This window comes from Sus scrofa, chromosome 1 (genome assembly GCF_000003025.6).
Source record: "Sus scrofa isolate TJ Tabasco breed Duroc chromosome 1, Sscrofa11.1, whole genome shotgun sequence".
Lineage (NCBI taxonomy): Eukaryota > Metazoa > Chordata > Mammalia > Artiodactyla > Suidae > Sus > Sus scrofa.
The window spans coordinates 162,069,935-162,358,292 of NC_010443.5; the positions used below are offsets into that span (position 1 = coordinate 162,069,935).

A 288,358-nucleotide genomic window follows, 5' to 3' on the forward strand; every position below is an offset into this window, starting at 1 on the left:
GCTTTTTAGGGCTGTACCCAAGGCATATGGAAGTTTCCAGACTAAGGGTCAAATTGGAGCTGCAGCTGCTGCTCACAGCCAAAGCAACACCAGATTGGAGCCCTGTCTTCGACCTACACCACAGCTCATGGCAACGCCAGATCCTTAACCCCCTGAGCAAGGCCAGGGATTGAATTGAGTCCTCATGGATACTAGTCGGATTTTTGTTACCATTGAGCTACAATGGGAACTCTGTCTTTGCATAAACATTTACACCTTAAGCTACTATTTTGCATAAACATTTACACCTTAAGCTACTATGTCTTCATTTGCTAATATTGATGACCTATTTATTCTACTAAAAGAGTAGATGCAAACTCCCTTTTAAAAAGTCAGTTTTGGGGTGGAATAGCAAATGGGAAGAGAAATAGTTTGCCCCGAAAGGAGTGAATTTTGAAACCGAGGGCATTCAGTTCGATCCATGACTCCTGTAACCTTCACTAATCAAGCTTGCTTTAGTTCTTGCTTCAATAACCTGTACGTCCTCCAAGCAGCAAGTAGGCTCAAAGTAGGATGTTTGCCTGAGCTGTTTTCTAGGAACCCGGAGTCAGCTGTGTCCACTTTGAGCTGAGCTGGTTGAGACTGGTTAGGACCCCTGACCCTCCAACCGGGCCTGTGCCAGTGCCCGCCCGGTGCCCTCTTGACGTCAGAGGCCTGAACTCTCCACCCGTAGGTCGAGCTGGGAGCCTCCATCTTTGAACGTGGAGAGGCCTGTAGCCTAGTCACACCTGGGCAGAACGATGACCTCATCTTTTCCTTATTTCCAATCACCTGCCCCTGCCCTCCCCACACCTCAGACCGCCCTCCTGCAATCCCATAAATGCCGCGAGCCCTGGCGTCTGTGGGGAGCTTTGAGCTTTGTCCTGCTGGGTCTTTGTTTGTCTGCCTCACGAAGAAACTGCTGCAAACCTTGGGGTCTGGGTGTTTGGGCTGCTGGGCTTCGGGCTAAGGGCTCTGATTCAGAAGCAAAATCAGAGCAATGACAAGAGATAGTCTCTCTGTGGATACTGAACTTTATCCTCCTGGTCGACTCTACTTTTACCACAAAAATAGGCGTAGCCTGTAGAAGATGCCAGCCTCTGTCCTCTAAACTCCAAATCTCTGTTATTAAGTCCACACCACCTAGTAGTCAAGTGAAAAAGCTTCACTACTGAGTATTGATGGCAGACTGGGGGCTGTGGGGAGAGAGGTGAGGAGGCTGGGGGAAAAGTGGGGTTTCTATAGTGGGTTTAAAAGTGTCTGCCCCCCAATACACACCTACCTGGAAACTCAAATGCGAGGAACTAGGGTCTTTGCAGACATCAGTAGTTGAGGTCAAAAGTCGAGGAAAGATTCTTCCCTAGATTCCAGAGGGAGCTTTGTCCTGGGGTCACCCTGATTCCAGAATTTGGCTTCTGGAACTAAGGGAATAAATGTTTTCTTGTCATCCAGTTTGTTAGTAATTTGTTCCCAAAGTCCTAGGAAAAAGCCCTAGTTGCATGTACAGGGAATTACCAAAAAACTTCTGGTAATTCTGCTTCAGTCTTCTTCCAAAGCAATTCGGGCCTCTAGGGTGGTCTTGGGGTGAGATGGGGGTGGTGTTTAGGGTTGTACTAGGGAAAGTGGACACCTGGAAAGAAACAGGTGTTTGGTCTTAATCTTTTGCTTCAGCTGAGTGTTAATCTTTAAGGTCAGGCTTTATTGAGAACAGTTTTCTAAGTTTCTTTTTATTTTTGCTTTTTAGGGCTACACCCAAGACACATGGGGTCCAATTGGAGCTACAATTGCTGGCCTACACCACAGGCACAGCCACGCAGGATCCGAGCTGTGTCTGCAACCTACACCACAGCTCACGGCAATGCCAGATCTTAACCTACTGAGCAACGCTAGGGATAGAACCCGTATCCTCATGAATCCTAGTTGGATTAGTTAACTGCTGAGCCATTTTTTTTTCCCCTTTCTTATTAGATCAGTCTTCAGAGTGTGTGAGGGTTGTGGATGGGGGTACTGGCTCTCGGATGCTGGGACAAAAGCAGCGATAGAGGCAGGGCTCCTAGGGGCACATAATTCTCACTTGAGATCTCCTACGACTGTGTTAGAAGAAACTAAGAGAGCCTGTGAGGACAGAGCTGTTTCTCTGCTTCCCTTTTGGGACATGGGGCCTGGCCAGCACCCCTCCTCCTCCCAGTGTGCAATTCACACACGGGCCTCCAGAGGAGAAGGTCAGGGTGAGCAGAGCTAAGGGCCCGGGCATTCCCTAGGCCTGTGGAAGGTATTGATCAGATGCTGCTTGGTGAGAAGGGAACTATTCTCCACTCGTCCCCCAAACCACAACATGAACTTGGGAAGACAGGCTCTGTGCCAGAGGGAAAATCGAGGGATGGCGTTTACTCATGCAAACAAGTTCTAAGTGTGAATCTTGAAACCGTACACCTCAGCTTGAGACTCAAAGCTATGTGCTGGGCCTCTGACCCAGTCAAAACCTAGATTGGGACTTGAACCCACTTTTTTTTTTTTTTTGAATTAAAATTACACACTTGGTCTCGGCACTTACTGAAGTTCAGTTTCTTCATGTCTCAACATGGAAGAAATTCAGTGAGAGGCAAAGTGATAGGTAAGAAGTAGGTTTATTAAGAGACAAAACATGAGCTATCTCAAAAAGCGAGAGGTGAGAGGCCCTGAAATGCAGGATGGTGAGTTTTATGGGCTTGGCAGTTTCATAGGCTAATGAGTGGGAGGATTATTGTTCCCAGGAATTGGGCCACTGTCCAGTTTTTGGCCTTTTATGGTAGGCCTTGGAACTGTCATGTTGCCTGTGGTATGTCATTCGGCATGCTGATGTTACAGTGTCACATCATGCTAACATGTTACAATGAGGGTTGAGTGAAACTCAAGGTCCACTGGAAGTTGAATCATCCAGCATCTCGGATCTCGTTGGTTCTAACCAGTGTTTGTCATATCCTCAAGGTCTGAGTCATTCTTGTAAGTGTTATGCCCTACCCTTTCCCTCCTGTTTCAAATCTTCAAACCATCACAAGTACAAATACCAGCTGGTCTCTTGCCTTCCTAGCTCAAGTCACTGCATTGAATTCCAGGCACTTTCCTTTCTAAGCCTTTTCCCCCAACAACATCAGCACTCCAGAACCGTTCTTTTTCTTTCCATCTGCAAGGGGGAAAATTGCCTTTGGCTCCATTAAAAGAGGTCCCTGGGAGTTCCCGTCGTGGCGCAGTGGTTAACGAATCCGACTAGGAACCATGAGGTCGCGGGTTCGGTCCCTGCCCTTGCTCAGTGGGTTAATGATCCGGCGTTGCCGTGAGCTGTGGTGTAGGTTGCAGACTCGGCTCGGATCCCGCGTTGCTGTGGCTCTGGATCCCGCGTTGCTGTGGCTCTGGCGTAGGCCGGTGGCTACAGCTCCGATTCAATCCCTAGCCTGGGAACCTCCATATGCCGAGGGAGCGGCCCAAGAAATAGCAACAACAACAACAACAACAACAACAAAAAAGACAAAAAAAAAAAAAAAAAAAAAAGAGGTCACTGAATTTCTAATCTGCACCACTCCTCTCCCCCCTCCCACCCTGCCTTTCATTTCCCCCTTCTTTATATATATATATGTATATATATGTATTTTTCCCACTGTACAGCAAGGGGATCAAGTTATCCTTACATGTATACATTATCCCCCTTCTTTAAAGTTGAGGTGTTTGGAGTTCCCATCGTGGCGCAGTGGTTAGCGAATCCGACTAGAAACCATGAGGTTTCGGGGTCGATTCCTGGCCCTGCTTAGGGGGTTACGTATCTGGCTTTGCCATGAGCCGTGGTGTAGGTTACAGATGTGGCTTGGATCCCACGTTGCTGTGGCTGTGGTGTAGGCTGGTGGCTACAGCTCCCATTAGACCCCTAGCCTGGGCACCTCCATATGCCGCAGGAAGCTGCCCTAGAAAAGGCAAAAAAAGACAATAAAGTTCAGGTGTTTAAACTTAACCCTTCAGTGTGCAACTTGACAACTTTGTGCCTGATCAGTTGGTGATGCCCCCTGTACAACTATGCTGACGTCTTGGGGGGGGGGTGTGTGTTTGGAAACCCATTTGCTCATGGTTATCAGATGCTTATTTCTTTACTCAAAGGGGCACAGATGGTTTCCATTTAGATCTAAAAAAGATTGATGCTAACACAGCACCAAGTTGTTAGTGGTGAAGAGTGAGTTGAGTGGAAAGTACATATTAACCAAAGTAGAGGAACCTTGGTCAGATTTAGGTTGAAGGAACAAAACCCTTCCCGCTTCTGTTGGCAAAGGGACATGGGACCACGAACAGACTGGTTAGATGTTCCCTCCTTTGCCCTATTTTTTTGAGCACCTACTGTGTGCCTTGCACCTCATTGAATAAGACTTTTTCCTCCCTCAGGATCTCACCATCCTGAGCTTTGCTTCTCTCCTGCTGAAGGGAGTTGTCTCTGAATCTGATTAGGGAATTTATGGCTGTACCCTCCCAGAATTGTACTCTAGAGCTGGCTAAGACTGGTTAGGGCTGATGACCCTCCAGCTGGGCATGTGCAAACGTCTGCTTGGTGACTTTTTTAAAAAAAATTCTTTTATTATTTTTTCCCATTATAGCTGATTTACATTATTCTGTCAATTTTCTGCTGCACAGCAAGGTGACCCAGTCACACATACGTGTATTTTTTCACATTGTCATGCTCCATCACAAGTGACCAGACATAATTCCCAGTGCTACACAGCAGGATCCCATTGCTTATCCATTTCAAAGACTATAGTTTGCATCTGCTTGGTGACCTTTTGACATCAGAAGGCCAGAAACTCAGCCCTCTGATCATGCTGGTGCCACCATTTGCTCAACGTGCCTCCAGTGAAGAAGCCTGGAGCTTAGTTGCACCTGTGCAGGATGATGTCCCCTTCCTATCTCCAGTTACCTTTTCCCATTCTCCCTACGCCTCAGCTTTATCCCATCAATACCCTGGGCCCCTTGCCTTCAAGGAGGCGCATTTGAGATTTGTTCTCCCCTCGCCTTGCTTGGCTGCCTCACGAATAATAACCACTTTTTCTGCTGCAAACCGTGGTGTCTCAGCTTGGCTTGCTGTGCTTTGGGCAAAGAACCTTGGTTTGGTAATAGTTCCTTGCAAAATGTGCAAGTTCATCCAACAGTATTTTTGAATGTGATTAGTTTACAAAATTACCTGCAAATGTTTGCTTGAAGCCATGATGGAATGATAAGGCCTGGATGTACTGTCCCATCTTAACAAGAATACCAGACAAAATACATGAAACAGCTTTTAGATATTGGACAAGGAGCACAGGACAGCGATCCCTGAGGGGAGGGAGACAAACAAGATAAGCACTCAGTTCCTGGAGTTCAGGACACAGAGAAGGAGGTTCTAGATCCAGATATCATCTTGGTAGTTGTACTGTGGTTACATGGAATGTTCTTGTTTTCAGGCAGTATACACCTAAGTAGTATGGGCTAAAGGCTTACTTTCAAACAGCTCAGGAAAATGTCGTACGTATGTGTATGTAGATATGTATACAAAAATGTGTATACATTTGAAACAAAATGCTAAAACATGGGAAAATGTTAACATTTAGGGAAATGGGGTGAGGGGACTATGAAGATTCTTTGTATTTTGCAACTTTCCCCAAAGTTTGGAAGCATTTCAAATTTAAAATATAAAAGCACCTATGTATTACTGACGACATTAAAAATACACAAGGTTCTGTGCATTTTTAAACTTGAGTGCACTTATGAAAAATTAAATGTTCTAAATTTTATTGATGCTCAGAATATTTAAACAATATATATATCTATATTTTATAACTACAGAGTAGCTGTAACCTATATAAAAACTGGAAAATACAGATAAGCAAAGCCAAATAATCCTACCAATTAGAATCACTGCTAGTGAATTTTGTGCGTGTGTAGATATAATGTACTTTATGTAACATTAATGACTGAGGACTCCAATTTCCATGTTTTTTGTTTGTTTTTTGGCCACACCTGTGGCACACAGAAGTTCCTGGGCCACTGCGCTACACCAGTGACAGTGCTGGATTCTTTCTTTCTTTTTTTTGCTTTTTAGGGCTGCACCTGCAGCACATGGAGGTTCCCAGGCTAGGGGCTGAAAGGGATCTGCAGCTGCTGGCCTACACCACAGCCACAGCAACACAGGATCCGAGCCTCATCTGAAACCTACACCATAGCTCACTCAACGAGGGATCCTTAACCCACTGAGCGAGGCCAGGGATCAAACCTGCATCCTCATGGAGACTAGTCAGTTTTGTTACTGCTGAGCCACATAGAAACTCCCAGTGCTGGATTCTTAACCTGCTGAGCCATCAGCGAACTCCATACATGCTTTTTGAAAAGTGATTTTGGAGAGAACAAATTTCAATTACAGCTTACTTTAGAGGCCAATATGCCAATACTATGAACGTGCATTGTGGGACGTGCCTTAATAGCAAGTACTACGCCCTATGCAGGGACTTGGAGAATGTCAGATTTGGAGGGCAATCCTTTTATTTTTTTTAATTTATTATTATTTCTTTATCTTGCTAGGGCCACACTCACGGCATATGGAGGTTCCCAGGCTAGGGGTCTAATCAGAGCTATAGCTGCCGGCCTCCACCCCAGCCATAGCAACGTGGGATCCAAGCCGTATCTGCGACCTACACTTCAGCTCATGGCAATGCTGGATCCTTGACCCACTGAGCAAGGCCATGGATCGAGCCCTCAACCTCATGGTTCCTAGTCGGATTCGTTTCCACTGCGCCAGGCTGAGAACTCCCTGAGGGCAATCCTTTTAAAAAAGCTGGCACTTAAATATTCTTCTTGAGTACTGCCAGGCCTGTAAAGTATTATAATCCCTCTGAAATTTTATCACCCCCATTTTACAGATAAGGAAATAGAAATAGCATAGACAAATAACACACTAAGTCACACCACTTGGAACTGACTCGAGACTCCTCTTCAGTAAAGCCAAACTTTGATGCTAAAATGTTTTTAATGCTGTTAAACTGAGAAAAAAAATTACATACATTTATACAAATATTCTCATGTTCTAGGTATATTTTCTTAAGTTTATCAATGAGAAATACGTCATAATACAAAGGCAAGTATTGAAAATATATTTTAGTTGGGCCTGAATAAAACTCACAATATTGAACTAGAAAAACTGGTTGAAGTAAAGTGAGTTTTTGCAACAGTGACAGTTAAAAGCAATAGCATACAAATACCGAGGGGAATGTTCAAATAACAGGAAACAACTTAAAATTTATTAGGCCTTTAAAAACAGCTCTCATCCTGACATTGAGCATGTGCAGATCTTTGTGTCAATATCTCAGTTATCTGGCTCCATGATTGAGTTTGACAAGTTGAAAAAATTGTCTTTACTGAAGAGACCACTTCATTGTTTCTTCATGTGCAAGCTAGAGGTTTGGAAAAAAAAAGTAATGAACACTGGAGATTGAGGAAAAACCAAAGGTCTAGATATCCCTTTTCAATATTCTTTAAAGACGTTCTTTGCTAAGGCTACACCTCTCTTTTTATCTACCTGTTCATCTCTGGATGAATAACCCTTTAAAGTGTATATTCAAATGATCCCATGTATTGAGGTTTGATTTCTTTTGTTAGAAAACATGTAATTTATAATTGCTACTTTATAATTTTCAAAGTTACTTTCTAGAAAATATCCCTTCCCCAGAATCAAGTTAGCTTTGAATTTAGTAAGCCTTCACTATCCTAATCTCTTCCTCACTTTGTCATTGGTGCAGATAGGTTACCTTTTCTAAATTCCACTGATGTTACAGAAAATCCTATGCCTAACTGACAAAGCAATTGGTGTGAGAGATTCAAGTAAAATAAAAGTATGGCTGATGGAAAAAACAAACTGCACCATTGCTATTTTTTAAATGTCTTAAGATTATAAATACATGCTTTAAAAAATTCAAATATATAGAAAAATACAAAGTGAAAGGCAAAATTCCCTTTACCCTACCTAACTTCTAACCCTGTTTTATGCAGCTTCACAGTTGGCTATAGAAGCCACTATATATAGCTTTGTAAATTAAAACCAAAATTAAAAAAAAAACGCGGACTCTCACATTAGCTATATTGCAGTTGCCTAATTACCAAATGGGACTAGAAGGCATCGAATTGGAGAGTGAAGACAGAGAACATTTCCATCATCACAAAAGTCCCATTGGACAGTTCCATTGCTCCATAGTAACCATAGTTATGTACTAGTGTATAAAAGGCTTGTTACGAATTCTTCATGTAGTCTGGATACAGGTCCCTTATCAGATATGATTTTCAAATTTCCTCATTTTGTGGGTTGTCTTTTCACTCTTGGTGGTGTCCCGTAAAGCACAAAAAATTAAGTTTAGCTCATTTTTTTCCCTTGTTGCTTGTACTTTGCGGGTTGTTATCTAAGAAGCTGTTGTTTAGCTCCAGGTCATGAAGATTTACTTCTGTGTTTCCTTGTAAGAATCTTATAGTTTTAGCTATTATATTTGGGTGTATGATCCATTTTGAGTGAAAATTTCTGTATAAGGAAGGAGTCCTTTAGTATGTGACTACCTAGTTGTTCTAGAATCATTTGTTGAAAGACTACTCTTATTAGATGCCATTAGCAACTTTACCGAGTAGCAGTTGATCATAAAGTGTATGGGTTTGTTTTTGGACCATTATATTTTATATTCCTTTGATGTGTATGTCTATCCATATGCTAATAACACTGTTTTGACTACTGTAGCTTTGTAAAAAACTCTGAAGTTGGTTAAGTGTGAATCTTTCCACTCTGTTCTTTTTTCAAGATCATGTTGGATACTGTGGGATTCTTGTATTTCTGTGTGAATTTTATCATCAATGTTTACAAAAAAGCCAGCTGGGATTTTGATGGGAATTGCATTGAATCTGCAGAGTGATGTGGGCAGTATTGCCATTTAAACAATGTTAAATCTTCCAAACTGAAAAAAAATGTCTTTCCATTTTTTTTACATCTCCTTTTCTCTGTGTTTTGCAGCTTTATTTTATTCATCTAATGCTATTATAAGCAGAATTTTAAAATCCCAATTCTATAATGTTCATTGCTAGCGCAGATAACACTTATTTTTGTATGTTGATTTTGTATCTATCTTGCAACCTGGTGAACTCATTAGTTTTAAAATGAATTCCTTAGTTTTTTATATAACGAGATCATGTCATCTGTGAAATACATTTTGTTTTCCTTCTTCTCCAGTATGGTTACCCTTATTTCATTTTCTTGCCCAATTGTCCTGGCTACTGTCTGGAGTACAATGTTGTATAGAAGTGGTGAGAATGAATAACCTTGTCTTATTCGTGCTCTTAGGGGGAAAACATTCAGTATTTAGTCTATTGCTCTTGAGAACGGTGTTAAGATTTTTTTTTGTTTTTCTTGTATAGATGCCCTTTATCATCTTGAGGAAGTTCCCTTTTATTCCTAGTTTGAGTATTTTTATCATGAAAGGGTGCTGAATTTTATCAAATGCTTTTTCTGCATCTATTAATACAGTTAAGACAGTGTGGTCCTTTGGCTCTTTATGAACATGATCCTCATCATTCAAGATTCTGTTTTGTGAATTTGCTCATTATTTAAAATTTTTAACTCACAAATCAATACTTGCAGTGCTTTTATGATCATCCATGGGCATGTGCAGACTCAATGAAATTTAAGTTACCTGATGTCCATGTTCTTAGCTGAGGTCAAACAAGGCAGTGTTTTGTCTTCTTGCTTTAGCACTCCTGCAGAGCTGACTAGAGGATGGAGAAGGCAGGGGGAAAGGCTGTGTAAAGCAAGAAGCTCTGATTCTGGGGCCAGGTGGATGGGTCTGAATCCCAACTCTGGCCTGTTGCTTGAGTGGCCTCAGGCAAGTCACTTCTGAACTTCATTTGTCTTTTGTAAAATAAACAGAATCTACCAGGATAAAATGTTTTTAGGATTTAGGATTATAATCTATTTAATATATATAAAACACACATATTTCCCCTAGGAGCAATGGCTCTGTATTCGCTAATTCAGTATTCATAGTGATATTATAGATACAACTACTGTGAATAATGAAAATAATTTATTTTTTGTCTTAAAAAGTGCCGCACCCACAGAATATGGAAGTTCCCAAGCTAGGGGTTGAATCAGAGTTATAGCTGCTGGCGTATGCCACAGCCACAGCAATACCAGATCTGAGCTACATCTGTGACCTGTACTCTCGGGAATGCCAGATCCTTAACACACTGAGCAAGGCCGGGGATCGAACCCTCGTCCTCATGGATACTAGTCAGACTCATAACCACTGAGCCACAACAGGAACTCCAATAATGAGCATAATTTACATGTAACATTGAATTTTGGATGTTAAACCAACATTGCATTCCTGGGATGAATCTCAGTTATGGTGTGTGACCCTTTTTATATGCTGCTAGCTGCTTTAGTATGCGAGTATTGTATTGATTTGTGCCCATATTCACAATAAATATTGCCCTGCATTTCCTTGCAATGTCTTTGGTTTTGTATTCGGGTGATACTAGACTCATAAGATGAGTTGGTGTTTGCTTGCAAAGGATTGGTGCTATTTATTTTTTAAATTTTAATTTTTTTGTCTTTTTAAGGCCACACCTGTGGCACATGGAGGTTCCCAGATAGGGGCAGAATTGGAGCTGTAGCTGCTGGCCTATACCACAGCAACGTGGGATCTGAGCTGCACCTGGGACCTATACCAGAGCTTATGGCAACACTGGGTCCTTAACCAACTGAGGGAGGCTAGGGATCAAACCTGTGTCCTTGTGTATACTAGTCAGATTTGTTACCATTGAGCCAATACAGGAACTCCCTATTTCTTTAAATGTCTGGTAGAATAGAGCAGTGAAGATATCTGGGCCTGGGATGTTTCTTTTTCTTTTTTTTGTCTTTTTGCCATTTCTTGGGCTACTCCCATGGCATATGGAGGTTCCCAGGCTAGGGATCCAATCGGAGCTGTAGCCACTGGCCTACGCAAGAGCCACAGCAATGCGGGATCCGAGCCTCGTTTGCAACCTACACCACAGCTCACGGCAATGCCGGATCTTCAACCAACTGAGCAAGGCCAGGGATCGAACCAGCAACCTCATGGTTCCTAGTCGAATTCATTAACCACTGAGCCACAACAGGAACTCCTGGGATTTTTCTTTATGGATTATTTTAAAATTATTAATTCAATCTTTTTTATTGCCAGCTGCCTTTAAACCTACTTTTTTGGTAGAACCAAAGGCAATTATCTCCTAAGGCCAGTAAAATTCAGTGAGAAAATATGTTATCAAGGAAGACATGTCCAGTGTTTTTAAGATGCAGGTAAATGGCTACCAAGATTATCCTGTAGCAAAATTATACTGCTGTCTAGCTTTAACATAGACATTGTCAGTTCTCATGTACTTTCACGACCTTATGAATAAGAAACAGATTTCAGCCTGCTCTATGTAAGATTTATATACAAACCTCTTAACTGGCATTTGCAGCTAAGTCCTATAATCACAAACTAAAGTTCATACATTTTTAGATTATACATAGATATGCATATTTACATATCTATCTTTAAAACTATGTACAAAAATAATATCTATCTCAGAACCTGTCAGGAAGGCAGTATGTAGTGGAACAAACACAGGAAGAGAAACCTGGAGGTATCGTTTCTGATGCTAGCCCTAACTCAAACAAGGCTCCTCAATCTGCTTCTTCCACTGATGAAATCAGGTTAAGTTTGATGACCATCAACGTTCTTTTTCTGGTTCTACAGTAATGCCATTCCTACTGTTCTTCAAAGTGGTCAAAATGAAAACATTTTTGTTACATACACAAACGTATACACATCCATACTTCATACTTACAGAACAAATCAACCAATTCACAAAATTTTAGAGGAAGTCTGTAGTTAAATAATAGAATTTACATCTCAAAGTCCTGAGTTTGCCATGTAACAGCTGTTACTTTGCTCTTTTTACAATACCTCACTCATTTGAGTACTGTTAGATATCTAGTGATTATGATAACTTTCAAAACAAAGAGGTCACTTTTCAGAAATTCTGAGCCCATCAGAGAAACTGAATGGTATTTCATCAGTTGTCTCTACTGGCACATTACTTCTGCCAAACTGACATGAATAATGGTGGGTATGATGACTTGAAATAAAGGCATCTGCAGTTCGGCTGCACTGACAGCTATCTGACGGCATAGCATTGCTTGAGTTACTAAGATGTGAATGGTAAACACCACAGAATGAGTCTTGAGATGAATGATAATGGGCGGCTCCTGCTGATGTGGATGCAGAGCTCTGGTAAGGGCCGTTACACATGATACAAGTTTGGAAGCTGGTCTTCCTTCCTAAGCCTCGATGAATGTCCAGTTTAGCAATGAGAGGTTTCCCGACATTCACTTCCTGCTTTTCCTCTATGGTATCTTCCAATCCTGAGTATTGATATGATAAACATACTGTGAAGACAAGATGTTCCTGAAAAGAAAAAGTAAGGTTTGCCATTTTTATCAACCATGAAAGTACATCAGTCTTAGATTATCATTCACACACACAAATACAGGCAAAATCGAACAACATCAAACCCACTCTTACTCCCCCTTCCCAGGTTCCAAACCTTCAGGGTATCCTTTACTTTTTTTTTTTTTTTTTTTGCTTTTTAGGCTGCACCTGTGGCGTATAGAAGGTGTTGAACTGGAGCTGCTGCTGCCGGCCTACGCCACAGCCACCGCAACACAGGATCTGAGCCACGTCTGTGACCTGCACTGCAGCTCATGGCAACACCGGATACTTAACCCACCGAGTGAGGCCAGGGATTGGACCTGAATCCTCATGGTTCATAACCTGCTGAGCCACAACGGGAATTCCCTCCTTTAAAATTTCTCTACTAAGAAAGGTAGCTAAAATTATCTTCCTTCTCTCACAGTAATTTGAATTGGTAGAATTCTGGTTCTTACTATTGAAAGTAACCAAAATCACAGAGATGTGGTATTCCCTTTTTTTTTTTTGGCTTTTCAGGGCTGAACCCGTGGCATATGGAGGTTCCCAGGCTAGGGGTCCAATCGGAGCTACAGCTGCTGGCCTACACCACAGCCACAGCAACATGGGATCTGAGCCGTGTCTGCAACCTACACCACAGCTCACAGCAATGACAGATCCTTACACTGAGCGAGGCCAGGGATCGAACCCGAAACCTCTTGGTTCCTAGTTGGATTCATTTCCGCTGCGCCACAACGGGAACTCCTGGTATTACATTATTGACGAAGAGTGAAAAGGCATTTTCCAAGCAATGGGGCTTGGGAAACTCTTTCCCCATAACTGGAGATGGGCAATCAATGACCTTTTAATGAAATGATCGGCATTACATCTAAGTCAAAAGTTTAGCTATTTTAAAAATACTGTCAAATAATCCCAACCATAAGTGGGAAACTATAACTGAATCATAAAATGGACTAAATTGCAAAGATACAAGGAGAGTTTAAGTGGATGAGCCATAAACAGGGTGACAACAGGTTTCTCTGACAGTTGTCCTTGTGTCACTGTCAGTAGAGCCCACTTCATTCCCCAAGTTCAGGCTAATACATTCCATGGTCATGCAGCTATAAATAAAAACTCAGGTTCATCAAGAATATTAGAATATTAGAAAGCGCAACGCTATAGACCATGTACCATGTCATTTCTCATTTGTAAGATTAACAAGAAATGAAAAAAGATTCAAATAAATTCCAATTTGAATTTGTTTTGCAGAAAGTCACAGAACTAGGAAGTGCTTATTTGAAAATGCTAAGATATTTAAAAGTAGACTATGTTCTTTGTCTCTAATGTTTTAACAGTTTGGAAGATAACTACATGCATTCTCACACCCAAATCCTCGGGCCATCATCGGGGATGGGTTACAGTTGAGAAAGGTCAGTGATGAGACTCGCCCTATAGCCATCATCTCTATTTCAGTTTACAATGCAATGAAGCAGCACATCTATGGACCAAGGGTTCACAGGCAAAAATGGATTTTCACTTTCATAGTTTTCCCTTAGTAGTTATAAACAGGAAATAGCAATAACCTTTAATTTTTGCAGGGAGCTGAGTCTGGTATAGAGGCAATGCTTGGGAAGTTCCTTTGATACTAAATAGCTGCCAGTTTCTTCAGGTGTCTCTTTATTTGCATCTTTTGGATCAATATCTAGGTCCTGTGAAGTCAGTAAGTGTTATTAATGAAATCAGCAAAAGTCACAACACCGATGACAAAACATCTTAATAAGTACTGTTCTCTGATGAATCATGGTTTGAGTAGGTAATCCTTTACCCAGGACTAAAAAAACAAGATTGTAGAGTAATAATAGGAATTCTATATTCCTCACCAATACACTTAAAAATCAGTCTGAAAGGATAGTTACTTAACGAAGTATTCCTACAAACACTGCTAAGCGTCCTTCAAATTTCTTTTTTAACTTAAAAAAATTTTATTAAGGTTTTGTTGATTTATTGTGTTGTGTCAATTACTGCTATTTAGCAAAGGGACTCAAATATACATTTATTTTTATATTCTTTTCCACTATGGTCTATCCCAGGAGGTTGGATAGAATTCCCTGTGCCATACAGTAGGACCTTGTTGTTTATTCTTTCTAAATATAATAGTCTGCATCCACTAACCCCAAACCTGGACTCCATCTCTCTCTCCTTCCCCCTCCCCCTCGGCAACCACAAATCTGTTCTCTCTGTTTGTGAGTCTGTTTCTGTTTTGTGTATAGATTCATTTGTGCCATATTTTAGATTCCACATATAAGTGATGTCATGGTGTTTATCTTGATCTGACTTACTTCATTTAGTATGATAATCTCTAGTTGCATCAAGTTTCCTTTTTTTTTTTTAAAATCTTTTTCCAGGGCTGTACCCACGGCATATGGAGGTTCCCAGGCTAGGGGTAGCTGTAGCTGCCAGCCTATACCACAGCCACAGCAACTCGGGATCCGAGCCGTGTCTGCAACCTACACCACAGCTCAGGGCAATGCTGGATCTTTAACTCACTGAGCGAGGCCAGGGATCGAACCTGCAACCTCATGGTTTCTAGTTGGATTCGTTAACCACTGTGCCACGACGGGAACTCTGCATCAAGTTTCCTTTTAACTTAGAGCCCTTTTTAGTGTTTGGCTCCTGGATTTTCTCCCTCCTTATCACTTTTTTTTGGGAAGGTGCAGGGGATTTATGTGATTTGGATATTTAAGAATGAATGGACATGCCAAAGGCAGCCCTTCCCTTTTTCTTCTTTACAGCCAACTGTTGCTGAGAGCAGATCTGCTCTGCAACTCTAGACAGCAGCCCTTAGGCTCTACCTGCCCAGTGCCCAGAGTCCAGAGTGGCTGTGACTGGCAGACAGGCTTGTTTAATTCTGGGGGTCAGTGAGGACCATTCATTCTCACACTGAGCAATATCCTCCACAGAGCCTTTATCAGAAGCAAAGGAGAAGCTGTGGATTGTTTCTTAGTCTGTGCTTAAGTCTTAATTTATTACAACTGTGTAGTAAAGAGGGCTATTGTTTAGTCTCTTCTTTAGGCCAATACAAAATAAGTATCATATCTCAATGTTTGCAAAGAATTAGGTTTCTCTTCCTCCAATACACCTATTTAGCTTGACAAATGTGACTTACACTGTTACAGCTTTTTTGAAAACAATACTTTTTAAAAGGAAATCATTCTGGACATATGTATAATATACTTTATTCCTTCATATTTCATGTCCTATTTAGGGTAAGGGAAATTAAAGCCTTCTTTTCTGAGTGATCTTCAGACATTCCTAAATGACCATATTTAAGATATTCTGGCCATTAGTCTTTAAATATGACTATTGATACTGAAATACAAATACTTTTATATATAACATATATATACACATATTTCCTTTTTATTAATCATCAACTTTTAAGTTTTCAAAAATTTAGTCTTTAGTAAGTGAGGATATATCATATTTTAAATGAAAGAAAGGACTTACAAGTGGAAAATCGGTGACATAGGCATCACACATTAATATATCGGGTGGTTTGTGGACTATACTTGTATAGATTATCATGACATTGGAAAACTCGGCTGCAAATCCTAATTGAATCTGAACACCACAGTGAAATTTAAGACACATACTTTCCGGAAGTTCTGAAAAAGAATAAATAAGAAAGAACAACTTATAAATAAAAAATGCTTGGTAAATTTTCCGATAAGCAGCAAACAAATATTCTTTATGGGACAAAGTTAGAGCTATTTCTGTGGCTTAAAAATGTTCTATAACTAACACTGTTTAAAGACACACACGTTCTTAAAAGAGCAAAACCCCAATATTCTGCTTGTCAAGCAAGTAAAAATCTTTTTTCTATTACAGTTCTTGTCCTTCTGAAAACAATTTTTATAGTGGTAATCAAAGTATATACAACTATAGATATTTTCACTGTTGCCTTACTCTTCATGAAAATAGTTTTTAATAAAGCATAATGGCACTGAACAACTTAACAATTCTGTTACCCTTGAATATCTATAATATTTCTTTTTCTGTCATAGTCAACATTTCTGACATAAACTTAGTGCTTTAGGATTGTTGGACATAGCTTTTTGATGGGTCTTCACCTATGTGACAATTTTCCATTTATATGAAATATATACTAGTTTCACATTTCCAAAACAAGTTAATGTTAATTTTCAAAGTGTTGTCCTGTCTGATAGGATTTAAAAAGGGAAGAAATATACCATCATAATTTTAATTTTCCCTTTTCTAATTACTATTCGTCACTTACTAAATTTTTTCTTAATATATTCTCAACTGTGTATATTGAATTTGCATCCTTTTATTAGAGGGGTTCTTAGTGTGTTTTGTTTTCACCATTTTGGATGAGCTCTTAATTATAAATGATTGCTTACCAAACTTGTTATAAATACTTTTTACCTGACCTTTTAATTTCATTTTATAAAAGGTTTTACTTACTGTTGAACTTTACCCACTGTGATTTTGTTACTGTTACTGAGATTTCTTATAAAGAAAAAGAATCAACTTCAATTACTTATCTAATTATCTGGAGTGCCAAGATAATATATTCATGGCTTTTACTTTTTTTTTTTTTTTCTTTTTGCCTTTTCTGGGGCCGCTCCCGTGACATATGGAGGTTCCCAGGCTAGGGGTCTAATTGGAGCTACAGCTGCTGGCCTACACCACAGCCAGAGCAACTCGGGATCCGACCCGTGTCTGCGACCTAAAACCACAGCTACAGTAACGCTGGAACCTTAACCCACTGAGCAAGGCCAGGGATCGAACCCACAACCTCATGGTTCCTAGTAGGATTCGTTAACCACTGAGCCATGATGGCAACTCCTGGCATTTTACATTTTAATGTGCTTCAATATGTTAATTTACCAAAAATCTTAAAGAACAGACTATTATGAAAAGAAAGATATTATACAGGAGTTCAACAAATGCAATTTTCAGTTATCTGTTTAATTAACCACAGCATAGATATTTGGGATTCACAGAAAATTCAAAAACCATTATTTCAATCAATAATTTTAACTTATTTTTTTCACTAAATCACATAGAATTACCAAAGGTAATTAGGTGAGGCAGAAATCACCTGCAACTTTTCTCTTTGCTCACTGACACATGGATTCAAGTGTCTAGGAGACAGAATGGTCAGTTATGCTCAGTAATACTTACAAGCACACAGTATCTGCTGACCATCCTGCTTGTGTCTTACATGTGACTTCATTCAATATCAACAACTCTATCAGGTAAGTACTATTTTTTTGTCTGCATTTTACAGATAACATGTTTATCAAAGAGGGGCCTGTCTGATTTTTGAAATAGCACACATACTTCCACTTCAGCAGCTCATGATATAGAAGAATCTAAGGGACTATATATTAGACAAATAGAAAATTGTTTAAAAAATTTTTAAATGATCATATTTTAATTTTATCCAAAGTAAAAATGGGTTATATTTCCAACATCAAATAAACCAGTGTAGTATCTATAATTGAAATCTTTATTTTTACGGAGTTTTTTAGCCTTGGGTTTACTCAAAAGGCTAAAATTTTCATCACAAAATTAGAAGGAAAGCTGTATGTTCAGAAGCAAAAACACTTCATGATGTAATCTAAACATATTACATTAAAAGCTCAAAAAAAGAGACTTCACTGTACCGTGCGCCTTGGCCCACTGGAGGTTCCGCACCAGGGATTCTGCAGAATGCGCCGTCCCCTGTATCGGGTCAGTGAGTGCTCTCTTTTCAGATAGGCTGCTTCGAATCTCTAGAGCCTGCTTGCCCTTGGTCAGGTGACATTTACCCATATCTAAAAGGTAAGAAGTAAATACTATTTTTAAGACCACGTCCTTTTATTTAAGCTAAGAACTCCTCCAAATCAGGTTATATTTTCAGCATCACTTACTCAGTCCACAGATATTTACCAAGCACCTAATATGTGCCAGACATGGTTCAAAGGGCTAGGGATATGGTAAATACTGGACCAGTTCTCTTTTAAAGGTCCCCTTCTTGCTTTTATCTTTTCTAATTCTATTAATCCCTAATAGTCTAAGCTTTGAAATTCATAAAGCTGCACCTATGGCATGTAGAAATTCCCAGGCCAGGGACCAAACATGTGCCACAGTGTGACCCCAGCCGCTGCAGTGACAGTGCTGGATCCTTAACCTGCTGTGTCATAAGGGAACTCCTTTTTTTCTTTTTTTGGTGAAAGTATTTTTTTTTTTTTTAAATGTTATGGCCACACCCACAGAATATGGAAGTTCTTGGGCCAGGGATTGAATCTGAACCTATGCAGTGACCCAAGCCACTGTAGTTAGATTCTCTCTCTTCTTTTCTAATGGCTGCACCTGCAGCAGGCATATGGAATTTCCCGGGCTATGGGCTGAATCACAATTGTAGCTGCAGCTTACACCACAGATATGGCAACACCAGATCTAAGCCTCATCTGCAACCTATGCCGCAGCTTGTGGTAATGCCAGATCCTTAACACACTGAGCAAGGCCAGGGATTGAACCTGCATCCTCACAGAGACAAGGTTAGGTCCCTAACCTGCTTATCCACAACGGGAACTCCTGCAGTCAGATCCTGACGCCGCTGTGCCACAGCAGGAACTCAACATATCTTTTTAAGTTAAAAACAACTAAAATAAAAATGTACATACTTTTTGCAGACATATATAAACTCAATAAAACTATGTAGGAGGCAAATCGATGGAATGATAAACAAGATTCAGAAGAATGGCTGCCACGTAATGGGGGGCAAGGAAATAGAGGGGACATACAATTGGATGTAGATTACTGTCAAGGTCTGAAATTCACGTTGAACATCTAACTGACAATAAAAACCATCAGAAGTATGTTCCAAGGGACTCTGATCACTAAAAACAATTAAATCATTAAATATTTTCTTCCTAGTAGGTCTTGGGAGTTTTATATATAGCAAGATAGTTTTTGGGTACCATACTGCCAGAACTACATAGGAAAGAATTTCTTTTTGCAATTTCAAGCAACTTAACAATACTGCTATCTGGAGTAATACACAGTCAAAATCTGGGGCACAGATTGATAGCTGTGGCCTGAGAACAGCAACAAATTTATTTCATATTTTTGTTTCACTTGCACACATGGCCTATGACCTTTGGGTACTTTTTTCCTGAATACTTTTAAGTTACCCAGAAGATCCAAAGCTCAAATATATAATAAAATAAAAGAAAAATCCAGAAGTTCAAATATAAACTCAGAGCACATACTGGGATGCCATCCATTTCCATGACAACAAAGTATACACCATATATAGGTGAACTGGTGTTTTTAAGTTTTAAAATAGTATAAAAGACTAGAATTAGAATAAAACATTTTTTACGACTAGAATAAAACATTTTAAGTCTTTGAAGCACCTTCACATCTCACTCTGAAAATAACTGACATATTCTAAAGGCTGTAATATTTTTGTTAAGCACCAGTACTTTTTCTTCAAATGAGATTCTTAAATAGAAGCCCACACAATATGTAAAGCAGATAAAAGCAGAACTTCTTTGAAGACGGGAAGGACAAAGCCTTGGCTGTCTACCTCAAGGGGGAAAATGGTTAAGTCAAGTGATCCAGCTAAGGGATCTACACTGACAGAAGCATGAAAATAAACGAAAAGTGACTAACAGCGGGTCGTAAAACACTCAGAGACCATATACTCAAGCTCCATCTTTGGAACAGCCATAAAACTCCATTTTCTAGTGAGCCAGGCTGCAAAAGAATTGCCTTCTTTTTGATATGATTTATAAAATGACACGAAAAAAACACGTCAGGCTACAGCTGTAACATGTACTTATTCAGTGCCTGACATGAGCACAGAACTACACCAGGCAGAGAAGGATGGAACGGAAGGAACTGGAGGATGCGGTGTTAGGCTTCTAGGATTGTGTCCGTGAAGCAGAATTTTAAAACTGCCTAGTTCATCAAGGGAAAAAAGAAACCAGCTTTTTCCCACAGGGCCTCAGAATTTCTGTACAGTTTCCTCTGATTCTGAAAGATGCTTTTTTTTGAAAATAAGCTCTGAGGATTAAGCTTCATTTGTTTCATAACTGTGTCCCGGGTCAGCCTCATATTGTAGCTGAAGTAATTCTACACAGATGGTATGTAACTAAGCCAATAGGGAAGGAAGGAAACAGGAATGTCGTGAACATTATATAAAAGTTGTTTTATGAAATAAAAACTAATTCCAAACCCACATAGTAATAGCAGGAATAAAATAATTATCCAACAGAGAACCCTGAGTAGCTTTCCCTTTAGTTTTTATTTTACCTTCTGCAACTTCATCCAGTAACACAGTAATTTTCTTTTCTTCTAATAATCTGTCTTTTAAAAATTTCATGAAGATTCCATTTGCCAATCCAGAATGCTGTATTTCAAAAGCTTCTGCTCCTTGACACCTGAAAAGAAAGACATTTAAAAAGCAAATGCTTGTTATGTGTGGCTTCTGCAAATACTGATGAGCCTCATTTATTCCCCTGCCTCTTGCATGACATCCTAACTAAATAGTTAATCTTTAAGCAGGAACCAAATGCTCTGGTATTTGGTAAGAAGATGCCAAGATATGAAGTGCTTGGTCAATTGTTTAGAATTTTCTATCAAGAATGTGGAGTTCCCACTGTGGCTCAGTGGTTAACAAATCCAACTAGGAACCATGGGGTTTTGGGTTTGATCCCTGGCCACGCTCAGTGGGTTGAGGATCCAGCATTGAGGTGAGCTGTGTGTAGGTCACAGACATGGATCAGATCTGGTGTTGCTGTGGCTGTGGAGTAGGCCAGTAGCTGCAGCTCCAATTAGACCCCTAGCCTGGGAACCTCCATGTGCCATGTGTGCAGCCCTAGAAAAGACAAAAAAAAAAAAAGGAATATCAAGGAGACAAATTAATGCCTAGACGTCTATGGATATTTCCAGGCTTCTACTCTGCAGTCACCAAAGAAGTCATCAAAGAATGAAGGAATCTTCAACATAAACATGACGTTTTCTTACGTGGCATATCCAAACACAATATTGGCAGTGACTTTTAGTGCATCCAAGATTGGAATGGTATCATCATAGTCATTTCTATTTAAAAGGAAGGAGAGAAAGATGTAAACATGAAAAGTTAAAACAGCATTCTTAAAAGAGCATAAATAATGAAAAATATATGATACTGTTATATTCCACATAATTTTAAATTTATACGTTCAAAATTCCTTTATCTAGTTAGTATATTTACCAGAAAAAAATCCAGGGTCCCTACATTGTTGAGAGGGCAGAGAATCCTTTTTTCTTATTAGTTTTAGAAGTGGAGTTACATTTGAACTTGGGCATTGGATTTTTTTGTTTTTTTTTTTTTTTTTTTTTGGCATTGGGTTTTGATTGGTAAAAGCTGAACAAGCAAACTGTAAATATGAGTAGAATCATCATTGGTTCTATTCCTGCATAACACAGCGGCAGACCAATGGAATCCAAATCGTCAAACATATGGGTCAGCTAAACTTCCTATGTCTGCAAGACCAGGACTAACTAACTAGAGTGACTAGAGGCCCCCACTCTGTGGGTGCTGTTTCTGCTAATTCCTGGAGGAACAACTGCAGTGATTATTGGAGACATCCAAAGGCATTCTGAGGAGCTGCATCTTTTCTCGTATGAGTAAATACCCACGCCCTTTCGTCCATCACTTTTGCTCTAGAGCAGGTATACACAGAAAAAAAATACATTTTCCTCTAACTTTCTTCTTAATCAGTTTCAGTCTATAATCTAAAATTCACAAACTTCAGTGGTTCCTTGCCCAGGTTTGCCTTAGATCTACCTTGTCAGGGTTGATATTTAACTAACATGAGACAGCTTCGCTATATAAAGACTGGACAGCCTACCTTTTCCTGCACATATCCAACAGGAACACATTGAGTCCCGTTTCTTTTTCTTGCATCAATTTCAATATATTTTGGACGCATAGACAATTTTCAGACCTATATGGATTTGGAGCATCAATAGGGACCATAAAGCTATTCCCAAAGTTTTCATAACCATGTCCCGCATAATATAACAGTCCTGAAAAGCAAAGAAAGAGAAATTGCACTCTGAACATCTAGCACTATGAAAGGAACACCACGACTTTTCTTTCCTTTCTTTCTTTCTTTTTTCTTTTTTTTGTCTTTTCACCTTTTCCAGGGCCGCTCCCATAGCATATGGAGGTTTCCAGGCTAGGGGTCTAATCAGAGCTGTAGCCACCGGCTTACGCCACAGCCACAGCAACAAAGGATCCGAGTCGCGTCTGCAACCTACACCACATCTCACAGCAATGCCAGATCCTTAACCCAGTGAGCAAGGGCAGGGATCGAACCCACAACCTCATGGTTCCTAGTCGGATTCGTTAACCACTGCGCCACGATGGGAACTCCGACTTTTATTTTCTTAAAGTTAAATGCAAGCTTATTTACAAGAGATGCAACTATAAACATACTCAATGTTAACTGAATTTGCATTGAAAATTGCCAAAATAGGCAAGTCTTCATTTAAGTACTGAATTTTAAACCAACATCAAGATGCTATCCTGAAGTGTATTTCAATTCATAAAAGTTATACATTTGTTACCACTGGTACAATATGGAATGCAATTTTATCTCATATTTAAAAACAAAAAAGGCTAAGGACTTTTGACACATTTGTCTTCTCTGTAAAATCTTCAGGGCAGTCCTACATTTATCTGTGATTCCTGGTACCAGCAGGAGTTTAGTGAGTATTTAATGGATGAAGGAATAAACAATTAAGATGAATAGCCATAGCAATGTCAGGTGTGAGAAGTTCCATAATATTTTATTATGATATTAGTAAGGGGTATAAAAATATAAAGCAGAGAAGGAAATCTCATTTCATGGCTTGTTATTTCTTTTTGTTATGATATAAATAAATATCATTAACTTTCCACCTGTAATCTGAATTAATCTAAAATTTGGGTTAGTTTTAATGTTCAAAAGATGAGTCATTTCTTTGCTGAGAAATAGTACTAGACAAACTGCACCAAACCACTTGGAACACCTTCTTGAAAAGAAGTTCATTTTGGATGTTAAAAAAAAAAATCAATATGGACCCTCATAAAAAATACTTGATAGAAATACTTGTGAACACTTGATGAAGACACACTCCTCTAAGCATGCAGTGTCTTGAGCCCACTAATTTTGCTCTCAATATTCTGGATATGATGCCTTCTTTATGTGGTATTCTAAAGCAAACAGTAAAAAGGCATTTAGATAGGGGAAACCAACAAAAAAGCTAATTCTTTTTTTTTTTTTTTTTGTCTTTTGTCTCTCTTTGTTGTTGTTGTTGTTGCTATTTCTTGGGCCGCTCCCGCAGCATATGGAGGTTCCCAGGCTAGGGGCTGAATCGGAGCTGTAGCCACCGGCCTACACCAGAGGCACAGCAACGCGGGATCCGAGCCGCATCTGCAACCTACACCACAGCTCACGGCAACGCCGGATCGTTAACCCACTGAGCAAGGGCAGGGATCGAACCCGCAACCTCATGGTTCCTAGTCGGATTCGTTAACCACTGCGCCACGACGGGAACTCCCAAAAAAAAAGCTAATTCTTTATAGTTGCAGCCCCAAGCCCTAGCAAGGTGTCTTTTAAGAGCAAAGAAAACTTGTTTCCTTTGGTCCTAGAGGGCAAGATCCAGGTGGCCTACTTTTCTTGAACTATTATTCAAATGAGAAAAATGATTCTTTGATATGTTCCCATTTTAGGTCAAAAATAACAAAAGTGGACACACCTATTTATTCAGTGTGGGTTTATTCTCCCTCAGGTGAGCCCTGAATATTATCGTGTAGGTAGAGAGGAAAATGAAAAAGAAGTAAAGACAGAGTTCCTGGCCCTGAGGACCTTGCAGCTAATTCATCCCCACTCATGTTAGTGGTTAAACAAAGAGAAGTCGGCGTATTTGTGATGAGGACGACCACTGAATGAGATGAATAAAGTGCAGAGAGGAATGTCAGTGTGAGGTGCAGTGATAACAGGTGGTCTTAAGAGAAAGGGTACAACCTGAAAGGCAGAGCAATAGCAAGGGATGTTATAGTCAGGATGCACAGAAACAAGCAAGGCTTGGACCTGGAATGATCCTGAACAGAAAGGTCGCTGAAAAGAAGTATCCCGGCAAGAAACCGAATCATCACTGTAAATGAAAGTCAGAGTGCACAGATAGGAAGCGTTTTGAAAATCATGGCAAAGGACTGGGATCAATTTGCTAAGCAATGAAGATCAAGTGAAAAGACAACCCACAGAATGGGAGGAAATATTCATCTGTCTCTAAGGACATTAAAAAAGGACAAATCATATATCCATCAAAGGATATTTATATCCTTATTTATACAAATTTATATCCTTATTCACACATATTTATATCCAGAATATATAAAGAACTCTACAATAATAAAACGACAACCCAATTTAAAAATGAGTAAAGAATTTGAATAAATATTTCTTCAAAAAGAATATGTAAGTGGCAAATAAGCACATGACAAGATGCCCAACATCACTGACCATTTGGGAACATGGGATATCACTTCGCATTTACTAGAAGGGCTATAATCAGAAAAGCAATGACAGGAGTTTCCATCCTGGCTCAGGGGAAATGAATCTGACTAGGATCCATAAGGATGCAGGTCTGATCTCTGACCTTGCTGGTTAAGGATCCAGTGTTGCCATGAGCTGTGGTGTAGGTCACAGACTCGCCTCGGATCTGGCATTTATATGGCTGTGGCATAGGCCAGCAGCTTCAGCTCCAATTTGACCCTCAGTCTGAGAACCTCCATATGCCATGGATGGGGCCCTAAAAAGACCAAAAAAAAAAAAAAGTAATGACAGATGTTGACTAGGATGTAGAGAAACTGGAAACCTTATTTATTTCTGGCAGGAATGTGCCATAGTGCAGGTACTTTGGAGTTAGGCAGTTCCTCAAAAAGTGAAACTTAAGGAGTTCCCTCTGTGGCACAGTGGGTTAAGAATCTGACTGGAGCAGCCTGGGTGGCTGTGGAGATGCAGGTTCAATACCCAGCCTGGTGCAGTGGGTTAAAGGATCTGGTGTTGCTACAGCTGTGGCTCCAATTCAGTCCCGGGCCTAGGAACTTCCAGATGCCACAGGCGTGGCTATTAAAAAAAAAAAAGGTGTTCTCGTCATGGTTCAGTGGTTAATGAATCAGACTAGGAACCATGAGGTTGTGGGTTCGATCCCTGGCCTTGCGCAGTGGGTGAAGGATCTGGAGTTGACGTGAACTGTGGTATAGGCTGGTGGCTATAGCTCCGATTCGACCCCTAGCTTGGGAACCTCCCTACGCCGTGGGTGCGGCCCTAGAAAAGACAGAAAGACAAATAAATAAATAAATAAAAAATAATAAAAATAAAAATAAAAAAAAAGGAAAAGAAACAGAATTATATGACCCAGCAGTTCTACTCCAAGGTAAATATGCTAGAGAACTGAGAATGTGTGTCCACAGGAGAATGTGTACATGAACATTCACAGCAGCATTATTCAGAATATCCCCAAAGGGGAAAACACTAAGATGTCCATCTGCTGAGGAATGGATAATCAGAGTGTTCTGTATCCACACAAGATTATCCACTCATAAACATAACACTACAACAGAGATGAACCTTGAACACACTGTGCTGAGGGAAAGAAGCCAGACACAAAAGGACACATATGGAGTAATTCCAGTTATATGAAATGTCCTCAATAGGCATATCCAGAGACAGAAAGTATAGCTGTTGTTGCCAAGAGTTTGGGGAAGGAGAACTGAGGCATTAACTGCTAATGGATATGGGGTTGCATTTTGGGGTGATGAAAACATTCTGGCATTAGGTGGCGGACGCACAACTTTGAACACACTGAAAACCACTAAATTGTATCCTTTAAAAGAGTAAAATTTACACCCTGTCAAGTATTCTATTCCCCATCAGTCTCCTTCCTGCTTCCAGAGCAAGATATCCTTATTTTTAATGCCCAAGACCCTGCTCAAATTTTCATCGCCACTCCATCTACCCAAATCTTCACCGAGGTTCCAGGCTTATCTCAGAATCAGAACCCTGCAGGTTATCATCTGGTCTCCTACTTTCTAACACACATCAGCCTCTCCCTGCTGGGAAATCCTGCAGTAGCACCCTGAGGCTTAAAATCCTATACTGGGAGTTCCTGTCGTGGCGCAGTGCTTAACGAATTCGACTAGGAACCATGAGGTTGCGGGTTCGATCCCTGCCCTTGCTCAGTGGGTTAAGGATCTGGCGTTGCCGTGAGCTATGGTGTAGGTCACAGACACGGCTTGGATCCAGCGTTGCTCTGGCATAGGCTGGCAGCTACAGCTCCAATTAGACCCCTAGCCTGGGAACCTCCATATGCCGTGGGAGCAGTCTAAGAAATGGCAAAAAGAAAAAAAAAAAAAAATCCTGTAGTGGCTTTTATGAACATTTTATAGTTCTACATACAGTTTCTTTGATAAAAGTAATCATAATAAAAACATTAATTTTTATATTTGCATAGCATTTTTACAGTTTTCAAAGCACCTTCATATCTGTGATCTGATTTTAATCCATTTTTTTTTAAATTGGAAAAAGCAACTTCCAAAGGGAAGGTCTAGCTTCCATCATCCAGGAAAAGCTAAGTGTGGCCCAGTATTTCAACACTGTATGCTCAGCTCTGCAATCACTGAAATGAAAGCACTTAACAGCAAAATACCATTTCTCCATTGCAGAATAATTCATGAAAAGTGTAATAAGCACTTTGTATCAAAGTCTACATGTGAATTATATTGCAGGAGATTCAGTATTTTTATGTAAAATAACTAGACCAAATCACTATATTTTAAAAATTCCATCTCCACTTTCATTTAATTAACCTCCCCTATTATTCAAGGATAGAAGGACAAAAGGGATATCTTTTAGAACATCAAAGATTCAGTGTGGTTAGAAATATGATCCTGTGAGTTAAGAGCTTTTGGGAGTTTTACTTCTTGGGAATATGATTTCCAAGTACATAATCTGTCGCAGATATTTCTGTCTACAGAGAAAATAACTGTTTAAATGGAAGACTTGCCCACTAGAGTTATGCTGCAGTGCATCTAGCCCAGGCTCTGATCAGACGTGCATCACCACCAATCTACACAGCTCTTACTGAGTGCCAGGCAGGGCTGGAACAAAGCGCTTGGCTTCTATTATCTCATATAATCCTCACAACCCGGATCCCATACTAACAGCATCACCCCCTTTTACAGATGTAAAAACTGAGACGCTGAGAGGTTTAACACCTCACCCACATTCACACGACTGATAGGTAACAAAACTGGAAGTGAGATGCCAGCCAGATCGACTACTACACTGCATTACACTGTCTCTTTATAATCTGCTGGCTTTCTAGTTAACTTTACTATTAGGAAATAAAAAATGTCAGTGTACTATTTTTCATGGCTTCATTATACTATCATTTAAAAAACCACTTTTTTTTTTTCCAATGAAATCTTAGGCTAAACCTTAATATGTAATAACAGATGAGAGCTGGATTTATCTATTGAGGCCTGAAGTGGAAGGTTATCCAAATCCCCCACCTAACAATAAAGAAAAACTTGACTTCAGGAAATTCCAACATAGTAACAGCTATAGTATTTTGAGCACTTTTAGCATGACAAGCACAGGGATAACTATCTATTCCCTAACAACCTCATTAAGTTAGTCTGTCCATTTGCTAAATCCTTTGTGTATGAGAAAGGTGAAATAACTTGGTCTTGGGCACACAGCTACGAAGAGAAAGGCCAGAGCACTGAGCCCAGGTTGCTCTCAGGTTTGCTGCGTAACCACTAAGCTGCCCTGAAGTGACTGAGTCCTCCAGAGTGAGTGAGGCTTTGCATACTCTGACCAGACTCCTTTAATCTTTGTCTCTATCAAAGCACAGCTCAGCTGCAGCAAGTGATGAATGTAGAAAGGCTTTGGGGGGTGGGGTGGATATGGGGCCAAATAGTTACTCTCTATCCTAGTTTTAACTATGTTAAGACAACTGGAAATCTTTATCCTTACTTAGCTTCTAAGACATGTAGTATAGTCAGTTATTTCTGTTCTTAGATTGTGTTTTTAATGTTTATATGTTTAAAATGAATTATTTTTTTTTCTGTTCTGTTAATTTGCATTTCTTCTATGAACCCACAGGCAGTATAATACAGAAAGGCATAAATGACTGCCTGTGTTTTCCACCTATGACATTCCTAGCACTCTGTCCCCCCTACCCCCCAAAGTGCTCCTGGTCCCCTGGGGCTGTCAGCTGTCTGGGAGGGCACAGTCCTGGGGAAACGCCTACACCCTCAGGCCTCTACCGCACTTACATGGAAAGCAGATGTGTCTGATGTTTGGGATAGTCACAATACTTCAATATAATGCAGCCGTCCTGTTAAGACATGAATCAGTAGTGTTTAAGAATCTTTCTAGCTTTCTTAAGCTGCCATTTTGCTTTAATATGCCTCTTTTTTCCATATTCCAAGTTGATGTTTTTTTATTGCAGCAAAGCTTTGGCATGAGCTGAAATCTTCTTGCCAAAACTTATATACATAATTTTTTTTTTTGGCCACGCCTGCAGCATGTGGAACTTCCTGGGCCAGGGATCAAACCTGAGCCACAGCAGTGACAATGCTAAATCCTCAACTGCCAGGCTACCAGGAAACTCCTAATATTTCTGGTTCTCAGGTTTGTAGGCACAAGTAAGTTTAGATTTAAAAAGGCAAAGGACTTAAAGCCAAAGCGACAATGTCAATAAGAATTGAGAATAAATAATCAAAACTCTTCACGTAACCCCTCACGCTTAAAATACTTCAGCAATCGCAGATGATGGTTAGTATTTTTTCCTTTCACCTCATTACTTTTGGGGAAGTTTCAGAAGCCTTTTCCTGTTTAAGCTATCTGTACACTTATAAACCAAGTTAATTTTTTTTTTTTTTGGTCTTTTTGTCTTTTTATGGCTCCATCCTCAACATATGGAGGTTCCCAGGCTAGGGGTCTAATCGGAGCTATAGCCACTGGCCTACATCACAGCCACAGCAACGCGGGATCCGAGCAGCCGCATCTGCAACCTACACCACACCTCACGGCAACGCCGGATCCTTAACCCACTGAGTGAGCCAGGGATTGGACCCACGTCCTCATGGATGCTAGATGGATTCGCTAACTGCAGAGAGACGATGGGAACTCCCTAAACCAAGTTAAAATAACTAACCGCCTTATTACAGACTAAAAAATATAAACCAATTACCAACAGGGCACATTTGTATCATATACCCTACTATATTTTCATAAGAAAAATGCATGGATTCAGCCAGAGTCATCACTCATAAAGAAGATTACATTGTTAAAATGTCAGCATAATAACTGAAAGTCCAAATCCTAGGTATTTACCTTGATTCATTTGTGTAACAACTATAGTTCTTACTAGGAAGAAATTCATTTAAATCTTAGGAAGATTTTAAGACGCTCCCCCATCCCATCCATATACAGTAACATGCTAAATCTTGAAAACAACTTTTTTCTTCCATTAAAAATTCTACTTTGACCAGTTATAATGGAAAAAATAAAAATCATTTAAAAAAAATTCCACTTTGAGAACCTTCAGCAGTTCTATCAACCCTGCCTCCTCATATCAGTCTAATTATAAATAAAAGGGTTAAATTTATAAATTATTGAAGCAAAATAATTGGAACGATAGAGGAGCCAAATTGATGCTTTGTTTATCGGTGGCATCCTAACAACAGGCCTAAAATGTCACTTTCCTGGCAGAGTGTTATCGCACAACTTCACGAGAAGCACAGCTCTCAGCAAACAGCTCAGGAGCATGACAGCTGGCCATCCCATACTTGCAGTTACGCCCACTGACAGAAAGACATTACCAAAGAAATTAGTTACTACTGACAGCATATTCTCTTTTTGTTTAATTTTGTTGCTTTTTTCTGGCCATGCCCGTGGCATGTGGAAGTTCCCGGGCCAGGGACTGAACCTGTACCACAGCTGTAACTAGAGCCACAGCAGTGACAAGGCCAGACCCTTAACTGGCTGAGCCATGAGGGAGCTCCAGCATATTCTCTCTTTAAAGAATCTCTATCATGTATGTGGTGTTCTTAAACACATTTAAATGAAAGAACAACATTAAACATTTACTGATAGGATTTTTGTGGAGGTCCATCTTTACATCTGGATAAAACTTTAGTTTACTGATTGTTACAATATGCCTCCCTCACCATCCTTTCCTTGTTAAATTTTAGTTCCTACTAAAGGACCAGAAAATGCCACGCAGTAGTTATAAAAAGGAAACGTGTGGAATGTACATTTGGTTATAACCTTTTATACTCCAAACACACACACACACACACACACACACACACACACACACACACACACAGAATAGTGTATTACATATGTGAATATGGATTTTGCTACTTGGTCATTGGAATTTACTGTAGCTCTTGTCAAAAAACAAAACAAAACAATCACACAAGACAGGTAAGAATTCTAATAAGGACAATGTTGTTTTGACAAAAATGAGACATGAGAGTAAGGACATCAAGCTAATGAGTCATAAGGAGCTATGGAATGAAGATCAAGCCATATTTTATTACAAGAATAAAACTTTTCTTTCTTGGCTGCACCTGCTGCATGTTGAAGTTCCCAGGCCAGGGACTCAACCACATCAGAGCAATGACCCAAGTTGCTGCAATGACATTGCCAGATCCTTAATCTGCTGCACCACAAAAGAGAACTCCAAAAGAATAAACTTTTCAATTCAGCAAGTGTTCACCATACTTTTCTCTGTTTAACTCTTAACTTGTACAACAAAAAGAACAGTGGATAATTATAAAAACAAAAATGATAAATATCTTACCATAGACTCCTTTGTCTAAAAGCAGTAAAAATTCATCCACAGCGTTACGCATCTCATATTCAGTAAGATCCAACAGGGAAACGACTTTGAAATCCAGCTGTCTTAACAAGTTGGTCAATTCATATACATCCACCAAAGGAGCTTTAAGCTTGGGGTGCTCCCAGTAATTCATATTTCCTATCAAAAGAGCAACCTTGTCCTTTGCTGTTTAAAAAAGGGGGGGGGGAATTTAAAGGGGGATGTAAAAATTAAAACTTATGGAAATGGCATTATTATAAGAAAAAGTATGCTTTACAAGATTCCATTATTATTTAATTTCATTTTAGCACTAACACTTTTTTTTTTTTGTCTTTTTAGGGCCGCACCTGTGGCACATGGAGGTTCCCAGGCTAGGGGTTCAACTGGAGCTGTAGCTGCCAGCCTACACCACAGCCACAGCAAGGTGGGATCTGAGCTACATCTGCGACCTACACCACAGCTCATAGCAACACCAGATCCTTAACCCACTGATCGAGGCCAGGGATTCAAACCTGCAATCTCATGGTTCCTAGTTGGTATTCGTTTCCACTGTGCCACGATGGGAACTCCATGTGCTACCACTTTATGTAGCAGACAATATACTCTACTGAGGAATACAAAGGCTAAGAAATCAAATAACTGAAATTAAGCTTAATTGATGCTTTTGAGAACTAGGCAAAGGATATTAGCTGTATGTGAAGCATAATGGTATCTAATATCGAGGTAATACTTTTATTGAATTACAACTGATGGAAAGAATATAATATTCAACTAGATTTTTAGATCAAATTGCAAATAAGGAATGTTTGGAATTGGTAACCATCACATTAGGTTATATTTTTCTGACAATGGAAGAAGCCAACAAACAAAAGAAACACCAAAAAGAGGGACAGGAATTCACATCAGAGCAGGTAAGGGGAAACAACAAAGAGGAAAGGAAAGCAGGTGTTTAATACTGTACTTTTTTTTTTTTTTTTGCCTGCACCTGCGGTACTCAGAATTCCCAGGCCAGGGATCAAATCCACAACAGAGCAGTGACAGCACCCAATTCCTAACCTCTAGGCCACCAGAAAATTCCCTAAATATTATATTTTTATATTTTCAGTTGATGCACTGTCTTCTCTTAGCTTCTTAAAATTTTCCCGTTTGGGTGAGATGCGGCTCCCTTAGGGCTGTGTGAAGACTTTTTGTATGAATATTGCACAGTTCATTTTCTGACCTTAGTGCACTGAGGCTTCGCTCAAAGGTGAGGAATTTTTCTGTTTGTAAGAGGCAAAAAGATCCACACATGACTTTAAAAGTAAGCTCACTCAATCTGGCATACAGCTTGTCCAAAAGAGTTGTGGAAGGCTGAACACAGCTTAGGGTTTAAGAGGTCTTCAAAGTTGTACCTTTGCCAGTCGGGGGTGTGGTTAAAGGTTAAAGATTAGAGATGGTGCCATGACGGTAGGAGCCTGTCATAACGTCTTTCCCAAGGGTTGGCAATAGGGTGTGTGCAGCACACAAAACAGTCTGAATTTGTGACTGAGATACCAGGAGCAGCAGGGAAGGTGGAACGAGAACATGTGGCAGTCCTGGCCAGCTGGCTAAAGAGCCACCTCCTTCTGATGCTGGCCAGGACTTGGTGACCATGCTCTGTCACTAAGGGCTGTTAAGTAGTTTGTTTAGAAATTAATATGAATACCACTCTTTTGCAGTTGAAACAGACACAAATAATCACATTGCTGACTTGATATCTACAAAGTGTAATGTAATTTTAGATGTTTCAAATCATTAATATTAAATATCACCAAAAATCTCAGAAATTTCTTCTTTCCACAGGACACTCAAGTCTAGGGTTAAACAAAGTCTGGAGAAAGACTAGCACCAATTCAAACAATGCGACTCTCAAAGTGGCAGAAAACCCCTCTATGTGAAAAGCCTCAATACTTCTATGTCACAGCATCTTTGTTTTATATTTACATTTTCAGAGATTTCTTGCAAATTGCCTATTCTTATGAGTATGCACATTTTTGAAAAAATGAAATGATAGCCATATTTCTAATTCAATAAGTCACTTCAAGTGCTGTACAAATGATGATCTTCTATTCCAAAAAAGGCCAATTACTATTTAATAAATAAGTAAATTGAGACATGAAGCTCCTATTAAATGACCATTAGCTTTAATAAAACTCAAAAAACATTGAGAATACTCAAGATGCATTTCAATAGGAGGCAGTATGAGACTTATTACCATCTCTGTATTTCCTCTTTTTTTTTGCCTTTTTAGGGCCGCACCCATGGCATATGGAGGTTCCCAGGCTAGGGATCTAATTGGAGCTGTAGCTGCCAGGCTATGCCAGAGGCATAGCAACGCCAGATCCAAGCCGCATCTGCGACCTACACCAGAGCTCACAGCAACGCTGGATCCTTAACCCACTAAGCGAGGCCAGGGATTGAACCCACAACCTCATGGTTCCTAGTCAGATTCGTTTCTGCTGCACCACGACAGGAACTCCTCTTCTTTTTTAAAAAAATAATTTTCTCCTTAAATTAGAGATGTAAAATAAAAAATTAAACACAAAGAAACTAGAAACATACTCTCACACCAATTTACCCACTATAATAGCAGGACTCTGAGCTGGCTACTCCACAGAAAAATTTCAGTGCATTTTTTCCTGAGCCCATCAACCCTATCCAAGTTCAGAGATAATCTCAATACAGTGATGGATTCAGTTCAATTTGCCTGGAGTGATGGGAGGCAGAGGACCTGCCATTGCTGGCTTACATCATTATAGCTCAAATCATGAGATTCCCAGTGTGATTCAGGCAGTAAAGTGTCTGTAAAGCATAAAGGGTTTTTTGTGGGATATTATGATAGTTTAGAAGATATATCAGAATTAAGTTCTATTGACAGAAAACAATTATCAGGTATGTAATAGAAAAAAAATCACTGGAGTTTTTTTGGGGAAAAAAAAGCCGATTGTCAAATTAAACATTATAGGCTGTTTCTGCTAAGATCAATTCCTTTAAAAAATTATTTAAGTATAGTTGATTTACAATGTTAATTTCTACTATACAACAAAGTGATTCAGTTATACATATAAATACATTCTTTTATTTTTTATTAATTTCCTATTTTTGGCCATGCCTGCAGCATACAGAAGTTCCCAGATCCGGGATCAAACTCATGCCATAGCAGTAACAATGCCTGATCTTTTAACCCATTAGGCCAGGGAACTCCTGTATATTCTTTTTCACATTCTTTTCTATTGTGGTTTATGACAGGGTATTAAATATAATTCCCTATGCTATAGAGTAGGACCTTGTTGTTTATCCATTCTATATATAATAGTTTGCACCTGCTAATCCCAAACTTCCAATCCATCCCTCCCTGCAACCCCCCTTGGCAACCACAAGTCTGTTCTCTATGTCTGTGAGTCTGTTTCTTTTTCATAGATAAGTTCATTTGTGCCACATTTTAGAGTCCACATTAGTGAGACCAATTCCTTTGTTTTGTTTTTTAGGGCTGCATCCATGGTATATGGAAGTTCCCGGCCTAGGGGTTCAATCGGCACTGCAGCTGCCAGCCTACACCACAGCCATAGCAATGCCAGATCTGAGCCGCATCTGTAATCTACACTGCAGCTCACAGCAATGCCGGATCCTTAACCCACTGAGTGGAGCCAGGGATCAAACCCGTGTCCTCATGGATACTATACCAATCAGGTTGATTACTGCTGAGCCATAATGGGAACTCCAAGATCAATTTTTTATTCACGAGTTTTGTTATCTGCTTGAAAAGAATACTTGGTATAGTTTACAGAATGCAAGCGTTCAGTGATCTAAGAACTAATGGAGCTTAAAATGTATGTATCAATAGTTGACCATAACCCTTCAAAAACTTTCCCCCAATGATAATTTTTATGTTTATCTTTTTTTTTTTTTTTTTTGGTCTTTTTGCCTCTTCTAGGGCTGCTCCTGCGGCATATGGAGGTTCCCAGGCTAGGGGTCGAATTGGAGCTGTAGCCACTGGCCTACGACACAGCCACAGCAACACAGGATCCAAGCCGAGTCTGTGACCTACACCACAGCTCACAGCAATGCCGGATCCTTGACCCACTGAGCGAGGCCAGGTATCAAACCCACAACCTCACGGTTCCCAGTTAGATTTGTTAACCACTGAGCCATGACTGGAACTCCATGTTTATCTTTTATTATTATTATTTAAATTTTTTTTCGGTCTTTTGTCTTTTTAGGGCTGCACCCGAGGCATATAGAGGGTCCCAGACTAGGGGCTGAATCAGAGCCATAGTTGTTGGCCTACGCCACAGCCACAGAAACTCAGGATCCTAGCCATGTCTGTGACCTACACCACAGCCCATGGCAATGCCAGATCCTTAACCCACTGAGTGAGGCCAGGGATCAAACCCATATCCTCATAGATTCCAGTCTGGTTCATTAATCCCTCAGCCATGACGGGAAATCTGTATGTTTATCTTTAAAAAATTTTTTTAATTATAGTTGATTTATACCCCAATGATAATTTTTAATAGCTAGTACTCAAACTATCTTGGAGCATTTTTTGAGTTTAATAGTAATAAAAATGATGGGGAAATAACTTACCTTGCCCACTCTACTTGTAAAACAGTTCCTGAGTGATAGGTGAACTGGGTGGATTTAGAATAGAGAAGCAGACTGTAGTGGTCAAAATAAGAGATAACAAAGACTCATTCTAGGAATTAGTTGTAGAAAGGGAAAGGAAAAGTCAAACTTTAGAGAGATGACAGAGAAACCGGAAAATGTAAAGTTGAGAAGATAAGAAGGAACTGAAGAAACCTTCAAACTAGCAACTATATAAGCGACTTATGATGGTTTTCAAGTGATAAAATAAATGGAAGAAATTTTCTGTAGAAAAACATTTACTGTAAAAGCCACCCACAATTTCTTGAACACAAACAATTTATTGGAAAAAGGAAATGAAATAAATAAATCAAATGCTATTGATTAAGCAACAGAATAAAATCACTTCAGAAAAATATTTGAACTACATGATCCTAGATGTCTTCCAAAGGTTTAAAATACATATGAAGTGCTACCTGTTTGTTAAATTAAAAAACCTTTAGCCATCCATCAAAAATTGAGTATTAACATCAAATCTGACCGGTTGAATGTTAATCCTTGTTGGTCTCATGCATCGAATCTTTTAATTTCTATGTCCTACAAAATAAAGTCCAAATTCCTTAGTCTGGTGACAAAACCATCCATACCCTAGTCCATGCTACCTTCCAGCTGTGGTAAAAGGTGATCCCCTGAGGAACCAAGGTTTCCTGTTCTCCCGAAGGGTGGTGGCCCTCACCCCAGCCCCCAGTCTGGGCTGCCCTGTGATTCTCTTTGAACATAATGTAGTGTTATACTCTGTCCATTCTGGGTCTAAACCTTAAGAAGTCCTGAGAGCTTCTAGTTTGGGGAAGCAGCCACCATGTAAGAAATTTAGCTACCTGGCAAGACCACAAGGGGAAGGAGGGGAGGAGAGAGAGAAGTAGACTGACTGTTACACAACAGGAAAACAGGGGAGCACACGCTCCTTTAAAGGGGCAGCCACTATTTAGCCACAAATAACAGCGATCACTGAAGCTACCACTTTTCAAAAGAATCCTGAAATCTGGATTTTTATATGTTATCTGATCAGTGACAACAGATTCTAGTTGTTAAACACAGTCTGGGCCATGCCCTCCCTCAGCTAATGCCCTTTCCCTTGCAGCCTGCAGCAATCTCCTGGCTGCTATCCTTATGGTGTCAGCCTCCACCCCTATGCTGATGACGCCTGTGATGATCTCTGATCCTGGCCTCTCCTTAGAGTTCAAGGTCCATGCATGAGGCTGCCTGCTGTGCATCTCTGCTCAGATGGGACACACATATCCCAAACCGGTTAGGTCCAAAATGAGAGTCATCTATCCTCAGAATCTTGCTTTTGATTCTGTATTTTCTTAACTCAGTGGGCTGTACTACCACCCATCTAGTGATCCATGCAAGAATCCAAGCAGGCATGGTGATTCCTCTATTTTTTTGGGCCTTGCCCATAGCACGTGGAAGTTCCCGGGCCAGGGCTTGAACCCGAGCCACAGCAGTGACAACGCCAAATCCCTGACTGCTAGGCCACCATGGAACTCCGATTCCTCTGTATTTTTTATACCCTATACTAACGAAAACAGCTGACTCCATTAATTCAAGGTCTTTTGAATTTATCCTCTGCAGTCTTCTGCGTTATCTTGGTACTACCCTGTTTTGGATTTCTATAATTTCTTGACTATTGCAACAGTCTGTTAATTTTTTCCTAACGTAAACGTTGTCCAACCTCCAGTTTATTTTCTACACCAATACAAGCAAGACCGGCCTTTCAGACAAATCTCACCCTTCCATCAAAGTTTCCTTCCAGTGGCTTCTCCGAGGAATGGGGTCCTCAAAACCTGGTTTCATCTGGATTCTCTACGTGCCTTAGTGCACCCTCTGCCATTTGCAACTCACCAAAGACAACACCTCCTTTCTCTATGACATTTATTCAGGATTTCATGTTCTGTCTGGAAGGTCCTTCTCCTCTTCATCCTTCAACATACAGAGCTGCTCCTGCAACCTTTCCGGTGCTTTCCTAACCTCCAGCCCCACCTAGAGAGCAGTCCTCATTCCCATGTGACCTATACATGTTTCCTTTTGTTAACATGTTTGTATGTTGCCAAAACATAGAAATCACTCCATAGAAGCTGATCTGGTCCCAGAAACTGAATTTCTAATCTTTCAAAGTCTTCTATAATTTTTTACAAATATTCAAAACAAGACATTTGGTCTCAATGTTATTCAAAAATGTGTGAAAGTTGTCACTTTAAAAAAGTCTCATCCCTCCATGATCCCTGTAAGAGTTACCTTCTATAACTGTATTTTGATTAAGCATTATAAAAGCTCTTACTCACCCAAAGGTTGCTCAGCTGTTTGCTCTTTATTATCTAAAGAAAGATAAAAACACAAAGATAAAGAGTTGTTATCCACCACACACACATCTTTGGGGTTAGAGAGATATGGAAGCAATGAAAGACAGAATGTGGTTTCTAACAGCTAAATTACAATTTGAACGTTTTCAGGTTCTTGATAAAAACATATACCTGGCTGGAAAATCAGGGCAGAGACAAGTCTTTGGTAATTGATTCCAGCTGGGGGTGACAGCCTTTAAACAGGTTAGGTGGAAACTACAATCTGAAAAAGGTTGGTGGTAGAAATAGGCAGCACCAGGAATCGTTAATATTTCCTGAATGCTGGCCAGAGAGAAAGGGCATCCCATGGTCATGCTTTTTGTCATCTACTGTAATAAAATGAAATACCTCCCAGTCCCAAGGACCACGCAGGAGGAGATGCTGGGCAAGTTAGAGTTCAGTCAGTAATGTACTCTAGACAGGGTAACTCTTTGCATTGCTAATAATAGGTATGCTAATAGTCTACTAATAGTAAAGTCTATTAAATGTTTTTCTTAAACTAAATTTTTTGGTGTTTCTAATTCTTGAGGAGAAAGGTTATAATGAAAGAGGGGGCCAGGAAAATTTTAGAAGTTTAGTGGTGGTAGAAAACTGCAAAAGTTTTCCTGAAATAGCTTTTCATAATGTTCATTGAAGGGCATGAAATAACAGACAAATTCAGGAAAAGGGGGTTCAACCCAGATTAAGAAAAGCAACTAAAACTATGTGATGAGGGTGGTTCCTTAGCAAGTCTTAGTTTGGGGTGTGTGCAGCCAAGTCTCATGGAGGGAGGCTTCCACAAGCCTGGCTGGCACCACAGCAGTGACATGCTGGTGATGGTGGCCTCTGGTTTGTCGAATGTGTTTATATGTAATCAGCAAGGCCTGAGCATCGCTCACAATAATAGATGTTTATTAACAGAATACGGGCACGAAACAAACTAGTTATTGCTTAAAAAAAAAGAGCAACAATAACATGTTGAGAAATAAGAGGGATTTCTACAGATATTAACTGATACAATTACTGTCTTAATCTGCTCCTGCAAGGTTTTATTTTCAGATACAGTCCCAGTCTCCATCACTGCCCTTCAGGACATAATCTGTACTGACATCCTCTGTCTTCATAGAGTCCTCGCTAATCACTGTGCCTTTCATCTCAGTTAAGGCTTCCCTTAAGCTGAACTTGTTCAGATACCTGTTCTGATTAAAATTGCCCAGAGAATGATAAATACACCTGCCAAGTGTCAGTCTCTCTCTCTCCTTTTTTTCTTTTTAGGGCCGCACCCGAGGCATATGGGACCTCCATATGGACCTCCCAGGCTAGGGGGCAAGTCGGAGTTACAGCCAAAGCCTATACCACAGCCACAGCAACACCAACTCGGGATCCGAGCTGTGTCTGTGACCTACACGACAGCTCATGGCAATGCCGGATCTTTAACCCACTGAGTGAAGCCAGGAATCAAACCCGAGTCCTCATGGATACTAGTTGGGTTCGGAACTCCCCCAGCTGTCAGTCTCTTAATGGCCAGTGACCAACTACTTATCTGTACAGCACCAACTAACTTCACTAATGATACTTTCACTTCAGTTGCAAACACCCACCCAACTAGTTCAGGTACATTCAGGGAGGAGCTTCGAACAAGGACCCAGGGGATCTGGCAAATGTTTCTCCTGTCAATATTTCAGAGGCTGCTCCTTGTCTTTCAAATGAAAGATCACGTGCTTTCCCATTCAACCGCTTTATGATATAGATTCTTATCATTCACAATGATAAGAAGTACACTGATATTTTATGATGCCTCAGTATATTTATTTTTCTACCCTTGTAGTCTTACAATCTAGAATATTTTTAGTGTTTTCACTAAATTATGATATTTCAATAAAGGAAAAAAAATGACTAGTACTACTATAGCAAGAGTTATCTGTATAAGTTACTATATTCAGTGACTTAAAAAAACCTAAAGCTAATGTTTTATGTTTGTATTACTCACCAGGATGCCCAAGATTATTTAATTCATCTAAAATAAAGTAAGAGAAAATAGATTAATCTTTAAATAAATTAAGTAGATTTAAATTATCTGTCAATTTAGCACAAACAGTAAGACTGCTCAAAGAAGTTGATTTTGTGCTATTAAATCATGCTATGATGTTTTTTATCAGGTTAGAACTTTTTAAATGCCTTAAATAGAAGTCATGCAAATTATGAATAGGAGAGAATGCTGTTGTGGACATGAATTAGGACTCTTAAGCTATTACTAGCTTCATTAAATGACAAAAAGCTAAACAGACTCTTTTCAATGATTTTTATTTTTTCCATTATAGTTGGTTTACAGTATCCTGTCAATTTCTACTATACAGCAAAGCGACCTAGTCACGCACACACATATATATTCTTTTTCTCACATTATCTTCTATCATGTTCCATCATAAGTGACTAGATGTTATACAGCAGGATCTCATTGCTTATCCACTCCAAATGCAGTAGTTCGCATCTATTAACTCCGACTCCCAGTCCATCCCACTTTCTCCCTCTCCCCCTTGGCAACCACAAGTCTGTTCTCCAAGTCCCTGAGTTTCTTTTCTGTAGAAAGTTTCATTTGTGCCATATATTAGATTCCAGATGTAAGTGATATCATATATGGCATTTGTCTTTCTCTTTCTGATTTACTTCACTTAGTATGAGAGTCTCTAGTTCCATACATGTTGCTGTAAATGGCATTATTTTGTTCTTTTTAATAGCTGAATAGTATTCCATTGTATATGTGTATATACCACATCTTCTTAATCCATTCATCCATTGATGGACATTTAGGTCATTTTCATGTCTTGGCTATTGTACTGTGAATAGTGCTGCAATGAACATTTGGGTGCATGTATCTTTTCAATGAAAGTTTTGTCTGGATATATACCCAAGAGTGGGATTGCTGAGTTATATGGTAGTTCTATATTTAGTTTTCTGAGGTTCCTCCATACTGTTTTCCATAGTGGTTGTACCAATTTGCATTCCTGCCAACAATGTAGAGGGTACCCTTTTTTCCACACCCTCTCCAGCATTTGTTATGTGTTGACTTATTAATAATGGCCTTTCTGACCAGTGTGAGGTGGTACCTCAGAGTAGTTTTGATTTGCATTCCTCTAAAATCAACGATGTTGAACATTTTTTCATGTGCTTGTTGGCCATTTGCATATCTTCTTTGGAGAAATATCTATTTAGGTCTTATGCCCATTTTTGAATTGGGTTCTTGTTTTTTTTGCTGCTGAGTTGTGTAAGTCATTTGTGTATTTTAGAGATTAAGCCCTTGTCAGTGCATCATTTTAAACTATTTCCTCCCATTCTGTAGGTTATTATTATTATTTTTAATGGTTTCCTTTGCTGTGCAAAAGCTTGTCGGTTTGATCAGGTCCCATTGGATTGTTTTTGCTTTTATTTCTGTTGCCTCAGGAATCTGACCTGAGAAAACATTTGTACTGTTGATGTCAGAGAATGTTTTACCTGTGTTCTCTTCTAGGAGTTTGATGGTGTCTTGTCTTGTGTTTAAGTTTTTAAGCCATTTTGAGTTTATTTTTGTGCATGGTGTGAGGGTGTGTTCCAGTTTCATTGATTTACATGTGGCTGTCCAGTTAACAGACTCATTCTTAATTTGATCAAAATTTTAGATATTCTGGCCAATTATGAGACAAAGCAAATAAAGAGATAGGCTTATCTACCACCTATATACTTCTTGAAACTAGTTGAAAACCTCAAATAATATTTTTTAAAATAAACTTTTAATTTCAGAACAGTTTAAGATTTACAGAACTACCGTTAAGATGGTACATAGAGTTCCCATATATACCCATGTCTGGTTTCTCTACTTTTAACATCTGATATTAGTAAGCCAAATTTGTCATAATTAATGAACCATTAATGTTTTTTATTCCAGGACCCCATTTAGGACACTACATCATATTTAATTGTGTCTCCTTGGCTTCTTATTTGTTGTGATAGTTTCTCAGATCGTCCTCGTTTTTTGATAGCCTTGACTGTTTGGAGGATTACCGGTGAGGTATTTTGTAGACTGTCTCTAAATTGGGATATGCCTGATTTTTCTCCTGATTAGACTGGTTTGATGTGTTTTTGGAGGTCTAGTGGCTTCAATTGTTAACCTGTACCCCCTGGCTAAAGGAGAGGGAAAATCCCTAAGCAAATACCTATGACATTATAGCCATCTTTCCTTTATAAATTTTATGAAGATAAAAATCAACATTAACAATAAATTACAAATCTTATACTATTCACAAGATGTTATGCAGAGTAACTTATGTGATATAAAAGCAACCAAAGAGTGGGATCAGCTAGAGGACAGGGCTATGTACAATTTCTTGGGCCTTCTGTGTTCACTCATCCCCAGGAACTTAGGTCAAGACCTGTTCTTCCATCCCATAATCAGTGAGGTTGCTTCACAGACTTGTAATATGTTTACACTCTTTTGTCATATTCTGCCTTCCATCCTGGGATCTTCCCTCCTCTGACCGCCTACATGATTTAAAACCTGCAGACAGGTATCCACCATTACAGCTGTCACACAGAATAGTTTCACTGTCCTAAAGAATCCCCTGAGCTCCACCTATTCGAACCCTACCCCTTGTCCCGATCAAATATCTTTTACTGAACACAAAGAATGAAACTGATGACATCATGTTCTACAGGTAAAAAATGACATGACGTAGGACACTGTTGACAACATGTGCTAATCCACCAACTGTAAAATGCCTCAACTTCATGGACTTTCTTTAGAAAGAAGAGTTGGACTTCATTTTTCCATTTGAAATTTTTGGAGTAGCTTCATAGTTGAGTTTTCATCTCTAAATGTTCTGAACTGAATTGTTTGAAAATTATTAAACAGTGTGTTTGCCACTATAAAAATTATAGGGAGAATCCTGCCAGGTCTAAAGAAGCAGCAAGGTGATAATGTACATGCATCACCCTGAAACCAAACAGCAATGCTAGTTATGTTTATTCTTAGAGGTCTCCAATGTCAGGAAGTTTTAAAAATCATGCAATTAGTGAAGAAGGAGTGAGAAGGAAGAGGAATTTGGTTAGGATTTCTTTACATAGATTCCATCATGTGGGGCCTACAGACCAGGGGACTGGAATTCCCTTGAGCTAGAGAATTCCTGTCCATAACTCTGACTGGGATGAAAACAGAAATTAGAGTATTTCACAATGACACCATAGCAATATAAAGGACAGGAAAAATGATTTAACGTTATTTCTTACTTTGCCCAAGTAGAGCTAAAGATTTTATAATAAAGAGGCAGAAATTGAAAAAATACTTTGCTATCCACAAACCTAATTTTGCAAAACAATGTGACAACATCACACTAGGGGAAGATAACTTAAGTTCTAAAATTTACTCACTGCAACTTATGTACAAGGTTTTGGTTAATTAAAACAAATCAGGAGTTTAGGCTAATTTTCAGTTCTCTTTATAGATTATGGGAAAGGTGACAGGGGAGATTAATCTACAGCCTTGTCGCTTAGAAAAATGGATCTTATAAATTTTCTATTAAATCTGGATACTTAATTCTTGATAAAACATGTGTTAAACAATAAACCTCCTGTCCTGAAACTTTTATAGAAATTACATTTGCATTTGAGAGGCATCATACCATGACTCAAGGAAAGACAAAATAAACAACTATCCACGAGTGTAGCCATACATCTTTTGAAATAAATTTTATGAAAAGTTAACATTAAGAATTAATTGCAGCTGTTCACTTGTCATAAGATGTTGTATAGGATTTTATGTTTTTATATGTAATAGAAAGTCAATTCAAAATTAATTATTTCAATAATATATCAGTTTAATAGTGTCTAGGGCAATTTATGAATCCTCAAAGACTAAGATACAGTATCTTCCTTTCAAAATGTTTTCTTCTAGCCAGTATTTTTTCCATCACTGCACTCAGGAGACAAGAGCACTCCATCAATCCCAAGAGGAACCAGCATGCAGGATATATGGTTTCAAACCAAAGGGTTACCCTACCTTCAGTGCACTCCACTGCCTCATCTGTTCTTCCTTGTTCCAGAGAAAACAAATGTGAATATATTGAAATTCATGATCTTAAGAAGGGCAGCCATCAAACAGAGAGATACATATCATAGAAATATGTTGGCAAACCAATATATGCATCACTATCTCCTACTATTAACATAACTGTAAATGCACTAGGCTTAAACAGAACAAACTCTCAAATTACATACTTCCTAAGGGGGATTACTGTCTAATAATCATTCTTCATATGTTTGTGATGTTTGTTTTTAAAAAATGTTTTATTAAAAATCTTTTATTAAAAAATCTGGAGTTCCTGTCGTGGCTCAGTGGTTAACAAATCCAACTAGGAACCATGAGGTTGTGGGTTCCATCCCTGGCCTCGCTCAGTGGGTTAAGGATACGGGTGGGCTGTGGTGTAGGTCACAGACACTGCTTGGATCTGGCGTTGCTGTGGCTGTGGTGTAGGCAGGCGGCTGCAGCTCTGATTGGACCCCTAGCTTGGGAGCCTCCATATGCCGCGGGGAGGGGCCCTAGAAAAAGACCAAAAAAAAAAAAAAAAAAAAAAAAAAAAAACTTTTCCCACCAAATCAAGGGTTTTTTTTTTAAGCTAAAGCTTTAAGGAATAAATTTTTGCCATAAATGTTTAGTAAAACTATAAAAATAAAAAAATAACTAAAAAGATGTAAATTAAGTAGCCTTTTTTTCTGGTTCTTTGTCTGTGAATCTGGATTATGAATTTAGTATGCAGTCTCTCAAATTTCTATTTAAACAAAATAACTCCTGATGCTTAGCACACCATAAATAGAATGGGTAAATAAAATTTCTGTTGCTTCGACACTTGATTTTATACAGCTTATATTATATTCCGTTTGTCAGAACACTGAGTGACACTGCTCACCTATGATGACTTCTACTTTCTTGCTGTCTTGACTGTCTCGATCATTATATACACGACACCAATAGGTTCCTTGATGCTCCAAATCCACATAAGGCACCTGTACCAATATTAGAACATGCATATATCTCCTCTTCAATTTCAATTTAAGGTGACTTAGAAAAAGTTTTTTTGTGTTAAAAAAAACAAAAACTCTTATGAAATAAAACCTAACATTTCAGATATTCTTTTCTTCATTGATTATGTCAAATATTAGCAAGCAAATGATACAGTGATTCTGACAGTGGTGAGTTTGATGCAATACTATTTGACATTTTTCATATAAGCAGTTAGATGTGGGCTGGTCTTATGTTCTATCACTTTTGCAAATATAAGGATCAAGACCAAATAATAAAGAACTTGAAAAAATACTGAAAATATTAAAACACCCCAAAGAATATGAACTTTAATATTTACTCGTAATTTTCAATTGTACTATTTATTTGACATATTAACTCCCCAACCCCCCCACAAGGCCAACTTCCTACCATGTATAGCTTTTTTGTCTCATGTGTTAGTGGGGATTCATTTTTGAACCACTGGTAGTGTGGAATGGGGCTTCCAACAGCAACACACTCTAAGACCAACGTGCTGCCAGGCATCAGCTTTTGGGACCTTGGTTCAACACAGATTTGCAGCTTGGATTCAGAGATGCCATCGATACTTCCTTAAATTAAGAGAAAAATATTATTGAACATAAATAAATCTCTAGGTTGAAAATTTTTCAAAGTTTCTTTTAATTAAAATATTTCCTAGTTCATCCTAAAAAAAAAAAAAATCTTCAATAGTATCTCCCAAATGATGTTTCATTACAACTGTACCACTTCCATAAATTGCCGCAGCCAGCGCTGCAGGTCAACAGGAGATCCTGGAAAAGGGACGGTGCGGCATAACAGATCACAGAGGACTCCCACATTTAGAAAAGTAGGGGACCAGGAGACACTTCCGCAGAACAAAGGCGCCTAGGTGTCAGCCCACATGCCTTTTATTAGAGAAAGTGACTTAGGTTAATGACCAAAATCAGGTGCAGGTAATGATAAAGCTCTCTCTTAATGGTTGTGTTTTTGCACGTGCACCAAATTTGTTTACTGCATTGTTCAGCAGTTTCCATGGTCTCCAACAATAAATATTGAGATAGTCTATGGATAAAAGGATGCGGTGACAAATAAGTTAGAACATTCTGAGTTAAACAATGTTAAAAAGACTTCTTTATTGTAGGACTTCTCAGAGCTTTCAAAGCGTTAGTATGCACTGTGTACCTAAGAGGGGAAAATAGTTTAAGTGGTTTCTAAATGTGTCTGGCCACTGAGTCTCTTTGGTGGAAGGAAAGGACTTGTTAACATCTTGAATGATGTTCATACTCAAAACAGAAAGCTCTATGTTCGCTTTGATTTAACTGCCTTTTTAAAACAAGGAGTTTTGTTATTAGCACTGAATAAATATGGACGGATTAAAAATCACTAGCCTTTCTTCCTAACGCAAATATCAGAAAGCATGATTTTTTTAAAAAAATTTTCTTTTTCATGGCTGCACCTGAGGCATATAGAAGTTCCTGGGCTTGGAGTTGAATTGGAGCTGCAGCTGCAGGCCTATACCACAGCCACAGCAACACCAGATCTGAGCCACATCTGTGACCTAAGCTGTAGCTTGCAGCAATGCCGGATCCTTAACCCACTGTGTGAGGCCAGGGATCAAACCCACATCCTCACGGAGACAGTGTTGGGTCCTTGACCCACTGTGCCACAATGGGAACTCCAGAAAGCATGATTTATTGAACACTCATCTGTTACTCTTTTAAGTTCGAGGACAGAGGACTTGTCAGTGTGATGCAGTGACAATGAAACTCAGTGTCTAGCACATTGCAGGTTATCAACATTTATGAATGAATATGATTCCATTTATAAACATATTCAAGTTTATTACATGCACAGAAATACTCTAGAAGAACATAATTACTCTTTTTTTTGTTTTTGTTTTTTTGGTCTTTTTAGGGCCGTACCAACGGCATATGGAGGTTCCCAGGCTATGGGTCTAATTGGAGCTGTTACTACTGGTCTACGCCGGAGCTACAGCAATGCCAGATCCGAGCCGTGTCTGAGACCTACACCACAGCTCACAGCAATGCCGGATCCTTAACCTACTGAGCAAGGCCAGGGATCGAACCCACAATCTCATGGTTCCTCGTTAGATTCATTTCTGCTAAGCCATGACAGGAACTCCAGCATTAGATTTCTTTTCTCCTTCAGAACCAGAGACCACACAGTCAAACCCATGAAAGGCAGCAAGTTTGAAGAGGTCAACTGCAGGGCCAGCCTGAGAAAGGTCATGTCACCCCAAAACATCTGCATATCCATCCATCCAGAAAAACAATCAAAGCACATGGGATAAAATCTTAACAACTGGTGACATTATATTGGGTGAAGTACATATGTGAGTACTATTTTTGATGCTTTGAAATCATGTAAAAGTAAACATTTGAAATAGGCTATTTCCATTCCAACATTTAATTTATCACTTACTCCGGAAGCTTTCTGTTACTTCTGTGACATCACAAACATCCAGCTGTGACCACTGGCTAAATTCAAAGGTGAAATTATTATTAACTCGGCAGACATAAAAGCCTGCATCTTTCACATGCACTGTGTTAAAAATAAGTTCTGATGCATTTCCATTCGGAATCTGTGAAAGAATAAGAGAGTAAAAGTGAATGAGTCATCAGAACACACCTTATAAAATGTGTGGTGCAAACTGTATGATTTCCTTGGAGCTTTGAAAAGTGTATCTTTCCCCCCAAGTTCTAAAATATTAATTACTTAGAAAATAATCAACAGCATTTTGAGTAACTTATGACTGAAATCTCAGAAATCCAGTCTTTTACAAATTTGTTAACCAGAGTTAAGCTCTTGCTCACATATCTTTCCAAAACTCACTAATGGAACTATTTGATTATTAATATTTAAAGAATCCAGGGAGTTCCTGTTGTGGCACAGTGGAGGCAAATCTGACTGGGAACCACGAGGTTGTGGGTTCGATCCCTGGCCTTGCTCAATGGGCTAGGGATCTGGCATTGCTGTGGCTGTGGCATAGGCCAGTGGCTACAGCTCCAATTAGACCCCTAGCCTGGGAATCTCTGTATGCTGAGGGTGCGGCCCTAAAAGACAAAAAAAAAAAAAAAAAAAAAAAAAATAATAATAATAATTTAAAGACTCTAGAAGTGCAACACTTAGGAGCTAAGTAGACACAACATGACATGATGGAGTGGGGAGATCATGGAAAGTGATGCCTGGCTGTTCATTTTAGTTCTGACCAAATCAGCTGTGAGCACAGGGGCAAGTTATTTTATGCTGAGATCCTATTTTCTTTATCTGCAAAATTCTATAAGAGGATAGACACCTTAGCCAATATTCTTCTTTCAAGGTCTGGGCAGAGAAGGGCCAGGGGACGTGAATCAGTGATGGGAAGGAAGCGCCATGCAAGGGCCTCCAAAGCTTTTCCTCCTGGGCTTCGGTTACCACGTTAAGGTTTCTTTCACTTTTGCTGCTCCCACTGACTTCTTGGTGCCTCAAATTCTGGCATATTGTCATGGGGCTTAGTGAAGTGCCTCTATATGCTGTGAACTTCCTTGCAAAGTACCTTAATAAGCTCTCCCTCTCCACACCCCAACCACTTGAATTCAGCTCTCCCACTTCTCAGAACCTGCCCCAGAGCAAGAGCATTTTGCTGCAGATCTGACAACGGGGGTGAGCACTGCCTGACCATCCTACAAGCGAACCTACAAAGCCCGCTTTCCTACTCGACTCTTACTGTGTACTTTCTCTCCCCCCAGCCTCCCATAATCCCGTTTCTCTCAGCCACTGACTTCAGAGAGAAACTCTCTCCTCTTCCAGCTACCAAGTCACAAACCAATGCCTGTGCCTATTCCTGACTGCTCTCTTCTCCCTGTTACAATGGAAAACGTGTCTTCCTAACAAAGGCTAATAAGTGGGCTTGGGATGTTTGAGGATCCTAAGCACTCAGAGCCCTGGGGTTGGTGTGAAGGTCAGTCCCAGCTGAAGATGTTTGGGATTCAAGAGATGCAGAAAGAAGCCTTCTCAGAGCTTTCCTCATCTGACTAGAAGCTGAGACTTCACTCTTTAGGGTGGCTTTTACCCCCAGAAAAAAAAAAGACCAAGAATAAATCCACTCCCCTCTCCAGAAGAGGCTTTTTATAGCCAGGGAAAAGACGGGAAGCACCTGCATGAATAAACGTTATCACAAACTTTATCACCTGTTAATTCTCCTAGAAACCCTTTTGTATTTCCTAAAGAAACCCATTTATTCTTCCCACAGAGGCCTTTTCCACCTTCCTCCCTTTTCCTCTAACTTAAGCCACTTACTGAGTTAGTCTTTGTAACTTCCCATATGAATAAACCTTTTCCTCTGGTTGATCTGTATTTTGTCAGTTAATTCACAGGCCCCCAGAGACTGAACAGGAGAGGGTGGAGGCTGTTTTTTCCTCTCCAGCAATCCCATCCTCTCTGCCCTTGCTCCTGCAATTTTCTCTCCTATTTTAGCATCTATTTCTCTCTTGTACTATATCACTCTTAAAAATATACTCTAGGACCTTATATCTTAAATAAACAACAACAACAAAAAAATCCCAAACATACCTCCCGTGACCTCCTCACCTCAGCAGCACTGAAAATGCTGACCACCCCTTCTGGAAATAGTTTCCCGAGGGCTTTGTACCATCCTCTCCTGGTTTTCCCCTTATCTCTCTTGCAAATTCTTCTCAGTCTCTTTATTAGTTCCTCCTCCACTACATAAACTTTCCATGTTGTCTCCTGAGATACCCAAGCTGATTAGCTAGATGCAGTTAGACATCTGGTAGGCGTTTCAAACTTCAAATGTCTAAAAACCAAACTCCCGATTTTTCGCCCTAAATCTGTTCCCCTCCCAGTCTCCCTCAGTGCATAACATGTTCCCAGGTGCGTAAGTAAAGAAATCTAGGGGGTTGTCCTTGCGCTCTCTTCCTTTCCCCTCATGTTCCACATTTAATCTCCCAGGCTGCATGAACGAACTCTCTAAAATAAACTGAATTGCGCACTTTGATCCCTCTCCTAGTCCACTCGACCATTGTTTCTTTCTTTCTTTTTTACCTACAGCGCAGGATAAACTTCCTTTTTCATTTTTTTTCAAGTTTGACTGAAGTATAGTAGCTTTACCATGTTGAGATAATATCTGTTGTGTCACAAAGTGATGCAGTTGTACGTATTCACACATCCATTCTTTGTCAGGTTGTTTTCCCCCATACAGGTACACTGAGGAGAGTCTCCCTGTGCTAGACAGCAGGTCCCTGTTGACCGTCCCTTCCATGCACGATACTGCGCACGCGCCAGCCCCAAGCACAGCCATTAGGTAGCCCAGCGCAGACACTGCTAGCACAGGCTACAATGACATAGCAGCGTGTTGCCACTGCGTGGCAAGAGCAAAGCCAGAGGTAAATTGCTTCCCTTCAAGCAGCAAGTTGATAAATCCTATCACGTTACTTCTCTTGTTCAGACCTTTAGTGGCTTCTCGCCTTACATTACCCTGTTTACTTCCCTCACAGCTCTGCACTCACAGAGTTATTTGCTCACTGTCCCTCCCCAGGGGAGGTGGCCGGGCCCTTCTGTGCCTGCTTCATCATAATGGCCTTAGAACCCAGCCAGGCACCAAACAGGTGCTCACCAAGTCGTGGTTAAATGAATAGCTCCTGCAATAGACTATAAAAGCAGTTTTTACAAAACTCAACTTGTACGGCTTTACAATCCACCACAGCTCTTCAAATTCGCGATGTGCTCCCCATTCCCCATGTTTCTCTCCTTCTCACATCAGGGCACAGGCTACACGTGATATGCTAAACGTCAGAACTTTTGTCTGTTACTTCTTCCTCAAAATGCGTTTATTAAAATGAAAGCCACCTTGCAATTGAGAAAATATGGTAAAAATAACTTCAGTTACCATCTCTTGAGAGTCCAAGCAAATAAGACATCCTGTCTATTAAGTTCTCTTGGCCCCTGACAATAGGAATTCGAGTCGCATCGGGGATGACATGTGCAGTCCTGTTACTGTAGCTCATGGCTGCCTTGCCTCGGCTGCGAGTGAGGGATGGAGATTTAAAGCCATGCAAATCCCCACATCTCCTCCGAGGCACAGGGTGATCCCAGTGAAGGAAAGATCATCCTCTGGGAAGAGCTCCTGAGCTTAGTTTCTGATTTGCAAATGGAGTCTTTAGTATCAGATTTGGGAGAAGGTTTAGTTATGTGACTAACAGGCTGGGAAGAAGAACGGAGTCTCCAGGCGCCATCTAGGAGGGAAGGGAGTGAGGGGGGATGGAGGAAGGAGAAGGGAAGAGCCCGCCAGAGAGGACAAGACATGGCCCACGCCACTGAGAAGTCCCTGGCGGCAGAGAGGCTCAAAGAACATTCAAGGAAAGAGAATTCTGACATGTGCTCTTAAATGATGTGTTGAGTGGTGTTGGGACACAATGCTTGCACAAAAGGAATATGCGACCTGACCTGAACTTTACTTCAGAATCTGTCACAAAAGCCTACATCTTTTGACATAACACAGTTACGCAGAATGCTTAAAATAGCCCTCCATGTTGCTTTGAAAATCTTTTTTCTTTTTCTTTTGATAGCTGTGCCCAGGGTGTGTTGGAAGCTCCCAGGTGAGGGACTGAACCCATGCCACAGGAGTAACAATGCTACAGGAGTGGTCCTTAACCACTACACTACCAGGGAACTCCTGGAAATCTTTTAATCAAAGATTTTGGCTGTAGGGGTGGGGGGAGGGGCTAGGGGTTTGAGATGGAAATGCAATAAAATTCACTGAATTAAAAAAGTATGAAAATCAGAGCAGCATTATTTGAGAAACTAATTTTCAGAAGTATCACTAAAAAAAAAATTTTAGCTGTTGTCAAGAATTTTGTACAGATGTTAGAATGTACTGGTGATGCTTCCTGCTGGCTAACATTGTTGCCCCAAGTACTCCTGATTTTCCATAATTTTTGGAACAGAGAACTGATTTTAATACTGCTTACCAAAATGACTACTGAATACTTCAGTAATAACACAGATCCTTTAATGATGGTCTAGCAGATCATCGAACAAAACTCCTAAAAACACACTGAAGACACTAAGGCTCATTAATCTTCTTTTTCTCTTCTCATGACAGAGGAATTAAAAGACACTGAAAAGACATTATAAGAAATTACCTCTTTATTCATTTTGAACCACTGATACTGTACGAAAGGATGTCCAGTTGCCCGGCAACACAGTTTTACAAACTCTCCAGCCAAGACTGCCTTGGATTCTGGGTTTACAGTGATTTTGATTCCTTCAAAAAAAAAAAAAAAAGTTATAGAAATAATAAGTCACAGAAAAGGGGTTTTTCTTGTTTATGTTTCTGAAACCAAGAAAAAGAAATATTTTGGAAATAACCTGTATATTCATCCTTGTTATAAATCACCATTCACATCTCCTTCCCCATCAGATTATGAGTTTGTGAGTTCCAGGCTCTGTAAAAGCAGGAGGAAAGAAACTCACCTGCAGAAGACTTTGATCTAGTGTACTTCCCCACGACTGAGGGAGAAAACTGTTTGCCATATTTCTTCAATTCTGAGAAATAGTTTTTCCACATTCTAACACCTCTGAAATTAGGATGTGCCTTATGAAGATGTGTCACAGGCAGCAGTCATAATGTTTTCTCAGTGCCAGCTCTGGGAATACTTGGTCATAAATGTTTACATGGCTAGCACTTCAAAGGAGGTAAGTGCACTGTTAGTAAAACAAGTGGGAGCTTAAATGCCATTGAAAATGTCTTCAACAGACACAGGAATGTCAATGCCAGGACTGAGCATTAAAGTAAAACTGTTCCATAAGCAGAAAGGCACAGAGACAGAATAGCAGGATATAAATTTGACCTAGGTGATGCAAACATTTCTCATCCAGGAAATGACTACCAGCATCAAAACCTGCAAAACTTTTGACAGCAGCTTCCTGTCAAAATCCTGGAGTGGATAACGGGATACCCGTCCCCTCACTCCTGCCACTCTCTCCATCTCTCCCTCTGGGGGAACCTGCTGCCATGTCACCCGAACACTTGGGCAACCCTGCAGGGAGGCCCCAATGGTAAGGAAAGCAAGTTGGGCTCCTGCCTACAGCCATGCACGTGAGCCATCCAAGGAGGGATTTTCCAACCTCAGTCAGACCTTTGGGTGGCTGTAGCTAGACTGTCCCTTCTGAGAGACCCTGAGCCAAAACCACCCAGCTCAGCCAGCCGTGGATTCCTCTCCTCAGACACTGTGAGATAATAAATGAATGCTGGTTTTGTTTTTGTTTTTTTAATCCTTTTTTTTTTTTTTTTCAGTCTTTTTACGGCCACATCCTTGGCATATGGAAGTCCCCAGGTTAAGACTTGGAGCTGTACCTGCTGGCCTATGCCACAGCCACAGCAACACCAAATCTGAGATCTATACCACAGCTCACAGCAACATCGGATCCTTAACCCACTGAGCAAGGCCAGGGATCGAACCTTTGTCCTCATGGATACTAGTCAGGTTCGATACTGCTGAGCCACAGTGGGAGTGCCTGTTTATTATTTTAAAGTTTTTGGTTTTGGGGTAATTTTTATGCAACAGAAAAGTGACACAAAAGGAACCAAGGCTAGGAAATTTTACATTTGCCAAGGTTATCATACATAAACATGGGTTGGTTGACTTTCCAGAAGGAAGGAGAAAAGATCATTAAAACTTATAAAACGTCATTGCCCACACCTCTTTTCCCCCTCATCCATCTTGAATATGATGTCATAATACCTTTTCCCTCTATGACCCACCAATCCAAGGGAACAAAACGAGATGAGGAGAGAGTCTAAATAATAGCAACCTTAATACCTGAAAGGTACGAAACTTTCTAGGGAAAAAATAGTCTTTAAAGTAAAATAGGCATGCAAAATCCATGCCAGATAATAAAACCAAAATCCAAAATGAGTAAATATGATTGCTTACCTATTACATTCAAGGGTCTGAAGAAACCCTAAAAAATCTTTAGTAAATGAGCCTCTCAAAAAAGAATTTACAACTTTTGCCAAGGAAAAGCTTTCATATTCATTAGTTCTGTCTGTGGATGCCAAATTGGCAGAGGGTGGGTGGGTGAAGTAACAGTTTGTCTGAGTTCTGTAATCCATGGTGGTAGGAGTACATGTTCAAGTCAGAAAATGAGATGAGCACTCTTATTTAAGCCAGAAGATCCACCACAACACTGTATCTATTTTTTTTTTTTTTTTTTTTAAACAAGTGGCCGCACCTGCGGCACATGGAAGTTCCCCAGCTCGGGGTCGAGCCACAGCCACTGGAGAAGCAATGCCGAGGAATTATGTTGTGAGCCACAGGGGAAGCCCTACAACACTGTACCTTAATGCTCCCACATATCATTCATCTGCCAGGAGAGACGTATATCACAACTTTAAGAGACATTCTGACTTTCAAAGTTTAGGTATGACAAGAGAAAAAAGAAGGTACGACAACAGAAGGGAATGAGGATAAATCTGAAAAAAAAAAAAAAATAGGCATCGTGGCTAAACTCACTTTGAAATGTAGATGTCTTACCGCCATCTCAAACTTGATGTCCAAAATCCCATACATTTCTCTGCCAGGCTCCCCAGTCTCCCCACCTCACGGAGGATAAACCAGGTCCCGGCTGCCCCTGAGCATCCCGTCACTCAGGACAGAAACTTAGCAGTCACCCCCAAATCCCTCCTCTTCTACATGTAATCTGGCTGCAAGGCCTCTCAGTTAAGTCTTCCCACATCTCACCATCTTCAATGGCATGATCTTAATCCAAGCCACCATCCCCACTTGACCGAACTATTGTTAACAGCTGCTAACTTTGTTTCCTTACTTTCAACCAGCAGCCCACTGCCTTTTTTTTTTTTTTCTTTTTGGGGCCGCACTGGAGGCACAACGACGTTCCCAGGCTAGAGGTCCAATTGGAGCTGTTGCCACCAGCCTACATATACCACAGCCACAGCAATGCTGGCTCCTTAACCCACTGAGCGGGGCCAGGGATTGAACCCACAATCTCATGGATCCTAGTCAGGTTCATTACTACTGAGCCACAATGGGAACTCCAACATGATTTAATGTAGATATATGTTGTGAAATGGTTACACAATCAAGTTAATTAAGATACCTACCACCTCACATAGTTATCATTTTCCTATGATTCCATCTTCCATCTAATCCTAACTTCTGTCACAGTGAGCCTCTCTTACTGAAGGGAGTGTGTCAGGAAGAGCACAATGTTTTTGTTTTTTAAATTATAGTTGGAGAGTTCCCGTTGTGGCGCAGCAGAAACAAGTCCGACTAGTATCCGTGAGGACACAGGTTCGATCCCTAGACTCACTCCCAGTGGGTTAAGGAGCCGGCGTTGCTGTGAGCTGTGGTGTAGGTCGCAGAGACACAGCTCAGATCTGGTGTTGCTGTGGCTGTGGTGTAGGTTGGCAGTTGTAGCTCCACTTTGACCCCTAGCCAGGGAACTTCCACATGCTGCAAGAGTGGCCCTAAAAAAGCAAAAAAAAAGTATAGTTGATTTACAATGTTGTACCAATCTCTGCTATACAGCAAAGTGACCCAGTCATGTGTGTGTGTGTGTGTATACAGTCCCTTTCTTATATTATCTTCCACTATGTTCAATCCCAAGAGACTGGATATAGTTCCCTGTGCTGTACAGTAGGACCTTACTGCTTAGCCATTCTAAATGTAATAGTTTTGTACCACGCCAGTGCTTAAAAACATACCATGGCAAATACTCTCTGCTATTACACAGAGACAAAAGATGAGAATGAAGGAAATGGGAAGACTTTCTCTCCAGAGTGTCTTACAAAGGAATGAATGACTTTGCTGGAAGGGGCCCACGTGACCAGAATGTTTTAAAAGCTTCCTTTGTGGGAGCCACGACTAAATGACTTTGAACAGACATTCAAACTCAGCTCATATGTCTGTCCCGTACCAACAATTTGAGGAGCCTAAGTCTTCAAGAAGCAAGCAGAGGCATGTATTTATGATTTATTGCTTCAAAGCCTGAGAACTGAAAGGCAAAGCGTGATTTGGAAACCGCCCTCGGGAGGGCAAAGAAGTTGCAATACCTCCCATGTTTTAACCACACATATTTCCTTCCTCCCACATAGTGAGAGCTACAGGGAACCGTGGTCACCTCAAATCACCCTGATGCAGCGCCCACCAGTCCAAAGGGGCTGAACCAAGTCAGGAAAGAAGATGGCACCGCAATGGAGGGCGGACCAGGGCATACAAGTGAAAGTTCCACTTGAAAGCGTGAATGCAAAGCTTCCTGGCAAACAAGCCTATTTTCAGATACCATCTGCTAAGAAGTCAAAGAGGTTACTTGATTTCCTGTAAGCCGGAGAGAATCTGACAAAGTATGATGGAACATGAGGATTGTGCTTTCAACATACACCTCTGTAGATCCACAGACTACAGATATGAAACGATAAGTAAAAACCCTGCGGGAATTACTAAACAGATTAATCTGGGCGATTCTTGACAAAAGGATTCACTGTAGGTTCCCTCTGAGTTAGTCTCTCTTTTGATGCACTTAGTAGCAATGTAATGCACAGCTCTTCCAGGAATGGACCTGTTGTGCATGTTTTCAGAGGCCATGAACCAAACATTTTTTTTCCCCCTCATCAGCTTCCATCTGAAACGCTCCTTCAATCTCATTTTTGAACATTTCTGAGATGTTACTGAAAAGCATCCCAGAGTGTCCCAGAATAAATACTAGTCCTCTTCCCCCAACAATTTCCTCCCCATTACACAACCAGGGTGTGTCCACATAAGTCCTTCTTACAGGTCAATTGACATGTGCATGAACTTCAGTGAAACCTGGTATTGACATCACATCCCTCCTCCTTGTAGGTCACCAACTCCCTTTAACACCCTGGCATGGAAACCCATCCTTCCAGGCCTCACCGCCACTCTCTTTCTATCCCTCTACTTCTTCCTTAATCTTTTTTTTTTTTTTTTTTTTTTTTTTAGGGCTGCACCTGCAGCCCTAAAAAGCAAAAAAAAGGGCTAGGGGTTGAATCAGAGCTACAGCTCCTGGCCTATACCACAGCCATGCAGGATCCGAGCTGTGTCTGCAACCTACACCACAGCTCATGGCAACACTGGATCCTTAACCCACTGAGCAAGGCCAGGGATAAAACCTGCAACCTCATGGTTAGTAGTTGGATTCGTTTCTGCTGTACCACAATGGGAACTCCCCACTTCTTCCTTAATCTTAGTTCCATCTATACCATCTTTACCCCTTTTCACTTCTTAATATTTTGTTTTTAGGAATTTCTGTCATTTATGAAACAATGCAAGTCCCTTATCAGTAAGGTCTAGTATTTGAGTACTTTTTAATTTGGCAAGAAGAAAAAAAATTGAAGTCTATGAGTCAAAGACACAATTGAGGTAATACTCCACAACTAAGCTTCCCAAACAATCCAGAAATTTCCTAGCATTATGGAAATGACATTGAGTTCAGGTCAGGGTCAGTAGACCTGGGTTCTAATCCTACTTTTGTCAATAACCAACTGTGATTTTAGCCAAATGGTAACTTCTAGTAATCTCCTTTTCCACATAAATGTGTGCTTACATTTGAAATTTAAATATTCATGATAGTACTGCTGTGGTCCTTCACAGAACTGTAAAGATAAAATGTGGAATCAACGTACTTGGAAACTAAAGAACAATATTCAACCATCTTTGCTCTTGGAGACAATAAAAGTAATAAAAATAAAATTGATATCAGCAACATAACAATGGGTATGTTACAAGGAATTAAAGGAGAAAAATGAATTGATATGAAATAAGAGCAGGAGGAAAAGGGAAAAGATGCCAACGAAGAGAAATCTTTGACTTTGCCAGTACATGTGAAATGTACCTGTAGCAAAGCTCCTTTAATACAAGAATGAAAAAAAATGGCAGCATCACAAAACCAGAGCAGAGAACCCTGGGAGCCATCTAATGAAGCCCACGTGAATCATATTAATTCTCTCTAAACATCCCCACTTTCTAGCTTCTAGTTAGCTAATCCCAGGTCAGGGCATGGCTTCCCTGGCACCATTCCATGAGGTGCAGGACTCTAGTTGATACAGCCTAAGAATCTGCACTCAAATGATTTTCACCTAAAGCAAAAGCAAAAAAAAAAAAAAAAAAAAAAAAAAAAATTGAAATACACACCTAAGTTTATCCATATTTGCCAAGGTTACAGATGCCAATTTTGGTACTTTGGGATCAGTCTTTGACTCTTTGATAAAAAAAAAAAAAGTCTAAAAAATTACTATAGACTTTGTTTCAAAACAATTTCAGCAAATCCATTTAAAGCCCCTTTCCCAAATTCCTACTGAAATGACCAAAGGAATAAAAATAGGAGAACAAGGAATCAGTGCTAGAAAATAGGGATGAACACCATCTGCACATAAAAATGATAAGCCATTTCTCCAACATAAAGTGCAGGCAAGACCAGTCTGAGAGGCAGGCTGGCCAACCCATGTGCTTCGGAAAAGCCCAATTGGAGGGGGAGCAGAAAAGGGCAAACCTCAATCCTTTGGAAAATATGTTGGATGTCAGAGCCCATGGAGAGCTAGAATTTGGGGGTGAACTACCCTTGGCTTAGAGCTCCTGCGAAGTGAGGGACCACTGAAGTTGGCTTCTAATCAAGGCAATCGGTCCAGTTAGAGATTCAGGAACCTTGCCAAGCTACCTGCAGGCTACCAAGTCAAAGACATTCAAGAAACTCAGTACCACAGCCATTTCCTATGGCAAAATGAGACTAAAACAAATCTAGTTTCCCCTTCTCCTTGTATTTAGGCCTGAAAGGCCTGCTCAGAGGTTCACAGCGTCTTAGTCACCCAAATCAGAGCTTTCCATAGAGACAATGAGAGAAAAGTCATCAGACTTGGTGGAGTAAGAACTAATGTTCCATTACAAAACTGCATTACCAAAAAAGGGAAAAAATGTTAGAATACTCCTCCTTCGTATTCCTGAATCTTTGTGAAAATACAATGAAAAGGAAAAACTTGAGATGGGATAAACCTATAAACCTGTTTTTTTTGTTTTTTTGTTTTTGTTTTTTTGTGGTTTTTTTTTTTTTTTTTTTGTCTTTTTAGGGCCACACCTGTGGCATATGGAGGTTTCCAAGCTAGGAGTAGAATCAGAGCTGTAGCTGTCAGCCTACACCAGAGCCACAGCAACTAGGGATCTGAGCTGCACCTGCAACCTACACCACAGCTCATGGCAACGCCAGATCCTTAACCCACTGAGCGAGGCCAGGGAGGGAACCCTCGTCCTCATGGATACTAGTTGGGTTCGTTAACCACTGAGCCACGACAGGAACTCCTTGGCTTGCCTTCTTAATATAATTGTAACAGTTTTTATTCTCAAAGTCCCTATTCAAATATTAAAATTATTTCCTAACTCTCACATTTCTATATTTGAACATATGTAAATATAGTAAGCTTTTAGATTGTCTACCTAAGATGCAGGTAGAAAGCTAACTGTAAATTACTAAGCTTTATTAGATCTCCAAATAGTTCCTCTTAAATCAATAATTAACATTCAAGTACCAACCGATTTCTAATGAATTCTTTATGGCTAACAAGACATAAAACTTCCCCACAACAGTGCATAAGTGGCTATGTGGTGATGTAGAAACTGCTTTCCTTTCTCTAGTCTCCCCTCAAGTGCGGAAAAGGCCCCAGGGGATAAACGAAAAAGCCTGCAGGTCAAATATGAGAACAGTCTGCATAGGGGAACACTGACGGTAAAGGGCTGAGCCTACATTTGGAAAAAGACACAAAGAGCAGAAACAGCTTTTTCAAAAGATTACTGATGTTTGTTAGGATGGCACTGTATTCACTGGTGGCTTAGCACGTCAAAATATAAAATATGGTTAGAAATTTCCAGCATATCATCACACATGAATAAATATGTGCCTCAATTCCAGTCAAGCCCAGTTGCACGTATGGGAAACTTTGAAAACTTGGAAACTTTAGATCTCAGGCCAGTGATCACACCACAGATCATGAGCCGTGCAGCCTCCATGGCTGTCTAGATGCAACGCAACACAGCATCGTCCCATGCAGCGCCTCCAGGTCTTCGAGGCAGAGAACACTTACTCTCATTTTATAGGCTTGGCAACACCAGGCAGAATAATTAAGTGCAATTAGTGAAAACCATAATGAGATATTAAAGTTATATTTAATTCCCAAAGAGGTGTCTTAATTTTTCAGAGGCCCCCATACTCTACAGTATGAGAGCTTAGTAGCTGAGTGCCCTAGACTGGCAGATTTCCTTTTTTTTTTTTTTTTCCATTTTTGGGCCACAGCATATGGAGGTTCCCAGGCTAGGATTCCAATTGGAGCTGGAGCTGCTGGCCTACACCACAGCCACAGAAGTGTGGGATCCAAGCCACGTCTGTGACCCACAGCATAGCTCACAGCAACGGCGGATCCTTAACCCATTGAGCGAGGCCAGGAATTGAACCCGCATCGTCACAGAGATGATGTCAGGTTCTTAACCCACTGAACCAAAACAGGAACTCCAGGACTGACAGGTTTCAATCATCACAATACCTAGATACTTTTGAGTCACTGGGGATATAAAAATTAACAAATGTCGGAGTTCCCGTTGTGGCGCAGTGGCTAATGATTCCGACTAGGAACCATGAGGTTGCGGGTTTGGTCCCTGGCCTTGCTCAGTGGGTTGGGGATCCGGCATTGCTGTGAGCTGTGGTGTAGGTGGCAGATGCAGCTCGGATCCTGCGTTGCTGTGGCTCTGGCATAGGCTGGTGGCTGCGGCTCCAATTGGACCCCTAGCCTGGGAGCCTCTGTATGCCGCGGGTGCGGCCCAAGAAATGGCAAAAAGACAAAAAAATAAAAAAAAAACAAATGTCACCCGAAGAAATAGTGGACTGTTTGGTGACAGAAAGCAACTGTATCTAGATGGGATGGGCATTAGCATCTGGTTATTCCTACTCCAGCCCTCCTGTATGAAGAGGTGCTGAGAAACATCCGTCAAGCTTTCCATACAGTGGGGAACACAAAGGAGGCACTTGTAGGAGGCATATTTCATCACCTGTACTAGGGCTGGTAAAGCAGGGGATAACGGGAGAGCTTAAGTTTCCTAGCTAATAATGCAGGGTCTCTTCCATTTGCTGTAGACTTTTTAGTTACCCACCTCCATCTCCCTGACCCCCAGCACCCAATTTTGCTTGGCGATCCATGAGGTTTCTGGAAAGCTGACTCAACCCACTCCACTCCTGGCTGTAAGCCGGGTGAATTGGCACATTCCATCTCCTGGCTGGTGACAGGAACAGTGACAGGCATGTGAGCAAAATTATTAACTTATTAAGGATGCGCCTATGAGTTTTGCTGGGACCAAGATAAATGCAAGGAACAGCCAGCAGACAACCTGTGACTATGCAGAAAGCCAGTCTTGGGAGGAAGCCAATGACAAGGAAGGAAGAGCAAAGACAAAATCTAAGTCCTTGGAAAAGGGGCCGCGCACTGCCTTTCTTAGAGCCCAAAGGGCTTCCAGACTTTTCCGTTGGAATCAACATACTCCCTTTATCACGCCAACTTGAGCTGAGGTTTCTGGTATGTGTGACTGACGGTACACCACCACTATGCCGTGTGGCCCTAACTCCCCAAGCCCACGAGAAAGAAGGTCAGCAGGGCCGCAGCCGCCAGGAGACTCGGATGACACGGTCCCTCCTGCTGACACCACTGTAATCGAGCAACAACATCCATAGTTGTGGAAAGGAAAGGCTGTTTTCTGTTCCTCACATCTGACCTTGGAACTGAGCAATCTCACTCAATATTGGTATATTCAGGGGAAAAATCACATGGCTGAGTCACTCAACATTTCAAAAGCATCATGTTGGCAAAAACCTTAAACAATAAACATTTATCATATGTTATCTCATTCACATACATACATAAATATGTATGTATTTACTTTCTTGGCTGTACCATTTAAATGCAAGTTATAGAAAGCTTACCCCTCAACACTTTGGCCTGCATCCCCTTGGAATAATAACACTCTTCTACAGAACTACAACCCCATCATGACATAGTAATTCCCTAATGTCTAACATGCAGGTTATATTCGGGTTGCGCCAACTGTCCCCCAAATGTCTTCTATAGCTGTTTTTATGAAACACGATCCAATCAGTGTTTATGCATGATGTTATCTGTGTTCTTTAGTTTCAACCTGGGGAAAAAAATGAGGTTCCATACATTTACATGTTGCAAAGATACATAACACAATTTATCTGGTTAAATGAGATCCTCTCCTCTAAGTCCGTCTCTATGAATTCCTGGAGAGCATGCCTTTGGGCAACACCTACCTGGAGGGCTGAGAAGTTGGAGAACCTCGGTGTGCTCCAGGGCCTGCAGGAAGTCGCTCAGCTCCACCACAGTACAGCCCTTCTCACCCAGCAGCTTCAGTAAACACAGGCTTGGGCTTCCTTCAGGCTCCAAGACCTTCAGGGAACATTGCTCCAAGTCGAGACAACTGAAAACAACAGATTCAATCCAGGTCAACAGCCTTCCTTAAAATGATCTGCCTGCGAGATGTGTGGCACCGTCGGAGGTGTTGCAGGGCACAAACAGCAAGTTTTGAGTGGCGGGTGAAAGGCTAATGTCCCCTCCCCACTTCCGCCAACAGCAAGGATTCCTCTTTGCTCGCTTCTCCAACTCAGCTCCTGCGACTGCTAAGTCAGAAGGAGAGAAGGAGGATGTGAGAGAAATTTGGCCTTGATACTGATCGAAATGTTTACCTTTCATTTCGGAATAGGAATATCAGATACATTTCTCTACTTACATAAAGCAGATGATGACCACGAAGAGGACAGATCTTTGAGACACATTGAAAAATAAGAAAATTAACATACAGGAGTTGTGGCTCACTGGGTTAAGAACCCAACTAGTATCCATGAGGATGCGGGCTCCATCTCTGTTCTCGCTCAGTGGGTTAAGGATCCAGTATTGCTGTGGCAGTGGTGTAGGCTGGCAGCTGCAGTTCTGATTTGGCCCCAAGCTTGGGAACCTCCATATGCCACAGGTGTGGCCCTAAAAAGAAAAAAAAACTAACATACAAAACAGTGTGTATTTTGTATTAACGAAGTAGTGCGCCTGTGTTGTGTAGTCATGAAAAAGGGATATGATATTACCTTTATTAACAAATATATCTGTTTGTTCTTATACATGCAGAGTAACTCTGAAAAGAGAGCCAAGAAACTGGTAGCAGTAGTTGCCCTAGGGAGGGGAACAGGAGAGCAGAGTTCATGGCTAGACACTCACTTTTCAGGATACAGCTCTTCCTCAACTCAAATGGGGTACATCTTGATAAACCCACCGTAAGTGGAAAATATCCTAAGTTGAAAATGCATTTATTTATTTATTTCCATCTGTGGCCAAGGCATCAGGAAGTTCCTGGGGCAGGGATCAAATCTGGGCCTTGGCAGTGATAGCACTAAGTCCTTAACCACCGGGCCACCAGGGAACTCTGAAAATGCATTTAATACACGTAAACTATGAACACCACAGCTCAGCCAAGCCTACCTTACATGTGCTCTGAACACTTTCATTAGCCTACAGTTGGGCAGAACCATCTAATATAAGGCCTAATTTAAATGAAGTGTTGAATATCTTACGGAATTCACTGAATACTGTACTGAAAGTGAAAAACTGAATGGCTATGTGGGTGCAGAGTGGTTGTAAGTATGTGGGCTGCTGACTCTCGTGATGGCCTGGCTGACTGTGCTCCCTCTGTTGCCCAGTGTCACGAGCAAGGCTCACATCCCATATCCCCAGCCCTGAAAAGATGGAAGTTCCAAAGCCAAAGTACAGTTCCTACGGAATGCATACTGCTTTAGAAATTTCAGAAAGTCAAAATACAGTAAATTGAACCAGCATAAGTTGGGGACCATCCACACAGTGTTTTGTACTGCTGAATTTATTACTATGCGTGCTAATTTTTCCAACAATTTTTTAAAAGGACAATCAGTGTTACTGACATTTTAAGTACCTCTAAGCGCCTAGAAATACTTTTAACACAGAGGTAAACTCTGGCCCTACAACTGTTTTCCTGTTACAACAGCAGAGCTGAGTAGGTGGGCAAAGGTGAAAATATTTACTATTTGGCCTTTTACAGAAAAAGTTTGCTGACCCCTGCCATATTGTTTTATTGTCCTTTTGTTAAAACTATTCTTTTTTTTTAGGATCAGTATTTAACGTGTGAATACAATTTCCTTTCTGATATTATCCTGTTCAGAAGTGCTATACAAGGTTAGAAAGACAGGTCAAGATCAGACTATAGATGACCATAAATAATGAGACAGTCATTTCTTAGAAAAGGGAAGTACAGTGCGACACATTCAAGGAAAGAAAAAGTAAAATGAAACCATCAAAACAACAACAAAATCCAAAAACCTTCCCTATGAGACATAACTAGCAACAAAATCCAAATAGCACCTTTACACAATCTCAACAATTTACTGTAGAATTTGCACCTCTTCTCTCTCCCCCTTTCCTGTTGATCTGAATTATGGTCCAGTATCAACCCTAGCTTCTCTGTGAGGTCCTCCCAGACCACACACCCCCGACACACCCTTTAGACACAGCTCTTAATGATGCTCACTCACCTTGTTCAGCAGAAGTTGGTAAGCTCTTCCTGTAAAGCACCACAGAGCATACATATATTTTAGGCTTTATATGGGCCACAGAGTCTCTGCTACGTACTCTCTGGTTTTTTCTTTTGTTTTTCAATTTTTTAAATATAAAAAACATTCTTAGCTCATCAGCTGTACAAAAACAGGCAGGGGCCTGAACATGGCCCATAGGCTCTTGTTTGCAGACCCCTGTGCTAGGTTTTGTTTGACATGATTTTTCCTTAAAACCAGGAGCTTTTCTTTCATAAGCATGTCCTTACCTTACTAGATAACAGTACTCTTTGCAAAGAGAAACCCTGTCCCACACACACACACACACACATTTTTAAATCCCTCAATATCTAAAACTTGCCTTGCCCACATTAATTCTTCATAACTGAATGATTCAGTGTATTTCAGTCTTAAATGAAATGCCTGGAACGCTGGATGAAAGGGGTCAAACATAACAGTAGGAGTTCCCCCTGTGGCTCAGTGGGTTAAGAAACCGTCTGCAATGGCCTGAGTCGCTACAGAGGCATGGGTTTGATCCCCAGCCTGGCACAGTGGGTTAAAGGATCTGGAGGTGGCCGCAGCTGTGGCTCTGATTCAATCCCTGGCCCCGGAACTTCCATATGCTATGGGTGTGGCCATAAAAAAATTCTTAATCCACATTCATTTTGATCAGTTTTAGGAAAAGGCTGCCACAGCATTTATATAATGATGAGCCAAGATTTCTGTCTGTGATAAAGTTGGGTATCTCATAAAGAAAAAAAATGCATCCAACCAAAATAACTTCAATACTAACATCTATCTCTTAGGACTGTTAGAATTAGACGATACACGTAAAAAGTACTTGGCAAGGTGCATAGCAAAAAATAAGCACTTGATACAAGGTTAGCTCTTACTTATTAAAGTATAGTTGTTTTACAATGTTGTGCTAATTTCTGCTGTACAGCAAAGTGACTTAGTTATATACATATATACATTCCTTTAAAATATTCCTTTTTCTTTTTAGGGCCACACCTGAGGCATATGGAGGTTCCCAGGCTAGGGGGTGAATTGGAGCTACAGCTATGCCACAGCCACAGCAACACCAGATCTGAGCTGTGTCTGCGACCTACACCACAGCTCACAGCAATGAGCAAGGCCAGGGCTCGATTCCTCAGCCTCACGGTTCCTAGTTGGATTTGTTTCTGCTGTGCCACCACGAAAGGAACTCCCCTTTTTTTAATTAGGAAAAAATTTTATTATGGTAAAAAATACAAAACATAAAGCTTTTTAAATGTACCATCTTAGCATTAATCCACAATGTTGTGTAACCATCACCTCTACTTCCAAAACTTTATATTCCTTTCCACTATGTTTTATCCCAGATTAAGGGTGCTCTTAGTATTATTATTTTTGGATGTACCTATGGCATATGGAATTTCCTAGGCCAGGAATCAAATCCAAGCCACACTAGCGACCTTTGCATTGGTCATTGCAGTGTTAACACCAGACCCTTAACTTTCTGTACCACAAAAGAATCCAAGGTTGCTTTTATTATACAATAAAAATATGGGGCTATTAAAAGAATACCAAGGTTAATTTCTCAACTATGTCTTTTCCTTTTCTTTTTCTTTCTTTTTTTGGTCTTTTTAGGGCTGCACCCGAGGCATATGGAAGTTCCCAGGCTAGGGGTCGAATTGCAGCTACAGCTGCCCGCCTACACCACAGCCACAGCAACACCAGATCCGAGTTGCATCTGAGATCTACACCACGTATGCTTATTTTTAAAAGTGTTTTAGTGTTTCCTTAAAAGTTTTTTTGAGGAGCTACTATTTTGGTAACCTGATAATATCCTCCAAAGCCTCCTGTCACTATACTAATTAGATATTCCTTTCTAAGTATCTCAGTTAAATTTGTGTATGCAATACTCTCTGTCCTTGGTAAATCCCAATCATCAGATTACAGATCAACTATTCCCAAATTTTGGACTGTACACTCGGGGAGCACAATCTGAAGTCCATGGCAAAATGATAAAAATAAGGACAATAAGACTGCCTTTTACTCTAAGATTATTCTTCCTATTTTTTAAAAGTGTTAAAGCGTCCTTTCTTTCATTCATGGTGATTTACTATGGTAGCAAAAACAGAAGTTGAAGTTGTCTGCCGGTTCTCTATTTTGTAAAATTTTCTCTTACTAGTCCCTGTAATGCCCCAGTCAAGAAACCAGGATTAGGCACACAAGATAAGAATTACCCATTTCGCCAATTATTAGAATACGAAATTTATAAAAACAAGGCTGTTGTATGTTAAAATTTTTTTTATGATTCGAAAAGTTATCAGGATCTAATATGGGAAATTAAGAAACCATCTTGTCAAATGCAACCAAATGACGCTTTAATTAACCTTTGTATTGATATAGAGAAAATTAAAAACCATTTTACTTTTCCCTACCAAATGAAGAAAGATCAAATTGAAGTTGACAACGACTTCTTTTCCAATACAAGAGACACAGAAGAAAAACAAAGTACTCTGTCTCCTTTCCTTTTACTGATTTTCCACATGGCACAGGCTTTTAGCTAAGATGATGTTTATACGAACTCAACTTTTATTTCTTTCCTTTTTTAGTTACATTCTGGTAAGACTGCTTTGAAGTGGTTTCTGACAGCTTTAATTTGGATTTTCTGATTTGATTAAGAAAAAAAAACTGCTTTACTACTGAAACAGACTTTGCTTTAAAAAAATACACATTTAACTTTTTTAAATATATAATCAAATAGAGCATGTTATACACCTTTTAGGGGCCAAAACATGGAACTGCTTTCAGACTCCTGCTTCTCCTCTTGGTACACTTACGTCGGAATCCTTATTCATTAATTCAGCAACTATGTATTAATCACCTAAAACACCATTTTTTTCACCAACCATTTTTTTTCTAGGTATGGAGGATATAGCAGCAAACAAAATCCCCCATCCTCCCAGATTTTTCTAGAAGAGCGGGACAGATATGTACACACACACAGAGATCTCTCTGTGCCGCCACCTGTGTGATGGCTATAAGTGTTCTGGAGAAGAACAAAGCAAAGCAGGCAGACAGGTCATGCTGGAGTAGAGGCAGGGGGTAATTTTATTTTATTTTTTGGCCATGCCCGAAGCATACAGAAGTTCCAGGGCCAGGGATTGAACCTGTGGCACAGCAGGGACAATGCTGGATCCTAACTCACTGTGCCACCAGGGAACTCCTGTAAGAGGTAATTTTAAAAGGTGTGATCAGAGAAGAGCTCACTAAGGTGACTTTCAGGCAAACACTTGAAGATGTAAAGGAACCAATCTTGTTCATCTGTGGAGACCCTCTCAGGTGGAGTAAATAGCAAGTCCAAAGACAACCAAAGCTGTCCTCGAGGAAGGGCGGGAAAGTGCTTGTGAGCAGAATAGACAGGGAGGGAGATCAAAACAGGCTATCAGGTCTGAGAGCTAACAGGGAGCTAAAGGGTGTTTATACTCTGAGATGGGGAAGCAATGGGAGGATTTTGAGCAGAGGGAGAATGAGACCTGATTTTAGGTTTTTAAAAGAACTATTCTTACTGCTATAGTGAGACTAGACCGGGTTGGGGAGCAAAGCAGGAAGAGGAGAGGTTGGGTGGCCACTGGAACAATGTAAGTGAGAGCTAACCATGGCCTGGCCCACCCATGGTCACTGGATTCTAGACCTATACTGAAGGTCTGGCAGAAGGGGTTTGCTGACACAACGGATGAGATTTATAAAAGCGGCATCGAAAAGGACTCTGACATTTCTACCCTGAGCAACTGGAGGGATGCAGCTGCCCTCTGCTGAGATGTAGAAGATTGCAAGAGAAAGAGGCTTATGGGGGGAGGCGTGTTAAGTTTCGGACAGGTTGCATCTAAGAGGGATATCAGTCGACTATTCAAGAGGAGATGGCAAACGGGCATCTACACATCTGAATCCAGGAGTTCAAAGGTATGGGCTGAAGATGTGCATTGAGAGTAATCAACCTAAACATATGTAAAGCCATGAGATTAAGTATAACATCCATGAGGGGGTGAGGATCCTGAGGCAGTACAGACAGGGATCCAAAGCCTGAGCCCTAAGGCACTCCAAAATTCAAAGAGGAAGAGGCAGACTGAAGCGATAGGGATGGGAGGAAACCTTTCAATCATAAAGCGCCCCAAGGCAGGATTCTGTAGGTAAACGAACACCTTCTATAGGGCAAGTACGCAGTGACTTGACTGTTTTCCCTGGTCCATGATCCACAGCCCCATCTCTAAGCTGCCTCCTTCAAGGAATTTACCCAGCATTAGAGCTGAAAGTTCTTCCATCTTTGGTGCCCAGATGTTCCTCATCTCCAAAGAATTCATGGAGTGTGGGCAAGACACTCAGAACCTGTGTTGATCTACACCGACAGCAAAGGGTGTTCAATATTGAGTCAGCTAGAATGGAATTAGGGCTGAGTTTGTATTTAGGGTACTCCCACATGTACATGGTTTTGGGAAACTATCTATAAGCCAGCATTTACTCTGAATCATCAACAACCATCAGGAAACATGTATAATTATTCCTCATCTCTAATGGACATTCAGAAGGAACTCCTATGGCTTATTTATTAAACTATTATCTGGTTTGAGGGAAGTTGTACAGAGTCAGAAAAAAAAAGTGAAAGGAAACAGAATAGGAGCTTTTTGAGATTTTAGGGCTGTGAATCCAGTGACCCTGAGGAAAGCATAGCACACCCTCATGGGAATTGATATCCATGTGGCCCAGACTCAGTCTAATTCCTAAATTTGACACAACAGAAAAATGCCTTTAGGACCTTTTACTATCATAGATGCTCTCCTTCCAATAGTATGAAATCACTTGAAAATAACTTTCATCTTAAACAAAATAAACCAGTGGGACCTCATCAAAGTTATAAGCTTTTACACAGCAAAGGAAACCATAAAAAAAAAAACAAAAACAAAAACAAAAGACAACCTATGGAATGGGAGAAAATGGTTGCAAACAATGCAACTAACAAGGGCTTAATCTCCAAAATATACAAATAACTCATACAACTCAACAGCAAAAAAAACAAACAACCCAACTGAAAAATGGGCAGGAGACCTGAATAGACATTTCTCCAAAGACATACAAATGGCCAACAGACACATGAAAATATGCTCAACATCACTAATTATTAGAGTAATGCAAACCAAAACTACTAGGAAGTACTACCTCACACTGGTCAGAATGGCTATCATTAATAAGACTACAAATAACAAATGCTGGAGAGGGTGTGGAGAAAAGGGAACCCTCCTGCACTGTTGGTGGGAATGTAAGCTGGTACAACCACTATGGAAAACAGGGTGGAGGTTCCTCAGAAAACTAAATATAGAACTACCATATGATCCAGCAATGCCACTCTTGGGTATGTATCCAGACAAAACTTTCATTGAAAAAGATACATGCACTCCTTATGTTCACTGCAGCACTATTCACAATAGCCAAGACATGAAAATAACCTAAATGTCTATTGACAGATAAATGGATTAAGAAAACATGGTATATTTACACAATGGAAATACACTACTCAGCCACAAAAACAAACAAAATAATGCCATTTGCAGCAACATGGATGGAACTAGAGATTTTCATACTAAATAAAGTAAGTCAGAAAGAGAAAGACAGAGGAGTTCCCGTTGTGCTCAGTGGTTAACGAATCCGACTAGGAACCATGAGGTTGCGGGTTCGATCCTGCTCAATCAGTGGCTGGGATCCGGCATTGCGTGACCTGTGGTGTAGGTCGCAGAAGTGCTTGGATCCACGTTGCTGTGCTCTGTGTAGGCTGCAGCTACAGCTCCGATTAGACCCTAGCTGGAACTCCATATGCTGCAGAGCAGTCCTAGAAAAGCAAAAAAAAAAAAAAAAAAAAAAAAAAAAAAAGAGAAAGATACCATATGATATCACTTATATGTAGAATCTAAAATATGGTACAAATGAACCTATCTACAGAACAGAACAGACTCACAGACCTGGACAGCAGACTTGTGGTTGCCTAGGGGGAAGGAGTGGGATAGACTGGGAGTTCGGGGTTAAGAGATAATAAACTGTTTAATTTAGAATGGATAGACAATGAGGTCCTGCTGTACAACACAGGGAACTATGTTCAGTCACTTGTGATGGACAATGATGAAAGATAATATGGGAAAAAGAGTACATATAGATGTTATGACTGGGTCACTTTGCTGTACAGCAGATGTTGACAGAACAATGTAAATCAACTACAATAAAAAAATTAAAAACATTAAAAAAAACCCTTTCGGAGTTCCCGTCGTGGTGCAGTGGTTAACGAATCCGACTAGGAACCATGAGGTTGCGGGTTCGGTCCCTGCCCTTGCTCAGTGGGTTAAGGGTTCGGCATTGCCCTGAGCTGTGGTGTAGGTCGCAGACGCGGCTCGGATCCAGCATTGCTGTGGCTCTGGCGTAGGCCGGTGGCTACAGCTCCGATTGGGCCCCTAGCCTGGGAACCTCCATATGCCACGAGAGCGGCCTAAGAAATGGCAAAAAGACAAAAAAAAACAAAACAAAAAACAAAAAAAAAAAACCCTTTCGTCTTAAATAGAAAAAGCATCACTGGCTTACATTGCCCCCTCAGTTTTCACTTTCCAGTCCCCTGGTTCCTAGGGCTAACTTTCTGCTATGCCAGTTTTTTCTTCTGATTTGATCTTAATGTTTTCCAATTCTCCAACTTTCAGGGCTGCTCCCTTTCCCCAGCACAGCTAATCTGCTCTGAGCTAACCTTCACCATTCTGGAACACTGGCTGAACCCCATCTGTCTCCAGCAGATTTCCCAGCCTGAAATCCCAATTCCACAACTGCACACCCTCGGCTGTTATCTCCTCTTGCTAGGCCCCACCCTTCTCTCTGTACTACCTTCACCAGAGAAGTGGCTGCAAACTTTTCCATTAGTTCCTCCAACAAAGCCAATACCATTCTGTAGCCTTAAAACTTAACTAACTCCTCCTAGGGAGGAGAACTGCACACCTGATGTCAGGTGTCCACTACTTTTAGATTCCAATGGCCATGCCTCTTTAGGGGCAGGGCCTTGCTGACTTTCTTCTCCCTCCCTCATGGCCAAACAGGGTGCTCATTTCAGGAGAACCCTCTTCAGGAAAGGCAGAACCCTCCTAAACTAGAATACTGGTTAATTTCACAAATTGACTAATCACAGATCTGGTGATATGACCTACCCTTCCCCCCAAAGGAGACAACTTTTTTTGTTATTTTAAGTCTAGAAATTCAGAAAGCCATGGACCTGGAAGAGTAGTACACATTTTGGATTTTCTTCGCACAGCCAAAAGCGCAATGTGTTTTTCCAAGAACGGAGAAAAATCTATGCTATCTACCTACTCAACTTAGGAAGTTTACCGCTTCTTGATTCCATCCTCACTCATTACTCCTCTGAACAGCCAAATAATCTCAAATCATCATTCCTGTTTTTTAAGCCCCAAAATTCTGAAACTCAACATTGGTATGAGGGTTAAAGTAGATAATACATGTGAACCCTCAGTACACTGACATATATACTATATGCTTAATAAATGGTTAAATACACATTGCTACTATTATTCACATCCAACACAGCATTTTATTTTATTTTTTATTTTTTGCTTTTTAGGGCCACACCCACAGCACAAGAAGGTTCCCAGTCTAGGGGTTGAATCAGAGCTGCAGTCACTGGCCTATATCACAGCCACAGCAATGTCAGATCTGAGCCTTGTCTGTGACCTACACCACAGCCCACGACAACGCCAGATCCTTAACCCACTGAGAGAGGCCAGGGATCGAACTCATGACCTAATGGTCCGTAGTCGGATTCATTTCCACTGAGCCACAATGGGAACTCCTAACACAGCATTTACCATGTTATTTGCGAATGTCTCAGAATAAGCCCTAATGAATAGGAGCTAAATATTTGACATCTTTTCATCTTAAGAAACTTTTACACATAACAGACACTCAGAAAAATGTAATTTTGAATGAATAGTTCCCCTCTGAATTCACAAGTATGTACTGAGTGCCTAAGATAGGTTCTATGCATAAGCACACTGGATCTTAAGTGATGGTTCCTGTTCTCAAGGAGTTTACAAAGACATGTACAAACAATTATAGTACAAGACAAAGCTTAGTCATAGGAGAAGTTAAAAAAACTGCTAAGGAGTTCGAAGGTAGACCAAAATCATAATCACAATCTCCTAGGGCAGTGGTTCTAAATGTGGTTTGGGAAGCCCCAGTGCAGTTCCTGAGACCCTTTTCACAGGATCCCTCAAATGATTTCTCACAATAATGCTAAGACGTTACTGATCATCTTCATTCATTCTCAGGAATACAATGGAGTATCCAGTGTTACCTGACCTGTGATAGTACAACAGACTGAGTAGCGAAGCACATAAAAGATGCTGCCAAGGCATTAAAGAGGTTTTCAAAACGCAAAACAATGCCACTTTTCTAACTAAATTTTGTTTTGGAAAAGTTTGTTTTTCCACAAAAACATGTCACTTCTGTTAACATGTAATGACTTATTCTCTTGAATTACAAAATTCTTAACTTTAATTTCTAATATGGTGAATATCAGAATATACTCTATGTATGTAATATACAGAACCACCTTAAAAACTCTCTGGGTTGTCAACAGTTCTTAGGAGTTTAAGGTAGAGTCCTGAGACCACAAGTTCAAGAACTGCGACTGCAGCAGTTCCAAGCTAGGTAATGGGTATAGTTTAATGTTCATGGTGAAGTCAAGAAAATGTGGCAAGTTGGTTCGATGCAGGAAGACGGTGAATTTAGCTCCAGTCTTCCCCACGGTCCTTTTCTCTCTACACCTATGTTAAAACCTTCACAATTCTTGCACCTCAAACCCTTCACCCTCACTCTCTCTCTATCTGCATGTCCCCTTCCTAACCTTCCTTAGGTCTTCTACGTCTGTGAATTTTAAGTCCTTTGGAATTACCGCCCTATAGTAATGGTCTCCAGGTAACTTTCCTCAACTGTTCTCTGTCAACGTCGATTTCTCTTTTAGTTCAAGGGGAGTGCAGGAAAAGGGTGTGAACGCAGAATCCAGTTGCCAATATCTGTATTCCCAGGACGTTCCTGGGTTCAGCTCTACGTCTGGAACGTTACTGAAATTCTCCCACCTCGTCCCACTGCACCCCCTCCACATCAGCAGCCCCTTCACCCTCTCAAGGGGCCCTGAGGCTCTCCAGCCTCACTGATCGCCGCATCCAGGTTCCCGCTCCCGGGCCCATTTCACCCCCCCCCACGGCCCCCCGCCCTCACGTGATCCCCTCCCTTTTTCCCCCCCTCCCCATCCCCCGCCCCGTTGCCGCACCTGAGCCGGAGGCGCCCCCGACTCCCTGCCACTTCGGCCAGCTTCCTCCAGCCCCGGCCCTCGGGCGCTCGGTCCAAGCTCCCGCTGAGCCTCCGCAGCAGCGGCTCAGGAAGGCGGTTGAGGGTCGCGCCAGCCGCTGCAATGAGCTGCGGCCCCGAGGGCGCGGCCGCTGGCGGCTGCGAGACCAGGGACGGCGGGGCCTGCAGCAGTTCCCCGCAGAGCGACATGTCCCGCGCCGGCGACCCGGCTATGGCCGCTGCTCCCGCGGGCCGCATCGCGCACCTTCCGCTCGCCCCCTCGCTCGCCGCGACACCGCGGAGGCAGGGGCGGAAGGACGAATCTGGCGGCGCCTGCACCGCACTCGGAGGAGGAAGCTCAGCTCCCCGCCCCACTGAGACAGGTTTGCCTGGGAAGCGCAGCAGGCGGGCCAGCCAGCGGCGCGGTGGGGGCGGGGCCTCGGGCGGGGGCGGGGTCGCCCCCACGAAGCGCGTGCGCGCAGCCGCGCGTCTCCGCGGACCTCCCCGCCACCTCCGGGTCCGCGGAGGCGCGCGCTTCAAACCCAGGGAGGTGGAGTCGTGGCTGAGCAGGAAGGGTCGGGTGGTGGCAGCTCGGGGAGGAAGAGGTGGAGGAACTACGCCCGAGCGGCACTGCTACCGTGAGGAAGCCTGAGGCTTCGGGGCTTCCCAAAGCTGTGGGAGGAGGATTGCCTCACGCCAAAGAGGGGGGCACGCGGCTTTCCATCGCCGACCCGGCCGCTCCTCCACAGGCGCACTCAGCTGACTCCGTGACTTGCGTGTGCCCGGCCCCGCCACCAGCACCCACATTTGGGAACCTCAGCGGAGGCTTCCTCGTTTTAGGGTTAGATGTACATGGCATTGCCAAGGGAAGTGGTGGTTGAGATTCAGATACCTAATGGAAAATGCTGAAATCTGTGCCTAGACTTAAAAAAGAAAGAAAAACACAAAAACTGGGCTATGGTGTATTTAAACCGAATCAGACCTTGGAAGTAATTGTTTTTAGCAGAAGTCGTCCGGTTTCCGCCTAGTCATACTGCCACCTTCAATCTTCACAAATCAAAGCCGGCAACTTTATAGAGGGTGCTCTTGCTTAGAAGGATTCAGAATAGACGAAATAATAAATGCAGATGTCAAACCATTACCCCTTTTGAAAACTAGAGGGTGGTTTGAGACAAAAGTGAACAAGTAACTTTTGAGATGTGACCAGCCAGGTAGCCTCCAGACGGAAGGCTTTCTGGCTCAATTTCTGGTGACATTTAACTTTTCATTGCAGGAAACAGCAGGGTTTTCTGTAGCAGTAATTTGGACACCCAAATTCTCACCACCTGTTATCAAGGTGGTTGCTCGGTACGGTCTCCACCACATTCTGGCACCACTAATCACTGTCCAGTGATTTTTTTTTTCAAATCCCGTGCCAAGTTCAGAGTTCCAGAATGCAGTAGTGCACAACCTTTGGATCCAGGAAGATCTGCTGGATTCTAGTTTTATGACTTTGAATAAGTTACTTAGTTCTCTGCCTCATCTGTTAAGATGGGGCTGAAAATACAGTATACAGAGTTGTTATCAGAATTAAAGGAGTTGGTGTATGTAAATCGCTTAACTTGGCACGTTGTAGATAATAAATGCTAGCTATTGTCTTTATAAATGCAAATGCTTGTTTCATACTCAGTTTGACTTAAACCTTTCTCAATTACTTCTAGTGCTTTCCACTCTGTCCTCAGTCGGTGAACAAGTGTCAGTCTATTATCTCCAGGTACCAATTATGGAAATCATGTCTTCTAGACCTTATTTGTCTAGTCCTTATTAGCCTTGCCTCTAATTTTTAAAAATTGAGATTCAGCAGCCTTTTTTCTAAGTATATAACGAGCATGTTTTTGCTTGTGCACCTCTCATTCATTACCCTGTGACTGTCCTTCCCAATTTGATCAGGTGCGTCTTTATCCCATACAGCTCAGGTGGGTACTGATGGTGTTAGTAACCTTCCACCACTCCTCTGCTTCTCCAAGTGCCTCCTGTGTTTCACACTAGCAATTGTATAATCTATGCATTCACCCCACCCATCACCCTCAGCTTCTGTCTTGGACTAACATTATGTTTTATGACTGGTCTTTTTCTCCTCTCAGTCCCACACTAATTTTTTAAAATGTAATTTCACTCCTGTGGTTTTCTTCTGGGGTATGATTGCACAGTAGAAAGAATGTGAGGGAGTTCCCTGGTGGCGCAGTGGTTAAGGATTTGGCATTGTCACTGCTGTGGCTTGAGTTTGATCCATGGCTGGGGAACTTCCATATGCTGTGCTGTCCCCCTCCCCCCGCCCCCGGAAAAAAAAAGAAAGACTATCCCAGTTAGAGTTAGCCCTGAATTTGTGGAGTTTTTTTGTTTGTTTGTTTTGCTTTTTAGGGCTGCACCTGCAGCATATGGAGGTTCCTAGGGTAGGGGTTAAATCAGAGCTGCAGCTGCCGGCCTACATCACAGCCATAGCAATGCCAGATATGAGCCATGTCTGTGACCTGCACCACAGCTCATCACAGCCAGATCCTTAACCCACTGAGTGAGGCCAGGGATGGAACCTGTATCCTCATGGATACTAGTCAGGTTCATTACTGCTGAGCCACAGTGGAAACTCCCTTAGCCCTGGATTTGAGTCTTGATGCTGCCACTCATTAATGGTGTGACTTTAGGCAAGTTACTTAACCTCTCAGCTTCAATTTTCACACCTGTAAAGAGTAGAAGACAATAATACCTGCTTCAAATGATTGTTAGGAGAATTAAATAAGAATATTTACATGCACATAGAAAGTATCTGGGAGAAGTAGATGCAATGTTTATTCGTACTTTCAAAATTACCACATTGATGTTGAAAACAACATAATAAACAATAATTTAGCTGCCTTTTCTGTATCAACCATTACATTTATGTAAAGATAAGAGAAAAACATAATGGAGATCTGACTTTTAAATGCCCCCTTGAAAATTCATGCATGTCTAAAGATAATATTCTTGGAAGTTCTTCCTCATTAGTTGAAAGTGACATAGAGCTTTGTGAATCCAGACAATTTGTAGGAAGCTTGTGGTTTCATTCTATAGAGATCCGTTGATGTCATCTTCGAAACACTCACAAATCTGGAAACTGACTCAGAGATATTTTTTCCTTTACACAATTTAACTAGAGATGGTATGCTCACCAAAAATGCCTAGAACAACATATTATTTCATATCTGGACAGGTTTTCAAAGGCCCAGGGCAGGAGAAAAACCTGGAGGTCTTGCAATCTGTATACAACAGAGAGAAAGGAAATAGGAATCTTGTGACTTAAATAGCACTCTCTTGCACAGAGCTCTCCTCATCCCCTGCAGCCCCTTCTTGCCACCATCTCCTAAAGGATTAGGGGGATTTTTCCCATTTCACTTTCAGCTTTGGAATGGTGGCTAAGCATTGCACTAGTAGTCCACACCCTTCCTTCAGGATGAATCACCCATGGCAGGGACAACACTTACTTGCCTAAATTCATTCATTTATTAATTCCCCCCCCCTTTTTTTTCCATTTTTGGCCATCCCATGGCGTATGGAGTTCCCAGGCCAGGGATCATATCCAAGCCACTGTCTCAACCTAAGCTGTAACTGCAACAATGCCAGATCCTTACTTACCCCACTGTGCCTGGCTGGGGATTGAAGCCATGTTCCAGAGCTCCCAAGATACCACCAATCCCATGGCATCACAGCAGGAGCGCCACAAATTTATTTATTTATTTATTTTTTACTGAAGCATAGTTGACCTACAATGCCAGCATTCACAAATATTTACTGGATGCCTACCTTGTGCCAAATACTGTTAAAGGATGGTTTTCATTGAGCCTGTATTTTTTTTTTTTTGAGTGGTTTTAGGTTCACAGCAAAATTGATACAGAGAGATGTCCCATATGCCCTCTGCCCTCACATATGCATAGGCTGCCCCATTCTCAACATCCCCCACCAGAGTGGTACATTTATAACAACTTATGAACCTACCTTGATAAATTATGATCACCCTAAGTCCATAGTTTATATTAGGGTTCACTCCTGGTATTGCACATTCTATGTATAATGATATGTGTCTACCATCATGGTTTCACTGCCCTAAAAATCCTTTGTGCTCTGCCTATTCATCCCTCCTCTTTCCCAACCCCTTGCAATCACTGGCCTTTTTACTGTCTCTGTATATTTGCCTTTTCAGTTGGAATCATACAGCCTTTTCAGATTGGTCTCTTTCACTTAGTATGCATTTGATTTTCCTTCATATCTTTTCATAGCTTGTTGGTTTGTTTCTTTTTAGTGCTAAATAATAGTCTGTTGTTTGGATGAACGACAGTTTATCCATCCATTCATCTACTGAAATACATCTTGGGTGTGTCTAAGTTTTGGCAACTTTGAATAAAGTTGCTGTAAAGAGCTGTGTGTAGGGTTTGTGTGGACATACATTTTCAACTCCTTTGAGTAAATACCAAGGAGTGTGACTGCTGGATCCTACGGTGAGAGTATGTTTAGTGTTGTAAGAAACCCTCAAATTGTTAAAGTGACTGAATCCTTCTGCATTCCCACTAGCAATGAATGAGAATTCCTGTTGCCCCACAACCTGGCCAACACTTGGTGTTATTGGTGTTTCAGATGCTGGATAAAATGCGATTTTTTTAAAGAAAATTAAAATCATGATTTTTAGCAAATGTACCATGAACATCGTCAAAGATTTTATTTAACACATTAGTGAACAAGGGAACCCGAAGGGTGTTACGAACATTTCAAAGGAGAATCCAAAGAGAAATATGTAAGCCTAGCAGGGTGCTGAAATGAATCAATTGCTTAATCAGTGCAAACCAGCTTCTTCTATAGTGCAGGAGGAAAATCCATTGAACCTCTACCTGACAGAATGTATCTATTTATAATCGAGAATTATTTGCATCACTATCAGTTTTCCACAACTTCAGAGTAGCAAAATACCTTAGTCAAAGACAAAGAAAAACATAGACAACCCAGATAGATAAGCTAGTGAGGACACAATACATTATACATCTTTGTCAGTTCTTTCTTACAGTGCATTAGAGCACAAGGTTGACTAAATCTAATCTCTGATTATGGCAAAGAAAGGGAGTGGTAAGTACTCTGCTGAGAGCGAGAAGGAAAGCTGGAAATGTGAAGCAGAAAGTACCATGTAGAGCAGCAAGAAGGAAAAAAAAATCCCTCCCAGGCAAGGGAAGTCCCATGCGGCTTTCAGCAGCTAGTTTAGCACTGCCTTCTATGAGATGGCAGAATCCCCATGTACACCACATTCTCGTAGATATCACCACCTTCTCTTTCCTATTCAAGGAGGTCCCTGGTGGCTTAGTGGTTAAGGATTCGGCATTGTCATTGCTGTGGCTCAGGTTCGATCCCTGTCTCGGGAACTTCTGCAGGCCGTGGGTGAAGCCAAAAAAAGAAAGAAAGAAAGAAAGAAAAGATATCTGGGAAGTAATACCAGGTATCATGATAGATGTAGTATTATGATAGGAAAAGTCTTCAATCAGGTCTAATCTACTATCTACAAAGCAAATCAGAAACCCTGATGTATTTTTTTGCTTTTTTAGGGCCACACCTGTGGCATATGGAGGTTCTCAGGCTACAGCTGCCACCAGCCTACACCACAGCCACAGCAATGCTAGATCCAAGCCGAGTCTGCGACCCACACCACGGCTCACAGCAACACCTGATCCTTAACCCACTGATCGATGCCAGGGATCAAACCTGAAACCTCATGGTTCCTAGTCAGATTCGTTTCCGCTACGCCGTGATGGGATATTTTAATAATCAGTACTAACAAATCACTGGGACATATTTCAACTGAAGGTAGGAACTGCAATTGACATGGTATTTCTCATGGCCATGAGACACTAACCACATTAATCCACCTGACAGTCTTTTGACTTTGTGACATTAGCAGCCACATTGGGCTGCAATGCAATATATGAAGAAATTAATCCAATAATATTTACTAACTACCAGCCAGTACTCTCTTAGGAGGAAAGAGGGATGCTGGCCACACCAGTGTTTCTCATCTTTGGCTGCACATAGGAATCACATGAGGCTCTCACAGTTCCTCAAAAAGTTAAATATAGAATTATCAAATGATCTAGCAAACCCACTTCTGGTATATACCCCAAAGAACCGAAAAAGGTGACCCAGATCTTCTGTATACCAATATATGTAGTGGCGTTTTTCACAGCAGCCAAAAGGTAGAAACAGCCCAAATGTCCATTCACAGGTGAGTGGATAAGCCAAATGTGCTCTATCCATACAATGGACTATTATGCAGTCATAAAAGGGAAGGAAATTCTCGCACCTGCCACAACATGGAGGGACCCAGAAAGCATTATGCTAAGTGAAATAAGCCAGAAACAAAAGGACACGTATTATAGGTTTCCATTTGTATAAGGTACCTTGAATAGGTAAATTCATAGAGACAGAAAATAGAATAGAGGTTAGCAGGGCTGGGGGGAGGGGAAATAAGGAGTTATTGTTTAATGGATACAAAGTTTCTGTTTGGGATGATGAAAAAGCTCTGGGAACTGGGTAGTGGGATGGTAGCAAAACATTGTGAATCTACTTAAGGACAGTGAATGATATACTTAAAAATGGTTACAATGATAAAGTTTATGTTATGTATGGTTTACCACATACACACAAAGAAACCTTAAAAGCTTAGAAGCCTTAAAAATATACTTACCTTGATCACAGTCCCCAGAGATCTGATTTTAATTGGTCTGGGCTGTCTTTAGTTGTTTGTTTCCTTTTTTCTTTTCTTTTGGCAGAGGCTATGGCATATGGAAGTTCCCAGGCCCGGCATGGAACCTGCACCACAGCAGGGACCTGAGCAGCTGCAGTGACAATGCCAGATCCTTAATCCACCACACCACAAGGGAACTCCATTTTTTTTCTCTCTCTTTTTTTAATAGTTTTAGAAGTCCCTCATGTGATTCTGATGTACAACTGGGCTTCAGAAAGGATGCTTAATCTCCAGGTCAGTGGTACTCAGCTTTGACTGTACATTAGAATCTTTTGGGGAGTTCCCCTTGTGGTGCAGCGGAAACAAATCCAACTAGGAATCATGAGGTTGTGGGTTCAATCCCTGACCTTGCTCAGTGGGTTAAGGATCTGGTGTTGCCATGAGCTGTGGTGTAGGTTGCAGACACGGCTTGGATCTGGCGTGGCTGTGGCTGTGGCATAGGCCGGCGGCTACAGCTCCAATTCAACCCCTAGCCTGGGAACCTCCATATGCCATGGGTGCAGCCCTAAAAAGAAAAAAAAAAAAAAAAAAGAATCTTTTGGGCAGTTTTTTTTTGTTTTTTAATTTTTTTATTTTCCCACTATACAGCAAGGGGGTCAGGTTATCCTTACATGTATACATTACAATTACATTTTTTTTTTCCTTTGGGCAGTTTTAATATACACTGCTGCGTCTCACACCCAAGATTCTTATTTAATTGGCTTGGGTATGCTGCCTGGTCACTGAGAATTTTTTCTTTTTTTTCTTTTTCTTTTTTTTTTTGTCTTTTTTTTTTGTTGTTGTTGTTGCTATTTCTTGGGCCGCTCCTGCGGCATATGGAGGTTCCCAGGCTAGGGGTTGAATCGGAGCTGTAGCCACCGGCCTACGCCAGAGCCACAGCAACGCGGGATCCGAGCTGCGTCTGCAACCTATACCACAGCTCACGGCAACGCCGGATCGTTAACCCACTGAGCAAGGGCAGGGACCAAACCCGCAACCTCATGGTTCCCAGTCGGATTCGTTAACCACTGCACCACGACGGGAACTCCAATGAGAATTTTTTCTTAATTTCCCATCTGATTCTAATATGCAACCAAGGTGAGAACCTTTGCTCCAGGGAGACCCTAGGATCTCAGCCTTTCATTCCACCTTTGGAAAGCAAGCACTTATGTTTTTCAGTGCAGAAATCAAGGGGATAGTGGGAAATAAACTTCTTCTTCTTTTTTTTTCTTTCTTATGGCCACACCTGCGGATTATGGAAGTTCCCAGGGCCATGGGTTAAATCTGAGTGGCAGCTGTGGCCTACACCACAGCCATGGCAACACGGGATCTGAGCTGCTTCTGCAGCCTATGCCTCAGCTTGTGGCAATACTGGATCCTTAATCCACTGAGCAAGGCCCGGGATCCAACCTGCATCCTCACAGAGGCAATGTCGAGTCCTTAACCGCTGAGCCACAATGGGAACTCCAGGAAAGGAACTTCTGATGAGAGTCAGAGGGCCAACTTCTCTAAGGCCACTTGATTCGTTTTTTCACCTTTCATAGAGTCAGAATGTTAAAAGTAGGCGAAGCAAAAACCAGTAGAAGACCCAGGAGAGAAGGGTGAAGATCTGCCTATTAGGCTCACTCTTAAAGGAGAAAGGCTCTTTATTCTTTCTCTAGGCATCCAGCTCCTACTACCCTCTCAGACAGGCACTGTCCCCCATCCTAGCCCTAATCCCCCAGTTGGATTCCTCTCCCTCCCCAAGAGAGACTTAGAGCTAACCTGTTCAGGAAGGATTCCAAAGAGCCAGTATCCTGATCAAGGGACCATAGCACTAGTGCATGAAACATTAGCCAGTTTACCTTTAAAGGAGCATCGAGATGGTGGACATCCGCTATCCCCTGATTAATCCTAACTTACCTTCAGCCTATCTTTTGTCACTTTTGTCTTCCTTGGTATTTGTATGTCTGTTCTCCCATATAAACGCTGGCTCAGCCTGCTGATCAGGTCCTGTTACATCCTGCCATCTTGCTTGCAATTGCCTTATTCCAGCCCTAGGTCCTTGGAACCAAGGCCAACTATATTAGGGTGGGGTGGAAATTTGGACATGTGGCTGAAAGTCAGTGAGGGATGTGGGTGGCCCCAGGAAGACAGGAAGCATGGAGAAGGCACATGGGACCAGCTCTACTCTAGGTCTTGAGGTGAGTAGTGGGCTCCCCATTAGTCTTGCCATTCTCTTCCATCACGGTAGAGTCCCACCATAAGGATTTTGCCTGATGATTTATCCAGGGATAAAGATAATACATTGCCCGCATTATCCCTTTCATAACATGTGCTCTTCCATATATATATCCCTTGGGAACCAAGCAGACATTGGCAAGAGGACTTGGGATTCCAGATCTCAGCTGTCCCTTCAGACACAGCACACAAGGGATGCAAGATATAAAACAGAACCCATGTTTTCTAGGAGCCTGGGATCTAGTTGAGGAGATGAATTTTATAAACATGAAACAGAGACAAAGCAAGGTTTTTGACCTTAGGATTTCTGTATTGGTGTGTGCAGTTCAGAAGTTTTCTAGACTTTTATCAAAAGGTCTAGAGGTGGGCCAAGAACAAAGAGAAATAAACTTCTAGGATTAGGGATGGTGGAGAGTGAAAGGAATCTGACTTATGAAGACATGATGGTTTCCTGGATAATATTGGTATAATTTATGTTTTTATTTTTTAAAATGTGACAACTATGACCATTCCCAGTAAAACGGCAACATTAGCCTTTGCAGGTAAGCACACTGCAGGTGGAAAGGTGATTAAATACCTGAGTGCTGGCTCTGCTCCATGTCTCTCAGGGTGACCTGTTCTCAGTTTCCTGGAGTCACTGACAGAGGGAGCTAAGTAGACGCTGCCCATGGTGTCAAGAATTGATTCAAAACTCCTGACTGCTCGGCTGTCCATTCAGAGTCTGGGAATTCCTTGGTGTGGTACCCTGAAGCACATTTGGCTGTTCAGATTAGGGGTGTGGACTGGGTCCCCTTCAGTCTTTGGGTTCTGAGAAGATGGGTATTAGGTCTTGGAGGAGAGCATGGGATCAAAGACTGGCCCTGGATGATGGTCACAGCTGCTCCAGGATTGTAGACTGTCTCCAATTTAAGCAAATTAACATGTGAATGAGATTTATTTGTGGGGGGCAGAGGGGCAATATTTGAATGACTGAAGGTTCAAATTGTAACATATTAATTATCTGCTAAAATTAGATGTTGAGAAGAAACATAGCTATTACAGGAGAATGGACACCATATTAAATTAAAATGCAATTAATATTTATTTGTTGATGGAAAGGGAAGAAGAAGGTACGTGTTTGGTGGACCAACAGTTAATTCATATTTAAGGCCTTTAAATGTTAGTCATATGCTAACCCTTATATGTTAATCATTACTTTGTTCTGTATTGCAATGCCAATGTAAACTTTGCTTTGAGACATTTTTTGTAGGAGGCTGAAATTATGAGTAAAAGGGCATTTATTTAAAATATTCTTAGGAGGAATTCCCGTTGTGTCTCAGCAGTAAGTAACCTGACTAGTATCCATGAGGGCGAGGGTTTGATCCCTGGCCTTGCTCAGTGGGTTAAGGATCTGGTGTTGCCGCAAGCAGTGGTGTAGATTGCAGACAAGCCTTGGATCCCGCATTGCTGTGGCTGTGGTGTAGTCTGGCGGCTACAGCTCCAATTTGACCCATAGCCTGGGAACTTCCATATGCCACAGATGCCTCCCTAAAAAGACAAAATTAAAAAATAAGTAAAGTATTCTCAGGAGTTCCCTGGTGGTTCAATGGGTTAAGGATCTGGTGTTGTCGATGCTGTGGCTTGAGTCACTGCTATGGCATGGGTTCGATCCCTGGCTCTGGAACTTCCTCAGGCCATGAGTGTGGCAAAAAAAATTCTTTAAATTTTTCACTGGCTGACTCTAATGAATTTTATTTAATGAACTTTTGCTATGTGTAGATCAGCGTACTGAAGCTCCTGGAAATTTTTATGGTACCTTAATAATCAATCATTATTTCATGTTAATGAGAATAGCTTGAACAAGGACATACGTGGTCACCCATTTAACAGTATATTCATGGAAAGTCAGCCCTAAAGAGCACCTTAGCTGATCCAGGCCAAAACTTTCAATTTCAGATGACAGCCTGTGATCCAGAGAGATTTTCTCTCTTCTTAAGCCTCTTCCAGACCAGTTCTCAAAGTGCAGGCCCTGGACCAACAGCACCAGCTTTTTAGAAATGCAAATTCTCACGCCTTGCAACAAACCTACTGAAAGAAACTCTGGGCTTGGGCCCAAGAAGATGTGGCTGAACAAGCCCTCCAGATGATTCTGATCCATGATAATGTTTGAGAACCGCTTCCCCACATTTTAGCTTTAAATTATCTTGGGGCAATAGCTTCTCTTAGATCACTCTCAGCCACATAGAGAATTACTTCCTGTTTTATGTCTAAATTTGTCTCACTAGAGCGTTGAAGGGCGTGGCACACAGTCTGCGCAAGTGCAGAGGCCCCTTTGGGGTAACAACGCAGAGAAGGGCTCTGCAGAAGGGGGAGAGGAAGAGCAGGGAGCAGGAGAAAGGAGGGCTCAGTGCCCTCCCCCTCCCCCCCATTACCATTGTTTGATACTTTGATAATCCAGGATCCGCTCCAGCAAGGAGCACGGCGCAGTTTTATTTGGGGTCTAGATTTCTAAGACAAATAATACTGAGTCGAGGGCGCGTACAGAGTGGGGGGAAAACTTAGGAGCCGTGTGGTAGAGACACAGGCATCTCAGATGCTGGCCAGCATTGTTCCGGAAATTGTCGGAATAAAGTGAGAGAGAATGGAGAAGGATCTAGCCCTCTGGACGCTGAACATTGAGTTAAGAAAGGCTCCAGATGACTGGCTGTGATCCAGGGCAGGATTCAGCTGCCCCCCACCCACTCCTGCCAACCCAGTGTTAGCGGAGAAATCTGGGGACCCAGGATGCCCAAGAGATGGGGATTCAGGATGCCAAGGGAGCCATGTAGGTCTTTACAGTGCCAGGTGGGAGGACTGTACAGTGGATGGCTACAGTTCTGTCTGCCTAGAGTGATGCTCTCTTCTCAGAAATACTGCTTTTCTTTTTTTTAAATTTTATATGTAATTTATTTTATTTTATTATTTTTTAATTTTTTTTATTACTCAAATGAATTTATCACATCTGAGGTTGTATAATGATCATAACAATCTGAGAGAAATACTGCTTTTCAATGTGTGCTTCAATGGGAGCCCCAAGTTTCTTACCAATCTGCTTAACCCAGTGGTTGGCTGGAGGTAGGTGTGTTCCCCAAGCTTGGCCAGTCCTAGGGATTCCTTCCTTCCTTCCTTCCTTCCTTCCTTCCTTCCTTCCTTTCCTTCTTTCGTGTCTTTTTAGGGCTGCATCTTCGGCATATGGAGGTTTCCAGGCTAGGGATCAAATAGGGGCCTTAACTGCTGGCTTACTATGCCACAGCCATAGCAGTGCCAGATCTGAGCAGCATCTGTGACCTACACCACAGCTCATGGCAATGCCGGATCCTTAACCCACTGAGTGAGGCCAGGGATCAAACCTGTGTCCCCATGGATGCTAATCCCATTTGTTTCCGCAGAGCCACAACAGGAACTCCTGTCCTGGGGATTTCTGATCTTCAACTTGATGAAGAGGGTCTCAGGCTATCTCAGGTGGCAAACTTATGAGGTATGAGTCCGAGTTTTCTGATGGCCATGACTCCACTGGCTGTGTGGAAGCATCCAGTCTGTGGAGGGAAAAAGTGACTGGTCCCCTGAAAGAAGCAGAAACGGGAGATGGAGAAAGAGTTGGTGGTGTCCCACTTCTGGTTGTGGTCATCTCTGAGCCCAACTCACACCCACCTTTCCTGAAGTGCAGTTGGCTGAGCCAACAAATTTCCCTTTTTGCTGTAGGACAGGGAAAAAATTGCTTTTCCCTGGGGCCTACAAATTACACTGATAAACAACAGTTTAGTAAGAGAAGTTTATTTCCTATGCACATGGGAACCATCAGAGGAAGTAGCTGGCTCCTTAAATGGTTAAAGGATTATATGTTCAATTTAGTAGAAGAGGAGGGAGGAGAAAAGACTTCTTGTGGGAGGGACAGATAGATTTCTTTAGGAAAGGCGGGAATGCCCGTTGTAGCTCTGTGGTAATGAACCTGACTAGTATCCATGAGGATACCGGTTTGACCCCTGGCCTTGCTCAGTGGGTTAAGGATCTGGCATTGCTGTGAGCTGTGGTGTAGGTTGCAGAGGTGGCTCAGATCCTATGTTGCGTGGCTGTGGTGTAGGCGGGAAGCTATAGCTCTGATTCAACCCCTAGCCTGGGAACTTCCCTATGCTGCAGTGCAGACCTAAAAAAAAAAAAAAAAAAAAATTCTCTAGGAAGGGCAAATGGCTTTTAGGAAAACAGTTGGGAGATGAGAAGGTTTGTGATAATGTCTGTCTATACAGGTATGAGTGGTCTTGTCTTCTTCTTCAGAAAAGACTGTAACAATATCCTGGAGAAGAGATTTGGGGTAGGTTTTATTTGCATTCTCCTTTCTGGAAGTAGATCCACCCTGAAGAGGAATTTATGGCAGCCTTATTTCCTTGAAGTTACTGCTTTTAGTCAGAGAAGGGAAGTTCCCAGAAGGTTTTTTGTTTTTTTCCATCCAATGAATCTCAAATGTCTTCAACTTAAAACAATCATTACACCAAATATTTTGGGATATTTTGAACGGGCATATTCTGATCCCCTGCATTGCCTAAGCCAATTTATACCCTCTAGGAACTGCATCTAACTTCAACACATCTTTCTGTATGTGCTTTAACTAGCAAGAGACCCAGTAGGTTTAAGAAAAAAAATTTTTATTTCCCAAGTGGATAAACGATCAATTCATACTAATTATTTTAGGCTTTATTTTTTTTAAGAGTTGTATTAGATTTACAACAAAATTGAGAGGAAGATACAGATTTCCCCTATACCCCGTGTACCCACACATAAATAGCCTTCCTCGTTATCAACATCACTCACCAAAATGGTACGTTTGTTACAACTGATGAACCTACACTGTCACATCATAGTCACACAAAAGTCTACAGTTTACCTTGGTGTTGTAGTTTTAGACAAATGTACAATGACACGTCCACCATTATAATACACAGTATTTTCACTGCTCTAAAAACTCTTCTGTGCTCCATCTGTTTACCCTCTCAACTCTCATCCCTGGCAACCACTGATACTTTTTTACTGTGGTCATGGTTTTGCCTTTTCCAGGATGTCATATAGTTGGGATCATATAGTCTTTTCAAACTGGCTTTTTCCACTTAGTAAATACACACTTAAGGTTCCTGGGGTCTTCCTTGTCTTTTCAGGGCTTGATAGTTCATTTATTTTTAGTGCTAAGTAATACACCATTGTTTCCAAGTACCAGTTTATGTATCCATTCAGTTACCGAAGGACATCTAGGCTGCTTCCAAGTTGTGACAGTTGTGAGTAAAGAATAAACAAATATCTGTGCACAAGTTTGTGTGTGTGTACATAAGTTTTCAGACCCTTTGTATAAAACCAAGAAGTGTGATTGCTGGATCATATAGTATGTTTAGTTTTGTAAGAACTGCCCAAACTTTCCCAAAGTGTCTGTAGCTTTTTGCCTTTCTACCAGCAATGAATAAGTTCCTGTTGTCCCACACCTGGCCAGTACTTAGTGTTGTTGGGATTCCAGATTTTGGTCATTCTATTAGGTGTGGAGTGGTTATTATTAAAATTATGACAGCTGCTTTATTTATTTATTGTCTTTTTTTTTTCTTTTTTCTTTTTTTGCTTTTTAGGGCTGCACTCATGGCATATGGAGGTTCCCAGGTCAGGGATCCAGTCGGAGCTGTAGCTCCTGGCCTGCGCCACAGCCGCAGCAATGCAAATCTGAGCCATGTTTGCAACCTACACCACAGCTCACGGCAATGCCGGATCCTCAACCCACTGAGGGAGGCCAGGGATCCAACCTGCGTCCTCATGGATGCTAGTCAGATTTCCTTTCCGCTGAGCCACGATAGGAATTTCTGACATCTGCTTTATAAATCTTGTGTTAAGTATCCTCTTTAGAACATGATGTCTGTTTTAGGAACCTCACCTGAAAATTTCCATTTAATCATCCTGTTTCATTTATCTTCCTTAACTGGGCATTTTCCCAGATTCACTGATGTCCACAAACTTGTGGATTTCAAAGCTCACACATCTTTGTGATCTATAGCAATAACTTGGAAGAGCTATTACCTTCATCCCTTGAGAAGTCTTCCTTTTATTCCTACCCTTCATTTACTGTCTTTGAGCCAACACCTGAACCTTTGTACATTCTCTAATCTCATAATGACTACGTGGTGAGAAAAATTTGTTTGTATAGATTTTCGTTTGTATTGAATTTTGCCAAAGATTTTATCGCTGTAAATAATTTACATCCACTTATTTGTACAATAGTAATCAATTTTTTTTTTCTGGAAACCATGTTATTATTCACTTAGTGGATGGATTGTTCTTGCATTTATTTATTTATTTTTTAAGTTTACTCATTTATTGAACAAGGTTTAATCAAGTGAGTGTATTCAGCACTGCAGTAGGCATTAAAGTCTTTAAATTACATTAGGTAAATATTTGAGAGGAAAAAATTATAATCTCAATTTCTTTGTATTGTTCTTTAGTCCTTATCACACACTGATCTTTGTAATTGTAACGGCATCTTGTCTCTTGAGAAGTCTTAGTTATTTGTAACTTTGGAAAAATATAGAAAAATTTCATATGCAAAAACCAGCTTAAATTAATAGTATTAGAGATCACAAAGGATCCTACCAACCTAATAATTTTTATTAGGATAGAGAAAAATAAACAGGTTTCAAATACAGTACAGGTGAATCATTGCGAGTATGAATTATGTTATCTCCTAGAAGGATGATGTCTTTCATGTTGAGTTTTTGTAGATTTTAGAGAGAAGATGACAGTGAATCATGCTCAAAGGTGACAAACCTTTCGTCAAAGTTTTTTTATTTGCTGATGGAAATGCACTTCAGTCCCAGAATGAAAATAGTGATGAGATTCTGAAATTTGAACAAGTTATCAAGTTTTCAAGCAAGTATAATAACAATACAGTAAAACTAACTATAGGGAAAAAATGCTCAAAATCTTGTGAACAGTTCTTTTCTTTGGCAATAGTTATTTCAAATCGAAAGAAAATCAAGTTTCCCTATTACTGAGCCTTAAATATTTTTTGAAGAACTAAGTGTCTAAACTTTTCCAAAACCTGCTCTCCAGTTAGCAACTGAATTGGTTTTTAACTTTTCTAAAGTTGACATTGGGAAAGAAAGGCCAAATCTGTCAGAACTGGAAATATTTTAAAATAGTGAAATAAAAGTCAGTTGTGTTATTTCAGGTAAATAAATGCAACACATTTATGCATAAGTGCGTGAAATAAAATCATTTGATTATTACAGGAATGTAAAATGTTTGCCATTAGCTCCCTTAAAAGTCTAGGATGGAATTAATGCATAAATAATTACATCAAAGATTACAAATCAATTCCAGTGGTCGCTCACCATTCAGTTAAGAGGACTAAATGACCATTTCTGACCGTCTTTTACTCAGGTTGGCATTTCATGTTTTCTCATTTATTTTTTTTCCTGATATTTAAATTAATCCTGACAGGTAGCCAGTTTTAAAACCTACTTCTTTTTCTTTTCTTTTTTTTTTTTTTTTCATCTTTTGTATTTTGAGGGCAGCACCCTTGGCATATGGAGGTTCCCAGGTTAGGGGTCCAATCGGAGCTGTAGCTGCCAGCCTACACCACAGCCAGAGCAACTCGGGATCCAAGCCATGTCTGTGACCTACACCACAGCTCACAGCAACGCTGGATCCTTAACCCACTGATTGAGGCCAGGGATCAAACCCGCAACCTCATGGTTCCTAGTCGGATTCGTTCCTGCTGTGCCACGATGGGAACTCAGAAAAAACCTACTTCTTTTTCTAATAGGAAAAGTTGCAACTGAATTATTTAAAATAATAATAGTAATTATAAAAATTTGCGTGATATCACATAATTGAAAAACAGTTTTACATTGATCATTTAATTTTAGATGCTCCAACATTTTATCACAGATTCCCCGTAGGGTGTCTTCTGGAACAATTTTTTTTTTTTTTTTCATGGAAGTAGCATTGGCAGCTTGATGGTCTCCAGCTCCAATGGTCATTTGTAACTTCAATTCGACCAATATTAACATTTCATCTCTCACTGTCTTCAGCGTTCTTCAAAATATACTGCCTAATTCTGTTCGCTTAATATCCAGGTGATTTGCCAAGAGAGTTTTAAATAACGTCCGTTTAATCGAATGCCTTAGACCTATTTGCTTCAAAAGACATTTGGAAACAAGATTATCCCTATATCATGGCATAAACAAAGACCCAGGCAGAGAAAGCTAAAATGTTGCAAGTGCATCATTCCTGAGTGCACATTTGCACTGCATTGATCTAGTGCAGAACAAAATAACATGGACTCAAGTTTTGACTGTAAACTTTTGGTTTCACCTTGTTATGTTTCCTCCCTTTGTGGTTAGCCACTTGGGAGGGGATTTCCGGAGATGCAGGCTAGATAGTTTGTTTCCCAAAATATTTTGCATTGTTTTGGGTGAGAAAGTGTGTTGCCTACTCTGCAAACCCTAAGTCTCAGAGAGCTAATAGGACTTATGGCCATAACCATATGATCATAATCTGTGTCAATGATGAGGGAAAGTGCCTCTATTATGATACGTTCTCTCATTGGAAAATTTTAAAGACTATATCTCTTTTTAGCAAAACGAAAAAAGGATTTTTGGCTGCCTCACAGCATGTGGAGGTCCCCGGCCAGGGATCAGATCTAAGCCAAAGTTGCAACCTACGCTACAGCAACACTGGATCCTTAACCCACTGTGTCCGGCTGGGATCGAACCTGCCTCCAGGCACTGCAGAGACACTGCTGATCTTGTCATGCCACAGCAGAAACTCCTTTTTTAAATTTGGAGAAATACAGATAACATTTAATTTAGCATTTTTTTCTTCCTGATTTATTGAGATATAATTGACATATAGCAATGTATACTTTTAAGGGTTACAACATTATGATTTGACTTGTATACATCATGAAATGGTCATCACAATGTTTAGTGAGCATCCATCATCACACATAGATACAAAGTTAAAGAAATAGAAAATATTTGTGTGTATGTGATAAGAACTCTTCTGATTTACTCTCTTAACAACTGTCAGATATACAGCAGTGTTAATATTTTTCATGTTGTACATTGTATTTTTACTACTTATTTACCTTATAATTGGAAGTTTGTACCTTTTGACCACCATCATCCAATTCCCCTTCCTTTTCTTCCCCACCCCTGGTAACCACAAATATGATCATTTTTTCTATGAGTTTGTTTGTATGTTTTTGGATAATTAACCGATGATACTATGTTAGTTTCTATTAGACTGCATAGTGATTTTTTTCTATACATTCCAAATTTGGTAAAATACACATAACATAAAATTTACCATTTCACCACTTTTAGTTGTACAACTAAAGTGACATTAAGTTCTCAGTGTTGTACAACCATCACCCCTATCTAGTCCCAGAACCTTTTCATCATCCTGAACAGACTCTATATCTATCTATTAACAATAACTGCCCATCTCCCTCTTCCTCCAGCCCCTGGTATCCTCTGTTCTATTTTCTGTCTTTGTAAATTTTCCTATTCTAGGTATCTTACATAAATGGAATCATACAATATTTGTCCTTTTGTTTCTGGCTTATTTCACTTAGTATAATGCTTTCTGGGTCCCTCCATGTTGTAGCAGGTGTCAGAATGTCCTTCCTTTTAAAGGCTGCATAATATTCCATTGTATTGACATAGCATATTTTGCTTATCCATTCATCTGATGGTGGACATTTGGGTTGTTTCTACCTTTTGGCTGCTTCGAATAATGCTGCTGTGAACGTTGGTATATAAGGATCTCTTTGAGTTCCCACTCTTAATTTCTATTGGGTATAATCCACCTAGCAGCAGAATCTTATGGTAATTTAACTTTTTGAGGAACTGAAAAAAGGAAAAATTTTGAAGTATCATATTTTTTCTTCTCTAGCCACAAGTTGGCTCTGTAGGCCCCAAATGTGATGTGACAAAATGTCTCAGAATACACAATTGCCATTTAGAGCCATGAGGTTTGAAGTCCTGGGTACACTCCCACAGCCTGTGAAATGCTCTAGAACTTGGTTTGGTATTCCTGGTACAGGGCATAGTTGGGAGAGGCAATTCACTTTGGGGTATCTTGTCTGAACCCATGATCACTCTCTTTTTATGGCTGCGCCCTTGGCATATGGAAGTTCCCAGGGTAGAGATTGAGTCCAAGCCTCAGCTATGACCTATGCTGTAGCTGTGGCAACACCAGATCCTTTAACCCACTGCCCTGGACTGGGGATCAAACCTGTGCTTCTATAGCAACCTGAGCTTCTGTGCCACAGGAACTCCTAATAGACTTTCTATTATTGCTATGACATGCAGCTACACCTGCAAGTCTGGATGATATTTTTCACCCTAGGATAAAGTTCTCTTTTTGTCCTCAGAAGACAGGTTTGGACAACTTATGAGAAAGAAGGCTATGAAATGTAAAGGGAAAGAAGGGCAAAGTTCTCTGGGCTGTGGTCACCAGGCCTCTTGTTGGGGCAGCAAAGATGGAGTTTGCTGGGCTGTCAAAACTGAGCTCAGAACTCAGCCACAGGAATCTTTTACACCAAAAGAGGGTTTTAACTGCTCAAAGCTTGGACAGGACCCTCAAGTTCGAGAAAGGGAGGGAGGGCAACTCAGGGTAGACTGTGCTTCAGAAATGATAAATTGGAGGGAACCTCCTTTGTGAATTTTTGCTCCAGGTAAGGAACTTACACTTTTCCTGCTGACTTATCAACTAGGTAGAATTGATTGGTCCCTTAGTTGACTGTGTAACTCTAAAAGTAAGTGGTAGGAATAGGAAATATAATATTTTGCCAAAAATCCTGATTTAAGATCAAATAAGCTTTATTGTGCTTTTAAAATGAATGTTATTAATGCAGAATTGGGGCCATTAAAGTCTTCAAGGCTACCTGCCCAGCAGGTAACACATGGTAGCAGAGTGCAGGAGGTCTGTCCCCTGACCTCTGCAGAGCTCCTTAGAGCCTACACCGTTTCCCCTGCCACCTTTACATCTGTTGGAGGACAGGCTCATGTGCTGCCTTGTTACATAAGAGAGTATCATAATGACCCGTCAAACCAGCAAGTGTCACAAGAGGTGGCTGGTGATAATTCCTGCCTTAGACGTTTGGCTCTCTGGGCTTCTGTCATGAGGAGTATCATGTTCAGGAGGACTTACACTGGGTATCTGCTTCTTGGGCTCATTGGAATTGAAATCCAAAGTAATCATTCAAACTCACAAGTTTACCAAATAGGTCCTAAGTGTTTTTGATGTCATTCAAGAATGAAGGTTAGCTAAAAGTCATCCAAATTGAAAAGGAGGAAGAAAATTATCTGTTTGCAGATGACATGATCCTTTTATTTTATTTTATTTTATTTTTGTCTTTTGAGGGCAACACCCATGGCACATGGAGGTTCCCAGGCTGGGGGTCTAGTCGGAGCTGTAGCTGCAAGTCTACACCACAGCCACAGCAACATGGGATCCGAGCCACATCTGCGACCTACACCACAGCTCACGGCAATGCTGGATCCTTGACCCACTGAGCAAGGCCAGGGATCGAACCCACAACCTCATGGTTCCTAGTCGGATTCATTAACCACTGTGCCATGACGGGAACTCCAGCAGATGACATGATCTTAAATGTAGAAAACCCCAAAGGCTCCTAAGAAACAACTGTTAGAATAAATGAATTCAGTGAAGTTGCAGGATACAAGTCAGCACACAAAGATTGTTGAGTTTTTATACACCAAACAATGACCAATCTGAAAGGGAAATTAAGAAACAATCCCATTTACAATAGCATCAAAGAGAATAAAATTCTTAAGAATAAACTTAGGAGTTCCCGAGCTGTAGTCTAAAAGGCTACAGCTCCGATTAGACCCCTAGCCTGGGAACCTCCACATGCCGCAGGAGTGGCCCAAGAAAAGGCAAAAAGACAAAATAAAAATAAAAATAAAAATAAACTTAACCAAGGGAGAGAAAGACCTGTACCGTGAAAACTATAAAACACTGGTGAAAGAAATTAAAGCAGACATAAATAAATGGAAAGAGGGAGTTTCCGTTGTGGCTCAGTGGTTAACGAATCCAGCTAGGAACCATGAGGTTTCAGGTTCGATCTCTGGCCTCACTCAGTGGGTTAAGGATCACACATTGCCATGAGCTGTGGTGTAGGCCGGCAGCTACAGCTCCGATTAGACCCCTAGCCTGGGAACCTCCAATATGCTGTGGAAGCGGCCCAAGAAAAGGCAAAAAGACAATAAATAAATAAATAAATAAATAAAATAAATGGAAAGACATCCTCTATTCATGGATTAGGAGAATTAATATTGTCAGGATATCCATACTTACCTAAAGCAATCGACAATTTCAATGCAATCTCTATAAAAATCACAAAAGACTGGAGTTCCCGTCATGCCTCAGTGGTTAACGAATCCGACTAGGAACCATGAGGTTGAGGGTTCGATCCCTGGCCTTGCTCAGTGGGTCAAGGATCCAGCATTGCCGTGAGCTGTGGTGTAGGTTGCAGACACAGCTCAGGTCCCACATTGCTGTGGCTGTGGCATAGGCCGGTAGCTACAGCTCCGATTAGACCCCTAGCCTGGGAACTTCCATATGCTGTGGGAGTGGCCGTAGAAAAGGCAAAAAAAAGAAAAAAAAATCGCAAAGACTTCTTTACAGAAACAGCAAAAATAATCCTAAAATTGATATAAAACCACAGATGACTCAGAATGGCCAAAGGGATCTTGAGAAAGAAGGACAAAGCTGGAGGCATTATACTTCCTGATTTCAAACTATATTATAAAGCAATAGTAATCAAAACAGAAACCAGTGGAACATAATAGAAAGCCTAGAAGTAAACCCATGCATATTGTATTAATGTGTTTTTGACAAGTAGGTGCCAAGAACAGACAATGAGAAAAGGATAGTCTTTTAATAAATTGTGTTGGGAACCTGGATATCCTTATGCCAAAGAATGAAACTGGGCACTTTCACCATATACACAAAGTAACTCAAAGTGGACTAAAGATTTGAGTGGAACATCTGAAACCATAAAACTCCTGGAAGAAAAGATAGGGGAAAACGGTCTTGACATTGATCCTGGCTGTGATTTTTTGAATATGACACCAAAAACACAGGCAACAAAAGCAAAAATCCACAAATACACAAGTGAGACTCCATTAAACTAAAAAGCTTCTGCAGGAGTTCCCGTCGTGGCGCAGTGGTTAACAAATCCGACTAGGAACCAGGAGGTTGCGGGTTCGATCCCTGCCCTTGCTCAGTGGGTTAAGGATCTGGCATTGCCATGAGCTGTGGTGTAGGTTGCAGACGCAGCTCAGATCCCACATTGCTGCAGCTCTGGTGTAGGCCAGGGGCTACAGCTCCAATTAGACTCCTAGCCTGGGAACCTCCATATGCCGCAGGAAGCAGCCCTAGAAAAGGCAAAAAAAGACAAAAAATAAAAAGCTTCTGCATAGCAAAGGGCACAATCAATAAATAGAATGAAAAGGCAACCTACAGAATGGGAGAAAATATTTGCAAACCATGTAGAAATTATACCTCAATAAACCTGGAAAAATATAAAGTGCAAATTAAAAAATTTTAAAGGATAGGCAAGGGATTCATTAACTGTTTTATTCTACATTTTTAAAGACTTTACTGAAGTATAATTTATTTACATAAAATTCTCTCATTGTTAGTGTATGGTTCAACAATTTTTAATGTATTTTATAGTTGTGCAGCCCTTGCTACAATCCAGGTTGGGAGCATTGCATCATCCCCCAAAGTTCCATCATGTCTATTTGCAGCTAATCCTCCTCCCACTCCCAGCCCTAGGTAACCACTGATATCTTTTCTGTCTCCATACATTTGACTTTTTTTGGACAGTTCAATATGTAGTCTTGAAACAATTCAATATTTAGTCTTTGGTGTGTAGCTTCTTTTACTTAGCCTACTGTTTCTGAGTTTCTTCCAAGTTATAGCATGTGTCTGTTGTCCTTTTTTATTGCATAATATTCAGTTGTATGGGCGCATGTACCACAGTTTATTTTATTCATTCACTAATTGATGGCCACTTGGATTGTTTGCAGTTTTTGGCACACAAGGTTTTGTTTAGACATCTGTTTTCATTTCTAATAGGTAGAGTCCAAGGAGTGGAATTGCTGGGTCATATGGTAAGGGTATGTTTAATGTTTTAGGTAGGAAATTGTCAAACTGTTTTCCAAAGTGGCTGTGCTATTTTACATTTCCACCAGCAATCTATGAGGGTTCCAGTTTCTTCACATCCTCATGGACATTTGGTATTGTCTGGGTTTTGTTTGGTTTGGTTTGGTTTGGTTTTTTAGGGCCACGACCGCGACATATGGAGGGTCCCAGGCTAGGGGTCGAATTGGAGCTTTAGCCGCTGGCCTACACCACAGCCACAGTAATGCAGGATCTGAGCTGCGTCTGCGACCTACACCACAGCTCACAGCCATGCCAGATCCTTAACCCACTGAGCCAGGCCTGGGATCGAACCTGTGTCCTCATGGATGCTTGTCAGATGCATTTCCACTCAGCAAATGACGGGAACTCCCAAATGTCTGTGTTTTTTACTGTAGCCATCCTGCTGGGTGTATAGTGGTATCTCATGTGGTCTTAATTTGTATTTCCTTAATGACTAATGATGTTGATCATCCTTTTTTGTGCTTATTAGTCATTTGTATATATTTTTTTATTCCATGTTTATTTAAGTTTTTTGTCCATTTTTTAGTTGGGGTGACTTTCTACTGTTGAGTTTTGAGAGATTTCAAGAATACATATATATATTATTATACATAATATAATATGTAAATTATATATATATATAAAATATATATATAACATGATTGCAACTATTTTCTTCCAGTCTGTGGTATATAATGATGTCTTTTGAAGCAGAAGAATTTTTAACTTTGATAAAACTCAATTTCCTAATTTTTATGGATCATGATTTTGTTGTCACTCTTTGCATAACTCAAAGTTGCCATTTTTTCCTATAGAAATTTATAATTGTAGTGCTTACATTTAGTTCTTTGATCCATTTTGGGTTCATTGCCATTTTTTCCTATAGAAATTTATAATTGTAGTGCTTACATTTAGTTCTTTGATCCATTTTGGGTTCATTTTTGTGTATGGCATGAGGTAAGTTTCAGAGTTCAGATTTTTTGCATATGGATATCCAATTGTCTCAGCCCCATTTATTGAAAAGACAGTCATTTCCTTTGTTGAATTACCTTAGTACTTTTATCAAAAATCAATTGACGTACATGTGAGGGCTTATTTCTGGACTCAATTCTGATGTATCTATAGGCTGTACATGTATATAATAGTGTGCCAGTATTGCACTGTCTTCATTACTGTGGCTTTTTAATAAGTTTTAAGATCAGGTAGCTGGGGTTCCCGTCGTGGCTCAGTGGTTAATGAAGCCAACTAGTATCCATGAGGACACGGGTTTGATACCTGGCTTTGCTCAGTGGGTTAAGGATCCAGCATTGTGGTGAGCTGTGGTGTAGGTTGCAGACAAGGCTCGGATCCCCAGTGGCTGTGGCTGTGGCTGTGGTGTTGGCTGGCAGCTATAGCTTTGATTCGACCCCTAGCCTGGGAACTATCACATGCCCCAGGTACGGCCCTAAAAAGACAAAAGACGAAAAAATCAAATCAAATCAAATCAAATCAAGTAGTATAAGTCCTCCAACTTTGTTGTTCTTTTTCAAAATCATTTTAGCTATTCTAATTCCATTGCATTTCCATATAAATTTTAGGATCAGATTATCAATTTCTACAAAAACACTCCTGGGATTTTGATAGAGATTGTGTTGGTTATATATAGATCAATTTGAGGAAAATTGCAATCTTGACAGTATTGAGTCTTCCAGTCCGTAAGTGTGGAATATCTATTTAATCTTCTTTAATTTCTCTTTTCAGTCTTTTATAATTTTCAGTATACAAGTGTTCTTTTAAATTTATTTATTTCTAAGTATTTTATGTTTTTTTTTTTTCCTCATTTTTGGCTGCCCCACAGCATATAGTTTCCAGGACAGAGATCAGATCCAAGCTGCATCTGTAACCTAAGCTGCAATGCCAGATCCTTAACCCACTATGCCAGGCTGGGGATTGAACCTGTGTCCCAACACTCCCAAGATGCTCCCTAAGTATTTTATTCTTTTTGGTATTATTGTGAATAAAATTTTCTTAATTTCATTTTTGAATTGTTAGTATATAGAAATACAATTGATTTTTAAGTATTGATTTATATCTTGTGACTTTGGTAACTTTATTACTTGTAGTCAGTTGAATCCTTGGAATTTACTATGTATAGAATCTTGTGGTCTGTGAATGAAGACAGTTTTTCTTTTTCCTTTCCAACCTGTATGCTTTAATATTTTTTTCTTTATTGCCCTGCCTGGAACCACCTGTATGCTGTTGAATAGGTGCTATAAGAGTCACGTCCTTGCTTTTTCCCTGATATTAGAGAAATAATAATTCAGTCTTTCACCATTAATAGCATATTCACTGTGGGTTTTTGTTGTTTTCGTTTTTTAGATAATCTTCACTAAGTTGCAGAAATTTCCTTCTATTTATAGGTTATGAGAATTTTTATCATAAATGGATTTTTTTTTTTTTTTTTTTGTCATTTTTGCTATTTCTTGGGCTGCTCCCGCGTCATATGGAGGTTCCCAGGCTAGGGGTCGAATTGGAGCTGTAGCCACCAGCCTACGCCAGAGCCACAGCAACACGGGATCCGAGCCGAGCCGCGTCTGCAACCTACACCACAGCTCACGGCAACGCCAGATCCTTAACCCACTGAGTGAGGCCAGGGATTGAGCTCACAACCTCATGGTTCTTAGTTGGATTCATTTCTGCTGCACTGGAGGGAACTCCTGGTATGTATGTATGTATTTTCTTTTTACTGCTGCACCTGCAGCATATGGAAGTTCCCGGGCTAGGGGTGAAATTGGAGCTGCAGCTGAGGCTTATGCCATAACCGTGGCAACACTGGATCCAAGACACATCTGTGACCTATGCCGAAGCTTGCGGCAATGCTGGATCCATAACCCACTGAGTGAGGCCAGGCATCGAACCTGCATCCTCACAGACCCTATGTTGAGTTCTCAATCTGCTGAACCACAGCAGGAACTCCTCATTCTATTTTTAATGGGGGAAAAAAATCTAGAGTCTTCAGCCCCAAATCCTAGCTATTATACTTATATCCATCTCTTAGTGGTAAAGGGTAGAAGCCCCTAAAAGCAGCATGGAAACAGAATCCTTGATGTCTGGGTTCAGAAAAAAGGCACAAACCGACCCAATACCTTAGCATAGACCAAATGACAGGAAAAAAGAGAAGGGCTTGATTTGAGCTCTACCCTCTACTCTGCCTTGGGGGTAGTATGGGATAGTGGATAAGCACATGTAGAGATGAGGCTTTATAAGCAAAGGAAGAAACTACAAGAAAAAGATAGCTTTTTAAAAACTGTGGTTAAAAAATAACATAAAAATTCACGTTAACCATTTTTAACTGTGCATTTTCAAGAAAAAGATGGCTTTTTAAAAACTGTGGTTAAAAAATAACATAAAAATGTATATGTTAACCATTTTTAATTGTGCATTTTAGTAATGGTTAAGTATGTTCACACTGTCATGAAATAGGTCTCCAGAACTTTTTCACCTTGCAAAACTGAAACCCTGTACTCATTAAAAAAACAACTCCCTTTCCCTTCTCCCTGCATAGCTTTTATTAAATAAGAACTCACAACTTCAATATATCAAAACCTCAGAAATTCATAACTTCTATGTATCAAAACTACAAATTGGATGATAGAGCCTCTTTGCAGCAAATCTTATATAAAGTGCTTTTGTATGTGCAAAAGGAAAACACTCAAATGGCAAAGTTGAACCACCCAAAATCGAAAAGATAATTCATAAAAGAAGAAGGTCCAAATAACCTAAATAGAATGCTATTTAACCTCATTTGCAAAGAAACTTTGCTTCTAAGATTGGCAAAAACATTTTAATTGATAGTGATCAGTGGCAAGAGTTATTCCTGTTTCACTAAGATGGGCGGGCTTACACCTGCTGGTGGAAACAACTGATAGTTTTGTTTAGCAATTTATTTCAAAAATCTTAACATATTTGTAACTTTTGACCCACCAAAGCCACTTTTAACATCCTGTCCTTAGACGAGAGTGATGTGCCCAAAGATTTATTTGCAAGAATGTCTATCACATCATTATTTATAAAAAGCAAAAATATTTAAGCAATCTAAATATCTACCTGTAGGACACCAGCTACATAAAATATAACAGATTCATCTGACAGAATAGTATGTAGCCTTTCCTAAGGAATTCTTAATGAGAAGCTCATGTTAAGTGAAAAAAAAATTAAAAATAACAGAAAACTATTTATAAGCATATATGGAAAATAAAAGAGTAGAAGGAAATACACTAAAATGGTGGTTATCTCTTGGTGGTAGGAGATTTTCAAAGTCAATATATTAAAAATTTGAGTTCCTGCTGTGGCACTGGGTTAAGAATTGGACTGCAGCTGCTCAGGTCACTGGGAGGCATAAGTTCCATCTCCAGGTCCAGCACAGTGAGTTAAATGATCTGATGTTGCCACAGCTGTGGCTCGGATTCAATGCCTGGCCCAGGAATTACCATATGCCATGGGTGCAGCCACAAAAAAAATTAAAAATTTTTATTAATGGGTATGTAATTATCAGTAACGAGTATGTATTGCTCTCATAATCAGAAGAAAAGCCTTAAAACTTTTATAAAATACTTAATATAGATAACATACACAGATTATTTTTTAATTTAAATTTTAAATCCATACACTGTTCAAGTAATTAATTTGACACTACTTGTGAAATTGGGCTAGGACTCAATGTACTAATTTGTGAAAGTTGGAATTTTCTCCTTTTCTGAGTGTTATAACATTTTTTTGGTGGCTGTTTTAAAACTGAAACTGATGCACAGGAATAACTGTGCCAGAATTTTACCATGGAAGTCTGGACTTTTTTTTTTCAGGTCCTTAGACTGTCATACACAGCTAAATTGAATTTTAAGTTGGTTTTGATACTTGTGGTTTTAGGTAGCCGAAGTTGGGTATTTTAGGAACACGATGGATTAAATACTTCTGTAAGATGTTCTCTGAGCCTAACTACCATTTATGATTTTGATACTCTGGGGAAAAATGAATTCCAAATTCCAAACATTTGTATATTTGGAAAAGTTCTCTTCAGATATATGAATTCTGAAAATTTTGCATTCTTGTTATTTTGCAAATATTTAAAAACATTCTTATGAAGAATTTTATAGAAATCTGTTCCTGGGATGAAAAACATGGAGAGAACAAAGTCTTATTTACCTATTTACTGTACTTGAGGGGAAAGAGCACCTTTTCCTTCCTCAACTCAGGTGGAGTTGACCTACCTGAGCGACTGAGCGAGGGTTGCAAAGGCCTGATTTGGGTCACGGCCACTGAGCAAGGAACCACACTCAGTGGGGAAGCTCTGAGAAGCCGTGGACCCTGAATGGGGATGAACTGCTGCTCTCCATGGTGGGGGTACCCTCCCCAAACACTGACCTTGCTCCCTGCAGCCACACTGACCTGCTCAGTTCCAGTTTGGCCCAGGGACCCTGGCAGAAAATCTGATCTGACCTGACATGTGATTAGTACCCAACCTCAGCCAAGAATGTGCTCTGCTGGAAAGGGCATTCATCACTCGTACCGTTAGACATGAACGTTTGAAGACCTTCTGTGCCAGGAGGAATAAAGTAAGTGATGAACCCCTCATGTACCAATCCAAGTCCAAGTGATGGCAGCGAAGGGCAGCTTAAGAACCTCATGGATTTGCTTGAAATAGTCAGATGCATTGGAAACTGACTAGATCCCAGTACCAGGCACTGGAGAGTGGCTGGTGGATTGCACAGCACCCATTCATTCGAGACGCTAAGGAAATAAAGCGCCAGAGGCCTTTCAGAAAAGCAGTTAAGTGACATCTTATACAAAAATATATTTTTAGCTCTGTTCCTTAGATGGAAAATTTCCTCTCCTATAGTCAGAAAAAGAGATTACTTAAACATATTTTCTCTGTTCCATACGACTTCACTTAGAATGATGCTAATCATTTTTAGGTCTTTATTTTTAATCACAAATGCACGTATTTTTTGATGCTATCAGAGGGACACGGATATACGCCCCTCTTTTTCTTTTTTGTCAGTCAAATTGGTTGCCTGTTTATTTTTTTTCTTTCTTTTTTACACCCCTCTTTTTCTCATCAACATCTCTCCTTCTATCTCCTTCTTATCCCCTCCTAGAATAAGCATAAAAAAATTCAGTACAGTGACCTGGCCTGAGTTTAATCCAAGATCTCTGTTTCTGATTTTTTTTCCATTCATGCTACACCAAATGTAAGAAATTCTATGGCTGCAGGCTAATAAGATGACCATTATATATATGTAATATAATATATAATATAATATTGTATTATATATCATTACATGTATATATATTTAAATCCTATGCCCCTTAAATTAATTAACTAATTAATTTTGGCCATGCCCAAAGGCATGTGGAAGTTCCTAGACCAGGGATCGAACCTGTGCCAAAACAGTAACAACACCTGATCCTTAACCTGCTGTGCCCACAAGGGAACCCCTCCTTAAATTTATTTTGCTAGGAGATGAATGGTAGGAGTTGAGGGAGTTGTCTTTCAAATTGTTTGTGAAGAACAAAATTAAGTTTCATGATGAGTGGCAACTTTTCCATGTAAGAGCTTCTAGGCAACCCTTCTTTCAAGATCACCTCACATCTATCTACTGTGTTGGGACACCGGGTCCTTTTTGCTTTATCCTGTCCTTCTGTGTGCGATAACATTTGTTTATTTTTTATCATCACACCTTCCTTCTCTCTTCAGTCTCACCTTAAAGCCATCTGTGCTTATCTGGAAAGGACCTTCTTCTGTGAAGAGGATCAGGGATTTAAACAAAACCAACGGGTATCCACCATCACAAAAGTCTGGTAATTTCTGCATTTTGTTGCAGTTCATAGAGATGTGTTCCCAAAGAGACAGTCATTATTTTAGAGTCCCTCAACGTTCAGTATCTTTCTTCTCAAATGAAGGTAAAACTGGAAAAAAAAATTTACATCAACAGTATACTACTTGATATCTAATAATTCTAAATGATGATTTTCTGTCTTGTGAGAAGTTTCATTATCAGGTACAGTGATGTAGATCACCACGCTGTATGAAAAAAGTTTGCTTTTGAGGATTATAGTACCCAACAGGGAGTAATTATCTAACAGTTATGTCCCCTTCAAAGTCACCCACTCGAAGCAGCTAATTTTAGCCACGAGTCTCCTAAGAGGTTTCTTTCTAAGTTGTCAGTTGCCAGGTAGAGTACATTAAAATACTTTTGCAAAGAGGCAAAGTGGTTACAGAATGAGACTTCTGATTTTCTGTGTTTTTCTTGGATTTGGACAAAATTCGAGGAAAGAAATGCCTGAGTTACCAAATCTACTTTGCCAACGTGGAACGATTCTTCACAATCTGAAAAAATAGGGCTTATGGTATTTCTTCTCTGGATTTGTTCTGATCTTCCTCTCTTCTTACTACTGCAGTCAAAATAGGAAGAGAGAGAGAACATGTGGGAGGGGGGCAGCGAGGGAGAGAGGGGACCATGGGGGCGGGGGCGGGTGGATCCTCCCTTGCTGTGGCTTCTGCTTTTCTCAGAGAACTTCAGAGAAGGACGGTAACACCAGCTCTAAACGAACTACACATGACTCTTATTTTCGCCTCCCCTCCCCAATCCCCAAGGGTTTCCTATGTGTATTTCAAGAGCCAGATACCCTTGATAGAAGAACTGCTGGGGTTCCTCCCACAGTAATTGCTTTATCAGGCAGCGAGGTTTTGCTTTTCTAAGAGGCGAGCACCTGAACCCGAGGGCCAGCGTGGGCTTTGCCAAACGCTGCTTGGTCTCCGAGCCACCAGTGACAGCTAGTCTGTGTTTCATCAGCTCCCCGGGGCTGCATTTCACCAGGCCCCTTTGCCAGGGCCTCCCCGGCAGGCAGCGTCAACAAGTGTTGCACCTACTGCAGAAACAGCCCTCAAGTTTCATCACAGTGATGCTAAAAACTATTCTCCAGCTTCAGCAATGACCTAGTTCATTCAAGGGCAGGGGGGAAAAATGCTCTTCTTCCAGCACTTGCCTGGGCATGGAATTTTCTCTTAGGAATATAGGAGATTTTCTGGAAACAGACCCAACTGTGCCTTGAAAACCTTTGGAAGAGACCCTGAACCCTGTTAAGTCCTCTGAATCCCCAGCCCCAGGAACAGGGACGCCCAATCAATGCCTCACACGCAGCCTGGGGAGCCCACAGCTGAGCCAGCACCTCCTATCACGTCTCTTGGACCAAAAGTATTGAACAGTAAGTATGCAGACTTTGGTTTTACATAAGGAATGGCTGTGCTTTAAATAGTCGTTTACATTTTCTCCAGTGGGGAACAAAGTCCATTGTTTCCTTATGAATTAGAACAGGATAAAACAACGTAGGGTCAATCAAGCATATTTGCATATATTTAAGTAGCCAAATTCGCCTTCATTCTGACACTTTTGAGAAACTATTGTTGTTTTTTAATGTCTGTTTATTTTGGCTTGGCAATAATTTTAAAAGCTTCTTTCTCCTTATGGCAATGTCAAGAGTTAGGGCAAAATAAACATAAAGGATGACCCAAAGGAGCGATTTGTGAAGGCTTTGCAAGATAAAGTGTAATGACAATCTGAGAAAACGACCCAGGTAACTCGGGCTCTAGTACTTTTGCCTGAAATCTTTGAGTGTTTTAGTCAAAAGTTATTCCTTTTACTTGTGTTAGCTGCATGATTGAATCTCCCCTTTTTGGGTGGACACAGCAATATCTTGTCTGACAACAGGAATGAAGGCTGCTGCAAAGCCATCAAGCTTGTCAAAATGGCTGATGCAAACATTCATCGAGTCATTAAAGTCAGTTTTCTTTCTTTTTAAAAATTGTGGTAAGAACACTTAACCTGAGATCTACTGTCTTAATACACGTTTAAGTGTACAATACAGTACCGTTAACTATAGGCATGACGCTGTACTTGAGTTGTTAGATTTTTTGAAACATTTAAGGCAAAAAAGTCAACCCCCGAAAGACTGGTAAAATAGCACCACTGTCATGCATGTTACGTTTTGATGAACCCATCCAAACTTTGAAACCACTGATTAAAGGTGTCAGTTACAATCATTTAAAAATAGATAAAAGCAAGAGCAGCATTTAGAGCTGCTTCTGCTCTACTGATTTCCCTTCCACAGCCTTTTCCTTAGGTAAAGGTAGCCTTCATTTTTGAAGATTCATTACCTGGGGAGTGGTGAGAGAGTTTTTAAAACAGCCTTCCAGCTGTTGTAAGGGTAAGTCAAACGAGCCTCCTTCTGTGGCGCTTCTAAAATCCAGGATGTTGTGAGCTACCTTCTGAATGGAAAAATTGACAAATCCTGTATTGAAAGGCACTGATGGTCAAGAAACATGATCAGATCCTGGAAATTCAGATTTAAAACAAACGAAATGTATGTTAGCTGCCCAACTCCATTGTCCTTTGAAGGTTTTGCAAAACATGCAATCACAATTTGGGTGGGATTCCTATTTACATCACCTGCGGAGACACCGCCCCCATTTAATTAGTTTTGTTTTGTCTTTTGTCCTTTTAGGGCTGCACTCTCAGTATATGAAGTTTCCCAGGCTAGGGGTCGAATCAGAGCTGTTGCTGCCGGCCAACACCACAGCCACAGCAACGCCAAATCCGAGCCTCGTCTTCAACCTACACCACAGCTCACCGCAACGCCAGATCCTTAACCCATTGACCAAGGCCAGGGATCAAACCCGCAACCTCATGGTTCCTAGTCGGATTCGTTTCTGCTGCGCCACGACAGGAACTCCGCCATTTAATTAGTTCTTAACAGCCTCTGCACACTTCATGTAGCTATCAGCATATGCAAGGAGGATGCAGCTGAATGTCATAATTGGGGTAGTGATGTGGGGGAAGCAGGGTGGAGTAGAGGAATAAAACCTGCACCCTGGAGGTAGGTTTGGAACCAGATTCTGACTCTAGTACAGTTTCCAGCCTGTCTGAACTCGTGTTCTCACTTGTAAAATGAACGTAACACCATCCACTTTGACAGGATTGATGGGGGAATTAGATGAGTAAATGTACCTAAAGTATCTGTCACATCCAGCAAGGCTAGTTCCTCCCCTTGGTTAACTAAAAAGCTTCTTTCTTTCTTTTTCCTTCTTTTTCTCTTTCTCTCTTTTTCTCTTTTCTTGCTAAAATTTCAGAATGTGAAAGATTTAGGATGGGCCTGCTTGAAACTTCAGCCCAGGCAATTTAAAATATTCTCCCACAAAATAGTCGTGCCTTGGAACCACTGGGTGTGGTGTTCCTTATCTTTAAGATACACTTTACTTAAAAAAAAAAAAAAGAAAAGAAAAGGTTTTTAAAAAAGCAAGTAGAGGCAAAAATAAAAAGTTTTCGCCTAAGACTCTCCGACTGGCTGGGTTGAATGAAGGATGATGGTAGGATGTGGCTGAGGTAGAACTGACACTCTCCACAGCACTGTGTCCCCGGTCCCCACACAGCCGGCTTTCTTTGAGCTGGCTCACTGAGAGGTGGTTTGTTCAATGTAATCCATCCAGGCTCAGTTCATTACATGGCGGGAGTGTTATTTTTGCCCATTATGGGGCAGGGAGTGGGGCAGAAGAGAAACTAACATTTCCCAGGTCCTCCCCTCTGCTGCCTGATGCCTGAACTTCCACAGGGTGTCACCTCTAGGTGAAATTAAAATAAACAGTCCCCAGTTGCTCTGAGGCTTTTGCTGCAGAGAAATCAAGCGTGAGGACACAAGGAGCCTGGGAGAATGTGGAGGAGGAACCGGAGAGGGGATTTCTTTGCTACACGTGTTCTTAGTAATGACCCTAATGACACATGCCTAGATTGAACACAACAGTCAGTTCACCTCATTTCAACTTCAAACCAATGTGATTTGAGCCAGTTATTTCACCCAAGTTGGTCTCATTACAACACTGTCATGCTCTGTGTGTTTATAGCATCAGGATCTTTTCTCTCTTTCCTGTCTTTACCCTTAGGGAGAAGGACAAGGAAAAGAAAAGGTGGGGGAGGAGTTCCCTGGTGGCTCAGCAGGTTGGGAATCCATTCTTGTTATTGCTGTGGGTTGGGTTCGATCCCTAGCGTGGGAACCTCTGCATGCCTTGAGTAGCATGTAAAAAGAAAAAGAAAAAAAAAAGGGGAATGTATCCTTTCAATATAATAAGTTGAAAATCAGAATCAAGAAACCTGGACTCTGCTACTAACAAGCTGTGTGACCTTAGTGAAGTCTCTTGAGCTGCCTGTGTTTCAGGGGTGTTTTTCTATTGTGTTTTTCAGAATCAGAGGCTTTCCTACACTCTCTCACAGATTTCGTTTTACTCTCCTTTAAAGAATTGGAAACTGCCACAGAATTTAAATAGCAGAAGGGAGTGGAGTGGCAAGTCTCTCCAGTCCACCTTAAAAAAAGAAAAAAAAAAAATTCAGAACAAATCCAGAGAGAGCTACAACTCGGTGTGTCGGTGTGTCGACAACATAGCCATGTGCCAGGTACACTGTTGGGCATGTGGAGTTGCACACTATTAATACTTAAAAGTTAAATTATATTTGTTTCTTAGGTAACATGTATTAATTTAAAATATCCAAAAAGGTTATGCAGAGACAATGTTCTTTCCCCAGATATTTAGGCATCCTCCCCAGGTCGCCAGTTTCTTGTGTATTCCTAGAATCATTATGTGCATAAGTAAGCATGTTAGAATATGCGTTCTTCCTTTTTTGCTTATGCAAGTGATAATGTACTCTAAATTCTCTTCTGTATTTTTTTCACTTAACGGTATATTTTGGAGATTATTCCACATCAGTGCATAAGGAACCACCTTATTCTTTTTTAATGCTCTTTGCTATTAAAAACTAAAAACCCCGTTGTCTAGGTATACTGTAACCGGGTACCTGTTGATGGCCATTTAGGTTGCTTTCAACCTTTTGCTATCACAGCAGTGCTGCAATGAATATTAGGCATTTTTTAATCTCCTTCTTGTTTCTGTTTTAAAAATTACCTCTAATGAGGCATGTTTTGCAAATTGTACAAATCAGCCTTTCCAAGTGTTCAATTCAATGATGTTTTTAGTTTAATTTATCAAGTTGCACCACCATCGTCATTGGTCAGTTTTCAAACATTTTCTTCGCCTGCCAAAGAGCCCTCCTGTGTGTTTATTGTTAAATAGTATTCTCACTGTCTCCACTTCTAGCAACCACTAATCTACTTTTGGTCTCAGTAGTTTCTTTTGGACTTTTCATAGAAATGGACTCATACAATAAATGGTGTCTTGTGTCTGTGGCTCCTGTCGCTGAGCATGATGATCATGTTTTTGAGGTTCGTCCATGTTGTGCCATGTGGCCTCCTTTGTTCCTTTCATTGCCCATTGTGTTCCATTGTAGAGCTACACCACTTTCTGTCTGTCTGTTCACTGGTCGGACATTTAGGTTGTTTCCAATAGACATTTAGGTTACTTCCAATTTTTGATTATTATGAGTAATCCTGCTAAGAATTTTTTGTGGACGTGTTTTTAGTTCTCTTGGGTCAATTCTTAGGAATGAAATTTCTGGGTCTTTTGTAAGTTTATGTTTAACTTTTTAAGAAACTGTCAAGCTGTTTTCCAGAGCATCTGTGTCATTTTTACATTACCACCAGCCACGTTTGAAGGGTGCTTTTTTTCCATATCCTCACCCACGTTTGACTCTTGTTTTATAATAGCCGTCCTAGTGGGTGTGAAATGCTATCCTCTTTGTGGTTTTAACTTGTATTTCCCTAAAGACTAGTGAGGTTGAGCATCTTTCCTTGGGTTTTATTTATTTACTTGCTTTTATTTCTCACATCCAGCCTTAAAATCATATCCAAGAAACAGCACAATGCTTGGGTGCCAACAAATCTGGACTCATATCCCAGCTCTGCCACTTGCAGGCAGTGAGGAGTTAGGTTTGTTACATCAACTCTTTTTTTTTTTTTTTTTTTGGCAGCACCCTGGGCACGCACAAGTTCCTGGGCCAGGGATCGAACTTGCACCACAGCTGTAACCAGAGCCACAGCAGTGACAACATGGATCCTTAACTTACTGAGCCACGAAAGAAGTCCATGTCAACTCTTTATTTTTTTATTTTTTGTCTTTTTGCCTTTTCTAGGGCTGCTCCCATGGCATATGGAGGTTCCAGGCTAGGGGTCTAATCGGAGCTGTAGCCACCGGCCTACGCCACAGCTCACGGCAACACCAGATCCTTAACCCACTGAGCAAGGCCAGGGATCAAACCCACAACCTCATGGTTTCTAGTCAGATTCATTAACTACTAAGCCATAACGAGAACTTCCACATCAACTCTTTAAAGTCACCATAAGCCTCTGTCTAATTATGTGTGATGGAACATGATGGATGATAATGTGAGAAAAAGAATGGATTATATGTATGACTGGGTCATTTTGCTGTACAGCAGAAACTGACAGAACATTGTAAATCGACTATAATGAAAAAAGCCAAAAAGAGTTCCCATCGTAGCTCAGTGGTAACAAACCCGACTAGTATCCATGAGGACATGGGTCCGATCCCTGGCCTTGCTCAGTGGGTTAAGGATCCAGTGTTGCATGAGCTATGGTGTAGGTCACAGGCATGGCTCAGATATGGTGTTGCTGTGGCTGTGGTGTAGGCCAGCAGCTGCAGCTTCAATTCGACCCCTAGCCTGAGACCTTCCATGTGTTGCCGGTGCAGCCCTAAAAAGACAAAATAAATAAATAAATAAATTTTTAAAAAGTCACCCTAAGCACCTACATCTTATCTGTGAAAGCATAAAGAATCCCTGTCTGGTAGTTTCACAGTGAGGATTAAATGAGATAATGTTTATGAAGTGCCCAGCCTAGGGGCTGACATATAGAAGGCACCTCAAACGTGTTAATGTCTCTCCCTGCCTGGTCTGCCTTAATGCCACCTCCACCCCCAGATTTCCAGAACCAGTTTTGGGGAAGAGTGCTTTTCTTTCACAGGGCACTAGGTATTGACAGTGGATGTGGCATCCAAATCTGGAGTAACTGACAATGGCAAATTCAGGATCCCAATTGCCGTTGGATTAGGCTGGGTAATCAGGGCTGATCCCTCCCATCCTGGTGTGAAAGCATTGACTTTAGCGGCTGCTCCAGAAGAGCTGGCTGCCCAGTATCCACATGTGAGCTCAGAGCCCTCCCCTGATTCCTTCAGTTGACAGCAGCTTTCCTGCTGACAGCAGCCACGCCACTGACTATCTGTGGGGGGCAGATTAGCCAAAAGTTGGCATCCATCGAGGGCTTCAGATTTTGAAAGAATTCTGTTACCTCTTGCCTGTTCTCCACCAGTTTAAGAGGAAGATGTTTTTGTAATTTTGCTGTTCAGCCCCAAATCTTGATAGCAGCTCATGCTTACATAGTGCTTGCTGTGCTATTCAGAAGAGCTTTGTTCATACTCCATTTTGCTAACAACCACATGAAGTAGGTATTGCTGTTGCCTTTATTTCACAGATGAAGAAACTGAGGCAGAGAGACATAAAGCTAGTATGTGGTAAGCTAAAATTTGAACCCACAAATCCAGACCCTTCATCCACACCCTTCTCTTATTGAGGGTCTCGCCCATCTTGGATTATTTATCAAAATGGAATGTGTGAATACTCTTACTCCACAGTCTCAGTTTTTGGTATTTAGTCTAGAGAACCACATATTGCCCAAGGAGGCCCAGGATTTTTTTTTTCTTTTTTTTTGGCTTTTTAGGGCCACACCCATGGCATATGGAGGTTCCCAGGCTGGGGGTTGAATCAGAGTTGTAGCCACCAGCCTACACCACAGCCACAGCAATGTGAGATCTGAACCGCATCTTCAACCTACACCACAGCTCATGGCAATGCCAGATCCCCAATCCACTGAGCGAGGCCAGGGATTGAATCTGCATCCTTATGGATGCTAGTTGGGTTCTCTAACCCTTGAGCCACAATGAGAACTCCCAGGATGTTTTTGAGACACACTTGTAAGTCTGAAAAACCCTGGCCAAACTCTACGTCATCAATACAAGAACAGACAGATTAAGCATGGTATTGCCATATTATGTGGTACTGATTATCATCAAGCATTTTTTAAAAATGATGCAGCCCATTATGGGTTGGGTTGATGTTGGAAGACCGCCAAACTTGATAAATAAGATGAGCCAACTGCATGACAAGTATGTACAATTTAATGATGTACATACAACACAATTATATGTTAAATGTCAATGGATAGAAAAATTCCTGAAAGAACAGCAAACTCTTCCTCTTGGTACTGAGATGCAGCTATGCTTGTGGGAGATGTCACTTTTTGGTGTATTTTTTAAAACTTTTTTACAATTTTTTTTTTACTGTCATTAAAATTTTTTATTATAGTTGATTTACGATGTTCCATCAATTTCTGCTATACAACAAAGTGACGCATTCTCTCTCTCTCTCACACACACACACACACGTTCTTTTTCTCATATTCTATCATGTTCTATCACAACTGATTGGATATAGTTCCCTGTGCTCTACAGCAGGACCGCATTGCTTTTCCATTCTAAATGTAATAGTTTGCATCTACTAACCTCAAACTCCCAGTCCATCCCACTTGTTTGTTCATTTTAAAGAATACGAACATCTGCATTTAGACTCCGTGTAATTGAAGGTAAACGGCATTTTTAAAATGAAAGCAACTTGCTCTGGATCACACAGCTGAAAACCAAAAAAACATGCAGGTCTTGTGTTCATCCCCATTATGTTACTGCTCCCTAGTTGTCGGTGACCCCACTGTGGCCCCCTCTGCTTATTTCAGTGATTCACTGGTTATCCATGTCCTGCGGAGAATGATAAATCTGTCTTCAAGGGTTCTTACCTTCGGAGAAGCAAGGAAACATGAACCACAGCCTGACTTAACTGTCTTTTTCTTTGTAGTCAGTGCCCCGTGGCTGGGATATGTGATGACCGAACCAACAATGTGAGTCAAGTAGTGTGTTTGTCACTGTTGTAACCTGTGGCACTTTGCTGACAGGATGCTGTCCCCTGGGAAGGAGTCATAGATGGCACTTAAGGTCTTCAATGTCACCCCAACTTTTTTTTTTTCTTTTTAAGGGCTGCACCTGCAGCATATGAAAGTTCCAGGGCTGGGGGTCAAATCAGAGCTGCAGCTGCCGGCCTACACCACAGCCACAGCAGTGTAGGATCCAAGCTGCCTCTACGACCTATACCACAATTCATAGCAATGCCAGATCCTTAAGCCACTGAATGAGGCCAGGGATCCAACCCACATCCTTGTGGATACTAGTCAGGTTCATTACCACTGAGCCACAATGGGATCTCCTGTCACCCCAACTCTTGAGGGCTTGATTTGTTCTTTTTTCCCCTTCTACAACAGCGGCCCCTGGGAACAGGAATGTCTATTACAGGTGAATATAATACCAGGAGAAATTTTTAGATATGAATTGGTATATCTCTTGAAAAAAAAGTCATTGTGGTAACCCACAGCAGAAAAGGAAATTGATGAAACAAGCGAAGTCTTTCCTTAAAGTCTACTGATTACCATCTTGAAAACCAATTACGTAACAGGTTCTCCCTAGGCTATTTACATATATTATTCTAACCTCTGGAGAATTAAGTGCTTTACAGGAATCCTCACAGTAATCAAGGACCTATATACCATTATTATGCCTCCATTTCACAGACAAGGAAACTGAGGCACAGAGAGCTTGTGACGTGCTTGTGGAGCCTGTAAGGGGCAGAGTCAGAATTTGAGCCCAGGGTATCTGGCTCTAGAATTCTTAGGCACTGATGCTATGTTACCACTCAAAAATGACAAATGGAAAGGACTAAAGCTTCTGACTCCTAGTCCACTGCTTTTCTTGGATGACCTTGACTATATGCCATGTCCAAATCAATACACAAAAAGTTGTGTACAACTTAGGAAAGTTGGAGGTACAGTTCTCATCTTTGGGGAATTTACCACATCAGAAATAAGTCCTCAAAATATATTTGTGTGGAAGATGATTCTAAGAGTCTGTCTCTAAATTTCTACTGTTTGGATAGAACGAGATGTTATTTCCAAGCTTGGGGCTCCACCAAGGCTGGATTTAGCCATGGGATGCTAGCTACAAACCCAGAGGACAGAGTGGAAATGGAGGGTCCTCTGGGTTCGGAGAGACTGGTGTTCTTCGAGCTGCCATGGGACGTGCGCTGTGCTGGTCCAGGGCCGCCTTGTCAGCCTGTGTGGCCATGAGGGGGACTCTCGGGGAGTGGCCTCTGGAGCTGGTTTATCTTGAACACATTGCTGAGCCTTTGAGAGTCTCAGATTCTTCATTTGTAAGACATAGGTGGTATTAATAAGCCTCAAGGTCATTTAAAGGAGATTAAGTGAAATAACATATCTGGTGATTAACCAGGGGTCTAAGGCAGGCTTGGACTGATAAGGATGTGCTTGCTGAAAAAGGCCAGCCCACTCGCTGCCCTCCCCTGGGCACCTGCCTGGTGCTGGGAAGTTGCAGTCATTTCCCAGTTTCCCCTGGAGAAATTCCTCTTACCTGGGGATGCCTTTGCATTTAATCAACTCCTGTCTGGGAAGGCGAATATGCACACATTTTCAGAGTCCAAAGAAAAAGACTTTGAAGAGAGACGGAAAGAGCAAGGAGATGGCCCTGGCTAGGCTCATGCACTTTTCCCTCTCAGGCTGAGCTCGGGCTGCTGGGCCATGCGCTAGGACTCATGGTTAACCCCAGCCCCACCCCACCCCACCCCAGGGCTGCCCTTCCTGGGGACACTGGCAATGTCTGCAGACATTTTTGATTCTCACCACTTGGGGGCGAGGTACGACTGGCATCTAGTGGGTCGAAGCCAGGAATGCTGCTAAACATCCTACAAAGCATAGAACAGCCTCCATAACAAAGTCTCCGGCCCCAGTATCAGCAGTGGCAGTGAGAAAACCTGACCGAGGATTCCCAACCTGGCTGCCAGGCTGAGTGTCAGCACCCAGCCTTCCGCAGGCCAAGGGACCATGCTCCTTCTCTCCCTAAGGGTCATTCATGGGGGTGGTGGGGCTTCTTGAATTCCTGGGAAAAAGTCAGAGATGTCTCAACAAATGGTGATGTCAGTGATTTTTATTTTTCAGGTTCACGTGGCATGAAAGGATGACGGACTCAGGAGGGCCCCAGAGGTGCACACTTTGTTTCTTGTCTACATTGCTTTCCCAGAAAATTCCCGAGAAGTCAGATGCTGTGCTTCGCTGCATGATATCTGGTAACCATCATTGCCTCATCACCCTCTGAAATTTCCCTGCAGACCAGGTTTTTTGGCTCACAAAGGCATTGTTAAAACATTCTCTGGGAAAATTACTTGGGAACTTAGTTCTGAGTAAGTGATTGAGCAACTAAATCCTCTATGATTTTTTTTCTAGAAGATTTCTTCAAGTACCTCTCTGGACACATTATAGTGATCTTCACATCAGAGTGTGATAGTTGGCTAGGCAACTCCCATACTGTCTCTTTTTTCAGCAAATCCTCTCTTAACGTCCTGTGGCACACAGGAATGGCAGGAGTACCTTCACTTCCAGCAATTTACTGACTCTTCTTTATCACCTTTTGGCTAAATTCATCTCCCCATTGCTTGCTTTCTTCAGCTATGCTGGTTAGCAGTGAAAAGGTTAAAACCAAGACACACATGCCCAGTGGAGGAAGAGCAGGGGGCTTGAATTCCCCCTGACTGGAGAATAAATACCCCAGAGCTGATCCAGAATTGGTACCCACTGTGGGAAAAAGGATGTATTATTAAAAGAAAGTAGAAACAAAATAACTGAATAGGAAAGTGGTACCTGGTACCTTGTGGGTTGTTTTCTTTCTTGGATTATGTCTAGCCCTGGTGGTCTTTCCTGAGGGCAGACCGAAAACTCTTTCCCCCCTGATCTTTTTCTCTAGGTCCGGAGAGAAGAACCAGCCTCTGAAATGGTTGTGTTTCCTTAGCAGAAGTCACAATAAAATCTTGCTCTCTGTCTGGATGCTGGGGTGTAGGGCTGTGCACCCAGCCTCTCCAAGCCTAAAGGGCAGCTCCCCTCTCTTTGTCCGTAGCCATCCAGATTAGAGGGACAGGCTCAAGTCCATTACTGAGACTTCAGTGTAGCCCCATGTCTCCCTAGGAAGCCATGGTGTTTGGATGGACTCTAAACTTGGCTACCGGTCCCCATACATGTTAGCCAGATCCGTGTGAAACATTCTGGAGGTGGTTCTCAATATGCGACCTGCAGGTAGGCTTAAAAACAAGGGTAGGATTTTTGGGTGAGGTTTCCAGCAAGTAGAGGGAGAAAAGAGAACCACCCACAAGGTACAAGATACCACTTCCCTGTGCAAGTCTCATGTGAGGCTGATTATTCAGCTTTGTACCACGAGAAGGGGAAAAAAACAGTCAGCCAGTAAGAAACCAGGGGACTCCATCAGCCCTAATCAGTCTGAAATGAAAGATTGGAGCCCAAGAGATCAGAATGAGTTTCCTGGACCCAGCTCACGCAGACATAGCATAATGGCTTCAAAAAAAGTCAAGAGCACACAGGAAAGGAACAGTTAAATTTATCCTGAGAAGGAATCTGATAAAACCCACCAACAGGGGAATACGAGTCTGATAAGAATAGGCGGAAATGAAATGTGATCAGCAGCCTCCTTGATGGTTTTTGGGGAGGCTAAATTTTGGTGGCTTTGTCATTTGTCTGAAAGTGACAGCCAAGCAGCTGCTGGAGAAGATGAGTCCCCGCACTCAGGTCTGTCTGTCTGCTCCTGGTGCCAGGCACCGGCTGTGCGGCTGCTTACCTGGGGAAGGAGAAAGGTAGCCCAGAGGGGAGACTCCAGATTAGATGAGACAGGAATTCCCTGGTGGCTCAGCAAGTAAAGGCTGGCGTTGTCGCTGCTGTAGCTTGAGTCGCTGCTCCGACGTGCGTTCAATTCCTGGCCAGGAACTTCCACATGCCGTGTGCACGGCCAAAAAGAAAACGAATTAGATGAGATATATATATATAGAGAGAGGGAGAGGGGCTGTGAGCAGCCTCAGGTCCCTTCAGAGGTACAGGTATCACTGCCTTTTCTTGTTACCTCCCCAACATTTTTAGCTTTTTCTCTTCTATGACCTTAAAAAACATGGATTCTTTCCTCTGAGTGGTCTGAGGGGGCTTGTTCACTAAAAATCATGTGATAAGACACACACCACACACACACACACACACACACACACACAATCTATCTGGAATGGATTTAGAAAAGTATATTTGGCTTCCCTCCTGTATAGGTGGCATTTTATACATTTTCAAGGACACGGAAGCCAGGGAGGAAGCTTGTTGGCACACTCTGGAAAACTGCCTGCCCTGTCTGTTACAAGTAGGGGGAAATCCCAAGGGGTGAGTGAAATTCCTGGTGGTTTTACTAGATTAGCCCATCAGCACTACATCTGGTTAGTGATTGCCCTTCCGAGGGAGAAAGTGTAGGTCAGTTTCTGTGATGACATCAGTCACATAAGCAGAGAATCAGCCTGGGAAACCCGCAGTCCAGACTCTCTCATCATCCTCAGGAAGATACGGCTTTTGGCTAATCTATTTTGTTCCTCCCTCTTTTTTTTTTTTTTCCTTTTTAGGGCCGTGCTTTCGGCATATGGAAGTTCCTAGACTAGGGGTCGAATCAGCTATAGCTGCCGGCCTACACCACAGCCACAGCAATGCAGGATCCAAGCCGTGTCTGCGACCTACACCATAGCTCACGGCAACACCAGATCCTTAACCCAATGAATGAGGCCAGGGATTGACTAGAATCCTCATGGATTTTAACCTACCGAGCCAGTGAGAACTCTGTTCCTCCCTCTTTTGTACTGTAATATATACTCAGACGCTGAGCTCTCTTAAAGTGTGACTTTCAAAAACGTAAAGTGACCCCCATGCACATATGGAATGAACATTTCTAAGATTTCATTCAATTCTTTGAATAAAGAAGGAGCCAGAGGAGTTCATTGGTGGCCTAGAGATTAAGGACCTGGAATTGTCACTGCTGTGGCATAGGTTCGATCCCTGGCCCCGGGAACTTCCAAATGCCATGGGTGCAGCAAAAAAAAAAAAAGGCAGGGGGAGGGGGACTAGAAAGTATTAAGGCCAGAACATTTGAGGAGTCGTATATATATGTTTTTTTTTAATTTTTAAATGATTTTTTTTCCATTATAGCTGGTTTACCGTGTTCTATCAATTTTCTACTATACAGCAAGGTGACCCAGTCACACATATATATATACATTCTTTTTTTCTCACATTATCATGTTTCATCATAAATGACTAGATATAGTTGCCAGTGCAATACAGCAGGATCTCATTGCTTATCCACTTCAAGTACAATAGTTTGCATCTATTAACCCCAAATTCCCAGTCCAGCCCACTCCCTCCCCTCCCCACCTCCCCCTTGGCAACCACAAGTCTGTTCTCCAAGTCCATGATTTTCTTTTCTGTGGAAAGTCTCATTTGTGCTGTGTATTAGATACCAGATAAAATATGAATGATATCATATGGTATTTGTCTTTCTCTTTCTGACTTATTTCACTCAGTATGAGATCTCTAGTTCCATTCATGTTCCTATAAATGGCATTATTTTGTTCTTTTTTATGGCTGAGTAGTATTCCATTGTGTACACATACATACATACACACACACATATATATATACACATACATACATATATATATATATATATATACACCACATCTTCCTAATCCAATCCTCTGTCAATGGACATTTGGATTGTTTCCATGTCTTTGCTATTGTGAATAGAGCTGCAATGAACATGCGGGTGTTTGTCCAGATATATGCTCAAGAGTGGGATTGCTGGGTCATATGGTAGTTCTATGTACCATTCTCTTAAGGTACCTCCATATACTGTTTTCCATAGTGGTTATACCAGCTTACATTCCCACCAACAGTGCAGCAGGGTTCCCTTTTCTCCACACCCCCTCTAGCATTTGTTATTTGTGGACTTATTAATGATGGCCATTCTGACTGGCGTGAGGTGGTATCTCATGGTAGTTTTGATTTGCATTTCTCTAATAATCAGTGATGTTGAGCATTTTTTCATGTGCTTATTGGCCATCTGTATATCTTCTTTGGAGAAATGTCTCTCATGTCTTTTGCCCATTTTTCCACGGGGTTGTTGGCTTTTTTGCTGTTGCGTTGTAAAAGCTGTTTGTATATTTTAAAGATTAAGCCCTTGTCAGTTGCATCATTTGACACTATTTTCTCCCATTCTTTAAGTTGTCTTTTTGTTTTCTTTTTGGTTTCCTTTACTATGCAAAAGCTTGTCAGTTTGAACAGATCCCATTGTTTTATTTTTGCTTTTATTTCTGTTGCTTTGGGAGACTGACCTGAGAAAACATTTGTAAGGTTGATATCAGAGAATGTTTTGCCTATGTTCTCTTCTAGGAGTTTGATGGTGTCTTATATTTAGGTCTTTCAGCCATTTTGAGTTTGTTTTTGTGCATGGTGTGAGGGTGTGTTCTAATTTCATTGATTTGCATGCTCCTGTCCAGGTTTCTCAGCAATACTTGCTGAAAAGACTGTCTTTTTCCCATTTTATATTCTTGCCTCCTTTGTCAGAGATTAATTGACCAGAGGTGTCTGGGTTTATTTCTGGCTCCTCTATTCTGTTCCATTGGTCTATCTGTCTGTTTTGTTATCAGTACTACACTGTCTTGATGACTGTGGCTTTGCAATATTGCCTAAAGTTTGGGAGAGTTATGCCTCCTGCTTGGTTTTTGTTCCGCAGGATTGCTTTGGCAATTCTGGGTCTTTTGTGGTTCCATATAAATTTTTGAATTGTTTGTTCTAGTTCTGTGAAAAATGTCATGAGTAATTTGATAGGGATTGCATTGAATCTGTAGATTGCTTTGGGTAGTATGGCCATTTTTGCAATATTAATTTTTCCAACCCAGGAGCATGGAATATTTTTCCATTTCTTTACATCCTCTTTAATTTCCTTGATTAATGTTTTATAGTTCTCAGCATATAAGTCTTTCATCTCCTTGGTCAGGTGTATTCCCAGGTATTTGATTTCTTTGGGTGGAATTTTGAAAGGTATTGTATTTTTGTATTCCTTTTCTAATATTTCATTGTTAGTATGCTGAAATGGAACTGATTTCTGGATGTTAATCTTATATCCTGCTACTTTGCTGAATTTGTTGATCAGTTCAAGTAGTTTTTGAATTGAGTCCTTAGGGTTTTCTATATATACTATCATGTCATCTGCATATAGTGACAGTTTTACCTCTTCTCTTTTAATTTGGATACCTTTTATTTCTTTTGTTTATCTGATTGCTGTGGCTAGGACTTCCAATACTCTGTAGAATAACAGTGGTGAGAGTGGGCATCCTTGTCTTATTCCAGATTTTAGTGGGAAGGCTTTCAGCTTTTCTCCATTGAGTATTATATTTGCTGAGGGTTTGTCATAAATGGCTTTTGTTATGTTAAATTATGTTCCCTCTATACCCACTTTGGTAAGAGTTTTTATCATGAATGGAAGTTGGACTTTGTCAAATGCTTTTTCTGCATCTATTGAGATAATCATGTGGTTTTTGATTTTTCTTTTGTTAATGTGGTGTATGATGTTGATCGATTTGCGTATGTTGAACCATCCTTGTGAACCTGAGCTGAATCCTACCTGGTCATGGTGTATGATCTTTTTGATATGTTGTTGGATTCGGTTGGCTAAAATTTTGTTGAGAATTTTTGTGTCTATATTCATCAAAGATATTGGCCTATAATTTTCTTTTTTGGTGGTATCTTTGTCTGGCTTTGGTATTAGGGGGAGTTGGATATTTATAGGCAACTTAATAAAGGCATGTTAGGATAAGAGATCTGAGTTAGGTAAAACACTAGTTAATGTCCTATAGGGTAATAAATTGTAATTTATGGGATTATCTTGTCTGCTAGAGAGAGGTTATTTGCATTTCTATTGAGTAAAAAGTTACTTGAAGTTTACATGTAACTTCATTAAATCTGAGAATTTTAATCACTAGTAATCATCAGTGAAACAAAGTACATTCCACTTTGTCTTGGACGGACCTTTGCTCCCCCATGTAACATTGAAGATACCATCCACGTTTTTGCCCTATATCCAAGTTTTAGATAATTTTTCTTTTTTTTCTTTTTTTCGTTTTTGATTTGTTGGCCATACTTGTGACATGCAGAAGTTCCAGGGCCAAGGAATGAACCTGCACCACAGCAGTGACAACACTGGATTCTTAAACTACTGTGCCACCAGGGAACTCCTAGATAATTTTTCCTAATAGCTCCTTGAGTTTAAGCTCCTTGAGTTTAGGAACAGCATTTTTCATTTTATATGCCCCACCCCCCACCCCAGCACAATATCATCTTTGGTGCATAATATGCCCAGTGGTGCTTCCTGAATAAGGCTTTTTTTTTTTTTTTTTTTTTTTTTTGCCTGTTCCTGTGGCATGTAGAAGTAAGTTCCCTAGCCAGGGACTGAACCTTTGCTACAGCAGTAACAACACTGGATCCTTAACCTGCTGCACCACAGGGGAACTCCTGAAGGATGCATCTTTGTCAGTGAGAGAGAGCTTTTCTATTTTGCCGACTGACATCCATCATGTTTGTCCCTATTATTAATCACCCATTCTTATTCATCGTTTTATGATTTTCTTTTCTAAAAATACTTTACATAACAAGGATATTCTTATTTCTTTTTCATCAGGTCAGCCCAAGCCAGAGGTTACTTGGTATAAGAATGGTCGAACCATAGATAACTGTGGCATTGTCTCCAGTTATGAATTCTTCGAGAATCAATATATTCATGTATTACATCTCTCTTGGTAAGTGGACTGTGTCCCAAGATCCCTGTGTTCTACCATGTGCTGGGTCCTATGAGGTAAGGCCAAAAGATTGTCTCATGTTTGCTTTTTGAGTCTTAATGTCAGATGCTGTTGGCAGTCATCAGCCAGGGCATTCTGCAGCGACTCTGCTGAGCTCTGCCTGGTCACTCATCACACACCTGTAATTTGCCACCATTGATGGAATTATACCTTTATCTGGAATTGTACCCAGGGTGGCCCAGCCATTTTCATTCATTAAATGGGTTTTTTATTTCATCTTGTTCTCCCTAGAAAGTTAAGAGGTATGATAGGATTTCAGCAGCCATCCAGTGTTTCTTTTGTAAGAGTGGAAGGAAGGGTAAGTGACCCACCCTGATCCTATAGCAAGTTGGTGATGGAGTTGAGGGTGGAAACCATACCTTCTGGCTTTATTAGAGGAAGTAGCATGGACCAGTAGAGTCTCTTCTCATTCTTTTTCGTTCCCCCAAGAACTATCTATTCAGATGAAATCAGGAAGTTCCGTCTGTGAAGTAGAGAAAATGAGAACTACTCTGATTGAAACTGGGCGGGAAGTCTGTGCTCTCCAGTGCTACTAAATTGGTCTTTATGTCCCTATGGTGGCTCTGAGGGTACTGAAGTCTGCAGAGCATGGTATGAGAATGACTGGTGGGCATGGTTGTGTGTCAATAGCCTTGGACTTGAGAATAACAAAGTTAAGACTTGGGTTTGCATTTTAGCTCTGCCATTTTCTGGCTGTGTGACCTTGGCTAGCTAGTTAACCTCTCCAAAACTCAATTTTTTCACCCAGGAGTTCCCATCATAGTGCAGCGGAAATGAAACTGACTAGGAACCAGGAGGGTGCGGGTTCGATCCCTGGCCTTGCTCAGTGGGTTAAGGATCTGGCATTGCCGTGAGCTGTGGTGTAGGTCGCAGACGCAACTTGGCTCTGGCGTTGCTGTGGCTCTGGCATAGGCCAGCAGCTAAAAAGAGACAAAAAGACCAAAAAAAAAAAAGAAATAAAAAAGTAAAAATTTCTTCACCCATAAAAAGAGTGGCTGAGTGAATTAAATGACTTAATGATTGTAAAAGTCTTGCTATATAGTAGTTGCTCAATAAAAGCTTCCTTCTCATCTATGCTTTTGTTTTAAAGTAAGGTCAGAGGTCATTTTATTGTGGTCGAAATGCTTCACTCAACTGGCCTACAGCCTAACTAACCTGATATTCAAGACATCCATTTTTTTCACTCATTAATTAATTTAATTTTAATTTTTTTTGTTTTTGTTTTTGTTTTGTTTTTTGTTTTATTTTTTTTGTCTTTTTGCTATTTCTTGGGCTGCTCCTGTGGCATACAGAGGTTCCCAGGCTGGGGGTTGAATTGGAGCTGTAGCCGCCGGCCTACACCACAGCCACAGCCACGCAGGATCCGAGCCGCATCTGCAACCTACACCACAGCTCAAGGCAACGCTGGATCGTCAACCCACTGAGCAAGGGCAGGGACTGAACCCACAATCTCGTGGTTCCTAGTCGGATTCATTAACCACTGTGCCACGACGGGAACTCCTTTTGGTTTTGTTTTTTTTCATTAATTAATTTTAAAATGATACTCATCAAGCAGCTACTACACAGCAGGCATGTTGCTTAATGCCAGGGTAAAGGTGAACAGTGCAAATATTATCTACACCCTCATAAAACCTCAAGTCCACCAAGGAAGACAAGTGGTGAATAAGTCACACCATTCTTCCTATCATGCTTTCAATATACGGGGAGGCAGCCCAGCTGCCATGGCTGCCCCTAAGCCATGGATTGGACTTCCTGCCTCTTCATTCCAATTTTGCCAAGGCCTTCCCCACTCTTCTTTACCCCACTGAGCTTAGAATCTACCTGTACGGCCCACAGGCAATTCTCTTCTCCTCACACAGACCTCCCTTTGGGTGCTTATTTACTGATCAGGATTGGTGATTGTTCAAGTAGGCTGTGGGCCTCCTAGAGGCAGGAATCCTCTCTATTTCACACTAATACATCATCTATCCACCTATCTGTCTATCAAATGTCATAGATATATGATGTTGATTATATATATATTATATATATATATGTTATATATATATGATGTTGTGGTTGTTGGTGTGCTTAGATCAGCATTGGAAAAATTTTTCTATAAAGGCCAAATAGTAAATAATTTTGGCTTTGAAGGCCAGATGGTCTCTGTCACAACTACTCAAATCTGCTGTCATAGTGCAAAAGCAGCCATAGACCCTGCCCCCCCCAAAAGCAAAAACCATGGCTGTGTTCCAATAAAACTTTATTTATAGAAGCAATTGGGGGCCAGATTTGACCCATGGACCATGGTTTGCCAACTGCTGGTCTAGATGGTAAGATCCTTGAGGATCCACGTGCTGTATTTCTTTATGTTTTCTACTCCTGTCTTTGTCCCTCTGAGCACTTAATACATGTTTCTTGATTGATGAGTTTGGGTCTCACACTAAGCTAAACTATCATGATACTCACTTTTTTAGCCAGAAGAGAAGCTTCTTGTGTATTCTTTTACTGATGGAATACCATTTAAGGGGCGAGATCTGCCATTGTTATTTGCTGTTTATACAGGACCAGGAATATAGACAAAACATTTGTAGGTTATTAAGGAAGTTAAGGGGTGGCCATGGTGAAGCCCAGGGGCAGGTGGGAAGGTTAAAATGGGAGAAACAGGGAACATATCCAATCACTTGTGATGGAACATGATGGAAGATGATATGAGAAAAAGAATGTATGTGTATATACATATATACATACACACATGTGCATATATACATATATAACTGGGTCGCTTTGCTATACAGCACAAATTGACAGACCATTGTAAATCAACTATATTAAATTAAAAAAAAAGCAATATGGGAGAGACACTCACAGGGAAGAGAAACTTAGGAAGGGAGCTAGTGCTGTGAAAGGGCAGGGGGTCCTCATTTTCTGCTCTGAAGTCCAGCAGGCAGGTGTTTACCATAAAAATTAAAGCTGTAAAGTGGCAGAATACACTCTTTCCAAGTTTTGGGCCTGCTGTTTTGAAAAGTAGCCCACCTCCTGGGAAAATTATTCAGTCCTCAGGCAATGAAGAGTGGCAGGGCAATATAATACTAGATGTGGCTGCATTTCTTTCTGCTTAGCAGTAAATATGTTGGGTATTAATAATCTTTAAAAGTTCTGGCTTTGTATACTGTTAGTTCTGAGCTGTAGCTGCCCACTAGCATCACCTGGGGAGCTTTCAAAACCACTAATGCTTGGCCTTCACCCTTGACAAAGGTCAATCCCAAGCCCAGGTGATTGCAATGTGCGGTCCAAGATGCAAAATGCGTTACATCCTAAAACATTCATCTGCAAAGTAGTTTGACTTCTACCCCCATATTAAGTGCTGGTCAGGAAATGGGTGGTATTTTGTGCAACCACCTTTCAAAGATTGAAAGTTAGTTGGTTGTTACAGTATCTGTCTTGATTTTTCTCGCCGTCATCAAGGCAACATAAACCACCAGATTAGCCCTAGCTCCCCAAAGAACTCTACTTAACCTACCTGTGCTTCGTCTTTCAGTCATTAAATCTGAGTTCTTAGATATTTGAGAGCTTCTGTTTCTGTGTTTCCCAAGGGCTTTTTCTGGTTTAATAAATCTGATCTGCAGTTCTGCTTTGGGGCCCAGAGCCTGCTGCCTTCTTTGTTTTTTGCTTTTGCTTTTTTTTTTTTTTTGTCTTTTTGCCTTTTCTAAGGCCGCTTCCTGCGGTATATGGAGATTCCTAGGCTAGGGGTCTCCACCGGCCTACTCCACAGCCACAGCAACACGGGATCCAAGTTGCGTCTGTGACCTACACCACAGCTCATGGCAACGCTGGATCCTTAACCCACTGAGCACGGCCAGGGATCGAACACGCAACCTTATGGTTCCTAGTCAGATTCATTAACCACTGCGCCACGATGGGAACTCCCCCAGAGCCTGCTGCCTTCTTTATCCACATTCCAATCCTCCCTCTGCCCTCAACTCCCCTCCCCTGTTCCTCCTTCATTCTCCTCCTAAGGCCACTCTGTTCTTGTAAAAGTGTCTCTTGGGCAAGTGAGGCTACTTGGAGAGGTGGCTCAGTGTCATTAGTGATCTTTACATGAGCACGGGTCAAGTGTGCTTGGCAGACAAAAGATGTAGAAAGCCAAGAAATCATTCCCAGAGAGAAACATCAATAATAATAGTATAGTTTGCACTGTAGCATGAAGACAATTTTTTTTTTTCCCCAAAAGACGTAGGGGTTGGGAGGAGGGGAGGAAAATGCAAATAGATGTCTTCTGCCTCACAGAGCAAGTTGTAAGGGCATGAATACAAACGGGGAACTGTGGTCTCTTATGAACACTATTTAAAGATGGGCAGCAAAGCAACTGATACAAATCTGTTCAGGGGAGCTCCTGTTGTGGCTCAGCAGGTTAAGAATCCGACTAATATCCATGAAGATGTGAGTTCGATCCCTGGCCTTGCTCAGTGGGTTAAGGATCTGGTGTAACCATGAGCTGTGGTATAGGTCGCAGATACAGCTCATATCTGGTTGATGTAGCTTGGATCTGGTGTGGCTGTGGTATAGGTTGGAAGCTGCAGCTCTGATTCGACCACTAACCTGGGAACTTCCATATGCTGTGGGTGCAGCTCAAAAAAGACAAAAAAAAAAAAAAAAAATTCTGTCCAGGAACCCATACCTAGATAGGAACAAGGAGGCCTCTTTATGGTCACAGTCATATCCAGTAATGCTCAGAGGGAGCCCAGGTTACAAGTGATTCATGGGTGGGGGGAGGTGACCAGCTCAGGAGTATCTGGGTTAGAGGGATGGAGAAGCAGCCCTTCTTGTCTCTTGTCAGCTCAGCCCTGGCACTGGCTGGGCTGGAGGCAGACCATGCAGAGGGCCCTGTGTGGACAAGGGCCAGGACAACTGCGCAGTTACCACAGGCCAATCTGCTCTTGTGTGTATGGGTTGAATAGGGTCCCTCCCAAAGTTCATGTTCACCTGGGACCACAGATTGTGATCTTATTGCATGATAAGGGTCTTTGCAGATATATTTATGTAATTGAGATGAGACCAGGTATTCCTTTTGGGGCTCAGTGGGTTAAAGACCTGATGTCTCTGTGAGGCTGCAGGTTTGATTCCTGGCCTCGCTCAGTGGGTTAAGGATCCGGCATGGTCGTGAGCTACAGTGTAGTTCATAGACGTGGATCGGATCCAACGTTGCTGTTACTGTGGTATAGCCTGGCAGGCTGAGGTCTGATTCAACTCCTGGCCTGGGGAACTTGCATATGCCTTGGGTGTGGCCCTAAAAAGAGAAAACAAAAAAACAAAAGATGAGTTCATATTTTGATTAATATAGGCCCTGACTAGTCTCCTTATAAAGGGAGAAAACAGAGACACAGACAGAGGGAGATGGCCATGTGAAGACAGGTTGAGATTAGAGTGATGCAGCTGTGAGGCAAGAAATGCCAAGGATGCCTGAAGGTGGGAAGATCAAGGGGAGAGTCTTTCTGAGGATCTCCCTTCAGAGGGAGCACAGCCCTGCTGACACCTTGATTTTGGACTTCTGGCCTCCAGAGCCATGAGGGAATAAATCTTTATTTTATGCTACTCTCTTTGTGACAGTTTGTTGTGTCAGCTTTAGGAAACTAATACATAGTGTGTCTGAACATTCAAAGAACAAACAAACAAACAAAAACATGCTGCCTGCCGTTCACCTACCTCGGTGTTAGCTTTATCTGCTAATGTTGTGCTGGTTCCCAAGATACCAGCTGAGTTCATCCAGCCCCCTCAGGAGACGTCTGGAGGTCCAGGGGCAAAGAGCAGTTTTTCCACCTTTGCCCCAAATTGGGTATTGATTACTCAAGATTTTGAAGGAAAAGAGTTCCTGTCATGGTGCAACGGAAACAAATCCAACTAGGAACTATGAGGTTGTGGGTTTGATCCTTGGCCTCGCACAGTGAGTTAAGGATCTGGTGTTGCTGTGGCTGTGGTGCAGGCTGGCAGCTGCAGCTTCAATTTGACCCCTAGGCTGGGAACCTCCATATGCCACGGGTGCAGCCCTAAAAAAAAAAAAAAAGCAAAAAAAAAAAAAATTTTTTTTTGAAGGAAAAGAAGTCCAATATGAGAGTTTCCTGGATCACTTGTGTTTTTGCCCCCAGGGGACATCTGGCCATACGTGGAGACATTTTTGATTGTCATGACTGGGAAGGAGTGCACCTGGCATCCAGTGGATAGAGGCCACGGATGCTGCTAAATGCTCCACGTTGCCTGGGACCACTCCCAACAAAGAATCATCTATTCTGTAAAGCCAGTGGTGCTGAGGTTGAGAAATAGTGTCACAAACCACCACAAAACAGAGTGCCACAAAACAGCAGCAGTTGATTATTTCTCATGACTCTGTGGGCTGGCAGGGGTTCCTTGGCTGGTGTTACCTGGTTCACACATGCTCACTTGTGGACTTGCATCTGTCTGAGGACTGGTGAGGCTGAAGTTCCAAGATGGCTTCACCAATAGGTCTGGTGGTTGTAGCTGGCTGTTGGCCAGGCCCCCTCAGTTCTCTTGCATGTGGACTCTTCCTCCATTTGGCTAGAACTGGCTTCCTATATGTTGGTCTCAGGGCAGCAATCCAAGAGAAGGCTGAAAGTCTTCTTTAGCTCCTTTATGACATAATTCTACCATATTCTCTGGACCAAAACAAGTCACAGGACCAGATCGGATTCAAAAGGCATAAAGAAAGATGCCACCTTTTGATGAGTGGAGTAGAAATGTCACTTTGCAACAGGATGTACATAACTGGATGAGAGGAATTAGTGGCCACATTTTGTAACTTTTTTTTTTTTAAGGCCTGCACCCACAGTATATGGAAGTTCCCAGGCTAGGGGTCGAATTGGAGCTGCAGCTGCTGGCCTACACCACAGCCACAGCAACATGGGATCTGAGCCTCACATGAGCCCTACACCACAACTCACGGCAATGCTGTATCCTTAGGCCAGGGATCAAACCCACATCCTCATGGATGCTAGTTGGGATCATTAACTGCTAAGCCACGAAGGGAACACCCACATTTTGTAATCTAATGAACGCTTAAGAGTTCAAAAGAAGCGTGATGCTTGTTAGCTATGTGGCCTTGAGCAAGTCAGTTAAATTGAGTTAAATTAAAATGAGTGTTTGTGACGAGGTATTGAGGTGATTCATGAAAATGGTCAACAAAGTGTGCAAGTAAGTGCAACAAACACTAGTTGTTATTAGTAGTTACCACTCCCTGAAGGCATTGTGTTCTCTGAATTACTCTCAAAGAATCACTTTGTCCTAGCTTATAATTCCAGGTGTGTTTAGAGCCAGGATACTTTTATATGAACAGTTTTGAAAAGTGTTAGACTTGGTGGAGAATTTTCAAAGACAAGGTGGAAATGGATATTTAACAGGAGAGCTATAACCCAGACACAGGGTTGAAGCTGTCTTTGTCATATGTTTATACTCAAAACCCTCATTTCGATGGTTTGTAGAAGGTGGACTCTGTGACTTTAGTGATGTCTCATGGCCAGGAAGTCGTGGGACACTGTTTTATCTCTGAAGCTACTCTGGTTTATAGCAGGCAGGGGATTATTCATAAGCAGTCGTTGTCTGAGCCAAAGATTTTGGCCCTGGAGGGACCCTCAGCCTCTTTTTATACCCAGGGAGGCCCCAGATTCTTTCCCAAATGTCTAAAAAACATGAGTTGTTCATTGTGAATGGGGCTAGGCAAACGAGTATAGGGCAATCAGCTAAAAATATCTCCATTCCTGGAGTCCCATGGTAGCTCATCTGGTTAAGGATCTGGTGTTGTCACTGCTGTGGCTCAGGTTGCTGCTGTCATGCGGGTTTGATCCTTGGCCTGGGAACTTCTGCATACTGTGGGTGATGCCAAAAAACCAAAAAACAAAACAAAAAAACTCCATTCCTGGAAGAAACACCTCAAGGCACACATCCTGCTAAACTTCACCTATGAAGGACAAGGCGATTATATCCACTATTGAAAGTAAGGATTTGAAGCAGGTTTGTCCCAGATCTACTTCTCATAAGTGGTATCATCTTGGGCAAGTTGCTTAACCTCTCTGTGCCTCAGTTTCCTTACGTGCAAAATGCGGATAAAGATAGTACCTGCTTCATGGCATTGGCGTAGAGATTAAATGGACACATGCAAAGAATTTAGAATAATAAATAACAAATAATAGTTACTTTGTACAGTTTGAGTGTGTTCCCCACACTGAACTATAATTTTGGGACTGATTAAAACTAGGACAACTTAGGAGTTCCCGTTGTGTGTGGTTCAGCGGTAATGAAACTGACTAGTATCCGTGAGGACGTGGGTTCGATTCCTGGCCTCCCAAAGTGGGTTAAGGATCCAGTGTTGCCGTGAGCTGTGCTATAGGTCACAGACATGGCTCAGATCTAGCATTGCTATGGCTGTGGCATAGGTTGGCAGCTGCGGCTCTGATTCAGCCCCTAGCCTGGGAGCTTCCATGTGCGGGGGGCTGTGGCCCTAAAAAGACAAAAGGACAGTTTAGAGGTAAGAAAAGTAGCTTAGTTTGGCAGCATTTTTCCTCTCTGCTCTTTTCCTTTTGGTGGATACAATATAATTCACATGCTTTTGTTTGTTTGGTGTTTTTTTTTGCTTTTTTCTAGGGCCATGCCTGCAGCATATGGAGGTTCCCAGGCTAGGGGTCTAATTGGAGCTGTAGCTGCTGGCCTACACCAGAGCCACAGCAACGCAGGATCCGAGCCACACCTGTGACCTACACCACAGCTCACAGCAATGCTGGATCCTTAACCCACTGACTGAGGCCAGGGGTCAAACCCACAACCTCATGGTTCCTAGTTGGATTCATTTCCGCTGCGCCACGACGGGAACTCTAGATTCACATGTTTGATCAAGGAATCATCGGGTAGAAATAAAGGTGACTGAATCTTGCTATGTCTTGGCTGAGACAGAAAAGGCACCTCATCTGAGGCTGGAAAGCATTTTGTGAACTTGGTGTTCCTGTGAGCTTAAGTAGGTGTCACAAGTCTTAAAGATGACTGATAGAGCTTTCCAGCGCCATGAGGGCCTCTGTATTCCCAGCACAGAGCCGGGGCGGGCTCCTGAACATTCTTCCTGAATGAATTCAGCAGGTGTGCATCACCGTGGTCATTCCTCAGACCACCGCCTGCAGCATTTCTTGAATGAGTCCCAAGGGTCTAATAAGAAGTGCCCATTTGGTCCCTGGGGTGATAGGTCTGTGCCAATAATCCGCTGCCCGTCGTCACATTCCAGTTTTAACTTTGGTAGTTAAGTGTCTCAGTGGAGTGAATGACAGGGGCCACTCAGCTTTTCCTGTGTGCTCACTCGTCCTTTCCTGGGGATAGAACTTGGGCCATTGCTGCCACTGTAGGGCAAATCCATGCTAATCTAGGGGCAGGTGACAGGTCAGTCCAAGAGCCCCTCCCAAGATGGTGGGACAGCCAGAGAAAGGAACACAGTCACTAGAAACTGGACACACACTGAATGTGTTGGAAAGACCATTCCATCAACACCTTCTGAGAACTTAGAGAGGACCAGTAACACAAGGGATTTTCTTGGGCCAACTGGGGTTCAGTCTTCCTTTGTAATACAGAATCAAATGCTGACATTTCTGAGGATTGAAAAGATGGTGAGTCTGGCTGATATTAGAAATCCCAGTCTTAGCCCTAGTGATCACCTGGCAGATGCCCTCTTTAAAGGTGGATATCATCGAGAAGTTATTTGACAGGTAGTTAGGACAACTGGAATCGAGCCAGAGCTTGTGAGTTCCAGAAGGGTTTTTTGGTTTGGTTTGTTTTTTTTGGTAAATATTCTTTTATTCTTTTTTAAAATTGAGATATGGTTGTTTTACAATTGTGTGTTAATTTCTGCTGTATAGCAAAGCGATTCAGTTATATATATTTAAAGATATTCTTTTCTGTTATGGTTTATCATAGGATATTGAATGTAGTTCCCTGTGCTATACAGTAGGACCTCGTTGTTTATCCAGTCTATATATAATAGCTTACATTTATTCCCAGCTTCCCTCTCCATCCCTCCCTCAAGCCCCTCCCTCTTTGGCCAGCATAAGTCTGTTCTCCTTTTCCCTGAATCTATTTCTGTTTCATAGATAGGTTCATTTCTGTCATATCTTAGATTCCACATGTAAGTGATATCACATGGTATTTGTCTTTTTCTTTGACTTAACTTCACTTACTATGAGAATCTCTAGTTGTATCCATGTTGCTGCAGATGCCATTATTTCATTCTTTTTTGTGTCTGAGTAGTATTTCATTATATATATACATATATATGTGTGTGTGTGTGTATGTGTATATATATATATATATATGTATATATGTATATATACACCGTATCTTCTTTATCCATTCATATGTTGATGGACATTTAGGTTGTTTCTATGTCTTGGCTATCGTGAATAGTGCTGCTGTGAACATAGGGGTACATGTTTCTTTTTGAATTACAGTTTTGTCTGGATATATGCCCAGGAATGAGTGGGCATATGGTAGTTATATTATATGGGCCTTTTCCCTTGCTCTTCCTTCTACTAGAATAGTAGAAGATATTTCCTCACATAGCCCATGGCTAATCCACTTACTGCTTTCAGGTTTTTGCTCAAAATCACCTGATTACCAAGACCTCTGACCAGCCAGTGAAAATAGCACTGCCCACCCCCAGCGTGTTCTACCTTCCTCATCTTGCCTTTTTTGTGTAGCGCACAACCGGAGGTATGTGTATACATACATATACACACACATGTGCACACACATTTAATAGCTTTGCATAGGTGTACTGCGCATTTTTTTTTTTTTTTTTTTTTTTTTTTGCTTTTTAGGGCTGCACCCATGGCATGTGCAGGTTCCCAGGCTAGGGGTCCAATAAGAGCTACAGCTGCTGACCTACGCCACAGCCACAGCAACGCCAGATCCAAGTCGTGTCAGCAACCTACACCACAGCTCACAGCAATGCAGGATCCTTAAACCACTGCCCAAGGCCAGGGATCCAACCCACAACCTCACGGTTCCTAGTCAGATTCATTTCCACTGCGTCACTATGGGAACTCCTAACTCTGCACATTTAAAGTATTCAATTTGATGGGCCTTGACACATAAACGCCCATGGAACCATCACCACCATCAGGAGAGTGAACATGCCCATCCATCCCCGCCAAAGATCCATCAACTCCCCTTTGCAAGCCTGCTTTCCTGCCCTCTCTGCCCAGCCATCCTCACATGACAATTGGTCTGCTTTGGGTCACTGAAGACTAGTTTATCTTTTCTAGGATTTTAATGTAAATGAGATCAAGGAGCATGTACTCTTTTGTATCTGGCTTCTATTTGCGCCACATCATTATTTTTAGAATCATCCATGTCATCTGATGTGTCAGTGGTTCATTCCTTTCATGGATGAGCAGTATTTCTGAGTTACATGGTTTGGACTTGCAGAATTTGTACTCTGTTGATGGACACTTGGGGTGTTTCCTGCCATGCTGTATTTGTTTTTTTGTTTTGTTTTGTTTTTTGTCTTTCTGTCTTTTCTAGGGCCGCACCTGCGGCATGTGGAGGTTCCCAGGCTAGGGGTCCAATCAGAGCTGTAGCCACCAGCCTATGCCAGAGCCACAGCAGCGCTGGGTCCAAGTCACATTTGTGACCTACACTACAGCTCACAGCAACGCTGGATCCTTAACCCACTGAGTGAGGCCAGGGATCAAACGTGCAACCTCGTGGTTCCTAGTCAGATTCATTTCCACTGCACCATGACAGGAACTCCTCATGCTGTATTTTTATTTGTGCTTTTGTTTGTCATGAGTTTTCCCCAACTGGAAGCTAAGTTCCATGAGAAGAGAAACTTGTCTGATCTTTCCCCTACTGAACCTCCAGCACCAAGTACAGTGCCCACAACAGGAACTCAATAAAGATTTGTGGGATGAATTATGCAATGCATACAGTTATATTTTTTGTTATATTCTTTTTTATTTAAAAAATTTTTTTCTTTTTTCTTTTTGGCCGCACCTGTGGTATGTGGAATTTCCTGGGCCAGGGATTGAACCCAAGTCACAGCAGCAACCTGAGTTGCTGCAGTGACAATGCCAGATCTTTAACCCATTGTACCACAAGAGAACTCATGTTATGTTCTTTATATATATATATACACTTTTTTTTTTAGGGCCGCACCCATGGCATATGGAGGTTCCCAGGCTAGGGGTCGAAATGGAACTACAACTGCTGGCCTACACCACAGCCACAGCAACAATGGATACAAGCTGCATCTGTGACCTACACTGCAGCTTACAGCAACGCTGGATCCTTAACCCACTGAGCGAGGCCAGGGATTGAACCTGAGTCCTCATGGATAATAATCGGGTTTGTTATCCCTGAGCCACAATAGGAACTCCTAAAAAATTGTTTTAAATTAAAATTGATTTGTAATGTGCCAGTTTCTGCTGTACAGCAAAGTGACCCAGTCATTTGTGTGTGTATGTGTGTGTGTGTGTGTGTATATATTCTTTTTTATATTCTTTTCCATCATGGTCTATCCCAGGAGATTGGATGTAATTCCCTGTGCTTTACGGTAGGAACTTGTTTATCCAGTCTATATATATAGTAGCTTAAATCTATTCCAAACTTCCTACTCCATCCCTCCCCTAAGCCCTTCCCCCTTTGGCAACCACAAGTCAGTTCTTGTCCCTGAATCTGTTTCTATTCCATAGATAGGTTCGTTTGTGTCATATCTTAGATTCCACGTGTAAGTGATATCATATGGTATTTATCTTTCTGACTTACTTCACTTAGTATGAGAATCTTTAGTTGTATCCATGTTGCTGCCAATGGCATTAATTTCACTCTTTTTAAATGGCTGAGTAGTATTCCATTGTATATATTGTACCACATCTTCTTAATCCATTCATCTATTGATGTACATTTAGATTGTGTCTTTGTCTTGGCTATTGTGAGTAATGCTTTTCTGAACATAGGGGTGCATATATCTTTCTGAATTATAGTTTTTTCCAAATGTATTCCCAGGAGTGGCATTGCTGGATCATATGATAGTTCTATTTTTAGTTTTCTGAGGTACCTCCATACTGTTTTCCATAGTGGTTGTACCAACTTACATTCCCACCAACAGTGTAGGAGGGTTCCCTTTGCTCCACACCCACACTAGCATATATTCTTTACTGAGTCTTTTTTTTTTTTTTGGCCTTTTTAGGGCTGCACCTGTGGCATATGGAGGTTCCCAGGCTAGGGGTTGAATCTGAGCTGAAGCCGCCGGACTACACCACAGCCACAGCAACATGGGATCTGAGCCACATCTGTATCCCTACACCACAGCTCACAGCAACACCGGATCCTTAAACTACTGAGTGAGGTCAGGGGTAGAACCTGCGTCCTCATGGATGCTAGTCGGGTTTACTAACCGCTGATCCACAATGGGAACTCCTCTTTACTGAGTCTTCAGCTGATGGAGTTCAGGACACGCTACCTCAAAATATGGTACCCGGGCATGTGAAATATCTTAAGTTGAAGAAATATTTTTATTTTTATTTATTTATTTATTTTTGTCTTTTTGCCATTTTATTGGGCCACTCTCGCGGCATATGGAGTTCCCAGGCTAGGGGTCAAATCAGAGCTGTAGCCACCGGCCTACACCAGAGCCACAGCAACAAGGGATCCGAGCCGTGTCTGCAACCTACACCACAGCTCATGGCAACACTGGATCATTAACCCACTGAGCAAGGGCAGGGATTGAACCCGCAACCTCATGGTTCCTAGTCAGATTCGTTAACCACTGCACCACGATGGGAACTCCGAAATATTTTTAAAATGGGGGAAATAGGAAGGTTGCTCTGACCTCCCCCTCACCTTTCTTCCCTGAAACTAGCCCTAAAACTCCCGTGTGAAAGGTGCATTCCCGGTACCAGGAGGCAGGAAGGCAGTCTTATCCCCAGAGGTAAGACTGGGAGCCAAGAACTCTGTACAAACTTCGTTAAACTAACCCTTATCCTCCTGTCACTTCTTCACCATTTACTACTCACCGCCCAAACCCTTTGTGGTGTCAGTTCTTCACCAATTTATTGTTTCTGTGTCTAAAAGGTATAAAAAGCTTCCTGCTCTGGTCATTTTTTTTGTGGTTTTTATTCTCTTGTGAAGGCTCTTATGGACACGTACAAATTCAATAAACTTTGCATGATTTTCTCCTGTTCATCTGTCCTTGTCAGTTTTAATTTTTTCTCCTCCACAGCCATTCTACAGACAGCCATCTGAACCCAGGGGACAGGATTTGACTTACTGTAGCTTCTCTCTCTCTCCCTCTTTTTTTTTTTTCTTTGCTTTTTAGGGCTGCATCTGTGTCATAGGAAAGTCTCAGGCTAGGGGTCCAATTGGAGATGGAGCTGCATCCGCGACCTACACCACAGCTCACGGCCACATAGGATCCTTAACCCACTGAGCGAGGCCAGGGATCAAACCCGCATCCTCATAGTTACTAACTAGTTGGGTTTGTTACCGCAGAGCCACAATGGGAACTCCTTTATTGTAGCTTCTTGGTGGTTCATCTGCTGGTACTTTAGAGGCAAAGCGAAGATAGAAAATAATGTTAAAAGGTCTCCTGCAGGAGCTGGAGGAACAAGGCAACCATGTCAGCAGTTCCTGTTGCCCATTCAGCTCCAGGGAGCCTGAGTTTCTGGGCACCATGTGGCTGCCCGCCTTCTGGTCTTGTTGTTCCCCATTTCCTGGGCTGCTGCTCCAATGGGGTGGAGATTCTTCCTCCTTGTCAGCCCTGCCCAGCCGTACCCCAATGTGGAGCTGCTCCCCCAGGCACCATGCCAGTCCCCGCTTTCCTGTCTGCTGCCAGTCACCATGCCTGCCTACCCACAATCAGATGACCCGGTGAAGATGACAAAGAGGGACACAGCTGGCACCAACATCCCATGACAGAATACTGTCCAAGAACAGCAATTAACTTGTAACCTGACCACAATCTCCCAGGCTGCTTTTTGAGTGAATTCTCATATCCGATTTTGCACATTCCCCCTGCTTGCACTGATCAACTAGTTTTTTGTTTTTTGTTTTAATAGTAAAACCCACTCAAAGACCCACAGAATTGCATGTGGGGACAGCTGCTGGGCATTGACTGGGAACTTGGCTCAAATGGAGCTGCAGGTCAAGTGACAGCTGGGATTTTTCTGAGAATTTAATAAATGAACGTTCACTCCTCACAGATACAGTGGCGTCAGAGAGCTGGAAGCAACTCCAAGACCTTGTCACTCAAGGTTGATTTCAGACCAGCAGCCGCTGTTAACCTCTCCTGGGACTCGTTAGAATTTTGCCAGAATCCCAGTCCCCACCCTGAGTTCGGCATTTTTAACAAGATCCCAGGCGACTGGGGTGCACGAAGGGTCCTGCTTTATGGATTCTTCCACTCCTGTCTATATGTTATTCCTGGGGCACTCTTGAAAAATACTGATGCTCAGTGTCTGTTCCCAAGAAATGCTGATATAATTGGTCTACTTTATAGATGACTTGAGACTCAGAATGACCATGGGACCCATCCAAGTTCCTAAACTGGTTAGCAGCCAAGCTAGGATCACCCAAGAATTGTGTCCCCAGCACCCCTGGGTCCTGTTCTATCCCTCAGTGCATCTCATTCAACCAGCACTGTCCTGCAAAACAAAATCTACTAAACACACATGCCGGGGTGTCACTCAAAAAGAAGGCGTTGTGTGCAGTTCCTTTAAAAATAAGGATTCATGGAGGGCCTATTACATCCCAGGGGCTGTTTGTTTCATTTTCCAGGAGCACTGTTTTTATTTATACAGAGTCCTAACCCCTTCAAGGGCGGGTGGAGAGAGAGGGGTTCCTTTTCCATCCAAGGGCCTCTATAATGTTGGTCTGCTCTGACCAAACACATAAACAAGGGGATCATTTGATGAACTGACTACAGTGTTTAGTCTTTCTCTGCTGGAGTAACAAGGTGACGTCAATCCCTGCTTCTGTAATGATCCTGAGTTTAGGATTCTTAACTGTCACTGCTCCAGCTTCTTCTTTCTAAAGGTTTGAAGTCAACTGACAGACCAGGAGCTGGGCATGCATTCGTAGTTTCCATCATCTGTTCAAATGTCCAATCAAACTTTTTCACTAGGGGTTCCTGATGGCTCAGTGGTAATGAACCCACTAGTGTCCATGAGGATTCAATCCTTGGCCTTGCTCAGTGGGTTGGGGATCTGGCATTGCCATGAGCTGTGGTGAAGGTCACAGAGGCAGCTCCAATCCCGTGTTGCTGTGGCTGTGGCGTAGGCTGGCAGCTGCAGCTCTGATTCGACCTCTAGCCTGGGAACTTCCATATGTTGCATGTGCAGCCCTAAAAAGTAAAAAAAAAAAAAAAAAAAGAACTTCTTCACTTTTTTTTAAGGAAGCTGGTTGACTTAGTTCCTTTCACTCCTGCTGCGGTGGCTTTGAACCAGTGGTAAAAGTGGAGCAGAATCCCCAATCTCATGGAATAGGGTTTCAAGGGGGAGTCACACAGTGGACAGACTAACACCACCAGTAAAGTGTCTGGTGACAGAGAGTAAGTGAGGGGCAGGGAGGGAAGTTGTGTCAGGGAGGAATGGGCTGTCTGATGAGGGGCCGGGAGCAGAGGTGTGATGGGTAGGAGTGGGAGAGGGCGTGATTATTATCCAAGAAAGAGTGTTCTCATCAGGGTGTGGATGGTGGAGAGCAAGGGCAGGAAGAAGCCCCAGGGGTGTCGGAGTGTTTAAGGTCCCTGTGGCTGGAGACGGTGGAGTGAGGGGCCAGTCGCAGGGGCCAGTCCAGAGACATTCTGGGACACTACTCGGGCTTAGTGGCCCATCCATTGGGGCAAGGGGGGATTGTTTCCAGCTAACCCTTGAGTTGCCCCCCACCCACCCTTTTTTCCTTTATTTTGGCTGAGCAACTTGATGTGGGATCCCAGTTCCCAGACCAGGGATTGAATCTAGGCTGAAGCAGTGAAAGCACTGAATCCTAACCACTAGACCACTGGGGAACTCCTTTGAGTTTTCTTTTGATAAGAGGAGTCAGTCATCTGTTAACTAAGCCTGTTGTCAGTCAGGCCATGAGAGGCTTTCCTTTCTGAAATCATTTTGCTCATTCCTTGTTCAGAGAATGTCTGGTTGGTCTGCATTTGGTCCCAGAGGCTCAAAAAGCTGTCAAAAGCTCAGTACTTTTGTGCCAAACAAGAGCCAGGAAACCATTCCCCATTCACATCCAGGCTGAAATCCCTCCTCTGTCATCCCCTCCCTCGTTCACTAGGTACCGGAGCTAATGCTTTCTGAACTCTGACTGCCCATTACCATCACCCAGGAGGCTTAAAAAACACCAGTGGTGAAGCCCTTCACCCTGAGTTGCTGGTTCACTGATTTTCTTGGTGGCTTCCAGGCGCTGGAATTCACTAGACTGTTTTTGAGGGCAGTGTTAGGTTCAGAGCAAAATGGAGCAGAAAGCACAATTTCTATGTATCCACTCCTGCACCCAATGCAGACTCTTCCTCTGTCCATATCCCCCACCAGAGTGGGACGGTTGTTGCTGATGAGTTTCCACTGATGCGTCTTTATCACCCCAAGTCCACGGTTGACACCAAGGCTCACTCTTGACATTGTACATCCTGTGGGTTTGGGGAAACGCACAATGACTTCTACCTGCCAATACAGTACCATACGGACTTGTTTCATTGCCCTAAAAATCTCCTGGCACTGGTAAGTTTTAAAAGCCCTCCACAGGTTGCTAGGGTGCTGCCAGGGCTGAGAACTACCGACTTAGTGCTTCGTGTGTGCCAGGCCCTGCTTTACCCACTTTACAGGAATTAACCCCCATCATCCTCATGTCACCCTCTGGCCTAGGTACAGTTCTTAACCCGAGCCCCTCCTGTAGACTGTCCACTATCACACAGTGGGTGGGCAGCGTGTGAACCCAGGCAGGCTTCCTGCCAAGTCCCTTAACTATTATACACCCTACCAAGTTGACGATCTACCTCTCTGGTCCACTCAGAGTTGCACATGAGTGAAGAGAGAAAGGAGAATGTGTCCAGCAATTGGCTCCCATGCTGTGCTCCTGAGCAGAATCTGTGCCTTCCAGCCCACAGCGCCTGTCCTTCAGGGCCTTCTCCTCCCACCAGTTCATTTCTTTGCTGTCCCCTGTGCTCAACCTGCTGGTTCCAGCTCTGGTACAGTTGCCAGAAGGCCCCCCCCTCCACCTCCCCAACCAGCCAAAGTCTAATCCTTCCCCCGGGCTCAGGTTGCATGCTCCTGGCTCCATTCCCTGGGATCCAGGCCACGCTGACCTCTTCCCTCCTATCCCCCAGAGCGCCCGCTGCCTCAACGGTGCCTTTTGGAATTTGATGACGCTGGAGTTTGCAAATCACATAAGGCTCCCTGTTTAGTACTTGAAATTTCTATCTCTGGGCAAAACTGTTAGCTCCCCCAGGGAAGGAAGGAAGTCTTTTTTTTTTTTTTTTTTTTTTTTTTTTTTTTTTTTTTAAAGGGCTGCACCTGTGGCATATGGAGGTCCTCAAGCTAAGGGTCAAATCAGAACTGTAGCTGCTGGCCTATACCACAGCAATGTAACATCTGAGCTGCTTCTGCGACCTACACCACAGCTCACGGCGACACCAGATCCTTAATCCACTGAGCGAGGCCAGGAATCGAACCTGTGTCCCCATGGATACTAGTCAGATTCATTTCCTTGGATCCACGGTGGGAACTCCCAGAAACAAGTCTTATAATCATCAATTTTTTGTCTGTCTTTTTTTTTTTTTTTTTGTCTTTTGTCTTTTGTCTTTGTTGTTGTTGTTGTTATTGTTGCTATTTCTTGGGCCGCTCCCGCGGCATATGGAGGTTCCCAGGCTAGGGGTCGAATCGGAGCTGCAGCCACCGGCCTACGCCAGAGCCACAGCAACGCAGGATCCGAGCCGCGTCTGCAACCTACACCACAGCTCACGGCAACGCCGGATCGTGAACCCACTGAGCAAGGGCAGGGATCGAACCCGCAACCTCATGGTTCCTAGTCGGATTCGTTAACCACTGCGCCACAACGGGAACTCCTGTCTGTCTTTTAAAAGTCCCATGTGGTATATAGTTGTACATTCCACAGGACATATGGGAGAATGGGGTGTTCCTGCTTAGCCAGAGGCCTAGGAGCTTGGGAGCACTCCATCCTCAGGCTGGTACCCTGTGCAAAAGCGATGAACATCTTATAGGATGGTCTGTCTGCTCCTCCCCAAATGACCTCGCTGATCTGCTTCCCAGTGAATTGGAGCCTGAAATCCAAACACCAAAGTCTGGGATGGAAAATCTTTCAAGATCTGGGCCCTGCCCATCTCCTGATGGGTGACTCTTCCTCCTGATTTGCCTGGTTCAGCCCCACTTTCTGCCTGTGGTTTAATATAAATATTCATCATGTCCCTCCTCACTCACTATAGCGCCCTGATTCAACAGTAAGTCATGCCTTTGTCTCACCTTTCTGCTCATGCTCGCCTCAGGGTCCACATACAACATGGTTTGTTGTTTTCCACGAGGGCCTGGAGCTCTCTTGCCTCCTCTGACCTTTGGCTACTTCTGCCTGAAATGACAGCCCCCTCCCCAACTGCAGGCATGTACCATCTTTCCTGCCTAAACCCTACCATGTATTTCCTAGACCTGCTTCAGCTTTGAAGTTCCCAGGAAACCTTCCCTCGTGATCATGTACCCACTCCGCTCCCACCTGCAAATGTCTATAGTTGGTCTGATTTTTGTTTGTTTGTTTGTTTTTTTAGGGCCGCACCTGCAGCATATGGAAGTTCCCATGCTAGGGGTCCAGTTGAAACTGTAGCCACCGGCCACAGCCACAGCCACAGGGGATCCGAGCCACATCTGTGACCTACGCCACAGCTCATGGCAATGCCGGATCCTTAACCCACTGAGAGAGGCCAGGGATCAAAGCTACAACCTCATAGTTACTGGTTGGGTTCGTTAACCACTGAGATACGACGGGAACTCCTGGTCTGATTTTTAATGGCACTTCGCACTTACTGTCGTGTATTGGAGTTGCTTGTACAGACATCTCATTTTCCTTATTGGATGGGGCCCTCAGAGGATCTTGGAATTTAACATCTTTATCTTCTCTAAGGCAGCTAACACAGTGCCTTACATGTGGGAGACATTGCTTGTAATTTTTTTAAGCTGGTAACTTAAGACAGTCATGTCTTCTTTGGACCTCAGTTCCAACACCCGTAAAATAAATCACCTCTATATCAGTCAGGGCCTAACCAGGAAGACAAAATCCATTTATAAGCATTAAATGCAGGGTTGCACAGGTGACTGAGCCACACTAGGGGCAGTGAGGTCCCCTGGAGGTGAGCATTGGCAGGAAGCCACCATTCCCTCTGCTTCCGAGGCAAAGTAAGGCATCGGGGCCACTTGTTCCGGGTGGGCTGTCCTATGGGACATGGAGCTATAGGAGCAGCAGAGTCTGCTGGAAATGCCATCTGAGGCTGGCTTCCCCTGTCTTCCCACCCTCCCATCTCCTGCTTGTCTTTGGTCAAATGCAGCAGGAAGCTGGGGGTCCAGGGAGCCTGGGTGACGCAGGCTTCTGCAGGTCAGCTCTGTGCACAGAGCAGGACAGGGGACAGGTGCACAGTGAGTGGGCAGCAGATAGGCCCCAGAGCAGCACAGCCCATGGGCCCCTTTCAGCTCTTCAGATGTGTGATTTGGACATGTGGTATTTGTGGCATAAATAACTAAATACGTCCATACATGTACAAGAAATCTCCTTGCTTTTGAAATGTGTCTAGCTGCTTGTGGAAAACATCAAGAAATTCCTCTGTCTCTATAATAAACAGCTTTAGGGCATAAAAAAAAACCCGTGGCTTTCTTATTCCTTTAGTTTTTCTGAATAATTCAATTAATAAAATGGATAGCAGCAGTTAGGCAAGTTGTAAAATACATACACTTAGTGTCAGAAAACACTATGACCTTCACCTGGTGCTCTGACTGTGGAGAGGACACGGATGTCATCACGTAAGTATTTACTGAGCCAGCACTCCCCCATCTCTGCTGCAGCGGGAGCAGGTGGGGTGGGGGGCAGGGGCAAGGCTCAGGGTGGAAGCAGGGAGCCATGGCAGACAGCTTGTGTCCAGATTTTGTTTTCTTCCACTGGAACATGGAATACATCATAAAATAGAGTCATATCTGAACTTCAGAGAGGATTCCAAATCCGACCTCTAGCCAGTTGTTTCAGCATCTTCACTTAGGAACTCTTGTCTTCAGGGCAGCTGGTCAGATCACACATTTTGAGTTTCAGCAATTTTAACCTTGTTGGGAGAGCTTTTGAGGGAGCTACGAAGTGACCTCTAAGGAGGTCAGGAGATAAAAGGGAAAGGAGCAGCACCCAGAGCTGGAGTAGGCTACTTTTCAGTCCACATAGGAGTACCTTGTTTTCATGTGCCGCTGGAATCATGAATAAATGTAGGCAATGACACATGTGAAAACACAACACCCTTATGGGTTGATGATGATGGTGATGACAAGTGGTGGGATTTAGAAGTGTATCGGGTTTGATAGGACTATTGCTCTGGTAGCTAAAGAAAAAAATGATTCCATGTCTTTTATTGCGCTTGTTACATTCTGTTCCCTAACCTCCTTGTCTTCATATTCTTATTTTATAGGGTTACTTGTCTTGTGGATACTTGCCCTGGGCTCTTCGTTCTCACTCACATTTACAACACTTGTTCCCAAGGCACAAAACCATTCTAAGCTGGTGGGATCCCGAGGAACTTCTGAATTAGTGTCACTCCCCTCCCCCACCACTCCCCTCCCAGCACCGATGGAAACCATCCCCCTCCCTCCCCTCCCAGCACCGATGGAAACCATCCCCCTCCCTCCCCATCATCCCTCCCTCCCTAACCTCCTTGTCTTCATATTCTTATTTTATAGGGTTACTTGTCTTGTGGATACTTGCCCTGGGCTCTTCGTTCTCACTCACATTTACAACACTTGTTCCCAAGGCACAAAACCATTCTAAGCTGGTGGGATCCCGAGGAACTTCTGAATTAGTGTCACTCCCCTCCCCCACCACTCCCCTCCCAGCACCGATGGAAACCATCCCCCTCCCTCCCCAAATTAAGGCACATAGACCCATGTATTGAGCATCAGATCAGCATCTCTAGGAGGTGGAACCCAGATAAAAGTCTTCTTTCTCTTTGGGTATAGGGAAATTGAGGCCCAAAGCCATTGAATCATCTGCCTAAGAGAGCCTGTAAATATGCTGAGTGAAGCAGTCAGCCCTCCATGTTAGCGCCCCTCTCCCAGCGTCCAGCAGCCCTTCTCTGCAGGTGTGGTTCTCTGAGAGAATGCTGAGGGTGTATTAAAGCTTCCCTTGGTGAGTCGCTTTAATTGGTGGTGCTCAAATGTGGTCCATGGGCCCCCCAGAGATCCGTAAAGCCCTTTCAGTGGTCAAAACTACTATCACAAAAAATACGGAAACATTTGCCCTTTTCACTGTCTTGACATGTGCACTGATGGTAAAAAGCAATGGATGGTATCTTGGTATGAATCAAGACAGGGGCCCCAGACTCCCCTGGTTGTCATAGAATTCCTCACAGCCATACAGCAGCAGTTCAAAACTAACCAAAAGACAAAAAAATCTTAGTAATGGTGTCTTTGATGCATCAATAAAAATTGTTAATTTTATTAAATCCTGACAACTCGGTAAAAAGCCCTTTTACTACCCTTTGTAGCAAAGTGGGAACTATGCCCAGAGCACTTCTGCAGGATTTCCTTGAGATTTAGGTGGTCTTGAGGAAAAGCACCTAGATGATTGTTTAAGTTACAAGCTGAACTAACCATTTTTTTTTTCATGGAGTTTTTACTTGAAAGAACCATGGACAAACAATGGTTACTCAGCCTCGGGTATTTGGTAGACATTCTCAAAAACAGACAGATTTTCCTGCCACTTCAAGGAAAAGTAAAAGTATCTATTGCCAGTGATAAAAATCCAAGCTTTTCAAAAGGTACAAACCTCCATTTATAAAATAAGTCCTGAGCATGTAATGTACAACATGGTAACTAGTTAATTATACTGTGTTGTATATTTGCAAGTTTCTGAGAGAGTAGACCTTAAAAGTTCTCACCATGAGGGAAAAACATGAGCTAGGTATGGTTATGGATATTAACTAGACTTATTGTGGTGACCACTTTGCAACATATATGAATACCAAATCATTATTTTATATACCTAAAATTAATACAATGTTATATGTCAATTATATTAATAAAAAACCCAAGCTATTATAAGTCCTTCTTGAACTAGGGACTTCCAGTTTCTTCAGATATTCTCTCTGTGTCTTTCTCTTCTTTCCTTCTTGGACTCTCATTATGCAAGTGTTATAAGCTTGATGGTGTCCCATGGGACTCTGAGATTCTGTTCACTTTTATCCATTCTTTTTCTTTCTGTTCCTAAGCCTAGATAATTTCACTTAATCATCTTCTAGTTCATGGACGCTTAATTCTACCTACTCTTAATCTAATATTGAGATATTGAGCTCTCTACTGAATTTTTCATTTCACTTATTTTACTTTTCAACTTCAGAATTTCTATTTGGTTCTTATTTATAATTTATATGTCTTTATCGAGACACTGTTCTCTTAATTTTTTTTTTTTTTTTTTTTTTTTTTTTTTTTTTTTTTTTTTTGCATTTTAGGGCCACATGAGCAGCATATGGAGGTTCCCAGGCTAGGGGTCTAATCGGACTTACAGCTGCTGGCCTACACCACAGCCACAGCAACACCACAGCCACAGCAACTCAGGATCTGAGCTGCAAGCTGCATCTGTGGCCTATACCATGGTTCACGGCAACGTCGGATCCTTAACCCACTGAGCGAGGCCAGGGATCGAACCTGCATCCTCGTGGATCCTAGTCGGGCTTGTTAACTGCTGAGCCATGAAGGGAACTCCTCTTACTTTTCTTTAGTTCTTTGAACATCTTCAAATAGCTAATTTACAGTCTTTATCCAGCATGTCAAGGGACCGTTTCTATTGACTGCTTTTTTTTTTTTTTCCTGTGTATGGGCTATACTTTATTCTTTCTTTACATAGCCCATAATATTTTTGTGAAAATATTATGTGGCAACTCTGGAAACCAGATATTCTCCCTGCCCCCACCTTCCCAGGGCTTGTTGTTGTTTTTTGTTTGTTTAGTGACTTTTTTGAACTAATTCTCTAGAATCTGTATTCTTCTTCTTTATGGCCACTGAAGTCTCTCTCAGCTTGGTGGTCAACTAATGGTTGAACAGAGATTTCCATAGATGCTTCAACCCAGTGAGGCTCCCAGTTTCTGTGTACATGTTAAGGGTTCCCTCCAACGCTCAGCAGGCAGTTGGCAGCTCTGCCTTAGCCTTTACTTCCTGCTGGTGTAGAGTCTTAAGGTTGGTTAGAGGTGAGAGTTTACTGTCTTCTTAGATCTTTCCTGAGCATAAGCACAGCTCTGGACACGCTCTCAGCCATACGCATGTGCACGGCCTTCTAGAGCCCCAGGAATATGTCAGAGTTTTTCAGTGCCACCATGGATGTGTCATGACTCAGCTTTTCCTTTTCATCTTTTCAGTTAGCCTATTGTTTGTCTCAGCTGTTATCCATTGCTGCAAGCAGCCATGATGGTAAACTATTGCCCCTGATTTTTTTTTTTGCAAATGCTGTCAGGGACAGTATTGTTCACAAGAGGTGAACTCTGCATCAGGTTGCATAGAGACAGTCTTGTGAGTGGGGTCTTTTGGGAAACCACCAGACAGGTCAAATAATGGTGATTCCCTGGGAATGGGGCTTTGGAGTTCCTTCAACCCTGTTCTGTCTCTTTCAGTGGCTGCCAGGCTGCTGATTTTCGCTGTGATTGTGGGCTGTTGGTTCACAAGACTACAATGGAGCTGGGGGATGGAGAAGAGGACCAGGGCAAGTCAAAATGCAAAAAATGCACTGTTCTTACTGAGAGTCAGCCATTTTTCTTGAATAAATCCTTGAATAAATAGTCTTCGACTAAGTTTTCAGCATTCTGAAAGAGTTGATTCAGACAAATTTTTGCCAGTATTCTTGCTACTTTTGCAAAGGAGAAAACTTCCAGAAGTATTTATTTCAGTTTTTGCTGATGCCCTCCATCTTCTACTTTTGTCATGCAATTTAGCACAGAATTGTTTTATATCATTATGATAAGTTAATATTTATATCATTTCCTTAATTTAGAAATTTGGAAAACTTATATTCTTCATTATAAGCTTGATAGTTTTCTAGTACTTCAAAATTGTTCTGAGAAGAACAGTAGATCAGTGATTCTTAAAAATATTGTGTACTGGAGTTCCCGTCGTGGCGCAGTTGTTAACGAATCCAACTAGGAACCATGAGGTTGCGGGTTCGGTCCCTGCCCTTGCTCAGTGGGTTAACGATCCGGCGTTGCCGTGAGCTGTGGTGTAGGTTGCAGATGCGGCTCGGATCCCGCGTTGCTGTGGCTCTGGTGTAGGCCGGTGGCTGCAGCTCCAATTAGATCCCTAGCCTGGGAACCTCCATATGCCGCAGGAGCAGCCCAAGAAATAGCAAAAAGCCAAAAAAAAAAAAAAAAAAATTGTGTATTGAACTGTAATAATATTTGTAAGATTTCACAAGCCAGGTTTTTCCAGGGGACTAATGCATGATGTTACAAAGTCATACATGGGTTTAAAGATGCATGTAAAATGCAATACAGACCAATGGATTTTATATAACAAATATGAAAAATTCCTTGATATGGTTTCAGATTCCACATTGCAACGAATTTTTGGGTGGTATCAAAGAGATTATCTGCAATCATAAGAAAAGATTATTAAAATAATCCTTCCTTTTCCAATTACATATCTGTGTGGGGCCAGGTTTTTTTATATACTTCAACTCAAACAGTGTATTGCATTGCATTGAATACAGAAGCAAATAACAAAAATCCAGCTGTCTTCTATTAAGCCACAAGATACATGAAAAAAATATAAAGTGATACCACTCTTCCAATTTTACTTTGTTTTGGAAAAATATAGGTATTTTTCATACAAATATGTTAATTATGTAAATATGTAGCGGGTTAAGTTTTGCTATTTTTGAAGGAATAAATAAATGTTTTAAATTTTTCTCAGTTTTAATTTTAATATGGTAAATATTGATGGATATAAACCCCCATAAACAAATGTTCTTTGAGTTGTCAGTTATCCTTGAGAGTTTAAAAGTTTGGTCCAGCAGCCAAAATGTTTGAGAACTTCTCGTTTAGACCAATCCAGGTGATTTAAGCTTAGAAGAAGCTCCATCTACTTAAGGTCCTTTTTCTCTAATATGAATATGACTAACTTAGAAAGAACCTGGAGTATTCAGACAAGATTTTCACAGCAAGGTGAAGGAAGGCTGCAGCTTCCTTCAGCCAAAAGGAAAGGTATGCAAGGAGAGAATGCAATTAATTGTTCAGGGAATTTCTTCTGGAATGGTTTTGCATTCCTGTCAAATCACTATGGGGCATGCAGGTCACTCTGCCAGCATCTTGTAAAGATTCTGAACCTTTTGTATTCATACCATTGCAATGGCTACCACTCAAGTCGCTTTTTTGAACTCCCTTTGCCCTTCCAGACCTCACCATACAATTTAGCACAGAATACCTACAAGCTTTTCTGAGAAATTTATAGTCTCTTCCCCAGTAGATTTTAGTCGTTTTGGGGTTCTTGCCCATCTCCATGATTCTTCTTCAGCTCAAACCAACATATTAGTACATACTCTCACTGTCTGTTGATCCATCAAGATGAAAACTTAGAACAGAAACACTTTACTTACAAACATGATCTCTCTCTACACTCTGTCATCTCCCTCTGAATGTTCATTTTATTTCTTTTTCTTCTTCTTTTTTTTTGCTTTTTAGGGCTGCACCTGTGGCATATGGTGGTTCCCAGGCTAAGGGTCAAATCAGAGCTATAGCCACCAGCCTACACCACAGCCACAGAAATGTGGGATCCGAGACGAGTCTGTGACCTACACCACAGCTCATGGCAATGCCAGATACCTGACCCATTTATCAAGACCAGGGGTCGAACCCGCATCCTCATGGATACTAGTCAGATTCATTTCCGCCGAGCCACAATGGGAACTCCTGAATGTTCATTTACTAACAGGATATGCAGAACCAGGCATCGAAGTCAGAGGCTCTGGTTTCCTATCCTGGCTCCACCACTTACTTTGTCACTTTGGGAAAATGTCTCCTTGGAGCCTTAGTTTTGCGGACAGGGAGCAGCTAGCACACTGTTTAATAGAGGAGGTATTCAACAAAGACTGGGTTCTTTGCCTGATTTTTTCCATTTCCTCATTAGGATGCTTGGAGATAATTACCTAGGACATGCCAACTGCAAACTGTAACTCTCTCAAAGGAATTCATTAGCTAGAAGTTAATTATACTTAATCCAGTTCCTTTTCCTCTTTAGTGTACTCAGGACGACTTGCAAATCTTATATCAGCTAAAACACATGTTCCATAAAATCCCACATTACTATTAACATTCCCCCATCTGTTCATTTAGTCATTTAGAAGTTAAATGTATTTAATCCATTTATTTTCTCCATATTTTTGAAAATTGTTTTGTTTTCTTTCTTCTTTTTCTTTTCTTTGTGGCCTCATGCAGCATGTGAAAGTTCCCAGGCCAAGGATCAAACCTGCGCCATATTGAGCCACAGTAGTGGCGATGCTGGATTCTTAACCACTAAACCACCAGGGAACTCCTCTTCCTTTTTTTTTTTGTTTTTGTTTTTGTTTTTGTTTTTGTTGTCTTTTTAGGGCTGCACCCATGGCATGTGGAGGTTCCCAGGCTAGGGGTCAAATCAGAGCTACAGCCGCCGGCCTGCACCACAGCCAACAGCAACACTGAATCTAAGCTGCGTCTGCAACCTACACCCACAGCTCATGGCAAGTCTGTATCCTTAACCCACTGAGCGAGGCCAGGGGTCGAACCTGCAACCTCATGGTTACTAGTCAGGTTCGTTAACTGCTGAGCCATGATGGGAAATCCCTAGGGAGCTCCTCTTCTCGATTTCTTGAGAATCATCTTTGTTCCCTCCTTTACTGCATTCTTACCTGGTCCTTTGTGCCTCTTGGGCTTGTTTTCTTTTCTTTCTTTCTCTTCTTTCCACAGAAGTCATCGTATCTTCAGGGTAGCCGGTTTGTCCAGCAGAGGGATTATGGCCTGGATAAATCAGAAGATTAGAATTACTTGGGATTTTCCAGTAGCCCATGGTGCTATTTTATGCCCCTTTCAATTTCTTAACTGAGACCACATCACTAAGGACTAGCCAGAAAGAGGTGTGAAGGGAATGACATGGATAATGGGAAACTCAGGCAAAAGTCACTTTCTCTCCATGCCTCCTTCAGATTTAACTGAGGAGACCTAAGCCTAATTAATAATGATGAGGTTGAAGATGGCTCCAAAGGTGGGCCAAGAACAGTCTGTAGCAAAAGAATGTGTTTGGGAACGTTAAAAGTGGATTCCCAGGCTCTTTCCCAACAAATTCTGATTCAAGAATTTTGAATGGAGCTCCCTGATGATTCTTCTGCACATTTCTTGAGACCCAAAGGTAACCTGGTCTTGGCACTGCCTCATTCTTTTTTTTTTTTTTTTTAATTGAGTTATATTTGAAATACAGCATTGTGTAAGTTGAAGGTGTACAATATATTGATTTGGTACCTTTATATTGCAATAAGACTGCCATAGTAGTGTTAGATAATACCTCTATTACATTATATAATTGTCACTTTAGCACTTCCTCTTTCTTTCTTTCTTTCTTCCTTTCTTTCTTTCTTTCTTTCTTTCTCTCTTTCTTATTATTATGTTTTGTCTTTTTAGGGCCACACCCACGGCATATGGAGGTTCCCAGGCTAGGGGTCGAAAAGGAGTTGCAGCTGCCAGCCTACACCACAGCCACAGCAACTCGGGATCCGAGCCACATCTGTGACCTACACCCACAGCTCACAGCAATGCTGGATCCTTAACCCACTGAGCGATGCCAGGGATCAAACCTGTGTTCTCATGGTTGCTAGTCAGATTCATTTCTGTTGAGCCATGATGGGAACTCCGCACTTCCACATTCTTATAGAGTATGTGTGACCACACGTTTCTGCTTTACAAAGCCCCTTCACATAGATTTTGTTATTTGAAAATCAGAATCACCTTGTGAAACAGGCAGGAGCAGGTACTGTCTCCCCCAGAAAGTTGCCCAAAATTTCAGTCTCCCTGTGTTGTTGGCCAAGGCAAATCCAGACATAAGCTGTGGGTCAGGCTTAGCCAACCTCAGCCACCCCTGGGTAGGTTCTACTTGGGAACTGAGTTACCAAAAAAAGGAGGTGTTAATGAAATTGGAATTAGTCTATGATTTCTGAAAATGAGGCCTATGTGAGTGGACACCCAACAGTTGAAGGCTTATGAACACATACGAGCTTAGGAGACAAAGAGGTCCCTCCAGTGAGGAAGGAAGAGGATAAGGAACACTGTGTCCTGTCACTGTGAGCTTCTAACACTGACCTTCCTAGGTTAGATATTTGTGCACCATTTGCACACATCAGTCACTAAAGATCTGAGCATCATTTCTAAGTCTGAGCCAGACCCTCAGGTCTTGCCTTTTGAACTGGAAAATACAGAGTGAGATTAGAGTGTTGCATTACAATGAGGTCAAATGGGATAAAAAAGAGTGTAAATTATAAAGCAAGTATAATGAGTTTTTATAGGGACTTCAGAGCCTGAAGAAGAGTCCTAGTGGTAAAGGTTAGCAAGGCAGGTCAGACTCCAGGCTCCAGTTGGCTCTACTCAATAAAGGGAGGGGCTACAGAGCACCGTCCTTCCTGGAGCAGGGAGAGCAGGCGTGGCATGATCCAGGATTCAGTTTCTTCCCTGCTTGGCCACAGCCAAACACCTGGCTTGGTCTTAAGTCAGGATGGCATGTGGATGTGGGTTTCCAACCAGAGGGGTTCATGACTGTGGTTTAGACCTCTATAGTCACATTAAATTCAAGAGGAAACAGCACTATTCTTCATACACACATTATGATATGTTTACAGCCTCCTGGCAAGAACCATGCCTTCTTAACATGGTCTTTAAAATAGAGTTACTGTTGATACTGTTCCACTACAGGAGTTAGAATACTTGAGTTATTTGTGAAAAAATCTCACTCCAAAAAGGTATGCTTTTTCAAACTCATAAACATGACTTAAAAGGAGAGAGGAAGAAACTAGAATATGAATCGTTTCCCCATTCATCTAAGTAATTCTTAGCATTTTCACTCTGGGGTAGGATGGTGGAAAGTCTTCAGGGAAAATGCTGAATATCCCAGCCTCTTGCCTCTGACCACAAACCCCTTCCTGGAGACCACATATCTCCTTGAATGTGCAGTAAAACCACGGTCACTTTCTGTGTGTGCCATGATGCAAGAAATGTAGGCATGCACGGCCAAAGGTGGCAAACTTACCTGTATCTTCTCTTCATCCTAGCTGTACCCCAGAGGACACTGCTGTTTATCAAATCTCTGCTAAAAACTGTTTTGGGATGATCTGCTGTTCTGCTTCCATTGAAGTTGAGTGCTCGTCAGAGAACCTACAACTCTCTCCTAGCCCAAAAGATGAGGGGGATGCGGGTTGGAACCGTGAAATGGAGACATATGAGCAGGAAAACACAAGTCAAATTGATGAGAAAGAACATCCTTATAGGGAAGAAGAACGTATTGCCTCTGGTCCTCCCACATCAGCTGATTCCCCTTCCTCCCAATTCGATGGGCCATGTTCACTTCAGTTATTGGCCAATAATGACCTTGATGTATCCAGTTCTGAAAATCTCTCGGACGTTAAAGACACAAGGCAAACTGAAGAGGCTTGTGATCCAAATCACAGAGAGGAAACTGCAGATGGGTTGCTTTTTCCTAATTCAAGTAATATTCCCAGTAAAGAAGGTGGGTTTTGCCACAGGATCGTGCATTCCAGAGTGTCCAGGTTAATGGAGGGTGCCTTAGAGTGTAATGGCCCTAATGAGGAAGACTTAAACTCTAGCCACCACAATCCCAAAGTACAGAAGTATATCAGCTTTAGCCTACCGCTGACGGAGGCAGCCTCATCCACTTCCCCAGGTGACAGGTCCACGGTCAACAAGCCCATCAGCCCACCGGCTTCCAGCATAGACTCTGACAGTGATTATGAACTTTGCCCAGAGATAACCCTAACCTACACTGAGGAGTTTTCAGACGATGACCTGGAGTATCTGGAATGTTCCGACGTTATGACAGATTACTCTAATGCAGTTTGGCAAAGGAACCTGCAGGGGACTGGGCATGTTTTTTTATTAGAAAGCGATGACGAAGAGATGGAATTCCATGAGTGTGGCCTGGGTGGGTGTGAGCGTTTCCTCAGTGAAATGGGTTGTGGGCCTCTGGTGTCAGATGACACGGGGCCTATGGATGCCACCACTGGCCTCCGTGGTCATCACTCACCACCCCAAGAAGTGGGGGTGAGGAGCAGCCTTGCCTCCACGGGCTGTGCCTCATCCCAGCAAACAGGGATGACCCTGATGCTGGGACCTCACCGGGATGGGACGTCTATGGTGACAGACCAGGAAAGATCTAATGCACCCGCTGCTTCAGAGGCTGCTGAAAATGGTTATTCAGGAATTCCAGGAGAAACCAGAGACAGCCAGGCAGGAGAGGGATTCGCCAGTGACAATCTGCTAACCATGGATAAAGCTGTGACAGGGAGAAAGGGGAAGTGCTTGTCTGGTGAGTTTAGAAAATCAGGGATGAACCAGTGTTGGGAGAGCGCAGCTGAGGAAAGAGCAGCAGGAAAGGACTCCTTGAGCAGGAGGAGCACAGAGAAACCTGCCAGGGCCAGGCCACCAGGAGTTAAGGGAAGAGCCAGGAAGCTGAACCCCAACTTGGACGAAAGGGCTGCAGAAGCCTCCCTTAATCGCCTCTGTCCCAAGGGACCTGTGAAGCACCCCTGCACCCCAAGTGATCAAAGAGCGAGTTCCCACGCCAGAGCAGAAGCTACTGATCTGAATTCCCAGCTGCCTGCAGGAGGCTGTGCTGTTCCAGCCCAAGCAGAGCAAGGAGCAGAAACCCTCCAGACTCCACCAGGCTTGCTCCCCAGCAAAGGGAGCTTGGACTTCTGGGGAGAAGGAGTGTGGATTAAAAATGTATATGAAACAAGCCTGGTTCCAGAAAGGAGTGATCAGCCTCAGGTAAGACTCCTCTTTTTAAAAATTACAAGCTAAAATGTGTGTGTGTGTGTTTCCCTTCTCTTCACATTGATAGTTGCTGTACCACAACGTACATCAAAATCATTCTCCCAGTACCATCAGGGAACTTGTGAATGACAGGGGCTGCTGCTGGGAAGGAAATCTGGTTTTGAAAAAAGGCCCAGATAAGCTCTGAGCCATCCTAATTATAGCAAAAGACAGATAGAAATAAGAGGCACTAATGGGATTCTGGACAGCTGGAAAAAGAAATCTGATATTTTGTCTACCGCATGTGTTTTACCAGGCAATGTCACTATTCAGAAAGTTTTTCAAGTAAGTGTTTCGGGTGTAGTTTAAAAAAAAAAAGAAACAAAACAGGGTATTCTTTTTAGTAATTTGGGGGGACACTTTGAAAATTGGTCAACTGCTGGCTTTCATGAGAATTCATAGGACAAATGAAAGATTTTGGTGTGTCTCAAAGATTTGCAGAATTCATTTAATGATGCTGCAGAAAGTAGAAAAAAGTAGGTTTTGCTGTGCTCAAAAATCAAAGTAGATTTTTAAATGAACGCTTGTTTTATTTTTCTTAGATCACAAAGTATCAGGGGCTAAGAAAACACTGCATGAAGTGAAAAAAATGTTTTACCCTATTACTGATTTGGGGATATATTTGAAAGAGATGGACTTGAATTAATGGGAATAATTAATGTACAAAGGATGCTGTGTTTGACATATGAATTTATTATATTTAGCATTTTAAAGGGTTCCAAATGAACTTTGAATGGACATTGTCCTATGGCCAATATTTGATTTTTGTAAATAAGTACTCAAGAAAAGTTTTTTATCAACTATTTTTACTCTGCCTCTGTCCTCCCTTCTCCCACCTTTGTCATAGAAACCTAGTATTGTTTCTATAGAAGACTATTCTCCAAAAATTAAATATTAATTAAACTTATTCATTTATGTGGAATATTAAATTAAATATTCCCAAATGCATTCAAAGTTATTGAACTTCCTCTGATGAGAAAGCAAAACTTTTTAATTCATTGATTTATTAAGACCTGGTTATAAAATAGCCAATCAAAAGATCGCCAGATCTGAAGTAGCTTTTTCCTGAGCAAATTGTTGTTTCACAGGCCAAATTAGCCATACAAAGGCCACATTTATGCTTTCCTTTTCTGCAGGAGAAGCAGCTTTATCCTATCTGGTTGTTGAACACACCAATGACCACAGATTCATGCCCACGATTAAGTTTATGGAGGTGGTTTGTCCAAATAATACCACAAAATTAAGTTAGAATGTTAATTTTTCTAAGGCAATGAGCACAGCATGTCCTTTTCGACTCATACAATGCTCTTTGTCCATGGCATTTTATGGGACAAATTAATTATTAAGAGTCATGGGGGTGGGAAGGGCGCAGGGGTGAGAAAGAGGGGGGCAAAGTGGCCCCCCAAAAGAGGGGAGGGGAGGGGAGGGGGGCTATTGACAATGTTAGTTTTAGACCCTCCATGGTGGGAGGCAGTTCCTAGTTCCCTCAATGGCCCAAAGTTGAGAGGTGCTGAAGGAAGCACCTTCAGCTTGTGCCCTAAACTGAATCCTGAGGTGACATGTCCTGGGGACCCCAAGCTCACCGGTTTCCTGGTGATGCAGTGAAAGAAGGGGCCATCTCTGGGCCCAAGCCCATCTGTCTTGTGCACACTCCTTAGCAAAGTTCTTAGGGGACTCTTGCTTACACACCCACCTTCATGGATGCACACCTGCCTCACCAGCTATCAGCTCCAGGTGCAGCCTGTGCCTTGTGGGATGACCAAGGCAATGACCTCAGGCCTGTGAACATGACTCTTTAGAAAGTTTGCATTCTGCAGGTAGGGGGACCACTTCTCAACTTTGCTGTTCTCAGTAGCAGAGCTGACCTCTCTCTCACTCAAGGGACAGCATGAGTAGAAGCTGTATATTCAAGAATAGTTCTGTGCAACCCCAGGTTAGAAATAGGATCTCTGTGTCTGTGGCATGTATGGACTCTTGACTAAAGCAGGAGAAATTTGCCACAGGGATAGTGGCATAGCGAGTACAGATTCTTTCACCTGTGCAAAAATTACTGTCTAACTGGAGGAGATGTCTGTGTTTCTTACACACGTATAGAATAGAGCCACACTTATTTGGCTAAATATCATTGCAAATGTGATACCAAAGCATTAGTTTGAGAACGAAATCAAACTTTTTATACTATTGCTTAAAAAAAAAGATGGTTGAGTCTTTCCATTTTAAGTCAAAAGACATTCAAAATATTTCTTCTCAGACATCTGAGGCTCCTGGGAACTTAAAATTTGAAGTGGTTAAAAATTCTTGGTTAGGGGTAATATTAGTAAGTTTGCCCACTCTTGCCTGATTCACTTACCTTTCAGGTGCCCGCAGTGGAGACAGTGACCCGCATCTTATCTTTTAGGATTTTCTCTTCATTGTATATTGCTTTTAGCCTTCTGAGCAAAATTCCCTACCTCTAGTTCTGCATTATAAGAACAAGGCTAGCATGTAGCCTAAACTGTCTCCAGGAGTCCTTACTTCCTCTCTTCCTTTCCTACTCTTAGCAAGGCAAGGCCATCTTGTTCTGATTTGTCTTGAAATAGTACTTACCCAGGCTGAGATTGGAAAGCCCCCAGTTTCTCAACGCTTATGGAAGATTCCTAAATTAATCCCAGTTTGGGAATGGAAAACAGAGAGGGTACCCCAGGGTAACTTGAATCGTCTTCAAGGGTCACACCGCCAATCCTTCGTCTTGGTTCTGATCTCTCTTTCTTGATCCAGCTCAGAGGTGAGGCCTGCCAGTCTGCCCATCTTAAGTTTCCCTGTAACCACCCGGGGGGAGGATCATCTTCACTCTTAAATCCGAAGTGCTGTGTCTGTCCTTCTGCATCGCTGCCCAGCTTCACCCCAGAGAGATTTGCATTTATCTTTGGGATTATGGACTGACAAGTGTACAATATGGAAATGTATTCTTAGGTTCTGATAGTTAAGAATCTTCCTCATCAGGAATCAGTACTAATAGAAGGTGAGCTCCATGAAGGTAGGGAGTTTGGTCACTGTTTTTTTTTTTTTTTTTTTTTGCCTTTTCTAGGGCCGCTCCCACAGCATATGGAAGTTCCCAGGCTAGGGGTCTAATCAGAGCTGTAGCCACCTGCCTATGACAGAGCCACAGCAACATGGGATCCGAGCTGCGTCTGTGACCTACAGCACAGCTCACGTCACGGCAACGCCGGATCGTTAACTCACTGAGCAAGGGCAGGGATCAAACCTGCAACCTCATGGTTCCTAGTCGGATTCGTTAACCACTGAACCACGACAGGAACTCCTGGTCACTGTTTTGTTCACTGACATGTTCCAGGTTCTTGGGATAGTACTGGTCACATAATAGGCATTTGATGAGTGAATGAGTAAGTAGCCATCCCGTACTAGATTAAATTCCAGGGATGGTCAGGTATGATCTTAATAATCATTGGTCTCATGACTTTCTGGGCTTCGCTGTCGTAAGAACATTCTTTGGTTCCCTTCTCATCCCAACTTTTCACTAGAAATTGCTGCCCATTGCTCTTCTGGCCCCAGAAATGGATTGATTTGTGCTAAACCATCCATACCTTGCACTTGGCTTCCCTTGCGAACACTGGTGATTCACATACAATCTTGGCCTTTTCAGTGTCTCATCAGCTCTCACAAATTGCTACCCTAGATCCAGGAAGATTTTACCACATCCCCATAGCATTTAAGACCTTCCACAGTATTGCTTCTCTCTACCTCTGAGAGGCAAAGCAGACTTACACACTGGGTTCCTTATCTGGAAAACAAAGCATTTTCTCAGACAGGGTGTTTTTTGGTTTTTGTGGGTTTTTTTCCATCTTCTTGTCTAGAGTGCCCTCACTTGGCTTGTTCCTAGCTCAGCTTACCTGGTCCTTGAAGACCAAGGTGCAGAGTCCTTCAAATTGCACTTCCCCTGGAACCCTTTCCCCATCCCTAACGGTGATTTCTCCTTCCAGAAAAATAGCATTCTTGTCCGCCTTCTTTTTATAGTGCGGTGGGCTCCAGACCTGGGTTCGTTCCGACCCTAATGCTTTCTGACTCTGTGCCCTGGGAGGAACCACTTAAGCTCTCCCAGCCCCGGTTTCCTCATCTAATGCAGAAACAACGACGACAACCACTGCCACCTCATGGAGTGCTGTGTGGATTAAAACCTTGCCCGTAAAATGCTCCGCACAGTACCTGTTACGGAGTTAACATTTACTAAGTATTAGTATTTTTTATTATTTATCTTCTTAATACATATATCCTTTCTCCCCATATTAAAGACATATTGAGGGCTGGCTACTGAAATTTGTAATGAGATTATGGTGTGTGCACATATTGTTATAAGAAACGAGGCAGAGACTTGGCCAGTTTCCTCCAATGATAACATTTGGAAAAACGATAGTATAATTTTCACAACCAAGACATTGACGATACCATCTGCTGATCTTATTCAGATTTTCCCAGTTTTACTTGTACTTGTGTGTTTGTGTCTGTGTCTGTGTATTAACATATATAGAAATGTGTCACCTGGAGTTGCCATTGTGACTCAGCAGGTTAAGAATCCGACATCGTGTCCATGACGATTTGGATTCGATCACTGGCCTCGCTCAGTGGGTTAAGGAGCCAGTCTTGCCGTGAGCTGGGCATAGGTCACAGATGAGGCTTGAATCTGGCGTTGCTGTGGCTCTGGTGTAGGCTGGCAGCTGCAGCTCCAATTTGACCCCCAGCCTGGGCACCTCCACATGCTGTGGGTATGGCCCTAAAAAGAAAAAAAAAAAAGTGTCACCCATGTAAGTTCCTGTGCTAAATGTGGTAGAAAACTTCACTTTACTCTAAGTCCAGCCAAGTAATGGTCAAAATGTGCATGGTCACCCAGTGACAGGCAGGCACATAGTAGGTCTCCAGTAATTTTTTTTTAAAGCCTAGGAAAATATAAGCAGGTAATCTAAACCTTCTTGCAATATAGTTTTCATATCTTGGACAGAACAATCTGAGATTTGGATTCATTTGCATAATAAAATGCATCGCCCTCCAAATAACAACTGTTAACACCAACTCAGGAAGGCAGTTAAGCCAGCTCTCTGCTGATGATGGGAAGAGCAGACGTGTATAATCACTCATCCCTCAGCACGTGGCGGTTACGCCCCTTGTCAGCACCACTCCATGGCTGACCCAGGGAGTAACACAAACATTTGTTTTGTTTTTAATCGAAAGGCCCATTGCACCCCTTCTGCCAAAAACCATTACCCTCCTGGACCTGCAAGCTCACTGAATGCTCAGGTTCCCTGCAGGCACTATACTCAGTGGGTGTTGGGTAAGCAATGGAAGCTCCTGACCACCTACAGCCTCACAGTGTGGTCTGCTGACCAGCTTGTCAAAATGCAGACTCTCAAGATACACCCCAATCTTCCAGGATCAGAATCTGCAATTTTAAACCAGTTCTTAGGAGATTTGTATGCACACTAAATTTCCAAAAGTCCTAGTCTGTGAGAGGTGATCTTTCCCAGGTTAGAAAAGACCTTAGGGCAATGGGCTCAACCCGCTGCACCTGGGGTCATCTGGGACCTTAAACCATTCTGATGCCTGAGTGCCACCTCCCACCCCCAGAAGATGCTGATATAGTTTGGTCTGCAGTTGGCTTAGGCATTGAGGGCTTTCAAATCCCCCAGGTTATTCTCTGTACTTCTAAGGCTGAGAATCTTAGCTGTGCTTTAGAACCCCACAGGTGCCCAAGCCCCACTCCCAGAGGTCCTGACTTGGGTGGTTCTATAGCCCTTAGGGAGTGGAATGCAAGTGTCACCCTCGGGACTCCAGGTCCCTCCCCAGCGGGCAGGGGAGCACAGAGCTAAAGGTTGCACCCCTCATGAAAGCACTCCCTCAGGGATCCTGGAACCCTTTGCCCCTGATTTCCCCCAATCCTAGCTGAAGAACAAGGCTCCAGGTTATTACGTACTACATTTCAAATCGAGGTAATGGGTATCCTCCACACAGAAGCTGTGTCTGCTCTGGTGCCGCGATTGCATTCCTGCAAAGCCCTCACGTTCTGCAGCATCACACACTTAAAATATCACGTCTTCTGGGGAGAAGAGTACTCCCTGCAGGTTACTTCATAAACAGGCCGTTTAAAAACTAGAGACAAAAGCCAAAAAATGGACCCGAGAAGTTCACTTGGACCATCCAGGGAGGTGGGCTCGAGCCGGCCAATGGCCGCCAGGGCAGAGGTTAAATACACACAAGGTGACTAAGTGGAAATGCTGGCAGTCCTTTAGTTAGAGGTGCCAGAGGCTACTGAGGCCTGAAAACAGAAGTAGGTCTCTGTGGGGCTGTCTACGCAGCCCGGGAGCTGCAGCCTGCCTCCAGATGCCCAGGCTGGGGAGTGCACCTCCTAGGAAAGAGGAGGGTGGGAACAGGTTGCTTTTAATTTTATTAAAACACAACTAGAAGGGGTCCCTGTTGCCAATGTAGAAGTTGAGTTAAAGGCTATTTTCTTTCTCACTCAAGATTCTAAGAGGTACTCCAGCTGTTCAGGGCCCCTTAGCCTAGGAAAAGTCACCCATGAACCAACACAGCGTCTCCGTTATGCTGACATTACCCCCTATTCACTGATCTCTTGGGGCTACCTCGTTACAGAATGAGTGTCATAGCACAGAGACCCTGCCCCCACGGGGGCACGAAGGCCTCCTTCTGCACAGGTGCTCAGGGCTCCGTGGCCAAGGAGGGGCCTGGATGCTTTGGATTGTAATCACTTGCTAAGGTGTGAGTGAAGAAATACAGATCTCTGAATTTTACCCCTGACTTATTGTATCTGCACCTTTCATAAGCCCTCTGGGTGAGTCTCAGCAACAATAGAATGTGTGAATACTTTGTTCCCGTAAGCAGTCATAGGATTGTGGAAACCATAGGAAGTTTAGGGCTTGTCAAGCATTGCCCCTTGACCTTCAGTAGAAAAAAAAACCTCTCATGATTTGCATTTTTCTCTGCTTTCTAGTTGGCTTGCTATAAATGCAGCTTGAGTTTCACCTGTCCGGCCACTGAAATAAATACAGATCCTGATTTATTGTAACTAATCCAAAACAGGTGTGCCATCTGCAGCTGAGTTTTATTTTGGTTCAGGGGCAGGAATTTGAGTGGCAGCGGTAGGCTGGTGGAGGGCAAGGGTCCTTTGGCTGCGAGGGCTTTAGTCCCTGTAGCAAATCTCTCATCACTGCCTTGGGTGAGAGCTGAGTGCCAGAGACGTGCCTTCTTGGTCTGTTTTTGCTATGGCTGAAAATGAACTTGCTTCACCAAAATGGGATAGAAAAAAATAGTGCACTAACAACCTTCTATCTATACACATGATTGCTATGGTAATTCAAGCAGTGTGGTTGTAGTCCCAAATAGATGATAGATAAACTAAACTGAGTACAGAATCAGACCCAAGAATATAGTGGGGTTTGGTTTATGATAGAGCCTCTCAGGTTTTAGGGAAGAGACAAAATCCTCAGTGCTGACATAATTAGCCATCCATACGGGGGTAAAAAATAAGACCAATACCTTACAATAGACCTCACATTAAACCCCAGGTGGATCTCTAAGTTTAACGTCAAAAACTCAAACTAAACTACAGGAAAGTATATTGAAAACTATTTGTATGACCTTGAAGGCCATAAGATCTTCTTGGGATGCAAAGAACAACAACCATCAAACAAAAAAAATGATAGTGTTGATTACATCAAATTCAAATTTTTGTACAACAAAATACTGTAAGCAAAACTAAATGAAAGTTACACACTGAGAAAAATATGTAGAACATGTGTAACAGACAAAGATTAATTTCCAAAGTATATGAAAAACAAATAGATGAGAAAAGTACCCTTAATAACAATTTTAAAAAGGAGAAAGTAAATAAATGTGAAGTTCATAGAAAAGGGAATATTGACCAAAAAAAAAAAAAAAAAAAAAGGAGTTCCCATCGTGGCTCAGTGGTTAACAAATCCAACTAGGAACCATGAGGTTGTGGGTTCGATCCCTGGCTTCATTCAGTGAGTTAAGAATCCGGCATTGCTGTGAGCTGTGGTATAGGTCACAGACACGGCTCGGATCTGCGGTGGCTGTGGCTGTGGTGTAGGCTGGCAACTGTAGCTCCAATTAGACCCCTAGCCTGGGAACCTCCACATGCCGAGAGTGTGGCCCTAGAAAAGACAAAAAAAAAAAAAAAAAAAAAAAAAAAAAAAAAAAAAAAGAAAAAGAAAAGGGAATATTGGAGTTCCCGTCGTGGCGCAGTGGTTAAGGAATCCGACTAGGAACCATGAAGTTGTGGGTTTGGTCCCTGCCCTTGCTCAGTGGGTTGACGATCCGGCGTTGCTGTGAGCTGTGGTGTAGGTTGCAGACTTGGCTTGGATCCCGTGTTGCTGTGGCTCTGGCATAGGCCGGTGGCTACAGCTCCGATTCGACCCCTAGCCTGGGAACCTCCTTATGCCACGGGAGCAGCCCAAGAAATAGCAAAAAGACAAAAAAAAAAAAAAAAAAGAATATTAAATGGTTACTAACATATGAGGAGATAGAAAATCTTATAAGTAGGAAAATATAAATTTTTAAAATATAACAATTTCATCATATAGACAAAAAGTTTAAAGGATGATAACACGAAGTTACTGAGATTATGAAGAAATGGGTTCATTTCCAGCAAGGGTGTAATTTGGTGATATCTTTTAACATGAAAAAGGGCAGCAGTGTTGCTTCTCAGTATCTACTCTTTGAGAAGAGCAGGTGAAACCAGCAAAACACATCATGGGATTTTGCAAAGTGTAGATTCTTCTGTCTCAGCATAGAAAGTATTCAGCAAGAGGCAGAGTGACGAGGAAGGAAAGCGTTTATATGGACGCTTGTGAGAAATACGAGCAGGTGGGCAAGGGAGTGCCACCGGAGAGCTTAGTGGGCTCCAGTTTTATAATTGAAGGAAGAATGGGGAAGGGGAGAAGACCACCTTCCTTCTCTCTTTTTTTTTTTTTTTTTTTTTTGCTTTTTAGGGCCGCACCCACAGCATATGGAGTTTCCCAGGCTAGGGGCTGAATCAGAGCTGCAGCTGGTGGCCTACACCACAGCCACAGCAACACCAGATCCTTAACCCACTGAGGGAGGCCAGGGATCGAACCTGTGTTCTCATGGATACTGAAATCTAAAGATCATTACCACATAATCGTTACCATGGGAATTCCACCTCCTTCCTCATTCCTCATTCTTTTTTTTATTTTTTATTTTTTTTGTCTTTTTGCTATTTCTTGGGCCGCTCCCGCGGCATATGGAGGTTCCCAGGCTAAGGGTCAAATCAGAGCTGTAGCCACTGGTCTATACCACAGCCACAGCAACTCGGGATCCCAGCTGCGTCTGCAACCTACACCACCACTCACGGCAACACCAGATCCCTAACCCGCTGAGCAAGGCCAGGGATCGAACCCGCGACCTCATGGTTCCTAGTCGGATTCCTTAACCACTGCGCCACAACGGGAACTCCAAGTCTGCTTTCTTGAGTGATCATTACCTTACAGGAGTCTCCCATCCTTTTTTTCTACTTGTAATCCCCTAGTGGGATTAACTATTTAATCACCTACTTTGACCTTTTATCCTGTCCCTGTCACTTGCACACAGGCCCAAGGGGACAGGTACCATAATATGCCTTGCAGAATTGTTTGTCTAAGGAAACATTTATGGGAAAACAGCTTAATAAAATGTAGCCTGTTCAAATAATGGGCATTTCAAAACATAAGATAGAGCGAGAAAGGTATAGGTCAGAGTGACACATAGAATGTGATGCCATTTATGCCTCCAAACCTGCCCACAATAGTGTGTATATATAGGATTTTTTATATAATCATATACATATGAGATTATTTTTTAAGCCTGGAATGATACACACCAAAATGATAATGGCGACTAACTGCAAGGAGGGAAATAGAATATTGCATTCAGACGAAGGATTAGAAATGTAATATTTTAAAAGGAAACTGTATTCATTCATTACCTCTACTATTGCAAACTAGTGTTTTTGAAAAGGAAACCAAACTGGGGCCTAGGAATCCTTGATTCTAGTCCTGGTTCTGCCAGTAACCAGCTGCATCTCCTTGAGCCGTTTCTCCTTCTTGGGCCTCTTTTCCTCGGTGTGAACTGAGGGGATTCAACACGAAGATATCTAAGTTTCCAAGGCACTAAAGTCCTGTGAGTCCTGTGAGTCCTAAATTTCACATCAGCTACCAAAATAAATACCAAAAAATATGGAAGGAAATATGGATCTCAAGGTGAGGAAAGTCTAAGCATAAAGGGGGAAGAAATGGATTAATCTGATGTGAGAGGTAGTCAGGTGGGGATAAGTTCATGAGGGTGGACCCCAATCCCACCATGAAGGGGATTAGTCCTCTTATAAGAAGAGAGACCAGCACACTCTCTCGCTCTCTATTCCCCTCTCCCCTTCCCCTCCCCTTCTGCGCGCCAACACCCCCCCCCCACCCCCTTCACTCCCTCTGCCATGTGAGGACACAGCCGGGAGGCAGCAATACCATATACAAGCCAGAAAAAGAGCTCTTGCCAGGAACTAAGTTGGTTTTCCAGAACCAGGAGAAATACATTTCTGGTGTTTAAGCCACCCAGTCTCTGGTATTTTGTTCAAGCTTCCCAAGACATAAAGTGACCCTCCGAATCCACAGCCCCAGTTAATTTGGGAGCCGTTTGTTTCACTAAGGAATAAATTACTAAAGATCAGGCCTATAGTTTAAACTAGCTTCCATCTGTACGTAATTTATATCAGACGTTAGGCTATTCACTGGAAGGTAAGTTCTTATGAATGGTGATGTTGATATTTTTTGTGTTTATTTCATGGCACTTAAATGACACAGTAGTAAGGCATTTTTCTGAAAAGGAATTGCTGTTTACTAAAACTAAGTGGTAAGAAACAAGCCATGCCAATCAGTTATGTAGTTAGAAAGCCTGAAGATGACACTGATTTGGAGGTACGCTTTTACAGCATCATCTCAGCCTCTAGACCTGGCCAAACTTTTGCACTGACTCTGGGGAGAAACAGAAGTGTTATCATCATCTCATCACCTTTTATTGAGTGTTTGCATGTTCCTAGTACTATGCAAGTGTCCTGCAGTTGCTAATTCTTTCAATCCATGGAATGGAAGGAAGTGTGAACCAGCCCACAGGCCTCAAAGAGGTTAATTAATACAAACATGGCCCATCTATTTTAAGTGGGAAAACTGAAGTTCAGATTCCCTAAGGCAAACAGGTCAACCAGCAGAAATTGAAGCTGATAATGATGAGGGCCACTGAAGTTTGACAGAGTCAGAATCACTCAGGAGAAAGAACCCCATTGACAGGCTCCAACATCCAGATTGTGAAATTATCTAATTGTCCCTGGGGCAGGTATGGATGACACTAGCTCCCTAGCTCTGCAGTCACTTGGGTTTACCTGCAGCTGCTCCTGGGTCACTCCGTCTGCTTAGTCCTTCAGCTCTTCATTTCGAGCCCTTACTGTCCCTCTCACTGGAGTAGATCCACAGCATCCTGACTCGTCTGCCCTGCTGGGCTGTGAATTCCTCACCATCAATGGTGAGCGCTATTGAACAGACATGGTACCCCGTAGTTAGAAGAGCTCAATAAATGTTGAAGTAAACATTTGATCAACTGTGATCTGTGCTCTGTGTCGTGTGATCTGAAAAGCCCATGTGCAAAAGGAGACTTCAACCCAGCAAGCATGACAAGAACTCTAGAAATGTCATCAGCCAGAATAAGAGGAAAAGATTTGAATTGTGATAATTCATTTCAAATGGTACAAAGGTGTAAATGTAGTGTTTTCGTTTCCTAGGGTTGCCCTTGTAAAATACCATGAGCTGGTGGCTTATACAACAGAAACATCTTCTCCCAGTTCTGGAGGCTACAAGGGCAAAGCCAAGGGGTGAGCAGAGCTGGCTTCTTCTCAGACTCCCCCCTTGGTTTGAGGTGGCTGCCTTCTTTCTGGGCATTCGCGTGGTCATCTCTCTGTGGGGCCAAGTGTCTGCTGTCTCTGTCTATATCCTAATCTCCTCTTATAATCACATCTGTCACATTAGATTAAGGGCCACTTGAATGACCTTATTTTACCTTATTCACCTCTTTAAAGGCCTTGTCTCCAAATCCAGTCCCATTCTGAGGTACTGGGGTTAGAGCTTCAACATGTGAATTTGCAGATGGGGACATAATTCAGCCCATGACAAATAGTTTATAAATCTATCACTGACTGTTTGGGGGCACAGGTCACTGAGATTAGGATCTGGAAAGTCAGCATTTAAGCACCTCAACATTCTGATCGGAAAAACTCCACAATTCTGGGAAAGCTAACCTGCCCTAATTTCTTCTCCCTGTGGAATGAGGGTGTCAGCGTGCTGGCCAAGGGGCCACCCTAGCAGGCTGCCCAGGTCCAGTTGACAGCATGGGAGGTGGAACAATGCTCCCCAAAGATTACAACCATGCTCTGGTCGCCAGAACCTATGACTGTGTGTTACCTCACAAGGCAAAAGGGACTTCACAGATGTGAATAAGTGAAAGGTTCTGAGTGGGGAGACTACCCTGGATTTCCCAGGGGCCCAAATGTAATCACAAAGGTCCTTCTAAGGGGGGTCAGAGACGGACTGGAAGATGCCCTGCTGCAGTCAGGGAATGTGGGCAGCCTCTAGAAGCTGGAGAAGGCCAGGGCTTTCCCTTCGGGAGCTTCCAGAAGGAATGCAGCCCTGCTGATACCTTGGTTTTAGCCCAGTGAAATCTGGGCTGGACTTCTGACTTCTGGAACTGCAAGATGATTAATATGTATTGTTTTAACTGACTCTAGTTTGTGGTAGTTTTTTACAGCAGCCATAAAGAACCAATGCTCACGGAGAGGATAATTTTAGAACAAAGTACCTCAAAGTTAGTCAGGATAACCTCCTTCAGGTTTTTACTCCAGACGTCAGAGAAGGAGCCCATTTATGACACACATTTATGAAATTTGCAAATTCCAGTTGTCTTTGGCTTAGAAAATCAGATATGGAAGAGAAATGAGAAACATAGCAATCTACCTAGAATGTGAGGCCAGCTTCATTTAAAATAAGTATAACATTCTGGAACTTAGGAAGCCTCGGGAGAAAGGACAGAGTCATGGACACCACAGTTAATCCTCTCTAGAAAGGATGCCTAGAATGTCTCCGTGTCTACACTGGTGTCCAGAGGAGCTACTGGCCTCAGAATACCTGTGAAGTGGCTGGACTCCAGGAAAAAAGCATCCTGGGAAGGTCATCCATGCCCAGAATGTACCTCCTGACCTCAGGGCAGTCAGAGAGGCTAAGATGGTGCAAAGGAGGCTGGGAAACTGAGCAATCTCTAGTGCAGGGCTTTGCAAACTCGACATGCCGACATGTGGGCTGGGTAATTCTTTGTTATGGGTAGCTGTCTTGGGCATTGTCTGATGTTTAGCAGCATCTCTGGCCAGTTGAAATCTCTACCTCTCATTTCTACCCCCAGTTGGCAACCAAGAACATCTCCAGATATTGCCAAATGTCCCCTGGGAGAGGTGCAACAAGACTCACCCCATGTTGACTAGCTTGGCTAAATTCTGCACCTTCACTGGTGATATCTGTTTCATCCAAATCAGCGCTGTCCAGTGGAAATTTCGTGCAAGCTGTATATGTAATTTTGTACATTCATAAGCAGTGACAACATTGCAACTATTTAATTCCAGAATAGTTTCATCATCCCCCAGAGCAACCCCATACGCATAGATAGTTACTTCCTATTCTCTTCTCCCTCATTCCCTGGCAAGCCCTAGTTTCTATCTCTACAGATTTGCCTATTCTGAACATTTCGTATGCAGGCAGCATACCTCATTTTATTGTGCTTTGCTTTATTGTGTTTTGCAGATACTGCATTTTTTTTTTTTCAGGGCTGCTCTTGCAGCATATGGAAGTCCCTTGGCTAGAGGTCAAATCAGAGCTGCAGCTGCTGGCCTATGCCACAGCCATAAAAACTCAGGATCTGGGCATCTGCAACTTATACCACAGTTCACGGCAATTCCGGATCCTTAACCCACTGAGCGAGACCAGGGATCAAATCCGTGTCCTCATGGATACTGGGTGGGTTCATAACTGCTGAGCCGCAATGGGAACTCCCTGTTTTTTTACAAATTGAAGGTTTGTGGCAACCCTGAGGTGAGCAAGTCTATTTTAGCACAATTTTTTCCAATAGCAGTTGTTGACTTCATGTCTGTGTCACATTTGGTAATTCTTGGAATATTTCAGACTTTTTCATTATTATTATATTTGTTACAGTGGTCTATGATCAGGGATCTTGTTGCTAGTATGACTCAGAAGGCTCAGATGATAGCATTTTTAGCAATAAAATCTTTTTCGATTGAGGTATGTGCATTTTTTAAGATACAATGTTATTGCACACTTCATAGGCAACAATATAGTATAAACATACTTTTTTTTAATGGCCGAACCCCTGGCATATTGAAGTTTCTGGGCCAGGGATTGAATCTGAGCCACAATGGTGACCTACACTGCAGCTGCGGCAATGCCGGATCCTGTAACCCACTGTGCCAGGCTGGGTATCATACCCATGCCTCTACAGCGGTCAAAGCCACCACAGTCAGATTCTTAACCCACTGCACCACAGCAGGAACTCGAAACAACTTTTATATGCACTGGGAAACCAAAAATTCACATGACTCGCTTTATTGTGATATTCGCTATACTGCAATGGTCTGGAACCAAACCGACAATATCTCTGAGGTCTGCCTATAAATGGAATCATACAATATGTGGGGGTTTTGTCTACCCGCCCCCTAGTATAATCTTCTTAGGGTCATCCATGTTGGAACATCTATCAATAATGCATACCTTTTCATGGCTGAATAATATTACATTATGCGGATATACCACACTTTTGTCCATTCTTCAGTTGGTACTTGGGCTGTTTCCATTTGTAGTTATTATGGGTAACACTGCTTTGAACATTTTTTTTTTTTTGTCTTTTTGTCTTTTCTAGGGCCGCACCCACGGCATATGGAGGTTCCCAGGCTAGGGGTCTAATCGGAGCTGTAGCCCCTGGCCTATGCCACAGCCACAGAGACGCTAGATCCGAGTGGCGTCTGCGACCTACACCACGGCTCACAGCAACACCAGATCCTTAACCCACTGAGCAAGGCCAGGATCAAACCTGCAAGCTCATGGTTCCTAGTCGGATTCGTTAACCACTGCGCCACAACAGGAACTCCTGCTATGAACATTTGCATACATGTTTGAGTGTGGACATATGTTTTCAATTCTCTTGGGTTAATACCCAAGGGTAGAATTACTCAGTATCTCTATGTCTAACCTTTTGAAGAGCCATCACACTGTTTTTCAAAGCAGCTGCACCATTTTCCATTCCCACCAGCACTGTGTGTTGGTAAGGTAGATATTTTTTGGAAGCCATTTTTTTAAAGTTCAAAGACTCAGGTAAAATAAACTTTAATATTATATTTTGGATTTCCCGTCGTGGTGCAGCGGAAACGAATCCAACTAGAAACCATGAGGTTTCGGGTTTGATCCCTGGCCTTGCTCAGTGGGTTGAGGGTCCAGTGTTGCCATAAGCTGTGGTGTAGGTCACGGACACAGCTTGGATCCTGAGTCGCTGTGGCTGTAGCATAGGCCAGGGGCTACATCTCTGATTAGACCCCCCTAGCCTGGGAACCTCCATGTGCCGTGGGTGTGGCCCTAAAAAAGCAAACAAAATTATATTTTACTAACTCAGTATTACCAACATTAATTTCAACATGCAATCCATATAAAAATTATTAATGATATATTTTAACTTTTTTTTGGTGTTAAGTCTTCAAAATCTGGGATGTTTCACACTTAGAGCATATCTCAATTTGGATGCTAACTATTCATTGGAAATTCTTGATCTGTTTTGAGATTTCATGAAATTAACAGTTGAAAGAGTAGATTCACATACCCAAATCCAAACCTACTTAATTTTTTCCTAACCGAATCACATGTCATTTAAAATTTTTACATGTGTCAAAAAACAAAAACAAACAAACAAATGGAAATTCCAGAGTTCCTATTGTGGCTCAGTGGTAATGAACCTGACTAGTATCCATGAGGATGCGGGTTCAATTCCTGGCTTTGCTCAGTGGGTTAAGGATCCAGCATTGCCATGAGCTGTGGTGTAGGTATAGGCTCAGATCCAGCATGGCTGTGCTGTGGTATAGGCTGGCAGCTACAGCACCAATTCGACCCCTAGCCTGGGGACTTCCATATGCTGCAGGTGCAGACCTGAAAAAAAAAACCAACAAAAAACAAAACGTGAATTCCCTTGTGGCACAGTGGGTTAAGGATCCAGCATGGTCACTGTGGTGTCTAGGGTCACTGCTGCGGCATGAGTTAGATCACTGGCCTGGGAACTTCCACATGCCGCAGGCGTGGTGGAAAAATAAATTTACATGTGAATTAACTAAAATTGTATAAAAATGTACATTCAAGTCCGTATTTACACCATGCCCCCTTCAAGTGCTCCGCCAGCCACATGTGGCTAAAGCCTTTTGGATTGGACAGCCCAGCTCTAAGTTATTTCTCCTGTAGTGGTAATTTTTAAAAAGCATACTGCCCCAGGTTTTAACCTCGGTTTTCCTTTCTCTTCTACAGCTGATCCAGTGACAAGCTGTAATTTTCTCTCTTTTTGAAAAATAGGCTTTCTTTTTTCAAACAGTTTTAGGGTCACAGCAAAATTGAGCGGAAGGTACTGAGCTTTCCGTTTTATCCCCTGCCCCTGAACAGCCCCCACATGAGAGGTACATTTGTAATAACCGATAAGCCTACACTGACACATCATTAACAGCCAGAGTCCATTTTCCATTACATTTTACATCCAAACCCAGTGTACATTAGGGTTCATTCTTGGGGGTGCACGTTTGTGGGTTTTGATAAATGTATAAGGACACGTATCCACCATCATAGTACATAAAGGGAAGGGATGGCTTCCTGGATGTCATTTGCTCCTGGCTAAGGTCTACTGGTTTGGAACAGGTGACCAGAAGCAGCATTTGTTACCCTGGGAGCCCCTCCAGCACCCCCAGCCCTCATCCCATGCAGACCTTACTTCTAACAACTAGCTCTAACTGAGGCAGCCTACCTCCCCCCAACCCGCCTTGCCCCCCCCGCCCCCCTCCCCCCGCAGGGCCTGCAGCCCAGTTGGCATCCCCCAGCAGCCGCCCCCCCCCCCCGCCCCCGCCCGTGGCTCCTTGTTGGGCAGGCTCCACTGCGTCTCTTATATCACTTTGAAAACAACATGCCACCCTGCCCCCAAGCCCTCTATCGGGTTGCTGTCAAGCAACAGGACAAAAGAGGACACATTCCAGCCTTCTTGGAGGTCACAGGTTGCTGAGCTTGGGAAATCAGGTGTGGAGTAGAAAGCTGGGGAGGGGGAGGGGAGTGGCTCTTTTCCCTCAAAGGACTTGCTTTTGTCCTGCATGCTCATCCCGAGCAGTCCCAGGAGCTCCTGTCTGAAGGTGGAGGAGCAGCAGCATTGAGCCCCATGCCTCCAGGATCCCTGGGCTGGTACAAAACAGTGCTTCTCAAACTAAAACATGAATGCAGGTCACCTGCTGAGCTCTTCTGAGAGCAGCTTCCCCTTTGACAGGTCTGGGGAAGGGCCTGAGACCCTGCGCACCTAACAAACTCCCAGGGATTTCCAGGGGCCATACTTAAGAGTAACCAAGGCTGAAGGCTTTCCCCAGAGAGTTGTCCCCACACCCCACCCTTGCCTTCCGCCCTCTTCTTCCTCACACAGTCACCTATTAGCCCATAAGAGCTGTTTATTGAGTGTAAGACTTCAGTGCTTTGCTCATTTAATTATCTCAACAATCCGAGGAGATAAATCCTGCTGGTATTTGGGCTCTGAGTCAGGATGTGGTGCAGCCTGGCTTTGAATAGAGTCTGCCTGACTCCAGGCCCTTGGCCCTAATCACGGCATTACACAGCTTCCTAATTCCATTTTAGGTCTGAGTCCCTTAACTCTCTTTAGAACTAAAATAAACTCTGATAACAGTGGTTTTGCGTCTGAGGAAGGAGACTGGGTGGTGGGGTAGGAAGAACACATTTGTCACTCTATGTGCTTTCACTGTATACCTTGTGCATTTTTGTACTGTGTGTGTGTTACCTGCTCAAATTAGTGATTCATTTAAAGAATAATAGTTAAAAAAATAATAAGCCCATTTAAAAAAAGGAGTTCCCTGGTAGCTCAGTGGGTTAAGGACCTAGCATTGTCACTGCTGTGGCACAGGTTTGATATCTGGCTCATGAACTTCTGCATGCCAAAAGAATAAATAAGCCCATAGCCTTCATATTCAGAGTTAGCACATATACCAGTAGCTGGGCCAGTATCAAACACGTTTTCAAGGGGGTCAGATATTTTCCTCCAAATTGGGGATTCGGCATCATGGTTGAGATTAAAACTGGCAGAATGCATCTCAGGACTTGGTAAAGTGTAGATCCTTCTATCTTGGCACAGAAAGATTTTAGTGAGAGGCAGAGTGACAGGTAAGGGAAGAGTTTATTAGTGTAGGACTCTTGCAAGAAATACAAACAGGTGGGCAAAAGTGTGCCGCCTGGAGAACTTCGTGGGTTACAGTTTTATAATTGAAGGAAAAGTGTGGAGGGGGAGAAAACCACCTCCTTCCTTATTCTTTTTTTTTTTTTTTTTTTGGCCACGCCCACGGCGTGCAGAATTTCCTGGGCCAGGGATAGAACCAAGTCACAGCGGTGACTATGCCAGGTCCATAATTGCTAGGCCACCAGGGAACTCATTTTCTTCCTTTTTTTTTTCTTTTTCCTTTTCTTTTTAGGGCCGCACTCATGGCACATGGAAGTTCCCAAGCTAGGGGTCGAATGGGAGCTGTAGCTGCCGGCCTAGGCTATAGCCATAGCCGTAGCAACACCAGATCTGAGCCACATCTATGACCTACACCACACAGCTCATGACAACGCCAGATTCTTAACCCACTCAAGCGAGGCCAGGGATCGAACCTGTATCCTCATGGATGCTAGTTGGATTAGTTTCTGTTGCACCACAGTGGGAACTCCTCTTCCTCATTCTTTAGTAGACATCAAACTTCCATCATCAGCTGTTCTTCCATGTCCACAGAGGGGTCTCTTTGTCCCTACATGGTCAAACTGGGACTGTCAGGGTGCCATGGAAATGAGCAAAAAGGCAGTAATGTATATTACTATGATGTCATCTCACGTTTCAGTGTATTGTCACCTTTCCCTATATTTTTGTTTTCAGTGTGTTCAGAGTCCTCTGATCATTAACTTCCTAACCTCATTGGGCAGGATGTAGGTCTCATTCCACCATTGTTTTATTGTTTGGGTCATGTCTCATGCTTCTGTTGCATGGTTTTATTGCTAAGCCAAGTCTCCTTTCTTGAGTGATCATTACCTTGCAGGAGTCTCCCATCCTTTTTTTCTACTTACAATCCCTAGGGGGATTAACTATTTAATCACTTACTTTGTCCCTTTACTCTGTCCCTAAAAAGATGGTGAAGGTTTTTTAGAATCCAGCTGTACTCTTCCTATTCTCCAGGAATGTGCAAAACAAGGCTGGCTTACAACTCCCAGCAGATGATAACTGATATAACACTTAACCACCTGGTGGGTGAGGACTTTTCCAGAGCTGGTAGACTCTATAGGAACAATTCAATGAGTAGATAACATTGGTAAAATAGTGCTTTTTGAAGTCACAGGTAAGGATTCTTCCCTTTTAGGGAACTTGGCGTAAGTCTGAATTCCACGGAGCATAACTTGGTTCTTTTGAGATGTCACACAGTAGTGGAGAGGAACAAATAAATCATGGTGGTAACTGGAAATGGGCTATGCTCAGCCCTTGTGGGTCCCCAGATGTGATTCAAACCTCAGTGCTGTCCCACTAACCTCAGCTCATGGCTGTGCTCCTGAAAAAGGTGAACTTTAGCATTTCTTTTCTTTTTTTATGGCTACACCTGTGGCATATGGAAGTTCCCAGGCTAGGGGTAGAATCAGAGCTGCCACTGCAGCTTACACCACAGCCATGGCAACACTGGATCCTTAACCCACCAAGCGGAGACCAGGGATTAAACCCGCAACCTCATGGATACTAGTCGGGTTCTTAACCCGTTGAGCCACAATGGGAACTCCTAATATAGATTTTAAAGGAAATCAGGTGAGTTACTTTCTGATCCGTATAGTGAGTGAATCTGATTGCTAAAAGGAGTTTATAAGAAGAGGCTCTGAGCTAACCAGTTCTTGATGAACACATAAACTTCCACTGTAATTAGCCATAAATAAGGGTGCCAGTGGTAGAGCATGAATTTGGCTCAATGGGACATATGAGGGGAAGGCAAGGTCCAGCTTGGTGTGTATAGAGGAGAATATCAGGATGATTGGGGCTGGAGCCTATGGGGGAGCCCTTCTCACTGGCCTAAGGAGGGGGAAGAGACCCTGATCATTGCTGGGCAAATTGCAGAATGTTCCTGCTATGCTCAAAATATCTTTGGACACTGACAGGCCCCCCCCCCAAAAAAAACCCCACTAGTCTTCAATTCATTTGCTTCATACACACACGCACAAACACCACACACACACGAACAACGTGGGGAGTTCCCATTGTGGCCTAGTGGGTTAAGAACCCAACATAATGTCCATGAGGATTTGGGTTTGTTCCCTGACCTGTTCAATGGGTTAAGGATCCAGCATTGCTGTAAGCTGTAGTGTAGGTCACAGATGAGGCTCGGATCCCACATTGCTGTGGTTGTGGTGTAGGCTGGCAGCTGCAGCTCCAATTTGACCTATAGCCTGGGAACTTCCAGATGCCGTGGGTGTGGCATTAAAAAGGCAAATAAATAAGTAGTAATTACAACAACGTGTTCCTTCCCCTGTTTCTCCACCTCTCTTCATGTCGCTAATGGAAGGGATATAGGAACGTGTGTGCAAAACCCAGTGGCCTCACAAACGGGAGGTGGCTGGAATGAAGCCTAGGCTGACACTCGGGTCTAAGGAATTTCGAGCCGCACATTTGCAGACGGCAGGAAACGTTCTCCTGAGTCAAGGTCCTCCTGCCCTGCTCTGCTGGGTGGTGACATCTGCCCATATACTGTCCTGGTGCTACGGGTCCACTGAGGTCATTGCTGAGAGGTGACCATTACCCTGGCTCACGTGGCCTCAGGTCTGGTGGCCCCTGCTCTTTCTATGCCACACCAGGGCCTGATGGCCGAACTTGGGTGGTGCCACACAGCCACCATCCTCTGGGGCGCCTTCTCCCTGGCAGGCACTGCCTTTCCCTTTCCTCCTGGAAGCTGGGAGGAGAGCCACCCTGGGTCCCTCTTTCCCCTCCTTGGTTCCCAGGCCAACAGATTTGTCTGTGGTTGAAATACTCTTTCTGTGTCCTTTGTTCATCCAGTGAATATGGACTGGTCACCCACTCTATGTCAGACCCTTCCTAGGTGCCAGGGGTGCAGCAGTGTGCAAAGCAGTGGCAAGACTGGTTTGAGCTGCTAAATATGGTAATTCTGGAAGTTCCCAGTGTGGCTCAGCAGACTAGTATCCACGAGGACACGGGTTTGATCCCTGACCTCGCTTAGTGGGTTAAGGATCCAGTGTTGCCGTGAGTTGTTGATGTAGGTTGCAGAGGCGGCTTGGATCCCATATTGCTGTGGCTGTGGCATAGGCCTGAGGCTGTCACTCCAGTTCGAACCCTGGCCTGGAAACTTCTGTATATTGTAGGTGTGGCCCTAAAAAAAGCAAAAAAAAAAAAAAAAAAAGCTGGGGGTTCCTGTCATGGCGCAGTGGTTAACGAATCCAACTAGGAACCATGAGGTTGTGGGTTCAATCCCTGCCCTTGCTCAGTGGGTTAAGGATCCGGCATTGCCGTGAGCTGTGGTGTAGGTCACAGACAAGGCTTGGATCCCGGGTTGCTGTGGCTGTGGTGTAGGCCTGTGGCTACAGCTCCGATTCGACCCTTAGCCTGGGAACCTCCATATGCCGTGGGAGCGGCTCTAGAAAAGGCAAAAAAAAAAAAAAAAAGCTAACTCCATGTCCTAACCTGAACCTACCTTCAGAATCGTTACTGTGCTGTGCTTTCCAGGGGACCCACAAACCCAGAGGATTGGCTTGAAAAGATGCAAAGCAGAGCCTGAGCATATTGCCTCTGCCCTCCACACTGCTCCCTCACACACGAGTTTCTCTCCTCAGCTCCCCTCTTCCCTGGTCAAGGCAGGAAAACCAAAGGCAGCTTCTCCTGGGGCTCTTCTGATGTCACTCTCCTTCCTAGATTTTGAATAACTTCTTTGCACAAAGGCTCAGATCAGCTCCAACCTCCTGTTCTCTGTGGTACCTCAAAGTTCCTGTCCTCCCAATGTGACCTTTGCTGAGATTGCACCTGGCAAGCCCTGTCTCGTGTGTGGAGCTGGTGTCCCACCAGTGCAGGCTGGACCAGGCTAGTTAAACACCCCCTACCTCCCACCCCCACCTGAGCCTTCATGTTTTGGCACCTCTGGGAAGAAGGAGGCAGAGAAGCTTCTTGGCTCATTTCTGATGAGAAGGACCAGCTGGAGCAGCAGGAGGAGTGGGGCTGGGGACACTTGGCCAGCTGCTGGAAAGGGGGCCCCACCCACCCCGGGTGGGAGAGGAGCAGTCAGAGATGTGGCAGGGCTGGTGGAGCAGAGGTCAGGATGTGGCTGTGGTGACAGGGACAGGGATGAGCACCCTCCATCCCGCTTCAATGCCAGGTGTTCCTCCCGGGGCCCCACTGTCAGAGGCAGGAGCAGCAGACCCAGCTGCCATGATTCTGAACCCATCTGCACCTCCTGGCAGCCCTGGGCACATTGGCCTTGCCTCACCTCCATCCTCCCTGTGCAATGTGGACACAGATAACTAAGTTATACGGTGGCTCTGTGATAGCCAAAGATGATGGCTGAGCTGACACATGCTTATTTATTTTTATTGAAGTATAGTTGACTTCTGATATTATTTTAGTTTCAGGTATACAACATGGTTATTCGAGATTTTTATTGATTATATTCCACACCAAGTTATTATAAAATATTGACTATATTCCCTATGCTGTACATTCTAGCCCTGTAACTTATTTATTCTATACCTAGCAGTTTGTACCGCTTAATCCCCTTCACCTATTTTGCCCCCACCCCGCTCCTCTGGGAACCACTAGTTAGTTCTTTAAGGTTGTGAATCTATCTTTTTCTGTTGTGTTGCATTTGTTCATGAGTTTTATTTTTTTAGTTTGTACATATAAGTGAAAACATATGGTATTTGTCTTTCTTTTATGTATTTCACTAAGCATAATATCCTCCAAATCCATCCGTGTTGCTGCAAATAGCAAAGTTTCATTCTTTTTTATGGCTGAGGAGGATTCCATCATATATATACACCACATCTTCTTAATCCATTCATCTGAAAGCAACTTAGGTTGCTTTCTTGTCCTAGCTATTGTAAATAGTACTGCTATGAACACTGGGGTGTGTGCATCTTTTGGAAATTAGTGTTTTCACTTACTTTAGATAAATACCTAGAAGTGGACTAGTTGGATTCTTCCCCCCACCCACAATTTATTTACTTATTTATTTATAAGGAAAGGGTTTTTTAAATTTTTTATTTATTTTTGTATTGTTTTTCCCCAACACAATTTTTTTTTCCACTGTACAGCATGGGGACCCAGTTACACATACATGCATACATACTTTTTCCCCCCATTGTCATGTTCCGTTGTAAGTATCTAGACATAATTCTCAGTGCTACACAGCAGGACCTCATTGTTAATCCATTCCAAAAGCAATAGTTTGCATCTATTAACCCCAAGCTCCCAATCCATCCCCCTCCCTCCCCCTCCCTCCAGGCAACCACAAGTCTTTTCTCCAAGTCCATGATTTTCTTTTCTGTGGAAAGGTTCATTTGTGCCATATATTAGATACCAGATAAAATGTAAGTGATATCATATGGTATTTGTCTTTCTCTTTCTGACTTATTTCACTCAGTATGAGATCTCTAGTTCCATTCATGTTCCTGTAAATGGCATTATTTTGTTCTTTTTTATGGCTGAGTAGTATTCCATTGTGTATATACACCACATCTTCCTAATCCAATTGTCTGTCAATGGACATTTAGATTGTTTCCATGTCTTGGCTATTGTGAATAGTGCTACAATGAACATGTGGGTGCATGTGTCTTTTTTAAGAAAAGTTTTGTCTGGATATGTGCCCAAGAGTGGGATTGCTGGATCATATGGTAGTTCTATGTATAGATTTCTAAGGTACCTCCATACGTTCTCCATAGTGGTTGTACCAGCTTACATTCCCACCAACAGTGCAGGAGGGTTCCCTTTTCTCCACACCCCCTCCAGCATTCGTTATTTGTGGACTTATTAATGATGGCCATCTGATTGGTGTGAGGTGGTATCTCATGGTAGTTTTGATTTGCTTTTCTCTAATAATCAGTGACGTTGAGCATTTTTTCATGTGCTTGTTGACCATCTGTACATCTTCTTTGGTAAAATGTCTATTCAGGTCTTTTGCCCATTTTTCCATTGGGTTGTTGGCTTTTTTGCTGTTGAGTTGTATAAGTTGTTTGCATATTTTAGAGATTAAGCCCTTGTCCGTTGCATCTTTTGAAACTATTTTCTCCCATTCTGTAAGTTGTCTTTTTGTTTTCTTTTTGGTTTCCTTTGCTGTGCAAATCTTGTCAGTTTGAATAGGTCCCACTGGTTATTTTTGCTTTTATTTCTGTTGCTTTGGGAGACTGACCTGAGAAAATATTTGTAAGGTTGATGTCAGAGAATGTTTTGCCTATGTTCTCTTCTAGGAGTTTGATGGTGTCTTATATTTAGGTCTTTCAGCCATTTTGAGTTTATTTTCATGCATGGTGTGAGGGTGTGTTCTAGTTTCATTGCTTTGCATGTAGCTGTCCAGGTTTCCCAGCAATACTTGCTGAATAGACTATCTTTTTCCCATTTTATGTTCTTGCCTCCTTTGTCAAAGATTAATTGACCATAGTGGGGATGTAAATTGGTGCAGCCACTATGGAAAATGGCTTGAGCAACCTTCATGCTATTTTCCATAGTGGCTGCACCAATTTACATCCCCATTAACAGTGCACAAGTGTTCCCCTTTCTCTACATCTTGCCAACACTTGTAATTTAATGCATGTTTATTAAGCACCTACTTAGTGTGTCAAGTATTACAGTAAGCAAGTGTATCAGTCCTGCCAGAGCTTATAATGAAACTCCCTGAGCTAGAAACCCGAGAATGGTCCTCCTCGTCTTCAAGCCCTACATCTAGCCAGTCCCCAAGTCCTGTCCATTTTCTATCTATGGTATCTCCTGAGGAATCTTCCTCTTCTTACTGGTTTCCGAGGGCTGCCATAACAAATGATCACACAGGGTGGCTTAAAACAACAGAGATTTATTCTCTCACAGCTCTAAAGAAACTTATTCTCTGAGGTCCAAAATCAAGGTGCGGCAAGGCTGGTTCCTCTGGAGGCTCGCAGAGGAAGAAGGCTTCCCATGCCCCTCTCCTGGCTTCCGGTGGTTGCTGGCCATCCTTGTAGCTGCATCGCTCCAGTCTTTGCCTATGTGGTCACATGGAGTTTTCCCTGTGTGTTTCTATGTCCAAATTTCACTCTTCTCATAAAGACACCAATCATTGAATTAGGGCCCATTTTAATCCAATATGATCTCTTCTTAACTTGATTACGTCTGCAAAGACTCTATTTTCAAATAAGGTCAGGTACACAGGTACCAGGGTTTAGGACTTGAACATATCTTTTTGGAGGACATGAAAAAAGGTTGAAAGACCTCCATCCTTCAACCACCACTGTAGAGGCTTCATAATTTCACCTGGATCATTGCAATAGTTTTCTTTCTAGTCTTCTTTGGCCAGTGTTTTTCTCTTCTCAGACACTTTCCACGTGTTACTGCAACAATCACCCCAAAACCCAAATCTGAGAACATCATTCGCTTGTTTAAAACAACAACAGCATCACTTTCCTAGCTCCTGTCAAATTTGGCTGGGCCCATTTGCTGTAGGAGTAAATCTGTGCCATGTCCAGGAGTCTCCAGAACAAGGCTGTGGGTTCTTTCCACTGTTCCTGCTCCCATCCTTCCCTTTCACATACACCCCATATCCTAGTCATTCCAGATAACTGGACATTTGCCTGCCCCAGTGCCTTTGTTCATGCTCTTTCCTGCAGCTTCTCTCCTTTTTGAACATCTACTAACTGTTAGAAACAGGAAGGGAAGAAGGAGGCAGAGACTAAGGAGGCAGAGAAGGCAGCAATGAGATGTCAGGCAGGTTTTTCGACCAATAGTGTGGCAGGAGCAGAGAGAAGGCAGGCTCCCTGCAGCTGGGGGAGCAGCTGGTTATATAGGGAAAGGGGTAGTTTCTATTTTTAGCACATTCTATTTTTAGCCCAGGTTCAGTGATGGAGTAAGAAACAGGGAAGATACAAGTTATGTTGTTACAATCTAACAGTTTCTCCGGCTATTTTTGTCTTGCAGCTTTGTGTTTCATTTTGTACAATTACCACCTAACACTAACCTCCTTGACCTTGTCTGCCTTCTTACTCAAAATTCAAGGTCTAAGTAGACAGAATCTTTGGCTGGTGATATTCTTTCCCCAGCAGCCAGGATGAGGTCTGGCACATGGAGTGCTTTGCAAGACTGTTGAATAAAGGATTGAGGGATTCATAAGTGAAAATGCATAGGAAGCAGATTCTGGATCTTTCCCTGCTACAGTTGTCCCTTCTCTTTTCCCTGAAGGAAAATTAATTTCTCCCATAATTTTACTAATTTCTCTCCTGACGTTTACTGTGTATTTTAGCTGTTTGGCCAGCTGGGCTATTACGCTGTGAGCTAAGTGGAGAGAGACACTGGGCCTAATTCATCTATAAATGCCCAGAGCAAACACAGTGTCTGTCAATATTATTTGTCAAACTGAATTTAATATAGTTACAGAGACAGGACAGAAATGTGAAATATCATATTCGCCCACCTCCTCCAATTTACTGCCTCCGCTGTACTTGCAGAGCTCAGGGTGGGGGCGGGGTGGGAGGTAAATTTTTGCAAGTTCTGTAAGTTCCCCTTTCTGCTGATGCTTGAAAAATTATCTTTCTGAGTCAGCACAGGTATTTTGATACTGCCTTGAGATTTCAGGCATTTTTTTTTTTTAACTGATGGTTTAAAAACAAGTGCTTTCACATTTACCATCAAACTGACAGGGTTGGATGGGAAAATAACCATCATGAGAACCGTTTACCCCTTCATCTCCTAAATTTCTAGTTCAGGGTCTAAATCTGACAACACACAGGACTCCCCAAGTCACTGCTTCTCCAACCCAGATGGGAGAGCCTGCAACTCAGGCACCGAGAGGTCCCTCCAAGAACTTTCTGAAGTGATTGATGCTGATGATGGGGTCTGGAAGGCTGGGCTCTAGGATAACTAGCATTAGGGATCATGAAACCGTGGGTAATCATCAGTCAAGTCCATTTCACCTGCCTTCCCTTCGCTAATCAAAGTCGCTTTAATTGTTGATACAAAACTCTTGCATATCCTCCAAGCTGCACATTTGCCTGAGCTGTTCTCCAGGAACCTGGAGTCAGCTGCGTCCAGCTCAAGCTGAGCTGGTTGACACTAGTTAGGACCTCTACCCTACCCTCCAACCGGGCCTGCGCCAGTGCCTGCCCAGTGATCTCTTGACGTCAGGGGCTTGAACTCTCCACCCGCAGGTCGTGCTGGGAGCCTCCATCTTTGAACATGGAGGGACCTATAGCCTAGTCACACCTGGGCAGAACGATGACCTCACCTTTTCCTTATTTCCAATAGCCTGTCCCCACCCTCCCCATGCCTTGGACCGCCCTCCTGCAATCCCATAAATGCCCTGAGCCCTGGAGTCTGGCGCGCGCGGGGGCGGGGGGGGGCTTTGTGTCTTGTTGTGTAGGCTCCTTGCTTGGCTGCCTCACGAAGAAACTGCTGCTAACCTTGGGGTCTGGGTGTTTGGGCTGCTGGGCTTCCCGCCACTGGCTCTGATTTAGAAGCAAAATCAGAGCAATGACAAGAGATAGGTTCTCTGTGGATACTGAACTTTATTCTCCTGGTCAACTCTGCTTTTGCCACAAAAACAGGCATAGCCTCTAGAAGATGCTAGCCTCTCTCTGTCCTCTCGTTAGAACATCTCTGTCCTCTAAACTGCTCTAAATTTCTCTGTTCTTAAGGCCACATCACCTAGTTGTCAAGTGAAAAAGCTTCACTACTGAGTATTGATGGCAAATTGGGGGCTGTGGGGGGGCTGGGGAAAAAGTAGGGGTTGCTATAGTGGGTAGAAAAGTGTCTGCCCCCCCAAGTACATACCCACCTGGAAACTTAATGTGAGGAACCAGGGTTTTTGCAGACGTCACTGAGGTCAAAAGTCGAGGAAAGATTCTTCCCTAGATTCCAGAGGGAGCTTTGCTCTGGCGTCACCCTGATTCCAGACTTTTAATTTCTAGAACTCTAAGGGAATGAGTCACCCACTTTTGTGGTAACTTGGTCCTGAAGTCCTAGGAAAGCCCTAGCTGCCAATGGGGTGTGGGGTGTCTGGGGAATTACCAGGAAAAAACCCTTCTCTTTCAACTTCTGCCTCAATCTTCTTCCAAAGCAAGCTTGGGCCTCTAGGGTGGTCTCGGGGTGAGGTGGGGGTGGTGATCAGGGTTATACTGACGGAAGAAACAGGTGTTTGGTTTTTCCTAAGCTGGACGTTAGTCTTTAAAGCTTTATGGGGAGGTGTTCTCTAAGTTCCTTTCTTCTAATTAGATCAGTCTTTGCACAGTCAGAAGCCAGGCATGTATGAGGGTGTGGACTGGGATACCTGGCCCTCAGAGATGCTGGGACAAAAGCACCGACAGATGCAGGGCTCCTAGGGGCACATAATCTTGAGGTCTCCTTTGAGTGTGTTAGAAGAAACTAAGGGAACCTGTGAGGGCAGGAGCCGTTTCCCTGCTTCCCTTTTGGGACATAGTGCCTGGCCAGAACCCCCCCCCCAAGTACGGGCAGTTCACACACCAGCTTCAAGAGGAGCAGGTCAGGGTTTGCAGAGCTAAGGGCCCATGAATTCCCTAGGACTGCGGAAGGTATTGATCAGGGGCTACTTAGCAGGAGCTTGTTTTCCGCTCATGCTCCAAACCTCGACATGTGGTTGGGAAGACAAGCTCGGTGCCAGAAGGAAAAACAAAGAGATGGTGTTCCTCATGCAAACAATAAGTCTGACTCTTGAAAAACCACCTTAAGTACAAATCCATTTCTTTCCTTCCTAGCACAAGTCACTGCATTGAATCCCAGACATTATCTTATTTTCTAAGCATTTTCCCCCAGCAGCTTCAGCTTTCCAGAGGCTTCTTTGTGAATCATTTTTTTCTCTTTCCATCTACAAGGAGGAAAGTTGACTTGGGCTCCATTCAAAGGAGTCCCTGAATTTCTAATCCGCACCACCCCCACTCCTCACTGACACCCTGTCTTTGATTCCCTTCCTCTCATAAAAGCTCAGATGTTTAAACTTAACTCTTCAGTTGCGTAAAGTAACTTGACAACTCTGTGCCTGATCATTTGGGCACCCCCACATCCAGTGATTCAGTGCCTGGTGCCTACTGTGCAACTAAGCTGACATCTTCTGGGGGGCAGTGTTTGGAACCCCATTTGCTCATAGTTAAGACGTGAAAATGAACAAATGGCTTCCAATTTAGATCTAGAGATTGAAGTAACACAGCACTAAGTCATTAGTGGTGAACAAGAGTGGGTTACGTGGAAAGTACCTATTAACCAAAGCACAGGGACCCTTGGTCAGGTTCAGGTAGAAGATCAATGTCTCGACAGAATGGGAACCAGACTCTGAAGGGACAAACCCTTCCTGCTTCTGTTGGCAAAGGGACACGGAACCAAGAACAGATTATAGTTGGATGTTCCCTCCTTTGACCTGTTTTTTGAGCATTTACCCTGTGCTTTGCACCCTGTTGAATAAGACTCACCTTCTCCTCTCCTGATCTCTCTACTCCAGGAATTTTGCTTCTCCTGCTGAAGGGCATTGTCTCTGGGTAACTGGGTCCTTCTAGAACTGTCCTCTCTAGGGGGATGTTTGTTTTCTGTTTAATCGGAAGCCGAAACCGAGAACATACAGCTGTCCTGCTACTTAACTATATGACCTATAAAGGACTCTTCAAGCCCCAAGCCTGCATTTTCTCTTTTTTTGTAATGACCACCTGAGACAGGCAACCGGCGCATATGTTTATGTTCAGATTTTCCAAGCGCTAAATAGCATCATCACTGTACACTTTGAAGCCTCGCTGAATAGGCAAGTGTAGTAACCATGACAAGTATTTCCTGTTTCTAAAGTTTACAAGAACTTGCTCTGTACTGCGTGTTGTCAGTGCAGTACGGTAATTGCTACTACCTTGGTTTTGATTTTGCTCACGCGTTCTAGAAACTGTAAAAAGAGAGATTGATTTAAAAACACTCTCCTAGAACTGACGAAAGTTTAACCCTCCCCCCAACCCCCATCATCCAGTCTGAAATCTGCAGAGAAGTTTCGGCCTGTGGAACGTGAGCAATACCACAGCGGGGTATTGTTCCCAGCTCAGAATCCACAGCTGGGATTCACTCTGTGGCCTTTTGTGGGGTGTGGGTGGGAGACTTGAGGGAGTCCATAAGCTCAAGAGGGCCTGGAAGTGCTTAATTCTATGCAAAGCTGGTGGAAAATAATGACTCCTGAGGGTCGAAGGACCATAACTTTCCTCAACCCCAACAAGGATTAGCACAGTTGGAGGCTGGCAGCATTTGGCCTTCCCTTGTGTGGCTGTCACGGTTTTCACTGGTGTGGACTAGGTCTGTGAGCCCCCATAATGCTGCAGGATCCCTTCTGGCCCGTGTGCTGACACAGGGCATCCTACCAAAAAGATGGGGCTCTTAACCACATGGCGATATGGGGGAAGGCGGAAAGAGCTAAATCAGGGAGCATATGCCGCATGGTGCCCATTCTCCAGCCCACTCTCTTCCCTGGTTCTCTAGGACTCTCCTCCTACCCCAACCCCGTCTTGTTCTGAATCAGTCTTAGAGGTGTGTCCTTTTCCCCAACAACTCATGGTTAACAGAGGTGGCTCTAGAAGCCTTAGGTGTTGGAGGAAAAACCTGGTTCCAGGTGAGGTTTGAGCCCCACTTCAGTGTTTGTGTTTCTATGGCAGCAGGTTGTAGAACACCAAAGCTGTTGGAACGCTTTCCAACCCTCTCATTTTACTGTGGAAGAAAACAGCCTCAGATCCGATGACTTCTCCACAACTGTTTCCCATGAGGCAGCGCATCCAGGACCAACACCTGGGGTTTCTGAGGCTCCTGTTCTGTCCATCACCCTGCACTTGGCTTTCACCTCCATCTGAGTGCCAATCTGCTCAGGACACAGCAAAAAACCTGAAGCATGTTCAGAAGTGCTTGGTGGCACTCAAGTGGAGGTTGGCTTTCTTACCTCCACTTTTCTTGTTTGCATATCTCCCAGTCGGGTTTGTGGAAATCTGGGCTCTCTCCCCTGTCTCCCAGCAAATTCAGATGTGGGAAAACCAAGTTGCTTTTCTGGACCATTGTACTTAGGCGTTTACCATGAAATGGTCTTCGCGCCAGAATAGCCTGTATAGTTCAACATTACACAACCCAAAGGCAAGTCTATGCCATTTTATAAACATTAACTGTATTAACGCATGTAAAGTGCTTGGAGCAGTGCCTGCTAAGGGCTACGCAGGGCTTGGTGATCACTATCAGTAGTAGTAGTGATGCTAATAACTGCCTCAAATCACCCGAGATGTCCAAAGAAACGCGCAAGCTCTGGGCTTCACCTCTAGGATCTGACTCACGACTAGGATTATGCTTGGTGCGGAGTCCCTAGCCCCAGGAAAGGGTATTTGTCATGGAAACCAAGTCCTCTCAAGAAGAGAACAGATTGGTCTTTTACAAACTACGACCTTCCTAAGAGGGTTATCCTGAAACAGGATTATAACCCCTGTTGGCTGGCGGCTTTGTGCCTCCCAGGAGGGCCTGGAAGGGGAAATACTGATCCTGGATGACGAGGGTGTTTCAAGGTCAGGTCTTAGGATTGGGATCTTCAATGACGGTCCCCCACTTGATTGGTTTAACATTCAAAGTTTCAAGTGAAGCGCCTTTCTGGGCATCCGGGCCACTCCTAAAAATAAACTCAAGTTCTTGAAATATTCCAGTTTGCCTTTAAGCTTTCGTTGGCTGGAGACCGGGCTATTTTCAGTCTCGGAGCCCCAGGTGGTATGGATTTGATCTATCGAATGACAAATGACCAAATGACGCTGTGCCCTGTAGTGAGGGCTCAGCAGATATTTAGGAAAGGTCAGCCGTGGGTGAGGCCGTGGCGAGCAGGGTTGGCTGGGGAGTGGGGACGCTCCCATTTGAAGATTCCTGGAACCACTGGGGGAAAATGTGTAGACAACCGTTGAAGACTGAGGCTCAACAAATACTAGATACCAATGAAGAATTATCTAGTCTAGATAAAGAGGAAAGAACATTCAAAGAATACCTAAAAAGGAACAGGAGTTAGAACTTGTCCCATGAGAGGACATGGTGGCTCATGGCACCAATGGCCACCTGAAGCAAAGGGTGAAATGGCTTAATTCTCCGGGCTCTGGGTGGTTGGCTGTGGCTTTTAGAACCATGGCCTCTCCTTCGATCCATCTTCTCACATTTCCCCATCCTCTCCCAACCTCTTCTACTTCAAGTTCACCTTGCCCCAGGCCCTATTGATCCCTTGGCATGTTGACAAGCTCCTGAATCTCCAGCCCAAGAGCCACACCCGGTGCCCTTGGTACCACTGTCCTTCAAAGTCATCCTGCCTGAGCTGCCCAGCACCTCCCGAAGGCTCTAGGTGAACCTCACATGCCTTTTCCTTCATCCACAGCCATGTGCTCTCCTCTTGTTTCCATTAGGAAAGCTTTTAGCTGCAGCTAACAGAATTGCCAACTCCCAGTGGCCTCAAACCGAAGGACTTTTGTTCACTTCACAAAAAGGCTGGGGGTAGAAGACCTGGGTGCTCCAGTGGCTGAGGGAGGCTGCCTGTCAGCTCTCTAGTCTGTCCTCTGCTCCACCAGCCACAGCGTTGCTGGCTTTTCATTCTTGTGCTGTTTTGTTTGCCTTAGGACTGGAAGATGCATCATATCTTCACAGGAAGAAGGAAGGGGGGTAGGCGAAGTCTGCACCATATCTATTTTATATGTCTACATAAAAAGCAAAGCTTCTCTGGATGTTCCTTGGTGGAATTCCCCCTGTCTCACTAGCTGACCCCTTGGCCCCTTCTAGCTATGCAGGAGGCTAGGAAGATCTGTGGCTTTCCAGGCTTTCTGCTTGGAGGTGTCAAGGGAGAAAGGGGATTGGGGATGCTGTTGAATTAGTTAACTCCTTTCCACTCTAATCATAGAAGAACATTCCTGAGACAGTACTGAAATAGCCAAGAATCACCTAAACATTTTTTTTTTTTTTTTTTTTTTTTTTTTTTTAGCTATTTCTTGGACCACTCCCGTGGCATATGGAGGTTCCCAGGCTAGGGGTCTAATCGGAGCTGTAGCCACCCGCCTACGCCGGAGCCACAGCAACGCGGGATCCGAGCCGCGTCTGCAACCTACACCACAGCTCACGGCAACGCCAGATCGTTAACCCACTGAGCAAGGGCAGGGACCGAACCCACAACCTCATGGTTCCTAGTCAGATTCGTTAACCACTGAGCCACGACGGGAACTCGCACCACGACGGGAACTCCCACCTAAACATTTATACATAGAATGTGAGAGCAGCCTCATGGTTTTGCCCTGCAGGGATCTTAGCTACTGAGTGGAAGAGTATTTAGCTGCGACCTTCTCCCCACCACCGGAGCAGCTCTGCTCGTTAATGTCTATCCTTTTAGCCACTAGCACAGCTTGGCAAGAATGGCTATTTATCTTTTCCACGTACATCTTGTCTCTGCAGCTGGATTGCAAGCTATCTGAGAAGGAGGGATCTTATCCACCTTCTATTGTCAGCTACTCAAATTAGTGTCATGCCCTTGGTGGCATCCAGGACACTCCCACTAATGAAGATAAGCCTGCACTTCAGGGGGTGGGTGAAGAGACGACACACCTTCATGGGCTTGGGGGTGGGGGGGGCATGCTTAGGCAGAATTTTTGGAAAGGCCAACAGATAGAAACAAGGTGCTTGGAGAATCAGGCATGTTGGACAGATGGGGCGGGAGACCTTTGTGCAAGCAGAGTGTTTTCAAGCTTAACGCTGCTTTCAAAACAACAGGTTTGGAAGTATTGCTAAATCTGGACTACCCTTCCCTCTCCTGTACTCATTCATCTGTATATTCATTCAGCAATATTAGGTCCTTAGTATGTCCTAAAGTTCTAAAAATTCAAGTAACACAATCCTGTCCTCAGCTTGGGAGGAAGCCAATAAACACATGGTCATGTTGGGTGGAATAAGGACCATTATAGTTGTAAAACCAACGTGTCTCAAGAACTCAGGTGTCCTGGGTTTAAATGAGGGTGTTCCCAGCCCTTCAGTGGGATTTTCTTTTAATTACTCTTGTTAGAAAGCCCGAGTTGAAAGGCCTTTTGAGCCAGATAGACTTAGCTTTAAATCCTGGCTCTGCCATTGACTATGGGGACCCTGGGGAGATATTTCTAACCCTGACATCAGTGATCTCAAGGCCAGTTCTTAATTACTGCCTCTCAGTTCCAAAAACACCCTTCAGTATGTGCTTGGTGATAACAGAATTCCATTCCCATCCCTCCTTTTCGATGTGACGCTCGGCAGAGGGTGTGGGCGGAAGAGGAGTCCTTTTCTTCTCAGCAGTGCTTGTGGGGTCAGGGAGATGAGGGTGGAGGTCATCCCATAGAGGCTGCCCAGCCACAGAGCCCGGAACATGGTCCATCTGCAGCCTGGTAGCCTTGGCCTAATGATAACCTTCCTGTAGCCCTCGACTCAGAAACCACAGCTTCGCGTGGCCAGCCTACTTAGGGCTTCCTGCCAACACCAATATCCAGACTCCTTCCACCAGCCCCCACAAGGGCTATATATGGGCTGTCGTTCCCTCTCCCTACCCCCACTGCGTGTCGCTCACCCGCTCTGTCAAGCCTCTGCTGGTCCCCGACTCCCACTGTACGACTGCACGCTGGGTGCTGACCGCTGGCTTCCTGCCTTCACACAGAAAGGTGGTGTACTGCTCACCCAGCAATTCCAGACCAGCTCTGGCCTCGCCATCTCATCAAACTTCTGCTGTTGGATGGCCTGGTTATACCTCCAGCTAGGTCTGTGCCCCTTCCAGGTGGTCCCTCCTTGGGACCCCACCTCCCTTAGTGCACCTTTAGGCTTTCCTGGTACATTGCAGTTATCCTATTGCAGTTAGCAATTCCTAATGCTCAGCTTCCCTTACTTACCGGGGTTTCTGTTTTGTGATTGGAGCCAGGCTCTTGACCTCATCAGTAAAGAAGAGATGCTAGTATCAGTATTTCAGACTTATTATATCATGAGTGAACATAAAGCCCCAAAAGCACACTGCTCTGCTCATTGGAGTTGGCTCCGTTTTCTGCCTTAGCCCCTACTGTCTTTTCACAGAACAAGGGAAACGAGTGTCAGTGAGTGCCAGAGTGCTGACGTGCGTGTGGTTAGTCTTAGAGGAAGAGACAGAGGGTCACAGAGGCTAAAGAGATTACTTGGGGTCATGCATGCAATATGGGCTGAAGCAGGTGGCCAGTGCTGAGTCCCCACACTTTGCTGGGTGTTTCCACCTAGAGCCCTAAACCCTCCTCCCCTGCACCTGAATGAGAATAATTTTCCTACCCAACAAAGCCACCTGAGTTCTGCCACTCACTCCATGAGAATAGCTGAGCAGTAAGAGAATCATTTGCTGGAGTTCATGATGATTTAACTAAGCTCTCTCCCTGAGAGAAAAGGTCTGACTCATTTGAAATGTGTGAGTCTTGTGGTTTCCCTTTCTGAGTTGGCCTCCAAGGAGCCTGGCCTTGGAACTAATGCCTTGAGCCTTGGCAAGTAAGTATTGCGCTGTTAAAGGCTCCACTTCAAGCAAATCCCATTGGTGACCATCACATTTTATGGAATTTCACATCTGCAGTGGACCAACCAGTAAGGCTTGTTGCTGGAACCTCACTTCCAAAAGGCCAGCTGTCTTGGTGATGCTCACTGATGCTTCCCAGTCCTTAGCACAGAGCTTAGCATATATGGTAGATGCTCAGTAAATACTCAAGTGGATGAGTTGTCCATGGTCAAGGATTCACCATATTTCTTCCTCCATGGGGCTTCACTGGGCTCCTTTAAAGTCGGAGTTTATAGAGAAGGGGGAGGAAGGAGCAAACCTTAGTAGGAACACCACTGCTTTGTAAATCAAGGCACAATACCATGGCTGTGACAGTCCAGTGACCAAGCCACACTAATCAAAGCTTACCTGTCCTGTGTTTTGTCCTCTGCAGACTAGTCTGATAGGCTAGTAAGCAGTATTGGGTGGGCGACATCCAGGCAAATAGGGGACTTTTAATTTGAGCCCTTTGCCAAGCACTTGACAGTTTTTTCCAGAGAATTCTACACATGGCAGCTAGTCCATAAATGTTTGGCACTGATGCTGTGATGATGGCAAGATCTTAAAATAACGACTGACATAGGCAGTGGAAATTCAGGCAGGGGAGGAAACCTCAGAGGGTTGTGGTGTTTTCAACCAATCTTCCTGCACAGCTCAAATCATGTCCAGGAAGCTACCCAAACTTTGTATGTATAATGGTCAATAGATGTGTACTACAGCTCATTATATATATATATATATATATATAAATGAACCAAATTAATAAAGGAAAAACCTCTACCTATTCAGGTGTAGAAGTGAAGCCATGTACACATTAAACTCCTGGACAGCTTAGACCTTTCTCAGAAATTTTCCCTTTTCCATTTTAAAATGATGGGGAAAAAACAGTAAACAATGTTTCTTAGAGTACCAAGATGTGAACCAATTGTGACCCTGCTTATGGTTAGAAGTCTCTTAAGATCTGTCCCAAAGACAGCAGATAAAAGCCCAAACCCTCAAATTCGGAGGTTTAATGGATGACACTGGGTAGACTTGACTCAACTGGTCCATGCTTCATTTACTCATTCTTTCAACAAGTGCTTAGGGCTCCTGCTTGGTGCCAACCACAGTAACAAGCCTTGATCACAGTGTAAGATGGAGTTCCCTGCAGGTGGGCATCTTACCTGTATTGCATTCTATCATGTGAGATGCTTCCCAGCACCTTGGAGCTGTTTGATTAAAAACTTGTTGAATGGATGAAGGGTCCTAGCACTCATGGAGTTTATAGCACAAGGAAGTTAAATACTAAATTTCTTCAGTTAGCACGTCAATGACAATCAAATGTGAGTGAAGTGAACATCAGAGTAGCTTTAAGGAGAAAATGAGGAGTCACCGGCAGCAGGCAGCCTTGGTAGTGTGCAAAGAGGTGTGGTTCTTGCTTTTTGCCACTGGCGGTGTGTGAAGGCAGTGACCGATTCTCACGTGACTGATGGAAATAAGCGTCAGGACCTTAGAGTTGTGTACTTGGAAGAACATTCAGCTCTGTGTGGTCCTGCGCTGAGACTCTCTTCACCTTTTGAAGCCTCATCATCAATTCCTGTACATTTGAACAAGTCTGCCTCCTAGAGGGAGTCCTGGGGGCAGGGGGCAAAGACGGATATGCTTGCCAAAAATGGGCAATTCCATTCTCCTTGGCTGGGCATAATCTTGATGTTTAGAAATAGTCGAGTTAAGTTTCAAGAGGCAAGATCTGAGTCACCTTGCTTCGTCCTTGAACCATATCCAGCGTCACAGAAGTCAAATAGTACCATGGGAATTTAAGCCTCACAATGTGGGATTTATTCCTTCCTTCATCCTTTCTCTCTCTCTGCCTGTCTACTCTCTTCCCCAAACCTAAGGGGTCCTGAATGCCCTACTGCTTGTGGTTATGGTTTGCTGGCCATAGGACATCTGTCTTAAACTGGGGGAGGCAGTCCAAGATTTTATAACCTTCCTGGGCCCAAAATGATTGGCAGTGCTGATGGCCAATCATAACTCCATTACCTCAGAGGTGGTTTCAAAAGACAAGCTTCTCTACTCTTCAGTAACAACTAGCAAGCTGGCCTATGTGAGGGACAAAGTTACTGCTACTTTACAAATGCTGGGTATTTCATTTAAGATGATGGTGAGCTATCTTTTTGGAAAGACACACTAGCTCTTGTAACTTAGTTGCTCAAAAGTTAACATGCACTTTCCATCTCCCCCCCACCACCCTGAGAGGAGGGTAAAAAATCATTAAGATTGTCAGAAGGCTTTTTGCTTATAATGGGGAATTTGACCAAAGGTCCTAGGAATGTGCAGTTGCTTCAATCTGCATTTCTTCAGGAACAATTAACCTGTTCAGGAAGTCTCTAATAGCTAGAGTTGGAGGATTAGTATTTAGCTCTGTCCTACATGCTACTCTTGTTGTCTGGTATTTAGAGTCATCAAGAATTAACACCCTTAGGATTGCAGTTATGCCCTATTGTGGGATCTCTTGGGAACAATTCTATTAATACCACTTCTCATTTTCTAGGTGCAAATTCAGGAAACAGGCAGGGAGCGAATCTCTCTCAGCCAGATGCCAGCTTTCTCAGAGTCTGCATCCACTGGGACCACGACAAATTCCTTCCCCAACTTGGGAGGGACCCACAAAGAAAATGCATCATTGACTCAATACCTGGAGGTTGAAAACTGTGCCCGAGACCCACAGCAGGAAGAAAACCAAGATGGAGCAGGGCATGCCCCTGGACGTTCCTGGGGAGACCTAGGACCTGCGCCGAACACCCCGGAAGCCAGTAGTGAAAACATGCCCCTGTGCGAGCTGTCAGTACACTTCCCCCAGGGGAACAGCCCTGCCCCCAGAGGGCCCCAGCTTCCCTCTGTCGCTTCCCCTGAACTCGTACATACCGTCCCCACCCTGGAAGCTCTGTGTGATGGGCCAAGGGACAGAGAAGCAGCGTGGGGGACGGAGTGCCTTGAAGCAGGTGACCAGGAAACATGTGATACCATGGGTTCTCTGGTTGGAGCCCCAGTTGGTAAATATTTGCCTCAAGAAATTTGCTCCATGGACTCTGAGCTGGCAGGTCAATACAAAGTATCAGATTTATGGTCCCCTGATGACAAGACACTGGACGTCCTTTTGCAGACAGGAGGTTCTGAGCCTCCCTGGTCTACATATGAAAGCAGCAAGGAGAGGAACTCTGCCATGCCCCCTCTTTTTATCAGCACTTTCACTTGGAACCTTGCTCCCAGAGCCAGTAAAGATGCCCCTGGGGACAATCTAGCCAAAGCGGAGAATTCCACCTCCGCATTGGCCTCCATGGTAAAGGCTGGCCAGGAGAGGTTGAGCCCCAGCAACTCAGGGTGGCTTGAGGAAAGGCAGCCTCCCTCTTCCGAGAATGGCTCTCCTGTAGGCTTTAAAGAGGGCCGTGACGAGGGCTCCAGAGCCCAGGAAACTGCAGACACGTGGGCCAGTCATAGCTCAATAGTGTTTTCCCAGGAGACGCCAACAATGTTAACTGCTAATCTTGAGTGTGCTAAGGTGACCGGGGAGGATGGGGACACATCAGCTCTTAGCACTGCCACCCAAGTCCATCCACTCAAATACCTCCCTGTTTCAATGGCTGGGAACAGCCATGCGGGTGGCCTTGAGAGCTTACCTCGGGCCCCGGGAGAAAATACTTCCCACCTTCCTCCCGATACACAGTTGGGTCGTACTTTAAACAGTACTGCAACTGAATCTTCAAAAGAGCTACCTCGGGTGGCTCCCAGTGGACCAGAAGCCCATGTCTGTGTTCTTCAGCCCCCAGAGGGAAAGAGTTTATGTGGCACTTCTCCTGTCCAGATGGATGACTGGTCTGGAAAGAGGCAGACCCTGCACAGAGCAGACGATAGGAGCCTAGACGAGAACTTCCCAGAAAAAGGAAGTGAGACAACACAGAGGGCTCAGCAGGGTTCTCCTGACGCAGATTTCCAAGAAAGTTTGCCCACAGCATCTGTACAAGGGGAAATAAATCTAGTTCCCTTGGACAACTCAGCAGCCAACTCCAGGGAGGAGAGAGGGCAGAGCCCAGGCTTGGGAACTAGTGTGTCCATGGTGGCAGAATCTACCACGGAAAGTGCCAGGGGGGCTCTCAGCAATGTTCCACCTCTCTGTAATCTCCTTCCGGAGGGGTCTAAAGAGAGCGGTCCAGGCTATGGGGAAGCTGGTAGAAAACTGAAGATTATAACTCTAGAGGCTTCTGTCTCAGAAACCTGGCCACCGAGACAATGGACAGGTTCTAAGTGCAATGAGTTGGAAGGTGGTCTCATGATCCCTGACAGGGTCTGGGCTGCCTCTGATGTTCTAAAGGCAGGGGCTGCCATGCCTGAGCTGGCCTCCCCTGAAGCAGCGTCATCCTGCAGTCCTCGGACTGGGCCTGGCTCAGCCTCTGCCAACAACAGAGACATCCATGGAGGGAAAGACAAAGCCAGCAACACACACTGGAGCAGTCTGCCTTCCCAGTATTTGAGCCAACCCAGACTCCTGGAGTCGTCTGTGGATCCTGTGGATGAAATGGAATTGTGTGTGTCGGACTTGCTACCTGAGGCTTCCAAAACTGGAAGGAGGGAAAATGTTAATGTGAGTCAAAATCCCCTCGGGATAGAGCGTCCTGCCTTCCTTAAACAGCTCTTGGCCTGCCCTCAAATTCTAGAGTCCTCTGTAGATCCCATCGAAGGACCAGGTATGATGGAGTGGAAGGCCAGGGTGGAAACACCAGAGCTTCCTGAACCCCCACTGGAGGTCAGAGTGGAGAGGAAATTGAATAATGGAAACTTCGCCCAGAGAGTAGATGTCCAGCCCGCTGTCTGGCAAGTTCTGTGCCCCCAGCCAAGTGGGGAAAACATTCCAAACGTAAACAGCATCACCCAAGGTCAAGAGGACAGTGAGAGAGGGGAGGCAGGACAAAGTCAACATGACAAAGCCAAGGGGGATGTGCAGTCTGCCATTTTGCCAGCCCTGGGTCCTGTTGAAGGAAGGGAGACCATTCCAAGCAGATGCAGCAGAAGCCCAGTAGAAGGCGGTAATGAGAGGCGCTCGGGGGAGCCCGAACCCAGGAAAAATGACAAAGCAGAATTAGTTTTCCCCATTTTACCTCTTTCTAGCCATCTTGCGGTAATGACTCCTGCATCTGTTGGAGCTGATAGTCACCATTCCACAGGTCAAAGTCATGATGTCCCTGGGAATGATCTAAGGGAGCCCAGAAGCCAGAATGCATGTTCTGACTCAGAGAGGGGAGCTGTTAAGAGCGAATATGGGAGCCATTTGCCCCCTTCTAGTGGTCTCACTCAGGGGGCTCTTATGTCATCTGAAGGCAGTGTCACAGACTTTTCCAGAAGCCATGACATTGAGGAATGTAAAATAGAGGGGCCCCCAATTGGGGAATCCAAGCCCCCAGGCACATCGGGTTCCCCGACGGTGACACTGGCACTCATTTCCGGAGAAGGCGCATCAGAGAAAGTTCCTAAGGTGCTGCAAGGCCCTTGTCAACAGGGCTCCACCCTGGGCCATGGGGAGAAGTTGGGAGAGGAGAAGGCTGGCCACGTGGTGGCCCAGGCTGGCAGCCTCCCAGGGGCCCCTCCGGCAGGGACAGGCTCAGAGAAGGTCAAGGAGAAGCAAGCAACCCCAGGGAGTGGGTGTTTGGCTGAGGGTGTAAAGAGGAAGATTCTGTCCAGAGTGGCTGCCCTGAGGCTGAGATTGGAAGAGAGAGAGAACGTGAGAAAGAAAACGATTCTTCTTAAAAAGAGTCCTAAACTTGAACCCTCGGTATCGAGCACCGATGAGAAAGAAGACCCTCAAAGGCCTCCTTGCAAACCTGAGGGAAGAGGTGAGGAGGGTCTATTGCTCCCTCTTGCCCTTAAAATTGGGATTTGACCTGAGGTCAAGTTCCTGTGCCCGCCTGAGTCCTCTGCAGTTCAGGTGCATGTCCCCTGGGCAGGCATCGAGGCTGTGTGACCAAATGACTGGCCATGTAAGCCTGTGGATCACCTGGGGGACTTGTTAAAACCACAGATCACTGGGGCAACCTCGGAGTTTGATTCAGGAGGCAGTTCCTGGGTGATTTGTTGGAAGGACCACCTAAATGGGCTGCCTGTGTATTTAACTGAGGGAGAGTGATTTAGACGCTTGTTTAATTACCCTTAAATACCTTAAAAGATAAACAAGCATTAATCGTGTAGCTAATCAGTATAAACAGACAACATGCTAAGCAGGATTTCTAGAAATAAACTCTAGGTACACTTTAGGAGTCTCCTTTTAAACTGATTTTTCATTAAAAGTTGCTTGATTGGACTTGGGGTTTTCTTCCGATTGTAGGCATAAAATTTCCATCTCCCCCTTCCCTGTATCTGAATCTAAAGCCCCCTACCCAACCCCCCCCCCAAAAAAAATCTCTGCTCTAGGTTTCAGAGCCCTGGTAACGATAGTCACTTCTGCTTTGCTTGGAATCGCGTCAACACCAAGCTCCATCCCATAAACCTGGATTTTAACCTCTTATTTCTGAACTCTTTCCCCTGGCATGAAACCTGGTACAAGTCAGAAAAGATGGCAGTGAGGCAACATGCCTGCCGGTGCTGGAGAGGACACTGCGGCTCCTTAACTCCGGGGAGGGATTTCCTCCTCTCACCCAAGTCCTCCAGCCTTGAGCCCCAGCTCCGTGCCCCCAGCCGCAGGAAGGATGGGGCACAAGATTGCCTTCCAAAGACATTGGAGGTATCCAGCCAGGTTTCTAGAATACATGTTTTAAAACATGAGACTGAAATGAAATGTTTCAATGTTTTAGAAGATCACTGAAGTGATTTTAGCCCTGAGGGAAAGAATCTATTTGAAATTCTTGTTCCTGGTCACGCTAGTTACTGTGGGAGAAAGTACTCCTCCATCCAGGAGACCACATGCTGCTGGAGGGTTTGAGCTCCAGAACCCCTTGGCCTCCCCCAGGCATGAAGGTCTGCGGCCCCAAGGAGCAGAGCCTGGGGGGCAGAGGTTGGGGGATGACTTAGGTGAGTCTGAAAGAAACAGTAAACTTTTTTTATATATTCAAAATTTAGTTCCACCAAAGTGTTATTATATAGTCACCAGGGGACTTCTCTATCCTTTTGTTCTCAACAATTGGCCAGAATGTACACAGAAGCTAAACCTGGCTTCACTCTTAGGCTTTTAGTTCCTTCATGTGCATTTCTCCCTCTATCCTACACAAATAGGGGTCCTTTCCAAAGCCCCGAGGCCTCTTGACCAAGCCAGCTTCCTATCTCTCCAAGACTCTCATTGGTACCCTGAGCCTACTCTCAGTTGAATGTTACCCAAGCAGCCCATTATTACTTGGGAAGAAAAGCTTTTAAACGTGCGTTCTGTTATGAGCATCTGCCCTCCCCAAGGAGAAACGGGGGAGGCGCTTTGCCAATTTCACAGTAGGAATCTGAGGCAATGGAACAAACAAAGCATCAGTATTGGTGACTTTGGACTTGGCTGTGGAGTGTATGATGCGTTGTTTACCAAAGCTATGTAATTATGAAACGGTGTGTGACAGACCGATACTTTTCCAGTAACCTCAACTACCTGCCAAATTCCACCTGGCGGTCAGCAACCCTCCTCTTGTCTATGCTGCCGCCCAGTGGCCACTCCGAGTAACTACATACTTACATACTGTGTGCCCAGCTCTCATCCCTCATTTTAAAAGGTGATATTCAAAGAGCTAGCCTAGCCCCAGGGAACCGTTTCCTTATTGCAGTAGACAGTTCTCTTTTGCTGATGAGATCAGCATCCGACATCACTGCAATACATTAAGATGTCTTCAAAGACAGCTGATCAAGGGGGGAAAAATGGATGCGTGTTCTTCTGCACAAAACTCATTGTCGATTTACCCTCTATACAGGGGAGCTTAACCTCACTACTACGCTAGTCCAGACCTTATTCTACTCCCTAATCCCCAGTTTTAATTTTGACCCATATCATCTGGAAATCATCTAAAAGCATCTTTATTTGGCCCAGGTTCTATTGACTAGGTAGCCCAAATCCCTGTCCCTCCCATCTTTTTTAAAAAAAGTCTCAAGTTCTCTTTTCACTCTGCATTGCAGACCTTGCTTAAGGAATCCTAAGTAATGAGAAGTGAGAGGGTTTTTAATTTATATTCCAACTGTTTAGGCAAGCAACATCTCCCCTCAGACACTAGAGCTCTTCATCCATAAACGGAGGGTAATAATCATTCCTGTCTCTTGGGTTCCTGGTGAGCATTAAATGTGACTAAATGGGAAAGTCTCTTGCCTGCCCTAGAGCTCTTTGTGATTCTCATGAGAACACTGACCACAAACTTCTCCCTATGAATTTCTCATTTCCAGCTCCAGTGTTGCTGAAAAAGATCCAAGCCGAGATCTTCCCCGACCACCCTGGAAATATAAAATTAAGCTGTCAGTTTGCAGAGATTCATGAAGATTCTACTGTCATGTGGACAAAAGACTCAAAGCTGATAGCCCAAGCGCAGAGAAGGTGTGCTTTCTGCCCTGGTTACTTTTCATGGTTGTTGCTTGTTTCGTTCACAACATAGTTCTTAAAAAAAAAAAAAAAAGTAAATGATTGGAAGTGAAAGGAAAATTGACACAGAAACTCAGCCCCTAAAGTACCCAGGGAAGAGTAAGTAGCAGAGGACAGAGGATTGGACAGGGAAGATGGCATGGAGGGTTCTTGCCCTGCCTGTGCCACTTCCTGTTTGGTGACCTTAGGAAGGCATCAACTTTTTGTTCCATTTTTTGGAATGGGGGGAACCTGTCCAATCACCTTTCAGTCTGAAGTTCTATGGTCCCAAGGTTAAAGATCTCTCTCCTGTATTCCTGCATATTTGGCTGTATTTTCTGTTTCATAAGCCCCATTAATCTGACAAAAGCTCCAAGCTAGAAGGTAAATCAAAAGGAGAAAACAACCCGTGAGGACAGAAAAGTAGCCTCTACCGAGGGGGAATAAGCCGCTGTCTCTAAGATGGGAAACCACTTTACATCTGGGGCCCTAAGTTATTAGCGGAGGGGGGGGGCGGCGGGACAAGCGAGCATCATTATGAATATCCTGTGTGGAATGAACCTTCCCAAACCATCTGCTCCGCAATAAGTGCTTGTTCCAATGAACTGACAAATCGAGCTTGGTCTGACACACCTGAAGAGGTGTGGCTCGTTCTAGAAAAACAACATATCCCCGGTTCAGGGGATACCAGCCTAAGTTGGGCAATCCTCAGAAGCTGCTTTCTGTCAAAGGAGGTCCCAGTTCAGCTCCTCGAGTCATGGGCGGTGTTCTTATCCCCTTAAGCTCGTCACAAGGAGAATGAAAAAGTGAGGGAAAATATCTGAGTCTTCTGTATATTTAAATATATCTGTTGGGTGCATGCCTGGAAATTATTCCAATTTCAGCTATGGAAGATTGAGCTATGGTCTCACTTATAAAACACGACTCCAGGGAAATCTATCTGGGCTGATGTAACAAAGCGGCTTTGCCTGAGGCCGTCATTACCTTGTTTGTTTTTTGTAAGGCTTAAAGATCACAATGGAGAAAATAAATGGCTTGATTTTTAAATCGAGGAGCTTCCCTAGAGCTTTATAAAAAACCTCTATTCCTTTAAAGTGCTTTCTGTAGCCATCAGACAAGAACAAGGCACCAGTGTTGTTTTTTCTGCATTTGCTCTGAGTCGGTATTTGAGTCTTTCAGGTCCCTTTTCCTTTTGCAGTGTCTTTTAGAAAACCTAGCCTCACTCTAGAAATGGTATGATATTAGTAAGCATGCCATCAACCACTGACAAGTGGCCAGGGCCTTACGTTCTTTGTGAGGTTGACTTCATTTTTGGCGACACTGTCTGGCTTGGGAACACCCACACACCTTCTCTGTGCTACTGCCCGAGAAGATTTGGGAATTATAACTCCTTTGTGTCTTAAGTCACTTATATCATTTCAGGTGGGCTTTCAAATGTTGCTAATCTTCACTAATTCCAGTTGCATGCTTCCTTGACACATCCCTCCAAGCCCCCTCTCACTGCCTTGTCAAGGTATAATTTTCAAAAAGTCGATCTCTCAAAGATAATAGGAAGACATAGCAAAGAGCTTTAATTCATTAAATAATGAGCCAGCAAGGTGGTAAAGCTGTTCAGGGAAGTGTTTGGGGAGTGGAAATCTGTAGAGTCAGCTAGGCAAAAGAACACAAATATGTTTGCAAAGAGATACAAAACCGGTTAACGGTGGACAGGTAGTAAACCTTGGGAGTTGTAGGTTGCTGTCCAGGAGAAGAGAGAAATTACAACTTGAGAGTAACTGGGCAGGTTCTGTTTACATAGTACATAGCAAAATCCAACCCAGGAGCATCTTCTCCAGCCAAGAGCCCCTCGGTGAGCCTATTTGACGGTAACATACGAAGGACTTGCAATCATCTTTTTGCCTTTGTCCCCAAGTTTTGGGCACTTTTCCTAAACAGGCTGGAATTTGAGAATTGAGTGTCAGGACCCTTTCTCATGACATGGGCATTGTGAATGTACTGGGAGGAAACCAAGAAGAAAGTGGTAGCTTGCACAGTGATGACCTAAGTCTTGGCTCCATGAAGACCCCAGCCTGGCACCCTTCCATGCTCCCTTGATCATTGGCACCACCTTGGTAACCAGGAACCGGTTCTCCATTCTGGGGGGGTGGTGCTTGGGAGTGGCCCTAGGCTTTGGAAAGGGCTGCTGTTCCAAGGAGCAGATTGGCTTAAAACTGAGTAACACCTTGGAAGTGCAGAGTCCCAGCTGGGCCAGTGGGGAGGGAAGGGCTGCCCGCTGCTGGAGGTGCGTTTTCACTGCTGGTTGGAGGAAGGATGTCTTTCACCCTCACCCCACTGTACCCCACTCCAACTGGAGGGCATGCAGTAGGTGCTGGCAAGCCTCACCCCTGCCCTGGGGCTGCTGGAGGATCCAAGGGGTCTTCTGAGAAGCCCCCACTTAGACGCACTTTCCCTTTTGCCGACCTAACTTTTAGGCACTGTTAACTCTGATCACACTTGTGGCACTGGCTTCTCTTGCACTCGTCCTCCCGGCTAAGCTCCATTCCTCTTCTGTCCTTGCTGCTCTTTACCTAAAGGCAAAAAGGTGCGTCCTTTTCAGGGAACAGGATGCGAAACTGAGCTTTTCCCCTCTTGCTTCGAAAAATGTGCAAGACCACTTCTTTTCACTTCTCACCATTCATAGGGGTCTTTTCTGTGGGTCCATCTCCTCCCAGACTGGAAAACCCACAAGGACAAAGACTGCCTTTTTTTTTTTTTTTTTTTTCCCCCCACCACCCAATCCCCCAGTACTGGGCACACAGCAGCCGACCCACACTGATGGTCCATGACCAAGCCCTGGTCCCAGCCCTTCCTCACAAGCCGGGTGTGAGTTGCCTTCGCCACACGTCTGAGGAGGGGGACCTTGCTCTCCTCTCTTTCCCAGATGAGGAAACTGAGGCTATGAGACCAGGGGATGGGCGGGAGCTCAGCTCAGGGTTTGAATCCGAGTCTGACCCCTCAGCTGTCCCTCCCAGAAGGCCTCGGTGGGAGTGATGGGCCAAGACAGGCCTCCAGGTTTCTGTGCCAGATATCAGGATTCCGGGGCCGGAAGGAACTTGTCAGGAGACGATACTAGCTCAGCCACCAGCCTTCCTGGTGACCCCCAACTGCCTCCTTCTGAAATGGAAGTGCTGTGCTGATCAATAGGCTACTAGAAAAGGACGTGACCCCAGCCCCCTCGTGACTCTGAATTTGGCAGCCTGTCCAGGAAAATTTCCCCTTACAACAGGGCTCATTCACATCCACTTCCTGCTGTACACTCAGGATGTACAGAGGCCCCCTCAACGGCGGAAGTATGGTGATTCATTGGATTTTTTAAAGCTGTTGGTACATTGCAGAAGAGGCCTGTGTAAATCAGATCTGACCTCTATCGAAAAACCAGCCAATAACAAACATCTGTTGAACATGCAATTGAGATGAACTCCAGACGCGTGGGTTTTGTTGAACTGTGAAGTGAACCAAAACATACACTGCGCACACCCAAGCTTGGAGAACATTTAAGAAAAGTCACTCTTTAGAGCTAAAGTAGAACACCACTTGAGTGGTTTTTTTTTTTTTTTTTGGGGGACTGCAGATTGTTTTCTGTTGGAGACTTTGGCATAAAGGTTGTTTCTGTAATTCCAATTATCCCAGATTTGAGGGACAGGGATCACAAATCACTTGGGGAGGCAGCTTAAGGTGCTTAAGATGAGGACTCTAGAGTCAGGCTATCTTAAATCCTGGTACAGGAGTACCAGCTGTGTGACCTTAAGCCACTGGCTGCTTCTCAGTATGCCTCAGTTTCCTCTTTAAGCTGGGGACAGTAATAGTTTTGATTAGATTTGCTCTGAGGATGGCAGGAGGTAGACCTTGTAGTGATTAGCATAGTGCCTGTCGCCTACCAAGTCCTCAGTACAGACGCTAGCATCATCTTCATCCTTGCCACCACCACTGGCCTTTCTGTTTCTAGCATGGTGCTTGGAACCTGAAGAAGGCTGGGTGGGCGGCTGGAGCATATTTCCTAGGGAAGCTCACTATCTCAAAAGGTGCGCTCAAGCCATCAGTCCTTATACAGCAGAGACCCCCTTCCTCCTGTCTCTGTGTCTGTGTTTAGAACGTTCAGATTTCCTTCAAGCTCAGGACACCAAGATTAGTATTATAACCAATGTGAGTTGTTAATGACAGCCCGCAGAATTCACATTTCCAGTTCTTTGCTCTCCTACTAGCAGAGAAATACATTAAACAGCAAATTGCAGCCTTGTCTTCAGCCAGCCCGTTGGCTGAAGTCATGAGGGTAGAGAAGGGTTAGTTTCTTAAAGTGTGACTTCAGAGTGACACATGCCCACGTTCCTGTCCCCCACTGCAGAGCGGGAGATGACTCCGCTGTGTCCTTGGCCATCGTTCAAGCCGGTCCGAAGGACCAGGGCCTCTATTATTGTTGCATCAACAACAGTTATGGGAAAGTGACAGCTGAATTTAACCTCACGGCGGAAGGTAAACCTCAGCTTTCTAGTTTGCAGGGGAGACCACTAGCCCCTACCAGTTGAGCAAGTTTACGTGTACTGAAGGCATTCTTTTCTCTGTTGCCTTTTAGTTCTCAAACAACTTTCGAGTCACCCGGATATGAAAGGTAAGCTGACCTTAGCTGGATGTCAGAGGCAACAGGCGCATCAGAAAGCATGAAATAGCTTCTGGAGACAATGGTAGAAGCTATGCTCCCACAGGTTCTTCTGACCAAGTGGGAGAGATTAGGAATTGGGAAATGAATGAAAACTCAGAAGCAATTGCAGCCTGACTGCACGGACAGGTATAAGTGCATCAGGCTGCAAATGTCCACAAGTGAATGATGAAAGGTCGGACTGTCGCTGTGGTTGTCCGAACCACATAGGAGGTTTTGGGGTTAGACTTTATCTGTGAAGCATCAGACTTGCATTCAGCCCGTCTGCATGGGGTTTTTCAGCCTCTGGCTCATACATAGCATGTTTTGTTTCTTCAATTTACTTTCCAGTTCGACCAGCTGAGCAGACTCCCAAAGAGCCAGGTGTCTAGGAGAAATAAGTCCATTCCCTGGCATCTTCAGGGAAGTGAGAAGGATTTTTTGCTTTCCCCTGGCACTGGTGTACACCCAGGGTGGCCACAAGCTAACAGCTGCACCTGAATGCTCGGGCTGCCCCTGGGCCACCCACAGTCCCTTCTGGTCATGTGTTTTCCTCTTGGGGAAAATTACTCATTTCCACACACCTGCCCACTCACACCCAGTGGTCTGCTGGCAAACTCAACCTGCCTGGGAGTGGGACAGTGAGGCCCCGACTTGTAGTTTTTTCAGTTTCTGTGGGGCAAATACTCTGACCACAGCCAATTTTTAAACTGCCAGTGTGTACCACACGTGCTCATCTTAAAGCAAACAAAACACCTGAAATCTTTGCAAAAAGGAGGCTGTACAGGCTAATCAAGATGCAGTAGCATCCAATAATCAAAAGCAAGCCGTCAACATCTTGGAAATGGTCTAGCAAATATTGTGAGATTTATCCCAAGGAACTTAAATACACTCAGCAAATCATTCAAAGGCTACCCACCTGTCTTACTATGTTGTGTACTTGTATAATCTTTAGTCCTCCCCCATCTCCCCATCCCCCAAACGGTCTATGCAAAAGAAGTTCCTTTTTCTTGATATAAGAAAACAAAATGACCTTCAGGAGAGTTTTGTTTCATCAGCTTCTTGGCATTGACCGGCATTTCCACCCCAGGTTCTGGCTATGAAGTCATCAGGTTTGCAGGAATTCATTTCTCAAGGTTTTTACCAGTCAGCAATGAGACCCCAGTGGGGTTAAGGTACTGGCCACAGCTGTTGTAGCCCTGTGACTCTGCCACTGGATTGGGGTCTCAAGCCTGAAGATAGCACCTTCTTCAAGCTTTTCCCAGTGACTAGGGGTCTGGTTCCACTGCTCACAGGCTAGCCTACCTGTCCTTTCCCTTCCCTTGTATTTTCAGAGGAAGAAGCTTCAAATGACAGCTTCATCCCCTTTTTAATTTGGAGGACTCTCTCGCTAGACAGCTAGTTCTCTAGAGGAGGAAGAAACATTTTACAAGTAGATCTCTAAAAATCCAATAAAACTAAACTGGTGGGAAAGCTCAAAATGAAGATTCAAACAAAGCTGTCATAATGATAGCCCTCCAGACTTTCAAAGAAATATTCCAAGGTGTGTTTCTCTTGCGTTGTCTGATCCTGGCTGAATTGACACTTCTATTGGTGATTATGGACAGGATTATTCAGGATGCTGGAGTCCATGCTTGTCATGTATTCCTTTCTTGGGGAAACTACCTGTCCCACCCATTCCCACCCCTCTATAGTCAGGCATACACATTTTTCCTTCCTATTACTAAGCATAGAGTCTGGGATGACTTTTGTCTTTAAACTTGAGTTTTAAAGAACAAACTCGTAAGAATTGGATCTTCCAGAAAACTTGAGATTTTTGAAGGAAAACAGTGGTAAATATAGCTCAAATTTTGGGGGCTCTGGGGTATATACATAAAACATTTCCTATATTCCTCCAGAGATCTTGGGGAAAAAACTGTCAAATTCATCATGTAACTAGAATTGGGAAGATTGGGTTTGCGTAAAGCAGTCCCTCTGTTTTGTTACCTAACTTTAAAATTTAAACTTAAGTGTAATTTTTTCCTGGTTCTATTCCTTAGGATGAAATCTATGCTAGAACTCTTCCCTTAATTTCTTTAGGAAAATATCCCATTTGCTTACCTGTTTTCCTGTTTCTCTGCCCTGATTGTCTCCAAAAACCCAAAACAGGTTATTACTAGGAGGCATCTGCTAGCCTTTGTGAAAACTCCTGGAAGGTTTTTCTGAAAATTTTCACAGACACTTCACCTACTTCTATATGAAAATCCCCTACTTGTCCCCTTTCTTTCTTAAAAACACTAGGTCTAGATGCTAATTTGTTTCCTTATACTTTTAATTGATAACATTGGTCAGAGACTGATCTGGAAACATGCGATTTGAAAATGTTTTCAAAAGAAATATTTCTCTATGCTAAATAGAAAAGTGAAGTGGGTTTTTTTTTTCATATAACTCATGACGTCTGTCTTTTAAATGTTCAGAAAGATGACAGTTTTCATTGACTTTAAGAGTGGAAGGCCTTTTTTAAAAAAAGTCTTATTTCATTAAAAGCCATCTTGCTTTCTTCTCTCAGCCAATCACAAGTCTGGCTTGGTCATCTCTAATTGAAAGCAAAAACATCCTTCAAGGGAACATTGGATCCACTTTTATCTGAAACACCTGCAGAATCAACTCTGAAACAGCTGTTAGGAAACGCAAATCTTACTCTTTCTACAAATCTAAAATCATTCTGTCCTTTTCCCCACCTTCTCTTCGGAGGGTGTCCTTTCTACTTGTTTCATTATGGTTTTTGCCCACCTGTTTCTTACACCCACCACAGGTATTCTCAGCAGAGGCAGTGTCACCCACAAGAGGGCAAAATTGGGCCTTGGGGAGGCAAAAGAAAACTTAATTTGTGCATTAAGCACAGATACACAATCCATCACCAGATACACAGTCCATCTGTAGTATTAAAATTTTATGGGGGGGGCGATTAGGGAAAAACTAAAGAATCCTTGCAGGGGGTGACGATGGAAAAAAAATTGGGAAACTTTGATCCAACAGATCTTATCATTGGTTCTTCCTCCCTCTTCTATATTTTACCCATCCTTTCAACTTGCCTTTAATTACCTTGCATGGTACTGCTTATATTTTCCAGATCTGTCTACAGGTCTCTTCCTGGTCTCCCCAGTTTTGCTCCCCTCTCTTCTGATCCACTGGGGCCTCGCCTTGATCTTCCTCCACCCTCCTCAATGACCCATCTCACCTTTGAGCTATGCCTCAGCGTTCAGGGTGGTTTCTCCTCCTAGACTCTGCAGGTCAACCTGGTCCCTGTCCCTGTGTGCCAATGCTTATTAGCCAAGGAGCAAGACTAGGGGATGGTTCTGTCCAACTGCAGTTGTGTTATGGTTTAGGATATGAAGAGATCGAATTCAGTCAACTCATTTTCGAAGAAGACTTCCTCAATGGTAGCTACTTTGGGGGCCACCTGCGTGGTCAAATTGCCACGGAGCAGCTGCATTTCGGGGAAGGGGTCCACCGGAAGGCCTTCCGAAGCACAGTGATGCAAGGTCTCATGCCGGTCTTCGAGCCTGGTCATGCCTGTGTGCTCAAGGTACACAACGCTGTCGCCTACGGGACCAGAAACAACGATGAGCTCATCCAGAGGAACTACAAACTTGCTGCCCAGGTGGGTCCACCTGCCCTAAATGTGTTGCTTGAGGTGTGAGATGGACCTGATGACGTGAGCTAAAAATCAGACTCAGAATTGATGGGAGCGTGTTTCTCCCCTTGGGGTGTGGTCATAAGGAAGCCACTAGATGAAGGCTAAGTACTGGAGATTGTGTCTCAGGTCTGAATGATTTCTTGGCCTCATGCCAGCCAGTTGGGACCAGTCTATGTCTGGAAGTGCCCCACCTGGACTGGGATCACTTCCTAGGAAGCCCCATCAGATCCCTGAGGGTGAATCTACTTGGACACAGGATGATATTAAAAGTGGGGGTTCTAAGCCACACGGATGCCAAAACTCCCAAGGAAAGCTAAAGTCAGAGTAGCTTCTGGAGTGTTTTTGTTTTAGGGAAGAAGGAGGTGGGGCATATGCAGAGGGTCAGCGTTTTGTCCTATTTCCTGCCTCCCTGAGTTAGGTCATCGTCCACCCATAAACTAAGAAGTGTGATTGACCCAAGTCTCTTGAGTTCCGGCCTATGTTAAGAGTTAGTACCTCAAGGCAAGAGGAGAGAGGACGAGAATACGAGCTTCTCCCCGACAACCTTGGTCCATGAATTTCACTTGATGCCAGAGCTAGGTTTAGCTCTTTCACAAAACAGGTGCCTCTTAAATTTTTTTTTAACGTATAAAATGAATAGGCTAAACTCACATGGGTCTCCTGGGTGTTCTCAAACTTGACCTGTCCATGATTGCCTCTGATGTGGCAATGCCGTGTAGGACTTGGTGCTCATAAAGACAGCCCTTCTTTTCCAAGCAGAGGATTCTGTCAGTTGCATTCATTTCTCCTCCAGATCTGTCCATCTTTGTTCTTTGGCTTTGTACTCCTTCCATCTCAAGGGCTGTCTGGTCCAGGCATGGAAAATCCCCCAGCCTCCAGCCTCCTACTCCGAAAAGCTGTCCAGTATGGAAAGCAGAACCCAGTTTGCTTTTCCTAAGCCAACAATCTTGGCAAAGTGTTCACTACTTACAATTCAAATTACGCCTTTTGAAGAACCTCAGATGGGAGAACTCTGGGAGACCCAGCAGTCCCCGTGCTTTATCTGGTATCCTGCCCAGGGGCCAGTCCCCTTAGCTCAGGGGGGTGAACTTCAGCCCCGTGGGTTCGTTCCAGACATTTTACAGTTCAGGGACACTCAGCCCCAGAGACCCCTTGACCGTCAAGTGAACCTTCAAGTTTCAGAGCTCCTCTGCAAGTGGCCAGCTCTAGGCTGCCTTCATTGTTGCTTCCGTGTCTCCAGCCCAGGGGTGGGTCTGGGGCTCCACTGGCTTCATCTAAGTTGGGAAATCTGGTGAGCCTTTCCAGGCAGCAATCTCTGATTTTCTTCTAATCCCTGGGCTTTTCCGTGTATTGGGTGATCTAGGAATGCTATGTTCAAAACACTGCCAGATGCTATGCCAAGATCTACGCCGCAGAAGCACAGCCTCTGGAAGGCTTTGGAGAAGTGCCAGAGTAAGTGCCTTTCCCTCTTGTGTTCACATCTCTGACTCGGGGGACTCGGGGAGGCAGGGGGCGGAGGGATGAAAGGGTGAGATGGGTCAGTAGGACACACATTCCAACTGGTCTACGTTCCAGGAGGGCACAACATGGCTGTTCTTTTGCTCCTCTCTAAGTCACCAGAGGTTTACAGGAAAACAGTGGATAGATATTTTCTGAGCAGACCTGTCTGTATATATGGATGGAGGGATGAATTCCATAACCGTATACTCCATGTTAAATGGGAACTGTCTCTACTCTCACGGGTATTACACTGTCTAAAACCATAAACATAAGAACAGGAGAAGATCACAAAACGATAAGCCCTGTGATAATGAACACGGTGCTCGCCTGGGGGAGAGGAGAATTGGGAGATGAGAAATGTAGGAACACCGTCCCCCCTTCCTGGGGTCCCACAGACATGAACTACACTGGCGACTTTTGTCCACTCATTGACAAAATGTCAATTGGCACAAGCATGTGTTGGGGTGTCGGGAGCTTGTATTCACCGACCTGTTTATCTGGCTGAGGATAGAACTGGGAAGAGAAAGAGCTGTGCCTGGGCACATGGGAAACCTCAGCGCAGTCACTTAGGTAGCAGTAAACTGGGAAAGGAGCAACTCTTCTCGACATCCTCTGTGAACTCCCAAAATGAGAGCGGAAGAAAACAATCCCTTCCCGGGGTAGTATGTTGGGCACATCATGAAAAAAGCCTAACACTTGTTGCTCTTTGAAATGCTTGACGTAGTTATTTAGGAACAAACATTTCTCAGCAGCTTCAAGAAAAATGATCAGGATGCAAAGAAAAAAACCCACCCTTTTCTGCTAGTTTCACTAAGACTGCATCTGGACTGGGTTGTATGAGGAAATGCCCAGCCTTGCTCCTCCAGCCCTCCCCTTCCTGCTCTGTCCCCTTTAGTTCCTCTTTGAAGAGGAAGAGAATCATCAATAATCTGCTCACCAGGCACGGAACCACCCCGCCCCCGCCCTACGGCAGGGCACACCCAGGCCTGTGCACTTTGACCTGTGCACAACGTGGGGGCCTGTTTAAGGAAAAGAACATTAAAATTATGAACATCAAGATGTGTCCGAGGACTTGGGTCTATGCAGGCGAGGGACACAGGGCCTTAATCAGCACTTGCTTTATGCCGAGACAACAGGTGTTATCAAGACCAACTGCTGCCTTGGGAATAGAGTCCTATGAAACCTTGGGCAAGAATATTATCAGTGATCTGTTGTTTGACATCCAGAAACACTTGTCTCATTCCTGGTGGTGGCCAGGCAGAATCCTTGGTGAAGGAGCACATAACCAAGTTTGTTTTTCTCTGAGCCCCATCTCAAAATTCATTTCATTCAGGTTCTTGCAGATACATTCACCTATGGAATGGGATTATTTTTTTTTATAAACTTGCCCATCTCCCTTCTCTGCTCCCTTGGGGCTGGGCATCTCTGGGGGGAGAGCCACTTCCATTTCTGCTTATTGTCAAGCAGGTCACAGGCTTGTGTTCATGTCACTGGCCAGTCTGTGCAGCAGTAAGAAGCCTGGAGATTGGGGGGAAGCCCAGCGTTTATGTGTCAAAGGGTACCACGAAGTTGATTGTAATTCCCTCTCTATCGTTAATTATGGTCATAGCTGGCCCCTCTCTCCTGATTGTAACCTCCTTGCAGGCTTTTCACTAGTACCTTATGCCTGTGAACATATTCGGAGCACAGCACATTGTCCTCCAGGTGTCGGGGGGGAACGTTCGCTGGCAGGTGGCAAAACAGTGCAGACACCCTCCTTCATCCTTGAAGAGCCGATGCCTGGATACCCTGAAACTGCAAATGACCCCTGCCCCTGTATCACAGGGAGACTTGGCCTCTGGACCACGTACACACTGGGCCCACAGGCTGATTCCCTGGCCTCGGTCTTCTGGCTACGGCTGCAATTCTGCTCCAGCAGATCGACATGGCTACCCAGGTCAGAGGCTGATCCGCTCCTCTGGACTCCCCCAAGGGGAGCAGCAGGGCTGCCGCCCCCTTCTCAGTATGAGCAGCCCCTTCAGGAGAATCAGGCCCATCTTTTTATCAGAACTTCCCAGAGGCAGTTCCCCCTTGTCCATCTTTAATTGGCTTTCTGATGCCCATGGTATCCTGGTCACCTTTCCTGTGCTGGTAGTGCTCTTTGGTGGGGGAACTGTGTTGGCAGAGTTTCTTATATCCATCTAACTTCTGGCCTCTGGCGTCAGGTTTAACTGCTGGCACCCAGCCATTCACGTCTCTGTGAATCAAGTTGATAGGCAGCAGTTAGGAGCTAAGAGAGCAAACAGTCAGTTACTACTTTTTCTGAGGTCTTCCACTGTCACAACACTGCAGCATCTTTGGACAGGATGTTCTGTCACTTTTCACGGGTCTTTGTCTTTTGGGCCCCTTCACTGAGTCATCTTGTCTGTTGGCTTCAGAAGTGCGCTGTTGCACTTTGGCTTCTCCTGACATGGATTTGAATTTGCGAGTCACCTGTTCTTCCTCTGACTTCTTTTGTGAAGCCCCACTCGTTGTCATCTGCACTATCCATGCTCAGAAAATAAGACGAGATTGATCAAATGAAGAGTGTCCTTACTTCTGAAGTGGGCCTAAGATCCCACAGCCTGACAAGACCTTTCCACCTGAACCCGTGTTAGAGAGGGTGAGCGTAAGCAGAACTCTGGGGAGGGGGCAGAATGGGTGTGACTATGTGGGGTGAGGATGAATGGATGCCCACCCAACTCCCGCACCAGCCTCCAGGTGCTCTGTGGTGCAGAGGGCTGAGCAGGGCCCACTGAGACCCATCCACATGGCAGGTGGCTGGACAAGGAAGGAGGAAGGACAGTGTGGGGGTGTCAGCATTATCCCCCAGAAGGAGGCAGTGAGAGATGGGGATGGGGGGAGCCCAGCTGGTCCCTGCACAGTCTTGAGCAAAGGATCAGATGGGTAGTTGTCTTAATAGACTTTTTAATCTCAGTAATTTTAGGTTCCCAGCAAAACTGACGGGAGGGGGCAGAGGATTCCCACATCCCCTCAGGCCTCAGGCATGCCTAGCGGCTGCTATTATTCACTTCCCTCACCATATTGCAACACTTGTTACAACTGAATCAACATAGATACAACATTATCGCCCAAAGTTCACAGTGTACATCAGGGTTATACATTCTAGGGTGCTGGACAAATACAATGACATGTATCCACTATTATAGCATCCTACAGAATAACTGCACTGCCCTGCAGGTCCTTTGTGCAGATGTGGCTTCTAGAGCTATTTGTCTGGTAACAGTGGATGTCCAAGGCCCAGGGCCAGAGCCTTGATATGGTGAGACCAGTCTGAAAGTTGCTGCTATAACTCAAGAAAGCGGCAAGACGGGTGGAACTGAGCCATTACCCTGGGGAGTCTGAAAGGAAAGAATAAACTTAGGTGACATTCAGTAAGTAGGCATATTCAACCAGACTTGATACAGGGAGTAAGAAGGGAGAGAAGGTTGACTATGAACTTAGGAGACTGAGTAGACGATGCTGCCACTTGAAGAAAGTAAAGGCAGGGAGAAGACTTGCACATGTGGGGGAAATGAATAATTAATTTTGTATAAGCCCAGTGTGAGGTTTGTGGTCTCTGTGGTCCCTCAAGCTGCAGCCATTTGGCCAGCTAAGCCCAGAGCTGAATGAAGAGAAGGGAACCAGCTGGTTTGCTGGGCATCTGCACACAGAAGGCCACTGCAACTGTGCAAGTGGTGGGCTCACCAGGATAGACTGCACAGAACAAAGAGGGAAGGACCAACGGTGGAAGCTTGAGAAACATGAATGTGCTCAAAGGTCACAGGGCTGAGCAGGTGCTAGCAAACGCTAAGAAGCAACTGCAGTGGAGCAACAGCCAGGAGGGGACTCTGTCTCTAGAGTCCAGGCAAGAGGGTGAAGCTGGAGGGGAAAAGAGGTCACCACTGTCAGGTGCTGTAGAAGGTTTAAAGGCCATCAGAATGGTGACCTTAGCAGGTGGAGATCCTGTAAAATCAGGGCTAGTGTGTCAAAGAGGAAACTGGAAATGAGGCCATAGATGCAAATGAAGTCTCCCCTTTCAAGAAACTAAGGAGCAAGGAAAATCAGAATGAAATCTAAGGGCCAAGCCCCACCAAAGGAAGGGTGGGTAATAATGGTGGTTTTTAAGGATGAGGAGACAGGAACATATTTGTGGCCTTGAGGCAGAGGGAGGAATTAAACAATTAACCCACAGAAGATAAAACGTGAGACCGGAGGTTGGCAAACCCTCTCTATAAAGGGCCAGGTGTAGTAACAATTCTAGGCTGTGTAGGTCCACAGGCAAAATCTGTTATGAAGATACTTTCATAACAACTGAGATGCCTTTTAGACCTTAAAGATAGATGGCAAGTGGGCAGCTGGAGATGTGAGCAGGAACTCAGGGAAGAGGTCTGGGCTAGAGCAACAAATGTGGAAATTGTTGACATATATATAAACTGCATTCAAAGCAAGGAGGTCACTAGGGAAGGCTTGTGGAGTGAAATGGGCTATCCCAGGGCGAGCTGGGCTGTGAAGTTTGGGGATAAATGAGGAACCAGCAAAGGGGTCACAGCAGTAGCCAGTGAGGCAGGAAGAAAACCAAGCAGAAGTGAGTTTCTGAAAGCCATGGGAAAGTGTTTGAAAAAGAGGCGAGACTGTGTCCAGTGCCATCGAGAGTAAGATGAGGGCTGAGAAGCGACCATTAGACACGGTGTTCGCTGTACTCTTGACCGAGGCTGCTTTAGCAGGAAAGCCCCTTTGAGCTGGTTCAAGAGAGGATGACAGGGGGAGCATTTGGAGACAGCTGTGTCTAGAAGTGATCTGGATTTTGACGGAAATAATGTCAGGAATGGGAATGGGCTGTGGGGGTCCACGGGCTCTGTCTAGAGTTATGCCAGCCTGTTGTTCTGCCTTTGGGGATGAGTCTGCAGGAGAAACGTTAGAGAGGGCAGAGCCATGGCTGAACCAACATCCTTGAGCACTTGACAGGTGTTGGGATTCAGGGTACCAGCGGAAGCGATGGTTCAGCTGGGAGCAAGGAGGGCTTCTCCAGGGCAAGAGGTGAGGCATCAGGGGATGTGGCACTGACCTTGGGAGACAGGAATACATGAGGGTGGCAGCTTTTAGATGTTTTTATCATTTCAGTTTTCACAGTAAAACAGGGAGTGAAGTCAGCAGCTGAGACTGAGGCTGCGGGAGGAGGTGTGGGCCATCTAAGGAGAAGGGAGCAGGTCTGGAGCAATCATCTGGGGATGGGATGATGGATCGGTGCAGAAAACATGCAGGAGCTGATGGCTTCCCTGCTTCCAGCTGCTGTTGTCACTGTGTGGCCTCTGTCCCCTCGCCTCTGCCCTCACACAGCCTATTCTACACAGAGGGACAGGATGATCCCTGTCACACAGAAGTTTGATCATGTCACTCCTTGGTCTAAAACCTTCCAATAGCCTCTCCTCCCACTCGGTACAAAGGGCAGAGCTTCGCATGTGGCTGAGACACCCCCTACTCCTGCCCCCAAGGTCCAGCTTCCCATTCCTTCCCATCTTTGCTCACGTCCTGCCATGCTCCCCCTGCTGGCTGGCCCCCTCGCCGCTCTTTGAACACGCCCCACACGCTCCTGGCCAGAGCCTTTTCCATCTGCTCTTCCTTCTACTCGGAAGGCTCTTTGTATAGATGTCCTCGTGGCTCCCCCCTCCCCTACTTCTGACGGGTCTCTGTTTCAATGTCCTTTATTATCAAGGCCTCCTCTGACCTCACTAAATAACAGCTCTCCCACCCCCGGCTGCTTATCTCCTCTCCATTGCTTTATTTTTCCATACAGCACTGAGCAATATACATTTACATGTATTTTGTCTGTCTCCTTCATGCAAACGTAAGATCCTTGAGAGCAGGACCTCTGTTTTCTTTACTGCTATTTCCTGGAAGAGCCTCGGGGAGAGTGTCTGACACGTAGCGGCCACTGAATGAATATTTGGTGACTGAATGAAGGGAAGGATGAATGGAAGGGTCGATATATGCTGGTTGGACAGATTATGGTCACATGAGTAATGGGTCATGGAGAGATGATATAAGGAGGACATTTGTTTCTCTGAGCAATTAAACTCCATCCTGAGGAGTTGCTGACCAACTTTAGAAACAAATAAAAGATACAGCCCTTTATCCATTGAATAATCATTGGGGAGATTTTTAGTCTACATCTCATGGAACTCAGGGGTGTAGCTCCCTGCTTTTCAGGGTCAGGATTGCATGTCCACAAAGTCTGTCTTCCCATCTGAGAACATGATGCGTACCCATGTTCTCTTCCCTTCCAGGATCATTCCTATTTTTCTCATCCATCGACCTGAGAACAACATCCCCTATGCCACAGTGGAGGAAGAGCTGATCGGAGAGTTTGTGAAGTATTCCATCAGGGATGGGAAGGAGATAAACTTCTTGAGAAGAGAATCGGAGGCTGGTCAGAAATGTTGCACCTTCCAGCACTGGGTCTACCAGAAAACAAGTGGCTGCCTCCTGGTCACAGACATGCAGGGTAAGGACAGTGGCTTGGCCTGGGCTCCGGGGATGCTGTGAGCATGTATGTTTCTGGGGGTGTGCAGGGGGAGGGGAAAGAGAGGGTCTGCTAGATGCAGCCTGCAAGCCCCTCCACCAGCAGAAAGTGTCACTAGTGTCTCAATCAGAAACAGGTGTGACAAAAAAGCCTGAAGCGACCAACCAAAGGGAGTAATAAACTACATTTTGATAAATGACAATAATATCTTCCCATTACAAGATTGGCTTTATTGCTATAGCCTCCATAGGCACAGATGCGGAAGTATACATGAAAATCCAGGTGTGTGCCTGCAGATGAAGGAAGATGTAATCATTCATTTTTAACATGTTGAAATGGTCTCTCACAGTTACTTTAGATTTCAAGCTCCCCTGGTGAATTTACAGCATGTTTTCAATGTATACACACACTTTGGGGAACACATCTGTTGTGTAACGTGGGGATGCCATCATTAGAGACAGCCCTGAGACAAGCTGCAGTCTGGGGCTTCCCCAAGACCACCCTCCCGTTCATTCACTCCCTGGGAGGACTCGCAAAATGCAGAAAAGCCATTCTGTTTATGGTCGCAAGTTTATTATAGTGAAAGGATACAGGCTCACATCAGCAAAGAGAGGAGGCACATGGCTTGGCGAGGGGTGGGGGGCGGGGTCCAGGACAGATGGGGTGTGTGGGGGGGCTTGCAGGCGACCCCTCCTGGTGGAGCCATGGGGACAGTGCTTACTTCTCCCCCCAGTGATGTGGGCCAACATGAACAGAGCGCTGCCAGCCAGGACAGTTCACCTGAGCCTTGGCGTTCAGAGACTTTATTAGAGACCCTTCACTGACTGCCCATGAAATGGACCTCAGTCTCTAGCCTCTTTAGAGAGTCTTATCAGAGCTTCGTGGTTGCCTCTCCAAAGCTGGGCAAAAAACAACCCTTTATTTATGCAAGGTTAATCCTTTGTTGCACACAAGTGTTCAAGGGCAACTATTTGGGGGGTGGGGTGGGGATCCCAGGAAACGCTAGTAGGAGAGTGAGGAAGTGTGGCTGGGAAAGGAGGCTGATCAGGTACCTTATGACACACCCAGTTACCCCTGGGGAAACTCTGGGAGGCTGGGCAGAGCAGTTCTCAGAATGATCACACCCAAGGAGGGAGGGAGCCAAGGGTATTTGTACTCTACCTCCCTTCAGTTACCAGCAGGAGGCTCCTCCTGGTGGGGATAACTCCCCTGCGCTTGCCACCTGCAAGCCATGCTGAGCAAAGCAGGCACCTCTGCTGTGAGCAGAGGAAGCTCTTCGGGCAAAGAGATGCTGGTGGTGGCACCTGGAGGTAGAGCCATGAGCACAGACGTGGTCAGGATGAAGGCAAATAACAGGGCTCTGATACCGTCTGCCTCAGGGGTTTTCCTATTCCTTTTCCAAGTAATGCTTTAAGAAAAACCTGACCTGTAATTTCGTACCCGCTAATGTCACACTGTCATGTACAAAGATCCCAAGCTCTGTGTAGGTGTGGTGAAGAGCAAGACTGCCTATGGGTCCTATTCCCCACACCTCCATTTCCCAGCTATTAGCCTTAGGCAAATCAGTGACCTCTCTGTGCCTCAGTACTTTCCACGTGGGGTTGTCTTGAGGATTAAACGAGAAAGTAAAACATTTGGCACATGGTTGACTTGTAAGTATCCCCTCTTTTTAAAAGCTTTCTCTTGAAATAACCATAAACATGAGAAATTGCAAAAATGTACAGAGAGGTCCCCTTGTGCCTTTCACACGGCTTTGCCTGATGATAGCATCTTGCCTACAGCACACTGTCAAAACCAGAAGGTTGACAGTGGCTCTAAGGCAATTAACAAATTACAGACCTTACTTGGATTTCATCAGTGTTTTGTGTGCACTCATTTTCCCCATCATTTTTGTTTAATCTCTGCAATAATCTTGCAAAAGGGATGTTATGATGCCCATTTCACAGAAGAGAAAACAGTCTTGGAGCTAATGTCTTAATCACCTGCTATCACTCAGCTAATAGAGGGGTCCAAGATTCCAACACACTATTTCTGACTGAACCCTAAGCTCTTTCCACTAAAACTCAAATTTACAAATTGGCGAGATTTCCAAGTATGCTTAATGTGAGGGCCACCTCTAAGGCCAGCTGGTAAGTGCAATGCTCCAGGCTTGCAGGGGAGGCTGATCTGCAAGTTGAAGGCAGCCACATTCACCTGCTTTTTGAAGAGACTTTGCTGTCGTACACAAAAACCATGGTCTTGGAGTTCCGTGGTGGCCCAGCAGTTAAGGACTCAGTGTTGCCACTGCTGCAGCACGGGTTCAATCCATGGCCCAGGAACTTTTGGCCACAGGCAGGACCCAAAAAATGATCTTAACAGTTACTTTATTTCAATTCTGTTCAACTGTTTAGACATCCCTCTCTTTTCTCCTTCAGAATTAATTTTGCATTAAATAAAGTTCTACTGAAAAGCTACATCCTGTAGCTTCACGCACAGCTGACTTTGCTTCTGGGCACTAGTTAACAGCCGTAGTTATGATATCTCCCTGTAAATGACGGGTGTGGTTTAAAGTGCTGGCTCAGTGTTTCATAATGGTGTTTATTTACTCTCTGAGGCTGCTGGGAAAAATCTTTCTACTGTCATCATCATTGAGCCCAAGATAACACATCCATTTTCTAAACGATTCTCACATTTTGTAATTTGACCGAGACACTGGAATTAGGATAGGAAAATCCCAGACAAACTCAAGCTCAAGCATCACTTTCGCAGACTCTTAAAAAGTGACTCTCTCCCTGGTTGCCTTTGCTTGTTGATGGGATTGTGGTGAGTCCTGCAGGATTGTGGGGTGAAAGCTGAGCCCGGGATTTGGCCCTAAGGTCTGCACATGCCTGAGCCCACTGGGGTTCCTCGGAAGCTGCTGCCCAAATAACCAAAGAAGTCAAATTCTGGAGAACAAACTTGTAAGGCTGCCTTTTTCCTGCCTTCTACCAGAAACAACTGTAGACAACTATTATCCCCAACTCACTTTAACAAGCTGCACACTAGCATTTAAATTATCCTGTACAGACAATAACCTCGGTTGAATTGCTGGTAAATTATTAAACCAAGAGAGGTTTCCTTTTGAAAAAACCATATTCTACTTTTCCCACCATCAGTGACAACCAGTAATTGTGAGTCTTGGGGTAAAAGCAGTTCTCCAGATCAGGGACCTTTTGCCAAGTGACTCTTTAAAACTGAACTTCTATGCAGCTTAGCGCTGTAAATTTTAAATACAACTTTCCGTGAAACAAGATGTCCAAAGAGGGCTTTTGCAATTTGGTGGGTTTTTTTTTTTTTAAAGTACAGTCCTATCATAAAAACTATGTGAAGCATTTCTGCATATGTTCTAGTTGTTAGCAGCTTTGAAAGAATGAGATGAATTAGTCGCCAACTGTGAAAGAGGCTTTTAAAATGCTTGCTGGCTCCCCTCAAGTGCCGAGTCTAATTTGGCTCACAGGTGCACAGCAGACAAGCAGGGTTCTTTGCTTCTGACTAACCAGCCTGAACAGCAGTATGGCCTGCAAAATTTTTTTTTTCTTGGCCACACTCCAAAAAATGTCCAGGTGGACATTGCTGAGTCAGAGCATTAACCCTTCAGCTATCCTTTCCCGAGCCTTGGAAAGACAGTGCTCATAGGAATTGGAGACCCATGCAACTAAATTGCCATAAGATCTCACCCTCAGGCTTGGCTTTTGCCAGGGATGCTATTCCTTCATCCAGAGCTCAAGCTGGCTTCTGGGCAGCCAGGCCCCTCTGTGAACTGGTCACCTGCCAGCCGTGGGGAATACAGTGACCAGAGCCTCGCCCAACTGGGACAAGAATCAGGCAAGAGAAGAGGCAAGACCCAGGGAGCAGAGCGGAGCGCTGTGAACCCCTGGCCCAGTGTGAAAGTCCCGCCACTAGATGGCGTGGGTGAGATTAAGGCCAAGCCAGGGAAACGGAACAGGTGCCCACAGCCATCACCCTAGAGAGGCAGGAACAGAAATGGTATCTACTCTGGCAAGGAGATTCTGCAAAGGCCAGAGGCCACCGACACCCTGGGCATCACAGAGGGTTGCCTTCTTCCAGACCTGGGCAGGAGGGGAAGGTGAGACCAAACTTGCCCTTCCCCGCCTGGCAAAGCAGAAGAGCTTTCATACTCTTTGAATCCCTGGTTCCTGAGCCTTTCTCCCAAGCTCTCCTGCTGGGAAGACAGAAGCAAAAAGACTTCCATGTGCTTGGCTTCTGCCCAAGATGCCTGTGGCTCTACTGAACCAGAGTGGAAAGCTCCAGTAGCTGTTCTGTTGTGTCGGGATTGGTAGGCCCCACCCCGACCAACTTCCAGTGGCTTAATGGAGAGCAGTTGGGATAAGCATCAAAGGGTTAGATTGTGGGTGTGCCCATACCAACAGCTCCAGGCCAGTGGTTAAAAGTGTACAAACAATGCAGGAGTGTTTCCCTGGGTCAAAAGCCAACCCAGAAAATCTTCAGTCTTGAATTGGAAAGCTGCCTTTATGGAAAGGGGAAATCGTGTGTCTGGAGTCTGGCATTGAACTGAACAAATGCCACCTTGAACTCTCTCACTGAACTTGGCCGGCCCAGCCCACACCCGCTCCACCTCCCTTTGTGCAAGGGGTTTTTGCTTTTAATGAAGGGCAGGGAGCAGACCTAAGTCCAGATCAGAGCATTTCTGGGGAGAGATCTCATGGGATGGGCGACAGGCCTCCCTCCTCCAGCAGAGGGGGTGGACCAGGTGGACAGTGGACACCATTTCAGGAGCCATAAAGGGCACAAGTTGTGGGACCAAAGGCCCTGCTCCTCGCCCACCTGACTGGCTGCATCAGAAGCCTGCCTTCCCCATTAAAGTCCCGTAACACCCCTGTGCACATTTGAAAGGCTGTCAGCTTTTGCTGATGGAAATGGGTAGGAAAGTGTGTTTGCGCAGGGAGGGAAGTGATGCTGGGCTGGCATGACCCCTCCCCGCGCTTAGATGGTCCATCTTTTCTGAGGAGCCCCGGGTTAACACATCCCATCTTTCTCTCTCCCTGTAGGTGTAGGAATGAAGTTAACAGACGTTGGCATAGCAACGTTGGCTAAAGGGTGAGTAGAAACAATAAGTCAAGTACATACCAGGTCAACTCTGGGCAGATGCTATTAGGCTGAGGCCGGCAAAGGAGAGTTCTTGTCCTAACCGTGGATCACAAATGTTCTTGGGCCGCATTCAGTTCACTTCTCTCACATACCTAAAATATTTATGGACTTTGTTCTCCCAAGGAAACACATTTGTTTCCTAACTTTGAAACAAGTAAGAAATCTGTAAACCCATTTCAAGATTAATGACTACCAGGAGTGCCATGGTGGGGAAACATGCCAGTGTTGTTGGGATTTCTTTTAACGAGGAATATTCCATTTTCTACATTTTGTATCTTCACGATCAGAAGCTTCTTTTGAAATATGCGTCTATTTGCATTTGAGTGCCGTGAATTCAATTTGCATTTTTAAAGGTATTTTCCCCATATTTTTTCACCAAAAAATTCGTTAGGCGGCTCCCAGACTCCCATGGTGATGGTTGCAGGGGCAAATGGCTATGGAAGAGCTGTGATTAGTGACTTCGGTTGTTGGCAATGGTGGTGGTTTTCTAATGCACCCAGGGCGTTGCTTTGCTCCCTGTGGGGTGTGCCTGGTTGGCACTGAGGTAACCTTTGACCGGGTGTCTCTTTAACAAACTTCCCCTTCTCGCTGCTTTGCTCACCATTAGTAAGGAGAAGGCAGGCTATTTGTGGTCAGAGGTGAAAATCACGTTCAGGGTTGGAGCTACCTGGCTTTTGCCCACTGCTGCTGTTTCTAGGACTGTTTATAAGGCGGAAGAAATGGACGGGCCAGTGGCTTGTGTCTTTAAAAGGAGGTTTTATAATGGTTTGGGAATAATGGAGCTGAAATCTCAGCTGATGGTGGCCATTGAAAAGCATCTGTTACTCATAGTTCCCAGGAGTCAGGGCACCCTTCCCCAGGCGGGAGGGGAAAATGTAGATAAGAGCTTTGAGGTTTTCGAGGGAAGGAGTGGGTGGGATGGGATAAGCGAGCATGGAATGGACTGGTCAGGAAACCCCAGCAGGCTCAGGGCAGAGGGACTGTCTGGGGTGTCGGGGTGCCTGGTACTTGCCCTGGGTTCATGAGGGCAGGTAGACGGTGGCCCAGACTGCAAGACCCCCATGAGGAGGCAGTGGGAGTGGCTGCTGTTGGTTGCTTGGCCTCTGAAAGGCATTCTCGAAAGCCAGCCATTTCTACCTCTAAGAATTGGCTGACCCAGGGAGAGGGTCTTTCCAGGCTAGCAAAACCCCAGATGTCAAGGTGTCAGAAACAGAGGTAATGAAATGGCCTCATTAATGCAGCTTACTCTTCAATGGCTGGGAACAACCTGTGTACTTGAACTTTCCGGTTCCTTCAGACCATGGGCATCCACGAGTGTACTGACTTTCAATTAGCAAATGAAGAATGGAGAAAAGTAGAGGGACTTGGAGAAAGGCGACCCCTCTTTCTTTGACCCTCCAAATCAGGAAATGTAATCAAATCAAGAAATGTAATTCATAAAGGTCTCACCGACTACACAAAAGCTTAGCATCTCTGAGTTAAGCTGCAGTTTGAATCTTTTCCTTTTCAATCTGCTCAGGATGATAAAACTTTGTGTTAGACCTGTCTCTGTGCTCCAACCCCACTGCCAAGCAGAGCCTTAAATATCCTATGAGTCAGGGAACTCGGTCATGGCCTTGGGCTTTTGAAGAGAGCACGTCCAGAGCAGGGTGTGCTGGAGTGGGGATAAGAGGGGTTTTAGAGAAAGACCTGGGTTCAAATCTCGGTCCTGCCACTCCTGATTCCCCGAGTGGTAGCCTTGCTACTCGGTATCATAGGGCTTATCTGGTCATGATGAAAAGGGTGACAGTACTTCCCGGTCTGCCTAGGACAGTACCATTTCACATGTGCCATCCCGCTACTCCATCCAGTTAGTCATCTGTCCTGACAATTTCCCCATTTGAAAATAAATTACATGGTACCCCTCTTTTGAAAGAGATTTTTCTGGACACCAGAAGATCATTCCAAGTCAAAGCTCTCCTTTATAAGCTCCATGTTCTTTGTGGGACATCATAAATTCAGTCATTGTCCAGATCTGGTTTGAATGCTGGGTTCTTATCTTACCAGCTCTGTGAACCTGAGACTTGACATTCTCAAAGCCATTGATCTACAGAATGGAGACAGTGTGTGTTGGGGGGAGGTGTCTTTATTTCCCCCAATTCATTTATATCCGGTTTCTGAAGCTTGGTATGTGCTTGATAAATATGAGTTTCCTTCCCCCACCCCCCATGCCTCAGCTGGACACCAGAGCAGGCCAATCCCATGCCATCATTTGAAACAACTCTCCACCAAAACAAAGCAGAAACCTGCCCAAGAAGTTTCAAAAACTAAGACCAACTAAGAGTGTGATTATTTAAGACTTCTTTTAAAAGCATCTTAACAGCTTCCAGGAACCCAGACCATTTTTTTTTTTCCCTTTCCAATTTAAAAAGAAATCCAATCCTTTTGGTTTTGTTCTCAGCTTTAATGTGACTTATCTGGCCTGGGACAGCTGCCCAGCACCCATTAGAGCTGAGAGCTAGAGCCCCGTGCAAAATGCTGTCTATTAAGCATTACTTACTGCCTCCCCTCTCGAGGTGGGGGCAGGATGAAAGAGAAGGGAATTCTGAAGCATCTGAGATGTTAGATATTAGGGTTTTAGATTATCGTGTCCATTGTGTTTTCAAAAACTTTTATTTAAACGTTTCCTTTTAAGCCACAATTGTTTTTCTCTAAAGAAATGTTTCTTAGAATCAGTTTAAAAAAAAAACTGATAGAGGAGCCTTTTCTTTTAAAAAGTATTTTAAGTATGGTTGACTTGCAATGCTGTGCCAATTCTGTAGAAGAAAGGGACCCAGTCATACATGTATACATATACATTCCCTTTCTTCTCTTCCATCATGGTCTATCCCAAAGACTGGATATAGTTAGGGGAGCCCTCTCTGATCAGAGGACTGGGGCAGGGGATGCAGCTGGGAGATCCCTTTGGAGGCCCCTGGGAAGCCCGTCCATCTGGCCTTCTTTCCTCCCAGATGAGGAGCAGAAGGTGCAAGGAAAGGCGTGACCTGCTTACAGGCGGGCACCGTGAAGAGTGAGGCATCCTGAGAGACAGGAGACGAGGTTCCATTAAAGAAACTCTGCAGGGAAAACCAAAGCTGCAGAGTGGAGCCCAGGCAATGGGAGAAGCTTGGAAAGGGTTCAAGGGCAAGGGCAGCTTACAGACGGGCGGAGACATCCAGGTGGGAAGCAATGGGGAGTAGGGGAAGGAAAAACTGGAGCCTGGCAGAGGTGCCAGAGGTCTTGCTGAGAGCAGGAGAGGAGACTGACTGCTCAGCCATCATCCTCTTTACTCTCTGCCAGCGCCTGTGCGGGCTTCCACCATCCCCATCGGAAAGGGAGAGCTGCACCTTCTCCTGAAGCCTGGGGAACGGGCACCCTGTCCTAAGAAGCAGGGCTCTGTATAGGCAGTGCTATGTGTTTTTAACCCCATTAGAAAGAACCCCAGGCATAGACGGGAGAAAACAGTGAGGAGGCAATTACTTTAATAATAATAATACATTTAAATCAAAGAGAAAAACTCCCAAATTTAGGATTCGCCCCCCCCCTTTTTTTTTTGGCCAGCAGTGGTCAGGATCTTTTGCAGAAAGAAGAGTTATTGAGTCATTTAAAGAAAACAATTCTGTCTGTCTCAACCCAAACCATATATTTGGCTGCAAGACTCTCCAGTAAGGGAGACCTGGCTTATTCTCTCGCTCAGTGAAGTCAGAAAGTGTGATAGGATTTTAAGGGTAAATAACCATTTATCATCTTACAAAAGAAAATAGGGAACTCATGATGTATTCATTTTAATGCCACTTTACCTTGTAGTATGATCCTTAAAACAGAAGCATGTCCTGTTTCTCCTGGGACCAGGCAATAGAAATATGTCCGGAAATGCATCGCCTGTACCCCCAACTCCCACACTCTCAGCAATGTTGAGTACCAAAACTTTGTAACAAAGTGTGGCAAATTGGATTGTTGTGAAAACAATCCTTTTTCTTGGCAGACCCTGAGATATTAACTAGACTGTCGAACATATTTCTGATTTGAAATTGGCCGTTTAGAGTTCTCTGAAGGAGAGAAGGGAAAATGTCTGATTTCATAACTGGAGAATTTGTAATTGAACCTAATAAAACCAAATCAGTATAAACCAACACCTGGCTGGGGACCAGGGTTGTACACCTCTTGTGGGTCCTACAGAGACACACCTAACCCCCATCGGCAGCTGTTTCTGGGGAGATGGTGATACTGCAATTCAGCCACCAGAGGGCACCAGAACCAATGCTTTTATCAGCTAGAGTCTGTCCTAAAAATCCCATTTCATGTTAGTGGATTGAAGAAAAACAGAAGTACCTTGAGCAGATTTTTTCCTGGTTTGTAAGCACTGGGCCAAAATAGGATCGATATGAGTAGCCATCAAGGGCACCCCTCCCTGTGGCCACCAGACAGCATCACAGCGCTACCTCTGGGAGAAAACAGTGAGCTTGTAGGAGGCATAGCCCATGTCAGGCGTCCCTGATTTGAAAACCCAATTCAGGAGACCTGCCCAGAATCACAAATGGTTTGCTCTCCACTGAGGGCAAACATGAGTGATAAGAGCCCAAATATCAAGGCAGAGGCATGGTGAGGACAACTGCTTCAAGAAAGCAGCACTCCTGGCACCAGTGTGATGTCCTACAAGCCATGAAACAGGAAAAATGAGCAGATGCCCACATTCCATCAGCCAAGTTCTGGAAAAAAGGCTGTGCCCTCCACCGCAGCTCACCATGGAGCCCTGTGTGCTCTAAGCAGTCAGAGGGGGCGACAACCACCTGGGATGCTTAACCCGGACACAATTCCCAGACACCACCGTGTCTGGAGAGAAAGGACGGAAACAAACTTGTGGGTGGAAGGAAATGGGATCTACTATTCAAGAAACACACCCTTAAAATGGGCTTGGGGCTGGGGGAGCATTCATATGCTCTCTGTGTGTGTGGTGACTGTGGTCAGATGATTTAATGCAATGTGTGAATCTGCCCGGAGGGGAGGAAACAAAGGGATTTGGAACAGAATTTCCTGACACCCTTTAAGCACTTTGCACAGCAAGCTGCTGTTGCTGTAGATCCCAGATGTTCTCACTGAGGGCCAGTCGCACAGGCCTAAGGGACCTAAGAAAAGGCACTTAGCCCTGAAACATGTGCTTCCCATTCTGCCATCACTGTCACCTACCCTAGGAGGCAGACTGCACCCCATTTTAATGAGCAAAGCCATTATGTAGCAGAGTTAGTTGGCCAGGGGCTGATTTCGTTGGCCAGCCTTCTCCGTCAGGGAGGTCTTGGAGGCCCATGATGGGGACATTCACCATTTTCACAGTCTCGGTGAGACTAACACCACTACCAATGCTCTGTGTGTGTGTGTGTGTGTGTGTGTGTGTGTGTGCAGAGTCTGCTGGGTCCAAGAGTCGGCCAGGACCGCCCCGCCCCCGCCCTACCTCACAGAGTGGGCATAGCATGGCAGGCTCCTGTTGCAGCAACCGGAGTTGAAGTCATGGGGTTCCTCCTGCTCCCCAGCACTACTCACTGGTTATCCCTGCCCAGTCTACCCTCGGGACCAGAAGGACTCAGCCAGGCCCCTAGTCACTTGTCTTCCAGATTCAGAGTCTGAACAGAAAGATCTGGAAAGATTGGACTCAAGCTCACCCCCTGCAGGATAGCCTGGTAGACAGTGGGGGGGGGGGGCGGTGAACAGTGAGGATGGTGGTGGTCAAGGGTCAGGATCAAGGGAGCCTGAGAGGATGGGACTCGTGAGGACCAGAAGTGTCTGGAAAGAAGTTACAGATCCTGCAGGAAGGCGAAGCGCAGTGCAGCGGTGGGGCTTCGGCTTACAGGGGTTGAAGAGAGATGTGCTGCTAGAGAAAGGCTTGGGGGGCTTGTCCTAAAGAAATATCTGGTTGAAGGCCGAAGGGAAGGAGCCTATAGAGGCACAGAATGAGGGGCTGATTGTGGGGTACCTTCCAGGGGACAAGCCCCTCCCCGAGGATTTTGGAGCTTGTCCCAGGAGAAAGGTCCCCAGCTAACACTGTCCCATCCTGAACACACTGAAAATGGAGCCTCTCTCCACCCTGGCCTCGAGCCCAGTGCTCCTTTGACGGGGAACCTCAGTGGGGATGCTGCGCTTTTGTCTTACCTGAGGGGCCCCCTCCCCACCTGCAGGTGAACGGAGGGTGGGGCTTTGGGAGTCGGAGCTCTGGGGCAGCGGATGAATCTGTTGCCTCTTTCGGGGCTGGCCTGTTCCTGCTGCTCCATGGGCCTCGGATCCCAACTTCCCTTTCAGATGTTAAGGAGAAGGAGCCTGCTTCCTGTAGAGCCGTGGGAAAAGGGATTCATGGCCTCAAGAATGAACCCATAGACAGTGGGCCCCCTCTCCTGTCCCAGCGCTCACATCAGAGAGCCCCTGGATCAGGGACCCTTGAAACCCCCAGTCCGAGGGGTGCTCAACATCCTTGCCCTCAGGACCAGGGAGCCAGGCTTGTGGGCCTGCCCTTGCACTTCTTTCTCCTTTGAGTGGTCTGGTTTTTTCCAGCCTGGGTGGATGTCGGGGAAGAAAGTGCCAGGGCTTGTTTCCATGGAGGCAGCCCGGCTGCTGCTTAACGGAGGCCGGAGGGGAGGGGCTGTGGAGGCGGCGATAAGGGCGGAGTGGGCAGCCGAGGGAAGGAGCCCGCTTTGTTCTCAGGGAGATGGAGCCTTTGGAGCACTTGCAAGACCGTAACCCGATTTACACTCGGGGTGGCCTTAGGAGGGACAAGCCAGAAGCAAGGTGACCATCGGATGCTGTGGTGATAAGCGGGAGGGCTGGGCTGGGTTCCCGTGGTGTCTCTGGGGCTGAGGGGCTGAGGTCACCTGTCCAAAGGGAAGGTGGTCAGTTTGGAGACAAGTCTCAGGATACACCTGCTCTAGAAACCAGGTTTGGTTACATTATGTCGTCTCTACTCCAGAGAGCCCTGTGACTTTTCCAGCAGCTTTTTCCAGGTGGTCAGGTGAAAACAAGACTCATTTGGGGCCAACCCCAACTTGAATAAGCATAGGCAGTTTCTTTAGTGTGAGATTCATCGGGTTTTTAAAGAGCCCATGTATATTTTGAATGCCCAAGGGCCCAGGGGGAGAGATGATACAGCATTTTCCATGGTACTTAGGCCACAGAATTATTTTTCCAAAGTATCTTGTGTGACTCTTGTTCCTTGGAACATATCTTGGGGAACACTGACTGCCCACAGGAAAAGTGACGTAGCAGGGCTTAGGAAGCCTTGCACAAATGTCCTCTGGCCACGTCCCTCCTCAGGACACCTGCTCTTGCTCGGAACATCTGTCGGTGCTGTTCCCCTGCCAGAGCCATTATTCCTCCAGGGAACATCCTTACAACCTGCCGGGCAGTGGGGAAGATCTCAACCCTGGGTTTACCATAGCCCTTTACTGTAGCATCATGTAGTTATGTTCACAGGCCTGTTTCCCCTGCAAGATACCAGCTTTCTGGAGAAGAGCCACATACCGTATTAGTCCTTTTTAATCCCTCTACAATGTGTGCCATAGAGCTGGTGCCCAGTGACTGAAGAAATGAATGGATAAGAAGAAACGGAGGGTGTTGGTGGAATTACTAGATGGTTCCAGAATGGACCCCTCCTTTTACACAGAGTTGACAATCTATTCCATCTGTTTATACACCTATACCTAGCTTTATTTTATATATATATATATACACACACACCCCAAGCTAGGAGTTTATCTCAGTTCCTCATCCTCCATTCCATGTCCTTAGAGTCATTCCTTATAAATTACACTTTTCTTCAGAAAGGCTCTCCAACTAAAACCTCTGTTTTATGTAGCTTCTGGCTTGCTTCTAAAAGGTCTTCCAGTGTGTGGGGATTCTGCACAGGTCTTTCTTGCTCAGCTTTCTTTTTAATAATTAATGAATTTTGTTATTTATAGTTGTACAGCCATCATCACAACCTAATTTTAGAACATTTCCATCCCACATCCCCAGTCCCCCTCTCCCTCCCTGCCTTTGGTGACCATAAGTCTGTGAGTCTGTTTCTGTTCTGCAAATAAGTTCATTTGTATCTTTTTTTAGATTTCCCATCTAAGTGGTATCACATGATGTTTTTCTCTCACTGTCTAACTTCACTTAGTCTGGCGATATCTAGATCCATCCATGTTGCTGAAAATACCGTTATGCCATTCTTTTCTATAGCTGAGTGATATTCCACTGTATATGTGTACCACATCTTTATTCCTTCCTCTGTCAATAGCCATTTAGGTTGCTTCCATGTTTCGGCTATTGTATATGGTGCCCAACCCAGTTTTCATTAAATGAGTCCTTTATTGAGCTAGATAAGAACTGTGATTTCTTCCATGAAGACACAGTTTGAAGTTTCTGCAGCTTTCCTCTGCCCTCTCCCCTCTCCAGATGTGTTCGGAGGCAGTAAGTTGCACAGGGAAGCCATGATCAGTGAGGGAGAAGCCGGCTATGCTGTAGACTGGTGGTTTTTGTGAGTCTGGAAGGCTTTGCCATTCATTAGTAACATGAAAGAGGAGTTGTTTTTGAACAAGAAGTCAGCCTAGTATGGTTTCCAACACAACACATACTGAGTATTGAATAAATCTGTAATCCTCAAGAAAATATTAGCCAATGGAATCCAGCAACTTATAGAAGGGATCATATACCATGATCAAGTCAGATGCATTCCAAGGTCACAGGATGGCTCAATGTATGCAGATCAGTGTGATGCACCATATCAACAAAAGAAAAGATGAAAGTCCCACGATCATCTCCATAGATGCAGAAAAAACATTTGATAACATTCAACATCGATGCAAGATTTAAAAAAAAAAAAAAACACTCTTGCCAAAGTGGGTATAGAGGAAACATATCTCAGCATAATAAAAGCCATTTATGACAAAGCCACAGCCAGCATAATACTAAATGGTAAAAAGCTGACTCAGTTTGTGTGGCGTGAAGGCAGGATGTAGAAATAGCTTCCTAGCTCCTCCTAAAGCAGATTGCGACAGTGTGATTTTATGAGGTTGTGTCACACAAATGTCAGGAGCAAAAGAGATCTGTGTTCCAACATAAAGAGGTTTCTGTAGTCAAAGAGGGATGATGTGAGATCAGCCATGCTTTACTCTATCTCCTTTCTTTTTATTCCAGGAGAGATCCCTGGACCAACAGTCTCAGAATCAGCTCAGACCTTATTAGAAATGCAGAATCTTGGACCCCATCCCAGACCTGCTGAGTCCAAACCAGCACTTTAACAAGGCCCCCGCACAATGTGTATGCACCACTCCCACCCAAGGGGCAGGATAGTTGAGAAAAGACTTCATCCGATTGTGTTCAGGAGAATCAACTTACTATTCCATGCCTGAGAATGGATAGGATAAAATAAAGTGATGGGCTAGAAAATGATACTAATTTGAAGAAAAGGATAAAAAGATTCTGTTCATAAAATTCAGTAGAACCAAGGCTTCTGAAAATGGAAATGTGTGATAAAGGTTTCCATGCAGGGTTATTTTTTCCCATTGTGTTAGATTTCTCTGGCTTCCATAACAAATTGCCCCCAAACTGGGTGGCTTACCACAATAGAAATGTATTGTTTCCCGGTTCTGAAGGCAGAAAGTCCAAAATCGGGGTGTTGGCAGGCTTGGTTTCTTCTGGGGGCTTTGCAGGAGATTGTGTCCCCTCCTCTCTGTCACCTTCCAGAGGTTGCTGCCAGTCCTTGACTTGAAGATGTGTGCCTCCCACCTCTTCCCCCTTTGTCATCTGCTGTTCTCCCTGTGTGTATCTTCTCCTCTTAAACAGACACCAGGAATGCAGACACCAGGGCCTGCTCTGCTCCCGTACAACCTCATCTTAATGACAGCTGCGGTGACACGCTTTCCAAATAAGGCCACTTCTGAGGTTCTGAGAAGGACATGACTTTGGGGGAGGGCACTGTTCAGCCTAGGACATCCATCCAACAAGAACAACAATGGCCCGTGGCAGCCAAGGGGACCGTGCTGGAGAGATGCCATGAGGCTTTAGATTTGTTGTCCCCTCCAATCCCGAGGGTGGCAGATGGCTCGTGTGGCATTCAGGTGGGCCTCAAGCAGGAGAGGCACATGTTCGCTTTGCTTGGGTGTACGAACGCTTGGTGTAATTGAACTCATGTCCTTTGAACAAGGCTGGGTTAGCTCATCTAGGAACACAGAGGATGTTGCCCTATTCCTAGGCAGCGGCAGTGGCTGAGTTGAGAGAAGAAGTGGTCAAACAGAAGCCCAGCATCCCTGGCTGAGTCAGAGACCAAATTGAGAAACGAGGAAAAATTTTAATTCTGAAGATAATGGTAAAGTTTGTCTGCACCCGAGATGGCATGGGGGAGGGTCGTCCCATGTTGCCAGGGAGGCCCAGTTGAGAGTCCAACATTAGATGGAGAGAAAGGAGAAACTGAGCAGTGTGATCTGGAGATGCCCTGGGACAAGATGAGGTTTAGCTGAGGATGGAACCAGCATCCTTCCTCTGTTCCCTTGACCTTTATTGAAAGGCCACCTCTGGGCGGGTATTCTGAGCCTAAATTAGTGTCCTGGGAGAGGCCACAGTCTGGCCACAGAAGCTGGGTAGGCACACCCTGCATTCTGAGAAGTGGGTGTTGTTGCCATAAAGATACAGGGAGGAAGTTGGAGAGATTTCTTCTCATGGTGTCAGGGGGTCAGGGAGGCTCCATGAAAATGCACTTGTGCTGGGGCTTGAAGGAAGCTAGAGGCTGAGCAAGGGGCTCCTAGGCTGAGCAAAGCTGCCTTCACTTCTAGGGCCTTGCCCTGCCCCCATGCTTGGCCATCTGTAGTAAAATTGGCCCTGAGTCTCTTCCACTTTACTCTGGCTTTCCATAAAGACTCGAAAGGTGCTAGATTCCTGGGAAGAGATCTGGGCCCCCGGAGGCTACTCAAGAGAACTGACCCATCGGGGAGCCCAGAAGTCATCCTCCTTTGCCCACACTCAGCCCTTTCCACCTCGAGGGTGGGAATCATTCTAAAAGGGCTCATGTGTTACGCAGCATCACACATTTGGCTCAAGAAGTGACTAGTCAATTGTCTGGGAGGTCATAGTGTGAATCCGTGATTTTTCTCTGCAGAGACTAAGTCTGAATGTTTACAAGCCTCAAGGCAGCCTGAGACAGGACAGTGACTTGTTCCCAACGTGCTTAAACAGGGAGGCTGCCCCTGCCTTTGATCATCATCGTTTGCCTGAGAATCTCAGGACTCCGTGTGAGATGTGGGGCTCCCCCCACGGCGGGATGAGATCAGGCTTTCCATCACCACTGACAGTCACAGGATGCAGTAGCCTCGCCTCCTGCTGGCGATGCTCAGGCACCAAGGAGAGGCAGGCAGGTTATTTGGGCTGTCCTCATGGTTCTCCTGCAGGAGAAGAAAGAGATGGAAGGAGAATGTGGTTGACAGTGGAATGTTGTCTACCCTGCTAGATTCCACGCCCATCTTGGGCTTTTTCTTCAATCAGGGAGCTTGGCTTTTAAAAACAGTCCTTTTTCACCAGAAAAAGGACTGTGAGCTGCTGGGGGAGGGGGTTGAGGGGAAGAGGCATCCTCCTGCAGGGAGGAAGAGGGGGCAGGTGGGATTAGTAACAAATGTGTCAGGATGGATCTGCTCCCTGGGGTTTTGGCTTCAGAGATGAAAGGAACCCTTCACATTCTTAACAGCTTAAAACCCAGTTTGGCTTTCCTAGGAAAAAACACACTCCCAGCTCATTCATTTTGGGTTTGTTGGCCTTTCTGGTTCCGGCCAGCAAAAGAAGGAGGCCAGGTTTCTTGCATCACATTAGTTATAGGTTCATTGTGATACCAGCGTGGCAGACTCTTTGCCAATTTGTGTTTGGCCCTATGAATCAAATACAGCCAGCCCTCGCTCACACCTGCAGGACCAGCTTCCTAGTCAGGCAGCCTGTGTAGTCACACAGGGCCCCACACTCAGACGGGCCCTGGACCTTGTTTAAGGCATCTTTCACTGTTGTCCTCTTGAAAGTCTTGCTAATTGCTGCCCAGGGAACCCACGTTTTCATTCTGCACTGAGCTCTGCAAATCACTTGAGTGGTCTTGTAGGCCGGGCACACCCTTGTCTGCCCTCTTTACCAGGCAAAGCCCATCTCCTTCCATCTCAGCTTTAGCATCCCTTCCACGGGACACTCCTATCACTGTACCCATTATAACACTGACAGGATGTAGCCCAGCAGATGTTAATTGAATGCCATCCACTACTTGTCATGCACTGACCTCGGTGCTGTGGATGGATTGTCTCATTTCACCCTCTCAGCAACCCTTCAACCAGATTTCTTGCTGGATCCTGGGGAGACTTGAGGGCCTGGGGACGTGTCTACTCAAGGGGGACTCCCACCTCCCATGATTGAAGTGTGAGAACATGGTCATTGATGATTTGAATGTGAAATGGCCCAACCCAAAGAACAACCCCTAAGACCACTCCGGGCAGTGGGTCAGCAGGGTCCCTCCAGGAGCCCACCAGAGACAAAAGCCCAGACTCTCTGCTCCTGGGGAGAAGGTGCAGTGTCTCCCGAGAGCACCCTCCTGGGGAGGAAGACTCAGGCTGTGTCCGAGGCTCGTCTCTTACACCTGCTTGCTTTGTCAGCTCAGTCTGACCCCAGAACTCAGCCTACATTCCTTCATTGATGAGTGGAAAGGTCAAAACTCAATTTCTTCCAGTCCCAACGTTAGTTCTAGACTTCCGGGTGGGATGGGGTGTCTTTCAGATCACCAGGAGATCTCATTTTTGTCACAATGGTCCAGCACTTGTCACTATGACTGAAAGGAAAAGGGTTATAAAATGTTGACATAGGAGCTCCCATCATGGCGCAGTGGAAACGAATCTGACTAGGAACCATGAGGTTGAGGGTTCAATCCCTGGCCTCCCTCAGTGGGTTAAGGATCCGGCATTGCCGTGAGCTGTGGTGTAGGCTGGTGGCTGTAGCTCGGATTAGACCCCTAGCCTGGGAACCTCCATATATTGCAGGTGCGGTCCTAAAAATACAAAAAAAAAAAAAAAAAATGCTGACATAGTAGAACTGTTGGCACCTGGAACTCGTGTCTGATCATAGTCTTTAGTCTTTCCTGCACATGCACACTGGTCTTTGCCTTTACTTCATTCCACATTTTTTGTTTTTTTTCTGTCAATGGTTGTATCAACCATGTGGCCATTGTTGCCTAAAGTGGGAATAAATTTATTTTCCATACACCATCAGTTTGCTTCCCCTCTGACATATTTTTAAAAATACTGGTGAAGGGTCCTGGGTTTGTTGTTTTTTTTTTTTTTTAATTACTCTTCCCTCCACCCAAACTCACAGGTACAAAGGATTTAAAGGCAACTGTTCCATGACTTTCATTGATCAATTCAAAGCACTACACCAGTGTAACAAGTATTGTAAGATGCTGGGGCTGAAGTCGCTTAAAAACAACAACCAGAAACCGAAGAAGCCAAGCATTGGGAAAAGCAAAATTCAGCCAAACTCCACAACCGTGAAGAAGCTGGCGTCTGGGGCCCCAGTGGAAAAGAGAACCTAACATGTCCTGTTAATGGACAGTCACCATCTGGCAGCACACAGCCTTGTGGGGCGAAATCTGAAAACACCCAGAAGGGAACACGTAGGCTGCAGAGGCTCGTGTGATCACCCCCTTTCCCAGCTGCCTGTGCTCCAAGTGCCTCCACAGCCGTCACCTGCTGTCCCCACTGAGATGATTTTTGGAGCAGGATTTGTGACCAGACCGAGGGAGAGACTGAACTGTCCGTCTCCAAGAAGTCCATTTTGTCTCCACCTTTAGCATTGGTGTACTGACCTCACATTATGTGTCTGTGTCTTTGCACTTGGTTGTCTTGTCAAGGACTTGGTCCTGAGCAGGGTCTGTCCACAGCCCAGATCCTCCCCGTCCCCATGCCTAATCTTGGGATTTCTAGACACTTCTAGCTTCTCTAGCAACAGAAAATATGAATCCCTTCATTGGGTCAAGCTGTTGCACTAGACTCGATTTTGCTGTTGTGGCTGGAGGGGGCTCCCGAAGCGTCAGGCCATTTCCCATCGTGTTTCACAATCCAAGGATAATGTTCTGTTTAATTAAATTCATCTTTAGACAAAAAGCGTAAGGTGCATATATTAGCATAAACACTAGTTCTTTGGAATTGGTGCCCTATTTCACATTTCCCCTGGATTAGTAATTTAATTTCCTAATACGTCTACCGAAGCACAAAATACTTGCATCTGGGTTGTTCCCTGACCTTATAGGTACTACTTGGGTTTGATCCACTTTCTCCTTTGCTCTCTAAATTCAAGCTCCCTAAACCCAGGGCTGCCCCATGCGGGATAACTCTGGAAGGTGGGTACAGATCCTGGCTGGGGCATGAAAGCTCCCGGGGTCCAGCCCCTCTCACCTATTCCGCTGGGGTCTTCTGCATACCAGTCTGGGTCCTGCCCAGCTCCGGAGCAGAATGGCCACAGCAGGTCACACTGGGCAAGAGGAAACGTTGTAAAGACAGTTCAGCCCAAACTGTGTGAGAAATGTCTCCAGCTGGGCCCCAGCAGTGTGTAGCTGTTACTGTCTAATCAATAAGACTATTTTTTGGAGCAGTTTTACTTGTACAGAAAAATGCCTGGAAAGTACAGGGAGTTCCCACATGGCCCCTTCCCCCCATTCCATTATTTCCTTCAAGTATTAGTCTCTTAACTAGTGTGATGCATTTGTTATAGTTGAGCCAATATCGATGCATCATGATTCATTAAAGGCCATAGTTCACGGTTCACTCTGTGCTCTCATCCTCAGGGTTTTGACACACTTACAGTGCCGTGTAGCCCCCATTACAGTATTGCATAGAATCGTTTCACTGCCCTGAAAATCTGGGCTCCACCAATTCATCCCTCCTTCCCCGGAGACCCAAGTCCTGGTAGCCACCAGATGTTCTACTGTCCCTGTAGTTCTGCTTCATACAGAATGTCACATAGGATCCTACAGGTTGGAGCCTTTTCGGATAACTGGTGGTTCTTTAAGGTGATTCAGCTGCTGCCTGACCATTTCTGGGAGGATTCTTAGGCCTCCTCTGAGGAGTTTTTTCAAATTTGAAAGTGGCAATGAACTCCCTCACCATTTCCTTGTGAAAATGCAGGCTCTGATTTGGTTGGTCTGGGGTGTGGGCCTGTGACCCTGCATTTCCATCATGCTCCCAGGGAGCCTGCCTGCTGGCCCGGGGCAACCCTTAAGAGGGGTGTCTAGACCACAGGGAGAGGGGGATCCTGAGATGTTGAGGGGAGTGACTGCACCTGGAGGTCAAACAGCAGTCAGCTGAAGGAAGCACTCGGCTTCTGATCTGGGAGGCAGCAGCTTGGTGATGGGAGAAATACGAGATGCTGGCTGTGTGCAGCTGCTCCGGGGCGGTGGTCCTCAATAGGAGGCTTGAGGCTGCTTCTGCTTTAAAACACACTCTCCCTGGGCACGGGGTTTAGATCAAAAAGAGAACCTAGATGGAATTTTTGTTTTCATTAGAGATCTGAAGGAGAAAACACTTCAGCTAGTCATAGCTCATCTTTTTCAGAAAATCTGCTATCTCCAGCTTTTCTTCTGAAGATATTCCCCCAGCTACAGATTACAAAAGGCTCTTTTATTTATTTATTTATTTATTTATTTTTGTGAGGCAGCCAGTAGCCTGCTTTCCCCACCGAGATCCTACAGATGTATTTGGCAGTGGTGTTCTAGAAAGCTCCATGATAACAAAAAGGCACAGGGCACATTTTGATTGAAATGAGTGTATATACATCAGTGTGGGTGTGACCAAAAACCCTCTCAGCAGACCAAGGAACTTTCTTTGGTCATAATTTGTAATGATAAAAACAATATCAACACACATGTTTAAAAATCTTAAGAAACATATAAAAAGGTGCAAAATGAAAAGTCAAAGTCATCCTGAAACCCCCCTCCCCCCACCGTTGGCTTTGAATTTGGACTTGGAGAGACAGCTGAAGGGAAAAGGTTTTCTCCCAGATTTGGTGTTTTGCAGGCAGCCCGTGGGATGGCTTGGATGGAGCTGTTCCTTCCTCCTCTTACAGATGCTTAGATTATTTTTCAAAGTGCCCTTATTTATCATAATCTGATTTCATCTGTTTAGAAACACTTGGAAGAACAGGGACAGAAGGGGTGCCCGCAGTGGGGGATTTGTCCCAGCCAGCACTCCCAGGGACTGCCTTTGTGGGGCTGTGTGGGCATCTGTCCAGCCACTCAAACCTTGACCTCCTGTTCTGAGATAAATGGTGGTTTTTCCTCGCACAGATAATAGCCGGAGTGCATTGTGAGCTCTTGCACCAAAGCATTGTTCTGGGGCATTTTTCTAATCGTTTTGTACCACATCCAGACTCTACGTTTTTTCTCTTGTCTCAGTAAGGGTAAGGGGTTCAGAGGTCCATAAACACAACAAACTCCACCTGGGACTGAGCTCGGGTGGCCTGGTGGGTCCAGCTGGGGCTTCTGTGCCAGATGCCTGCAGGGTGGTCATACACATAGAAGCCAGTCTGTTTCCTGAAGGGCTTGACATTGGATCCCTGATGGGCAAATGACAAAAATAGATGAACCCCTCATTAAAGTAGGCTTGCGTTTTCCACAGCAGGTCTATCACTAATGAGGATGGCAGAGAGATGATGACTTCTTGCCAATGGCATTGTGTTCTGGGGAGGTCTGGTTTGAGATGTGTGGCTGGCTGGCTGGTGTGAATATTTCATGTTTTCTTATTGTACCAGCATCCCCAGCCATGCTTCTTATAAGCCTCACAATAGCAAAGGGTTCCAATGGATTTTACTATAAAAGAATGCCCAACGAAGTAATAATTATTTTCTAATTATAAAGTGCTCTCTTTTCTAAATATATATCCTGTTGTGTGTGTGTATCGGGCATGCACTCAACTGTCTGCAGATGGGAGGAGCTAGCTTTAGCCCAGTCCTGGCTTGCTCCCCCTGTGCATACTCTGCTCCCCGGGCCCAGCGTGCACAAAAGTGAACAGATGGGCTTTTCTCCCCCGTTTCGATCTGCGGATGCTACTTGGGCTGAAATAGGTCTAAAAAATCAAAGAGATGCAAAAACCTCTTCTGCCTTCCAGCAAAGGGTACATCTTCCAACACTTTGCTTGTGGCAGCTCTGAAATCCTTTGAGAGCCGGCTTATTCTGTTTTGTTTTGTTTTGTTTTAAAGGGTAAGATGGATGCCATGTTCTTTTTTGTGGTCATGTGAGCACAGGCTTCAACTTTATGGATGCAATGAACAGATATTTAAAGGGCCGATTATACCACGAGATCAAGGATTTTAAAAATTCTACTTTTTATGAGAGGCCCATGTGGACACAGGCAGAAATCATTTCAGGGCTTTTTTTTTTTTTTTCCCCAAAAGTTACATGTCTGAGATCCTGCTGTACAGCACAGGGGACTCTATCTAGTCACTTATGATGGAACATGATGGAGGATGATGTAAGAAAAAGACTATGTATTTGTATGTGTGACTGGGTCACTTTGCTGTACAGTAGAAATTGACAGAACACTGTAAATCAACTAAAATGGAAAAAATAAAAATATTACAAAAAAGATATGTGTTCTTGATCAGATATGATATGATCAGATATGATCAAGAAAGGCCAAGTCAGTCAGCTTCTATTTTAGAGATGCAAACTTCCACTGAAGTACCCGAAATAATCTGACGGGACCTCTCACCTCCCTCTCTGTCTCCAGCCCATCACTTTCTCTCTCTCCATCTACTTCTATTTGAAATTGGTACAGTAGTGGCAGCCTCCAGCCATAAGTTGTCCACAGTACTTCCTTTGCTGTCAGTATTAGTTTCCTGGGGCCGCTGTAACAAAGTACTGCAAACAGGGCGGCTTAAACAACAGAAAGTGATTGCCCCTCAGTTCTGGAGGCTGGAATCCTGGCTCAAGGTGTTGGCAGGGCCGGGCTCCCTCTCAAGGTGACAGAGGAGGATCTGTCCCCCAGGCCTCCCTCCCAGCTTCTGGTAGTTCCAGGACCTTGGGCAGCAGGAGTCTGACCATGTGTTCTCTCCAAGTGCGTGACTGGGTCCACTTTCCCCCCTTGTATCATGAGGACACCAGCCACACTGGATCAGGGCCCTTCGCAATGACCTCACTTGACCTGATTACCTCTTTGAAGGCCCCATCTCCAAATCAGGTCACATTCTGTGGTCCTTGGAGGTTAGGACATCACCAAATGAGGAGTTGTTGCCAGTGACAACACCAGATCCTTAACCTCCAAGTCACCAGGGAAGTCCCACCCTGTGAGTTTTTGCTTTAACAGTTTGACCCAGATTGTGTCTTTGTCTTTAATGCCCAAGCTACCTTCAGGCCGTTTATTCAGGCCAGAAGTCCAGGCCAGAGAAATGAAGATGGTGTGAGCTCTGCCCCTTTCCTGCTCCTCTAGGGCCTCCTTCAGACTACAGAGTGGGAGCCCCAACTACAGAAACATTGCCTGGTTGCCTTGGAGCCCACCCACACCTCCAGCCCTCTCCCTTCCCAAAGCAGAATCATCTTCTGAGGGCCTCACTTTCAGAGCAGTCTCTCCCCTTCCCAAGAAGTTGGAAGGAAGCATTGGCATCTGTGGCCACAGCTGTTGTGGGCTCCCAGGGGGTGGCCACGCTGCCTTCTCCCACCTCAGCCCTCCCACGGCATGACCCTACCTCCTAAATGAGCAAGCGGTCCTCCATGTTCACTGATCCACCTGAGGCTGAAAATCCCACCATTGTTCTTCTCCGCTGGACCCCTCCCAGTGCTCACATCGGCTCCTAATACATCACGTGGGGGCTGACTTGCTTTGTGGTCTCGGTCTGCCACAGGAGTATAAGCTCTATGAGGACAGGAATCTTTTCCATTTGCTGGGGGATCCCTAACACCTAGGAGGGCCTGGAACCTAGAAGATATTCCATAAAAATTATTAAATCATCACTGCGTCTGCCTAAAGCCCAAATGGGGTCTGGGATTCACAGCAGGTGACTTGGATCGAGGCTGTTTTCTAATTTCTCTGTACCCCGTAGTCTTCCATACACTTCCTTCTTTTTCTTCATTTCAGCAAATTTGGGATGAGTATTAGAGAACCCACATCTCTCCTGCCCCTTTTAAAAATTCACTAATTCACCAGCCTATCTCCTCTGATGTGTAGGAGTTCAAAGTTCCCCCTGCCCCATCCTTCCGCTGCTCTCCCGCTCCAGCTAATTCTTCTGATTCTTTCCGTGTGAAGCACACTTGGTACAGCTCTGACCCCCACTTCTGGTCCTTGCACCTCTTCCCACAGCCTCTTCCAGTCGCCACTCTCCCATGACCCTCAATTAGTGGCTTTCTGAGTAACCACCAGACCCCAGCCTTGCTCCCCTTCCCTGTTCCTGCCCAAGACAGAAAAAGGTAAGAGTAATCTTGTGGAGCCCGCTCCTTGCATATAATTCCAGGAGCTGCTGGTTGCACAGGGGAGGCGGGAACGTTGCCCCTTGAGTTGTGCAGCAGCGCAGCTGTGACTTAGAATTGTCACCCCCAAGAACACACCCCAGTGACTCCCACGTTAGTATCTCTCTGAACTCCAGACTCATCCCTGTAATGGCCTCGTCAGCGTCTCCATCTGAATTTCCAACTGGAGTGTCAAACCTGCTCTGTCCAACACTGAGCTCTTGACTTTCTCCCCAATCTGCCGCTCCCACTGCCTTCCACATCTCAGATAATGGCAACTCCCTCCTTCCAGCTCATCAAGCCCCAAACCCGGCAGTTATTCCTGTTTCTTCTCTTGCTGCTGTGCACCACATCGAGGCCATCGCCAAATCCCATCCCCTTCCCTTTAAATTAAGTATCCACGATCACTTCCTGTCGCTACCTGTGTGGCCCAAGGCACCTCCCCCATCCATTTCCACAGGGGCCTCCTGCCTCTGCTCTTGAATCCACAGCAGGGCAGCCAGAGCAACCCTGTTAAAACCAAAGTCATAAGATGCTGCTCTTCTTAGAACCTTCCAACACTCCCAACAGCTTCCCAACCCCCTCAGAATAAAGGCTCAATTCACCACCAAGGCTGATGAGACCCTCCGTTATCTCCCAAATGCCTCTCTCACCTCAGCTCCCTACTTGGTCGCTAGGTCCCACCACAGTGGTCTTGTCGTGCTCTGCACATCCTGGCTCACGGCCTTTGTATTTTGTTCCCTCTGCCTGAATTGTTCCCCTCCGGGTATCTGCTGCCTTTTCCAGGTCTTTGCTCAAAAGTCACCTTCTCAGGGAGTCCTTCCTTGACCACCCAGTTAAGTTTGCAAGCCCCCTCCCTGATTCCCTTTGTCCCTCTTCTGGGCTTTATTTCTGTAGCCTTTATCACTAGGGGACATAATAGACAATTTTTAAATGAGTGGAATATATATCTCCCTTGCATTAGAATATAAGTTCCTGCTGTGGCACATTGGGTTAAGAATCCAACTGCAGCAGCTCAGGTGGCTGTGGAGGTGCAGGTTCGATGCTTAGCCCAGCACAGTGGGTTAAAGATCGGCGGTTGCCACAGCTGTGATATAGTTTGCAGCTGTGGCTCAGATTCCCTCCCTGGCCTGGGAACTTCATTTGCCTTGGTGTGGCCACAAAATTTTAAAAATCTTAAAAAAATTTTTTTATTTTTAAAAAAGAATATAAATTCCCCAAGGGCAGGTTTTTTTCTCTCTGGTTTATTCACTGCTGCATCCCAATAGCTAGATTTCTGGCATGTAGAAGACCCTTTGGTAAACATTTGTTCACTGAAGGAATACCTCTGACTCATCCGTGTCTGTGTTCTTCTCTGATGGAGGAGTAAACCATCCTTATTTTTGTCAATGTGATACTTCTAAAATCTCTAGCTTCCCTTGACACCTTGGCCTGGGGTCATCAGGCTTGGAACCCCTTGTAAAGAAAGCAGGAAGGCTGCGTGGCAAGCAGGGAGGCATCCAGTCTTTGGACCAAAGACAGTCTCGGTTCTGCCATCTACCAGCCATGTGAGCTTGGAGAGTGAATCTCCCTGAGTCCAACTCCCTCATCTGACAAATCGGGACCCAACCAAACTGGAGTCCTTCCCTCACGTGCCGTAAAGCCAACCTACTGACACGGGCTGTGGTGAAGGAAGATGCAGGGGTTTCTGCAGGGCCAAGCAAGGGCCAGGGGCAGCTCATGCGCAAAGGACCTGGACTCCCTGGCAGATTTCAGGGAGAGGCATTTATAGACAGAGTGAGGGCGAGAGGGTAGGGGAAATATGATCAGTTTATGAGCACTCTTCCGATTGGTTGGTGGTGAGGTAATCAAGAGTCAATATCATTAACTTTCTGGTTCCAACCCGTCTGGGGTCTACCTGCTTGTGATCAGTATGCCGTTAATTTCTTCCATCTGGTGGGGATTTCAGTCCCTGCAAAACAGCTCAAGGATATGGCTTCAAATATTATTACCTTTGGTCCTTGAGGCATTAAAGGTCCTTGACTTTGTTTTATGGCTAAATGGTTATTATTTTGTCTGGCTTCATTGTTTTCCTTTGTTTCTGCATTTTTTCATTTCTTTGATTAAATTTTCTCTTGGAACTTGAGGAAGGCTTAGGAAGCCAAAGATTTTCTACAAATAAGAGGCACAGGACACAGCAGTATGAGTATAGTGATACCTAACTTAAAAGAATGTGATTAATTTTCATATAAAAAATGACCTAGAGTGGCATTCAATAAATATGAATCATTACTCCAGCTACCAAGCTTTTATATACTCTTTAGCTTAGAGAAGTTATTTATCTACAAACATCTATCTTGTTCACAGTAGAGGAATGCATTTCACAAATCATTTCACTCTTCACCAAGGGAAAATAGCACAATAACACATCACCTAAAAATGACCTACAACTGGAAATAAACTATATTTTTCCTTATTAAGAAAAGAGAAAATGAAAAGAAATCATGTTATACACTAGATTTATGTCATGCATTTTTTTCTGGGTTAGGTTTCAAGTCATGTCACAATGTTTTATGGGTCCCAGGCTCTCCAGCCCCTCATGAAGGGAGCCGAGCAAAGTTTTAATAATTTTGCTGCATGTCTCTTAACAAACCCTCACTTTCGAGCATCGAGGAGCCTTCACTGCCTATAAAATGGTCCAGGAATTGCTGATAAGTCCAGCTGCATTATCTTCCTGCAGTTTTTAGATGAGCATAGCTTTGATCAATAGCCCCTCCAACCACCAGCTCCTCTTTCATCTTGCTTCTTTCTGAAAGAAGTGAATTCTGAGCAGGGCATAAAAGGAAATGATGGATGAACAGGAGGAAGGAAGGTGGCCCCGGGGTTGGGGAGAGAATCTCAAGGGCCAGCATTCAGAAGCAAGCAGAGTACCATTTTGGGGTGACAACAAGCAAATCTGCCTGGAAACACAGGAGGTTTCCCTTGAATAAGGAGCAAAGAGGAGGCGGTGGGCAGCATGATGGAGGCAGGGTCTTTGCTGACTGATCAGAGAGTGACTTGTTTTTGTGGTTTTATAAGATGCTGGAGGCTTAGCATGGACACAGCTAGAGCTGCTAGAATACAGAGAAGGTAGTGCTCACCCAGGAAGGAGGTGGGCTGGAAGAGCAGAGAGTAGGGGCCCCTGCCACATGAAGCATCTCTGGCCCAACAAGCAGGAGAGGGCGCCAGGAAACCAGAAATTCACCATGGCTAAAGGGCTTAGAAGCAAGTCACAGGCAGCCTGGAGTGACCCAGAGATGGAAGGGAGACAGCAGGGCAAGGCAGGAACCAAACTGAAGTTGTTCCAGTCCAGCATCTGGAAACTTCCTTCTCAAGGCAGCTCTTCCCAGGGCTCTGCAAGACAGGGGCCAACCCTGCACACAGATCACCTCTGCCCAGGAAAGCAGGAAGGGCAGCAGCTAGCAGTGGGGAGAAAATCCTGGCTGGCTCTGTTGAGCAGAGGCATTTCAACAGAGGCAGCTACTGTTTGCAGGCAGCCGTGTCTATTTCTCACCATCACCAGACCGCAGAAAAGTTCGCCCTCAATAATTGATTCACTTGGCACTGCTGCGGCTTCCCAGAAGGGCGTCCTGTTTTGTCATTGTTTATGTCTGTACTTAGGTCTGGCTAACATTGCCTCGTGATGCAGCCTTGAAAATCGATATCGTCTGTGCCATTGTTTCCAGGTCTGCGTCACCGGAAACCGATAAATCAAACCCCTCACCACAGCAGAATGAGAATTTTGATGAGAAGGGGTCCTGCACCCATGAATCATCCCTACCCGCCCCCCCGCCAACCCAGTGATGAGCTCGAGATAAGGAAGAAAAGCCACCTCCATCCCAAAGCATGAAGGGGATGAGCTGGAGTGGGTGGCATCTGCCTCCCTGCCTTCTGTCCTCACCATTGCACCTCTAGAGTTCCAATCCCCCAGACAGTCCTTTTAGGCAGCACCTGGGGTCCTGAAAGCCCCAATCAAGCAACATTCTCTTCTATTAAGTCTGATTTTAACTCTCCTGGGGGGAGTAGAGGGCTCCCTCCTTAGAAAAATCCTCCCACTTTTTTTAAAATTTTGAGGCTCCAGCTGCCCTCATATCTGGAAACGTGGCGTTATCTTTGACATGTAAGCCAGTGTTTCCTGAAGAATAAAAATTTTAAAAGCATGTAAATTTTTAAAAATTTCTTTAAAAGCATTTTTCTCTAAATTACTGGAATAATCCCCTTGGTTTTTACCTTTTGTTGGATGTTTCTTCTTGGCTTTCTTTTAGGTCTCTACTTAAGTCACCCACTCAGGGTACCCCCCCCCCACTGCCCCAACCCACTAACCCAGTCCTTTATGTCTTGGCTGAGGATTGGAATATCAGGAAGCTTCAGAAAATGGGGATGCTAGTTCCCACCCAGAGCTTCTGGTTGAACTTGGCCAGGGTGTAACCTGGGCAGAGGAACAGTTAATGCTTTGGGTGGCCAAGTTTGACGCAACTTTACACATGGGGGGGGGAGGGGGTTTCCACATGGAACCTTGCCTTATATTCGAGTTTCTGATGTGTTTTTTCCAACACCACTGAGGAATTCTGCAACCCTAGCGGGGTGCCCTACAATTTAATTCAATTCTGATGTTATAGACTTGGCGATAGTATCAGATCATCTCACAGGTTAAGGGCTCAGTCTTTAAACACTGCAACCCACCCCCCACCCCCACTCTTCAGATGCCAGTGACATGTCTTGGTTGTCACTTGTGCTTCTGACCAACTGGCTATAGATCAGAGGTTCTCATGACCCACTCTCTGAGTTTAGTTTGCTACAGCAGCTCACAGAACTTAAACATTTCACTTACTAGATTACTGGTTTATTATAAAAGGATATAATTCAGGAAGAGCCAGATGGAGGAGATGCATGGGGCACAGTATGGGGAAAGGGTGAGATGCTGCTGTGCCCTCTCCAGGCACCACTCTCCTCAAACCTCCACTTGTGCACCAACCCAGAAGCTCTCCTTGTGGGTTTTTATGGAGGCTTTATTACATAGGCACGACTAACTAAATAGATGGCCATTGGTGATTAAACTCCATCTCCAGCCCCTCCTCCCCTCCCCACTCTCCAGAGGTTGTGGGGAGAGGGGCATTGAGCATCAGAAGTCTAATCACAGGGTTGAACCCCTGGCAACACAGCCCCATCCTTAGTTTACCTAGGAACTTTCCCAAACTCACTTTATTATGTAACAAAAGGCTCTTATAGCTCTCCACATTTGGGGAAAAACCAAGGGTTTTAGAAACTCTGTGCCAGGAGTGGGGACAGAGACCAAATGTGTGTTTCGTATAAATCACAATATCGCAGAGTTGCACATAGCTATGGACAAAGTTCAGTGTACTGTCCTCTTCTCACAACCTTTCCCTGAGAGACCGTGGCATGTGTGACCAGTCCCACACACATGGGGACACCTCTGAGTGCCTACCCTCGGTCAAGTCATCCAGGGGGCACTCCAGGTCCAGAATTCTGGAAAAGGAAGGCAGCTACTTTGATACAAAACTTTCCAGGGCATTTTACTGAAGTTTCTAGTTCTTCCAAACTGCAAGTGTTACCATGCAATCTAAACAGCACTTTCTAAAAGTAAGGAAACACGTTCCTTGCAGGTCCAGCCCCGACTATGGGTCTGAGAAGCAGCTGCCCCTGTGAGCTCAGGTCAGGACCAAACGTTTCCTTATCACGAAACACTTCCTTCATCCTTTCAGCTCACGCCCAGAAAGTCAACCTTTGGGGTGAAAATGTTGCCTCTTGGGAATCAATGCAGATAGATTGTCTGAGAGCACCACCCGTCTCATCTCCTCAGGCAGGTACTAGAAAGGGAGTGTGACCCTGGGACAGAGTGATGGTGTCCTCTGGGTGCACAGAGCTGATAATTCTTCAAAATGTGGGTTACGCCACCAATGCCCAATGACAGTTCAGGAGGAGATTCATTCTGATGTCTGAAAATCCCTTTCCCCAAAGAGGACGCTGGATGTGGAGATGTTTGATGTCGGTCGTGACAATGCACCCAAGCCAGCACCTGCCAGCCAGCTTTTTTTAAGTTCAGAGTTAACTGTTATTTGAGGCAAAATGAGGACTTAAGCCTGGGAGGCAGCATCTCAAGTAACCCTGAGAAAACTGCTCAGAGGAGGTAAGGCGGGAGCCAGGCTCTACAGGAGTTTTGCAACAAAGGGCAGTAGTAGGAACAAAAGGTTAATAACAGAAAACCAGATGTCTCAAGTTAAGGACTAGCACTTTTCTCTGTGTGGGAAGATGCAAAGATCTGGGCTCACTGAAAGCGTTCCTTTGATGTGCACTTCAGCTCTCTGAGGCCTGTACCCTGTGTTTTCACATCCTGGATTCCCTCAAATTTTAAAAAACTTAGTCAATATACATTTTGATAACAAGTTTCATGTGTACAGCATTATAATTTGATTTCTGTATATACTACAGCGTGTTCATCACCCAAAGTCTAGTTTCCATCCATCACTACACAACTGAACCCCTTTACCCATTTTGCCCTTCCCCTCAACCCCTTCCCCCCTGGGAACCACCAGTCTGCTCTCTGTATACCCCACTGTCAGCCCTAATGCCCTAGCTTATCTGGGTGCCAATTACCTCCAGGAAGAATATCAAAGAAAAAAAGGGATATGCAGAAGAGACGCCCAGACCCTCCTGGTTGCCCCATTTTGCTGGGGTCCCCCTGTCACTACCCTCAAGCTGGCCCCCAGTGATTCAAGCCTCAATGCCTTGGGCATGTTCACTGTTTTTGAGACATAAATCCCCCCCCCCATCCCCAGGTGGATCACGCCACTAGTCCACCCTGAACTTTTCAGGGTGCTTATGAGCTGTTGCCCTGATTAACTTTAGTCCACTCTGTTTTTATCCTTTTATCTGCACTGCATAAGAGCTCAAGAGAATTGCCACAGTTCATATAAAGATATGCATATATTTACACCATCCTGAGACACACAACAGATAGTCCTAAATGCACAGCATGTGAGCGAACAATGCAAAGGTCACACTTGGGAGTTTCCATTGTGGCGCAGTGGAAGCGAATCCGACTAGGAACCATGAGGATTGAGGCCTCGCTCAGTAGGTTGAGGATCCAGTGAGCTGTGGTGTAGGTCGCAGATGCGGCTCAGATCTGGCCTGGCTGTGGCTGTGGCGTAGGCTGGCAGCTGTAGCTCTGATTGGACCCCTAGCCTGGGAACCTCCGTATGCCACAGGTGGGGCCCTAAAAAGACAAGGGGAAAAAAAAAAAAAAAGACAAAGGTCACTCTCTTCTTCCAAAGTCGTGAATCATCACTTCCCTTATTTTGTAGAACAGGCTGCTGGCCCCAACTTCCAGACACTCCTCCTACTCAGCCTGTGTCGGGGTCAGGGCATGTAGGGGCTTCCCTTACTGTCCAGAATCCAGACTTCACTTTCCATACCTCCACTGCAGCTCTGCTTGCACCCCCCCCTCCCCAAGGTGGTCATTGTCACAGTCTGCTGAAAGGGCTATGTGCATACATGGCACATGGAAAAGTGCTCAGCCAGTTTCAGGCACAGGTGAGGGTCTGGACATCCACTCCTGGACACTCTAGGGGTCTGAGTAGGCAGTGGTCATGGAACTATCACTCTACAGTGACCTATAAACAGCTAATGTAATTCCTAAAATTGTAACCCTCTCAAGTTGGTGGCTCAACCTCCAGGTGGCGCCCTCTGCAGCGCTGCCCTCGCCAGGCCCGGTCCTCCCAGCAGCCCCCATACCAAGTTCCCATGTCCTCCCCTCCCCTGATATTCCTGCTGCTTGGCCTGGGACCTCCTTCCCCCTCCTTCTCCTCCTGAGTGGGAAGAGAAAACTGTATCACGCTTCACTCTGATTCTGAAAAGCTTCTTCAAAGAATCACAGCCAAGGAGAGCAGACTTGTCGTTCCCAATGGTGGGGGGAGGGAATAGACAGGATTTTGGGGTTTGAGGATGCAAATTGTCACATTTGGAATGGACTGGCAATGAGGTCCTCCTATGCAGCACAGGAAACTGCGATGGGTCTCTCTGCTGTACAACAGAAACTAAAGAAATATTGTAAATAAACTATACTTTTTTAAAAATCTTATTGCAAAAAAACACTATTTTGTCTGGTCCTCTATTTTTTTTTAATTTTTACGATAACAATCCATTTCTCCTTGAGGCTACATCCTATCTCTGCCTCCCCAGAACAGTCCATATGAAGAAAGAGGAAAAAAAAAGAAAAGCATCCTCTATCCATTCTCTCCATTCCCGCCTTCTTCTTTAGAAACAGAACCCAATTTTGTTCACAGAGGTAACTGCTTAGTTAAAAATAGTGCATTTCCCAGATGCCCTTGCAGCAGAGGGTACTCCTAGGTCACAGTTCTGACCAATGAGATCTAAGCAGAAGTCTCTGGGTGGGGCTTATAGGAATATTCTCTAAAGTGGATGGAGTTAAAGAGCAAAAAAGGGCAGCTGCTTTCTATCTTTTAAGTTTTCCCTTCCTGGAACAGGAACTTGATAGGCGGAGCTCTAGTCATTACATTGTGACCATGGGGACAGAATAGCGTGGTCACCCAGAAGGACCCCAACTGCTGAAGACATTGCAAAGCTGCTCCTCAGCCCTGGGCTCTTTACCTCCTGATTTTTTATTAAAGGAGAGAAAAAAAAAAGCTTCATTTTGTCTAAATCACTCTTCACTTGGTATGTACTTTCCTGTGAGTTAGCCCTGATTAAAAATTAAGTTCTCAAAGTCGTTCAAAATAGAGCATCTTCTTTAGCGGCTGTAGCAGTGCTCAATTTCGGCTGTGTGCAGTATTGTCGCCAAGCGTGCTTTAAAATTGTCAGTGCCTGGGTCCCCCTCAGAGATCCTTATGTAATTGGTCTGGGCCATGGCCTCAGGCAGTGGAATTTTTAAAGCTCTCAGGGTGATTCTAATGTGCAGCCAAGGTTGAGAAAACTCTGCTGTTCTCTTCTCCGAGGCAAGAGTAATTGGTTGATTGATTCCCTCAGCAATTCTCTCATTAAACACTAATAGGCACCACACTGGACCAGGCCCGGGCCCAGTCATTCACCAGCCTCACCTGGATGGCTGGTTAAACCCAAGGTGCTGGCCCCACCCCCGGAGTTTGACTTAATGGGTGTGGGGTGGGGCGGGAGGTTTTGCATTTCTCACCAAGCTGTCAGGGATGTTGATGCTGCAGTGAGGGACCCAGGCTGAAAACCAGGTATGTTTTCTTTTGTATCCGGCACTGTGTCCTTTGCCTGTTCTGCCACCCCTCTGGGCCCAAGTGCTTTGGTTTGCTTTACTCTTGATCTTCTTTGAAAACCAGACCCAAAGATTTCCCTCTTAAAGGACCATTAGGCAGGAGCACCCTGGAAGCTTATGCCAGGACACTTCGCTCCTCTGTCTGAAAGACTTCCACTGGGCTTCCAAGTTTCCACTCAGAGGTCACCTCCTCCAGGAAGTCTTCCTTTGGGCCCCAAGTCTTTGCAGCTCCTCCTACTTCTGTCTCCTTGCCCTTGGGTACAGTTGCCTCATGTAATCTGTAGTCTTCTGAAAACAAATATGTTTTCTCCCTCTGTGTCCGGGACCCAGTACATGCTGGGTCCTCAGTAGGTCTTTTCCTACAGAAGGAAGGTGGTGGCTTCAGGCAGGTTGGGCCTCCGCTCAAGGAGAGGATGAGCAGGGGCTGGTCCCAGCTGAAGCCAGTACAGACAGAAGCCCCGTGTGTCCCTTGTGTCCTGAAGTCTTCTTTCTTCCCACACTCACGCCTGCTCTCCCTTGACCTCTCCCTTGAGACCCTGCCCTCCACAGGTCACGACCCTCAACATGTTTTCTGATGTTACATCCAACTCTGCTCTTGCCTCTTTCTTCCTCACCCTCCAAATACTCTTTACTTTGTGGGATGGTTGGTGACTCGGCAAGATTTGTTTTTGTGAGCACCTCAAGTCTCCAGTCATTGCACCTCCTGTTCTGAGGTTCTCAGTCAAGGAGTCATTCCTTTAGAGCAACGCGGCTCACCTGCGGCTATTTTACCCCCCAGGGGATAGCTGTCAACACCTGGAGATGGTTTTGGTTGTGACACCAGAAGGGCCAGCAGCCTCTAGTGGGTGGAGGCCGGGCTGCTGTTAAACATCCTCCAGTGTTGGGACTGCTAGCAGCGACACAAGAATTCTCTAGCCCAGAATGTCAGCGTTGAGGTCCAGGGACCCTGAGGGCACCCTTCCCTTCTGAGGCCTCTTGAGGGTGGAGAGGACATGCTGCCCTTTGCCCTGCAGTGCTGGGTGGGTTAGATAGTTTGTGTGAGTCTATAACACAACGGTCCACAGGGTGGGCCTAAGGTTTTTCCAGGGCCTCAGACTGAGAACCCTCTAGATGGTGATGATAAATAGTGCATCCAAGTGGAGGCCTGAGGTGCATGAGGCAGGCCCTCTCTGGGTGCAGGAGGAGCTGAGCTCAGAAAGAGAGGGGCAGCCGCTGCTTCTGCAGAAGAGCTTCTTGGAAGGATTCTCCGCCTGGAAAGGAAAATCCTCTCCAAGCTGAGAAAGTGGCAGAGACCAAGTGTCCGCTGCAAGGTCCTTCTAGAAAGGACTGTGCCTGCTGCCCTGGGAGTAAGTACCTCCCATTGGGAACCTGAGTCTCTGCCGCACAGCTCTGTGGCCTCTGCTGGGTCACCCTAGAAAATGGGCAGGAAACGAGGCCCACAGCACAGAGCTTTGATGGAATATTTAATCCATTCAGCCAGAACCTGGCCGACTGCTCTTCCCAGCTAAGTTTCTCTGGCACACATGGTGTGCAAGGCTCAGCCCAGCACTTTGCACCGCCTGGGAGAAAACACCTCTGCAGAGCAGCCACCAGGGAGCGCCAAGGGCTTCAGAGGAGCCTGCTGGTTTCTTCACAGGCTTTCCAAATGTGGCAGGAGGTGGGATACTTCTAGAAGTACAGAGAGAACATCCCAGTGAAACCAGCTGAGTACCAAGAACACAAGCATCAATCACAAGATACTGGAGAGCAGAGGGCCTGAAACACAGACTAGAGAGCTTGGCAGATGTTTGGGCAAATGGACTACTGTTGCTTAAAATTAGGGCTCCCCAGCCTTCTGAGGGCCAGGGATCCTTGTGGGGATCGTATGACAGCTCTGGACCCTCACCCTAGAAAAGTGTGTCTAATATCATCGACAATTTCAGGAGGTTGAAGGATTATTCTGATTCCCTGGACTCAGGATTTAATGCATCTACCCTTAGGACAAAAGACATGGCAGCATTTCACGCTGGCATCTGGCATGAGACATCCACAGAGCAGATGTTCAGATGATTAAAGACAAGGTGTTTGGCAGGAAAAGAGGCCAGTGGGTGATGGAGCCACAGAATTGTTACAGGAAGGATGGTGGCCAAAATGAAATATTGATTAGCAATTATATGGTCCAGTGCGTGGGGACATGTCCCTGGAGATATGCATGCAAGGCTTGGCTCTACCAATCATTTATGCATTCAATAAACATTTAGCACAAACCCACCATGTGATGGGTACTGTTCTGTGAGCTGGTGATACAGCAAGGTCCCTGTCCTCACATACCTGACCTTCTAGTGTGGACATGGAAACGAAATATGTGATGTCAGGAGGTGAAGAGTGCTACAATGAGGGGGAAGACTTCACTGATAAGACAACTTTGAATAGATTCAGGAATGAGGTGAAAGTTCGAGGTATGCCTGTATCTGTGAGAAGGGATCTGGACAGAGGGAACAGCAAGTGCAAAGGTCCTGTGGCAAGGGTGCACTTGACATGCTTGAGGGTCCTCCAGCTAGTAGGTGTGGCATGAGTGAGCAAGAGGAAGAGCAGGAGGAGATGAGGTCTGTCTGAGAGGGAGGTATGGCATCCTTGGTTTTGGTCCCAGTGGGATGGGAAGCCACCAAAGGATCTTGAACAGGAGCGTCACATGATCTAATGTAGGTCTTAAAAATCAGCTGGCTTCCAAAAGAGGAAGTGAATAGGCATGGTCAACACGCTCATGATGGTAATAATCACTCATATTCTCTTGCTTTATCAGATATATTATCTATTTTTCCTTGGTGTTGGTGCGGGGTTAGCACACTTTGTCTATGAATGGTCAGATAGTAAATACTTTAAACTTTGCAGACCATGTAGCCTCTGTCATGACTACTCCACTCTGCCACTGGGGCTTGGAAATGGCCATCGACAATATGTCAATGAATGAAACGAGCTGTGTTCCAGATGACCAGCCACCCTGATTTACCTGGGTTGGAGGAGGTTTCCAGGATCTGAGTCTCTCAGTGTTCAACTGAGATAGTGTGGGCAGATGGAGATGCTTAGTGAATTCCAAAAGAGCTTTATTTATGGACACTTACATTTGAATTTCATACATATTTTACATGTCAAGAAATAACATTCTTGATTTTTTCCCCCAATAATTTAAAAATATGAGAACCATGCTTAGTTCAACCAAAAACAGGTGGCAGTCTGTAGGTTGTCAACCCCTGGTCTTGATGACCCATCAGTGAATAGGCTACTCCTGCCCACCCTCCTCCTATGGTCCCCTGTGACCTGCTGCTGGGGATGCCAGGCCCTGCCCAGCTCTCTAGCCTCATCCCTTGCTGGTCACCATGTTCCCACCACACCAGCTGGCTTTGGGTTCTTTGGCTCTTGCAGGCTCTGTCCCACTTGAAGCCCTTTTCCTGAGTCATCTTCCCCTACCTTTTCATTGGGAGAATGGACAGCTCCTGCTTAGAGTGAGCTCTACATCTTCCTCTCTGCACTGGACTTTCTCATACATACGCCCTTGGTTTTTTCCTCACGGCAGTGAGGGGACAGGAATCACACAGGAGCTTGACCAGCAGCCTAGGTCATGGCCTGGATTGAAAAGCTGCCCCACTGGGAATACAGCCAATTCTTTGGCTCAGGACTCAGGGTTCCGAACTGGAGATGCAGGGAGGGAGAAGTCACTTGGTAGCACATGAAACAACTGAGGATACACCCAAGGAGGCAGGCAAGCAGACACCATGAAGTAGCAGGGCCACAAGACCCCAGAATAAGCAGAACATAGGAGTGAGATGTAGTTACAGGTGAGCAGAAACTGTAAGGAAAGATGGAGGCAGATACAGCAGCAGGAAGAGCAGAAAGATGGAGCAAATGAATCACCAGAATGGTAGAGACTTGCTTTATTTCTACAGTCTTGGGGTGACCAGATACCCCAAGCTTTGAGGTACTCACGAATCCACTTTCCACAAAGCCTTGCCTGATGACTGTCAGGGGGGCTCCTGTGTGATTCCTGTCCCCTCACTGCCATGAGGCCCCTTCCAAAAAAATCTCCCCCAGATCAGTGCCTTGCATATAGCAGGTGCTTGAGAAATATATAACATGTAAGGTGTGAAATACATAAAAAGATCAATCGCTTGAGGTGATCTAAAAAAATTGCTGCTTGCAATCAAAATTTCCTACCGCACTACCTATGTTTTGGGGTCGTGAACTGTGGCCACTTTCTTTGGGGTGAATAGAGGGCCCTTTCCATGTTTTACACAGCCCAGCACCTCACTGGCTGTGATTGCTGAGCAAAGGATCTGATCAGAGAGAGCATGAGCTCAAGCAGAGACGTAGGAGAGACCAGAAAAACTTCAGGCATAGGTTGGTAGGGTGCAGGGAGAAGGACCAGAAATACAGTTACCTGCACATCCAAACGGTGGGCGAGAACCTCTCACTTCTTTGTATCCAGCTGCGACTGAGAGCCAAGAGGAAAACAGAACAGGACGTGCTGCACAAAAGACAGGCAGCCTTAAGAAATGAGAAGGACTTTAATTAGCTCTTGATTGGGCTAAATGTGCCACCAAAGTGAAAAGGAAGAGGCTTGTTCTCTAGGAGAACAAGATTTAGTTCTTGTCTGGCATATTTAATGGGTCAACAGACACTCAGTAGAACAATCTCTTCCACTCCTTTCCCTCTCCCCCTCAAGCCTTTGGAAACGAGCTTTATCAAAATTAAAGCTAGATGCTGCTGTCAGGGGACGGCCTAATGAATTAAATTGGAATACCCAGGAAACGAACTTGAAATCCTTTCCAACCAGAGGTGGTGATGTACAGGAGCACGTCTTATCTCTGGGGGGCAGAATCCTAAGAAGAAAATGGCCTCAGGCTCTGTCAGAGTGCCTGGTATAGGAGGATGCTAACTTCAGCTGGAGTTGGAAATGATAGCACTGGCTTTTCCCTGGTTCCAGAAAGGGGGGGGGGGGGTCGCAGTTGAATGAGATCTCCAAAGCATTTTACCCAGTTCCTTAAAGAAGTTAAAAATTTTCACACATGCATGCTCTACAAACGCACACGAGCATGCATGCTCGCGCCCACACATACATCCACCCCTTCCCCAGGCACCTGTCAAAAGGCAAAATGTGATGCTCTAATTTAAAAGCAGATCTTTTTTTTTTTTTTTTTTTTTTTTGTCTTTTGTTGTTGTTGTTGTTGCTATTTCTTGGGCCGCTCCCACGGCATATGGAGGTTCCCAGGCTAGGGGTTGAATCGGAGCTGTAGCCACCGGCCTACGCCAGAGCCACAGCAACGCATGATCCGAGCCGCGTCTGCAACCTACACCACAGCTCATGGCAACGCCGGATCGTTAACCCACTGAGCAAGGGCAGAGACCGAACCCGCAACCTCATGGTTCCTAGTCGGATTCGTTAACCACTGCGCCACGACGGGAACTCCAAAAGCAGATCTTTTTTCTGTGTATGTTTGGTTATAGTTTTGAGACAGGGGGCCTCCCCACCAAATGCATTCCAGGTTCGTAGTTCCATTGCTCTCTGAAGGGGCTTGCTGGGGAATGCTTTAGAAACTTGAAGGTAACTCATTGTCTGTGGAGGTGAAAACTGCACGTCCTATGCCAAGGTCACGAATGAATTTCTCTCTAATTCGCTGGTTGCCCAAAGCCCCAGAGTCCTGCCTCTTATTTTTATTCATGCCTTTCTCTCATGCCGCCGCAGATGGCCTTTCTTCCTTTCTGCACCCCCCCCGGGGGGGGGGGGCTAGCCTGTGTCTACTTCAAAGAATCTGCAGCCCAGCTTGGCTCTTACTCCTTTTCCTGTGTCTTCACTAGACTGCTTATTGTATATGATGTATTCTGGGGAGAGTATCTCATTTTTGACTTCTCGGTGACTAGCTTCAGGAACACAGGGTTGAATGGTGAATGAATGAATGAATGTCTTCCTCATCAATTTCATCCTCCACACGGTGTTAAAATACTCTAATTTGCATTACCTAAACCTGTTCAGAATGCATATGTGACCTGCTTCCTGAATTAGGCTATCTTATGACCAGACCCCTTGGAATGAATCCTCAGTTGCCTGTTACATTTTTGTGAACTTGTGTGTGGTTTGAAACCATTCCTTTTCCTTCTGAAAGCTTGGAAGGAAACTTGGATATTCAGGAGAAGAAAGTAGATGCCCCCATCTTCCACCTCCCCACAGGCCCTGGGGGTCCCTGCCCTGGCTTTGCACACAAGGGCATCCTTGAGCCTGTCCCAAGGGAGGAGAAAGGGAGGGGCACGGAGGCAGTCAACTGGTGGCCTCCAGGTAGGCTTTTCCTGATAGGGAAGGAGGTGGCAGTAGAGAGAATGGCCACTCTGTGAGCATGGACCCGGCTGGCACTGGGACAGAACCAGACTCGGACGACCCAGTTCCTGTGAGAAAGAACAAGTCTTCGCACACACACCTGAAAAGAGTTCTAATCTGTCCCCTAACTCTTGCCAAGGCCCCTCCCCAGAGCCTCTGCTGCTCTTGATGGTGGCAGGTGGCAAAATGAAAGCAGCAAGCTCTCCCCGTTATGGCACTGCCACCCAATTCCACAAAGCGCCCTTGAGCTATAACCTGTTGACAGCTGAATCATCAAAATAAATAGCGATTATTTTCCCAGCAACAAAAAGATCATAGTCTCAAAGATTCGGTATTTCTTCATATGAAAAGAAGCAAAGGGCATCATTAAGGTCTTCGGATGCCCTGTCTACAGCTCTGTGACGGCATCTAATACTCCAAGGCCTAAATGTCTTTAAAAGTTTAAGTGACTATTCAACTCCTGGATCGAGAGCAGCTTGGGGAAAGGACCTGGCCTCCTCTTCTGTGTCCCCAGAGCCCAGTACAATACAAGATGCAAAGTCACAACGCAACTTATGTCTGTCCAGGGAATGGCAGATGACACAGGGAAGTGTGTGTGTGTGGTGGTGGTGGGGGGGGACAAACATGGACCCGTCCACAAAGCCTAGAATACCAAACTAGGGAGTGGCCCCTTGCATCCTGAAGGAGACAGCTGTCAGATGAAAAAGGGCAGGGAACTTGACATGGCATCGAGTCGCTCATTCAGCAAGCTCTGCTGGACTTCCTTTTGTCCCTTCTCTTGGTAGGCAGTACTCACAGATCACCACCAGGATGAGGCTTGGGTTCACCTCAGCCACAGACTAACTGGACCACTGTGGGCATGTATGTTCTTTAAGCTTTCAGGGCTTCGGTGTCCTTATTAGAACAAAGAGGACACTGGTTTCCAGTTCTAACCACCACTGTCTTCCAATTCAACGAAGTATACACCTAGCAGAAAACATGGATTTAAGGAGTGTTCAGAAAAGATGTGTAGAATAGCCATGTACATATGGTAACTGCTATACCTCCTGTGGGGCTGCATGGGACACTGGACAGGCCCTGAGCAGTGGCTGTCACATGCAAGATACACACTGTTCTAAGATGAAATGATTAATTGGTTCTCACGGGAGTGGGTCCCAAAGCAGAGTAGGGCCTGTCTCATGGGGACAAAAACATCTTAATGTGGCCACTGGGGTTCTCCACTGCCTCCTAGCACTTCCAAGTGGAGCCTTTCATCTTGCAAGCCACAGTTGGAGTTACTAAGTGTCCCCAGGAATGCTTATAGCAGAAAGCCAGTGGAATCCTCCTGGAGGGAGTTGGAGAGAGAAAGGCTGGGCTGGCCAAGGACACTGTGCTCAGAGATTGAAGCCACAGGGCTGGATTAGACTCTGCTTTCCACTGTGTTCCCCTTAAAGATCTGCAGAAAGAGTGGGTCCCCAGCCGTGAATGCTGAACAGGTCCAGGCAGCGATCATAATAAGCTGCTATGTGAGCCAACCTAGTAGAAAAGACACAGAATGCCCTTACGTCGGCTCCCTGTTTAATTCCAGCTGAGCTGAATCTCAGGGCGAGCAGGAGTGAGGCGCAGGAGCCCATGAGGCCATCCTTGAATTGTGGCTGAGCCTGGGAACCGTTTGGAGCCTGGAGGCTCTGGGTCAGCCAGGGCTGTAGCAGTTGGCCGGGTCATCAGGTTGGCTGGTCCAGGTCTGGAGGGTTTGACCACCATCTTCCTAACCCCACCCTGCAGCTTAGATGTTCCTTCCCTTCTCCTTCACTTCATGGTCCCAGGGTTCTGGAATATGTGGCTTTCTCTGCATTAGGAGGGCTCATAGGGAAAGATGGTCATGTGACCCACCCCTCTCCGATTCTATGGCTTTCTCCCCGAATCCTTTGACAAAGCACACGGGTAGGGGGGAAGGATTTTGACCCCATGTGGGTATGATGAACCCAACTTCTCCATATAGCCTCTGTCTTGAAGCATGAGGGAGGGTTTGTGGCATAACCAGGCCCAGGAAGGACACAGATAAAGGAGAGAACCTCAGGTTTATGAGACGCGTTGTCAGCTGTGGCTGCACGATCAGACCACTCCAGAACCTTCCTCACTGCTTACCTTCTGTGGAAGGAGCCCCAGTCCTGGCATCTTTACCCTGTGTTGTGCGGATCAAATGGAATGGCGCACGGGGTGGGGGTGGATTTGTGTAACAGGAGAGCCCTCTGCCAACTCTCCATCAACTCTGCCATCTCTACCGACTCCCCAGAAAAACACAAAAAAAGGAATGTCCGTGTATTAATTATTCCAGGGGGGTCTGGTTCTCCTCTTAAGAGTGGCCAATGCCAGGAGGGAGGAAATGGGAGGTGGAAGGAGATGTAGGGCAGGCAGGAATGGACCTCCTCTTCTCGGGATGGCAGCCTCTTAAGGCCTTTGCCGTGTGTCATAGGTATGTGGGCTGCACGCACATGGTCCTCTCCAGTAATGGACTTGGAATTATTTTGCAAAGTTTTGCTCACGTGGTTCCCTATTACATGTAACTGGAACAATGAGAATGGTCCCAAACAGAATGTGAGCCAGTGAGTGCCCCCTTCTGGAAATGATTTCAGACACATTTAAGTTAAAAATATTTTTTGTGCCTTAGGCAGTGCCTGGCACATGGTAACCACTCAATACGTATTTATTTGCTAAATGAAAGGTTGAATGAACTGGTCTCTGAAGGTTGCTCCAACCCTTTCAATTGGATTAAATTTAGCCAACTCACAGGAGAGGTTTTAGTCCAGCATAAACAGAACGCACTTCTTACTTTTAGCCTCTCAGAGAAAGAATGTGTTTCAAACCAGACCACCCAGCTGGTCCAAGTATCCTGGAAGCTGCATGGATTTTAAATGTTCAGATTTGCCAAAGCAACTCACGCAGAGTTCACGCGTCATTTCCGGATAGAAATTCACTGAAACATAAGGAAGGAGGACCTAGCATATACATTTAGTAATCAGCCTGGTAATGGATGAAAATCAGTAGAAACCAAACAGGTTCTAGAATTTCTGGAAGGTCCCTTAGGCCATGTATACGTTTATTAGAAAGTTGTCTTTTTATGATGAAAAGTAGAAGACCCACGTACCATAACTTTTTACCTATAAGCACATGATTTGCAAAACCTAGATTGCATCTGGTTTTAGTTTTCCATAACTAACACTTTCCTAACTATTCCCTTCAGCTTGAGCATAGGTTGAACAATTAATTACCATGTGCCTAGCCTTGTGCCGGTTGCTTGGGGAACACTGCAATCTTTTTATTGACTCAGGAAAACAAGAACATTCATCATCAGCTAAGTTATTTAACAACAGAGTGTGAGAAGCAACGTTCAGATGACATATTGGATATGAGCACTAAAGGACCAGAATGTCCTCAGTAATTACCCAGGACCAGGAGCACTGCTATAAGATGAACCTTCTTGCCCATACCAAACAGATGCCAAGGCATTTAGTGAGCGGAAGGATTGCCTAACAGTAGCTATTTAGTGTGATAATGGCGTTTGATAGTTTGGACACAAACACCATTGTCACACTCCACAGCTCTGCTAAGGAAGATCTGTAGCCGTGAAAGTGTTACTTTCACCTGCACATTCCACCATAGCCACTGAACATCATCAGAGAACCTCGCCAGCTCCACAGAGAGACCTGAGCAAAGAAAAGAGGGATAATGGGTTGGGAGCATCTTGAGCAATGGAAAGAAATAAAGATGTCGGACTGCTGTGTTCTGGGAGAGTCGAGCTAATAAAGCGACCCATTGCCTTGCATGCTGCTACCACCCACAGAGACCTCCACCCAACAGGAAGAAACACTTATGGAAATGCATGGGAAGTCTGTTGGCACCAATTTTCCAACAGGGCTAAGGGAGAAAGACACTCTAGAGGGAATTGATTTTAGGAAACAAATGCCTAGTGGAAGACCCCATTAGACGCTGTAATAACATGACTGGATTAATGGATCCTCCCCAATGCTCTCCTCACCATCTATCCCAGTCCATGACCAGTAAATGTGGTTGATTCTGCAGTCTAAAAACAACTATTTTGCATAGGGACCTAGCATGGAGATGTGCTGTCATCGATTCTCAGTAGCAGCTGTTGGATACAAGGCCATCCAGCGGCGCTCAGATTTTAAATCTTGTTCACTGCAGTGGTTTCCCACTACAGGAGCAGGTGGGAGAGGAGAGGAGGGAAATGGAGAGAGAGGAATGATTGCATTTTTTGGTTAATCATACTCTTTTTCTAGCAAAAGGGAGCCTCCTGTGAATAAATCCCTCCTGGTTGACTTGATTTCCTGTTAAAAATGGTTTCTGACTGACACATGAACTCCTGCCCACAGTGGAAAATGAGAGGAAATAAAGAATTTTATCTAATCCTTTCTTTCCCTCCCAATGCTGGAAATGGAGAGGGATGGAGGCCAAGTTTACTCTTTCCCCGGGATAACTGAGCTGTTCAGCAGGGCCTGGCTTTGGATGAAATTTCAGCCCATTCTTAACAACTTGGAAATGAACGCTTCTGCATTTTTTTTTTTTTTTTTTTTAGTAAAAATACCCCTTATTCAACATGAAACCACCCTCTTTAGCCTGGACTGTGCCGTTGTTAACACACCACGAAAGCCACTCGGCTTCCATGGGACTGGAGTGTTGATCCTGCCTTTTTTTTTTTTTTTTTTTTTTTTTTTTTTTTTTTTCTTTCCAGTTCTATCAAGATCTATAACATATATATGTTTTAACTGTGCAGCATCAGCCCCTTGTTTTCTGTTTCACTATTTTGATTTGTTTGTGACTGACATCCTCCAGCTCCTGTCTGTGACCCTGGCTCACCTTTACAGGTGTGCCAGGCAGCAGGAAGGTGCCACTTGGCCACTGTTAGACTCACTGTCTTCAGGGGAACTTTTCCCCTGGGCACTTTCACCAAGACTCACACCGAATACCAACCCTAGATTCCCAGGTAACCCCTATCGCTGCCATAGACCTCTGGCACACTGGGTGCGGCCACAGTGGACATCTTGGCATGATGAGCCATCTCTGGCCTTCCCTACAGCTCTTTCTAAAGACTTAGGCAGGCTCATCTGCCTTGTCTCTGCCCGAGAGATTTAAACAGGAAGCCCCATTTCCTGGTCATTCAAGAGATGTTCTGACCATGGCGAGAGGCTCCAGAAATCTCTTAGCTCAGCTGGAAAGAATCTTGGGGAGGAAACAGTTCACCAGTGACAAAGGTCCTGGTAGGGCATCCTTGGAGAGCTCTCTAGTGGTCGAGATCTTGAGCCCATTTCACTTCCCAGAATCTCATCGCGGCGTCTGAGCTCCCCTCTGCTGCTCCAGGGGGGCCCTGGATGCTTCAGGCTTTCATTACTCTGCAAAAGACAGGAAAAGGAAGGAAGCGTAAATGGAGGAAAAAAAGAAAAGAGAAGAAGCAGTTAATGCATTAACGGTAAATCTTACCAAACCCCTCCCCCAATAAAACTCTTATTTCTTTGGTCTAAGAAACGCACGGCGAAGAAGAAGTCCTTGAATTTGTGGAAAAGATTTTCTTTGCTACCCAATTGTAGAAAGGTTTACCTAGTCACACTGTCCACAGAGGCATGGTTTATAACAGGGAAGACTGCAAGCAAAATGTCCAATTATGGGAAGTGTGACATAATTATGACACACTCCGGTCCTTTAAGGTGATATTGTAGAAAAGTGGTTATTGACTTGGAAAGAGATTCAAGAGCTGTTATTGAATGAAGAAGTCGTTTACAAAACAATATACACAGTATGAGCCTCTTTCTGTGAAAAATGATACAAATGCCAGGGGCAAAAACATCAACTCTTAGCCATGGTTATCTTTGAGTGGTGGAATTATGTTTTGGTTTTTTTTTCTCCTTTTGCTTCTCTGTATTTATTCATTTCTACCATTAATGTAATGCTTTTGTAATGAGAAAAATAATTAGAAAGCAAACATTTTTTTTGGCCATTCCCACAGCCAATGGAAGTTCCTGGAACCCACCCCTCTGAAACGACGCAAGCTGCTGCAGTCAGATCCTTAACCCATTACCACAGTGGGAACTCTAGAATGTAAACAGTTTTAAGCAGCTTTGTGGAGATTTCCTAATAGAAATTCCTTCTTGCAAAACACCCTTATAAAATTAGGTTAAAATTTACCCTTTTCCTACTCTGCTTGTCAACAAGCTTGAAAAGTTAGTGCTGTACTGACAGATAGGCCGCAGGCTAATTTCCTAGCAAATCACTAGTGAAATACTTTATAATGCACTGCAATTATTTTATGGTATTATTGCATCAATCAAGAAACATTTATTGAGTGCCTATTATGTTCTTGGCCTTGTGAACAATTTGAAAATATAACAGCCATCATCTTTTATTTCTTCTTTGATTGTTTTTGCAAGAGTGGTTAAATTATGTCAACCTGCAAAGTAGTTAAAACAGGCAAGTAAAACGTTTTCATTTTTTTCAAATGCTATCCAATAATGTATCACTAATTTAAAAAATCAGAAGTAGTTAATGCCAGGATCTACTTGGATATATTTTTAAAACTGTGCATAGTCATTTCTCATTCAGGTTAAAAAGAAATCTTTCATATTTTCAAATTGAACAATCAAACCTATATAGCATCAGTTAATAAAACCCAGAAAGTTTATAAGCTGGTTGGAAAATAATTACACCTGTTATTTCCTGTGAAAAAAATTAATGCTTAAGGCAAGAAGCTTGGCTATAAATCCAGGGTGATGTGTCCAGATGCCAGCAGTTTTCTACAGCTAGAAAAGGTCTTGGGGGATCCTGTTTAATTTCTCTCCTCTGTTCTCATCCACATAAATCTCCCACAATCTCTCTTTGTGCTTTACTTCCTGACATTTCCTGAGAGAGCTTGAGTCCAAGGGATTCCTAATGGCTGTTTATTAAAATGAAATTTCTCTGCAGGGTCCCAAGCTCCCTTCCCTCACCTTCCCAACCTAGATGGAATCTCTAGATGGTTCTAGTTGCAGCGGTCAATTCAGAATGCAGTTTTCCCATTGAGCCTGTGGGGATGCAAAACAGGAGAGACTGGATTTGCTCCTCTTTTAAAGCCAGGGGTTTCCTTTCATAAATGGGGAGGGGGGAGTTCATTAAGGACGAAGATTTTACAAAGCCTAACCCTCCAGTGAAGTCACCAACCTTGTGAGTGTTCCGTGTGCATCACAGCTCCTCGGAAGATATTTCAGATTCGCAAGTACCAAGAACATCATAAAACTCCCTATGCTATCTCAGGTCAGATCGGGGCACAAGCAGCTCATCTTCGCTTTCAGATTTTGTTTCCCAGGGTCTGAGAACATTCTAGGGCCACCTCCAGAGGGCTGAGAAAAGAATGCTTTGGGGAAGTGAAGTGTCACTTTGCTGCCAACCTAACCCTTCAGCACCTAAAAAAGATTCTTAAAAAGCAAATGATAAATGGATGTGCTTTTTCTTAATTCCAAATCCACATTTTCTGTCATTGCAGTTAGATGTGTTAAATGCATCCGTTTGATTCTTAGAGGCTATTATAGTCTAGAAGACAAAGCAAGTCAGTAGCATATGCCTGAGTCTTGTCATTTTGAAAGCACATGAAAATTTTAAAATAGAATGTTCTCCTCAATAGGGAGCAGGGAAGTCTTTCTTTTCTGATTGAAATTCAGCTAGAAGGGGAAATCTGGAAAGCTTATGCCACATCTGTTACACCATTACCTCCAGCCAAGAGGGGATCCTGGGGCAAATTCTCAGCCAAGCTGGGGTCTCAACGGACCCTTTTTAAAGAGAGTTGCTGAGGCTGGGGGATTCCTAGGAACTGGTTTCATTTCTGTGCGGTTGTCCAGCTATTTCCAGTGCTGTCGAGGGACCAATACCAGGGGGACAGAGAAACAAGTCCGATGCTGGTGTTTCAGGAGTAGAGGAACAAAATAGAGTGAGCCTTGGGGCTGTGCCTGCTCCCAAGCATGGGGAGGGGAGGATTCCTGGTCAAATGAACCTTCAAATTCTAAGTATCCTAATGGTGGAATCTTGGTGTTTATTGTGAAGTCAGGCCATCGTTAAACCGGAAATGGCTTCCTACACAGCTCCTCCAAGGCCGGAACTAAAAATCCACGCCACCTCCAGGTGTAGACTCCTCCCTAGCCTCATCCTTTCCTTCCTCTGGGGAGAGAAGAAGCTTTAGCAAAGACTCCAGTTTTCTCAGGCTTTCTGAAGAAATAGAATAACCATGGCAGACAAATTCAAATGTGCAGAGAACACAGCACATAGCTCCGGGGGTGGGGGTGGAGCGGGGAATGTCTTTTTATAAACACCTGGGTCGCAGCTCACCCCACATCTGGAAGTCAGTGGTGCCCCAGAGGAACAGCCTAATTCACACAGGGGAGTTGGAAGGCGCTGGAATGTGGGGGGTGGGGGGTTGGGGGTGGGGGTGGCACTTACCTTGCAGTATGCGAAGGTCTTCTCTGGGCCCAGGGCCCCTTCTGTGTCCGTGAGATGGTGTCTTCCGCGCTCCCTAGTTCTGCAGGCTGTGTGGGCCAAGCCTCGAGCTTGTGAGGGTTTTAGGCCTTGCCCCTCTCCCTTTATGGGATCCAGGGTTTGAAAGTAAACAGTTCTTTCTCTTTCTGATAAGTCACATTAAAGGATCGATTTGGAGGGAGGGAGGGCACGGCCTTAGCCCTTAGTCATCGTCACCTTTGGTCAAGCACACTCAGCAGGACCGGAAGGTCCGCATCACCCCTGCTGCGTGGGGGAGCAGCCGGCAGAAAGGGAGGCCCTCAGCCCTGCTGAACACCTTGTCCCTCAGAAACCCTGATCTGGATGTGTTTTTAACTCTTTCCTCGCAGGAAGACTGCCGTTCAGTACATCGTCACCTCCTCAGATTTCTAGACCCAAAAAAGTCACCTGATCGTGTGAACCTATTACATTAACTGTATCCTTGGCTCATCCTACTTAGAGCTCTTGACCAATATTTGGAAGCCAGTCACACTCTCCACCTGAACTAATCATTTCTGACATCGTTACAATCTATTTATTTGTTTACACCAACAATTACGTATTAAGCGCCTCCTTATCTGCTCAGCTCTGGTATCGCGTTTATCCCAAGACAAACGGAGTTTACATTCCCGTCAAAAAGATAATAGGAGAGCAGGAATATTAATAACCAGCAGAGGATGAGGTCCCTGGTCCTAAATGTCATCTGTCAGCTGCTATTATTTTTAATGTTTCTGATCATTGCTTTTCTACCTCAGGCCACTTTGTCATTTTGCTTTCTTACGCTTTGAAAGGAAGCTGTTTGTTACCCTGTCTAGTGCTTAATGTGCTCTAAAACGAGCTGGTTATCCTGGTCAAAGCTCATGATCCCCTGAGGAGAGGAGGCAGCCTTAACTAGCAGGTCAATTCTCCTCTTGCCCTACACTTAGTTATGGATAGTATTACTTTTCAGGGGAAAATGGACAGGAAAGCAAACTATGCTGTGGCTTTTTCTTTTTCTTTCCTAAGAATCAGTCTCAAGAAATGGACCCCAAGAATTGCCTTTCTCTTTAGTCCTGCTCCTGCTCTCTTCCCTCCAGCCACCTGAGGTCATCCTGCAAACTCGTACCTAGAATCGTGCAAACTTGTACCTAGAAAAGATCAGGGTGTTCCAGGAGGGCTGAGGGACTGACCTTGGCCTTGTGGAGCCTGGCACATTCACAGGGTAAAAGCCCAAATGTTCATCCTGAAAAAGGGAGTAATGCTGGAGTGGGCCCTGTGGAGGTCACCTGGGCTCCAGCTTTGTTCAAGGGCTCTGGTGTCACTGGAATGCCTCACTGGCATTGCCTGTGGTGACTTGCTTTGTACTTTGAAATCTGCTTTTCCTGGTTGCAGCAACCATATTTTTTTCAGAATTACTGCTGGTTTTCCACCATTACAGTGAAACAGATTTCCAAGTCCCCAACGTAGATATTCTCTCAAACAGCAGGATAAAGCCCTCCCACTCCCAGACCTCACCCTTGAGCATCCGGATCACTTTCATCAGCTTCTTTGGTCTCTGAAATTTGATGCGGTTTTGCCAAGACAGTTTTTCTTTTGTTTGGAAAACCCTGGTGAAAACAAATGTTCAACTTTTAGATGATTTCCTTTAAATTCACAGCCATGGTATTTGCAAAGATTTTGAATTTCAGATAAAGGGTAAATTTTGCTCCATTTATAATCCTTAACAAACGTCTTCCAGGAAACCACAGAACTCCTACCTCAGCAGCTTTAAAATGATCCTTTTTAAAAAATGAAGAGGGTGCATTCTTTTAAGATAAGATAGATTTGAATCTTGCAAGGCTGAAGCTCAGCTTGGAATGCCTGAAATCCCTAATGTTTGTATTCAGATACAGTCTTCAATGGGGCTTTGCAAACAGAGAAAACAAAACCAGGTAACTTTCCACTGGTTGAATCTGGAAGCAGGCCTCGCCCCCTGTGGGTGACTCTGACTGTGGTTTTTTTGAAATGGGAAAAAAAAATGATCCCTTCCAAGGAAGAATGCCAAACTTTTCCAGGAAGGAGACTGAAGTTTGGAAACTGGGAATTCTGAATTGTATTCAAGATTCTTTGCCGTTTGAACTTTTGCCTTTGAAAAAAGTCACTTTGTATTTCTGAGCCTTTCATTTCCTCTCTGGGTGGCAAAGCTGAGGATACTGGCTTGTCATTTGCTATGAAACCTTAGGTGAAACAGGAGATGAATTCATTTTGATTAATGAATAGAGAAAAACAAAGATGGAGATAGAGAAATCAGCCAGGTCCTGAACTGTGTTGACTAATCGGTTATTTATTGGACAAGTAAAGAATAAGAGACCAATGAAGTCGAATTAACATGTGAGGGAACCGGCCCAGCACAGAGCGACTGGCACGTTGCTGAGTTGCCCACAGCCTCAGGTTGGCCATCAAGAGAATCAAAATCACTTTTCAAACCAACGTCCCAATCCAGGACCCAAGTGACAACACAGAATGTTGACAGTGAGTCCTTGTTTCGTCATTGTAGTCACACATGGGTCACCTTCTCCTACTAAAGGTCCTCCTTTTACGGCAATACCGTTAGGCATGGGGGCGGGGTAGGAACCTGGCTGCCAGGGGCAGAGGGAAAGGTCACCGCATGAGTGAGTGGTACCCCCTCCTGAAGGCAGTTGCAAACCAGTGGCAGACATTATGAGACTTCTCCTCTAAACTCTTCAGCACATGTCCCCAAGGAATAGGAGTGTTCTGCTTAACCCGAATACCCTTGTCAGAGCTACATTAACAGCAATCACCTAATAGCATCAAATATTTAGCTCATTTTCAAAGTTTCCAAGTATCTCCAAAAATTACTCTTAGAGCTATTTTTTCCTTTGTTAAAAACTATGATCCAGTCAAGATTACCAGTGTGCATTTGTTTCCTCTTTCCTCATTTTGCAAACCACAAAATTAATCTAGATGTTCTCTAGGCCTCTGTCAAAAGGTTCCATTTCCATCCAAGTTTTTCCAAAGATTGGTCACTCCTCTGGGATTTCTAATGAGAGGAGGTCTAGAATGCAAGCCCTTCGAACCTTCTACCTGGCTTCCCTTCTCTCTAAGGCCTCCTCCCTCTGAAAATGAGCACCTAACCTCCGAGTAAACCATCCTTCCACATCCAACCAGAATTTCCAATGAGTCTTCATTCATTCAAGAAATATGTGTTGATAGCCACACTTGGCACTATTCTAGATGCTAGCTATGCAACAGCAAAACCCAACCAACCAACCAAGGAAACCAGACCAAAACGCCTTCCCCCATGGGGTTTACATCGAAAAGGAGGCGAGCAATAAACAAAGGAAGATAGAAAAGTGGGCAGTGAGTTTGGGGGAAGGATTCAAAACACCAACAGGTAGGACCTCACAATATGAGCTGGGAGCAGAAGGAGGTAAAAGAGCCACGGGGAAGGGCGTCTCCAGGCAGAGGGACCTGCAGGCTCATGTGCATGTCAGGACAGCAAGAAGGCCAGTGAGGCCAGTGTGGTGGGGCCAAGGGCAGAGTTAGCAGATGAGGTTGTGTGGTCACCTTCTCATACTCATTCGGTGTCGAGAGATCCAGTAGGGGCTTGGCTGTACACTACCCACCGTAGGTGGAAAAGGAACACTTTGTTTTGATTACATTTATTACAGTAAAGAAGAGGTGAATCGGAAATGGAATAATTATTCAGGAATTAGTTCCACCTCAAGTTCATTTCCTAATTAATTGAATCTAAGAATTTTTCAAATATGCCACACTCAGATTTTCAAGATGTTGAAACACAATTTCCCCATTTTTAACATCAGTCAAATACAGTAATTTGAATACCTTTTATTCTCTCCCCTCCTTTGTTGACCTTGTTCTTTCATAAAGATGTTAGGACCCTGGAGCTAAACTGTCTGGGTTCAGACCCCAGCCCTCCCCTCCCCGCTTACCAGCTGTGTGATCTTGAGCTAGGTACTTAACCTCTCTGTGCCTCAGTTTTCTCATTTATAAATTTGTGTTAATAGTAGTACCTATTTCATAAGGTCTGTGTGAGGATTAAGTGAATTAATGTATACAGAGCGTTTAGAACAGTGCCTGACACATGGAAAACACTTTCAGATGTTAATATTATTAAATCCTTATAACATCTTTGATTCTTCTCGTTTCAATTTTAAAATCAGAAAGGAGTTCAAAGACCCAGCAGAGGTCAAGGCTGGGACTTGAAGCTCACTCTTTCGGGGCAATGCTACTGCTCTCTGCAGCTGCCCTACCCGAGGAGGCTGCATTCCAACACCTGTGACTTTGTTTTTCCAAGAGGAGCTCAAAGCTTTGGGCACTGTGGACAAACTCTTTAGTGTCACGCTGATTCTGACCTGATCCATGATCTTTGTCCAGATGTTTTATCGTGTTTTACAAACCACTCACCTGTCCTTGAGCATTTCTACTCCAGTGAGCATGAGAATGTGGAGGGACAGAGCAGGCCTCTGCTGAGACTCACCAGGGTCCCTGAGAACAGATCCTTCTCAGCAGCCACAGAGCCCTGGGCCTCCTTTCCTAAGAAGGGAGTGGTGCCTTGTGACTTGGGTGTCCTTCCTGCAAGGAGACTCGACAAGACCAAATGCTGTGTCATAGATCCTCAGGGTAGAGGGGCCAATCCCAGCTCTCCCTCTCACTCTTGGTGACTTTCAAGGAATTTTGACAGCCCCTTCTTCTGTCATCAGAGACTACATGTGGAAAAAGCAAAGTCATTTCATGAAATGCCACATGAAGAAAGAGTTGAGTTGCTGTATTCGTTCACTTTTTCATGGTCTATCCTAGGTAGCTTCCTACCCAGACTTGAGCTGGCATCACAAATTATCTCTCCCCCGCCCCACCTCCCTAGGAGCTGAGTGAAACTCCTAAGTATAAATGGTCAAGGGTTAAAGGAGCAGAATGACTCTTGTGATATTATGATCCATAATAAATATGTATTTGGTCTTTGTCCCCAGGTCTGGCACAGAGCTCCTAAAACCCTTGAAATGCTAAAGGTGTCTTTTGTGATGTTGTTGAAGTGGTTTTTAGAACCTTGGGGGCTGGCTGCCAAAGGACCTAACCATGTGATCAGAGAGGTGCAACTTTTGGTCTCACCCAGACCTCTGCAGAGGGAAGAAGGGTAAGAGGTTGAATCAATCACCAGTGATTTAACCCATCATGCCCGTGTAATAAAGCCTCCATAAAAATGTAAAAGGCACTGAGTTCCCGTCGTGGCACAGTGGTTAACGAATCCAACTAGAAACCATGAAGTTGCGGGTTCGATTCCTGGCCTTACTCAGTGGGTTAAAGATCTGACATTGCCATGAGCTTGTGGTGTAGGTCGTAGACGCAGCTCGGATCCGGTGTTGCTGTGGCTCTGGCACAGGCTGGTGGCTATGGCTCCGATTAGACCCCTAGCCTGGAAATCTCCATATGCCGTGGGAGCGGCCCTAGAAAAAGGCAAAAAGACAAAAAAAAAAAAAAAAAAAAAAAAAAAAAAAAAAAAAAAAAAAAGGTAAAAGGCTGAGGTTCAAAGAGCTTTTGGGTTGGTGAACATGGTAGAGATTTGGGAAGAGTAGCTGGCAGAGGGCAGGGATGCTCTATGCTCTTTCCCGGTACCTTGTCCCGTGAATCTCTTCTATCTGGCTGTTCTTGAATTGTATCTTTTTTTTTTTTTAATAAACAGGTAATCCAGTAAGTAAACTATTTCCCTGAGTTCTGGGAGCCAATTTAGCAAATTAATGGAACCCAAGGAATGGGTCATGGGAATCTCTGACTGGGCAGAAGCACTGGTGACAACCTAGACTTGCAGCTGGTGTCCGGGAGGAAGAGGGTCAGTCTTGTGGGACTGAGCCTTTAACCTATAGGATGTGATGCTGTCTCCAGGGAGATAGCATTCAGATTGAACTGATGTAGGACACCATCTGGTGTCTGAGAATTGCTTGGCGGTGTAGAAAACCCTCCCACACATTGTAATTGGTAGCCAGGTTCTTAACCACCTTCTCTGAACAATCTTAAATGCGCCCTGGGTTGGTGGTCTCCACCATAATTTTCTTGAAGGCCAAGGCTAGCTGTATGAAATAGTTCATAACATATATCCTTACAATGGTATTCTTGAAATAGAAACCTGGCAGGGAGTTCAGAGCTGCTTAGAGAGTCGTTGTAATAATGTCCCCTCTGTTTCGCTCTTGGGCCAGCCTTAGACTGAGAAGTTAAGGGGCCACTCCAGGGGCCATGTTCCTCTTAAGCACTGGGACGTTGTGCCTCTCACAAACCCCACTTAGATGGAGGGTCCTCCAAGGAAACCCCCATCATTTTGTGCAGTTCATTCTTCCTTTCTCCTCTCCCTGTTCCCATGGCCTTTACCGCTTATACAGGGAGGCATTCACAGACACTGACCTCCAGCCCTGGGGCTCCCCTAAGTCTTGCCCACCAGCACCTGCCAACAAAACTTTCTCTACCCTCATTGTTTCCCCTTCAACCCCCACTTCCCAGCACACTTAGGTAATGGTAGAATTAACTCAAGGATTACTCTGAATTAAAACAATGTTCAATGGAAAATTTTTTAAAAATCAAAGTAATTAACATGCTTCCTGTCCTGGCTGCAGCTGCTCTTTGTTTCACTTTTGTTTTTGAGTCAGGCAGAAAATGGAATCAGCATGTAGTTTGTCTTCTAACGTAGAGCCACCAACTCCAGAATCCACTGAGCTAAATGCCAAATTGGTTCTTGGATCAGTGGTCTTACTGTCATGCCTGGACCCCTGAAGGAGTATCATGCTATCCCCTTCATTCCTCTTCTGACCCCAACTCTGCTCTCCCCAGTCACCTACTAAGGTCCAAATGTCAGGGGATTAGCGTGGTTAAGATGAAAATCTAGACCAGGGGTGTGGATGCTAATTCCCCACCTTGGGCCTGATGGGGACTGTTGGGCACAGGAAGAGGCCACTGCTGATGCTCATGTCAGATGAAGAGCAAGGCCTCAAGGAGCTCATGGCTGGATTGAAGAGACATGGCTTTAGAATGGCTTCTTAACCCTACTGAGATCATATGCACACAGTCCCTCAGTGAGCAGTAGAGATGGGAGTCCGGGGTCAGAGCAGGGATCTCAGACTGAGCGCCAGCCAGCGTTCTGTGGGAGGGTGGCTTCACAAAGCCTGGTTTGGGGGTGGGTCAGGCCCTGTGAACATGAGCACAGCCAGGCTGAAGTGAAGGGCTTATTTCATTCAGCCACCCGTGGGCAACAAGCGGACCCAAGGCCGTATTTATGAGACAGTATCTGCTAACTCTAAACACAGAGGGGTTGAAGAAGGCACACAGCGCTGAGTTCTAGGCTGGCCCCAGGGAATTGTGGGGGGCACAGGGGATTGCAGGAGGCAAGAGGGTTATTGGGCGGCATGGAGCATTATGGACGGCACAAGGATTGTGGGAGGCACTAGAGATTGTGGGAGACACAGGATATTATGGGTGGCGCACAGAGCCACTTAAGTGCCCTCTCTGTGAGTACAAGGGATCCTGGGGCTGTGCACCCACTGTGGGCGCAGGGGACAATGACAGGAACGCTAGCTCTTTGCTAGTTGCTTGGTATGTAGGTGCATAGGGAGAGAGGAGGCAGGCTCATGGAGCAGAAGTGACACAGAGGTAGTGAGATTAGATAGGAGAGGGCAGAGAGCAGTCAGGGTCTGTTTAGAGACAGGTACTATGAGTAGTGCTTAAGAGCAGAGGGTTTGTAGCCAGGGAATCTGAAGTTTGAATCTTCTTTCTGAACGTCTTGAGTGAACTTGAACCTAAATTTCCTAATCTGGAAAGTTCAGATAATAACACCTACCTTCCCAGACTGGTGAAGATTAAATGAGAAAATGTATAATAAAATACTTAGTAGTGGCTGACACAGAATAAGCACTCAGTAAATATTCTTATTATTAGGCAAGTATTACAGAGGAAGTATTGAGAGAAAAGGCACTCAGCTGGCTGTGGGCAGGGGCATGAGATGGTTTATCATTCTGGGAGGCACAGGTCTGTTCCTTCACGGCTCCTGCTCTCTGTGCAGCTGGAACCATAGACTCCATTTCCTGTGAATCCCCTTTCTCACTTTGCTGGGGAAGGAAGATGTGGGATCAGAGGTTTGGAGGCAGCCCAAAGGGCAGGTCTAGGCATTGGCCAGAGTCCCAAGGATTTTCCTCTGCCTGAGGTACCCAAGTGACCAGGGCAAGTTCCAGATAACAGATAAAATGCAAATTAAATGGCCCCATACGTGTCTGCCTGCTGCCTGTCACCTGCAACCCTCCCTTCTCTTGTCACTTAGGGAGCTGAGAGAGTGACAGCTGGGGAGCCCCAGGCCCCAGTGACACCTGCTCAATCTCTCCCTGCCTTTTGCTTTAGCTGCCTGGATCCCAGTCTGGACTGGATCAGGGGTCAGCAGGACAAACATGGCAGCCGGAGTCCCCAGAGGCTGCCTGGGCTCCCCGTGTCCCCACCCCAGCTCTGCCCTGCCTTTCCTGTTAACTGCATATTTCTCAGTAGCAAAACAGAGCCTCTCTGAATCTACTTGTGAGTCTTCTCTTCTTGGAAAAGCACTTCTTTGGTTGCTGCTTTGTAAGACAATATATAACTGATTGTTTCTCCAAGACAAAAAGAAAATTCCTATTGCTAAAATCAAATATAGTCCCTTCTACTTTGCTTCTGTGCTTCTGCACAGAAAATAACTTTTCGTTTCAATGCTGAATTACAATGTAATCTTGGAGGACATTTTAAATGGCAAACTCAAAATATGTTGTACCAACACTGCAGAGAGCTCAGCGAGCTGACACCAAGACCATCAATCACTGAGCACTCAACATGCCTATAGATGACAATTATGTCATGTCTGCCGCCTGGCCAACTGCAGTGATGACGCCATTAATCCTAAAGACATCCTAATTTCAGAGATACTAAAACATGAGGGGGGAAAGGTGTGCTTCAATAGACAAAATGCAGTTGTTTTGTAAAAATATCATTTAACAACCTGAATTTTTCATTCACTCTTGTATCCTCAACATACTTCCATGTCAAGGAATATCTGTATCGACACTCTTAAAATAATTTTGGATTCCATTTCCTTTCATTACGTCCCATTGACTGAATTTATTAGTCACCAAATCGTGTTTGCAAGTGAGTCAGGTGCTTCCTTTTTTACAGAATTATGAATGATGATGCAAAGAGTATCTCTAAAGATAAATAATTGAACACATCTTTTGTGATTTTTAAAAGACCTTGATACACATTGCATGATTAACGTTTGAGCTTGGTACCAAGCAAAATGGGCAAAAATATTCCTTGCCTGAGATCTTTAGTGTTACAAGCCTTCCTTGTTTCTATATGAGTCACTGCTACAACTCCGCTAATACCTTCTCAGACCAAGAATATCACAAATCTTGTCATGTATCAACAAACTGTCTCTCCTCAGTTAGAATTGTGAGACTGAGCAAATAAAAACACAGGATGTCCAGTTAAATTTTAACTTCAAATAAACAAATACATACTTTTTAAGTGTAAGTAGGTCCCAAGCCATATTTGGGGCATATGTGTACTAAAAAGTATTCATTGTTAATCTGGCATGTGAAATTAACTAGGAATGCTATATTTTACATGGCAATCCTATCTCAGTGTATTCTTGGAGTCTGCAGGATCCTGTGCTGCTAATATACTGCCCTGCCTTAGCTCTTTATGGAAGCTGAAGCTCAGCTTCCTTAGAGTTACTCGATTCCTTAAGCACACGATTTTTTGAAGTTGTGTTTAAGCTTGTCTTCCATTACCTGAAAGGTGATGTCAACCATGTAGGGCCACAGGATTCCAGTAGCCTCAGAATCCTAAGACAGAGACTTTCAGCCCAGCTTAGCCCCTTAGCTGTGTTACTTCTGTCTCCCAGAGCTTCCATTTTTCCTACATAAAAATATTAGGAACCATATTAGGGGGAACAAAAATATTGGGGAGAAGGACCCCCCTCAGTATTGCTATATAAAAACAGCAATGGACTGACTTACCTTAAAGGATTTATAAACTGCAAAACATTATGAGCTAAAAATCATGGGGGAAAGTCCCATGAAGCCAGAACTTTAGAAATATTATCTTTTCCCAGGTTTGTGCTGCTGTGATCTCCTCTGCCAGTCACCTGTACTGCTCACTCCCATTCGCCACCCTCCCCCCACCCCAACCAGACACATGAAGCTCCCCTGCGGGCAGGCATAAAAAAATCCCAGCTATTCTTTTTTTATGATTTTTATTTTTTCCATTATAGTTGATTTACAGTGTTCTGTCAATTTCTACTATACAGCAAAGTGACCCAGTCATACATGTATATATATATAATTCATTCTTTTTCTCACATCATCCTCCATCATGTTCCATCACTTGACTAGGTATATTCCCTGGGCTGAACAGCAGGATCTCATTGCTTATCCACTTCAAATGCAATAGCTTGCATCTATTAACCCCAAACTCCCAGTCCATCCTATTCCCTCCCTTGCCCCCTTGGCAACCACAAGTCTGTTCTCCCAAGTCCATGAGTTTCTTTTCTGTGGAGAAGTTCATTCATGCTGTATGTTAGATTCCAAATACAGGAATGGCTTAGCTCAAGATGCTGCACATAGAAGGCCAGAGACAACTGGGGAAGTCATCTTCTTCCAAAGCTTGGGGAAAAGCATTCAAAGAGATTCCTGTGTTTTATGAGCAGGACTTTAATTAGACTGAAGGGCTGCTTCTTCAATCTAGGCTGCGTAAAGGGCACTAGAAAGTAATCAATAACCCAGACAACAGTTTGGAACCAGGAAAAAAATCGATCAAGTTAGCCTCAACTATTCTGGATATTTTGGCTGAATTTGTGAGCAGGCTAGGACCGTCAAAAAGAAGATCAACCGTCAGTGCTTTGTTAAACTGTGATGTCTCAAGGAGGCCGAGGAGCACCAGGCATGAGATGAATCTTTAGGAACAGATGGTAGCGATTGTCTAGCTCTTTAAAACTGATAAAAATGTGTACACAATTTTGGGCCAGGGAATGTATTCTTAAGCAGCACACAGAGCCTCAGATCAAGAAATTCTAACATCAGAGGCTTAAAATAATAATGTCAAAAGAAAAAAAAAATCGGGGGAACAATATTAGCTATCTAGAGCACAGTCACATTTCTTTAGTTTACAATACATTCGTATAAATGGAGATTGAATAATTCAAGACAGAAAGAAAGAACGTGTAATGTACAGAAAAATAAACACATGAAAACATAGTTAACATCACTCATCACGATAGAAATGGGGATGAGAGATCAATTCTCAGTGAGCACATAGGTTAAAATTAAAAAGCTGATCAATATCCAGTATTGGTCACCCCGTGGGCAAGCTGCCATTCTCAAAGGCTGTTGCCGGAAATGTTAATCATCTCCTTTTCAAAGGATAACTTGCCAGTATCTATTAAAACTGGAAATACATCCTTCGTGGTACAGTCATTCTATTACTGGGAGTTTATAAATACATTCACAAAAGGACACTAAGATGTATATAAAAAGATTCATTGCAACATGTTAAGATGGAAAAACTGAAAAACAGACTAAATATCTGTATGGTAGACTGATGATGTAAATAATACAGCCATACAATGTAATACCATGCAGATATTTTTTTTATTTATTCAACATGTATTCTTTTTTTCCTTTTTTGTTATTCAATGAATTTATTACATTTGTGGATGTACAGTGATCATCACAATCCAATTTTATAGGATTTCTATCCCACAACCCCAGTGCATACCCCCACCCCTTAAACTGTCTCCTTTGGAGACCATAAGTTTTTCAAAGTCTGTGAGTCAGTATTTGTTCTGCAAAGAAGTTCATTCTGTCCTTTTTTCAGATTCCACATGTCAGTGAAAGCATTGGATGTTGGTGTTGCATTGTATGGCAGACTTCACTTAGCATGATCGTTTCTAGGTCCATCCATGTTGCTAAAAATTCGTGCAGATATTTAGAAAAAGACCAGGAATTGGGGTAAGAATGATGATTTATGCCTTTCCTCCCCAATCCAAAATTTGTCAGAATGTATTTGGTATAAGTAGTAGTAGATAAATAAATACTTGTGCGCATTGGATATATATTTATTTGGAGGTAATAGCAAATTTTCTTTCCTTGAGGAGTACAAAGATGATGGTAGTTCCAAAACAACTGATGATTGTTCCTTTGGGGAGTGGGCTAGTGGTTGGGAGGTGAGGGGAGAGGGCTTTTGCCTTTGGGTTTCACCTTGCGTAGAGATATGATTAGATGCAGAGCTCCAAGGCTGCTGAACTTGGCAACAGACACAGGAAGATATGGTCTCTTGTCCAAGAGCTGAGAACAGGTGTAGAGAGACATCAAAGGACTAGGATTTCTGTACAGACACAGGCTGGCTGGCTTGACATGAGCGGTCACAGGAAAGCTGCAAGCACCAACAGATATGACCTCTGATTGGAAGCAGAGAGCTCTGACCCTCAGCAGTCTGAGGGCCAGTCAAGGTCAGAGTTAGGGGAGCTTTCACTTAGGGAGTCACTCAGTTCACAGGGTTTGCAGCATAGGTGTCTAGTGTGTTAAGTGGATATAGGGAGGGGGGCCCAGTCCAGTACCAGAGGCATGAATATTTTCCTCCAGGGACCACGCTGGGCCTGAGCTCTGAAGGAGGCATAGGAATTGTCTTGGCAAAGGGGTGGGGATGGAAAGGTACCAGGCAGAGGGGGCAGCACGTGTGAAGCTGTGAGGCAGGGAGCAGAAGGCCAGCTCCCGCGGCTGGAGCAGATATGATGTGGGAGGAGGCGCACGAAGCGACCTTGAGGTGGGCAAGGGCCTAGCCAACGGGACATGGGGGCAAAGTTTGGGGTTTCGTCTTTATCCCCAGAGCACTGGGAAGCTGTTGAAGCGTGTTACTTGTATCTAGACCAGATCTCGTGTATTCAACAGTGAGAAGAGGGGGATGGAAGAGAGGAAGTTAGGAGGCTTTGGTGACGTTCACAGGAGAGATGATCATGTGGGAACCACAGAGCTGATGCTAAAGTTGGATAGAAGCTTAGGGGTGCCTCTTGTGATCTCTGCTTCAAAAGCACCCCACCAGGTGGCATAACTGCCATTCTGAGCTGCCTTGAACTGTGGAGATGGGGGTGGGCATGGGGACCAAAGGAAAACAAAATGAAAAAGATCCACAGAGCTGAACACCAGTCACGGGAGCTCCAGACTCTGTACAACATGGGTTTGCAGCTCACATTCCCATCTGCGCTCTGGGCCTCCCTCCACACCCAGGAAGTGGGATTCACAAAAACAGTGATTACTTCTGTGCATTAGCATTAGACTTTAACACTGACCAACTTCGAGAATGGTAATCATTGTGTTCTGGGGGAATTCACTTAATTTCCAGATATTGACTCCCTGCTATTTCCCTTTTTCAGCATCATTCATTCTTACTTCTCATTAATCCTTAGGGGCAGGACCATCTCTTGGCAAAATTGTGAATTAGGAGAGCTCAAGGCCCTGGGCTTTTTAAGGTTCTTTCCTGCCTTTAGTACTTCATCCTCTTGTAGGCTGACATAAGGAAGGGGAGCCTCAGAGAGGCTGCACAGGCCTAAAAATCCACATGCACACCATGCCTTTGAGTGGATGTGGGTACTGTTGTGATTGATGAAATAAACATTTATTTCCGTGTTCTACTGAATGCAATATAACTTCTGGTCATTACGTAGTTTCTTAATCAAAAGATTCTAAAGGTATAACCTGTTATGTGGGGGATGGGTTCTATGGATTTCTTTAAAAGGGGATATTATACTTAACTGATAGACTAGGGCAAAGGGTCTGACAGAGAAGGACAAAGTGTTTTTCATTCAATAAATAGTTATTGCGTACCCATTCCAAGCCATGAATGAGACATAGTCCCAGTCCTCAAAACACATCGAGTCTGGTGGGAGATAGTAAACAGTAATGGGAACACTGGAGAAAAGCTGATTTTCAGTAGAAGATAAGCTGTTTGGTTGGAAATCAGTTCAGTTTTAGGATGTAGGGACATTGGGCTACTCCTTGGGTAAACTTTTTGAATGGGGAACCTCTAGAGGGGTAAATTTCTCAGACTGAGAAAGACAAATACTTATGATTTCACTCATATGTGGAATATTTTATGAAAAAGAAGAAAACGAAAAACAAACAAATCAAACCAAACTAAAACAAACACATAGATGCAGAGGACAGAGTAGTTCTTACCAGAAGGGATGGGTAGGAGGGGTTGGGATCGGAAATGGCTCAAAGGGTCACTTGTAGAGTTATGGCTAGAAACTAAAATTGTGGGTGGTGATCCCGCTGGAGCACATATGGAAATAGAAATAGGATGTTATAAACCAGTGTCACCTCCATCAAAACAGCCTGTGCCCAAAGTTCTGGATACAATTGTTTCTCCCCCTCTCCACTTTTTTTTTATTGACCTTTGTTCCTTTACCTCTGTTTTTAGGGATATTTAATCACTAGCACCTAGTATTGGAAGCTGCCTGTCATCCTCTTTAAAGCTGGTGATGAGTGACTAGCAGATTTGTTTTTACAGGATTTATTGATTTATTTATTTTGATAGCAGATTTATATCTTGCTGGCACCAAGGTGCCCTTTCTCTTTGGTAGATGCACCGCTGGCCATGTTCCTCTCCTCACAGTTCATTACTTACCTTTGGTAAATGGATGTAAAGGCACGTTCACTTGGGTCTCCTCTTTTCTCAGCCTGGGCGGAGGGGTGCAGGGGGTGGGGGCACCTGTATTGGGTGCCTGCTCTGAACCATTCATGGAGGGCTTCAGTGAAAAGTGGCCCCAACCCCAAAGCAACTGCTATTACGTTTCTTGTATAGACTATGATGTATACGTGTATGTTATACAACCTTTAAAATACAGATTGGGGGAGTTCCCACTGTGGCTCCACAGGTGAAGAACCTGACTAGTCTCTGTGAGGATGCTGGTTTGATCCCTGGCCTCGCTCAGTGGGTTAAGGATGCAGCATTGCTGTGAGCTGTGGTGTAGGTCACAGATGTGGCTCTGATGTGGTGTGGCTGTGGCTGTGGCGTAGGCCAGGAGCTGCAGCTCTGATTCAACCCCTCCCTAGCCCGGGAACTTCCATATGCTGCAGGTGTAGCCCTAAAAGAAAAAATATATATACATAAATTGGGGCCATAATATTTAGGGTTCTGAACCTTGCTCTTCCCTTTTGTAACACTTCTTTGAGATCATTTAGTATCAGTTCACAAGGAGGCTCTTTCTCTCTTTTCTTGGCTGAGAGCTAGGACCTTATATGGGACTTTTGCCACTGTTCTAGAATTGCACACAGGGGCCAAAGCTGTAAATAAAGATGCCAGGTGCCCGGTCATTCAAAAGAGCTCCCATCAGCCTCCTGGCACCTCCACAGAGGAGCCCCACCCCCTTCCCACCCTTGTCTATGTGGGTTGAGCCCTAGGCCTGGAAGGAGGCCAGGCTTCAGCTTGTGGGGTGCACACTGCTCTTGGCTAAAAGCCACTTCCTTTCCCCCCCAAATACTTCCCGCCCACTGCCCACCGCCCACTCCAGGCCAAGTAGGTGGATGGGGAGAGGCCTTGCTGGAAGAGGAGACTAGCTGCTTGACCAGGATGATGTCTGCTGAGCCTCAGAACTCACCGCCCCCGTGAGGACATGCCAGGGGGTACGCGGCCACAGAGCCGCATGGCTTGGTGTGCCCCTGGCAGCTTGTGTGAACTTGGAGGCTGGGTGCTCCTGGGTGCCCGTGCCAGCAGAAGGGACCTGTGGCACATAGGGTGTCATGTCTGGGAAGGAGGAGAGGATGGCCCCGCCATCCCAGTCCCCTGGGCCTCTGGGGGGTCCTCTGAGGGTCCAGAAGTGCCGCGAGGGGCTTGGGGGTTAGCACCCTCTGGTCTGGGCCAGTGGGACACAAGGCCCCCTTTCCTGGCAGGTCCCAGTGACAGGGGCCCTGGGGCAAGGCTGAACCCCATTCCTGTGAAAGCCATACCCACCATGCCCCCAGGGACATGTAGGATCCCACAGAACCCTTCCCCAGGGGAGTAGAGAGGAGCTGCCAGCAAAGGAGAGGACTTCAGCCTGTGCCTCCTCCTGCCCCCACATCAGAGCAGGGAGGAGGAGGAGGAGCGGTCAGGATAGGCCTCAGCACCCCTCCCAGCCTCCAGCCACTGCAGGGTAGAAGGCGGGGGATCTGAGTCATTGAAGAACTCGGAGTTTTACAGAGAACTTGGCACATTACAAAAATGGAAAGTTGCAAGGTTTGCCCAAGGTGGCCTTCAGGAAAGGGGGTTATACAAAGGCCACGGGAAAGCAGAGAGTTGGGGGGTAAACGAGATGCTGTTTATCTTCTATGGGCTGAGACGTCTCAATCAGCTCTTTCCAGCTCCATGCATCCATCACAAGAATGCACCATCATTTGTTTCAAAAGATTCATTCACCTCTTGGGAGGTGAGATGACACTGCCAAGAGACTCCCTACACTAATCTTGAGCCATTTGCCTGGTTGGGGTTAGTTTGTGGGTAAATTCTTCAGAGCATATGTCTGCAAACAGCCTTTGCCTCTTGGGGGCTATTCTGACTTAGAAATATCCAGCCCTTCTGGCAGCCAGAAGCTGGGTGCCCCAGAGCCAGTCGCTCCTCTTGCTAGTGATCCTAACTTAGCTGGCTCAGCCTGGGACTTGAGGCTGTTCCTGTCACTCTGTCCTGTTCTGCTAGGAAGGCCTCCCCCTCCCCCCCGGGGGCCTTTCTTCCAACTCCCTTGCTCTTATGTTTTTAGGGACTCCCTCTTCGCTCTGCATCTTTGGGGGTGTAGATCCTCCTGTGGGATCTCTTTGAGGCTGTCCTGACTCCTCTGCCCCATGTTGCTTAGCGACTCTCATTGCAAGGCGGGTGATGGCCAGGCATGGCCCCGCCTTCACTTGTGACAAGGACTAGGAGTTGATTTCCAGAACGAGGGGCTCTGAATTCACTGATTTGTCCTGAGTGACACCACCTGAGAAGCCACTGCCAAACCTGAATCACTTTGAACACCAGGAAGAAAATTTGATGACCATTTAATAGACACAAAGAAAAGTCAATTGCTTTCCGGAGCTTGGAATACAGTGGGCTAGAGGGCTCCTGTGGCAGGCTAAGGGCAGGCTCCACTACCAGGCTCTTCCCTCTCTTGTCAAAATCCAAGAAGGAACAGCTTGGTTCTGGACTTGGTTCTGAGCACTGCCACCCGTGTTGGAGTTCATTTTGATATCCTCAAACATCCAGCCACAGAGGCAGACAATTCCCAGTAACCTTTAGAAAACTCAGTTTCCAACCATGTGTGAACAAATGATGATTTAATAGATGCAAGAGTCGTGCTCGAATATTTTTAGTCTTTCCCGTTGGTGCATGAGTCATTTGGAATGACAGACTGCACTCGGGGAGAGCGAGGATCTTCCTAGAACCCCACTCCCTCGCTAATTTATTTCAGACCTTTGACTCCCGTGAAACTTCGCAGCAATTTTTCAGGAAGTTGCCTGCTGCTTTCTGACAGCACATCACACATATTTACCAGATCAATTAGACTAGACTGCAGCCAGGCCCACGGTGAGCTCTTGACTTGAGTCCTTTTTAGGGAAAAGCAATTCCCACGAGCTGGCCCCACCACATATGAACTGTGCATGCTTTCAATTCCGGCTGCTGTTCCAGCCCATTGGTGTCTTTTTATTTTAGTGGCCCCAGGCTCGGGAGACTTTTGTTGCACTGGCCTCCTTTTTGAGCAGGTGATAGATGAGGTGACAGTTGGGACAATGCTCAGTCACCTCCACTTTCTTCCCTCTGCAGCCAGGAGGAGGCTTCCAGGAGCCAAATGAGATAGACTTGGGGCCCATGACCTCCCCAAAGCTGTGTTCTCAGTTGTGCTTCTCAACTCTGATGACATTGTTCAAGTCACTGCGGGAGATCTTATCACTCCCAGTGTCTGGAGCTCAGCCCCAGAGATTCTGCTGTAATTGGTTAGGGGTGACACCCCATCCACTGCTCTTCTGCAAGGAAGAGGAGAGGAGGAAAGGGAAACCATGAAGGATGCTAATGGGAGCCTCTTCTTATTGTTAGTCCCCAGGGTCTCGTCCATCCCTTAGTCCTAAAAGATACTCCAGAGAGTAAAGGAAAGGCTAAATGGAGGACTGAGCATGTGAGCTGGGAAGTTTTGAAGACAAATGATAAAAGGCCAAATGGTGTGTTAAGAAAATCCCACCAGCTGGGAGTTGGTGCGTGCGCTCTGATTTACCTCCTCCTTTTGCTAGTTGGGTACTTTGAGCAAGAAACCTCCCTTCTCTGAGTCTTCGTTTCCTCATCTGTAAAGCCAAGGGTTTGGAACAAATACTTTCTAATGTTCCCTCTCTATTTTTAAAGCCCTCCAAGTAGATGGTTGCTATGCCTCCCCCCGGCATTGGCCATTTCTTTCACTTCATGTGTGATTCCAGCGCTGTCTGAATGGGCTTAAGCTGGAGAGCAGTTCTTGAATGAGAACTCTGGGGACCTCAAAAAGAAGTTGCTTGGTGATGATTTGCACAGCAGTGACACTCAGTGTAAAGGGAAAGGCAGAATGTTCTGGGATATTGTCTGATGCCCACGGTAGTTCAGTGGTGGGTGGGCGGGTGGAGGAGGAGGATACACACGAGCCTGGAGCATTTTTTTTTTTTTTTTGAAGGGAGCTGTGGGTGTGTGAGAGAAACATGGAAACCAAACCTGGTTTTAGAGGCTTAAAAGTCAAAATTGACTTTTCCCCTGACCCAACCCAGTCCAGCATTGCCCAACTCTCTCCAAACACTGTGAAACTGCTGTTTGGAGATGAAGAAAAGCTCTCTGTTGACTTTATTTCCAAACCCTGCCTTTTGGAATTGACACAAGAAGAGGGCAAATGGCTCGCCAGGCTTGACCATCCGGTCAGCCTACGCCACCCCCTGTTCCAGCTCTCTGGCTCCATCTCCTCAAACAGAAGTTATTGAAATAGATATCATAAACACAGATAAAGAGTCGAGCAGCATGGGCTTTGAACCCCAGGGCCAAAAGGCTTGTTGCATACTAGTCAACTGCTCTCTGTAGCTTCCAGCCCCTAGGGTAAAAGACCAAATCTCCCTTCCTTCCCTGAGACTGCTCCGTGCATGGTCCCGTCCCCGCTGGTGGGAGCACAGGACGTGGTCTGCACCTTTGGGGAGGCCTCATCAGCATTCCAAGTTGCCAGAGCCTCAGGTTTGCTGTAGCTGTAGGTGGAGGGAAGCTCTAGCTTGGGACAGACCCAAATTGATGGAAAGATAAGATGCGAGTAAAAGCCCAAACTGAAACGAGAACACCTGGGCTGTCCCTTCCAAGTTCTGTGACTTTGGATGAGGTTTAAAAAATTTTTCTGGACCTTGATTTTCCCATCTGCCAAATGGGACTAATAATGCACGTACCCATTGTTAGGAGGATCAAATGCATTCATAATCTAAAGCTGCTTACAACATTGCCTGGCACTTAGGATATTTAAATAAATCAGTGGTTCTCAAACTTCAGCAGGAATAAGGCACTCCAGGAGAACTTATTTAAAAGGAGTTTGCAGGGCTCCATTTTCTGAGAGGTTTTGGGTGAGAGCCCAGGCTTCTTGATTTCTGTTATGTTGTTCCCAGGTGAATCTGAGGCAAGTGGTCAGCACTGCCTGGTTCCTGCTGTGCCTGCATCTCCCACCTAGGCGGCAGGACCCTGTTTCCTTGGGGACTGGCTCTGGCTGCCCTGTGGGCTGCTTGAGTCTTTGCAGGTGGCTTGTCTGATGTGTGCTGGAAAAGTCTCCCTCTGTGCCAGTTAAACTTTTGAGATTCAGCTCAAGCGGTATTTCTTCCAGGGGAAATTCTGTACTGGACTTCCCCACACACCCCAAGTGTACAGCATTGGAATTCAACATCTACATATGTTATACAGTGATCAGTCCCAAGAGTCTGGGTACCACCTGCCATCATCTACTTGATCCCCTTCACCCCCTTCATACATCCCCAGTTCTCTTCCCCTCAACCGCCACTCTGTTCTCTGTATCTCTAAGGGTTTTTTTGTTTGTTTATGTTTTGTTTTGTTTTTAGATTTCACATATGAGTGAAATCATAGGGTATTTCCTTTAGCATATTACCCTCCAAATCCCTCCATGTTATTGCAAGTGGCAAGATTTCATCCTTTTTTATGACAGAATAATATTCCATTATATATACAGAATACACTTTTCTATCCATTTGTCCATTAATGAATGTTTGGGTTGTTTCTGTATCTCGGCTATTGAAAGTAATGCTGCAATGAACATAAGGGTGCATATATCTTTTCAAATTAGTATCTTAGTATTCTTTGGATAAATACCCAGAAGTGGAATAGCTAGATCATATAGTAGTTCCATTCTTAATTTTTTGAGGCATCTCCATAGTGTTTTCCACAGTAGCTGCACCAATTTATAATCCCACCAACAGTGTAAAAATGTTCCCTTTTGTCCATATCCTCTCCAATACTTGCTGTTTCTTATCTATTTTGTTGTTGTTTTTGTCTAAAGAAGCCTACTTTCTTTTTTAATTTCTTAGTAAAATATAGTTTACAGTGTTGTATTTCTGGTGTACAGCAAAATGATTCAGTTATACATCTACATTTTTCATATTCTTTTCATTAGAGTTTATTATATAATCATGAATATAGTTCCCTGTGCTATATAGTAGGACATTGTTTTTTTTTATACATGTTAGTTTGACTTTGCCAATCTCAAACTTATAATTTACCCCTCCCCCCACTTTCCCTTTGGTAATCATAAGCTTGTTTTCTGTGTCTATAAGTCTGTTTCTGTTTTATAAATGTTTGTCCTTTTGATAATAGCCATTCTAACAGATGTGAGGTGTTATCTCATTGTAGTTTTGATTTACATTTCCCTAATGATTAGTGATATTGGCCATGTCTAAATCTTCTTTGGAAAAATGTCTATTCAGATTCTTTGCTCAGGGTTTTTTTTTTTTTTTTTTTTTTGAGTTGTATAAGTCCTTTATATATTTTGGATATTAACCCCTTGTCAGAGACATGGTTTGCAAATATCTTCTCCCATTTAGTAGGTTTTCTTTTCGGTTTTGTAATGGTTTCCCTTTACTGTGCAGGAGCTGTTCATGTTAATGTGTCCCATTTAATTATTTTTTCTTTTGTTTCCCTTGCCTGAGAAGACTTATTCAAAAAGATATTGCTAAGATTGATGTCCAAGAGCATACTGCCTCTACTTTCTACTGGAAGTTTTATGGTTTCAGGTCTTCCACTCAAGTCTTTCATCCATTTTGAGTTAATTTTTTGTGCATGGTGGGAAATAGTAGTCTGGTTTCATTCTTTTGCATTTGGCTCTACAGTTTTCCAAACACCATTGAAGAGCATGTTTTTTTTTTTTAATTGTCTTGCCTCCTTTGTTGTAGATTAATTACCCACATAAGTGTGGGTTCCATTGTTTTTGTGCCAGTGCCATGCTGTTTTGATGGCTGTCACTTTACAGTCTAGTTTGAAACCAGGGAGTGCAATACTTCCAGCTTTGTTCTTCTTCTTTCTCAAGATTGTTTCAGCTCTTTGGGATTCTTTTATATGGTTCCATACAAATTTTAGAATTATTTGTTCTATTTCTATGAAATATGCCACTAAAATTTTGATAGGGTTTACCCTGAATCTGTACATCTTTATCTGACTTTTTGACAGATTTGGGCCTCTGGGCAGGGTTACAAGCCCTTATCTGACATTTCAAATTCATTTTTTAAAAAATAAATGTGGAGCAATCTCACTTGGGCCCCAAATCTTATCTGATGGCAAAAACCTGACCTGAACTGATGTGAGGCTATTTACAGTCTTTATTTATTCCACTTTGTGTGAGCATTCACATGCTTGGCCATAGAAATAGTAATGGGTTTGATGACAGTGTGCTCCCCTAGCCTCTATTGGCAGTGCTACGTAATGTATGATATATGTACATATACATACATACATATGTATATAACATGGTACTTTTATAAAATGGAAAAGAAAGATTCTGCATTTCCAAACACATCTGGCCCCAAGAGTTTTGGATTGTGGATCTGCAGCACATTTTGCTGATGACTGTCTTTCTCCTCTGCCTTGCCACTAAATGACATCCTAAGGGCAAAGACCTGGAGTTTCCTTTTGCATCTTTAGCATCAAGCACATTACTTGGTGCTAACAATGATCAACTGGTGTTTCTTGAACAAATGAATGCTTTCTTGTAGAAGACATGGTACCTGTCTTTCTTACTCTCTGTGACATTCCCCAACACTCTGACATTCATGGCAGTGTTTGTAAAATTAATTTCATGTGGGTCCTTGGTTCCATGGAGGAGGTTACATCTGAGATGGACCCTGACTTTTAGGTAGATTTGGACACTTGAGAAGGTCATTCCCTTAGAGAGAACAGTGTGAGGAAAGGCAAGAAGGAAGGAATGTGAGGGGTGCAGGCAGGGGAAACGGTCTGTTTGCAGGAATACAGGGGTAGGAGGGAAATGAGTCAGGAAGCTGATCACCAATGGCCTGGAAAGTTTGGTACAGGAGTTCAGATTTTCATGGGTTGATGCTGGTAGCCTTGGAAGGATTTCTGCAGGGGAATGCACTGACTAGAGTTGAGTGCTACTTGCAGCTGTATGCAAACTGGATTGGGAATTAGGAGGAGAGAGGGGTGTGCAGTCAAGAGGTTATTATCATAACTAGGGCAGAAATTACTGAGGTGAGTAGGTTGAGGGATGGCACTGGAGATGAGAGGATGGATGCGGAACTAGGAAGGATGCACCTGCTGTCCTCGGTTCCTCCCTCCTCTCCCTGAGCCCACTGCAGCCAGGCATCTGCTCCCACAATTCCACCAAAACCTCCCCCTTTGGGGTTCCACTGTGACCTCCTCATTTCAGTGGTCACTTTTCTGTCCTCGTACTGCGGACCTGCCAGCAGTACTGGAAACATGTGGTCTCCTTGCTTGCGTAAATAAGCTCTCTTCTCCTGGCCTCTGGGACACCACAGGTGTCCACTTTTCCTCCCACCTCTCTGGCCACTTCTCCTTTCCTGATCATCTTGTCCTCAAATCCAGGAACTGCTCCTTCTCAGTCTCATGGCTTTAAATTCCATCGATGTGCTGACGGTACTTAAGTTGGTATCTCCAGCCTGGACCTCTCCCTGAACTTCTATGTTCAACTTCGTGTTTGACCTCTTCACTTGGGTGTCTAACACATGACTCACTGTTAGTATATTCCAAAAGGGCCTTGACCTTATAGCCCAATCCTTCTTAGGGCCTTCGTATTTACTCTTCCTCTGTCCCCACACGCTCTTCCCCAAGTAGCTACAAAACTCATGCTTTCACCTCCTTGAGATCTTGATCCATCCCATCTAGATTTGCACCCTCCACGCTACCTTCTTCCTCTGCTTGCTTTCTTTGGATTCATGGGCATTTAATACATTTGACTTATTTTATGTTTGTTGGCCTTCACTAGAATATATAGTTCCCGA

At 44.0% G+C, this 288,358-nt stretch overlaps 2 protein-coding genes, 2 long non-coding RNA genes and 1 other non-coding gene across 10 annotated transcripts; 1 reads left to right on the forward strand and 4 right to left on the reverse strand.

The window, feature by feature from the left end:
* On the reverse strand, positions 6,999 to 74,981 carry MALT1 (MALT1 paracaspase). 2 transcript variants are annotated; one of them, XM_021100024.1, is made up of 17 exons: positions 74,539 to 74,981; positions 62,868 to 63,034; positions 52,670 to 52,791; positions 47,952 to 48,111; positions 45,921 to 46,099; positions 45,397 to 45,493; positions 44,490 to 44,522; positions 40,452 to 40,478; positions 38,426 to 38,458; positions 31,461 to 31,664; positions 22,439 to 22,616; positions 21,570 to 21,644; positions 20,856 to 20,983; positions 18,218 to 18,367; positions 16,032 to 16,189; positions 14,108 to 14,233; positions 6,999 to 12,524 (listed from the first exon to the last, which is right to left on the reverse strand). In XM_021100024.1, exons 1-17 carry the CDS (start codon positions 74,811 to 74,813, stop codon positions 12,084 to 12,086), a joined length of 2,553 nt encoding a protein of 850 aa, XP_020955683.1. In that variant the 5' UTR covers positions 74,814 to 74,981; the 3' UTR covers positions 6,999 to 12,083. The 2 variants fall into 2 exon arrangements, with proteins under 2 accessions (XP_020955683.1, XP_020955684.1); XM_021100025.1 differs by lacking the exon at positions 44,490 to 44,522.
* Positions 105,307 to 238,140, forward strand: ALPK2 (alpha kinase 2). Of its 4 annotated transcripts, none has more exons than XR_002338854.1 (14): positions 105,307 to 106,017; positions 113,673 to 113,715; positions 115,876 to 116,003; positions 122,480 to 122,597; positions 153,189 to 154,920; positions 193,674 to 197,007; positions 199,514 to 199,661; positions 204,067 to 204,194; positions 204,295 to 204,330; positions 207,470 to 208,000; positions 209,400 to 209,488; positions 215,842 to 216,059; positions 221,126 to 221,174; positions 234,594 to 235,376. XR_002338854.1 is itself a non-coding variant. In XM_001925970.7 (14 exons), the coding sequence occupies exons 1-14, from the start codon at positions 105,939 to 105,941 to the stop codon at positions 234,808 to 234,810; spliced, it is 6,594 nt and encodes a 2,197-aa protein (XP_001926005.5). In that variant the 5' UTR covers positions 105,309 to 105,938; the 3' UTR covers positions 234,811 to 238,140. The 4 variants fall into 4 exon arrangements, 3 of the variants coding, with proteins under 3 accessions (XP_001926005.5, XP_013848749.1, XP_020929466.1); XM_001925970.7 differs by having other exon boundaries at positions 105,309 to 106,017; positions 207,726 to 208,000; positions 234,594 to 238,140; XM_021073807.1 differs by lacking the exon at positions 105,307 to 106,017 and adding an exon at positions 109,044 to 109,253 and having other exon boundaries at positions 207,726 to 208,000; positions 234,594 to 238,140.
* Positions 122,213 to 153,918, reverse strand: LOC106509068. 2 transcript variants are annotated; one of them, XR_002338855.1, is made up of 3 exons: positions 153,167 to 153,918; positions 150,786 to 150,894; positions 122,213 to 123,120 (listed from the first exon to the last, which is right to left on the reverse strand). It is a non-coding gene; the product is annotated as an uncharacterized LOC106509068 (long non-coding RNA). The 2 variants fall into 2 exon arrangements; XR_002338856.1 differs by lacking the exon at positions 122,213 to 123,120 and adding an exon at positions 136,778 to 140,301 and having other exon boundaries at positions 153,167 to 153,883.
* Positions 141,737 to 145,048, reverse strand: LOC110256838. Its single transcript, XR_002338857.1, has 2 exons — positions 144,576 to 145,048; positions 141,737 to 144,307 (listed from the first exon to the last, which is right to left on the reverse strand). It is a non-coding gene; the product is annotated as an uncharacterized LOC110256838 (long non-coding RNA).
* Positions 259,842 to 259,926, reverse strand: MIR122 (microRNA 122). The gene has a single exon (NR_031532.1). It is a non-coding gene; the product is annotated as a microRNA 122 (primary transcript).

Excerpts from the sequence above, each read along its gene's own strand:
- MALT1 (XM_021100024.1), bottom strand. The coding sequence starts at position 74,813 with ATGCGGCCCGCGGGAGCAGCGGCCATAGCCGGGTCGCCGGCGCGGGAC. Across the intron at positions 48,112-52,669 it reads GGTTCAAAATGAATAAAGAG|ATTCCGAATGGAAATGCATC; the intron begins GTAATTTCTTAT and ends ATTCTTTCACAG. Across the intron at positions 20,984-21,569 it reads ATTGTGTTTGGATATGCCAC|GTGTCAAGGAGCAGAAGCTT; the intron begins GTAAGAAAACGT and ends CTTTCTTTTCAG.
- ALPK2 (XM_001925970.7), top strand. The coding sequence starts at position 105,939 with ATGCCTCACACGCAGCCTGGGGAGCCCACAGCTGAGCCAGCACCTCCT. Across the intron at positions 197,008-199,513 it reads TTGCAAACCTGAGGGAAGAG|CTCCAGTGTTGCTGAAAAAG; the intron begins GTGAGGAGGGTC and ends TCTCATTTCCAG. Across the intron at positions 204,331-207,725 it reads GAGTCACCCGGATATGAAAG|GATATGAAGAGATCGAATTC; the intron begins GTAAGCTGACCT and ends GTTATGGTTTAG.